At 40.8% G+C, this 221,813-nt stretch overlaps 1 protein-coding gene and 1 long non-coding RNA gene across 4 annotated transcripts; both read left to right on the forward strand.

The window, feature by feature from the left end:
- Positions 1-22,046: 22,046 nt before the first annotated feature.
- On the forward strand, positions 22,047-22,730 carry LOC146320277 (uncharacterized). The gene is made up of 2 exons (XR_014771501.1): positions 22,047-22,478; positions 22,559-22,730. It is a non-coding gene; the product is annotated as an uncharacterized LOC146320277 (long non-coding RNA).
- A 6,379-nt stretch (positions 22,731-29,109) lies between these two features.
- sema6a (sema domain, transmembrane domain (TM), and cytoplasmic domain, (semaphorin) 6A) lies at positions 29,110-175,461 on the forward strand. Of its 3 annotated transcripts, XM_084728487.1 has the most exons (20): positions 29,110-30,103; positions 92,140-92,299; positions 93,743-93,860; positions 109,457-109,517; positions 112,713-112,775; positions 113,417-113,518; positions 123,073-123,163; positions 126,151-126,270; positions 126,782-126,870; positions 131,161-131,378; positions 133,723-133,854; positions 136,749-136,904; positions 140,022-140,195; positions 143,547-143,687; positions 143,779-143,856; positions 150,437-150,495; positions 151,911-151,931; positions 152,149-152,169; positions 156,114-156,293; positions 172,778-175,461. In XM_084728487.1, the coding sequence occupies exons 2-20, from the start codon at positions 92,200-92,202 to the stop codon at positions 173,938-173,940; spliced, it is 3,087 nt and encodes a 1,028-aa protein (XP_084584613.1). In that variant the 5' UTR covers positions 29,110-30,103; positions 92,140-92,199; the 3' UTR covers positions 173,941-175,461. The 3 variants fall into 3 exon arrangements, with proteins under 3 accessions (XP_084584613.1, XP_084584614.1, XP_084584615.1); XM_084728488.1 differs by lacking the exon at positions 152,149-152,169; XM_084728489.1 differs by lacking the exons at positions 152,149-152,169; positions 156,114-156,293.
- Positions 175,462-221,813: the final 46,352 nt, after the last annotated feature.

Below are 221,813 nucleotides of genomic sequence, written 5' to 3' on the forward strand. Positions count from 1 at the left end.
CATCAACTTTAGTTACTAGATACTTTACCGATTTTAATTATTAAGGCAAATTATGAATCAACTAACCTATGTTGTGTCGTTATGGGTTAAACTACTCGGCATCAACATATTAATTCATCAGTAATAATAATAATAATGATGATGATGACGACGACGACGACGACGACGACGACGACGACGACGACGACGACGATGATAATAATAATAATAATAATAATAATAATAATAATAATAATAATAATAAGAAGAAGAAGAAGAAGAAGAAGAAGAAGAACATCTAACATAAAAAAAACCATACTTACTAAATTGGACCAGGGTGTTGGGGTGTGCTTTCATGATACTTTCATCACTTTACAAAAAGGGAATAAATAAATAAATAAATAAATACATAAAACAAAAGACAGACTTTAGCATTAAAAAATGAAGGTCAGACAGGAGTAATGTAAATAATAAAACTTTTCCATTGGTTCAAAAACTTGTCCTGTTGCAGAAAAAGTGATTATTTCCATTCTATATGTGTCATAAATAATTACTATAATAAATAATAATAAATACTTAAGTATAAGATCTGAGTACTTATTCCATTACTGAATGCTGAATTACTGACTAAAAGTGTTGTCTTATATAAAGCGTTTTCACTTGTAGTGAGCAGCATGTACTCTCAGGCAAACTGTTATTTCAGTGCTTGGGGCAGAGAGCTGAAAGTTAGAAGAGGTCCTAAAAATATCATCTCTGTGCCTGGTCCAAGATATATTTGGCAGGATCTCTCAAAAGCTACAAGATTGTTAATCTGGTGAAAATGGGCCTAAAATGTCAGCACTGTTTCAAAAATAATGTTAAAAATAGACTATGGCCAGCATGGAAACAGTACAGGTAATGGTTGTTGCTAAGGCTGTCTTGGTCTTTATGTCCAACATATTTTTAAACACTGACTACCTGCAGTCCACCAACAGCAGAAGGAAAAAGGGTCTTTACAAATACTTCATATATTTCTTTTGCAGTAACTATATTTAATGCTACCAGTACTGCTATTTTTCAGACACAAAACTACCACCACACATTTCCATTCCCTCAAGTGCTTTTTTGTTTAAGTGCAATTTTTGTATAGTTTTCTTTATTGTAACCTCAATTAATTTGTGACTTTTGTGACTATTTTTGTCTCAATACAACTGATGTGTGAAGTCTTTCGAAACTTGTTTTTGTTTGGTAACACGTTTTAAAGGGGTGTGCATATGACCTGCATGTCATAGCCACGACATGACATCTGTCATGAACATGAAGGAATCTGTGTGAGTGTTCTCACTGTCATTTGGTTAATTATGTCTTGTTCAAAATGCAAATGTAGGGTTAGGGTTTCCAAACAATGTCAGCTTTGCATTAAAATGGAATAATAAATGACCAAATGACACTTAATTAACGTCATAAACATTAATAATTCCTTTATGCTGAGGTGTCATGTCATGGTTATGACAGTGTACCTGAACAAAATAAAAGCTGCTTTAAATACTTTAAAGATGACTGTTGTCATTAAGTGCAATTTTTAAAGCAATTTTTAATGCATTGTTTGGAAACCTTATTTAGTATTAAGAAAGACATAATTTACCAAATTACACTTAATGAACAACCATAAGGACCCTGTCATGTTCACAAGAGATGTCATGTCATGGTTTTGATGGTGTCATGTCAGTCTTATGTACCCTCCTTCAGATAAAGTGCTACCTTTTGTTTTTTCATGCTTCATTTTGTGTATTTGTAGCTGCTCATAATGTGTGCAGTATTCTAGCTTTTTAAAGTTACTCATCTATACTATAAATCTTGTGCTTCTGCTGCTGTGACACAGTTTCTCTGCACAGGATCGATGACGTGTATCTTCTTTCATGTCTTTAATGGAGAGAAATGGAAAATCAGTAAATAACTTACTCTTCTCCCTCTTGAATTTTGCTGTGGAAACTGATTATATCTTGATCTAATTGGGATAAGAAAATAATATAAACGAGAAAAAAAGAAATACCATTATTTGACATGGTAAACATGAGACACAAGAGGGCAGTATTGAAACATATAAAAAGTCCAGTGTGGCGAGGCAGTCTTAAATGTCAGGGCGCTGCAATTTAACCTCAAACTCACACTTGGCTGCTGCATAATCCTATTGTTACATGTGAAATAGGCACTGCCTTGCAAATGCAAAATACAGACTGTTATAAAACACCCCAAACCACTGGCCTGCTCAGTTTTAACAATCATGTAAAATTTATTTTGAAAATTACACCAACATAGATGTTGATTATCAAGTTTGAGTCTCGCTCCAGATAACATGAACCGAGCCCCAGCTGCTTTGAAAGGTTGAATCAGTCCTTCCTAATGCATAATCCATGAGTTTTTATTTTCCCCTTGAAATGTGAGTTGTCTCTTTGAAGTGTTTTGTGGTATTATTATACTGTGGTTTGACGAGTAATAATGTTGATGTCTTGTATGAGCTGTAATTACTGGATCTGGAGGTAGGAGGGCAATGCCAAAATGGGCTTGAAGTTTCAGTGTGGCCATGCTTTGATGTTTTATGGGTGGTGGGGGTAGGTGGGGGCAAAGGCAGCTTTTCCACAGGAGAAAATACCCACAAGTTGCTGAACTTTTTCTTACATGGAGGGACATGTGTAACCAACCATAATGAAGCATAATGGCAAATAAAACAACAGTTCTTTTGAAGTGACTTGCCGTTTAGCATTTGGCTTCAGTAATCAAAAAATGATAAATACTCTCATCTCAGGGTAATTATGTGTATCCTTCAAACAGTCATCAAACGATAAGCTTTCATTTTGGTGCATGTGTAAAACTGCAGAGAAAAGGATAATGGGCTTTGTTTGCACTCAGCAAACCAAACCAGCTGCACAGCACTGCATGATAATACTGTTCTTGTTGGTGTCATCTCTGGCAGAACTTCTGTGTGTGTAATCCACCAGCTCTTCCTCCTCTGTACTATCATTTCAACACTGTCCTACATTTCCTGCGTAATACAGTGACCTGAGTCAAAGCGTCCTTGGCTGTGACTGTTGTTGAGTCAACTGGAGGTGTGTTTATATGTGTGTGTGTTTTTGGCTGTCAGCATGTGTGAAGGCCCGCGTCCATCAGTGCATGTATCTTTCTCCATCTGTGCGTGTGTCCATGTGAACTTTTGTGCGTCATCAAAATGAGGTGTCTGTGAGTGTGTCTCCTGTTTGTTTGTGCTGCACTTGCAGCCTAATGATTAAGAATAAATTAAAAAAATGTTTTGCCAGGATAATTTTAAATGTCAAAGTTCTTAGTTTATTTTCTCTATGAAACAGTTTGGGAAAATGTTTTGCCAGGTTAAATTTTTTTTTGCCACTATCATTTTTCTAAATTACTTTTTGTCATCTGTGAGGAAAGAAAAAAAATTGTCAAGATGTTATATAACATTAATGTTATGTCTGTCTTTTGGCGAGGACTGTTTTTGTTAAATCAGCACTTATGAACTTTTGAGTTTTAAATCAAACTCAAAACAAACTCAAACAAAGTTTTGAAACAAACTTAACAAACTTTTGCTGTCCTATAATATTTTATTTGTTTCTAAACCTAAAATATTAAGGTTTATCTACATTAGAAAGGTAAATTATCTGAACAAAATAATTTGTAGTTCAAAATTTGTTAACAGTAGGCTGTGAACCTGAGTTGGATGCTTGAAAATTAAATGGTTGCAACTGAAAATATTAAAATAATAAAACAATTATTAGCTTTTACTTCCTTAGGTTTACTCAACAATTTCAGGAATGTTGTTGTTTATCTAAATTAACTACTAATTATTTCAACAAAACACTGGGCTCAAAATTCAAAAATCTACTTAAGTAAATTGCCTTGCAATTTTGCGTTTTCTTGACTTTTTTCATTTTACAGTGTATCTGCTATAAGCGTTAGCTATACTAGCTGTGAGAAAGATATGACAGTAATGTTGTTAAGACACAATATATGTACCTTATGTTTAGAGTGCACAGAGAAATTAAATCTCACCTGGAGGAAAAAAAAACAGATGCTGTTTGCATTTTAGAATAGCCAATGTGGCTATTTACACCTGCTGTTTATAGCCTAGCATAGCAGAGACAAGCACCAGGGCGTAAATAGCCAACTTTATATGATATTTTCCTAAAGTTAACAAATTAGTATTGTAGCCTAAACCTAACCAAGTAGTTTTATTGACTAAATCTGACAAAGTACTTTGATTGCCTGAACCTAACTAAGTTTTGCTGCTGTAATAACAGTTACAACTGACGTTTACAACTGACTGCAGAGGTGACTGGTGAAATGATGGGAACAGACATTACCATCAGAGGAACAGGGGTTAGCAGGCAGCCGGCAGGATATCCCATCACATTAGGGCTGCTGCTGCGCCCACTTCCTTCAACTCTTCCCAGCAGCCGGATCCAGCCGGAGGTCAGCAGAGGTCAAGCGCGCTCCTCCCTCTGTCATTATCCGTCCATCACCTGCCGCCCTCTCTCTGCTGACAACAGAACTTTCTCCTCTCTGTCTTTAGCCTTCACTCTCGGCACCAGCTTTAGCTCTATTTGATCCCGTGCCCCCTCTTCTTTTTCTTCTTGTCTCACTCTGCCTTTATGATTTTCACGTCTTTTTACTCTCCATCTGTTCCCAAGTTCTCACTCCATTCTTAGCCTTTTATTTATCTCTTTTTTTTGCTCTTTTGATAGCCCTGCATCACTCTCAATTTCCCTCTGTCATTTTCCCTCGCAGATTCGGAGAACTCAGGGGTCCCTCATTCTGAGACCTTTTGTTGAGTCTGCAGCTGATCTCTAGATTGCAACAGAGATACTCTACACCCACTACTGCCTTTGCAAGCAGACTGCAGATTGAACCAAATTCTTTCAGAGGACACTCTCTGGTGACTTTTTAGCAAGAGAGAAGAGGACGGGCTGTATATTGTGTGCTGGAGAGAACAGAGCCTAATGTGTGTCAAAAATGCAGCTAAAATCTGGGGCACGTGGTAATGCAATATAGATGTTATGTCATGATGAATATTTCATGACACACAACAATGTACTGTAATAGAATAATGTATGGGTATTGACTAAACTGAGCGACAGAGATGACAATTTGATGTCTTTATATTCTCTGTCATGAAAAGTAAAAGAAATATTTCAGCCAGTTTAGCAGAACACGACAGCTGCCTTAAAACAGAGCAAAACTTCATGCACTTATTTCACAGTACAAGCAGCAGCACGATGATTCAACATTTTAGCAAAAACTGTCAGTGCCCCTCTCAAACTTGGCAATTAAACTTACTTATCAGATTTAAAATTCCCCAAGTTGTACTTCTTACTGTAGATCTTTCCTTGTTTTGAGTCCTAAGACGCTCTGTGGTTCACACAAATTTGAGCTGGGTTCACCAAGATGCGTTTTGACTTTGTTTGAGCGCACGTCTCTTCATCATCAGATGCTTTGGCGTCATTCTTTGTCTGACTGCCTGTCTGAGGAAATGTGGAGTGAACTTGTTTAATGAGGAGACAAGAATATTTTTACATGATTTAAACAGAGATCACAGAGCAGACGTCCAGAACACATCTCTCTCAAACAACACAAATCAGAAACAGTGTAGAGGCGCTGCAGATGAAAAACACTTAACTAGGAGATTCTTTCTGTCTCCTGTCATAAGAAACTAGACTCACACATGCAGAAAGTGATGTCCAAACTCACTGAAAAAGATTAAAAGTTGCAGAGGTTTCTCTGATATCAAGTATACAGTTTATATCTCCTTCACCTTAAATGATCGATAAATGAGGTGAATATCATATTCAGGTGTGTAAATATAGACACTGCAGGCAGTGCAGTTGTACTGGGGCTCATTTGTTGGGTTGAGAACTGGCCCTTTAAAGTAACTCAGACTGCCACTTGTGAAATGTGCCTGTGCTCACAGAAGAACTCCCATTAAATTAAAAATGGTGGGTTTAGTGTTGTTCAGAAAATGCCCTGTCATATTGTACTGTACTTTAATAATTGTTGGAAGACTTTAAAATTCAATAAAAAGATGTTTAAAAAAATATACAATTGGATAAATAATTTCTAATTTCCTTTAGTTTATTTTTCTTTGGTAAATTAATAGACCGAGCCACTGTGACATGACCCATTGGTTTGTGGACTGCTTTGAAGCCTCGGGTTTAGCATGACAGGGGTTGCCATCTTGTTTTTGTTATTTTTGCTTTAACCAGAGCATGCAGAGAGCACGGAGCTGGTGGGTAATGTACTGCAATTTGGACGGTGCTCGGTTTTGGCTTGTCTGTTCAGCGGGAAATAATGGCAGCCTGCCCAGTCATGTCCTTTCTTGTGAGATAATATAGTAGTATTATAATAATTGATCAACATGGCCAAGTTTTACACTTTGATTTGACATTTGGGAGCTTTTGGTGGATGACGGCTCCCCGGTCACAATCCTTCTTGTATTACAGGTAAACATTACATCTATATTTTGTTGAATATTTTTTCATCATGCCACTCAATCATGTGTGCACAAAAATTTAAAATGAATTGATTGAAATAAATGTATGTCTGAGGTAAAGTAACTTATTACTGATCCTTGTAAATAACCACACCTTGCACTGAACTAACTTTTGTGGCGTTTCTTCCTTCCTGGACACAACAGAGTGTGGTTTGTGAGTCTGCAATGATGCAGACTTGTTGTTGGAAGGCTTTATAACCCACTCAGGCTGCCTGGTTTGGGACAACACTCGATGTGACGGACCCTTGACATGAACAGTGGGGGGAGTGTGTAGGGGCTTGAGCCTCTATGTATCGTTGTCATAAACAGACATGCAGTGATGATTGCTGGATAGTGTGTTGATGTTGTCCAATGTCTAGTCTCTATTTGCTCATTTGACGAGATGATACATAAACGATGGCTAGTTTAGGCCCAAATTCTGTCAAGACTGACAAGCTGAGCACACAGACAACCGCCCTCCTAGCAGCAATTCAGCAGTTTGGCTGGCATTAGCATCAACACTGCCATCAATGGTGTGTCAACAACAATGCAGCAGGTAACGTTTGGGCCCATAGTAGCTTGAACTGGGGCTCATCAAAACAACCTTATGCCACTGATGGTATTACCAGTCACAATTCACTCTATTTGACCTCAGATCAAACATCACATCAGGTTTAAACACTAAACTGTCCATATTTTCTACAACATCTAATTATCTGTTCATAGTAAAATGGGAAATTCCGCGTTCGGCAGCTATGACAGATTGTTGAGTTACGGCAGTTGAATATACCTGTAATGGCTGTGGTTGGGCCATTATCCTCCATGATATCTGGTTATTATCCCCGTCTGATTTATACTGCTTCCGTCGACCCTCACCCACGGTGACCTACATTCACTTTCATCTCACCCATCAATCATTTAGCAGTTCAAAGCCGAGGTCTGTCTGTGGAGGAACGCAGAGGGCTTGATCATAATGGCATTAATTCTCCAATGACACCGTAAAAAGGTACCCAGTATTATGTATCTAAACGTGCTGTCACCGTGCGGCTGCGGATAAAACAGAATACAAACCACAATACATCAAGAGATGATAAACGATAAGCAGATTGTTTTGACAATCATCTTCAATGAGTGGAGTTATCCAGCTGTTATCAAAGCCTGTGATAAATGCAAATACTGTGGGTTTTCAAGGTCAAAGTCCAATTTTAACAAATTATTCTCCCTCCTGTGACATGGACCTCCCATCCATTCATCAGAAAACAGCCAGAAACAACCACTGTGTAGATATAGTCCAACAGAAACAGGTGCAGACAGAGACCGATGGACAGGCAGACAGAAAGGGAGTGAGAAAGGAAGACAGAGAAATACCCTGGACTGAAAAATAGATGAGTACTATGGGTGTGTAAGAAGAGGCTGGATGACTTATTCAGGAGGGACTGTGTGCGTATGTGTCATTAAATCAGCTGCTACACCCTCATCCAACCGTCCAGGTGAAGGCGAAGCTGGAGCTCAGGGAGCGAATGGAGACACTGGGTTAGAATCTGGATCTGGATTTGGATTTTGATCAACGGGCTGGGATGAAGATGGGAATAATAATATGCAATGTCAGGGGAACATCTGCTTCCACTTTGTATGCCATTGTAGTGCTTCCGAGCTATACTGTGCTCTGCGGCATCATTTCCTCATAAAATCAATTCCACTCAACACCTGATATGCATTCGTAGGTGAAACAAGCAAGCAAAGGTACATGGTGTGTACACAAATATCTGGCTGCTCATGTAGCTAGGGCAAGGAGACAGAGGTCAGCTGGTCTTCCTGCAAACAATGTGTGATAGAATGTGGACAAACCTCAAATATTCACCCCAAAAATAAATAATTAATCATGTTGTTATATGTAATGTAGATAAGACTACACCCTCAAAATGATCTGCATTTCGTGACTGTGCTAAAGTTATGTTAATTCTACTCCCACTTGTCTTTCTCTACTAAGTAAACCAGCACAAGTGGAACCAACATTGCCTGAAGTTGCATCTTAACTGTCCAACTGGCATGTGGGCAGAGGACAGATAAGAGGCCACAGATGAAGCTGAGCTCAGGAGTTTAATGGAGCGAGGACTTCTCTGGCCTGTACTTTCCACAATTTGTCGTGCTATAAAAATTGTCTTCAAAGAGGGTTTGGGTCAGCAAAGTTTGCTTGCAAAAACTGTCAATGTATACATTTTGTTAAAGTTTCTTTTGGTGCATCTGCTGTCCTGATAGCACACAATAACAAGAGAGAGAGAGAGAGAGAGAGAGAGAGAGAGAACACACAGGCTCAGACTCTGGAAAAAACCAAAGTCAAACACAGGGTGCCATTTACAAATCAACACAGTGTTTAAAACAACTCCAACTGTGTTCTTTTTTGGGGTTTTTCAAATGGAAACTTCCACTTAGCCATTAGCAAAAAGCTGTGACGTAGGTTACAGCGCTGATGGCAGCCCCTCCCTTAGCCGAGGGGGTTTAGATGTAGCAATGACATCATGCAGAAACCTATGACAGATCATGTTGGAAAACATTGTTTTGATAGGGCTTGGAAAAATGGCATTTTTAAGATACAGAAAAAATAAAAAGCTGATTCTGTGCTGTGTAAACGTGTATATAAAAGTAAAAGTAATAAAAAATACAACATCCAATAAAAACAAGTATAAAAACGGATATTAAGAAGTGGTTTAAAAGATATCACTGATTCTGAGCTTTATCTCCTCAGGCAGGTTGTTCCAAAGCTGAGGGGCCCTGATGGCAAAAGCACGCTCACCTTTAGATTTAAGCCTCAACTTCGGAACAGCCAGGAGGGCCCCACCTGCAAACTGCTATCTAGCTTGGGGTTAAAAACCAGACAGGCTTTAAAAGTGATCAGTAAAATCTTCAGATCAGTTCTAAAATGAACAGGGAGCTGATGGAGAGAAACCTGGATCAGACTGATATAATGTCTGTTAAAACCAGTAAGAACCCTAAGATCATGTTAGAAATATAATCAACATTTCCGAAAAATAGGGCAGTAAGTGAGTAACCTTGAATTTGAAGTATTTATGAACAGATACACTGAAAAATATTGCAGTTTGTTTATATGATGACCCAGTTTGTTTACCTGAACCCTCTGAAGTATTCCCTCTCCACCTTACAACTCCCTCTGCAGCTGACGTCAACAACCTTTCTCTCTCTCTTTCAGGCCTCATCATCAGCATGACGTCCATTTGTGAGGTAGATGAGGGAAGGAGGAGGACATGGGCTCACATGCACAAGCACTCAACACCCCCTTACACACACACACACACACACACACACACACACACACACACACACACACACACACACACACACACAGACACACACATGCATACTGAGTCCCATCTGAGATTCTTAAGACTATGCTCTCTAACTGTCACTCCTAGTTACAGACCTATCATGCAGAAATGTTGACTTATTCATGGCTTTCATGCAAACCTGGATGCACAGAGGAAACTGAAGCCGGCTGGGGCGAGGCCCAGTAGGCTCGTGTGTGCGTGTGTTTGTGTGCATGGTCTGTCTTTACAGTACTGTGCTTACTGTATCTTACTCAGCCATGCTTTACATCATTTTGCCATTACAGGTCATACACACATGCACACACATGCACATATTCAGGATATACTGTACGTATGTGCTGACATAGATGCCTCTGGCTTACACTCAGAGAAAATTTCTAATAAGGCTTTTACAGTAATATTTTGGCAACTGTTGACTGCATATTGATGACACGATAGAAATACAGTTTTTGCAGCGAGTAAGGGAGAGTACACTCTATCGCTGTATTCATCATGCAGTGGGTCATGTGTAAAGCATAAACCCTGGAATATAAAAACGACTCATTGAAATTGATTATGAAAAGTAAACATTATAGTGGTCTTCATCTAACCCCTGTATTTGTTTACTGGCCAGTCTTGCCTCACCGTCCAATATGGCGGCACTACTAAAGCATTCAAAGGCTAATGTGGCATCTATGTATACATGTGCATGGTTTGTGAGGCAACTGAGATCCTGCAATTAAGGCAGGTAGCATAAAATGGAAACATTACTAATCAAAGTAGTGCAATATTTAAGTAACTACTTCTTAAATACTTGGTTTATGTGTTTTTGAGAGAAAACGGCATCTCATGGTGAGTGAATGTTTACAGTGAAATCTGAGGGAATTTTGAGGTGGCTGCAACATTATATTGATCCCTGGGCTCACCGCAACCTAACATGAAAATCTAAATGATCTACAGTATTTAGAAAGTTATCAATCCTGTTACCAGACCTTGTAACCCAACAACCAGCCCAGTCCAATGGGAATTTTCTCCCAATTAGCCACTATGTTACTCTGTGTGTGTGTGTGTGTGTGTGTGTGTGTGTGTGTGTGTGTGTGTGTGTGTGTGTGTGTGTGTGTGTGTGACAAACAGAGCTGCATCTTGTATGCAGCTTATCTTGCATACTACTGGACCAATCAGCTTAAAAGTTTTGGCACATTTATGACTGTATGATCAACGACCTCTTGTGGTTGCAGGAATTCATGAAACCTATCCTGACAGTTGACTTCTTACTCCTCTTAATCAGCCTGTAGTTATTAACAGCTGCTAGGGTAAAGCAAGACTTATATACTAGCAATGTTAGGTAGTCACTAGTTACATGTAATTTAATTACAAAATAAATGTAATTTATATACATATTATTATATATATAATATCCATTATGCAAACTTAGTTGGTACCTCAGTCAACTTTCTTTTTCCCTGTAAATGCAACATAATAGGGTCACATCTTAAGCTAGTTCATGTTAAAAAAAACTGCTAGCTTACTAGCTAGCTACTGATTAATGGGGCTAGTTAGCTAGCATTTTATTAACTTAAAATGTGAATATGAGTCCGTTTTACAGGTTCCCCAGCAACGCCTTTTCAAAATTTACTTTTCTTTTCAATATTAAGGGGTTTTCAATCAATTAAAGTTCAGTGTATTGCCAAAATATCCAATGTTATTTTCTGTTAAATAAAAAAGTGGGGTGGGAGTGGGGGGTGGTAACTACAGTTGCATTTATTTTGGCCATAATAAACAATAATCCAAGCCAAAGGGTAAAACTGAGTACTAAGTATGTTTGGAGACAACCTAATAAAATCCTGTTAACAGTACCACGGTCTTCTTGTCCTCTCCTTTCTTAATAATAAATTGTGTGCTATTTGATAAAATACCACTAGTGCTCAGCTGACATTAGAGCACAGAGTGGATAGACCAGAACTGGTGAATATCTGCTCTGTGTTGAGTGAGAGCACTCTTCTAGTCTCATCATATTTTCATATTACAGCATATTCAGAGCATTGCTACAGATAATGGCACCTCTGTTGGTTCAAGTCAGATAGTCAAATAAAGCAAGGCATTGTTAGTGGCCAATGTGCAACAATATAACAGCATCAAATCGATGCCAGCAGGTTAACTATTATTAACAATGATGAAACATCATTAAAACTGTTAAATGAACATTCACACTTGCACACACAGACAATAAAAAGAATAAAAACCTTACTGAAACCTTGGCGATGTTTTGAGGTGAAAATAGTGATAAGTAGCTGATGTTTATGTAGCCGTATGAAAGCTTAGCAGCAATCAATCATCTCTGAATACAAATCAGTTACTCAAAACCTTTTGCCACCAGCAGTTCTGCTTGAGCGGGTAGTGTTGGCATAAAAAAAAAAAAAGAAAAAAGAAAAGACTCACTCAACTTGAATTTTCTTGGAGACCAATTAAAATGGTGTGAAAGTGTTGCTTGCCAGTTGGATGGCGCTAAAAAAATGTGAATGCTCTTCCTTTGACACTGGGTGACTCTAATTTCCTGTAATTCTTGCTATTGTCTACTAATTATCATCATACATAACCACAAAAACTCTGTGTGTCTTTTTATTTGCACTTTATATCTTACTGTGTGTGCATGAGAGAGGGATCTTTACAAACATTAATTCATAAGTAGGCCATCTGACTGTCACTGTCTTCAGGGTTTCTTATCATACATGGCAAGCTCCACTTACAACTTTAGGTGTTGCACGCATGTATGTGTGTGTAAGTGCACGTGTGAGTGACATCTCTCTGCTTGTCAGGCTTCTAATGATTGTTATTCTGCTGCTCAGGGGGAACAGTATCTGAGTTTATTCTGTTTTTTTTTTTATGTAGAAACTGACACTCTATCATGCAGGATCTCTTGACTGTTGTTCTTGATGTGAGGTATTTGACAGATATCTCACACAGAGGAGATGACATATCAGACGTACAGTAAACACAAACACACATGTAAGCAAAAACATACTGAAAATACACAGAGGAATACACAGAGTGGAGCAGTTGTATAACTACCTGTTAAAAAATGTTGTCTGTAACATCTCAGTATTGCAGAGACAGTCCATTACTTTTGGTTTACCTCAGTACTAAATATGGTGAAACTGTTTAGCACAACATAATGTTTTATATTTGTTGTTTGTAGGTTTTCTAATTGATTGTCTAGCTATTCCTGCCTTTGTTACGTGTGAATGCATGTCTACATTAATGGTGGTACTTAGTTCTGTGTGCTATTCATACTTCAGACTCACCAGCAACACGTCCTGGTCCCAGAATATGTCTCAGTAGTGAAGGCTTTTACAAAAAAAGACGACCGCTCGACTATCAAAACCACTAGTCGACACTGTGAGTCACTGCAGACTAGTTACTCATCTATGGTAAGCAATGATTAATAAACAGCATTTAGGATATTTAGAGGAGGAAAGACTCCCACTATCCCTCCAATAATGAACTGACTGTAAGATTAGATAGTTTCACTGAGACTGGAGTGTTGTGAGACTTGTTAAGTGTTGTAATGTGTGCAGCTTTTTTTGTTACTCCCCAACCCTGGCTAGTTTAAATATATGACTCATCTGTTACATTTATTACCTGGCGTATGTTTTCTTATAATGTGGCTACTTATCTGATTTAGCTTCGCCTACTGTGATACAATAGCTGTTTCTGAATTGGAGCCCACGTACTAATTGTTTAAAATCCTTTTAAAAACACACTTAATTACTTTAATTCTTGTTGTTTAAGCACCTGTGAATTATTATTATTATTACATAATTTCTAGAGCTCAGTTTATTCATTAGCTCTGTTCTAATATTGTTTGATGAACCTCTGCTGGAAACAGACTCGAGGGTTTTGGAGTGAAAAATGCACCGTGACAACAGCTAAATAATTTCCCTCTATCAAGCCTAAGTGCCTACAATACAGTGGGGACACCTGTGTAGACTGCTGGGCAAAATGTCTCACTGTGCAACACAGTGGTGTGTTCTTCATTTTCCTATGCTCTGTGCAGGTTGCAGAAGTATTTATGTAACATTTCCTGTGCTTCATGTTTTCCAACATATGTTTCCTTTGCTGAAAAACTCTGACACTGCTATGAATTATATATTGCAGTATTATTCATTTTACTTTCCCATAGTACATCACATTGACAACAGGAACTTTGGTAATATATGATAAACAGCACATTCAGATTGTAATTTTTAAAAAATATTTAAAATACAAGACATTTTGACACATATATAAAATTACATTTTGGTCCTGAGAAAACTTTCTAAAATGTTTCTCGGCAAAATTAAAGTGAATAAATACCCTAACAGCATTCATGATATATACTTCATTAATCCACATATGTCCTAGTGAGTGGTGGTAAGTAATGAAGTACAATTACTAAAGTACTGTACTTAAATACAATTTTGAGGTACTTTAAAGGTTGGTCATAATGTCTGTGTTCAGGATTTTTAGGGGGGGACCTGAAACATGGCTTGGCGACGTCCTCCAACACTATTAGCACCACAAACCGACTCACAAGTGGCGCCACTTCCCCTCCCCTTACCCTCCCAAATGGGCACTTATGGACACAGACACAGAAAAAAAAATACCATCCTGTCTCTGTCCTCTGGCTCTGGTGGCTCAAACATGTCTAGACATGAATATATGATAATCTTATAAAATATGATGCATCAATGTAGATTAAACTATCCTACACAATATAAAGTAGTTAAAATTAGTGCAAACCTTAACAATAGTAAAATGCAACATAAACATTAATGCAGCAGTAATATTAATCAAAAACCGTGTGTGTTTTTTTGTTTGACACTTTGAATACATTTTGCTGATAATACTTTAACTTCTGTAAGGTTTTGAATACTTAACTTTTACTTGTAGTGAGTATTTTCACAGTGGGGTATTGGTACTTTTACTTAAATAAAGGATCTGAATGTTTCTTCGCCCATTGGTCATAATTAATTTACTAATATGGAAGCATTTCATTCCTGTTATTCTTGCTAGCCTGGGATTGTAGTTGAGTGTAAATACCGTGTTTATGAATATTTGAGCAGCAGTTTTCTCCCTTAAATTTAGCCTTCTTTGTGACATATTAAATCTCAGCAGGTGGATTTTGTTAACCGTCCAGCTGTCCAATCTCATCACAGACTCTTCTGTTGATAGATTGGTCTGCTGCCACTAACAGTGAACAGTCAATCATAGTTGTTTTTAAAATTTATCCTCTGTAACACTTTAAATTAGCCACTTTATGAAATTCAACTTCTGCCTCAGTACACCCGTACTAAAATAAACACCAAGCAAAATAATGGTGCTTCTACTTTATGCAAAGCAAGGCAAATTAATTTATATAGCACATTTCAGACACAAAGACAATTCAAAGTGCTTTACAAAATCATTAACATACACAACAAAAACAGAGACTTTTATAGAAGGAAGAATCAAAGAAATAACAAAGATGAAAAAAAATGTGTTGAAATACAATAAAAGATTTTAAAAAGTGTAATGATGTAATGATGTTAATCCTAAAATCAAAAGTACATATTTTTCCTCTTAAACCTATAGTGCTATTTATCCATCTAGATTGTTTAGATTTGATTTGCAGAGTTTTAGAGATATTGGCTTAAATTATGTTTGCCTTTTCTTGAATATAATGACTAGATGCAACTTGGTTTGTGGTGCTTAAAGTGTCAAAAATTGTGTTGTGCAAAGTGACAAATATACACGAGTCTATTATGTTGTCATTTATTCCCATGCTGTAATCAAGCCTGCTGTCCTCTGGCAACAGCACAGCATCTTCCCATCCTCCCTTGCAACGTGCGCCAGAAACTGATAGCTTTTACTATGCTTATGGGGACACTCTGTGTTTCTGTCACTCTGAAACTTTGTGACAACAGGCTGGGACATATTTATTGTCCCCACAATCCATAGCCTGAGCCATATTAATGCGTGCATATATCCACAAAGAGGGACTGGGTGGCGAACAGGTGGCAAAGCACTCACACATAGCAAACAGGCCCAAAGCATTCCTCTACTGTAAAATTTCACTGGCAGGCAGCTGATCAAAATAACTAAATAATGGTTTCTAGTGCGAGTAAATTCTACAAGTCTCTCATGGAAAATTTGATTTTCACAAGCTTTTCTTTTTGGTGCTTTGAGCACCACAGGCTGAGAGACATCTAGTTCCATTATATTCAAGAGAAGGCAGATATCTTTATGGCTGATATCTCCAAAACTCTGCAACTCACTCCAAAACAATCTACATGGATAAACAGCACTACAGGTAAAAAGAAAAATATATAGGTTTGAGTTTATGGCGAGCTGTGGCTCCAATATAATATTTTGGTCCCTGTTAGTCCTGGAAGTGCTACAGGCTCTTAATAGAGTGTTCAGAACCCGGACAATGTTTCCAAAAATCCACAGTATCACTTTCAGTCCTGTGGCTGTTTACCAGTATTACACTAGATCCTTATAATCTCCACTTTCCTGTCTGTTTTCAACATGAGCCACGAGTGAATATCAATTATGACATGACAGAAGCAGCAGTATACAGTGCATGCTATGAATATAGATACAGCTGCCGTTGTGCTCCCAGAAGTCCCATATGGAAAGGTTTAGCAATCAGCAGCATGTTAGCCACAAATTTTAGATGTAAGTACATGTTTACTCTTTTCCACTTTACACCCTTTGGGGAAAATAAACAGGCTGCAGTGCCCATTAAAGCACTAAGAGGAGAGGTAGCAGACAGATTCGGTGATTGGTCTGCAACAGTACAATGGTAGTTACCACTGTAAATGGGTTCTGCTCCTTTTTCAGCTGTATGCCCGTATGATCCACAAGTGAGCAGCAGCCATTAGCACTCTGGCAGCAGCGGCAGTGGCAGTTTTAACAAACGATGCTCCTCCAGTGGTCCAGCTGTAAAACACATAGCTCAGCAGGCCTCAAATAGACATCATATCAGCTAGGCTACATCATATTGTGATATAAAGGCACAACAAAACTCCCGGGACTCCAGCAGACTAAGACCCCGAACCTGCAGAGTCCCACCGACACAACACTGGCTGCCTGCGGGTTTGTAATTTCTGTGTCCTAGAGTGTAACTTTGTGCCATATACCATATAATTTCCTGAAACTTATGGTGTAACTTCATCTTATGATTCTGTGCATATAAAATACTACTACTTAAATGCAGGTACACAGGAAAAAACAAAAAGAATGATGAACAATGGGGTAACAATTGGGGTTTTAGAGAGTAACTTATTTATGGTGTACATATAAAATACTTGCTTCCTACTGGCACTTAAATGTAGATAGATTACAGTGGAAGAAAACAAGACAATGAGGAACAAGGGAGTACCAATGTAATTAATATCAAACCAGTTAATATCAAGTGTTATTTTTACATTCATTATTTGATGCAATATAACTTTTCATTACCTCTCAAATGTCATGGTTGTTGAGTTTTTTGGATTTGTTTTGGTGTTTTTGGTGTTTCGGGTTTCCTTGTTTCCCTTTTTCCCCCCTCCCCTTTCCTTCCAGGGCAGTGTGTGTGGCAGCGGCGGCGGTCATTGGCTGGCTCAGCATAATGAGACGCACCTGGCTCTCATCAGTGCACTTCCCCGGGTATATGAGCTTGGCCTAGTCTCCACTCCTGTGCCGGACTATTCAGTCGTTGTCGGTAATGTAGCGCAGCAAGCTTTCTAGTGGATCTTTGGTGTTTTTTCCTTCGTGATTCTAATCAACAGTGTTTTTGTGCAGCCTTCAGTTCCTCTTCCGACCGTGGGTGCAGCTCTCATGCTCCTGATCCTACGCCAGCACGGTTCCCCTCCTGTCGACCCCGCTGCGCCAGCCAGCCGACCGCGTCCAGCACCTGCCCTCGCCTTCCGTTGTTTTTTGCTCTTTTGTGAAACAATAAACTCTTTGAACACTGCTTTTATCTCGCTCTCTGCGTCTGGGGTCCTGGCCAAACTCTGAACCTAACAGAATAGTCCGGCCAAATCATGGACCCCGCGGAGACAGATAAATTACGGCAGGCGCTATCCTCTCAAGGAGCACGTGTTGGCCAGATGGGGGAAGCCATCCACGAGATCCAAGGCGTTCTCCAGACCCTGGTGACCAGCGTATCCCAGCTCGGCAGCCGCATGGATCAGGCCGTCAGTCAGATCCCCAGTTTGGCTCCTCCTGGGAATCTTCCTCCTTCCTCGGCTCCCTCCTTGGCGACTCCGGCTCCTCCACCCGTCCTCTCCCGGGAACCATACATCCCCACCCCGGTCAGGTATTCGGGAGATTTAGGGGCATGTAGTCAGTTCTTGCTTCAGTGTACTTTAGTGTTTGAACAGCAATCCCAGACTTACGCCACAGATAGATCGAAAATTGCCTTCATTATGAGTTTGTTAACAGATCGGGCTGCCTCCTGGGCTTTGGCTATCTCCACTAATTCGGCGGTAACTCAGTCTTATTCCTCTTTTGTAAATGAGATGCGCAAGGTTTTTGATCACCCGGTCCAAGGGAAAGAAGCCAGCAGCCGGCTCCTTTCCCTCCGCCAGGGTTCAGCGCCAGTCTCCCAGTACGCTATCGACTTCCGCATTTTGGCAGCCGAAAGCGGCTGGGATGAGCGCGCATTACAAAGTGTTTTTCTCTTGGGATTAGCTGATAATATTAAGGACGAATTGGCAGCACGAGACGAGACCCAGTCTCTTGACGAATTAATCTCATTAGCCATTAGACTCGATAACCGGCTACGTGAGAGATGCAGGGAGAGAATAGGGAGACAGGGCGCCCCTCCTCCTGTGGTTTCCAACTACCCTCCGGTGTCCACTCCGCAACGCGGGATTCCCCGGGACCTCACCCCCGTGCCTGCCCCCGCTCCTCGTGCGGGTTTTTCCTCCGTCCCTAACGAAGAGGAGTCCATGCAGTTGGGTCGAGCCAGACTGTCTCCCGCAGAACGGGAGCGCCGATTACTGCACCGGCTATGCATCTACTGTGGTCAGCCTGGCCACTTCCTCGCCACCTGTCCTCAACTGCCAAAAGGGGAGGCTCATCAGCCACGGAGGGGGCGCTGGTGAGCCGTACTATCTCTTCCTCCTCTCCCTCCACCCGAGTTCAACTACAAGGTATGCTCAGACTCCCACATAACACGATACCACTGCAGGCACTGGTCGATAGTGGAGCTGATGACAATTTTATTGACTCTGAACTGTGTAGTCAAGCGAACCTTCCTATTGAGCCTCTCCCTGAGCCTAGGAACGTTCTCACCCTGAGTGGACAATTACTGGCTAGTGTCACCCACCGTACTGCCCCTGTGACCCTGCTGCTCTCTGGTAATCATCAGGAAGTAATTTCGCTGTTAGTCATTCCCTCTCCCACTTCACCTCTGGTTCTGGGGCTCCCCTGGTTAAAGTTGCACAACCCCCATATTGACTGGTCCGCCTCGGCCATTACCAATTGGAGTACGTTCTGTCATTCCCATTGTCTTCACTCTGCCATTCCCTCCAGTGCCTCCTCGCCACCTGTGCCTACCGAACCTATTGACTTGTCCTCCATTCCCCCCATGTACCATGATCTTCAGGAGGTTTTTAGCAACGACAAAGCGCTTTCTCTTCCCCCACACCGTCCCTATGACTGTGCCATTGAACTGCTCCCTGGAGCCCCATTTCCATCTCAAAAACTGTACAATTTGTCCAAGCCTGAAAGAGAGTCCATGGAGCAGTACATCACAGACTCGTTAGCTGCGGGGTTAATCCGCCCTTCCTCTTCCCCAGTGGGAGCGGGTTTTTTCTTTGTTGAAAAGAAAGACAAAACCCTGCGCCCTTGTATAGACTTCAGGGGGATAAATGACATTACAGTGAAAAATAAGTACCCACTCCCTCTGATTGATTCCGCTTTTGGCCCCTTGCACCAAGCAACCATTTTCTCCAAGCTAGATCTCCGTAACGCCTACCACCTCATCAGGATTAAGGAAGGAGATGAGTGGAAAACGGCGTTCAACACCCCCCTGGGACATTTCGAGTACCTGGTTATGCCCTTTGGTCTGACCAATGCACCAGCTGTTTTCCAGGCTTTGATCAATGACGTTTTAAGGGACATGCTTAATAGGTTCGTGTTTGTTTATTTAGACGACATCTTGATTTTTTCCAGAGACCTTGATGAACATGTCCAGCATGTAAAGCTGGTTTTAAGAAGACTATTAGAGAATAGACTCTTTGTGAAAGCAGAGAAATGCGAATTCCATGTCACATCTGTCAGTTTTTTGGGGTTCGTGGTGGAAAGGGGACAGCTGAAGGCGGATCCGGCCAAAGTTCAAGCGGTGGCCGAGTGGCCTGTCCCCGCCACCAGAAAACACCTCCAGAGGTTTTTGGGGTTTGCAAATTTTTACAGGAGGTTCATTCGCAATTACAGCCAAGTAGCGGCCCCACTCACTCAATTGACCTCCTCCAAGCTCCCCTTTGTGTGGTCGCAGGCAGCCGATGCTGCCTTCGACCGATTAAAGTGCCTGTTTACCTCTGCACCTGTGCTTTCCCATCCAGATCCTGCATTACCGTTCGTGGTCGAAGTCGACGCCTCTGACTCTGGGGTAGGGGCTGTCCTCTCTCAACGCTCCCCTGTTGACCACAAAATGCACCCCTGTGCCTTCTTCTCTCGTCGGCTCACCCCAGCAGAGAAAAATTACGACGTGGGCAACAGGGAGCTCCTTGCTGTGGTCTTGGCTCTCCAGGAGTGGAGGCATTGGTTGGAAGGTTCCACGCACCCTTTTACGGTATGGACTGACCACAAGAACCTCTCCTATCTACGGTCTGCACGTCGACTAAACTCCCGGCAGGCTCGGTGGGCCCTGTTCTTGGGTCGGTTCCGGTTCTCCCTCACCTACCGCCCTGGTTCCAGGAATGTTAAGCCCGACGCCTTATCCAGACAGTTTACTCCACCGGTGGAAGACACACCTGTGGAGACCATCCTCCCTTCCTCCTGCGTGGTGGGGGCGGCCAGGTGGGAGATTGAGCAAGTCGTGCAGGAGGCTCAACAAGATCAACCCATTCCCGAGAGCTGCCCTCCCAACCGGATGTTTGTTCCACCCGCCGCCAGAACTCCTGTGCTCCAGTGGGGACATGCTTCCAAAGTCGCCTGTCATCCTGGGTTTCATCGCACCCTCTCCTTGCTCCGACGCAGTTTCTGGTGGCCCTCCATAACGTCTGACACCAAGGAGTATGTTTCCGCCTGCTCCGTCTGTGCCCGCAACAAATCCTCCCACCAGACTCCTGCTGGCCTCCTACGTCCACTGCCCATCCCCCATCGCCCTTGGTCTCATGTTGCAGTGGACTTCGTCACTGGACTCCCACCGTCAGAGGGTAACACAGTAATCCTTACCATTATTGATCGTTTTTCCAAAGCTGTGCATTTTGTTCCTCTGCCCAAACTCCCCTCAGCCCTAGAGACGGCCAACCTCCTCGTCCAACATGTGTTCAGACTTCATGGTATACCTCAGGACATAGTTTCGGACCGGGGTCCCCAGTTCTCCTCCCAGGTCTGGAGGGCCTTCTGCCAGGCTCTGGGAGCTTCAGCCAGCCTCTCGTCTGGATACCACCCCCAAACCAACGGCCAGACGGAGCGGGCCAACCAGGACCTCGAGTCAGCTCTCCGGTGCGTCACCGCTAGACATCCCGCCTCCTGGTCCACCCATCTTCCCTGGGTGGAATACGCCCACAACTCTCTGGTCAGCTCAGCCACAGGTATGTCCCCCTTTATGGCCTCTGTGGGTTTCCAACCTCCCCTCTTCCCCATCCAGGAGACCGAAGTGGCAGTTCCGTCCGTCCAGGAGCACCTCCGGCGGGCACGGCGGGTCTGGCGGGAGGCAAGGGCGGCTCTCACGCGGACTGCGGCTCGCAATCAACGATTGGCGGACAGACGTCGCGCTCCTGCCCCCCACTATCAGCCGGGTCAAAGGGTGTGGCTTTCCTCACGCGACCTCCCTCTGCAGACGGAGAGCAGGAAGCTAGCCCCCAGGTACATCGGCCCTTTTGAAATAGAAAAGGTAATCAATCCCTGTGTGATGAGACTCAAATTGCCCGCAGCCCTTAATGTTCACCCGGCCTTTCACGTTTCCCTGTTGAAGCCTGTGTCCACCAGTGCTCTGTGCCCTCCGGCCGAACCCCCTCCGCCCCCCCGGCTCATTGATGACCACCCGGCCTACACTGTCCGGCGGTTGCTGGACGTCCGCAGACGGGGCCGGGGATACCAGTTTTTGGTGGACTGGGAGGGGTATGGTCCAGAAGAACGGTCATGGGTGTCCCGTTCTTTTATTCTGGATCCGGACCTTATTAATGACTTTTACAGGGACTTTCCTGGCAAGCCTGGCAGGCCGCCGGGTGGCGTCCGTTGAGGGTGGGGTAATGTCATGGTTGTTGAGTTTTTTGGATTTGTTTTGGTGTTTTTGGTGTTTCGGGTTTCCTTGTTTCCCTTTTTCCCCCCTCCCCTTTCCTTCCAGGGCAGTGTGTGTGGCAGCGGCGGCGGTCATTGGCTGGCTCAGCATAATGAGACGCACCTGGCTCTCATCAGTGCACTTCCCCGGGTATATGAGCTTGGCCTAGTCTCCACTCCTGTGCCGGACTATTCAGTCGTTGTCGGTAATGTAGCGCAGCAAGCTTTCTAGTGGATCTTTGGTGTTTTTTCCTTCGTGATTCTAATCAACAGTGTTTTTGTGCAGCCTTCAGTTCCTCTTCCGACCGTGGGTGCAGCTCTCATGCTCCTGATCCTACGCCAGCACGGTTCCCCTCCTGTCGACCCCGCTGCGCCAGCCAGCCGACCGCGTCCAGCACCTGCCCTCGCCTTCCGTTGTTTTTTGCTCTTTTGTGAAACAATAAACTCTTTGAACACTGCTTTTATCTCGCTCTCTGCGTCTGGGGTCCTGGCCAAACTCTGAACCTAACATCAATATCACTACCAATATTACTTTCAGTTTAATTGCCATAACTACTTTTTCTATTTAGCTTACTTGTGTAATTATCTTGCTTCTATTCTATTCTGTTAATTTGCACTCTGTCTTTGCATTTACTCCTTATACGCTTTATATTTAATATTTTACTTATATTTGATAATCTAGTATTGTTGTTACTCTTATGTTACTGTACACAAATCATTATACTTACACAAATTACAAACATACTTATATTTATACAACATGTAAGCCAGACATGTCACATATATATGAAGGTGGATCAACAATGACTAATCTTGAATGTTATATGATTTTATTAATTACAAAAGACAAATAAGATATGCAGCCTTGTCACCCTGTAGTTACACACTGATGTTAGAGCCTATGTAAGATTGGGTATGTATATAATCAGTCTTAGGATGTCTTTTACAGTGGAATATAACCAAGCACATTTATAAGTACTGTACTTAAGTTGGCAACAGGTGGTTGTACTTTACTGATTATATGCTATTATATATTTTATATATTTTAGAGGAAATTATTGCATGTTTTCCCTTACTGCAATTATTTCACAGCCAGTAATTGTAATAGCTTTGCCCATCTGATAGACAATATATGATGCACATTTAGACCTCCACCAGCCCAACAATGAACTCTTCTCAGAGAGGGGGATGAGGAGGCCATTCAGGTCCTAACCAGTAACTTACAGAAGACAAGGGTTAAACAACTTGATTAAACCATAGATCATATATTAAATAAGATTTCAAACTATTTGATATACAGTCTGTGGCTCCAACTAACTGCTGTATTTGGACTGCTGTACTCATTTTTGCATGCACAGTTGCTACACATGCTCCTTAAACTACCCAACAGTGTACAGTTTCCTGAGTTAGCTCTACCTTGACCAGCTATACAACATTTATGTAACACGCTTGATCGAATAATAAAAATTATAATGGAGAATTTATGGTGTTTCTACTTTAACTTACATAAGTAAAGGATCTAAATAATTCCTTCACCACTGGTGTAATGTATGGTGTTGTCACAGTGAATGTAGGTGCAAGTGTGGGTGCTTACGAATAAATAAGTCAATACAAATGGGTGTGAGCATTTTTCTGCATATTTCAGCATGTGTATATATGGTGCAGCATAGATTGCTGTGAATCTCTAGATTTTGCATGACTAGTTAGATATGAAGTGTGTGGTGCAGTGGTGGAAGGAAACTAAACAGATTTACTCAATTTATTTGACAGTTCTAGTGCTCATCACTTTTCAGATTATGATTTTATATAAAATACATTGTTAAAGGTTAAACTGATTCTCCAGTTTGGCTCCCTTGTCACATTTCAGATGTCTGCAAGTTGCTAACGGTAACATCAAAGACTCATTTCCCCTCCAAACTTTTCAGATTGTGTTCTCAATATAATCTCCTCGATATGTGTGAAGCCCAGATAAATACGATTATCTAATATTTCACAACAAACAAAGGCAGAGAAAAGTAAAGAATAATCAATTTCTTTCTTTCTTTCTTCTTCCCAACCCCATTAATCATCTCACGGCCCCTGGCATTTATTATGTGATGCTTTGGAAGGGGCCAGACACCTATACTCAGAAACACGAAACAAAACTTTATAACTGATAAAAGATTAATAAAAAGCATAAGAAGCATCAGTCCTAGGTATATAATGCTATAATAATAATAATGTTCTTCTTCTTCTTCTTCTTCTTCTTCTTCTTATTATTATTATTATTATTATTATTATTACTGGTAGTAGTAGTATTATATCCATCACAGGGGCAATTTTTCTTCAGTTTTACTTTCTATACTTTAAGTATATTTTACTGATCATACTTCTGGACTTTCACTTCAGTAGGACTTTGAATGCAGTACTTTCACTGCAGTAAAGGATCTGAGTGCTTCTTCCACCACTGGTGTGATGTGACAGCTTTTCATTGACAGGGGAGAAGGTAGGGAAAAAGAGGGGTGAAGTGTCAGAGGCACAGGAAATTGCTCCATGTTGTTACAAAGATTTTAATGTTTGACACTGTCTCGAGGAAGGTGGGTCACAATTCCTTTAATGTCTTTTAAGAGCAGCACATGAGTGCGAATTAGCTGTGGGACATTAGAGGAAGCCAGTAAAATGAGCAGAAGATGTCTGCGACACCAGGAGGGTGATGTTTAGATCAAGTTCCAGGGGTTAGACAGGAGACAGGCGAGTTCAGGAGCAGCTGTAGTCTAGTCAGGAGATGAAGAAACAAAAGCCTGATTTTGGAGCTGAGCTGAATCCCTGAAGAATGGCTGGTGTGTGCATTGCTGTCTGTCCCAGCCAAGGATGTGATGGTTGCTCTATTTCAACTGCCTCCCTTCCACACACACACACACACACACACACACACACACACACACACACACACACACACACACACACACACACACACACACAGTCCTAATGCGCCTGGGACAACTTTAGCAAGATAAGCGAGATAAGCTCTGACACGAGCATATTTCCAGAGTTCAAACTAACTGGTGTGTATCTTGACATTATTGAGCTCGAATTATACCCTTCCCGCCTCCCACACTTAGCAACACTTCCACTTCAAAGTGTGTGTGAGAGGGAGTGAGTGAGATAGAGAGGGAGAGATTAAAGAACATAAAGATGGAGATAGAGTGTGTGAAATAAAGAAGGGTTGTATATAGTTTGTTTTGGTTAGAGGCTTGTGCCGCATTTGCATGACTATTTATATTAGCAGATCAAAATGATTTTTCTCTCATCTGGTTTTGTCTATAAGGTCCATAATGATTCACCTGAATGTGCCAACAGCACACAGTAAACTGCACTCAAACATGTCTCACACAGAATTTTAATGAAGCCGGAACAAGCCTGCAGTACATTATACTGTAAGATGAGATGTGTGATATATGAATGTACTCCAGGCAGTTAATTGCCAAAGAAGTGCTTATATTTGCATCTGCCTCAACTGCATGTTAAAGAGCCTGTTTATAATAAGGTATTTTTAAACAAACACACACATGAGTCAGAGTTAATAATAGGAAAACAACCGAGTGGTTATGTTTTCTCCATCAAATGCACATGTCCCATATGATGGTTCAATTGCATGATGGTAAATGACTTTTGTTTTGAAAGCAAATTAAATGATAACAGATGAGGAAAGAATTGGCAGGCAGGAGCGCATTAGTTCATGTTAAAAAACAACAGTATGGTGTTTGGCATCGGGCCTGTGGAGGCAGTGCTGTACTGAGTTGGTACTGTAACAAGACAGCAATGGTGCCTGACAGATTTAGGTGACAAAACTTGTTTAGATCAAGGTAACAGAACTTGGTTCAGTTTGGGTAACAAAGCTAGTTGGTTAGGTTAAGATAACAATCTTGGTTAGGTTTAGGTAACTGTCAGGGACCAAGCAGTGAGGCAAAGAGGAGAACAGGAATTTGTTGAAAAAGAGGGTTTTTATTTACCCAAAAAATGCCAAACAATATAAACCAGGAACTTAATAACTAGGCCTATAAAAAAGGTCGACAGAATACAACTATACTCATAATGACAGCAACAAAACAAGGTGTTAACTGAACAAACTGACCTAACAAAATGAAACATGAGGGAACATATATACTGGCTTGGCTAAACCAACTAACACAAAAGGGGAAAACAAAATGGATATCCACTAAAACTAATACACGGGAAAAACTAACTAAACCCAAACCCCCCTCTAACATGGCTGGAGATGGTATGGCCTGATGAGCTGGCCACAGGATTTAACAGGTTCCACTGCTTGGCCACACCTTTTGCCTGTCCAGGAGGAAACCACCCCCCCCACCAGCATGGTAACTCAAAAGAAGACAAAGAAAAATGATTAATACAACAGAAAATTACTAATTTTAACCTTACAGTGTGAAAATGTGTGCACTCCATTTAAACAGTGTAAAGCTAAAGGAAAATTAAGAAATTATAACTCAAATAAACTGTAGTGTGGACCTGAATTGTTTGGGGTGTGGTTGACTGCAAATTAAATTAACCTGTGCATTGAACAAAGCAGTGAGGTGAGTGTGTGCACGGTTTTACCCTCAACTGTCCATTTGTGTGGCCTTGGCCATCACAGTAACAAATCTTTGTTAGTTTTAGGTACCAAAATTACTTGATTAGGGATTAGATAACAAAACTTGTTTAGATTTAGGTGACAGAAATTGGTTAGGTTTGGGTCGCAAAACTAGTTGATTAGGTTAAGATAACAAATCTTGGTTAGGTTTTAGCACCAAAAATACTTGATAAGGTAGAGGCACCAAAACTAATTGGTTAGGTTTAAGTAATAAAGACTGGTTAGGTTTAGGTGACAAAACATGATTAAGTTTGGGTGAGAAAACTTCTTGATTAGGCTCAGGTAACAAAACTTAGTTAGGTCACGGCAACAAAACTAATTGTTTAGGTTTAGGTAACAAAAGTAGGTGTTTATGTTTATGTGACAAAACTCATTTAGGTTCATGCAACAAAACTACTTGGTTTAGGTTCAGACAAAAGAGCTACTTTGGTAGGTTTAAGCGCCAAAACTACTTGGTTAAGTTCAGGCAACAGAATTACTTGATTAAGTTTAGGAAATTATCATTGTTTGAGTTAAAATAAACTATTGACCACATGCTTTTCTATGATAGGAAAACAACTGAGTGGTTATGTTTTCTCCATCAAGTGCACATGCCCTGTATGATGGTTCAACTGCATGATGGTAAACGACTTTTGTTTTGAAAGCAAATTAAATGATAACAGATGAGGAAAGAATTGGCAGGCAGGAGCGCATTAGTTCACGTTAAAGAACAACAGTATAGTGTTTGGCATCGGGCCTGTGGAGGCAGCACTGTACTGAGTTGTTACTGTAACAAGACAGCAATGGTGCCTGACAGGCCACTACTCAGGAGCACAATTACCCACACACTCACACACACACATACACACACACAAACATACACACACGCTACTGCTTTAACAGGTGGCCTGTTATTATATAATGATAAGCCCAAAGCCTCACACACATTAGCTCTGTCCCCCTGGAGCTTGTACAGTATATCTATATATGATCTAGTCGAGATGTCTACCCAGGTGTGTGCGCACTGCAACGTAATGTGAGTTTGTGTATCTGGCACCATGTGGAAGTAGTTATGTTTGTGTTTTGTGGCAGGTTTGCAGTTTTCAATCTAACAAATTGATGTTGATTCTGGCTTGGTGTAAGGCTAGGAAGGTGTGTGTGTGTGTGTGTATGACTTAGGCTGTTTTCGGGGACACATTTCAGGCTCAAGACGAGTTTACTGGGGACGGCTGGTGCAAGTGAGGACAAAAGTTGCATTCCCAACTGGAAAAAAAATGATGCAGTTATGGGTAGGGTTAGGGTTAGTCTCCTGAAAAAGAGTGTGAGAAGTTAGCCTTGAGTGCTTTCTAACAGAAAGCCCTTTCTGTCAGAAACCTTAGGAAGTCCGTACCAGAAGCAGGTTGTTCTGATGAATGGGTTGAGAACTGGACTTCCACCCAGGAGACTGGAGCTTACTGTCGACTTATTTTTACACTTTTTATTATTATTTTTATTATTATCATTTTTCATTTTCTGTCGCAGTTTGGTTAGGTCAGAGCTGGATAAGGGAACTAAGCACCCATGACCACCAGAGGGCCCCAGTGAGAGATAAAAATTATGTTAATAGGCTGGCTAGCTAATACTACTGGTTTTAAAAAAAAAAAAATCCAGCTGTCTCTGTCAGAGCTGGTGTCATCTTCATGCACACAGTAAAAGTATTTTACTTTGAATATAGCACCAGACCAGTCTTGTGAGTTTTACACTTTTTTTAAATTAGCATTTTTTTTTTTTAAGATTAACAACCATAGAAGGATAAAAAATATGCCAGGCTGATGGTAATAGATTGGCCCTGGGTAAAGTTTAAGCAACAACATTACTTGGTTAGGTTTAGGCAAGAAAAAGTATATTTGTAAAAGTTCAATAAAAAATCATAGTTTGGTTTAAAGTAGACCATTAATTTTGTGTAAGAAAGGATTCCTAACAGGATTTCTGACAAAAAAAAGGGCTGCCTGACAAGAAGCACTGAAAGCAAACTTCTCCCATGTGCAAATGAATGTCTATGTAATGTCCCCAAAAATTACATAAGTAAGTGTGTGTGTGTGTGTGTGTGTGTGTGTGTGTGTGTGTGTGTGTGTGTGTGTGTGCATGGGGAGCATGGGGAGCATGCATCCCTGCCATCAGATTACAGCCTAAATGTGCCAGAAATTTAAGCACCAACTTTTTGAACTTTGCTTTTGTTTCCAGACTGTTACCTGATGGCCGCTCTGATGACTTCAGGGCCCATTTGTAAAAACCAAATGACTGACTGCAAGGCATGAGTTCCTGCGTGCGTGCATGAGCGCGTGCCAGCCCGGGACCAGGAGGGACCACCAGGGAAGGAAAGGCGGTCCAGAGAGCAGAGACAACAGACAAGAGAGCCTTTGAACCTGATGACATACCGATTCGCATCGGCTGCGCACAAAACCGCACCAAGTCCAACGATGCGGGCGGCATGCAGAGGACCTGCATCTTTATTGTGTCTTCAAAATTACCACTGACAGTTTGCATGACACAGAGCCAACGGACTAGCCTGCGTGTCCACAAAATACCAGTTAATCTTATTTGAATTTCCAACTCACCTCTTAACAGTTTTTTCTTGTTTTTTTAAACCTTACATAGCGAAACTATTAATCACGCTTAGATTTTCTCTTTCTCCAACGCGCATTCTTATGAAATGCCGTTGCGTAAAAATAGAAATACAGTTGTCCATAACTGGCACCCATTGACACAATACCTCCCGTTCCAGAGCTGAAGCTCCTCCCTATGTATGTGTGAGAGAGAGAGCGTGTGTGTGTGTGTGTTTAGCGGGTGGGTGACAGCTGGGATCGCTGCGCTGCGCTCCAGTCTGGTAAGAAGCTTCATCTCCAAATAGGATGACCGTCGGCTTTTGTGGAAGGGACTGCGTTCAGCTCCGTAGCTAGTTCTGGGACACCCGCTTGGTTCAGTTCACCTGAGGGGAGTTTAAAAAGCCAGAACGTCGTTTTTTTTCTCTCACCAGTGTGGATTTCCGATGGATATTCCCATTTGAAGAGGTGTGATTTCAGCGCGGCATGTAACAAAAAGAAGCGCAAGAGAAAAGTAGCGCTCGTATTGTTATTCCGAAGCGAGCACCCCGTCTGAACTGCTTTGAGAGCCGTATCTCATGGATTACTAAAAGACAGACTGGTGAAACCACTCCGAGGCATATCCATTCATGAGCTGAAGGTAAGATTTCTTTGTTTATTTCAAACTTTAGGTGCGCTTTTATAGACTGTACCAGTCTTACTGAGGAGCCCCGGAGGCTTGTTTTCTCTTAGAGCCAGGCTGCCGGGCGACAAGTGCACAAGCTTCACGAGGTTACTTTAGCAACTTAGGGCGATTTCGCGTATTTATATGGCATTTTAAAGTTACAAAAAATCTGAAAGTGCCCATTTTTCACTTCAAATGAGAACAGAGCTGTCTTCCTTTAGGAAAAAAAACATCTCCTACCGATATAAACAGACCACTATTCCGTGCGTAATCCCTCTTATGCTGTTTACCCTCATGGAATAAAGAAGTGAGGACACATTATGGATCATATTGGGTTTAACAACAATGTGAGAATCATTCCGAGTAGCAGGTACATGCACGGCAAATAAGAAATGTGCTTGTGGGAACTTGGAGGAGTCGGACCGACTGTTCTCCTCCTGCTCCTCCGTGTTTTGTGCCTTTTCAGCCTGTTTGACTCCAAAGATGTTGCAAAACTAAATTGCCAGTTGTTAATTTAGAATGAAAATGAAAAAAAAACCCACATTAATTTATGAGCCTAATAACAAATTCATGCTTGATTTGTTATGAAAACGGGCAAACATTGAAGTGCTTGCTCTATTACCACAGGGCATGATGGGATTTTTTTCATTTAATTTTACATGATTGGAAATTCAGAATTTAGAGCTGCCGTTTACATGTAGACTAATGATGCAGCCTGTGTTTACTACTTCTCTTCAGTTATCATTCTTTCTACACAACTCTAATGTGAATGATGGAGATTTGATGTGAATAAATTTTACATGCAGATTTTTATTGTCCTTAAGGGAGTCACTCTTCAGGGTCGCACTTTCTTTCTCTGTCTCACACACACATTGGTTCGGGTGTGTTCAGGGATGTCAAGCTATACCAGGAGGTGGAGTGGTGGCCACTATTACTGTGGTCCAAAAAGATCAATCAAATGTTTGTAATTCCGACAGGAGACAAAATTGCACCGGTCTTCAGAAGTGGATTTGCCATTAAATTAAGTGCTGCTGCACATTATTTCCTTTAACAAGCTGGGAGAGGAGATAGAGGCCTCACAAACCACCACAGCCAGCAAGCCTGACTGCCAACACCCAGTCATTGCCAGTGGTTTCTCCTCTCTCCTCCTCTCCCAGTATGAAAGATCCCCCGAGAGGCACTGGGAGAAAGCTAGAAAAAGGATTCAGCAACTCTAAATGTAGGTTATAGATTATCAAGTGTGCAAGGGTGATGATATAAATGGGTGAATCTGAAGAGTATTGAATGCCCACAGCAAAAGGTGCCTCTTGTCAGCTGATTTTCAGCAGCAGGACGGGCTGTTTTAGAAACATGATTCTGGTATAAAGACAAAAAAAAAAGAATGGAGAGGAAAGGATGATATATTTCATCATTTTTTTTTCCTGAAATCACTGGAAATATTTGGTACTCTGGTGTGTTTTTTTCATCTCTGACTTTATGTTTTTATTTTGCAGTCAGTATACATATTGTTCAGGGGGATTACACGGAGATCTTGAGTGAGAAACAGCAGAATGTTTTAACATTTCACTCCTGCTCCTCCTACAACATTCGCCTGAAGGCATTCAGATGTCCTGGAGGCATTTTTTGAGATGCTGCACGGGCTGCAAATCCCACCACACTGTTTCATAAAGGCTACAACAGCACAAACTAGAGTGCAAATCCTGCTATTAACACATTATACACAATGACATGTTGTGCTGCCGATACATGAATTACAGCGTGATTACCTTTGTGACAGCAGCCTGTCTGCTCTCCTCCTGGAGAGGCAGAATGGAGCACAGCAGCGACCAGAGTTTGTTGCTTGTATTTGGAGCAATGCTCCGTGGAGCGTTTGATCCGCCGATCCCCTAACAATAGCAATGGGGATGGCATTGTGTGTGACTGATGTGGATTTGTCACACTGTATGTGTGTGTGTTCATGTGTGTGTATGAGAGGCAGAAAGGGAGAGTCAGTGTTTACCTTTGTCAGTTAAGGACAGATGCAGCCTGGACACTTTGAATAATTGATAAGAGCTTCTGTTCAAATGAATTGGCCTTCGATTATAAACAACCGGACTGGTCAGCTGCTGTTAACCATTGCTCTTCATTCAGTTAGTGTCAATACCCAGCATTCAATAGTGTGTGTATTTATGCATATTTTATAAAAGCCATGTTTTATTGATGCACGTCCTTCGTGTGTGGGCTGCTGCTTTTTTCTTTTCTTTCTTTCTTTTTTTTTTTTTTTTGTTGAAACAATCAGAGTGTGAGAGAAAGCATCAAATCCCTCTCACTCATCTGGATGTGATTTATTGATGCTTAACCCATTTCCCAGATTCCACATCTTTCTAAATTGCCGCTGCTTCAATTACACTGGTGCCTGAACACTAAATGACAAACCTGTTCTAGTATAGCGGAACATTAAAAGAGGATAATCACGAGTCTGTGTTATGTGTTTTAGCACATTTTTATTTTAGAATACAGGTCATAAAATTCAGATCACACCCGTGTTATCTGGAAATGTAGAAAATTGAGAAGTGATGATATATAGGCGTAGTTAAAAATGACTGATCTTGGGCTATGAATTACTAAAATCATTTCTGGTGTTATACATTATCTAGGCAATTTGAAAAGGGGCACCAGAAAACGGCGCAAAGAGGACACCCCTAACTCTGTGACACTGGTTGGACACTGTTGAGGATAGGGGTGTCAAGTGTCTCCAAATCCATGATTTTCAATTCAATATTGAAATGGTGACACCCCTAGTTGAGGAAATATTTGACACAGAAAGATTCACACATGAACTCAGACTGCAATGATCAAAATTTATTGCAAAATGGGACAAATGGACTGTCTATAAGACTCTTCACAGAGATGCCACTTGAGCCCCTGAATAAAGGCAGAGACATAGGCTGCAATGATTAAACACAGATTTAACATTAAAACCTCAGTTGCGCAATCAAAAACAAATCTCAGTTTAGTACATCCAAGTTTAGTGATGTAAATTAAGTAGAGTTTAATCAATATGGAGCCTGCTTACCCAAATTAAAATAAATGAACAGGACTAGTGCTTGGTGGTTAGCTAAAAAGTCAACAAGTTAGTCTACCCATGATGGCTCAGCAGAGAATTATTTTGTTCAGTCCATCTCAAAAAGGCAGCAATTTTAAAAGTTAGACCTCCTAAATTGTAATTTATTTATTTATTTATTTATTTATTTATTTTAACCTAGGTTTAAAGTAAAAACTAACCTGAGCTTTAGAGAGAGGTTTGAATTTAACCTTTCTTAATTTTAAACTAGTTTCTAACTAGCTTTTTAACTAGCTTTAACTAGCTTTGGTGCAACAAAGATTTAGACAAGTTTAAAAATAAACCCCCATCAGTGCAACCCAGCTCTAGACTTGTGTTGCTACGTTATGTATCCCACTGGAATGATTTATGTTTGTTCTGTGGTTACTAAAAGCAATAAAACTTAAGTTAAAAAGAGAAAAGAAATGCATGTCAGCATAATCAAAAAAGCTCATGTTTTAATGGAACTGTCCATCACAGACGTTACGCGGCACATTCACTGATTTCAGCTGCACTCAAGTTGGCTCTCGTCTCAGACTCAGTTGTGATTCAGAGGGTGAAAAAAAAAATAAACAGGAAGATATTTTAACCTGCGTTAACAAATTACACAACTCCCCACTCTATAAACATTTTACTTAACCTTCTGCTGCTCCTTTTCACTCATTTCTTTTTTTTGGCTCCAATTTCCTTGACCTGCTGAAGTTGAACTCATTATTTGATAAATGCCTTGCATTTTATCTAAGAAAACACTCTGAGTGATATTATACAGGATAAGAGACAACTGGCTGACCCACATCTAAATCTCCACGTATCTGCTTTGTTGGGATATTTGATTTTCTTAAGGGCCTGCAGTTTATTTGCTCACTACCATCCTTTCCAGTTAAATTGGAACATTTTGCCTACTGTTTATGGGAGATGATAAATGATACTGTAGAAACCTAATATATCTCACCATGCAGTATGGTCCAGTGTGCTCTATGCACAGCATGGCTCATTGAAAATGTAATCACTCGCTAATCACTTGCTTCAGCGTGTTGTTCCGTGTTCCCGTTGTTTTTCACACACACACAAACACACACACACACACACATGCATGGATGCAATGCGCTGTATTTTCCAACTTTCACTGTGTTGTTCTGACTGGCTGCTCTCCTCCCACTTAGCCTTAACCCTTCCGGCTCCCTATAAATGACTCTACAGAGCCTCCACTGAATTAACCGTCCATGTGTTAAACACTCTTCTTCATACTCGTTACATTAGCATAATTGATTGAGCGTGTTGTCTATGCCAAGAAAGCCAGAGGCATGGAGGACCAGGCAAAAGGCTCATTCGGGCTGGGCGCCGCAAGTCAGTTGGTGGAATTGGCCCGGTGTCTGTTGGTGTTTTGGCTGTCGGTGCTTGGCAAAGCTTTGTTGTTAGAAATTAAGTGAATTAGAAAGTGATAGCCAGCCCATCTAGGAGAAGATTGCTGAGGAGCCAAACTTTAGCACACACGCGCCAAATGAAAACACAGCAAGAACATTTAGAATCAGCTCATAAAGTCAGGTCTCTCCCCATGGAAATCAGTGGTTCCCAACTGTTTTCCATAAGGGATCTCTTTTTCTATCATTGACTAAACTGACCAACCCTGACTAGGGTTGTAAGAAAATATTGTTAGCCTTGAGTATTGCAATGTTATGTTTTGTGATACTGCACTTCTCAAAACTCAGAGATGAGTTTTCCTGAGATTGTAGGAACTTTGTATACAATCCTCTGTGTTTGGCTGTTTTATACTTTTCTAATGCAGGATGAGGCTGTTTAGCAGTGTGAAGGCTCTGTGAATGAAGTGTTTGTTCAGGTCTTCACTGTGTGCTTATCCTGTGAATTTTTTTAAGTTTATATTTTAAAGGTAGAATTCGTAGTTGACTGCCGAGTCTTATTCCCAGGATGTCGAATACTGATGCTTCAGGTTGGTAACGCGTCCCAAGCACAGCAAAATAGTGAGAAAATAAGGAAATACAGGCAGTGGGCAGGGTCTCTGCAGATACATCCACCACCACACGCTTCTAGCCCGTCATGACTGATAATTGATAGGGATTGTGTTAATAGGAGTCTATATATAGTTTTTTAGGAAACTGTTGCCTATTTTGCCTTTAAATAATACTTTAAAACTTTAAAAATAACAAATTTATTTAGTTTTATTCACAGAAATGAGTCAGTGCGACCCCCCATTAACCTTTGGTGACAGCTATTGGGAGTCGGGGCCCCCAGTTTGCGGACCACTGTTGTAAATAGTGAGTAAATGCGACATTAGCATGTGGTAATACCTCTGTCAGAGCAGAGTTTGGTCGCCTGTCATTACTCAAATGGAATGGAAAGGAAATGCATTTGCAGGGATAATCCAAAAGCAGCGGTAGCAGGGCTTTGTGTGATTGCTGGGGAGATGGATGAATGACTGGCCTTGAAAGGAGCCAAGTCTTATACTACGGATCAGATGATGTAAAATCGTGGTACACAGTGTAAAAATATGATGTCCTAATTCCCGTCCTGCTGTTGTGCTTTTACAGGTGAGAGCAGCCAGCTGTGAGTCATGGAGACAGCCACAGTCTGTTAAGACTCATTAGGGCTGCGTCCGCAGCTGGGGCTGTGGTTATTTCTGTGGTTAGCTTGCTTGTTTGCAGCCAATAAGGAGCGCGTGTGTGTCCTGAGGATGTTAAGCATGAGGAAAACTCCAACTCTGCCTGTAGCACGTGTCTATGAGCCTCTGTTTGGTGTATAAGTCAGATCCTTTCCCATTTGCTGTGTGCATATTACCACAAAGCTCGGAGGGTGGCTAATGGTGGGGGGGTTTGAGTGTGTGTACTCAGATTGTGTACCATGCGTGCTTGTTTGCGTGGCGTTGTTCGAGTGCATCTGTCCCTCCTCCCCAGGCCCCAGCGATTGGCACTGCATCTCTCATCTATTAATCATAGAGAGCGCTTGCTCTCTCATTCCGTTGCCATAGTTTCAGGACCTGAGACAGTGTTGGGGTGCCTGGCTGCCTAGAGAGAGGAGAAGTGAGAGGAAGAAGGAAAGGAGAGGAGAGGGAAGGAAAGAGGTGTGACGACGGAGAAAAGGAGGAAATTATATAAACAGTGTAGCGAGAGGAAGGCGGAACAATTGAAAGACAGCAGAGGAGGAAAGAGGGGAAGTGATTGAAAGAGCAATGGCAGGCTAACACGCCAAGCAGGTCCTCACACCGCGGATGAGTGTGCTTCAAGAACCAAAATGGATTCCATTTTTATCTCAGCGGTGAACCCTCTATCTCCTTCTGTGCGTGCATCTTTTCAGTCTTTCTCTTACATGCACACATATATATAAACTCTCTCCATCTCTCTGTGCTTTCCTTCCTAAAGAGAGCGGAAGAATATTTTCACAGCAGGCATCGTCTTGAGAATAGCGCCGCGTTCATGGGGCCGGTGCATCTCTAGTGTGTTACAGTACATTGAACGGCTGTTATTTCACCTTGCTTTACAATGGGGAAGCCTTCCACTGAGCGGAGATGGAAGATGGGCCAGGGCCTCCTGTTTCATGCTCAGTTGGATGTTTTGATGGTAAATCATGCTGAATTCATGTGTTATTCAATGACGGATTACAACAGAAATCGACCACTATGGAAATTTCCATGGCAGGGAAGACCTCTTGTACAGCTGAGCGGACAAAATCAAGTATCATGATGTTTTTGACCAAATACCTCAGTAAACATACTGTAGAGATGAATGTTGATGCTTTCACAAAATACACTAAAAAATGAAAAATTTTGAGGCAACTTATTTCAAAAGATTTTTAAAATTATGAGCCCAACTGTTAAATTTTTATAAAACCATTACCAACTAATACTGTTTTGTTGATAGAACTTACTTTCCTTTTTTAGTTAACCTTACAGTGACCCTCTAACTCTATTAGATCTTTCCATAAGCAATCATCGGTAATCTAAATATAATGACTAAGTGGGTAAATGCAAATAATAATTCAGAAAAGGTGATGACATCCGTTCAATGTAATGCAAGGACAATATGGAAGTTCCGCTGCCCACATTAAAACAAAAGATGTAGTTTGTTGATGCTGTGAAGTAACTTGCGATCATGGGAGTTATTGTCCTCATTGTATAGCTGATGAAAATCTATCTGACGCGATGCAGGTAGAAATCGTGTTCACGGACGAGGTGTACTATTCGCACGATGTTTAGTCATGTTTGCTGATGCACCATTTCCTTGAATAAAATTACCTGAATATATAATGTAGACCTTGCATTTTTAGACATTTTAATGTGGAAATGTTACGTACCATAACTTTAAAAACAGAAAAATTATGCCATATTATGATATAACAATTTCCTAAATCTAACTGACATCAGTATACCCAGTGGTAAGCCCCTGCTATCAAACCTGTCTTTCCCTTTCTGTATTTATCTCTGTCTTTCTTTCTTCCTCTTCCTGTCCTGTTTCCTTTCTCTCCACCTTCCTCCACATCTAGATTTTGTCCCCTCTCTCTCTCTGTGGAGAGGGAATACTGAACATGTGCTGTTACTTTCACAGAGAAGGGGGTTCTTGTTTTGGCTGTAGGCTTTGTACCTCCCATATGACCTCATAATCTCATTTGGGTCTTTTAATGGCTAACCATGCACTAATGTGGTGGTTGTATTATCGCCTTGTCTCATCACATCATACCCTACTTGTGAGCATTTCCAATGGGAGCTTTCCGAGAGCAGCAGCACTGTAATCATGGGATTCTAGGCACACACAGCCACCTTTGACTGAGATGCGTGTACACAATTACAGATGAACTCTCTCAAAAAGCACATGTAAGTGCACACAAATTTGCGCACAAGAGCAGTTTCTTTCATGTCAGTAGGAGCAAAGAGGGATAAAGAAAGCTTGTCATCGTTGCAGTGCTGCACAGTAAGTGCCAATGGGCAGAAACCCAAGAATACCTGATTGTAGAGTATGCTGTGTAATTCTCCCTTCACTGTGTATGGACTTTCTGCAGGGGGGGAATTACCATTAGGGGACAGAAGGACAAAGAAAGAAGTGAGAGCGTGCATTTGCTCTTTGTGCTGATGGCACCGAGGTGCTTTTGTGCCTTTGAAGTGATGGGATTGCGGGTGACATCATAGCGGGCGCATTCTCAGGTGCAGCAGGTGAATTAATCCAGGTGGGGGATGGATGAGGTAAAGGTGTGTGTGTCTGTGTGTGAGCAAATCCAGCGTGTTAATGCTCCTGAGTATCTGTGGAAGAGCAGGCCTGCATGTCTTTGTGTGTGTGTGTGTGTGTGTGGACGTGCATGTGAGTGTGTATGTGTGTGTGGATCAGTCATCAAAGCAGAGGAAAGCCAGTGTGTAAGGTGATCTGTATGCTCATGGCAGAGCAGCAGTCATACTCTCCCAGAGGCTATAAGCCTCACTGAATGTGGAACAAGCAGCTTCTTCTTCCAAAAGCCCCCACTGCTGGTTTCCATGTGCGGGCCAAATGATGAGACTGTACAGATTTTGTTTATATCCATGTTTCTGGATATCCTCCACAGCAACATCTTTGTTCAAGCGATCTGTCAGCAGGGATATTGTTTCACATAATCTAATATTGCTGTCTAACTTGTGATGCAAACATTTATGAGCTGGCCCAAAACCCGGCGGGACAAGCTCGGCTCAAACAGACATCGACTGATATCCTAGACAGCGGCAGGTAATTTGTAACAACCATCTCGAGCTCATCTGACACACTGATGATGATGATGGATTGCTTGTAATTGGCCCTGGGTGATTATTAATTATTTCCAGGTGACTGGTAAGTCTTTAAAATGACCTGGAGTTATTCTGACATATAAACATGGAACATACACTGTAAAAATCTAGTAACTGTTTTGATTTAGTGTCTGAGCTGCCTTAAAAGTTTAGGATGCCTATATTTGAAAAGACAAGTTGAGGTTAATTTTGTAATTATTCAAAACAAATAAACTTTTCTTCTCAGTTTGAAGAATCAGTTTTTCATTTCAAACAAGGACCTTGGAGCTGCAGCTGCTCCTGTTGGAGCTACATTGGTTCAGTGTTGGGACAAAGACAGCATGTCTTTTAAAGCTCATCTGATACAATCGCTTATTGTTAAAATACAACAACTGGAAATAACCAAAATGGCATAAAATGGAACAACAAATTAAAATCCACTTTTTTGCACATCTGGGTTTGAAACATGTACCTACCAATTTTCGTGGTAATTTTCTGCTAGGACTACCTCGTTTAATTTTTGAAGGTGGTGCTGTCAAGCCATTTTACCACACCGACTGAATATTGGCCTGTGGGCGTTTTCAGACCATGACTCATATAAAACACGTGAAGGGGCTGATTCGACCATGTACCCTAAAGTTACAGCAATTGACTGTTTCATAGTGAAACAGGACGACTATTCAGACTTGAAACTGATTTTGAGGTCTAAATTAAATTAAATTCACATATGATTTTTTACAGTGTAAGGAAAAAAAACTTTTCCATTCAGTCATATGAAAGCAATCAAAACAATCTAGATGTTGATTTTATCCGCTAATATATGAAATCTTACACAAGCTGTATTATTTTAGTTTATTTTCACAGTGCACCTCACAGCAAATAGAAAAATATAGACTACATGTGTTTTTTTTAGAGTTTGCCTCAAACCTTGTTAAGAAATCAGCCTTCTCTTGGTCACAGTGGCTGGCAGACTACAAGTGATTCCCCTGAGGGTCCTCTATTTCAGAATCCAATCAGGCAGAACTCGGAACAATATTACCTCTGTGTGTGTGTGTACATTTATTACATAGCTAATGAACAAATTGCAGCCATGTGGCATGGCCTGGTGGCGTGGCTGCTGAAAAAAAAAAGAAACACACACACAGGCTCACACACCACACACACGCACACACTCCCAGTCCCCAGCCACCATCTTCCCCTTTCCCTCTTTTCACCACAATACACGCACACATACACACACATGCACACACGCCCAACCACAAGGCCCCCAGTGTTCTTGGCCTGTCTGTCCATCAGCTCATGCGGAGCGCTGGGCTGGGAGTACTTATCATCACTCCGCTGAGTGGAGGCCTCACAAAGGCCCACTCACATCACACACACACACACACACACACACACACACACACACACACACACACACACACACACACACACACACATGCACCCAATTCAGTCAGCACAGGGAGGCTGCTCGGTATAGTTGGACTGATTAAATGTATGGTGTGACAGGAGCCTGAGCTGACGCTGGGAGGAGGAGGAGAGGAGCCCGATAAACAAATGGACACTAGTAGGTAGACAATGAGGAGGGTAACCCATCTCCAATCAAATACGTTTAAAGGACCAGTGTTTAAGAAACTCGTCACTTCACCCTCCCCTTCCAAACGTGTAGGAGAAACTGCAGTGACCATGCAAAACATGAAAGGCTGCATCCAGAGCCAGTGTTTGGTTTGTCCGTTGTGCCATTGTGGAAATATGGCGGCACATTCTATCAATAGATCACTGTAAATCTCACACACTGGACCTTTTGAATACTTTTAATTTGCTTTGCAAAAACACCTTGAGGAGTAAATCTAATTGCTGCCCAAATTACTTTCACTGGGAAACACAAAAAGACAATCAAATGTGGGACCCTACTTTGTAACTTACCCAAATGGCCTGAAGCGTGCTTTGTTTTATGTTTTATGTATTATTGTCCTTCTATTAAAATACTTTTTGCGCTTATGAATTATGTTCAGCCACGATGAGTATTGCTGTTCCTGTTTCCACGTATTTTAAGGCCAAAACTAACAAAACTAAGCAATTATTTTCATTTTTATTAATCTCTCAATCATTTTCTCAATTAATTGATAAGTTGTTTGCTTCATAAAATGTTAGAAAATGGTGAGAAAAATCAGTGTTTCACTAATGTATTTTATGTGTCTTTGTAGCTCATTACACCTGCCCAGGGACTGCAGTTGAAAATTAGCCAAGATGACTAAGCTGGCACAGTTACAGAAATGTTTACTAATGTGCAATGTCCCTGTAACTTTAATTTGCCTAAATGAATCTTGATATTAAACAGAGCTGATGAGGTCAAGGTGAACATTGTTGGACATGCAAAACACAGGACTTTGACACCAGGGCCAGGCGTCACATTGTTTAAGCTCATAAAACACTTCAGGTTAGAGAAACACTGTCACATCTCATGCTTCATGTCAGCATTGACGCTTTCAATATTTAACCAGACCTAAGGAAGTTATTGTGCCTTGTAGGCTACATAACACCCTGTAAAACTACCAGGTGTCTTCAGCTTTTGTGCAGGTTAAACAAGCAATATGTGTTCCTTTAGGCAGATTTTCTTATGTTTGGACTGAGCCAGACTTGCTGTTTTCCACGTCTGTCTTTTGTACCGTTATTAAATGAATATTTTTAGAATTTGAACATTTTCAACTTTCAGTCATTTTGGTTTTAAACAACTGAATGCTTCCATTCACATGATATCAAAGGAAGCAGGGAAAAAGGTATTAAATGAAGTCCTTTGTTGGTGGTAGTATCACTTTAAGGGTAGTTAAATTTTTCAGATGACACCCAGTCCTACCAGATACTGCTTTAACTTCATATTTACCACACAGACATGAGGAATGTGGTATTGATCCTCTCATCTACCTTTTGGCAAGAAAACAAATTGTACTTTTGTTGCCAAGATACAATATAGATATGTTCAGTATGAACATTTCTTCTTTATATAAATGTAATCAAACTATCGGTATCTTTCTTAAAAACATGTTTGTTATGCAAATAAGTTGTGTTTGAATGTATTTTTTTTAGGAGACAGGAGGAAACCTATTTTGAAAAGAGGCAGGCTGGACAAGAGTGATGGAGATGTCCAGTAGAGGCAGATATTGAGGGTTTTGGGGGCATGGAGGATTCCACAGACTCACAGAGGTAACAGGGATATTTAAGCAGACAGGTAGAGAGGAAGACAGCCTGCCAGAGAGAGTAATTGAAAGAGGCCGGACAGTTAGCAGGGGAGACAGGCAGCAAGGTTTCGAAGCACACAGAGTAAAGAAACTCAACACATCTCCTTCTCAAAATGAATTCCTGTGAAAAGAAATAATATTTCACCTCGCCCCCATCCGCGCCCCTTTAATCTGGACAAAAGGTGCTCTGTATGTGGGCAGGTAATCAGGCAAGCAGGTTGATAGGCAGGAAGACAGACAAGCTGTGAGGCAGGAAAAGAGAAGTTGTGCCTTGCATGATAATGTATTCATTCATCCCCCTCTCTGATAATGTTCACAGCAGGTTTGGCTTGATTCATTCATCACAGCCTACTGGGGGCCTTTTTACATTATTTGTTAAAAAGCTTCTTTGCTTTTCTAAACCTGTTAAGGTTGTGATTTGTGTGCTTACTGGATTATTCAGGAGGTGATTGCTTCTGGGTTTGTGAAGGTGTGTGTGTGAGGCTATGTGCATGGATTTGAGCGGCTTGTTTGTGTATGTATGCACTCTTGCATAAACTGGTGTGTGTGTGGAGACTGCAATGAGGCCTATTTTGGTCTCAGAGTACTTTGGTTTGATTGGGCAGTGCAGCAGCTGCATACTGAAATGCTGCATGTCTTTTGATCTACTCCCATCCTCAACTAATCTGGGACCGTCTCATCTGTTTCGCTGATAAGTTCTCTGTATTTGTTTCTTGTGGGATCTGTTTAATTTCATCCTAATAACCAAGAAATCCGCTGTTTATTGATTGTGGTATTATACAGCAATTGAACCCTTGATTATTTAATTGGGTTTTGGAGTCTGAGCGAGGAGGCATGGCTCTGCGCCCAGCTCCTCTGAAGAGAGTTTGATGAGTCAAAACTGGTCAGACTTCATCACTGAGAATTATTCCTGTTTTAGGAAGAGATTATTTGTAGAATGTGTGTGTTTGCTCATCACTGAATCCTGTTTGCACAAAGGCTTTAAACCGCTGCTCTCAGCTGTTCCACAGGTGGGAAAAACACAAGACAGCCAATTCATTAGTCAACCCCTCTTCAGTTTCTTTCTCCTTCTGTGTGTCAGAGTACATGTGAGCTAACACTGAGTGCATGAGATCTAGTAATGCTAGCTAGTCTAGTAATGCTAGCCTGGTAACTAGATAGGAACACAGGACGGCAGGTGAGGCTATCTAGACTCTCTATCCGTTAATCATTTACAAAGGTCTTACTAATGGAGAATGGCTCTTTTTTTTTTTTTTACAGCTAATTTTCTTTCTTCAAGTCAAACTGTTAAAAATCTTAGAGGAATTTAATGGAACCACCTAATCTTTTCTCTTAACATAAATATACAAAACTCACAATTTTTAAATAAATAAAATAAATGTTGTGATTTCTCAACTTTCATTTTTACAGGGAAGTTTTATTTATTCCAGTAAATTAAACTTACAGTTTCAATTTATTTTTAGAACACTTAAGAACTTAGAACAGAACTTGCATTGAATGAAAGTCCCACACAGAGTTCAATCAACTCATTGAATCAAGTTTCTAAAGCAACATGATCAGCATATTAGCAGATAGAGTCACAACTCTACTGAGACTCTAATTTTTATAGTGTGAAGAAAATATTTGTGATTAAAATTGGCTGTGTGTTTCTAATACGCTTTAGCCAAGTCATGGTTGTTTGTTTTCAGAATAGTGAAAACTCTGTGAACCATGATGATGTTTAGTATTGCATCAGAAGACTGCTGTGCTCTCAGTCAGGTTTTCAGCTCTTTTTAAACTTATATTCAAGGGCTAATTATATTGGCAATTAGAGAAGTCTCTGAGTCTCGGGGCGTTATTTTTTCGTTCGTCCTCACTTGACTTGGTTATCAGACAGAGCAGAGATACTATCGTCTGAATGTTTTCAACACATGGCTCCTCTACCTGGTCTCCATTTTGAGTTTATTCTGCAAAGTTACAGTATGTTACATCACCACACATGACAACAAAGAAATCAGACAGCAAAGAAAGGAGGTGGGATGAGTCTGTGACCTAGATAAGATTTGGGAGTTTGGAGCGTCGACTTGATCCTGTGGTGTAGTTCTATTGTTGTCATTCAGTCTGAGCCATTGATCTTCATCCTTCCTCTGTGTTGTGGTGGATTTGCGTCTGTGTTCAGCCCAGCGAGGCGCAGTCATCCTGGGCCAGCTGAATTCCCTCAAGCTGGCGGGTTGATTGTTGCAGACTCTATCTAGAACAAACAGGTTTTCATGCAGCCAGCCGATAAGATGGGACATGGTGGTGTGTTCAAACTGGCGCCACTGCAGCAGTCATTTGTTTCACACACTAACAGGTGAAGGACTTAGTGTGTGTTTGCAAGTGTGCTTGCCTCAGTGTGTGTGTGTGTGTTTGTGTGTGAACTCTTGTGTTAGTCAGGTTGTCTAACTCTGGGTGACCCAGACTTTGGTAAATGAACAGACACAGATAGCACTTGGACAAACATATTTGATGTCATTACAACACTGTGAAGAATGAGGATGTGGCAATGAATAATTAGATCATTTGTGTACTTTACCAGTGACATATACCCATGTACACATAGGTCTGAGCAATTAAACAATAGTGTCTGGTCAGTTGACACTTAATCAACAGCAATAAGAACATTGTTCAATAAAATGTTCAGTAGTTTACATAAGGCACCAAATGCAAACACCGGGAAGATAACGAATCCACCCCGGCTCATAAACATCCTATCATATCTCTTGATAATGGAGCCAACAGGTGTTTTCAGAGTCACCACTGACATGTGACACAACAAGAGAGAGAGCATGCAGAATGAAGAATGCAGACAGTGAAGAAATTGATAATGAAAGATAACAGGTCAGCTCGCAAGTATGGCGTTTTTTTTAAACTCTATCAATTCTGTTACCTGTGTGCGCTGATAATCAGGTTGATATGAACGATACAAAAAAAACTATACTTTTTTCAGTAACACCTGTTTAAAACAACACAATACTGATATTCAACAATATTGAAAGTCCCAAAGCGATATAAAAAAAAAACAGATCTAAGTGCTCACTCAAGACTGCAGTTCAGTTCAGTCTTTATTGTCCTGCCTGAGTAAATCCACCACACTGTGAAAGTGTCTGTGTTGTTGCTCAACGTACAGTATGTTTCTCGTGTAGTCATCACTGAGTTTTATGTTTTTATGCTGCAATTGAATTGTCCTCCAGGGATAATAAAGTTTTATTGATTTGAATTTAAAATTCTGGCATCATGGTAACTCTTGAATTCAACCTTTTCTCCTGGTCTGTATTAAACATTATCAATAATCATCTATATTGACTGAAATGAGACATTATATTATGATGCATTTCTCAGCTATATTGCCCAGGCCCACATACTTGCAGGTCTTCACCTTACGAACACCTGCACGCCCTCACACACACACACACACACACACACATAAACACGTGAACTTAATAAAGCACAACCTAAAGCCAATAAACCTTGGACAGCTGAGCAATTAAATGATAGGTTTGAAATACATCCCGTGGTAGAATTTACTACATAACTGGGATTCCACCTTTTTATGGCTTTTTTAAGGCTACCATGCTTCTAGCAGCATGTGTTGGCCATAACGTTGTACAATATATGTGGTGCAGCTATGCTTGTAAGTTCGGAAAAAAATTAGAAAACTTGTTCAAAGCTGCTAGCAAGGAACTTTAACTTTACTGTGTTGATTTTAGAGTGCCCTGCGGATCACAGTGGCAATGTTTCCACTGTAAATAAAATGCCAAAAATAAAATTATTTACAGAAAAATCTCCTCTTGCTACTTTTTAATTGTAACTTTGGCTTGGAAAATATGAACATAAGCTCCTCCGGTCTGCATCCCAGAGGCAGACATTAAGAATAACTTAATAGACAGTCCTCTCACTGATGGTCTTGTTTGCTTATATGGGTCATATAGAGGCATCAGTATTAAATGGAGACTGTTTCATAGCCACTTAAAAACATTTAGAGTATTTAATAATGATGTTGGAGTGATTTTAGCGCCAGGTGCAAGTATTTTATTTCAATTTCACTGAGGAGTCTCACTCACCTACTCCAAAATCTATCTATATTTCAGTAGTTTATATTTTATTCTGGACTGTGAGATGCGCTGATTGCGGAGGGCAGGTCTACGCTATTTTTCACATTTTCACTTACACCAGTGTCTAAGCGTTGTTGGGGGTGACTGTTAGAAGCAGCTTATATGGCCTCAGCTACCTCGGGAGTCTGTATTTCTTACCTCCACCACTTACATAACAAGGCGTGACTTTCTATTTGAGTGCTCTCATTGCCTGTCCCACCCTGGAGGCAGTCAGATAGTTATTTCTTCATCACGGGGATTTCCATGCTTGTAACACTGGGCTAATTACTATAGTAAATACTGCCTGGGCTGTGACTACAGCATCAACTGAATGGAAAGGGGTGAGCACAGGGGAGATGCTTTTAATTAATTGATTGTTATTTGGAATCCTCTGCGAATGATTGGAGTCAGTCTGACACAACAGAGCAAGAGAGTGGCGCTATTTTTATCCAAAGCACCTTACCGGATAGCAACAGAGTGGATTTTTTAGCATGGATGAATCAGTCTGAACCAGTTAACACGCTGGTGTGGTGTGCAAACTTTGGATAGGTGCTGGGATGTAGTAGCAGTGCTTCAGCAAATTTACAACCCTGTCTCCTACAAAATCGCGTTAGTATATTACTACATTGTTTTCATAATCGATGACAACAATAAAAGTACTCTGGGTTAGAAAAAGATGGTGATTTGGGGTAGGTTTAAGCAGGCTTTCTGACTTGCCAGGTACGTTGATTTAGAACATTTCCTCATTGTGTTACTATAAAAGTACTTTGGTAGAAATGACATTTCAAAAACACATTTGCTGTTATAAGTTATAATTCTATATGAACATACTTTCTAGGACACAGGGCTGCAATTTGGTATAATCCAAAAGTTGAGAAGTTTCCCGTTCTGTTCTGAATGAGCAATTTCTCATCCGCTTTTCATCCTTAATTCTTTGTGCCACTATATCGAGATTAAATAAAGATTGTGGTTGGGGGAGATATCGATTTTAGTGGCTAGAACGTTAGCCGACTCTCAGGAGCTTTTTATAGCCATTAGCAATAGTTATTCATTCCCTGGGATGCATTGTGTTACATCTAAAGAGGGTGTAGGAGCGGATGGCGAGATTGTGATCAATAGAAGCATTAATACTGTTTTTGCCCTGCGTGTCTTTCCTCTTCTTCCTCTTGACCACTGCCTTCCTCTTTTAGAAGAAACTGCACTTAACATGAGTTCAGCTCATGGTTCAAATGAATTTCGTTATCATATGATGTGATCCTAAGAGTGTAGTGAAGTAACAAAACCATGGCGGAAGGTTAGTCATAGGAACAGCTTGCTGACTACAGTAGGCTTGCCATATGCCTCCAGTAAACAGAGCTAAAAGGAGATATTATTCACAGTGGGACGTAATGAGGAGCTGAAGGCAGAGGGAGAGGGGGGACCTGACCAGTGAAGAGGCTTTGGTTACCCTTTTAACTGATAGCTATCTCTCAAATGGACAGAGAAGAGCGCACCTGTATTGCAGCCATTTGTATAAGAGGACAAACAGTGTATTTTATTACCTGGAGGATGAAGGAACTTTATCCACCTCGATGAACAAATATGTGTGAGAGATAACAAGCTTTAGACAAGCTTTTATGGCATTGTGACGGTTAGCTGGAAATTCTAGATGATGGCATATGCATATTCACAGACTCAGGCATGCATGTAAGTGCACACAAGCAATCGTATATCATGAATACGGCCTCTCAATGTCACACAGCCGCACACATTGCCTCAGGGTGAAGACACGCCACGCAATGGGCTGGGTTGCGTATGCATGTCCCTCTCTGGTATCTACTATCAGGGTTTTGGGCTGGGTTCTGTGTATCGGGTGTCGGTGGGTCGGACATGTACTGGGAGTCGGATGACTTTGTGGTCAGATGAAGATCTGATCCGTGAGAAGCCGGATTCTCTGACTCAGGTTTTCTTTGTTTTGTTGGCGTCAGATGCCTGCTGGAGACCACAATTAAAGGATGAAAAAAGGGCTGGTCAGGGTGTATGGAATAAACTGAAACTTTAATAGTGGATTAATTGACTGATAGGATGTCTTTTCTTTGTCATACATGATAATGGACTGAATATTTGAGCCAGACCAATATTGATATTGGCCTAGCAGTGTTATATATTAATATCAGCATATATGGTGTCCAATATAGTAAAATAGAGATTATTTTTATTTATTTTATTTGTATAGGCAGCATTTTATATATTTTTCATCCCTTGTCTTAGGTCAAGTTGTTTCTGTTAATGTTTTTTTTTATTTATATTTATCTATAATTATGAAAAATATAATTGAAAGTTTACTGTTTCATTGCTGTGATGTGATTGTGGATTATATATATATAAATAAGAATAACAGCCGATATATTGATATCAGAACTTTTTTATTCCCTATTATATATTGGCATCTGCATCTGCCCCAAAACTCCAGTATTGGTTGGGCTCTACTGAATTTTTGGATTGTCATTTGGAGCTCTGGGAAATTATAGCGGGCATTTTTCAGTAGACAAAATGATGATTTGATTAACTGAGAAAATTATTTGCAGCACTGTGGACAAAATATACAACATACAGTTGGTGAGGAAACCACCAAATGTTTTTGCTTGAAAAATGACTAATGGATTATCAAATATTTGGCAACAATTTTTTTTCAATTGACTAATCAATTAATTGACAAAGGGTAGCTGTGTCTCTGATCATTGTGAGCAATTTACTGAATTAGCCCCCCCCCCCCAAAAAAATCAGGCTTTTATATAAATTACATTTCCAGAAAATATCCTGTGTCGCGATATATATCCATGTCATCATTGTATATCATATAAAACAACATTTATCGAGATGTAACATTTTATTCATTTTGCCCCCCCAGCTCCTCCTCCCAGTGCAATATAATCAATCTAATGCCTCATTCGCAGAGAGACCAGTAAACCTCACACACTTAACACAAAATGGTTTTTGGCACGATCTCTCTCTATAACTCAAGCGGGAGCACTAAAACAAGGTATGACACAATATTGCTGCATAATATAACACTTTGTCACACCATCTGTTGTTTCCAATTTCTTTCAATTACAATATGTTTGGAGTTTGAACATCAAAGTGTGGCCAAACTGAGTGCATTTAGTCATGGTTTCTATTCTAACAGCATGACTATTTTTCCTCAATTACAGAGTTTGGCAGTGCGGCAGTGAATATAGCATTTCTCTCTCTTTGTGCTGTGATGAAAAGATATGTCACAGTGAGTGTAGGTAGATCTGATTGCAGGACATGTTTGTGGATTGAAACATCCTATAGATCAGATTTTTTCATGTTCAAACAGAGAAGAACACGAGTCCACTGAGTGTTGAGTTGAGCATTCAATCGAAGTAATCTGATTGTGTTTCTGCCCACCCACCCTGCAGGCCGAGGAAGTAAGCTATAGTGGTCGATCACAAAGAGCCATTCAACAAAACTTCCTCCCCCAAACAGATCAAACGCATAAGATAAGACAAACAAACTGACCAAATCACATGATATTTCCCCCAGACTCTGTTTCGGTCGATACATCTGTTCTTTTGAATGCAGCAGGCCTGTAAGGTATAGAGATGCAGAGGAAAGTATCGGGTGGCGAGGGAAGCTGATCTACCTGCCTGCAGGGTGTGAATTCACAGGAAATATTACTCACCTTTATGATTTGCCCTTGTGCACATAGATATTTTGTCCAGGTAAGACAAGACAGGAAAATGTAGGGGCATAAGTATTTATTACTGAGCTGTTTTTGAATAAAAATAAATAAATAAATAAATCATCCGACCCTCATTTACAATGGCCTCATGAGCAGAGAAGGACAACACCAGAGTTATCTACTAAAAACTTCCTGTTAATGGAAGAAATTCGAAAAACTCACAAATAAGGTGGTTAGCTCAATAGATAAATTAAAATACGAAAATGTAAAACAAGTAGAGATTTTTTTGGAGTAGAGCTTGGAAGATTTAAGGTCAAATTTAAATGGTTTAAGGAGGTTCTGTGTTTTGTTTTCTTCTAAAACTAAATTTTTTAAATTTCTAAGTTCAGATCTAACTCCTGGAACATGAAATTAAGAGACAGCCAGAAGGTCTGGTGAAGCCCATCTGAATGGTTAAGCAATAAATTGTGAAAGGTTATTGATAAAAACAAATTATATAAAATACAGTCATGTGTACCAAAGACAGTGGCTATAATCAACGTCAATGCAGAGTGACAGACAGGATCCAGAGGCTTGAGAGTCGAGGAGGATGTGTTCTTTTAAACGACATAACTGTAGTCTAAGACTGACATGAAAACTGCCCCAACAACCTGTTTTCTACAAAACATTGGAAAGATGATGTCATTGCTGTAGAAATAGACACAAATAGACAACCTTTTGCCTGAGTCAGCAAAGATTATCAATGTGAAATCTGAATTCTTGTTTATCATTAATCCACATGCCGACATATTTATATTCCGTGACTCTCTCAATTATAAGTCCTTTCATAGTAGAAATGTTAATCTTATTATAGCTCTGGCTCCGAAAAAATAGCATAAATGTTGTTTTATTGGCATTGAGTGCAAGTCTTTGGCCTATAAGAGCATCTTGCAGAACCGCCGTTCTCAACTGCTAGATGAATCAGCAACATATTACAAGAGTGTGTCATCTGTGTACAGATGTGACAGTTTGTCAAAGATGAAACAATATTGTAGATATAATAGTGAAAAAAAATGGATCTAGCATTAAACTCTGTGGAACACCTTTTGTTAGCAGACTGTTGTCTCTCTGATAGGCAACTCCTGAGCCAATGACATGCATCCATATCAAATCCAATGTTAAAGCTACTACAAGGAGTTTTTAACTGGTTATGAAACAGTCTTCATTTAAAAGGTAGGCCTCTATCTGACCTACATAAGCAAATGACCCCATCCGTGACAAGATTGGCTATTTTTGTATAATTATTCATAATGGCTGCCACCAGGTTGGCTTCTCTTTGAAATCAGATGAAGCGAGTCTGTGTTTACATTTTCCCAGCCAAAGTTACAGTGAGTCATACGTTAGCCAGTTAAAAGTAAGCAGGAGGAGAATTTTCTTTAGATAATTTTATTTTGTGTTTATTACTGTGAAAGCAACACTGCTTCAGTAAACAGAGACCGCAGAAATCGACACAATATTAAAGTTCCTTGTTGTAGCTTTAATTCAATCCAAAAATTGAATGACACATCTTTGTAATTCAATTTCTGTTGATTAAATTTCTTTTTCTGTTGCTGTTGGCCTTGGCTCCTCAGGTACTGTATGGTGACTCATGCTAATTACCCAGCTCTTATTCTATTTACTCCATGCAAACCTGTTGTCAGAACAACATCAATCCCCGTGCATCAGAGGACATTTCCGAGAAAAGGTCCAACTTCCACTGCATCTTTAGAAAAGCAAATGGAGGAGAAGCTCTCACAAACAGAGCAAGACTGAATCACATTTGCATCGGAGCAAAACAAACATTTATTTACATGGAAAAATGTCTGAAACTGCTTTGAAATAGAAAAAGAAGTACCTGCTCTCTTCCTTCTTAGAGATTTCAGCTGCTGACACACTGTAGGATTTGAAGTGTTTCTGTGAGGAGGAGGAGGTGGATGAGGAGAGAGGAGAAATAGATCTGCCTTTGGTGGAGGTTGGCCTCTCAAGTGCACAGTATGGTGCTCTTGTAGTTGAAAGTGTGTGCATGTTTTTGTGCGAACATGTGTGCGAGTGTGTGTACATCAAAGTTTTTGTTTCATGTTTTTTCTCTGCGCTTTTTGCCCGCCCTGCTGTGAGCTTGTGTGTACTTAGGTGTGTGAGAGCAACCGTCTTCGCTGCTCTGTCAACCCCCTATGAAGTAAATATTGCAGCGCTGGGAAAGCAGAGCGGAGCAGGAGGACCTGGCCAGAGCAGCGGAGGCGAAGCGGGGCAGACAACCTGCACACAGACCCTTCTTTATACCCCATTAATAACACAGTTCCACGAAAGACAGCCTGAGGCCAGAGAAGGTCTGTCAAGGTAGTTCATTGTGCTTTAGGAAGTGAGTTGTTCATATGGTAATCGCTGCTGGAGCGGGTTCCTTCAGAGCCCGTTTGTTTTAGTGTAAGTTGTAGTCACTCATTGAGGGGGACTGGATGGAATGTGACAGGCTGCACTGCTGTTTAGTTACTGTAGCTTAATTGACCCTGAGAAAGGCGAGCGAGGGCGGGGGAAGGAGGGTCGGTGCAGAAAGAAGTGGAGAGGAGAAGAAGAGGGGAGGGCCAGTGAAACGGACAGAACGGTGGGGGGCAAAAAGACCGAGAGCAGAAATTGATAGAGACAGTGAGAAAGAAAGAAAAGAGAGGACGCTTCATTATAGCAGAAGCCGCCGGAATCTGTTTATCTGTTCAGTCGAAAGGAAAAGTCTTATTGGTGAGCGCACAGCACAATGAGATGGATTCCTCTGAAGTCCGTTCTGCTAATGAGCCTACATGTCCAGAATCATCATCTTTTTAATTATTTACTTCAGTTTTTATTTACGGTTCCATTTATGGTTTTTCTATTTATTGCATGCTGATCCGCTGTTTTATTTTCTGGGTCAGGGAAAAGCTGAGTCTTGTCTTTTCTCATTACGCTACATTAGGATAACAGTCACAAAGATGTTGTGGCTCAGCAGGGAAACATGTTTGAAAGCTTTCTGCAAAATTGGGATTTCTCCACCTACATGGGATCATGGACCTGTACTTACTTTACGTGGCAGTCTCCATAAGAGGAGCCTGGTCTTATGAGAACTGTAGACTAATGTCAAGGGCTGTGTCTGCTTAAGTGTTTTTACTAGTGTTGTTTCTGAATTGTATGAGTGACACCACATATTTACATTGTGCAAACGCCATCAGTTTGATAAGATCTGTGGTGGACTCAGGCTGTCTGAGAAGCAGGGGCAAATAAAAGGGGCACCAGCTGTATGTGGTGTGCCACCGGTGTGCCGAAAAGTCGTGATGCACTTCATCATATTTTGTTCCCTCAAAGGGCACTCGAGAGGGCACTTTAGTATGTTTTCTCAGACATTTGGCCACTGTACAGGGCGCTTTATCACTTTTTGTCCACTGGAATGGTACCCTATGGGCACTTAATCACATTGTAATGAACACTGGGCCACTCTAGAGGGCATTTATTATGTTTTATCTGTACCATAGGGGCATCAAAGAGGGCATGTGAGCTGTGGTTTTTTTTCAAACATGGGGGCACCAGTGAAGCAACAAAGCACTCCTTGAATCGGGCTCTGTACAACAGCTCTTACACCAAATGATGCTTGCCAAAATGTTTCCTCGCCCACAAAATCTCATGAAATCTCTTTGCAGCTACGTGGTAACACTCTAGGGTACCTGAGGGTGCTGGTGACACTAGCTGATGAGTCAGGGGGATTGCCAGACAGTTCACCCTGTGTCAGATGTTAAGGACATCCATCCAGTGCTTTTCAACATTTCGCTCAAAACTGCAAATGTCAGTGTGCTGGCGTCAGATGAAAAGTCTGACGATCACCACAGTAATCTGGATTTCCTGTGGGGATCACGAATGTCTGTCCAAAATTTCAGGTTAGTTTATCCAATAATGTTTGAGGTATTTTAGTCTGGGTCAAAGTCATGGACCAGCCAACAGGCTGACATTGCCAGAGAGCCACACCTCTAGGATGGCTGAAAAAGATTCAGTTTATGAGTTTAACTGAGCTACTTTTCTCAGTTTTTTGATGAAGGACTCATGACTGTTTTTCTCTGTTAATACAGTATAATGTACCCACTAAAATCATTAAAGTTTAATCTTATCTTAATGTGTACTCAGTCTCAGCTGCACCAGTCCCTTTGGAAGAGGAGGCTTTGATAACACTTTATTTGTCTGCTTTCATATTCAATGTCAAGCTGTTTCTTTTTCTAAAGAACACAAAGCTTTAAGTGGACAGAGATGTGTGTGTGTGAATGTGTGTGTGTGTGTGTCTGTGTGTGTCTGTGTGTGTGGGTGGGTGGGTGGGTGTTTGACTGTCTGACATTCCCCTGAAGCCATTACTAGGTAGGTTTAATCTGACAGAAGTGATGGATGATGACACAGAGGCTCGACACACACACGCAGACACACACACACGCGCAGACACACACACACACACTCACACACCGACTTGTTGGGCGTGGGCTGCTTCGCCACCTTACACCCTGATCTTTTACTCCAGTGTTCACCAAAACACCAGTTCAAGGCCACAGACGGAGACAGTCAGATAGTCAGCCCTGTCCCATTTTTCTATCTCCTCGGTGTGAAATCTCTGTTCTGTCTCCGCTCTACCCGGAGGTCACGAGCTAATCAAAAACTGTAGAGACCTCCACAGACCTTGGTCAGCCTCCCCATTATTTGGGTTAAAGCCGAGCTGCAATCGGTGGAGCTATTTTAAGGCGCCGGCTGCTGCTTGCCCTGTGCTTCCTATATCTCTCAGTGGGAACACGGAGTCATTGATCTATTGCCTAGCAGCCCTCCTGCACCCTTCCTCTCAGTGAGAGCCTACAAAGCATCTCTACCCTGCAGCTTTCACCTTCAGATGGCATACCAGCTATACTGCGAGGAAACCAAATATCAGCGTGAAAGAAAATCAGCTGAAAATGCTCGAAGTGACACCATCAGCCTCACATCACAACACCCTGAACCTCTTGAAAGACGTCTCTGCTTATTGCTCAGTACACAGAGAGTTTGTAGTTCATAAATTATAGAGCTTGAGACCCTTGGCCTGTGCAGTGTTTGGGAATAGAAAAGTATTCCTCAGGTATGTGAACTGAAACAAAGATAAAATGCTGCCTGACTCTCCAGCCAAGCATTAAATAGCCTGGCTGAGTACTACTGCTGATGATGATGAACAAAGAGCCCATGCGCCGCTCTTTGAGAGGAGATATTTTTCTGCTTCTGTTTTGCTGTGTTGCTGCTGTTCAGATGGGAGCTGGTGGTTGTTTTTTAATTTAATGACTTTTTGGAGTGGATCGTTTAACTGAAGAGTGACTACGCTTATTTGCTGTGTTGGATAACCCTTTACAGAGCTTGGGATTTGAAGCTGTTTGTTACAGAAAAATACACAGTGAAATTACCGATTACTTCACAAGTTTCGGCAGAGATTTGGCACCCTAGGCAGGTTTCTATTCAACTGTAATGCAAATTTGAGCCACAGTTTCAGAAACTTAGTAGCATTTATGTTTGTTTCATGTATTAATTTAAGATGTGTTGAGATTTATTCGCTAAGTCAGTTTCCGTTCCACTTTGTCACATTTTGTGTTTATCGATCCATCAACTTTTCCACCTCAGCCAAACATTAAAACTCCTTTTTCCCTTCTTATTGCTGCCAGATAAAATTCTCTTTACCTCACAATAAGTTATTTCCTCGCATTTCACATGTTTATTTGACCAGTTGTGAGGTCATTTTGCAGGCTTCACCTGTTCAGGCTTGTCGGCACTCAGCTCAGTGACATTGGAGAGCAGGAGAAAGGATTGTTGGAGAAAACTACAGTCCTCAAATGTCCCTCATTCATCTTCCTCACTCTCTCAGTCTCTCTTCTCTCGGGTTCTGTTCTCTAAGCTCTTTGCTGATGGTCACTGTGGCAGAGGTGAGAGGAGAAAATGGCACATTAAATCCTGGAGTGTGTGTTTGTGTGTATTAGTGTGTATCACTGTGCTTAGTGAGGGTTAGTGCCAGACTGCCTGCATGCAGCTTGCGTGCATAATCTCTCAAATAAAAAGTCAATAGAATCTAACTGTTTTTTTTTCAGAGACACACAGAGACTTGAGGGATGTTTGAATGTTAGAGTAGTTGAAAGGGGAAGGCTAAGCATTTCACATGAAATCCTCTTGAGTCAAGATGTAATGTGACTATGGATAATTTTGACTCATGAAAGCATTTACAGAAACTCGCTTTTTCTGTAAATGCTAGTATTGAAATGAATGTCATCAGATGTCTTTCAAAAACCTTCTTTTTACCCTTCAAAGGCTGCAATCTTAGAAATAAGGTTTGCAAAACGGTTTTCTGAAGGCATGAGGTTCTTCCCAGAACCAGTTTTTTTTTTCTGAAGAAAGGGTTAGTCAAGGGTTCTTTGTAACACTAAGGGTTCCATAACCATTTCCATCCAAAGAACCCATTATGGAAAGAGTTCTTCAAGGATTGTTGAAATCCTTGAAACACTCCTTCATCAAGGGCTTGTCAAAGGTTCTTTGTATCATACTATAACAGGGTTCTTGGTAGAACCCCCTGGGTGCATAAAACCCTCGTAATATAAAAGGGTTCTTGGTAGAATCTCTTGGGTGGATTCTAGATAAAACCAATGAAATATAAAAAGGTTATTGATACAACCCTCCCACAGCCCCTTTCCATCAACAAAGAACCAGCCTGTTCCTGTTTACACACCGTTCACGGTTTTGAATCGTTCGGAGCATTTTCACCAAAAATGAATTGGTTCTGAACCCGACAAGTTGGTTCCCAGCTGGAACCAAAAATAGTAGGGTTTCCTTGGGAACCAAAGTGGGCATGCTGATGACATCCTTGATTATAATGATTCCACTCTGGAACCACCTCAAGAATCATTGTTAATTTATTGGAAGGGATCTGGGTTGAACCATTACACCATGAAAGGGTTCTTGCTTCAGAACATCTCATAGGGGGTTGTGGATGATAGATAGTTTTAGGTATATCCCTTCATGTTGGATTCTCTTCTTCTTCAACTCCAGTTCCGAATAGAACTTTTAAAAAGGTTCTACCAGGACCCAAAGAGGGTTCTTCTCTAAGGACAAGCCAAAGAACTAAACAATATATTTACAGTTCTTGTTATAGTTATTATGCTCGATGTGGATGGCCTTTAATCCAGCACCAATAAGCAGTGGGGGAGGGGTTTGCTGAAGTGATAATGCAACTATTGAGACATCTCGTCACTGTGACATGTGTTATGGTTCACCAGCGATCGGGGTCGCTTTTTCAGAAGTTCCCCCTGCGCCTCCTCAATCACCACTTTAGTTTACACAGCCTGTCCCTCCGTCTGAGGCTCCTGCCGCAGACTCTCCTGCTATGTCTTTGTTTGTTTTGGTAATGGATTCCAAGTTGCTATTGTGGTTTATGTCACTCGGTGATTGATGGGAAAAATTCACCTTCTCTTACCCCCCCTTCCCCTCCAAAAGCCATCCTTTTATGCTTTCCAGGATGAACACACAGTGAGAAGAACAAGTTGCATCCTATTCTCCTGACAAAGTGACTCACCGGCATCCGGATGCTCGCCTTTTTGCACCACCAGGCCGTGCCTTTAAATCAAGACAGAGACCTTTCTGGAAACAAAGTTGAATCTGTGTGGCGATGACAGTGCAGCCACCAAAGGGAAAGACTGAGATTATATGCGTGGACGGTTCGGGGGTCCCTCTATTCATCGGCCATGTCACCCCATGGGGGAGGACTAATTGGTGGCCCCAAAGAGCCCCCTGTTTTGTCCCTCACAAAGACATCGGGGTGCGGTCGCATAGAGGATGGGGGTGGAGGGAGGGAAGCAGCAGTGAGGATGGAGAGCGGAGCAGGTTTCCCATAGAATAGTTGGCTGGGATGAACTGGAGGGGGGCCCTCGCCACAGGGTTGCAAGGGGACACACTCACACACACACAGACACACACATATAGGCACTCTCAGTGGGGGACTCTGGTGCCAGTTGCTGGCCTCCTCCTCTACAAATGATCCAAGGCTGACCCACATAGTCAGCCATGTGTGAGGCTTCCCTTTATCCCACAGCCCCGTTGAAACATTGAGTTATGGGTGTTCTCCGGTGCTCCCTGCCTTCTCGGCTGGGACCGCACTGGGGCCCCATGTGGGCTGACATTGTTCACCCCGACCCAAGGACAATGAAGCTGTTGGCTGGGCAGAGAGGAAAGAGTGAGAGGGAGGGAGGAGGGGGAAGATGGGTAGAAGAAAGAAGGAGAAAGAGATTGAGATGGACAGAGTGAGTAATTGAGAGAGGAAAGGAATGGTTGAGAGGTAGAGATGGATAGATAGGAGGTATAGAAAGTGTTTGGGGTAAATAAGACAGAGAGAGATTAGATCTTTGGTAACAGAGAGGGAGGAGATAAGAAACTGAGATGACAGAGGTGAAGGAAAGATAGCAAGCAAGACAGATGGTGAGACGGACAGTGAACAAAAGACAGAGCCAGTATGCTCTCAGAAATACAAGTGCTAACTAGAACTGTGAGGGTTCTTCAGCTTGCCCCCATAGGAGAACCCTTTTTGGCCCCTGGCAGAGACCTTTTATGAAGGTTCCACTTGGAAATGGTTACACCTGGAACTATCTGTGAAAGGTTCCTGAACCTGAGAGGTTCTCTTGAGAACCCTTCTATGGTGTAATTGTTCCATTCGGAAACCTCTCTGGAGGTTCTTTCCAAACACCTTCCTGCCTTTTATGGGTGCTAACAAGGACCTATGCACAGGATTCCACTGAGAACTTCTTTGTATACCAAAGGCTTTAAATGCACTTGAGAACCTTCCATATTGCAAGGGCTTTATCTGGAACACACATAGCGTTCTACAAGAATCTTTTTATATTTCAAAGTTTTTATCTGTAACCCACTCAGGGGGTTCTACTGAGAATTCTTGGAGCCCTTAGTCTTACAAAGTACCCTTGATAAACCCTTTCTTTAAAAGGGAGTTCTTCAGAAGCAGGTAGAACCTCAGCGCGTCAGGAAGACCCCTTTTGGAGCCCTTATTTCTAAGAGTGCATAAGACAGTATTGATTGCAGTGTGTGCTGGGTGTCTTCAGCTGTCGTAGCTGGATCCAGAGCGAGGTCGTTAGTGTCTGCGAAGCATGGAGCCACGGACATTAGTGGCTCTTTAACAAACTCTGTATTGATTGGGACATAGAGAAAGACTTACATGTATACCGAGGGATAATGTCCTGTATGTAATTAGCACCACTGCACTGATAGTGACATTGCACAGGACATAAAGGGAGGAACCATCAGTTATTTTCTTTTTTTTTAAAAGTAAAAGCTTAATTCCTCCAGCAGCTTTTATAAGCCTTTTAGCCTATTCACCCTCACCAATATTCAATCTAGATTCAGGCATTTTATGCGGTTAAAAGCAGCCGATGAAGCTAATACTAATAGTTTATCTTAAAGGCATAAAGAGGATAAATCAAGGGATGGGAGCTACAACTGTGTCATGGATCATTTAACGCGTTCTCGTTCTCTCCTCTCTCTACCATTTCTCCCTCTCCATTTAACCATGATTAGTGACTGGCCCGGCTCTCAAACAGAGCAGTATAATTGACAAATGACTTCAGCTAATCAAGTGATTGTGCTGATGATTACTGAGAGAAAAGTGACGCCTCATATGCAGCGTAGCAGGTCAAGCGTGCACACAATGAAAAAGTGCAAGTAGTATTTTTTAGATACAGATGCTGCAGGAGTTTTTAAAATGTCTGCTGACTTTTATATTACACTATTCACCCCTGCAATCAAAGGAGTATTTTGGGTTATTTGAAGTGGGGGTCTATGGCGTACTTTTCAGTAGTCAGTGTATTTTACTGCTTTAGTTTGCTGTCAGACAGCCTGTTCTAATGGGAAACCACCAATGTTGTCTCCTGGCAAAGGAAAATGGTGAAAATACTCTCTATATAGGGTACACTCAAACCATACTTGATCTTTATTAAGTGGCTGAAACACCTTTTGTTGCTAACCCTGTGCACAGCAGTACTTTGCTAAGTTTACATGCAGTTCTGCTGTGTTTCTCCAAACTAGGGGTGTATCCACTACCATCTACTGTAGGTAATACACTGACTATTAATACCTCATACAACCCCACTTCCAATAATCCAAACTATCCCCTTAAGTGGGAATCTTGTGAAAATCATGCCATGTGCTCTGTAGGGTATGTGCAGGGTTCTTGCACATATACATGCACACTTGCCACATACACACACATATTGGATAAGATGTTTACATTACTGAAGAAAAACAAATTCATCTGTCAGACGTGTCTTTGTTGAAGTAGTCCTTCGTGATATTTGTTTTGACGTTTTGCGGCATCGGCGTCCGCAGTTATAGATGAAAGATGGCGCTGAGGCAAATGATAAAAGCTGCCTGCCTTCGACAACAGTGTGATGTATGTCAGCTGTCATGTTTTTAGGTATATCTGCAGAGATCAAACCCTTGTTCGTGTTGGACAGTAAAGACTTTGTGGAAGTGTTAGTTGGTATCTTGAGTTTGATATCAAAGGCTTTGTTGCAGTTAATTGCTTGTAGCATTAAAGACGATTTGGCAAAGTATTGATTTACACACTTTTGTGCGCTTCAGTCAATAGCAAACACTTTTATGATGTTTAATTAAAGCTCTTGTTTTATTCTCGGCTCAAATTTCTACTTTTACTCAGCTCACCACCTAACTTTACTTTTCTTTTTTTAAAAAACAAAGGATTACACAGTTCTGAATTTGTGTGTGCGTGTGTCATTGATGAACAATCCTCATCTTCCAGGACACACACGGATACACACACCACACCAAACCAGTAGCATGTCATCAAAAGCTTAGAGTTAAGCGCTGTGTGTACGCAGCACGCTTCCTTCTGGAACCCATTTTAGAGTGGGGCAAAACCACATGAAAGGTCTGCCCCTATCCTTCCGCCCGTACCCCCATCACTCCCTTTTTTTTTTTTTTTAAACCCCCTTCCCTCTGCTGCTGTTCAAAGATTAGACAACTTTACTGGATCTTATAATCAGTGATGTCAACCACAGATGAAAATGCCCAGCCAAATGCACTTTGATAGCTCCCAAGAAGACGGAGACATATGCAGGCCATTACGCTTTTTCCTCAAAGACAGCTGCTGCCTCTGGATCTCTGGACTCCCTGAAAGTCTCTGGCATAAATGGAAGGTAATTACCATATCAGAGATCAAGACTCTGGGCTCTGACACCACTTTTTCAATTACTCAGACAGGTTGTTAAGATGCAAATTCAACAAAATGGCTGAAACCCCCAGAGAGGGATTCAGTTTCACACCCAAAGCTGCTTCTTGAGTTTCTTAGCTCATCACATTTTGACAGACAAAGAGAGGAAGTGATGGAGGTTTGGTGGGGTGGGGTGATGCAGGATATCTATAATTCATTCTGTTCGTTAGCGTGACAACTCCACATCTCATCCGAGTGTGTTTGTATTTCTAGGCATGCAAAATCCCCTCAGTCAACCTTGATTCAGGTCTAATTTTATGTTGATATCGTGCAGAGTGGCTCTTTCATCAAATATACACAAGGAAGTTTGTTTGTCCCTAAACAAAGATTTGTGCTTTCCACTGAAAACTTTGCACTGGTATTAAGCCAGTCACTGTTTCCTTGCCACCTCATTCAAATTTAATCTGTAAGTTTGTTTTCAGAGTTCTAATATTTAGTTTCCTTGGATGATACTTTGTATCACAGATGAATTATGCAGCAGCGACGTACAGAATGGTACTCTGTTTCCTGCCATAGTTATGCAAATCTGAGATTCTGCCCTCAGCACAGTCTCAGAGGAAATGATCCTTACTATATGTAAGAGATGTTGGAGAGATAATACACAAAGAACATTGATTCATGGCAAACTGAACAAAGATGAAAGAAAAATGTTTGTATTGGAAGACAAAAGATAACAAAACAACTACTCTTACTCCTTCTCACACCGCTTCCCAATATACAGCAACTCAAGCAGATGGAGGACGAAAAATTGTCCAGATATAAATTGAGTGATATCACAGCAGCTCTCCTTGTGTTTTCTCCCTCTCCAGTTGAGTGATGTAATTTTCTTGTCCGCCTTGTTTCTATATAGAGTGGTGGACTTGACTTACTTATAACTCCCAACAGTTCCCTGTTTACCCTCCAAATCTAATCCTTTTTGAAGACTATAAAATCAGTGCTGTGGACCATATAAGATATGCTGCTTCTCAACCGTATAAATAAGTCACTTGTCCTCCCTGTTGACTGTTGACCGGTGGGGACACTTAAAGGATACCAGTGTCAGTTTTGACCAAAGAAAAAGATGGGGGTGAACAAGTGCATGAAACTATGCAAAAATAGAACAAGAGTTTTTTTTAAACAAGCATTACATCTGCTCTATCCTGCTCTTTTTTTTCAAAACTGGGGACATTTCCAGTTTGGCTGTCAATCACTAAAATATGCCATGTTATTAAAATTTGAAATAAAATAGGCAGACAGTTCTGATTTCATATATTTTAACCACAGAAGCTGTTGTAATAAACTATGCTGAGTGATTGTTCACATTTCTTCTAGTTAGGAAGCAGTTTTAGACCAAAACTGGCTTGAGCTGATCCGTCTGACTGACTGTGGAACAGACAGACCATCATTGGCATCCTCAAAAGCCCAGTGCTGCGTGGAGCTTCTGTAGAGCAAGCAAATATCTGAATGACATGAGTGAAACTAGCATAGCTTGTCTTTCTGCTCTTGAGTCATTTTAGTTCGGTTTCCAGGATGATGAAAAGTCAAAAGTCCAAGATTTTTTGTAATATGTCAAATACACCCCGGTAACTAAATGCAAAATCAAAACAAACAAACAAACAAAAAAAACATAATGGCTTCTGGAGATGGCTGGACTTTGTATTTTGTTTCTTTTGGCTCCCTGTGAAATAAATATGGTTACAAGTTGAAACAGTGACTGCAAGATCTGGAAGAGCAGCCTGGTTAGACTGGTGCTGCCAGGAACGCTGGGAACACTGTGTGTGTGTGAGTGTGTGTGTGAGTGTGTGTGTGAGTGTGTGTGTGTGTGGGTGTCAGGGCCTGGAAGAGGAAAGTGTCTCACTGAGGTCATGCCATGCAGGCCTCTCCACTGGGGCCCACCCTGCCTGGCAGCCACACACACACACACACACACACACACACACACACACAGTGGGGTTAGTGCCAGATAGAGACTTGAGGAGACTCCGCGGCTCTCCGTATGAATGGCTGTCTGTTAACTCTGTGTTGCCCTCATCATGACGGCCTCATTATGACGGAGCTGAATTGTGCGGGTATGGATGTGTGTGTGTGTGTTTGTATAGTTGGAGAAAGAGGGAGAGAGAATGGTAGATAGATAAAGGACTTGATGTGCGTTCATGTGCAGCATGTTCATTTAGTATGTGTGAATGAGTGCGTGTGTGTGTGTGTGTGTGTGTGTGTGTGGCCATGTTCCCGGGGTATTCCTCCTATGTGCTGGCGTGCTGGAGTGTATCAACAGGATGTTTCTTCTGAGTGAACACTTAAGGTAGGATGTCTTCACACAGTGCAGGAGGAGGGCTCCTACAGTTTCTAGGAAAGCACTGAAGGGCTTACGTAATAATTCATTAGGACGACATATTATGCACATGTACATAAAGTTCGCTTGCTTTCTATTGTTGCTGCTGTGCCCAATTTCTCCCCTGACGATCTATACACAGAACTCATGCATTATGCAGATCGCACAAGAGGACTAGTTTGCTATGTGAGGAGCGAGCAAGAGAGAGGAAAGTATGACTCCATAGTGAATTATTAGAGCACACACACGCGCCACATTGTTGTTTACACACTTACATATTCAGAAATAAAAGGCAAGACGAACACGGTGATTGGAGTGTTTTTTTTTTAACGTCTCCCTTGCCTCCATCCATCTTTCATGCAGTTTCTCAGAGTTAATAAAAACACTTTGGTGGCAAGGGGGGAGTTATTTGCATTTCCATGCCATGCTTTTCCGTGCCAGTCTTTGTTTTCCTTTAAGTAAACATGAGTGTATCCTGAGTGTAGCGCCCTTTTCTCTCCTCACAACTACCTTTACCATGCCTCTCTCCCCCTGCTCCCTCTCTAGTCTAGCACTTATCTCATATCCATAGTTTAAAAAAAAGCTTTAAAGTTTTAAGTCAAACTCAAAAGGTTTGGCCAACCTATAGACCCTTTTATCAAACTAAGAGGAGGTTTAACTGCCTTTTTAACTTTGTAAAACACGCTTCATTTAAAATCAAGAGATAGAAGCCAAATAAAATGAACCAAAACTGTCTTGGACAGTCTCTCCACTGTTAAAACAGTCCAGTATTGGAAGTAAATCCTTAATTTATCTTGTTAGATGGCTGTCTCACTCGCCCTCTTGGCTGGCTCAGTGCACCGTCCTCTGGCCCAGTGGTTGTATACTATACCAATGAATGAGAGTGCCTCATGGAGCAGCATCTGTCACTTGTAGATTATTAAATTTGCAAAATAATATGACAAAATCAGCCAAAACAAGGTTTGGTCATATATTCGTCCAGTCACCCAATTCTATTGCCCTATTGCCCAACCCATAGCTCACATGCTTAGGGAAGTGTTTTGCCTCCACCTAAGCTCTGCCGACAAAAAAAAAACATCACAATGTTTTCTTGTAAACTCAAGTCTTTGACTTTTAGAAACTGAAAACATTCTGCATTTCAAAAATTGTTAACAATGAGCTGTGATCCCCTTTTGTCATCATTTGGGCGCTTGAAAATTAAATGATTGCAATTGATTGCAATTCTAAAACTCAAGTTTTTCGAAGAAGAAGAGTAAATCATCTCATGTCCCACATTTTCATTTATTTGTTAGTTGCTGAAAAAAACCTGAAACTCCATTCAGGAGCTGCACCTTGCCGTTGGGCTGAGGGGACTGTTGCAACATGCACTGTTTCTCTGTTGCCAACTGTACTGTACCTGTACTGTTCTGTAACTGTACCTGTACCTGCAAGTTTGAGTTTTAGGAGTAACAATACATCATCCATCATGCTGATAAGTTGGTGAGTATCTTAAAGTCACAGTCAGAATCATTACGGCTTTTGCTGTTAGCATCTCACTTTGTCCCTAAACATATATATTTGAAATCAATATCATAAACATGTAATGACTAGTTGACTAAGGACTTGAAGTGACAATTACTAGTCGACTGGGAAAATCTTTAGTCAGGGACAGCCTGAGTGCAGATTATTTGTGGTGCCTCCTCCTGCACATATTCACAAGAAAGCTCTCATATTTACACCCCTCTCTGCTCCCTCATGCCCTACTTTCTCCTCCCTCCTCTCTCTAGTAGTGTCATCCCCCTGTGTGCATACTTGCATACTCCCCTCTCTTTCGTCACCCATTTGTGCAGCTCCCCGTGGATGGAGCCCCCATGGCCCCATGTCTCCCATTCACTCACTGGTGCCATCGCGGCAGCATAATAACTTTTAATCGCCAGTCCTCCCTCTGCTCCCAGTGTTTCATTATGGCCTTGGCTCTGCTCCCTATACTCAGGCGATTGTGATTGTTGCCGGAGCCGCTTGCCTCGCTCTCAGTGAGCTTATTCCAGCCTCCTACTTGATTAGAAGAAAAGAAAGAATGAACACATGAGGAGGGAGAGTGAGGTGAGGAAGATAAAGACAGAAACTGAGCAAAAGATATATTTGCTCAGGGGAGAGTGCACTGCAGAGAAAAGAGAGACAAACAGTCAGAAAAGAGAAACGGCATCTCACGCAGAGTTTGAGAGCGTTGGTCGCTCTGCACAGCAAGCAGGCGATAGACGTCACCTTTGCTTTTAAAATAGTTAATCTGCTCCTGGAGGGACAATGACTGCTTTAAGTCCCTCTCCTCTCTCCCTCTCTCTTTCGTTTAAGTCCCTCCCATGAGCTAAAGCCCTCTGAGGCACATTGCTCGGATTAGCTTGTGTTGTTGTTGCATCTCTTCAGCACCAGCTTCAGATACAAATGCAGCAGTTATATATACTTGGAAAGTGTAAGTGTAAGAAATGGGTGAATGGAGGGTGGTGATAATTCGGTAATTTGATGATGTATACACTGAATAAAAAGAAACCAAATCCTGTGATGTTAAAGCTACTCTCTACTTGCACAATGTTGTGTAAAACAAATCTGCTGTTCAAGCTGCATGACTGTTTATTTTCTGTCATTGTCATATAGTAATGTTAGCTTTACCTAAACACTTGATTTTTCCATCCTCAAATTAATTTTCACAGTTAGCTTGGTGCACATTACAAAGCAGTACACACAAAAATACTAGCAATAACTACTAGGGCCCCAATTCATGATTTTTTCATTATAATCCATTGACAAATTGTCAGAAAGCCCAAAGATAGTCAGATTTCTGAAGAAACTAAAGAAACCAGAAAATATTTGAGAACATTTTTTTCTTAAAAATTGAAAAAATAGCTGCTTAATTGTCAACAACTAATTGATCAGCTGACTAATAGTTCCAGCTCTAATATGCACCAAGCTAGCTGTGAAAAGTGAAGTAACTAACTTAAGGATGAAAATTCACAAAGTTTGTTGGCGAAGATAACATTACCATTACCATCAGAGTTGACAGGAAGTAAACATGTGCAGGTAAAACAGATTTGTCACACTACGTTGTACAAATAGAGAATTGAATACTGGCAGAAAATACACTGCAGTGTTGGTTTTAATGGAGCGCACACAGCTTGAATGCTTTAGACTTTTGCTTCATTGCTTTGTTACTTTGAAAAGCAGCAAGAAAAAAAAAACAGATGAAATCACAGCTGCATTGTAATCTGTGGATCTATCTCGTGTAATTTCACATTCAGTATGTGTTCTCTTAAAAATAGTATTCAGTGTTGCAAATAGAAGTCTTTGGATACTCGCCCAGTGATGTTCTCTGGCTGCAATTTCTATGTCATTTCTCTCAGACTGTATTCAGGCTCTGGTTGGAATGGTAATTTTACCCTGACCCATCTGTAAAATGTACGACAGATGTGGTTGGTTGAATTCTGATTCATCTCATGCAGCAGTTCCACAGCACTGTACAGTGTACTGTCATTTGAAAGACTGTAATATCATTGGAGATAATGAAATGAGCTGGACTGACATTTCCTGGTTTTTGAAACACAGATTATATCTTGATTATAAGAGATTATCCCCCTGCCCATTTGGATTAATGTGATGCACTGTGTGCATTTTAACGATCTGGTTGTCCATTTACAGAGTCACATATAAATACACTGTAGGGGCCATTCGAATCTACAAGTCCTGTCCTCAAGTGGCCCTCATCCAACCCTGTCCCCTAGAAATTACCTTTATATTATTCTAATTTGTTTTTCCAATTATGTTTTATACAGCAACGTAATTGCTGTCTGGATTATGTTCCCTGGCAACAATGTTTTTTTTCGTTCTAGGAAGTCACAGGGAGATGGTCAGGGTGAGGTGCAATGAGTAGATATTGCAGTGGATTTACACAAGAGCAGAGAAACAAATGATATGCATTGTCAGTGAATATTTTGCTGATACATTTAGTATCAACATTTTGGGACTCTGCAAATATGTTAATCCGAATGTTTCCTCATTATGTCGATAAAAAACCTAATATAAGTGGCATTACATTCGTTTCAAAACGAATTTGCTGTCGCAGATCAATAGTACATGAGGATAATTCCTAGCGGACAGGATTGCCTCACACATACCACAGCCTAGAACAACTCTGTCACAAGTAAAAGTCATAAATTCAGAAATTATCATTAAAATAAACTTAAAGTACCAAAATAAGTCATTATTAAAAATGCATTAATGTGTACATCACTTAAGTGTTGCAGCTGGTAAAGGTGGAGCAAATTTTACTTACTTTATTTACAGAACCTGAGGGTGCTCTGATTGATTGGCTGCCGACCATTATTCACCGATATACATTCCAAACAGTTTTATCAGTGGTCTCTATAAAGGCTGTTGAGAAGAGCTGATCAGATGACCCCAAATAAAGATAATTTCTTTAATTTTTGGGGAAAATGACTGTCGCTCATGGATGTGTAGGTCTCAGCAGGGATGAGAAGGAAGCACGATGGCAAACTTGTTGGCTACTTCCATCAACAGCTCTGGAAAAAAAAAACATTGTGTTTAATTCAGAACGTTATTGATTAAGAGTTTTACAAACATGCATAGTAGAGAGTGCAAAAAGGTTGTTATCTCACTGTAAAATACAGTATTCCAAAGTCTATTCTTTGTCAATCAGTCCATGTCAGCCTTTGTCTTTGAAACCTGTCACCTTTGACTTCTGTCCTCGTCTGACCTGTCTCCTGCGGGTCAGCTGTGTGTCCTCGTGGCCTGCTCTGTTGCCGCAGTATCAGGGGATTAGCTGCTGCTGGCTGTTGCTGTTGTCTTGTCCACCAACCAATCCCATCAGCCAGTCAACAGACACAGAGGAGGCAACAGTGAACTTAGCAGTCGAGCAATCCTGACGGGCCGTTTCACTTCACATGGGCGGTTCTGACAGCACTTCAGTTGTCGGCTTCAGTCTTCTGACAGATGTAGAAACGGTGTCAAAGGGCAAAGCTGATGTCAGTGTGCTTCTGGAGTCATTTTTGATGTAGGCATACCTGTGTGTCCTGAACTGTTTCAGCAGAAAATGTCTTAGATTTAACATGACGTGTCTTTTTTTACATGCTTATCGCTCTATAGCCAAGACAGAAAGTGCTGTGAACAAGATGGTGTCCACTGTAGGCACCACTTGACATAAATCCAGCTCTTAAATAGAGTAATACTCCTTACTAATTAAAAATATTTACACATGCAGGGTCCATGGTTGGACACTCCCTGCCAAATCTAACTAAATACCTTCCCTAAATCACCTCATAACCATTCATATAATAATTGTCTCCTAACCTGTCAGTGTATGATTTTAATTCATCACATTAATATGCCACAAGAGAATGAATCTCTACAGCATCATTTCACAGATGGCTTATCTGTGCAGAAGAAAAATGGAAATGAAAAATGAACTCTTCTGGAATGCTGCACTGAATTTGCTCCTTCGGAAACTGCCGAACCAAAGTGACTACCAATTAACAACCTGAAACTGAGAAGAAAACAAAGATAGTGATTAGACAGACAGTATATAAACGTGTTATACACATGCTAATGAATAATTTCAATTATTGTCGGAGCTCTTATCTGTTGGAATGATGCAGGTGAAATCTGGGCTACTTGTACAAACAGTTTTAGAGCAGAATAATTACTGGGCATAAAGGACTTGTGGTTGCATTGTTACCAAAGTCATGCCTGGAAATTGTGATTTATATCGGACTAGCCGTAGCTAATTTGCAATTCTTGTCCCTGGTTGGGCTTATAAAACACAGGATATTAAACTCTAATAGACACATAGAGTCTTGCAATAAAACATACATAGCAGACAGCCACTAAATACATTAATTAAGATGACTACGACTAAAACTGATAATCAAGAACAATGATAAAATACAACAATTAAGAGCAACAAAAGGAAAAGAGAGTATGTTGTATTGTTGTTTCTCAGTGTTGACAGATTTGCCTTTATTTAAAATAACATATGTACAAAAATAAAAAGCTGAGACAGAAGAACTTAGGGTAAGTTTTATTAAGACAAAGCCCAAAAAAACCCTATCAGCTGTAATGCCAATTATCCCATTGTTGTATTATCCTTCTTTTACTGAGTTTTAAGGTAAAGATAGTAATCTGCAGACCCTCCGCTTTCAACCACGTGACTAGATGCTGTGGAGGATCCGTACTGCTGCCCTTTATCTTATAAGTCAATTACACAGTGACACAGTTTGTACTTACACAAACGGGCTACTCTTAGTGTTGGGGAAAGAAGCAGTCTTTGAAGTCCTTAAAAACCTTCACAAAGTGAAAAAAATACAAAGAAATTCCACTTTATGATTGTTAAGTTTGTTAAAGTCCCCTTCACATAAGTAGTCTTCTAAATTCTGGAGTATTTCTGTTAAGCCAGCTTGATCAGGGTATTAAGCCTCAGCATTGTCTGACAAGATAGCTCCTTTGCATTGTTTTCTGTTTAAAAATTGCATGTCGTTGGAATTAAATGCACAAACAGTTAAATGGTTTAAGTTACCGGATGAGCAACTTGATCCTCTTATGTCTTTAGGGGCCCTAACTCTGTCAGTAAGGCACAGATTTCATTGTTGAAGCTAGCAGACTGCAAAGTGCTGTCTTTCTGCTGGCTTTCTCTGTGATTGCGTGCATGTGAAGGTGCGTGTGTGATGCTGAAGGCCCTGTCCTTGGATTAGAGATGGCGGTGCTGCTGGTGGTAATGGTTTGGATGGGATCATATCTGGATGGATAAAAAAGGAGGATTGGTGGAGGGATGGATGGAAGGGAGGGGCGAGTTTCCCAAGGGACTCATCAAAAAAAGACAGAATGAGGGAAACAAGAAGAAAGAGGACATTGCCTATCCTCCCTTTTTCTCTCCAAGGCCGGTGTGACAGCAGCTGAGGCCTGCGTACTGTTGTTGCCTTTTAGCTGAGTGGATATTTGAACCCTGAGCAACCCTCTGCTTCTCTTCTATCTCCGTCTATCTCACTCCTGCTCCTCCTCCTCCTCGCTCCTTCGTTCTGTGTCTTCAATTCCATTAAGTTGATTTACATTATTCAGACAAACTCATTAATCACATTTTCCCCTGGATATAATCTGCTTGTCAATCTGAACTCTAGTGAGGGGTGAGGAAGGGGAAACAAAAGAAAAAAAAAAGACTGAGGTAGAGAAAAATGAGGTGGACAGATGGATTATGTTCTGCTGGAGGGTCGCTTGGACTAAACAGCCAGACCAGAGCAGTTCACTGTGATTACGCTCGTCTTTATAGATATTTTGTCTGCGTGAGGAGAACCAGACTGGTGTTTATCTCCAGAGCCAGATGGACGTGAGCGTGATAGAGAGAAAGGGAACGGTAAGGACAGAGAGGGAACGCCACACTCTTAGACATAAGGACACTAACTAGATGCATAAAGGAGATAGGAGAATCCTTTTTGGTTCCTGGTGAAACCTTTTACAAAGGTTCCACTTGGAGTCTTTTCACAGAGTTCTACCTCGAACCAGACATAAAAGGTTATACCTACAACCGTCTGTAGGAGGTTTCACCCAGAACCCCCTATGAGAGGTTCTACACAGAATCCTTCTTCCACCCAGGGTGTCCGACCAGAAATCGTTTATATTCTGAGGGGGTTTTACCTAGAACACAACCATGGGGTTTTACCAAGTACCCTTTTATATCCCAAGGCTTTTTTTTAAGAACCTACTCATGGAGTTCTACTGGTGAGACACAAGGATTTAAATTATCCTTGAAGAAATCTTTATTTCAAAAAAGGTTGTTCAGATGAACCTTCAGTCTCCTAAAGAAACCTCGACAAACCATTTATTCGAAAAAGGGCTCTTTGGAAGCGAATGGTTCCGCCGCTTAAGGGAGAACCCTTCAGGAACCCTTGTTTTTAATCGTGCAAAGACGGGGGCAGGAATGGGAAGAGAGAAAGGAAGTAGAAACTGGAGGGAGATGTGGAGTCGGAGGAGGCTCCAGCCACAGTCTTTCAGTCGATGATGATGAATTACTTTGACAGAGACAATCAGGATGAAATGTTAATGCGAGTGTGCCAGAGGATGCAGTCACAGCCAGACTAAGTCCTCCTATGGGGAAATGAGATGGTTAGTTAGAGGACAGACAAACACAGACACACACACACACACACAGAGGCAGACACACATTCAAATGTTAGCTCAGATATAAAGTCATGCAACAAATCACTGAGGAAATGGAAGTTATATTTGCTGGCTGCTTGTTCATGTATACTATATCTCCGCAGTGAGGGATGAAATGTATGAAATGCCACTGCTGTCCTGACCTTTGTACACAAGTAGGTGTGTGCATGTCTGGGCAGTGTTTGCTGCTACAGCTAAGAAGAGATATTCAGTGTAGCAGAGGCTGCGTGGGCTGCTGGGTTTGCCTACAAATCCATATTTTCAAATCTGTCACACAACAATTGAAAAGTTCTGTATACTAACATCTCTTGTGCACTCTGTTTCCTTTGATTCTCACTTTTTCTAATGATGGTAGTTTTGCAGTATCCCAGTGTCAGAAATAATGGCTACACATTTTGCATGTTTCTTTTGATAATACTGGAAATGGGTGGATTTTTCCACTCTTGTTTTTTATCCATGCTAGAGGCCTGGCTCTATGAATGGTAATAACAGTCTGTCTGTAGGTTGGTCTGGATTTTGTGAATATTTTACTGCTATGAGACTGTGTTGAAATAAACTTAATAACTTTGGAGATCCTCTTAAGTTTTCAGTAGCACCACCATGAGATGGAAATTTGCTAAAGACATTCATGTTCCCCTCAGGATAAATAGAAATAACTTTGGTGATCCTCTGACTTTTCTTCATAGTGGCACCATCGGGTCAAAATTTAAACTACGATGACCAAATAATTGCTATACATTTTGCAAAACGAGTCTACTTTATGTTTAGAGCTAATTAGCAAATGTTAGCATGCTAAACTAATACTGTATTTATACCAGAATCAGGGTGCATGTGCAGCTTTTTTTAATGGTGGATAAACCCATTGCCGATAGGCGAGTTTGCGGTTTTTTTTTCTGATGCATCACGTTTGGTGTCATGAATGTACTGAAAACAGCTTTAATAAACGGTAGAAAGCAGCGTGGAGGCCGGTTACGATGATACAGTGGTTAATTTTCAATCTTTCATTCAGGTCACTCGTTCAAAATCAACGGCAGATATTCCAGCACTGCTTGAGATGGAGATGGACCGAAATTGTGGTTGAGATGACAAAGAATCCCAGAAGTTACCAACAGAGGCGACACGCTTTCATTGCACCATTCTGTAAAAGGGGTTGCAATTAACGTGTCCACCTGCGCGTAACGTTTCCATCACTGCTGATTGGATATAGCTCTCACTATTGAAGGGCCATTTGACCTGGCAATGAATGCTGATTGTACCGTTTCCCACTAAAGACAAAAGCCAGGTTTTTGTGGGTGTTAGTGGGTTTATTTGTTATACCTGCTGAACATCAACATGTTATGTTATCTGTAAGCAGCATGATGTTAGCTCAAAGCACTGCTGTGCCTACATACAACCTCAGAGCTGCTTGCTGCTGATGGACTCTTAGTCTTGTTTAATAAAACAAGCACAATCATCAGTCATCTATGAAGGAATGTACGGAAAAATAAAGGTGTGCAGGCATGCTGCTGTGGCCATGAATCAATGTCATCTGGCTCTCAATCACTGAGGTTTGATAGAGAGTAGCTGTTCTTTTGTCTCTTTCAGATACCAAAGTGTTTGAGATGAAAAAGGGGCCTCCCTCCCTCCACATGATTCATCAAACTCTCCTGAAAAGTGGACTGACATGATAACTCTCCATCCGCTGAATAAACAGTTATGATAGATGTGTCTGCTTCACCAAAAAAGGAGTAAATCCGCCCCGTCTCTTGCACACTTCAGCGACCTTTCCCTAACTTCTCTTTAAACTCCCTCTTCAGATGTTTCCATGAACTGCGAGAGCGTATAATTAAAAGAAGCCAGTTTAAACCGTTCCATACCTGAAGTACTGTAGGTGTGTTTTCTGGTAGACAGAGCAGGAGACAGACAAAGAGGAAGACAAAGAGACAGGCAGACGGGGAAATATAGCTGGATTCTTTTCTTGGTTTTGATTGAAAGGAGGCAGTAATCTTGGCATTAGCTTAACATCACGGTGAGTGGGCTTGACAGGCTCCAGTTTCCCCTCTGTGTTTCCGCTGCAGCGTAAAGCCTGGGAGCTGCAGGTAGGCACACGCCCACCATCTGACCGGCTGACTGTAACACAACACCTGCAAGGGCAAGCACGTAACTGCACGCTGCATCGCACAAACATGCACAATGGCCCATCACAGCAGTCTGTCTCAGTCTCTTCACACTCCATCCTTCATTATCACTCAGACTGAGAACAATGGGTCAGGGCTGAGGCTCCTGCCACCTTCAGTCTGGCTCCCTTCACTTTTATTTCCCCCTCCTCTGTCCTTATGCTGACAGGAAGTCGTAAATGCAGATCTTTAGATGTTGCCCGAAGAGGTTAGAGGGTTGCAAGGTCAAAGATGAAAGCAGAGGAACTGGTTGAGGTTTTAAGGAAGTCTCATGCGTGTGGTAAAGTCTTTAAAACTCTTAATCTCCTGGAAACTAGCTGAAATAATAAAAGGTTTGGAAAAACTTCCAGAAAAATGAGAAAAAAAAAAAAGTAATCAGGATTTGTAAGCGTGAAACGGCAGGCTGTTAAGGCTTTTATCACTTGAGAGGAACAACACTTTGTGAGTTATGGTGTGAAAAAGAGAAAATAGATAAGAAAGAATAATTGTATTCTCCACCTTCCAGATTGCAAGTTTTCAGCAATTATTCCAAGCTAACATAAACTATGAACAGGGTTTTCTTCCAGTTCATTGCTCATTTGTATTCTGGAGATTATTATGTTTCCACACATTCCACTTGACTATTTTTCAAGGATTATGATGGATCTATTATTTAATGCTGACTGCACATATTTTTCACTACTCTTGGGTGAAACTGTTAAATTTGTGTCAGCCTCGATCACCAAAGATTTGATCAAATGAACGACTTTTTTTTGGAGTGGTATGTAACCACAGTCGGTGTATTAGATCAGATGGCGGCCCGCACTTCTCCAGGTTTGAGACGCAGAGAGGAGCGCCAGTATAGGAAGAAAAAAAATGTACATATAAAAAAAAAAAATCTACATCAGTTTAACTGTATGGTATATTTAAAATATTTCCACCATTTTACATAGCCGTCAGACAGCACTAGACAAAAGGGATAATTGTTATCATTTTAGCCAAATATCTCTCTCAACCAAACTCCATGGTCAAATCAATTATTTTACCTCTCAGACATGATAGCAGCTGGTCTACTGCTGCCTTAATCTCTTAATTTGTTTGTGTGACTGTGGTGAATCCGAATGTCCTTTTAAAACACCAAAGTCACACAATAACGCTAACAAACTATTTGGCTTATTTAATGGTGGTTTCCCACTGGAGAGGGCTGTCAAACAGCAAAGTAAAACATTGAAAGTATTCTAAATGTAGCATATATTTAAAATGCTCTCTATTTTTTTTTTTAGGTGGACCTTTCTTAAGTGGCTAAAATGAGTTTTGTTGCTGACCCTGTCCACAGCAGTACATTGCTTAGCTCCTGTGCTGGTACCCCTCTCTACTACTGTACCATGTACTGTAGCTAAAACACTGACCATAAATAAGTACCTCATACAACTCCATGTTGAATAATCCAAACTGTCCCTTTAACCTATAAAATCAAACAAATTATCCTTTAACTGAAGGATAAGAACATTCCTCAAAACTGGAGGTAAGTGGATAATATTCCTTTGTTTTCCTGGAAACAGCAACAGTAAATTTCTTTTCATTTTTGGTCCTTTCAGGATATGAAGAAAGCATTAAGCACAAACAGACCCCTTTCATTTGTTGCATCTTCCGTGAAAGCTAGCCTGCTTTGGCCTGGCCTGGTTCAGCTCATCTCAGCTCAGCTTAGCTCTGAGACCCCACAGGGGAAATTTACAGCCATGATGTATAGCCCTCGCCAGTGAATTAATGCAACATTTCCATTAGAAAAATTGCATGACACAGCTGATATAAGAAGTTAGTGATCACAAAGACGCTGTGACACAGCATGGAAAATTACTTATTGGAGAACCGTCATGTGCGCTTTGCAGAAATTTGTGACGGGCAGAGACATAGGCTGCAATATATACATGCTCTTGAGGAAGCTGGGCAGAGCTGACGGATTGAGATGCTGAGGAAGATCTTGTAGCTTGTGAAATAAATTTCAACACAAATGTCAATTATATTCTGCATATTCGAACACTTATAGCTTTGAAAGGAGGTGATTTGGATGTAATTTCATCCTGTTCTTCACCAGTTAGTACATGATTTTGAAGTCTCTGAAGGACAACCAGTGTTCATTGAAACTGTACACTGTAATTACAGCATAATTACTGTGCATATGAGAAACAATGACGTGAGTCTCTTTTCAAAAGAGCTGTTTGTAAGGTCAGTACATGCTGTACTGTATGTCTTATCTCTGTCTGTCTTAATTTTATTTTCTCTTGTAAAAACCTATTTTTTTCTCAAATATGGGACCCCCAAAGGCATCCCTTAAGAAAAAAGCATGTTTTACTTGTCACTCGCTGTTACATTTACAATTAGCATGTGTTTCGCTCATGCTACCCAACCAGCCAAGCGTTTAAAGTGCTATGGGCACTTGCATTACCATTACATCATTTACAGTAGGCAACAACAGGACGAACATCGGGAGAATTGTATTTCTTTTCCCTATGCTGATCACATAACATTTTTAACTTGATTCACTTTTATCCCGCGGCTGTCTTTTACTCTGCTGCATAAATGAACTTCAGGAGCTGCAGAGCTGCTTCTCTGTATTGATTCTGCGGTCTCATTATAAAGAATGCACCTCTCCTGTGGCACCAGAATTCATACAGCTCATTACATGAACCTGGCATTCAGTGTTTATTAACTTATGCTTCAGTACCAGTCATGCAAATGCTCTCAGTTTTATAACATCTTTGACATTAAAAAAAACCCATCACATTCTATTTATAACTTGTTGTTGTGGTGTTAATTATTGTCAAATGAGCTCATACGGGACACAATGTGCTGTTTTATGCACAGCAGCCATAAACACAGATTGAGTTAACTGAGGTTAACTAATAATCCAGCCCCATGTACGTACAAACCTAAAGGGATTTTGTTTGCAAGCTCATAGCTGATTGTTAATGGATAATTAGCCTACACTACTAAGTAGGCTTTGCTCTTAATAGGTTCAGCATCTTGCATATGGTTTTTATTTCTTATTTGTGGCATGGACATGACGTGATTGGAACACAGGTCACAGCCATGTGACGGCATGAATTGGCTACTTTTAATAAATCGGCAGCCTTTTGGATGAGAAACAAACATTTTGATAGTAATTAACATTGTCATATGTTGCATGGATATTCTTCTTAGGCATGTTATTATTTCATCACGATATGATTGTATCAAATCTTTGGACAATGATATGATATTTGCTAATATCGCAAAGTCTGCCACGATGCAGTATCGATTAGATTCGCTTCAGGGGTTTGCAATCAATATTAGATGATATCATATATCCATTTAATACATTCAGTTACATTTATGTCAATTCACAAAAAACAAATTATGATGTAACAATTTTATGACTGAACTCTTATAGACATTTATGACACAGACATGCCATGTGATTTTCAGTCAAGAAGTAAAGGCGTATCCCAAAGATGATGATATAGACTGATATTTTCAATAATATTGTATCCTTGAACATTGAATCGATATATCATTCCAGATCAATGTATTGTTACACTCCTAATTCACTGTTGGAAGAAATTAGCCCTCAAGGTAAGAAAACCCTTCTAGGTTAGGATTAGGCAAAAAAAAAAAAAAAAAAAATGGTTTGGGTTAAAATAGCAAGATTTCTGCCAGAAAGGAGTTTCGAAGGCTAAGTTCTGTGTTGCTTGCCTGTAGCTAGTCCTGTACTCCTGTTAGCATGAGTGTCTTAAAGCTAAATGCACTTATTGGCTTGGCTCTAATCAGGTTTAGAGAGAGAGACGTTGGTTTCCTGAAGGATTACTCTCTTATATCACTTCTGTTATGCATCTTTATAAAAATCTCTTCCCTCCACTATCTTCTCTTTCTTAATTCCTCTCATTTCTCCACATCGCTCCTCCTGCAGTGAAATTTATTGGCAGTTAAACCAGAACACAAGCAAGCAATAGCCTTCAACAGCCGTTCCCATGTCACAGTTGATCACTGTACTTCTTCTGGTGCATTGCCTCATCTTGTGACATAACGGTAATGGCAATGACAATCACCATTCTGCTGCAGACTGACAGACTTTATTTGCAATAGGCTGTAGTTCATGTTGTACATTTTCTTTTCATAGATTTTGTTTTGCACGCTGGCGGAGCGTCTCAATGATCTGCCTGCCTGAGCATTGTCATCTCGTTCATTAGTTTAGAGCTGGATGTGAGCTGCTGCATCACTCCTACAATATGGTGTGTGGAGATAACAACATTCAGACAGATTCATTCTGCGCTTTGGCAATACAACAGCTACTGTGCTACAATGTGTTGTCAGTCAGTCAGCGACTGTGGCTTCGTGCAGCAGCAGCAGCGGCAGGATTGAATGTCCTGGTTTATCAGAGATGATTCATAATGCTATTGGATATGATGCACTAACAGAAAACAAGATACTCTGTTATCAGTATCACAACATCACGGGCTAACACAGAATGTAATTGTGTTTAGTTTATTCCATCCTCCATTATAAATATATGTTTCCTGTCATGGAGGAAAATGGAGTGAAACAGAGTCTGTGGGATGAGGTTTTATTCCATTCTGAGGATATATGTGGTGTTTAGTTGCAGGCAAGGCACTAAGAGGGAGAGAAATAAAATAGAAAATGAAATGTAATGCACAGAGATGGACCGAACAAGGTGGTTTGTACTGACTAAATAAGGAATAGAGACAGATACCGGGAGGAAGACTCAGAGTGTGTGTGCTCTGCTCTCCCCCGACCCGTGGCCAGCACATTACCTTAATAGAGATTAGCATCATGCTCAGTCAGATCTGATAGGCCCGTTGCTGTGGAACGGAAGGCCAGCTAGCCAGTTATCAGCGAGGACACAGACTCAATCACTTAGCATAATGGAACCTGCATCAAATGAACTGGGAGCCCAACAAGAGAAATGACATTAACAGAGCTGAAATTATTTTCTCTGGTGGTCAAACAGCAAATGAGATCATGCTACATTTGCAGACTGAAACAGATGCGTGGTATCTTGTGTTATCGTTACTCACAAGGTAACGTGGCATTTTAATGGCTATCACTCTGTTCTTTGCTCACGAGCAGGGCTGGGAAAGTATTCCACTACAGTTACTAATTACCTGTTAAAAAATGTAGTCAGTAATCTAATCCAAGTATCACAATATTTAACCACTGGAGGCCATGATAATGAGTTGACATTAAGATTAGCTGCTTTCAATGAGACCAAAGTGGTGATGTGAGACTCATGAGGTGTTGTAATGTGTGTAAAAAACTGTAATCCTGTTAAAAAAATTAAAAATTTTACTAAATGTATCTGTAATTTAATTTTCTCAATAGGTTTGATGGAATACAGTTACCTTTTTATGTATCCCAATACCATTAGATGTAATCTATTACTCCCCAAGCCTGGCCACAGGGACAAATTGATGACATGTATATGCTGATGTCTCTAGTATGCCTCACAGCATTGCACTGCTAATCTTGCAGTTACCGAAAAGTGCACAATTGATGGACTGTTGAAAAGCGGTGGCACAGTTCAACATGGTGCAAAGCTTGCTGAACAGCAGCAGCAGAGAGGATTGCATTAGGTGCACAATGAGGCACAGATAGAGATTGTATCACACCTTTTAAAACTCTGAAGCACACCTATTATGAAGAAGCAGGAGGCTGAGAGATGTGAAAACTGCACCAGATGGATACAACAACAGAAAAAACCATCACACCTCTTATTCAGTCCCTGCAGGCCACCCGCTCATATCCTGTGTCTGTTTTCCAGTTTAGTTGCAAGGAGAGGAAAAACACAACATAAAAACAGCTGCATATGATGAGTGTTAAATCATATGCAAAAACATAGTATATATAGTCCTGCCATTGCAAAGTGAATTCTTGGAGGCATTTTGACTTTTTTGCCAGATGTCTTGACATTTCTGCTACAGAGTTGAACCGCAGTTCAAGGTTAAACACAGGCGCTATTTTTATCAGCAAGGTTCTCCCTGCTTCTGTCCAAGAACAGAGGCATTGTTCGTTGCAGTTACTGATGCACATTATTTTCATGACTTCTTACATACATGCTGTATTGATTATAACATTTCTCCACTTTGTCAAGGTCCTGCAAGGTTATAAATTTCCATTTCTTTCCTCCGAATTTCCTTGAGCCTGTTATATCCGTAGTAAAAACCACTTAGCGAGCCGCCGTTGAATATCGACTTTGAGACTTTTCTCATTTACAGTCACGGCCTGTCGAGGAAAAGGGTTTGTAACTATCCAGCTCTTGGCCAGACAGCTATTGTTTTATTGATTGCGCATCCTCTTTTATTTGTGGGAAAACTACCCCAGGAACACAGTGTCCCTCAGCTTCTTCCCCCATACTCCTCTAAATACCCAAACTAATTCTCTTATTACTCAAAGATCTTATGCATGAATTGCTGCAAGTCTATCAAGCTCCCCCCGCTTTTTCCTCTTTAGTGAACCCATTTTTTTCCACTTCTAGAAATTACATAAAAAATCATTTTAGGGCTCATGCATTTTGGATTTGGAAATGCTTAACCAGACACCGACAGAATTGGATTTCTCTGTTATGCCTCTCACAGCTGATGGCTTAGCTGATGTTTACTGAGGACGAGCGCCCCAAGGAGGACGCGCTTAACCCATTTCTTGAAGCCTTATCTGCCCCTGCGTTTACTTCCTCCTGGATCGGACACACATTTCTGAACATATTGTCGTATGTTTTCAACCCCAGGCAGCCTACTTTAAAGCATTGCTTGACTCGCCAACCTTGCAGGCTGGAAGTCCCAGGTCTATATCATGACTAAGCATTGCATGGCATGGCGCATCATCGCCTGAAGGCACCCCGCAGTCGGCCTTCGCAATGTGAGTTTCCAAGTAAAAAGTGCATTATGCTGTGTGACAGTTTCAACACCCCCATCGCTGCTCCACAGGGCGCTGTGCTTCAGTCATTGCAGCATCTCCCTCTCTGCGGAGTTAATGTGGCATTTAGCTCAGTGACATTCTGACATTTTTTTGCTGGTATTTCTTCTCTGCTGCTGCACCTCGGGAGAAACACTGAGTCTCAGTTTGTATCCTTCAGCTCCTTCTGATCTTTTGACCAGGGTCAAACTCGGCACCAGACGGATGATCTTCACTCAAAATGACCGGCTACTTTGTAGATTGACACAAGTCCGGCCGTACGTTATGTTACGAGGCATATAAAGAAAAAAGGGCTGAACAGGTTTATGTCAAACAATCAAAAAGGAAAGGCGGAGTAACATCAGACCAAAAAGATAATTGGATCAAAAGAGAGACAGAGAAGGCCGTGTGCTACCAAGCATGTCCTTATCAGCAGCAATTTTCTCCGCTTTGCCCACACAGCTCTCTATCAGCTGCTTCCAGATTGATTAAGTTGCCCTGCTTGTATCGTCGTGAGCGATGATTGACAGGCCTGGAAAAGGTTTTGATATTTAAATGTGTAACCTCATTCTCTTTTTGGGGTCAATCTCTTAAGCACCAGTTGTGTATGTGTGTGGCATGAGTTGGGCTTTGTGTTTTTGTGTGCGCGTGGTTGAATGTGTGTCACCGAGTGGGGGCTTGTTTTGATTCATAAATGCCTTTTCCAGACAAAGCAAAGGAGCAGCTTGCACCACACTCACCTTTCTCTTCTCTGCTGTCACTCTGGAGGAGATGAAGAGAAGGGAAAAGAGAATTAGGAGGATGGAGAGACAGTGGAGGAAGGGAGAAATGATGGTGATACCATAACAAATGTTTTCATTAAGTCCGTGAGAGGTAGTGAGGGAACACAGGATAGATGACTATGAGGTCCTCAAAGACAAAGAGAAAACAAAACTAAGAGACAAAGTAGCAGCACTGTAGTGCTTTGAGGTAAATGCTAACTTAAGAATGCTAACATGCCAAAGTTCAGCAGGTTGTTTACTTTAGTTTAGCGTGTTAGCATGGTAACATTCGCTAATTGACCTTTCCTAACAGCTGTCTCATTTTGCTCTGTGCTCCAAGAACAGGGTTGAGCCTAGAAGGGAGCCCCAGGTCTGCAAAAGATCCCACGAGAATGATCATTTTAACCCAAACCATGATCTGTCCCTCACCCTAACCAAGTGCTTTTTGTCCCGAAAACCCACCCAGATTTTAACCACATCATTGTCACATTATAATTAGTTTGTACAAGGTGCACACTGAAGAAAATGCGTACAAATCTTGCAAGAGTTTTGCAAATCAAGGGTGTTTCTCTATACACAACCCAATAACAGTTGAGCAAGCTTGACAAAAAGTTTACCAAGTTTCAGCGAAAGGGGCGAGACTCAAGAAGCATAAATTAGAATTAAACACAAAATAAAGCTGGGGCTGATGGGAATGTCAGTTTTGCATGCATTTGGCAATAATGAATTGGGCAGCTGTTGATGAATGTCTGTACCAAGTTTCATGGGAATTCACTCAGCAGTTGTCGAAACATTTCACTAAAAAACAAAAATGTCAACCTCATTTTGGTGCTAGAGCAAAGGGGTTCACCAAATACAGAAGGCTTCATTGTCTGGGAACCATAAATCTCTGTGCAACAGTTCATGGCATTTTAGCCAAAAGTTGTTGACATGTTTCAGTCTTGACCAAAATGGTGCCTGACTGACCACCAGATCCACAGTGCTAGTGTGGCTAAAAAAAATGAGAATCAAGAATATTTTGAAGTTTAAATGCCTCACATTTTTGATTCCCCATATTTAACAAATGTCTAATATTTCCCTTCATTCTTTGTTTTCTGTGTCGAGTATCCATACTTTAAAAAACCCTTTTGGCAGTGTTTTCGACTAATCTCACTCCACGTAACACATTTTTGTCTAGTGCTGAACCTTTGGCTGTTAGAGGTTTTCCGGAGTAATTCTGGGAGCTGATCTCAGCCCCAGCAGCCTAACAAGTTCTTGACCTACTTTTAAAAACAATGTAGTCAGTTGTAGGTAGTTATCTCCTCTCATCTTTCCCCTCGGTTGATTTCTGCTGGTGGCAGGGCTGGTGTGATGTCAGTTTACTTTGGATCATTCTCAGACAGCGAACACCCATTAACCTCCCTTCCTCCTCCCCTCTCTGCTCTGGTATCTTTTGCTCTTCTTTTCCTTTCCTTGTTAAACTTATTCCTTTTATTTTATTCTCCTTATTTCTAAATCTATGGTAATTTGCTACTGAGACTGTCTTCAATACATTCTAAAAAGGATATCCATTGCTTTGCGACAGATAATTGTTTTTAATGATTAAGAAGCACAGAGGCATGTCCAGGCCTAATAGCTTTTAGATCACAGCGGCAGAGTTATAAAGATAGCAGCTTATCTCCAGTCGCTGAATGTCTTTGTTAGGTTGCTGTTGTTCCAAGTTGGCGCTCTGCCTCTGTTCTGTCTCGCTGTTCCTCTGTCTTTCGTTCCCTCTCTTTTCCCTCTCGTCTTTTAGAGTCGTCTTTGGCCCGCTTCCAGAATCAATCCGTCACCTCTTTAAAGGGAGACGTTCTTGCATTTGGGGCTTCTGTTTCAATAAAGGGCCTACAGCGACAGGGTGCCTCATTCATGTCCACTTCATTGTCTTTTAATAATCAAACCATGATGGATTACCTCCATACAGATACTCATTTGAAAGCAACATCTAAGGCGACAGAAAATAGGGGAGGAGAAGGAAAACACTAGTATGCTTTTTGATAGCTTAAGGACTATTTGTGGGAGTGTGCATGCGAGTGTGCGTGTGTCTTGCTCATATTGGATGCTAGTTTGGCTCTTGTTCTCAAAAAAGACGGGCAGGTTCCTCCCTCTCCATTCCCTTCTCTTATCATGGCCTCCTGGGTTCAGGCAGACAGCTCCTCCTGTCTTTTCTCTCTGATTTATCAGGCCAAGGCTGACAAGTGTAAACACCTGCCAGAGTATCCTCCCATTTGGGAGCCCTAGGTGGTTGGATGTGTTCCATCTTTCATCCCCATATGGTGGATCAATGCATTATTCTCACCTGGCTCTCTTTCCAATGTTCTCTGCTTGGTCCTCTACTGCTTTCACACCTCACCCGAAACCATTTCCTCCTCCAGCCTGCCTGCAAACAGGTGTTACTATGGGTGGTGGTCTAAAGCTCTATTAGGTGTAGCAATATGCTATTTATGTGGCTGGCTGAGTTGTAAAAGTGTGTAGTATTAGTGTGGTCTGGTGTTGTGTTCACACCTGCACATTGGGTCTGTTTCTGCTCTGTAACGCTGCGAGATTGTCACCCGGCAGAAACTTCTGAAGTTGCAGGAATTCCCCCACTATCCTTCATCCACCTGTAAAATCACTTTCACTTTTATTCACTTCCAGCAGCCATGAACAGCAACACAAAGGCCAACTGCCTTATCTTTCTCAGACCGCCTTTTTACTATGTTTATTCATGTTCTTAAGGTTTATCGTTAGTAGTACAGAAGTGAGCAGAGAGTTTTGATGTTATTTGTCCAGGTTTTCTACCTCTGCCCAGACTCGATGCAGATGACCTGAACTGCTCGCAGGATTACAAAAATGACATTTAACGGTACAGAATATTTCAGATAAATGTATTATATAATTACTTGAAACAAACAAGCCATGAGCAAGCTAAGAGTTTCACAACCAATGTAGGTTCCCCTACACGCTTCAAAGGGGAGAGTGAGGCCTCAGTCGGAAAGAGCACTCCTGGCTGGTTGCAAAATGCTAGACACACAGCCCTACTGATTTTACTATGAAGTACGCTAAGATCTGTGCCTTTTTAGTATGGATAGAAGTAGTTCTCAGCAACCTAAACATATGAGACAGACAAGTGGAGGGCACTTGTTCTGGGTCTGATTGAAGGTGAGAAGCTGTTTCCAAATACTTTGGACACAGGGAAACAGAGATCCATGTGAGTACTTGAGGCCCTCCGAAAGAGGATCTTGAAAAGATGCTGAAAGTGACTTGACATTAACTTAAAAGCTTAAATGGCTTAAATAAATGGAAAGAACGTGTGCAAAATCTCAAGTACCACACAAATGTACCTTCAGGCTGCGGGTTTCTGTTCAAATCATGGCAGCTACGGTTGGTTAAATCAGATAGATTTAGGTATCCAGCAACAGTCACCTCTAGTTTGTCCTCAATGATTGTTATATCCAAGCATCTGGAAACTTTGTCGCCACCACAGAAGTCCCACGTCTCATTGGATAAAAACACAAATGATGTTGGACGCTGCTCTGAGTCTAAGTTTTTTCAACTGGAGGCCTTCAGAGCACCCAGGGTGTATTAACAGTGTGCAAAATGCCTATTGCCAATAGAAAACAACTGGAAAAATAAAATCTGTCTGACCAGCCTCTAACCTGAGGTGTTGGCAATTTACAAGCTCACTGCTGGATGTTACTAAATCCTATTCTTTGAAGAATTCAACAGTAAAATCTTTCCAGAAACAATATCTGGCGAGTCCACAGAACATGTTGTGAACAGTTTTCTTTGTAAGTTCTTTCTACAGTTGACGGTGATGTCTGTGGATTGCTGTGAGTAACAGGGATGTTCCCTTATAATTTTGTTTGACTAAAACTTCTATTACTACACAAACAAATTTTATGGTTTCCGGCTTGCGTCATCTATCACAAAATTCCAATTGAAGAGAGAAATAGCAGGACCTCCTCCAAATGTGGTAACTGGCCACAATTACAGACACGTAACAGCACATTGCCAGTAAGCTCTCCCTCCTCTTTGGGCATTTCTGTCATCTGTAAAGCCTTCAGCACCAATCTGCGGACATTACACAGACGGCCAAATATAAACACAAGCAGGCTGCAGTTGTATCAAAGCTGTCAGACAGCATTTACAAGAAGCTGCTACTTGTTTAAAACCTTCATATGGAAGACTTCCTACAGACTTCACGATGATCAAAAACCCCAAAGTCTCTGTCATTCTCAGTAATGACGACAATGAAAACATGATGTTCACTGTTGTGCAATTTGATCATGTGAAAGTTTGTAGACCAGACATACGACCTTATGTACTGTGTGTCCTTAAAGAACAGGTCAACTATGCTGCTATGTGAAGCCACTTATATACATAGCAAACACTCAGAATATGTGACAAGGTTCAAGTACTGACGGACATGAACAAACACATGAAGAACATCAACGAATTTAAGCACAGAAGTTACCCAGGTTTTTTTGATCTGATGTCATCTGCATCATTTGTCATTGCCTTCAGAAACTGTTATAAAGTTTGGTTATGTTACAACAACTTGATTAGGGAAATAACAGCTGTCTCACATATTAAAGTTGCCATACTAGGCAAATTTTCAAGCTCATACTGTTATTTTGGGTTTCCACTAGAATATGCTTATGTTAGTGTTGCAACTTGCAAGCGTTATTAAAGAAGAAATGTTGCTTATACCAAACCAAATGCACCATACCAGATATAGAGGCCTCCATAATATTTCAGATCTTTATTTTATGATAGATCGATTAAATTTTAATTGATTTATTAAAATTCTTAACGACTGATTAATCCATCGTTGATTAAATGTCAACAGCTCTAGTTTACATGCTTTCATGTTCAAAAAATACCTTATTTTTCTCATAGGGCACAGCTGCAGCACTTCAGTTCACCCTCTGTATGAAACACTCCGTTTTAGCTCCTGCGTGCACGTTATGTGACACATAATGATGTCACCAAGTAACGGAACAAAACCTTTATTACAAATGAGGGGTTTCAGGCGGTTCAAGAGCAGTGTTCTTTGCGGAACTGAGTAACTCCCTGTGGTAGGAACCTTGGTTTTAGTGACTCTGCAGACCTTTTGCATGCATAAAAAGCTTTACAACACATTAAAGGAAAGGGAAACGCCAAAAATCATAATAGTCACAGGTCTGACGTTTTATTAACTCATCCATCCACCCGACCACCTCCCACTGTATTTTGTGGCTCTCTAACGACGTCACACTACTTCCTCTTATTTTCCTGATGGACAAGGCCGCTGGAGGGCTTTGTCACTCGAGTGTAAACATATGTTGGGTTTTTGCAGATATTTTCTGAAATGATGATGCCGTCATTTTTCTTAGGAGGACAATTTCAGAGGCCTGTCATCAACAGGTCTGCTCTGATGTAATTAAATGGCAGTCTCACTTCATTGCGCAGTCTGATGGCTGGCACAGTGGGGGCCTTCAGGAGACGAATGGCTGGAACCTTCTCGAGATTAACTACGTCTCTCTCTCTCTCTCTCTCTCTCTCTCTCTCTCTCTCTCTCTGTGTGTGTGTGTGCATGGGAAAATCTGTCCAACTAAGCTTGATTAAATGTGTCTGAACTCACGTTTTCTGTTTGTTTGTGCACTTAACTAGACAAACAGACTAAATGATGGGGAACATTTCCTTCCTTTTCCTCACCTGAAGCCCACTGTGACTGACCCTGTCACTCTAATAAACGTGTGTGTATGTTTAAGCTCCCAGCACCAATAGATAACATGTTGATACAACAGCAGTCATAACATCATTAGGCTTGATAATATGTTTATTGTTGTCGGGGTCAGCTGTCCTCATGGGGCTGCTCAGTCCAGGGAGAAAAAGCGGCTGTTTGTGATTGTATATCTGCTCTTAGTTGTATGAGTTTGTTTATTGCCAATATAGTTTGAGATTCCGTGTGTTTTCTTCAAGATTTGTGGCACATTTCCTCCTTGCAAGGACACAAGTTGTCTGAGTGTGTGTGTGTGTGTGTGTGCACATGTGCGCACTGTTATTCATAAGATGATGTGGTATGTAGAGGGATTCTGGGGGGTCCTTGTGTTTTTATTACCTGCTGGTGGCCTCCTGCCAGCATCCAGCTTGATTAACTCCCCCCTTTCTGCATTACACACACGCACACACACTTGTGCACACACACAAGCAGCTACTTTATCACTGAGAGTGCGCGGGAGGTGTGAGGGAATAGCAGCTAAGGTTCTCAAAATGTTATTATCTATTAAAAGCCTGAGGAGGAGGCACAGGGCGCCACTGTTACTCTTTATGTCTTCTCTTTGGTCGATTTCAAGGAAAGCTTTTTACAAGAGAGGAAATCCACACATTTCCACTCGTGCAAGTGTGGTCGGTAATTTATTGTTGAAGTTTAAGCCTTGATTCCTGGATGTTCTCAGTTTGTGTGTGCTTAAAAAGACGTGTACAGTGCTGTAAAAAAGCAGCAATTCACATCAGGATTTAACATACACACACACACACACACACACACACACACACACACACACACACACACACACACACACACACACACACACACACACACACACAGACAGTCACACTCACAAGGAAGCAATTTGCTCTTCCACAAAAAGAGCGTAATTCGGTAAAGACAGGCTGTGTCTCGCTCCCTCCTGTTACTCATGTGTGTCAGCCAGTTAACGAAAGGGCCACTCGAAGGCTTTGGGGTTTCACTTAAGTCATTTTGTGCTCAATTTATGTTGTTTATCACAGCAGACAGTGTGAGATGGTTTGACTAACAGGTTTTAGCATGCTATTACAGCCCATTGATATAGATGGAGGATGTGCCTCGCCTTCAGCAGATATAGATTCTCAGCACGTGTAAGATAAATGTCTGGAGTACGTTTAAACCTGAGAGATATATTTCAGTGAACTACAACAGGGCTGTGCGATATGATATGGCCAAAAGCTCATCCAGATTTACGTCACTTTATATCCAGGTAATGATACATATGACATTATAGCACATTTTCTGTAAATTCAGTAAATAAATGGTTAATATGAAAAGACCACACAGAAAGGCCTGTTTCTTATTACATTTTGAATTATATACTCAGCAAATAAAAAGCACTTACTATGGTCAAAAATATCAAAACTATGTGATAGCCTGACATGGCCTGGCTCTGAAGACATGACAAAAACAGAGGGAGACTTGGCCCTGCCCAAACCTTCATGTCTAAGGGAATGATTTTCGCCTGGGGAGCAAGAGGTCTTGGCTCAAGTCCTCGACGAGCCCCCAATTTGTCATGGCCTGGCTCTGAAGCCAGGACAAAAGAGCGGGAGATGCAGGCCAAAGGTAAACAAAAAGTGATTTATTTAAATGTTTATTACTTTAAAGACTAACAGCGGTCACAAAATAAACAAAGGATAAGATGAGGTGTGGTTAGCAGTAAGGTCAGTGGTGAGGGTGCGTGTATGCATGGGTGCAAAGTGTAGTGTGATAAAAAGATGTACAGCTGCAAACAAAATGACAATGCATGGGAAATCCTTCTGACCTGGGCAACCCCCAGCCGCATAGTATGATGTATTTGTGACACAACAAAATTATCAATAGAGCATAATATGTAAAATGAAATGATATTGACCAGTCAGAATCGGGTATTCAACAAAGCCAGGTAATATTGGCCGTACAGTGATCTGTAACATCTACATTCAGATGGAAAAAGCAGCTAATTTCACATTTGCTTCTGATATAATCAAGTCCTATCTAAAAAAAATTACTCTAGTACAGATCATGTCTTGTTTTCTTGCTCAGTGTAACCTCCATCCGTCATTCACTGTGTTAGCTCCCTCAGGGCTACACCTCGCTGCCTCATGCCACTTCCTGCTCATCAATCAGTCAATTACTGAAGGACTTCCGGGTCAAGGTTCAGGAGAAAAACACATTTCGGTCCTCCGTGGAGTTTTTTTCTCTACTGTATAGAGAAAATTTTTATTTACAATTTGGACAAAGTTGGAATGAACAGGGCGAGTGCAGCTCAGTCAACCTTCGCTGTATGATAAAGGTGAGGGGTGAGGAAAAATCCATTTGAGAGTTTTTTCTTCATAAAATATAGAGTGCAGTAGAAAGAAAAAAACAGTGTAAGGATAAGAGGGGGAGGCCAAGGAGGGAGAAAAGAGGGAGGGGGACAGAGCGGCTTGTGAGATCAAGGTCGTATCCAGGCTTTAGTATTGGTATTCTCCTCAGTGTTAAAGTGATTCTCCCAGTGAATAGTGTTTTCATTCCTCTCCTGAATGAGATTCACAGGAGCATGGAAAGAGGGAGAGAGGGAGAGACATGACAAAGAAAAGAGAAAGTAATTCCCCCTCTCTCTCTCTTCCTCCCGCCTTCCTCCCCCCTGTTCATCCCCCCCCCCTCGGACATACAATAGCGAATGAAAATACAGCGTGGGATAAACAACTTTTATCAGAGTAGAGCAAATGAAATCGACTATTTTATTCAATTCTTCATCCCTGAAGCATCCCTCACTCGTATCTACCCAGCAACATCTCACCCCTGCAGCTTCAACTGAGAGAGAAAAAAGAAAAAGAACGTGCTTTATGCAAATTAAATGCTTTATTCTTGATTAGATTACAGACGCAATAATTGTCTTGGATGATTTATGGGTGTAATTTGTTGCCACAAACTGCAGTGAAAAAAGCTCAGTTGCCATGGTTTGTGCAATGAAGACGTTAGATCACCACAATTTAGGGCATCTGCTATAAAAAATCCACTCCAGTGGGCACATATACATTACATTAGAAAATTAGCCTGTTGAGGATATTGTGTTTTACAGGATTTAAAAGGTGAACAATCGAGAGAAGTTGTTTCCTTAACAGGAAACAGACAGCCGTCTCTAAACCCCGACCAATATAAGCGCCAAGCAGTATTGTCGACGCAATATTGGCCTATCACAGCTATATCCCTACAAACAGAGGATGTTCATGCAGTGTCACAATTGTGCCGAATCGTTTGTGACATTATAACAGAGTCACTGCCACATTACAGTTACAGCGTTACCAGCGTTTGTCGAAATATTGCAATATAACAGGTACTCCATGGTATTTTTGCACACTCTTAATGATGTTTGCTGTACTTTATATAATGATGTTGCTTCAGCGTTTATAGGTATATTTGCATTTTACTGTTTCAGTGCCCCAGTGTCATTTTGGACAATAAAATTCAGGTCTACAGAGTCCCCACTTGCTGGGGCTAAAAGTTGTATTCATAATCAACTATTTTGATTATCGATTAATAGTTAAAGTAATTTTTCATGCATAAATGGAAAAAAAATGTTTTTCGCCTCTCAAATATGAAGATTTCCCACTTTCTCACTGTTTATTATCATGTGGAACTGAAAGTCCTTGGTTATGGACTAACAAGCATAAGACATTTAAAGACATCACCTTGGACTCTGAGAGACTGGGATGGATATTTTTGCACTTTTCTTACATTTTATAAACACCGCAGCCCTAGATTAAACATGACAATTAGCTTCGATCTTCTTTGTCATTGCATAACCAGTAGTGAAGCCAATTTGTATAGGAGCAAGTAAAAACTGACCTCAGGCAAGTAGATTTCTGACTCACCTGCCTAGGAACCCTGAAATTTATTGTTAAAATAAAAAATGCCAAAAAATGTTTTTGGCATTAGCCTCAAAAATTCAGTACCTGTTGGGCGCTCTTCGTCACACTTATTGAGTGAGAACTGAGACTCAACAGTTGGCATTTAAGCTAGAGAGCGAGTGCAATGAGAAATGAGATGAAGAGGACAAGAAATAGAAGCACAAGCCTGCAGGTGGCTCTTAAACTATGGCTGTGGTAAATTGGACTGTTTAATAGCCATACTGATGTACTGATTTAGCCTGCGGTAGTCATCGGCCTGTAGGAGTTAGGATGTGGGATTGCTACCCTTGTAGGAGACTGACAAGTGGGAAATTAGGTACTTGCCACGCCATCCCACCCCATCTCCAGGTACTGCTGCTACTTTACAGCAGGCTAATCTCACCAAGAGCTCACCCACTTCACTAAGACCCTGTCACACATACACACACACAGAGAAGAGAGAGAGGCTCTTCTTCTTCTCTGCCTGACATCGATCTATGACGCATATTACCTCCCTAATCCAATTAATTCTGTTTCGCTTGCAACACGGCTCACTTGAGTCATCGAAAATGCATATATAAATATATCTCTGACAGATTGCAATGGGCCGTGCAAAATGCACAAACAGCTAATTCAGGTGGACTTGAATTTGTTTGGCTAACTCCTTTCTCTTTGTGCCTCTCATCGCTTTCCCCCTCCGGCTTCTGCATTTCTTTGTTTCGCACAAAAGAATGCAGAAACCGAGGAGGGAAACTAATTGAGGAGGCAGTCAGGTGAAAACAGATTTGTTTGACAAACTTTGTTTTTCCCTTCATCCCTCCTCATCTCCTCCTTCTCCTCCTCTTGTGTCCCTCTTTGTGTGCAGGCTGAGGTAAATCTGTAGCAGAGGACCAGCAGCAGCAGCAGCAGCAGTGTTGGTGCGACCATGAGGTCAGAGGCCTTGTTACTCTACTTCACGCTACTGCAAATAGCCGGGGCGGGCTTCCCCGAAGACAGCGAGCCTATTAGCATCTCACACGGCAACTGTAAGTATATCGTTATTTCTTTCTTCCTCTTTTCTTTCTCCTCTTGCTCACCATCCCTCCTCTCATTACAAGTCCTCCCTCGCTCTCTCCCTGCACTCTCCTCTTTGTCTTCCACTTCGCAAATCCCCCTCTCGGTATATCTCTCACTTGTTCTATCCCTTTTGCTCCTCTACATCCATCTCAACCCTTTGCTTCCTCTGCAGCCCCCACCTCCCCCTACACTGAATGCATTTTGAAGGCATGGAGTGTAATTTGGCGCCCAAGGATAGGCTCTCTACGCACACAAAAATGAAGGACTTAAAGCAGTATTTGAAACGGAGCCCACCCCACATCAAAGGATAATCCGCTATTTTTCTGTCGGGCTCCTAATGCTGTGTGTGATAGTCTAAACGCTGTTGCAGGCTATAAAGATAGGGTCATTGTTTCCTCTGTTTTTCTCTGTGTTTTTCCCTCCGTCCTGCCCCGTCCTACTCTCTGCTCTGGGCCTAACGCTGTACCCAAACGCTCCTGGCCAGGAGAGCTGAAAGAGACGCCTGCCAACCTCACATAGACCTGCTCCTCTATCAGACTGTTTGTTCAAAGCAAGCGCTTTCATCCAAAGCCACTAACAATAGAACAATTGCACGGTACCGTGCAGCACATTTTTAGCCTACAATTTGTGGTCGCCGGAGGAGCTCAACCAACAACTGTGGTGGGGTTGTGGGTTGACATTTGACCCAAAATCCATGAGACACCTGATAAAAACTAGGAAAGTCATACATTTCTGTTGTTATTACAGGAATAGTTTGGATTATTTAAAGTGGGGTTGTATGATAGTTGACTCTAGTTTGGATAAGCAGAGTAGCAGCACTGAAACTAAGCAACGAACCGATGTGCACAGGGTCACTAGCAAAACACATTTTAACCACTTAAAAAGGCCCATCTAAAAAAGTCAAGATCTTTTAAAGTGTATCCTATATTTATAATATTGTCACAGCTTTACCTTGCCATAAGACAGCCTTTTCTGATAGGAAACCAGTGTTATATAAGCCATAGGAGCTGCTGCTCTACTGCTGCCACGATCTTCGTTGAATCTAAATTACAACACCAAGGTCACACAAAAATACAAATGTAAATAAAAGGAATAAAAGGAAGCGGTAGATCCAAATGAATCAGATTGAAATGAATCAGAAAAGAGTGTCTGTCATGGTGTTATTAAAGGTTTTACTGTTTTACTTGACCCAGCCATAAAGCACCTGCTGTCCACTTGACAGACCGCTGGGAGCAGAGAGTGTTTAAATATGAATAATTCACATATATTAAAATGATATTTGTGCCCTTCCATCTACTAATACACTGACTATTGATAACTACCTCATACAATCCCACTTCAGATAATCCCAACTATAGCTTTAATGCAGTTCCTAACACATGCATGGAGTCATTTTTGTCTTCTCCTTGCAGACACAAAGCAGTATCCAGCGTTTGTAGGCCACAAACCTGGCAGGAACAACACCCAGCGGCACAAACTGGACATCCAGCTCATCATGATCATGAACAGGACGTTATACATCGCTGCCAGGTAGGTGATAACAGCTATTTGGTCCCTTTTTTGAGCATGTGTTTGCCCCACACCTGGGAGAAAACACAAAAATACTGTTGCTCTATCAGACAGAAACTTCCTGCAGGTTTTACTGCTTCTCCCTGTGGAATAAAACCGGCCACTGTAGTTTTGGATTAATTAAACTGAGCAAGTGTGCAACCGCCGGGATTATTGAATCCTTCATCATCCCTTCTCTTATTACAGCTGCTGATTGAATTTGACTTTCAGCTATGAATGATTCTCATCAATTGCTGCCAGTTGAGGATTGTGAACATGTGATCCCCTTTTAACTCGATAATGGCTGAGGGCTGCAAGATCCAAAGCAGAAGGGCTATTAGGCATAAGGGTGCTGTTTTCTTTTAAAGTTTAGCAAATCAGGAGGGACTAATTCAGAGCCAAATGCTGAGACTTTTAAAGCACTTTGTAGTCTGGACTTTTTCTTTTATTACCTCTTTGTTGTTTTCTATTTTGGGCTCGCAGCGTCTGCCAAAACCCCTTTTACCATGTACTATGTCCCCAAAGACGTGTGCCCTGTTTTGGTTCAACATCCAGGCTGACACACAGTTATACAGATGGAAACTGAATTAAAGTCCTGCTGTTTTTCTTTATATTTTTCTTCTTTCTTCAGAGGGATGTTTTAGCTTCATGATGCAGAATGATGTTTATGCAGACTTTGACACTAGATGGATGTTTTCACATTCATCTACTGAGAGTGGAAAGTTCCTCTGCGTTCAGCAACAATTTGATTTTAAGAGGCGGGCCTATGAACATGATTTGTGACATCACAAGTGGTTTGGAAGTCACTTCTCATCTAATTTGCCAAATATATAACATAACAGAACATAATATAATACATAATAAGCCTAATATGGCTCCCTTCAAATCAGTCAGACTCCTGAAAAACTTTTTACCTCAAAGATCACAGGAGTTGTTAGTCCACTGCTGCCTCGATCTGTTAGTTTGATTGTGTCATTGTGTGACTTTGGTGAATCTGAATTAACCTTTTAAAACAAAGAGGTCACACAATAACACAAAGAGACTAATGGATTTCGCAATGGCAACCAGCAACACCTGTGCTCTGCAATGCATAACTGACAACACTTTGCCTATGTATTTTTGTTGATTGGGAGAGATTGATATCTGGTTTATTTAATAGTAATTTCCAATGGGAAAAGGCTGTTTGACAACAAAGTAAAGCAGAGAAAATATTCTAAATATAGTTATATAAACATAGTTTTGTTGCTAACACAGGTGACAGCAGTACGTTGCTCAGCCATGCCAGTGTCCTTCTGTGCGTCTCCATCTACCACACTGTAATATACTCAATTTCAATATGAGGCTCTCACAAACCCATTTGAAATAATCCGTACTATCCCTTTAATACATGTCTAGAGTGGATCTTTAAACACTAATCTCAAAAAAGAGTTTCCAAGTTGTTTTTAGAGAACCCTACTTGATGTAATCCACACTTTGGGTCTAAATGCACCATCTAGCCTGCCTTAATGCACCGTCTGTGTTGTTGATAAGTACTAATACAGGACTAATACAGAAGTTTTGACTCTTTATTTGCTAGTGGCCTAGTTGCCCTCACAAATCGATTTTTAAAAGTCTTTGTTTCTCTGCCTGGCTGGGTTTTTTTTCCTTCTGTGTCACCTGCCTTTATTGGTTTCTGTCTATCAGTCAATGTGTTTTTCACCTTTATTTTTGTGTGGCTCAACTTTCAGAGCTGTATTATAGCTCAATTACACCATCTGGAGCCATGGAGACAACCAGTATTGATTTTGCCTTCTCTCTTGTCCTCAGTATTTTAGAAATGTTCACGTTGCTTCACCTCTGTATAAAAACAGTCAGGGCCATGCCCAGAGCATCAACAGGTTGGTTTACCTTGAATGTGCAGTATAATGTTAAGGCAGCACAGAAAAGGTCTTAATAAAAATGGATCTTTAACAGTTTCTTCTGTTCTGTCCACGGTTAATTGAGTGGCAGGCTTGATTGGATACTGTTAAAAGCCACAATAGGGGTCTTTCTTTGTTTTCCTCCCAAGCATGTCAAATTAAGTGGCTTGAGAGAGACTGCTGCTTTAAGTGGCAGAGCTTTTTAACATATCTGTGGTCATTAAGAGGAGGTGTGTGCAGAGTGGGAAAGGAAACAGAGCGAAAGAGAGAGCCAGCGTGTGTGTGTGTGTGTGTGTGTGTGAGTGTGTGTGGTGGCTTTGGTCTGCCTGTCGCCCACCTGCTCCACATGGGGTGGTAGGGGCCTGAGGGGTTGGGCAGGAAAATGAGACACAGAGGGTTTATTGGAGGGGTGTGTGTGTGTGTGTGTGTGTGTGTGTGTGTGTGTGTGTGTGTGTGTGTGTGTGTGTGACCAGTTGTCGCCTGGATTTAAAAGTGATTTCTCGAGTGTGATATGTGGATGTATGTGTGCGTATGGATATACACTCATAGAAGTAGAGGTGCCAGCTACAGCCGTGAAGAGCAGAACCTTTTTTATAAAGGTTCCAGTTGGAACACACATAAAGGTTTATACCTAGAACCATCTGTGAAAGGTTTCACCCAGAACCCCCTATGAGAGGTTCTACAGAGAACCCTTCTTAATGGTCCTTGATGGAACCCCTAGCCTTACAATGAACCTTTGATGTACCCTCTCCTCAAACGAAGTGATCTTCAGAAGCAAATGGCTGCGGGTAGAACCTCAGCCCTTCAGGAAGGATCCTTTTGAAACCCTTATGTTTAAGAGTGTACGTTTGGGATGGCGAACATGTGTTCATGTGCCTGCAGTGGGCGTGGGTGCCACAGCCTGTGATCGCGTCTGCATGTGTTTGTGTGTGCATGTGCGAGGTCACCTGGTGCAGCGGTCCCACACTTGCATACTTTCTTAAAACAGACAGGAATTCTGACACATGGCCCGAGGTATGTGACCCCTGAATAACTGGAATGGCTGCCTCAGATTAGACCGAGCCGGATGACCGCCATTGATCCTGACACAGAGACGAATGTTGGAGTCGATTACGCAGACACACAAATGACAGCGTGTGCACAAAAATCTATCATTTCTAGCAGGATATCGATAAAGACATGTACAAGTTGAATGACAAACAGTTTAAGGCAAACAGTGGAGACAATCACCACTTCAGAAATCAATGTGAGAACGAGCCAACAGTCATCGCAGCAAGAGTTGAGCTGCGAAACAGCGAACAATGAAGCAGAAAAAAACACTAGGCAACATCAATAGTGGCTTTTATGATGGTTGTCCAGTCAAATGACTTGTTTATTCTGGGGCCAGCATCACACAGCTTTGCCATCATGCCTCTAGACCAGTGAGCCTCAGTTCTTGGTGTGCAGCAGCTTGCAGATGGCCACTGTGAACGCAGTCCAAACCTCAACACTGTTTCAGGCTGTTTTTTGAATGGCTGCTCAGTGTATTAAATCCCTTTGGCTCCTGTTTTGGCGTTGGCAATAAAATCACAAGATTTTTAAGCTATGAGATGCATACAAACATAGCAACTGATGAAATTGTAAATAGACAAAAGTGGCTTAATTCATAGAGGGAAAGAGGCAAGTCTTTGGCAACTTAGGAACTCAGTAACAGATGCAGTGATTGATAATTCATCATCGGGATGGAGCCTTGAATGAAATGTATTGATTTGGTGGAATCAGATGCTCTTTTTGCAGTCCTGTTTGAGCCATTATGCGTGGACAGATAGTGAGGAAAATGGCATTCGTGGATGAGGTCATACGGCTGTGTGAAATATCATTAGGCCCCCTTAGACTCAAATGCATTGAATGTTGATTATGAATTCAGCACATGACCACACTGTTAGAAATAAGGGCTCCAAAAAGGTTCTCTCTGAAGGGCTGAGGTTTTACCCAGAAACATTTGCTTTTGAAGAACCTTTTTTTTTTTTTTTGAAGAAATGATTCATTAAGTGTTCTTTGTAAGACCATTAAATCCATTAAGAACCATTTTCCTACAAAGAACCCTTTTATGGAAGAAAAAGTTCTTGAAAGATTGTTGAAATCCTTGAACTCTTTTGTCATGGGTTATTTATATTATTTAAAAGTTTTCTCGGTAGAACCTCCTATGCAAGTTCTAGTTAAAACCCTTGGAATATAAAAAAGGGTCTTGGTAGAATCTCTTGGGTGGGTTCTAGATAAAGCTGATATAAAAGGATTCATGCTGGAACCCTCTGGTGGCTTCCATTTAAGACCCCTGGAATATTAAGACAGTTACCGATTAGAACCCCGTAGGTGGGTTTGACATTAAACCCTTGAAATATACAAAGGATCTTGGTAGGTTGGTGGGTTCTAGATTAAAAACACTGGAATATAAATGGTAGGTGGGTTCTAACTCAAACCCTTAAAATATAAAAAAGGTTCTGGGTAGGTGGGTGGGTTATAGATAAAAACTATTTCAAATATAAAAAGGTTCTTGGTTAGTACCCTTAGAAGGTGGAAAGATTCTTGACAGAACCCCCCAGAGAGGGTTCTTGGTCGGACCGTTATACTACAGAAGGGTTCTCTTTAATAACCTCTCATCGGGGGTTCTGGGTGAAGCCTTTCACAGATGGAACCAGGAACCAAAAAGGGTTCTCTTATGGGGAGGGTTCTCTTTATGGTTCTAGCCAGCACTTTTATCTCTAAGAGTGTAGTTAAGTCCCTTAATATTCTGAATCTTATTCCATGACTGAGTTTCCATCAGGTGCATTATCTGGAGGGACAGTACAGCCTGATAAGATATCAGACTGCTGTCTTTTCATATGCGGGCTATCAAAAGAGACTCGTATTTGTTCAGTTTTAACAAGACGGGCACTGGACTGAGTACGGTGCTGAGTTCTCTCCGATATCTACTTTTGAAAAGTTCTCTGCTCTTTGAATCAATCTCTGCATACAGATGTGGTTGCAAAACAGTTATGAATCATAGCACAGGTGTTTGTTTCTGAAGATGAACATGAGATTCAGCCTTGACTTGTGTGCAGCTGCTGTTTAATAATTTTTTATGGAACCAATCTGGTGTACATTATCAATGACAAACTGAGCCATGATGTATATTAAAGGTTATGATCGTAAAAACTTCTTCATGTACAAGCTCAGTGGTTTACGCGTGTCTGCTGCATTAACATAAATAAATAAATAATCTCTATATGTGTCAGTGGTCTGCTGTCATGTGTATTTGGGATGTTTAGCAGCAGAGTCACGTTCAGTAAAAGCAATAAACTGTTCCTGATGTAGTGTGAGATGGACGCAGGAGGATTCCTATCCCAACGCTCTATATTTCATGGTCAGGGTACACTATGTACAGCATTCAGGGGAAATTCATCACAGTGCAGTGGAAGATTTATCATTCTGATCTTTGGAAAATATCTCTGAGTGCATGTGTGTGTGTGTGTGTGTGTGTGTGTGTGTGTGTGTGTGTGTGTGTGTGTGTGTGTGTGTGTGATGGTGTGTGCATGAATATGGGTGGGTACTGTTGTAACCATAGCAAGCCATGTCGTGTCACCCCTTTCCACTGTGTATTCAATAAATGGATTGATTGAAGTCACTTTCCATGTTGCAGTCATATAAATGAAACCAAACTTTAGCCTTTGTTCTCTTCACTTTTTTTGCTGTGGGGTCTCAAACTCATTGTTGTTGGTTTGACTCTTGTGAGAACTACTTTGAGTTTTAGACCTTCAGAGTTTTATATATTTGCAAAGGGAAAAAAAATCATCAGTTTAAGAGGTCGAAAACTCCAGCAACATCTTGTAAAAAAAGCAACTTTATTATGAGTCTAGCACATCTTGGCTTGTGGCCTTCATCAGGGTCATCATACAACGCATTAAAAAGAACAGCTAAATTAGATGGCCATGTAACAAATAATTCTCTGGCAGAGAAGCAAGAGATGTTCACAATTATGAACATGTATCTCTGAGGAGGCACCTCACCTTATATGGAGGGGGTATACACTAACAACAACTTGCTGTTGGCATTTTATGTCATGTCCAGTCAAAAAACATCCAAATATCACAATCTAAAATATGTGTTTTTTGTTTAAAAAGTAGAAACGGATTCAGTGGGGTCAGAGAGCATCCAGTGTTATATGATACAATGCAGTAGTCTAAACATTTTAAACCTGATGGATGTTTATAGTGGAAAGTTTAGGTATTAATCTTTATTATTTAAGTAATATTACACAAAGTTATGCTACAGACAGAAATAGAGGCTAATACCACGTTGTATGAAACCAGACGTTCCTTCTGAGATTAGGGAAAGGTTTAAGGACATGAGGAGAAGAGACGTGCGGAGAATGAGACAGACAGTCCATACATAACCCAGTGTGTGTGTGTGTGTGTGTGTGTGTATGTGTGTGTGTGTGTGTGTTACTGTATAGCCTGCCTACCGAGCATGCCCCAGGTCTCTCCACATGCAGGGCATAGTCGCCATTCCCGGCCCTCAGTTGGCCTTCACCATGGTAACACCAACCACACTCTGTTTACACCCCTCTATGTGGCTGGGAAGCATGGGAAACAGAGGGAGAATGTGTGTGTGTGTGTGTGTGTGTGTGTGCGTGTGTGTGTGTGTGTGTGTGTGTGTGTGTGTGTGTGAGAGAGAGAGAGACAGATCGGTGTGAGAGTGGAGGGACCCGAATTTGTGGTTGCTGTTAGTGCTCACTCACTCTCTCTCTCTCTCTCTCTCTCTCTCTCTCTCTCACACACACACACACACAGTAAAAATCCAGATTACCTTCTCTCAGTTGAGTCCTCTGGAACAGTCTTGCCTCTGTGGCCGCTGTTCTTCCCTGTCGGGTCTCTTTGGGTCTCGCAGTGGAGGCCACTAGAGTCTCCATTATTGTAGCTGCACCAAATCCTGTTAAAACCCACTAATGACTGGGATTACACGGTTGCCTCCTCTCCCTCTCCTCGCAGCACCAGCGACATCCAGCCACGTCCACACTCTGAAACAAAGCTTGCAGCTCCAGTAATCATAATCACCTGAATTCAAAGTTGGAACAAGTTTCCATTCAGAATATAACACAGAAAAAAATAAAATACTTACTTTCTCATAAGGCGTTTAGGAATTAATCTAGTAAAAATATACAGAGGTTAGAAATAGTGATTCATTCTCACCAATTTTCAGGAACTGAAGTTACACGTTGTTGTGGCTACTAGAGTTGATTTAGGAGGCACACCCAGAGTGTTACTGGCAGGCTAGATATTGTGTTTTCATATTGTGGTTCCTGTAAAAATACTGGCTCCTTTCTTTTATATCAACAATGCTCAATTATTACATTGCTTAAATTTGTCCTTGTCCCCTTGAAACTTGTTTTTATTCAGCTATGATGCTACATTGTATGTTGTTTCAGCATTACTGGCTAGGTTTGGCTGCTAGCCTAATGTTAATGCATTGCAAAATAAACAGTGAGGCAATGGGCAATCTAATCTAAATGCAAATCACTTTGGTTTGATTTTGAACAGAAATATGTGGGCATACGTAGGATATTCAGTATTAAAGCTCCAGTGCGTAAGATTTACAGGGATCTGTTGGCAGAATATGGCAGAAATGGAATATAATTTGCATTTTCTGATGCAGACGATCTGAAAGTGCCTTCAGTACTGCTTAAATTGCACCACTGGACACCCCAAAAAATTTTATGTTCAGTGGAGGCGAGAAATAGCATTGGATTGCCTTGTAAAGTCTGAGTTGCTGCAGCCAGTTTGGGGCATGGTCTTTTGGGTCTGTGTCAGAAGGAGGAATAATCTGACGGATTCGTATTTCCCAGTCAGTTTCTTCAGGAGTTGCAAACGTGTCTGAGCAGAGCTAAGGCCAACACTCCAAACCTGACAGACTAAGTTATTGACTGACTGACTGATCAATGGTAACCATGAGTATCAGGTGTAAATATTGTATATAATCTCTGTTATTGGACTGCAAATTAAGACACTGTTCAATCTGTCTTGCACAATCTTTATTTTATGATGTTGTCTGTTTTGTAGGGATCTGTGATGAAACCCAGAGTGGACTTTCTGAGCTGTCTGTCTGTCTTTTGTGATTGTGATTCTTTTTCTGAGTGGGTTGAACTCTTAAATTTTGTTTATAATGCAATGGTGTGAGGTATTTATCTTTTTCAGTGCACTGGCATTGGGTCGATACTCAAAGTTCAGGAATTAGTTGTGGGATGGAAAAAATGGTATCAGAACCTCTAGAATATAATATTCATTAGTTTGATTTCACTAGTGTATAATGCCCTGAAAATAAGAACTATTGTGTTTTCCTTACTTCAGAATAAGTCTGTTATATCTAAGGAGGGAGTTGGTCCTGCCTGTTGCACCGCCTTGTTTCTACTGTAGGCCAGAATGGACAAAGAATACACAGGATCTAGATAAGTTTCATGGCCACCATAGGTTCTTCTACATGCTTGGAATGAAAGGGACAGATGAGGTGCAAGCTCACGGCTAGATGCCGCTAAATTTTACCCAGTGGTCCTTTAAAGCGCGGTGTTATATGTGACATCCCTTGATCACACTATATTGCTAGAATTTTGGTAATATGGCTTAATGGCATGTTCTATCAGCTGGTGTGTGTAAATAATTAATTCATGGGTGCAGATTAAGTAATTCAAAAGCATATATTCTTAAATTGAGAGCATTATTTACAAATGTCCTTACTTGCTTTGCTCCTTAGTAATAAAAATGGAGATGTTGGGAAATATTTTGAGAATATTTTATTAATTTTTTATCAAAAATGTAGAAAGAAAATTTAATCTTTTATGCACTTATTATGCATGCCTGCCTAGTTGCGCTAAGCGTGCATGTTCAAAACATGCCCCTCACTCCACTGACCGAGCCGCACACAAAAATACACATGCACCCACATGCACACACTCACAAAAGGAAATGTGGAGAGAATGCAGAAAACTATAATGGGAACTCCACCTTCCAAAAGAACAACCTGCCTCAGCGTGGGGGTGAGTGAACTCTGGCTTGTTGTATTTCATGCCACCACATCACCGAGGGCCTCTCCGTGCCCTCGGCCCATTCAGAACCTCAACAACTCCCTTCACAGCCCAAAGGTGCCTGCTGGCTTCCTCGGTTCCCTCCCATCCACTTTGTGAAGAGGATTTGAACCAGGGAAAGCCAAAACAATGTACAATGGACCTTCACCACCCATGATCCAGTTATGAAGAGGAGAGGAATATGGGTGAACAGGGTGACGAGAAAGAAGGGGCGGGAGGTGGAGAGGAGGGTGGACGTGCAGGCATTTAGTTTGCGGAAAGAGGGGTTGGTAGCAAAAGGTGCGGGGTGCATGCTAATCGTGTTTCTCTCTTTTCTGCTACCGGAGTGCAAGATAGTTTGACAAAGGCCTAGCAGATGGACCAAGCTGGCCTGTGGTCACCCCAGAAGAAACGCGCTGTTATGAAAACGACATTCTTGCACACAAAGCCTCTGTGTTCTCAGGGCCACGCATGGCTACATGTCCGACGGAGACCCTCTATGTCACTCTATAGCACTCAATCTCACACTCTTGCCCCGCGCTCAGTTGGTCTACTGTCTTGCCTTGATCATTCAGCTCTCTCTCTCCATCTGTACCCATCCTTTTTCAGTGTCTGAGAGGATATTTGCATACCTTCCATCCTACTCAGACATTTTTGTCGCTGAATTTCGGGAAATGCAAAGCCCACGCCAAGTGATTCACATTGACAGCCAATTGTCTGCACCCATCGGTTGTCAAAGGCTTCAGTTATTTCTTTCTCTTCAGAATCTCACGGTGTTTCAATTCCATCATGAACGGCACAGTCCCTATATGACAGATCCCTATGTTTTGTGTAATAATAGCAGAGTACCATCCTCAGAGCATGTTTAGCTCATAGTTTACAGTTCAGGGTGAGAAAATGATGGGAAAGAGGATGACATGCTAGATGTGAGTCTAAGACTGATTTGAACCAACTGATTGGCATTGATCAGATGTTTCCAACCTGTGTTAAGGGAGAGACTTACCGTAAAGAAACAGTGGAAGGGGGAAAAGACAGATGCATGCGGGAAATTAGCTATTGTAGTTCTGTGCACTGATTTGGCCCACTAATCTGTAGAAACTGAACAATAAACTATCCAGCCTACCTGTGATTGGCCAAAGTCTCCTGTCATGGGTTAAACTGCCGAGAGGATAAGCAGAAGTCTAGTTTTCTCTCAGACCACATGAATTACATTATTTAGTTATATATTTTTATTATGAAATTTTTACCCAATGATTCCAAAAATAAACTGCCTGTTCCAGGTTTAATAGAAAAATATGCTCTTTATAATTCCAGAACTTGCATGAGAATCACTACTTTTAATTTGGCATACTTTTACTTGCCAAAATATGAATAAATATAGACTAAAAATCAGTTTCAAGCATTGGCCTGCAGCTCACAGGGATGGGCATGGTGTCAGACTGTGAAGACCTCTGGTATAGATTAATTATTATGTCGTTTGCATGGGCTAAAGACATTAAGCTTCCTGACAATTCCTGATAATTTTGTTGGATCCAGTCTGAAACATGTGGTGTGAGTGGCTCAAGATTCACCATGAAATGTGACATTAAGTGCGGCAACAGTTAGAGGCAGTTAAAATCATGGCGAAGGAGAAGAACAGAATTAATGAACTGTCATTTACTGTGTATTGCTTTTGCAAACAACAGCTATTTCTACTCACATTATATGGATAATATGTTTAAGATTCTCAGCTCATCTTGTTCTGCACTGCATCATTATTACAAAATGTTGTTTTAAAGATTTACCTGATTCAAAATGCCTGGATTGGTCCACATAGTGTGCAAATGAATTGGGAGAACACTCACTCGCATTCTGTACCGGTACACATCTGTAATCTAATGGGTTCTATTCTTGGAAACAATAAACAATAAACAATAGAAAACCTATTTTTATATTCATGCTGCTTAGTGCAAATGGAAACAGGCTGCTGCATAATGAAATTAGGTTTTATCATTACTCTTTGCCGCATCTCTGCCCTAACAGGACAGCAGCTTTTACTCAGGCCAGTTGTTTAGTCTGAACTGTGCTCACAGGGCAAGAACTGAAATCTGACCTCAGCTTTAGGCTGCTGGGCCAGCCTGTCTTTTTTTCTTTTAGGTTGTGAGGACTCATAACAAGAAAATATTTGGAAAAAAGATAACAAAAATGCTGCTTTCTCTAACCACTAAACTGAAAGTGTGACATAATTTGTTGGCTTTTGTATATAAACTCCCTGTTCATTCTCCAACCTTCATGATTTCAGAGTGAACAATTTACTAGCAATCCTTTTAAGGAGTAGAAACAAATTTACCTTTCTATCACAGGCGTAGATATTTTTGGCAACTGTTTAAATAATTGCTTTTTTCAGATATTTAAATATTCCCTAGTTTAAGCCTCTTAAGTATGTGGATCTACTGCTTCTCTGTTTTCTTTGGTTCTTTCTTTTGTTATCTTTGGATTTTTTTCACTATTTTCTGACAGTACATAAACTGAAACTTGTCCAAATTCGCTTATTTCTGCTTCTTAAATGTGAGCATTTCCTGGTTTCTTTTAGTCCTCTATGACATTAAACTGAAATATCTTTGGGTTGTGGACAAAACAAGACATTTAAGGAAGTCACATAAAAGGCATATTCATCAATAATGCACATAATTGTTAATAGTTTCATTTTTCATTACCTCCATAATGATATAGTTTTTGAATGCAAAGCTTTTTGGCACACGCCGTCACTTGTCAGATCACACCTTGTGACAATAATGTAACTTGCTGTGAAATAAAGGCAATGAAATCTTGGCTGTGATGGATCGTGTATTACAAGCAGGCTTCAACTCTGTGCAAGTTGATTTTCATGGGTTATTAAATAAACTGAAACCACTGGCTGCCCAGAAGCTAAGAAATCAATTTTAAAAGTTCAAGTTTGCTTTGGAAAATGGGCCGCGATAATGTTAAGTGTATTCACTCTGTAGTTAATGGTCTACAACATACTTTGTAATACCGCCAGTGTAGTTCTGGAAGACGCTGCTTTCTGTCCGCAAAGTGAAGTTACACTGATGTGACTCACACAGCAGAGGGTGAAGTGAATATGTTGTAATATGAGTTCAGGTGCAGCGGTAGTTGAAGAGGTGAAAGGGTGCATGTGTGTGTTTGTGCGAGCATGTCTCCTTGCACATGTGTGTGTTTAGAGAGCTGGTGTTGACACAGACACAGCCGCTCCATTGTCCTCCTCCATCTCCAGTCAGGATGTTTGAGGGACGCCTCATCGCTTGGCTCCCTCTAATCTCTGCTGGAACCAAAAACCCTGTGGCTGGAAGGCCTCGGCCCTCGAGGACGCTGTCAATGCCGGGACAAGAGAGGCACAAGACAAGGGAGCGTAGCTGGGAAGGTTACTGCCGAAAATTATGGAGCAGTCAATTATAGATTTCTCATGAGCTGTTTTAAAATTGCAGGCAGTAAAATAACCCATGGGATTACACTAAATCTGCCAAGTAATCCCCTGATTTAATAGCTTTTGATTTAGTTTTGTCTTTTTAATATAAAGTTTGAATTTTAATATAAAGATATAAATGAAGCTAAGTGAAGAATTTGCTGAACTTTAGGAGCGATGGCTGAACATTAGTGATATCATCCATCAGCGTTATTATCACCCATCTTTTTCCTTTTGCATTTAAATGTTTCTTCTTTGTCATTCCTCTATCTTTAACAAATTACGGTTGCTGTTTTAATAATCAGATTTAGCTCTGTGATATGTCTCCTGTTGCCCTGGCAGCAAGGTGAGAGAAACACTGAAGCACAGAAGGGCCGTTAAGGAACCCTGGAAATTCAATCCAGATCAATTAGTGTGAGTAGTGCGATGGTAGTGCGACCAGAGAGCCTTAATGAAAAACATTTTGCAGAAGAGTGTGTGGTTTTATCCTAAAGTGCTAGACTTTTAGTCATAGCAGAGTGACAGTCAGCATCTGGCTTTTGCCAAGCAAGTGAACTTGGAAGGGCATGGGATGCATCCCAGTGACCTAAAGTTGACTTCCGTCTTTTCCTTTTTTTCCTCTTTCATGGCTGAAAATGATTTTAATTTCAATCGATTTCAAAGAACGGGATTGCTTTTGAGAGAACAAACGGAGTGGTTATCCACTTTGAGGGGCAGAGCTGGCAGGCATGAGGAATCAGGTGGATTTTTTAAAAGAGGGTTTTATTTACCCAAAAATGAAGAAAACAATTTACAAAGCAACAGAGTTCTGGGACCCTAAAAGAGGTCAACAAAAAAGTACTAAACTTTTTAAAAAGATGATAGTGTGACTAGAGGAGGGAGTAAGTCAAGTGTGCAGGTCACGAGGAAGTCCCTAGTTACTGTGGCGAGAATCAAGCAAGTCAAGTCGAGTCACTGCTCAGGTTAAGCAAGTCACAAGTTAAGCCATATGAAAGTCTGATGATCCCCCTCCAGTTTCTATATTTAATTCAGTTAAAGGACAATGGCCATAAAAAAAATTAAGTTTTATTCTCAACGTTAATGAAAACTGTTGCAGCCTGCTTACACCTTATAAATCTTATCTTAGGCAATCAGTAACAACAACAATAGAAAGTATAGCCCTTAAATTCTAAGTGGCTCAAAATGGAAAGTAAAAGCCAAGTCTAACTTAACATTAACTTAACATTGGCTTTCTAGATAATGTTTGACCATCTGTTGGTCAAATCCACCCACAACACAGATACTAGTTTGGTGGAAATGTTGTCCCAGGCCCCTTTTTTCTTCCGGTTGTCCTTGTTTGTAGTCAGTGTTATGTTGCACAGCTCCCAGTATTCAGACACCAGCATCATCAGCTCCTCCACAATCGCTTCTTTCTGACCTGAGATGTCTGCTGTTTCCAAATTAGCCAAAGTCAGGTGAAAACCGCCAGACGTTCAGCAGAGTGAACTTTGGGTGACAGAGCCAGTTCTGTGTGTGTTCACGTGGGTGGCGACGGCTTCTTGCCCCTGCAGCCACGATCAAAACTGCTTTCCTTTTCCTGCTGCCTTCCCTTCATTGAAATGACTGGAGGTGAGGTGGTGAGTTACCACGTGGCGGCTAAAAAGACACATTCATGCACCTTTCTGTGTGGGTTTTTGTAGTGATGAATGAAGTTGGATGTTGCGGTGCTCGTGTCAGACCTTGCATACTGCCATTCTCTTGTTTCTGCCATCATCAACAACATAATTCTTGATCCCAAATTTTATTATTTTTGGACAAGCCCACTCTGTGATACCTGCCTTGTCTGTTAGCATTTTATCAGTATTAGTCCTCAAATGTGCGACGTAAGTCTGGCTTGAGTCAAGTCATGTGACTCTGATGAAGGCAAGATAGATTTGTTGAGGTAGACAAAGCATTGTGTCCTGTAATAGAGTGGTGTGGCTTATTATACTTTTTGCTTTAATCTCAGTGTAGACATGAAAAATAGGAACAGTGACATGAAAACAGCAAAATATTTCGCCAACAGGTTTTTGCTCATGGCTTCACCGGAAATGTGTCATCTCCCACCAAGGAAGCAGCTCTGTTTTCTTAATTTCAACTGCTCTCAAAGATTAATTATTCAATTTAAGCATCGTGGTTGATAATGTACAGTAGGCTGGGTTTTATCCTCGAGGAGATGGCGGTGGCCCCCAGGAAAGCGATATAAGTGGATTCATTTCAAGATGCCTGTTCCTCCAAAGACTTTATTAGATTTAGTTAATGAGAGAGCAAGGCAGGCTGACTGGCTGAGCGCAGGTTGGGGAGCTGGAACGTAATTAAGCCGTGAGTCTGACGATGCCACTGTTATACACTTTGATTAAAAACACGTTCAACAGCTAATCTCCAACAAATTAAAGCAGTTACATCGTTTGGCTCGGTCACCTTTAGTTCGCACCTCAAATAAGGAAAATTCCCCTTTTTTTCTTTCTTGCCGTTTCTTCCACTCACACCACTTCTTCACCTTCTACCCCCCTCCCTCTGCCTGTCTGCACCCTAATTCTCCATGGTAAGTAGGTGTAGCTACATGCCTGGTCCGTCTGTCTGAGATGTAGTTAACCCTTGTGGCTTTTATGTCTTCCATATGCCCTGCTGGGGCCTATATGGCTGGACTGTGTAATACAGGAGAAGGCTGTATATTTCCAGGCCAGCACACACAAGTCTTCTTGTCTGAGCTATAATGAGTGTTAGTATAGATTTCCTGTGGCTCAAACACTAGGCTTAATTGACCTGAACAGCTCTGAGTGACTTGGCACCTCCCGTCTCAACCTTCCCCTCCCTCCCTCGCACCCCCCTGAAGACCTTTCTCTGGGACAAAGAGGCTTTGTCCCCGGGCCTGCGCCACAGCGCTCTAAACCTTTGTTGACTGTTTCTGTCTGACAGAGCAAATAGCTCTGGCCTCCTTTTGTTTATTGTCATTTTTGAAGTTTGAACAAAGTTTATACAAAGCCCCTTTTTCTGACGTTGTTTGCAGCCTGCAGGGGGAAAACATGGGGAAGAAAAGAAATGGGTTTATTGTTTGTAGAATTTTTTTGACTGTCTGCTGCTGTCTGACCTTCTATCTTCTCATCTCTCTCCTTTCTCTCCCCGGCCCTCCCTCCATCGCTTGCAGGGATCACATATACACGGTGGACACAGACACTGCCAACAGTGACGAGATCTTTTTCAGTAAGGTGAGTGAGACGTCTGTCTCTTTGAGGACGTGTTGTTCTCGGCATGCTGTGATTGACAAGGTAACCCTAATAACCCTGGCTCTGAGTGCCAGTGTGTGTTTGTGTGCACGTGGGTGTATACGTGTGCGCCTGCCAGCAGTCTTACTCACCCGCTCACCGGTGTGAGTCTGCCGTGCTCGCCGCGCTGACCCCGTAAAGAAGATTATCCAATCAATCAGCTAGCGAACCGCCTGCGTCATCCAAGCTCATCAGTGGGACAGCAGAAAGGTCTGATGGGTTCGTAACGGAAGCTGAGAGCACAGTAGAGGAAGTGAGGGAAAAAAATCACACAGGAATCAACTAATCTTTTCTCATTAATGTAAATATACAAATTTTATTTTATTCAAGTTGATTAAACTTGACAACTTAACAACTAAATTTAACACCATCACTAAGACTCTTTTTTGACTCTCTTTAATCTACAGACACAGTCGGCACACATGTCATTTGCTTACTATCATTATAACTAACCTGTGATGCAGTGTTTGCCACAGACCTACATGTCTGGCATTGACTGGCCCAGCACTATAGTGCTTGTTTTCACCCAACAGTGACATATGCTTTTCATACTACTGTGCAAAAAAAGTGTTGTGTTTATGTGCGAATCATTTAAAAAGTGGTGCTGGTTTCTATTAAATATATATTTTCAATTACATAATTTATTTCTAAATTTAATGACGGATACAATTTCATGTTTTTAAAAGTTGTCCCACCTGAGATCTTCACCCAAGTGTACTATACAGAGTTCAATCAACTCATTAAATTCAGTTTTTAGAGAAACATGATCAGCATATTAGCAGGCTTCCATGCATGCATTTTATTAAAACTCTCCTGAGACGCTACTTTTTTATAGTTATATTAAAACAGATATGATATTGCTGTGTGTTTTTTTAATACACTTTAAGATAAGTCATGGTTATTTGTTTTTATAATCATGAAAACACTGCAAACCATGATGAAGGTTTGTACTGAATTAGTCCTCACCTCTTTATATTAAAGTTTTATTGATTCACTGGGAATAGTTTCACATATTACCAACAGGAACAGCTGCAGCAGTAAGGTCTTTGTATGAAATGATACGCTGACTTTTCAAACTGAGAAAATGCAAAAGATTGGTTAAACTTAATATCTTATAACTGAGCTTATTATTAGCTTATTGAACATTTTTTCCCAGCTACAAATAAATTATAAAACAATATTTGTTTTAAATCAAAACAAACTTGTCTTTTCAGATTCAGTCAACTTAATTTTTTTAAGCAGCCCAGACACTAACTTTATTAAGTTAAAAGAAATAATTTATCTTTTACAATGAAGATGAGCAGGAAAATGAGAAAAAAAGAGGAGAGAAAGGACAAAAAACAGGTAAAGGTAAGATGAGATGAATAGCAGAAGGGCGAGAAAGACAAGATGGATACAGAGGGGAAGAAGATCCCATTGTATATTTTCAGATTATTCAAAAAAAAGCAGCTCATATTTACATAGGCCCTTGGCTGTAATAACCCACTCTGCATCCCCGTTCTAACCACTCCTCGCTGGCATCACTTGCCCTTAACATAATGCATGCAAACAGAATTCAAACAAGACCATTCTCGTGTATACAACAACCCGCCTTCCCTCCACCTCATCCACTTCAATGTCAAAGTGCGGTGAGTGGGTCTTAATGAGAGCGGGCTGCAGATGAAAGGCTGGTGGGAGACGCGCTGATTGATTGATGACTGAGGGTCTTTAATCAGTGGCCGAGCTCCAAACATGTTGTACAACAGCGCCGGCTACGCGGCAGTCTGAACCAGAAGCTCAGAGCTGATCCTCAGGCCACACAGGGGAGGGGCAAAAAGCAGTGTATGTCTACATTTATGTGTGTGTGTGTGTGTGTGTGTGTGTGTGTGTGTGTGTGTGTGTGTGTGTGTGATATCACATATATATATAACTTAGCATTTACTGACAGTGTTGGCAGGGTTGCTTTTAAAATGTATTCCACTACAAATTACTGACTACATGCCCTGAAATGTAATTTATAATGTATTCCATTTAATTACTAATTATCCAAAAGACAGATCCAAAGACAGATCCAATATATACAAAGATTTAATAATAAAATAAAAAATTACATTAATACATATGAATGTTGTGTGTGTATTTAAAGGGGACTATAGTGTACTTCTCTACAATTCTGCAGCTTCCATATGTGCCACAAAAGTTAAAAATGGCCGCCAGGTTGTAAAGAAGTGCATAGCAGATTCCTTAACGAAACATGAAACTTCTCCAGTTGTACATACTACAGTCCATAACATCTGAGCCATCCAGTGTCGATGGAGGCGAATAGTCATTCCATTTATATAGGATGAGCCTTCTGAGTTGTGAATATTAAACACCAGAAATGTAATAATTTAGGACATGTTGTGACCTTTTTTGACCATGTATACAGGTAAAATGTTATTTTATATTTCCATGAAAATAAATTCCTGACAGTGTCCTCAGTGTGCGTCTCCTCTTCTCCTTCATCCCCACGTGCACTGCAGGTTTATTTTAAAAATGCATTTATGGGAACTATATTCAGAATACCACCAGTCTAAACTGTAAACATTTAAACTGTATTTAAACTGTAAACATACTTTGTATCATAATTTGTATTTCAAGCACTTGCATTCAGAATATCCTTTAGTCCCTCTGGCTGATAAATATGTGTGAAAATGAAAAAGGGCTTGTAGGTTTGTGTATTTGTAGTTAACTGGCAGGTATCGGCTAGCGCTGACCCACAGGCCAAGGCAGTGTGTGTGTATGTGTGTGTGTGTATGGACAAGGATTGCCATCCTATCAATCCACAGAAATGAGCTCCCAGCTCTGAGGCGGGATCTGTCCTTGGGCAGACTCTGTACCGCTCCGGGGTCAGTATCGTATTTCCTCCTCTCAGGCAGAGAATTAGAAGTTCAAGGAGGTAAACTGATCTGCAATCAGTGCTTAGAATAAAGTTCACCTCGGAGCAGGTGCCTCATTAGGGAAATCAATGAGGGAGAATCTCAGATGATGATTATTGATCACAGTATGGATTGGTTATCGAGCTCTACAGTGCCTTCTGTTTTTTTTCTCTGTTAATCTTGTTTGCTTTGTCTCCCTCTCCTTCTCTCCTTTACGTTCATCTTCTTTTTTTCTCTCCAGAAAATGACATGGAAGTCCAGACAGGCAGACGTGGATACTTGCAGAATGAAAGGGAAGCACAAGGTAGAGAAAACACACACACACACTCAAACTTCATTTAACTCACTAACTTCATTCAAAGCATAAATGTCACTCTGTTCTTCATAAAACACATTTTTACTGACTCGCACATTATATAATGCAGACAAGCTGTAACAGATGTAATTTCTCCCAGTTTCTCTCTCACACACACATTAACTGACACAGAAAACCCTGAAGGTGCAATAACACACACCTGCAGTTCATATAACTTTCTGCTATCACAATTTATAGAGCATATCAGCGATAATCTTCATATCAAATAGCAGTTAAATTGTATTGTCTCTGGATTAAATGTGCATTCTAACAGCTGTGCAACATGAATGATGGCTTCATTATTGTTCCATAAAGACATTCAAAAGAACATTACATTTGCCTGTAAATATGTCTTACTGTAATGTACCGTGAGGAAATACTACGTTTCATGAGTGTATTCTTGATGGTGCCTCTCTCTTGTCTGAAGAGCACTACATGTTGTACTTCAAAGGGAAGAAAAGAAAGAGCATCTTGTTTAAACCACATGTGGCTTTCGGTGTAAAAGTGTCTATTATTAAAAGGCACAAATGTCACCATGGACTTTCTTCTTTCTCTCTGTCTTTCTTTCTTTCTCTGCTGGTTCCCTGAAGGACGAGTGCCACAATTTCATCAAAGTTCTCCTGCAGCAAAATGAAGACACCTTGTTTGTCTGTGGAACAAATGCTTTCAACCCCTCCTGTCGAACCTACAAGGTAGGGACACACATAAATATACACACTCACACACGTTACACAGGGAGGCTGTTTACACCTGGTATTAATGTGTGCAGAGTGATCTGATCAGAAGTGCTCCAGTCAAGATGCATGAAGGGTACATTCAGATCTGATCGCTCAGACCACATTCGTAGGTGGTCCGGCCCGAATGTGACCACATTCTTTGAACAGTGTGTACGAAATGTGTCCTGGGCCACACTGAAGGACCGCCTACTCAAATGATGTTCTGTAAGTGCATCATTTGGTTCATTGTAATGCAAATTACGTGTTTGGCTCTCTTACCTGCCGGTTAAAGCAACAAATATTTCCACAATATGAATATCCCCTACAATATGACTCCCTTAAAAATTTTTTGAGAGATATTGTGTTTTTGTCACGGTCTACAACAAATTCTTGTTATTGGGGCCTTTATTATTATTTCTTTCTTTATGTGAAAAACATTGTGTTCTTTTCCCCAGGGTGTTAATGGCTACTGTTGAGCCACTGGTTAAAAACAATGCATTTTGCAAACATGAAACCGCCAGGGCAAATTCTTAATCATTTGTACATTCTTGTAAATGTATGCAATACATACATAATAAGTTGGGTCATTCCTGTGTAAAAAAAGACATTGTGTTGCTGTGAAGAGCACGCTTGGTGCCGTGGTGTGCCTCTTCTGCTGGACTGCTGACAGTGCAGGTAAAACATGATGCTCATGGAGGCTGATAATGGAGTTTAGTGTGGTGCTGAAGCCAATGACCCAGTCACAAGTGGGCACACAAGATGCTATTGGAAATACATTGTAATTCCAGGTACTTAGAGCTATCCACTTGTGATTGGATCACCCAAGACATATGTTGATACCAGGAACAGCCTCATGTATGTAAGCAGCTCTGGCGACCCCTTTTCTCAGTGACAGTCATATTGTGCACATATGGTTCTTAAAAGTCATATTCTCTCTATCTTCTGTCTCTCTTTTTCTTTCTTCCTTTGTCACACACTTGTGCACACACTGTAGGATATTTTTCACATGCAACTTCAACCATGTGGGAGTTTTGGGGGGCTGAGCTATGAAACGATGGACATAGATGGATGACTTTCACAACTCAGCAGGCCCTCCTTCTATGTCTTTATCTCCAGGTGTACTTTGACACGCTCGATTTAGAAGCAGAGAAACCTATCTACCTACCCTCTTGAATACACACTCACTCACACACACACACACTCACAGACACACACTAAAGTGAAGGGGCAGTCCTGAAATCCAATTCAACCCTGTCCTGTAAACAGACGCCTTGCTGGCCGTATGTATGCGGGCATGTCTGGAATAGTTTCAAGATTCCTTCAGGTAAAGCAAAACCACCTTGTGAATACACGTTTGAGTGACCTTGTGTCAAATAAAGAGAGCAGGTAGACATTAAAATTGACTTGATGGGCAAAAATAGAGATGTCAAGAGAAGAGGGACGTGAAGACAGGGACAGGAAGATTGGCATACAGGGAAGCAGATGGACCAAAAAAAAAAAAAAAAAGGCATACAGGCAGACAGAAAGACAAACATAAAAAGCAGACGGGCTGTCTTCAAGCTGAAAATGTCCTCATTTTTTCCTTCCCTAGTGACACAAATCTGATGTTTTTTGATGCCTTAGTGTGAAAAGTGAGCAGCATTGCCACTGCATTGAGTAAATCGTAGCTCATTCATGAGACAGTTGAAATGCCTATAAGCTGCAGCAGCTGGGCTGACTTAGCAACAGCCAAACAAAAATAGCTTAGTTTAAGTTTTTTGTTTTACTTATTAGGTTGTGATGACAACATATTTGATTGTGTTCAGAGACAATGTTTCTTTGAGTGAATGAAACAAAACATTCATAGTGCTACTATGTCACTTAAATTGAAAAAATATAAAGACTTAAAGTTCTACACATTTCAGGGTGTGCTTGCTTAAAATTTCACATAGTTAAGGGTGTGCCCACTTTTAGTGACAGGTGGGTACTGTCACAGGTGGCTAGTCGCTCAGTATGTGTTTCATTTGGCAGCCTCAGCTCCAGTGAACCTCTTTGCTCATTTTTGGATTACCTGTGAGTTAGCGGAGTCAGACACCGCCAAGATGGTGACAGCCAGAGCCACAACACCGAGAGCTTCACAGTGGCTCTTCAGAAACTCATGGACGCTTCATCCACTACTTATTATACTGTCTATACATTTATATAATGTATATGAAACGTGTGTAGAAAGTGCAGGATTATGACAGAGTTCAGGTTTTGCATCTCTTGCAACAAAGGCACTTTCATTAAGGTCAGGGAAAGATCATGATTTTGGTTAAATGTTAATACAAAAAAGTCGTTGGTCTCAAGTCACTGTTGAATTTTGAATAATGGTGTAGCCGCTATGACTGGATAGTGTTTTGCAAAATTGCTATGTACATTAACAACATTTTCTCATTATGTCAATAGAAAATGCATTTCCGTCACCATTGCATTTCCCTCAAAATATATTTGCTGTTGTAAATTAGTTGTATATAAATATAATTTCTGGGAGATAGGGATGGAAATACAAACCTAACATAACTGCAGGAAACTCAACGTCACTGTCATTTCATTTCAAGTGTCTGGAGAGGTGATATTGCAGAGTAAATATGAGTGGTCATCCAGAGAAATCAGATATGAACAATTCATACAGAGAATGAAAGAAAGATGTAGGAACAGTCAGACAGACAGAGGAGAAAAACAGGCGGGCAGACAGAAAGGCTCAGCAGAGGTTCTGTCCTGAAGGATGTTATTGTTCGGTTTGTTTGGATGTGATGTGATGGTCACAGCACATCTAGATGTTATCTAGGTGGCCTGTGGGGAAAACTCTCCTGCTTTGGTTCACTAGATCTGTTTACCAAGAAAGAAGACATCTCCGCTCCGTTGCCTTTGTGGTTCAGCATGCTAAGCACACAGAGTGGACGTCTTTCAATTCACTGATTCCTCCTGCGGGGAAAGTGGAATTTATGTCTCTGCATTTATCAGGCGTGGTTAGCTTTTATGGCTCCTCCGGTTATGGTTTCAAGGTTTGTGTTTTAGCTGTTACTGCACTGGTATTGCTGCTACTTTGGTGGAGTTAAGGGGACGTGTTGTAAAACACGATGACGCTTGGTAAAATACATACACGCACGCTTGCCTGTAGAAACATAAAAATCAATGCAAACTGCACATAAATCACTGCACATGAAAGGCAATGTTAACCGTATTTTAATGAGGAATATTTGTTAAGAAAAAAGATGAGTACCACATCTGTCCATAACACTATGATGGAAAAACAAGTGTTCATTAAAATATTTTTACATGTTTCCAATTTGCACAGTCCAATTAGCCCTCACACATCCCTTTGACTACAATATAATTATTTTTTGGGGGAAAAAAAACATAATTTTTGTCTGGAAATAATTGCATGAATATGACATGATTAAATTCAAATGAAATTGTGTAAAGGAAATCCAGAGATTTTCTCCTGAAAACATTCTAACATGTTAGAAAATAATTGCTGAAAACATGTGACTAAACTGAGAACTATGTAGTACTAGACTGGGAGTTGGATTTTTTGGATGGACCTGTAATATGGCTTGATGATGCACTAGTGCCATAGTCCCCTAATACCCTATTAACTAGAACACATTACTGTTTAGTGTTAGTAATACAAATGATGAGAGGTCTGGTTCTTTTAATTAACCTGGTGTGTTTTTTTCACTCACTCACCACAAGTGAACTGGCCCTTGAAGAATCCCATAATCCTGGGAAACTTCTTATTTTCCACAATTTTGAAACCTAATTTTTTGTGCAAATGATTTTTCTAAATCAAGCCAATTTAACACATTTTTCTGTGGTGTAACATGTATTCTTTGTTGCTGTACACAGATTTTAAATGTAAAGGCTGTCAGACATTGACATAATTTAAAATGTTAACAATTATCACTGATCACTTGCACACAAACATATACATGCGCATACAAATGCCCCAGCACACGTGTGGGGACAGAACAGAAGTGTGTGTGCACCCATACAAACACTGACAACTGTGCAAACAGGCAACCCTACAACACACATTTCACAAAATCATCACTCACACACACACACACACACACACAAACACACACACACTGTACTGTTGGCAGGCTGGCAGACTCTCTGGGCAGATACCAGGCCTTTGATGGCTTGCTGGGTTCATCCACTCTGTTTGGTCAAAAGTGTGTGTGTGAGTGTGTTTGTGTGTGTTTGTGGTTAAATCCACCTTGGCCACAGTTTGCCTCTCCATCTCCCCAGTGTGACAGCGCTGAAAAGAGCTTCTGTTTCGGGGCCAGCCTCATCCCACATTAATCAACAACGCTGCAAGGGCGAGCGGGAGGGAAGGAGGGATGGAGGGAGAGCAGAGGTGGAAGGGGGGGAGAGACAGAGGGGGCAGGGAGGGTGACCGCCCAAACCAGCTACACCCTACGCTGTCTTCTGTTCCAACACCTCTCCTGCCTGGTTACCTCTACTTTTTTTTTTTTTTTTTTTTACCTCTGTCTGATTTTCTCTTTTACCAACCCACCAATTTTCTCTCTTCATTAGCTTCTTCTTGTTATCCGCCCCTTCACCTTGTGTTGATAGTGTCAGCACACACACACAGTGACACACACGTGCATGCATACAGACAAAAACACAGACAGACACCTTGGCAGCCATGGCACAGTCTCCCTCGGCACCTCACAGCACCCAACTCCCCTCTCTTCATCTATTCACCCTCCCTCCTCCTCCTCTCCTGCCAGCCTTAATTCCTCTCCCCCTCCATCGCTCCCACCACTTCGCCATCTTTCCCTCTGCTGCTTTCTCCCTCTGTCACTCCCTTGCTGTGTTGTAATAATAAACACCCCGTCCAGCTGGGCTGATATAGGGCTGGAGTCAGTTTCATCGCCTGTTGCCGGGCGAAGCGGGGGGAAAATCAGTGGGGAGCCATGGAGGCAGTGGGTCCCAGCAGGTGATGCATCCTCGACTTGATACTGGCGGACTTAGGTGTACTGGGAAATTTCATCCGCGCCAAGTCTTTGCATTTGAAATGATTAATGCACACAGAGGGATTTATTGTAATGGCTTTCTTTACTACAGCTGTTTGATACAAACAAAGGCAATAGCTTACAGTGTAAAAGGACACATAATTAACCCAATTATTGTCATATTTGTGCAATAGTTGTTCACCGTTCCTATTCCAAAAGATTATTCATTTCAGAAGTTGAAGGTTTAGATAAATGAGGTTCTTCCTCTGTTGGCTAAAAGAAGATATTTCTTTCAACAGCTGCAAACACTCCAGTTTCCTGCTTGAGTGTAAAAGGTGGTCAGGGAACGGGTTCATCCTCCCAGGGCTTAGAAACAGGTTGCACAGAAATGGGCCACAACTATTAATCTCCCAGGGAGTCGTGTCCTTGTTTGCTTTACACAACCGCTTCTGGCCCAGGTGTGATCTTGTGCTCTTGACCTTTATAGAAGGGGAAGGTTGTGCAGGTGGAAATATGGACTGAATATAAAGAAACTCAACTCAACTTAGCTGCAAACTGTAGGACACTGATCTGAAAATTTAGTAAAATCCCAGGATCTGTAAAAGATAATTTTTCTTGTTCTCCTTTAAGATGATTAATCTGTCTTTGGCTGACCTTTCTGACACCAACAACTAGGAGAAAAAAAACAGTACATCAAAATCAGAACTTATTTTAAAACCGCCCACGATCACAGAAATTAGATTTGCATAAGGATACAATGCCTTAAAAAAACAGATACTTCACTGCAAATTTCAGATGTTGTGGAAAGAATAATTTTTATTTCTTATGCAAATTTCAAAGAAAGACGCACATTTCTTCTAAAAGCAGCCTAAACCAACAAAACATTTATAAAATATTAATTTTCTGTGTTAATGTAATCAAATTTGAAATTGGACTAGTGAAGGGTAAATACTGTTGTCCCATTGTGTTTTACAGCTAGTGTCAGTTACAGGTCATCTGCAGGCATCTGTTTACCAAAATATGTGTACTTATTATTTTGTTATTTTCATTCTTTAAAAGTCACCAGAACGCAGGAAAAAACTTTTCCTGCATGGGTTTCAAAATTTATTTTTGAGGTTTCAAGGTTGACCAATATGTAGGGGGTATAAACAAAACCTTCCAATAGCGTTGTGTTTATGTGTGAATTATTTAAAAAGTGGATTCAGCTCCCATTAAATATGTATCTTCAATTACATAATTATTCAGAAATAATTTATTGGGGGAGTAAAAGATGTTTTTCAAAAGTTGGGGCTGACTTGTCCCCTCAGACCCCTTGGTATCTGGGCCCAAGGTTCTTATTCCATAAAATAAACAAACAACTTGAAACAGTTTCAAGCAAACAGTTAATAAGTGGGACACGGGCTCGGTTTACCCTAAGTTTGTCCTGAGTAAGATTTCACAAATCCCTCAGCAATGATAAATAAAGCCCATAAAGGATTCAGAAAAAACAACAGAGACACAGAAGCAGAGCGTGTCCCTCACCCCGAGTGCTGAAGCTGATGCTGAACCAATTATAACACTCCTGATGGGCATGTTTTGGATCTACATTGTGTTTGTCTAATTAATTAGCATATAGCCTATGGAAAGCACCAATGAGCTGTTGTAGTAATTAATTCATCTAGATACACTGCACCCGGAGCCAAGGTTACTGTACATTCATGTGCAGAGCTACAGTACATCCCTACAGAACGGTGTGTTGTTAATGCAGCGCTGACGAAGTGTGACAGAACTTCCCATTACACTGAATTGTGTTCCTACGAAGCCGAAGCACTTCTTTATTTTTTGCTGCTATAGTGGTGTTGACAGCATAATAAGGTTTGCCTGGTGAACAATGTAAAATAAAAAAAACATGTGGCAGTTTAAACATCAAATATCTTTATGGTAATGTTTAGAAATGTTGTGGTTCAGCGTGGCAGTTTTATGGATCGCTATTGCTCATTTTTAAAATATTGGATATTGCTTTGGACAAGGCTAACAGGAGCAAGTGAGCACTCGTCTGTTGTTGCCGACTTGACAGGAGACCGGAGCAGTACGTATATCCGTGGCCGGGCCGGGAGTGTCTCCCTCTGTTCAAACGGCAGGAATAGATCAGTGACAGGCAGCCAAGCCCAGTAGACAGAGGTCACCGCCTCGGTGAAATCAACCGAGGGGATGGAGGGGTGGGGGTAGCCGCTGTGGCGTGAGAGATATGTGAGTGTGTGTTTGTGATGTGTCAGAGAAGGAGGGAGTGTTTGTGTTCGGTGGCTGACACAGAAGCTGCTGACGTTTCAAGCTTAACCGAGTTGCCCTGTCGCTGTGTACATCTCAACGCTCTGATTCAGTAGACGCACCTGACCTTCAGCTACTCAGTCCCTTATGATTAACTCAGCCTAATCTATAATTACAGTCTCCCCTGTCTAATAACAATATATATCTTCAAACTCAGCTCGCCTCCATATATTATATGTCATCCTATAATTTCTAAAGAAACAGAAGGAACGAGAAATCGAGAAATGTGCTGCTGCTGCTGGTGGTTCTGTGTTTGTTGTAAAAGGTCACTTGTAATTTTCGCTGCCAAATCAGCCTCAACAATTTCTCTGGCAGGCTTTTCCAGCATTGCGCCGGAGTGTGTGTGACCTTTTTAGTGGGCAGATGATAACCGTTTCCGCCGAGACAGGAATAGAAAACAAAATGACCTGTTTAGAGACCAGAAAGGGCGGCGTAAGCAGTTTGCAGCCTTGGCAAGCTACGCTTCTCTTTGTCAAGAATGGGAGAAAGTGAGGAAGTGGAGTACGACGAGAGAGATAGAAACAAAGATAGGGAAGAAAAATGAGTATGTATTGTGATCTCCGAAAGGCAAACAGTGTGTTCAGTAATCTTCGCTGACCTCAGCCTCTGGCCAGTGCAATATGGCTTTTCTTCTCGTCTCTCTGGTGTGTGCGAGTTTGTGTGCATCTCTGGTCTTCAGCCAGGGTAAGAGAGTTTCCTAAGGCGTGCTGGGGAAGACAAGCCAACCCGTGGTGGGATGATAGTGACCTTTCACCCACATCTGATCCTCTGCCGTGCCCTGCCAGTCGCGCTGCAACCGAACTGGGCGCAAAACAAGAAAATCTTGTCTAAATTCCAATTCACAGAGATCATCCCACTCAGCACTAAACTAGACCAGTAGTGCTTTTTAAACAATGGACCGATCTCAAAATAGTTCAGGGAAATGAGACTACTGAGTGACTGGTGACACAAGTCTGGGTCACACTTTAATTTACAGTAAAGTACTTATAGTAGCACTAAACATAAATAGTACTAAATATGACTAAATATAGTACTTATTAGATTTTATCAGAGTGTAATTCAGGGCACAGTTTGTTTACCATTTACAGTTCTGCTGTAATGTGTCCCTAAGTACTCTGTAAGAAAGTCTAATAAAGGTCTAACAGTGGGAAACAATACACTTTAGTTTACAGTTCAGTTCTGTTATTATGTGTCCCTAATTACCCTCTAATGAAGTCTAATAACGGTCTAATTATGGGTATAATACTAAGACCATATTATTTACAGCTTGTTATGTCTTATTAGTGTTCTGTTAAGTGGTGTGCTGTCTAATTAGGGTATAACCACTGTCTGATAGAAATGTATTATTTCTAGTTTTTGTCTAATTTCACGTAAAATAAAGTGCAACCAAAGTTCAGATAAAGTACACCACCAGTGCTAAGAAAAGACAGTTTTCACATTGTCTTCGTGCACAATTTAAACTAAGATCTCACCTGAAATATAGTCGCCCAAGGAAAAGCTCCTAGCACAAGACTAACTTCAGGCTGCAAAATATTAAATAATGACTACTGTATGATCTACTATTTAAAGACTGCTGTGGTTAAGTAAAAATTTCTCACATTCCCTGCTCAGGGCAGTGTGCACACCCATTTTTCCCTCTGCCCATTTATTTCCTCCTCACAGCAGAAGCACAGACAGCAGAAATCAGGGCAGAGGAAAGCACTGCAATAAAGGGGTTAAAGATCTGCCTTGAGGGTTGTCAAAAGTCTTCTTTAACACCCGTATAGTTGAAGGATAAAGCATGTCAGGGGGAAACAAACCACATCCACCCATACTGTGGAACATGTTGCTGTGGAAAATGTCAGTTTTTTTCTATCTCTCTTCATGACAGTTTCCCAGATACTCCCAGATGGGCTGCTTTGACAGCTCTCAGTGGGACACCGGAGTGGCATCCATGGGATATTAGTTTAGGTCAGAGTTAGATGGACACACTCCTGGGCTGGGTACCACAGCTATTTGGGACTATTTTATCTCGACTCACACCATATTTCTTCACTATAACACAGTGTTTTTGGTTTAGTGCCTTCAGATTGTCATTGTTTTGACATTTGAGCGCATTTCTTGTTTTTTTTTAGATCTTTTCCTCCTACTGGGAACTGACATTTCCTCTCTTAGATGTATTTCAAATCCATTGTTTGGTTTGACAACACTACATTGTCTTGGCCCTGCGTTGACCTTTCACCTTGTTTGTGACCCTAGATGGACACCATGGAAGCTCTGGGAGAGGAGATCAGTGGGATGGCACGTTGCCCGTACGACGCCAAACATGCCAATGTTGCCCTCTTTGCTGGTAAGACTAAACACATCTCTACAGCAACTATTTTTCTGTATTTGAAGCACTTAAAGGGAAAGCTCGTGTTTTTGGAAGTGGCGTGCTATGAGGATAATCAGTAAATGTATTACCTACAGTAGATGGCAGTCAATATGCTCCCAGTTCGGAAAAGCACAGAGAAACGTGCAGTGCTGTGGACAAAACATATTTACAAAAAGCCCCATCTTAAAAATCAGTTTAAGTGTATGCTAAATTTAGAATATTTACACTGCTTTTTGTGGCAGTCAAACAGCTTTCTCTGGTGGGAATTAGCTGTTGTACAAGACAAATATTGCTCTCCAAACCAACCAGACTCCTTTTGCAAAATCAGTAATTTTACCTTGCAGACTACAGGACTTACAGGTCGACCACTGCCTCGATCTGTTAGGCTGTTTGTGTTTTTGTCTGACTTCAGTGACTCTGAACTAACCCTTTAGAACACCAAAGCCACACAATAATGCAAACAAAGTAAGTGATCGAAGCAGCAGTAGACCGGCAACTCCCATGTTCTTCAAGGCAAAATGACTGATTTCGCCAATAGAGTTGGAGAGAGCAACATTTGGTTTATATCATGGTGGTTTCCTGTTGGAAAAGGCTGGCTGACAGCCTGAAAATAACCAGAATACAGTGTACTCACTTTTTTAGTTGCACCTTTTTTTTAGTCGGCTAAAATAAGGTCTGCCTCTGACTCTGTTCACAGCAGTACTTTGCTTAGCCTCCTACACCGGCAGTCCTGCTGCTTTCCCAAACTAGGGGCATGTTGACCGCCACCTACTGTTGCTAAAACACTCACTTGAGATAATTACCTCATACAACCCCGCTTCAAATAATCCCAGTCATCCCTTTAATTATCATCACTGTGATTTTCAATCTTAATGTCCTTTCCTGGGGCTTAAGTTGAGAGAAACTCCTCACATTTCCCTTAAGTGAAGTAGATCAAGTGTGTGTGATACCACTGCCGTACTACTGCTGTCATTGGCTGCCATGAGGCAAAAACATTCCTCCCAATTTTCTCCTATCTGCGCTCATAAAACATTGGAACATGTTTAAGCTAGATGGGAAAACTGAGTCTATTTGAGCGAAGGGATTAGTTGCGGTCGTATTAAATATTGTTCTTAATACCCTGCGGTTTATTCTAATGGCAGTACTCTGACAACATGTCAAGAGCAAAGCCAGTGTGTGTTACAGGCACTAGAGCAAATCGTCAAACTCGAGGCCACATTTGCTCTGCGTCACTGGAAACACATCAATAGTATTGTGGTAATGGACAAAAAAACAGAAAAATCTTTTCTGTCATCTTCTTTGTCTCTCGTTCACTTTCTTTCAAAATGCATACGATTAAAAATAAGTCACAAACGGCTGGTACCAGAATGAGTCAGCTTTCCGTTGGCGGGGTGAGATTCCTCTGATGCCACGGACCCGCAGGCTGCGAAAGACACTCAGTCCCCGTTCATATTTGCTGTGAACCGATTTATGGCGGTATTGATGAGCTGTTCCCGCCTGTTTAAAGCCGAGGAGGAGCGTAAACGCCGAGCTTGACCAGTTAATGTGTAGCAGAGCAGCTTGGAAGCACTGAGTAATCAAGAGGGTTCCTCTGCCTGCTATCCTTTCAATTATGTAGTTTGAGTTTCCACTGTGGTTACAGCCGAGGCAGGCTGAGGTCATGCTGCTGCTGGATTGTGTTCGTGAAGCATGTGTGTGTACATATGTGTGTGTAACTGTGGGTTTCTGAGAGCCTCAAAGACTGTGTGCACTCTGAGAAATAAAGGTGCTAACTAGAACTGTAAAGGGATCTTTGGCTCATCCCTATAGAACAATCCTTTTTGGTAAAGGTCACACTTGCAGCCTTTTCAGAGTTCTACCTAGCACCTGACATAAAGGGTTATACCATGATCATCTGTGAAAGGCTTCACCCAGAACCCCCTATGACAGGTTCTGTCCAGAATTTTTCCACAAGAACCCACCCAAGGGGTTCTACTGAGAACCTGTTTATAGTCAAAGGGTTTTATATATATTTATATACTATATTCCAAGGGTTTCATCTTGAAACCACCTAGTGTGTTCTACCAAGAACCTTATAATAGTACAAAGGTTTTATCAAGAATCCACTCAGAGGGTTCTATCGAGAACCTTTTTATATCTCAAGGGTTTTATCTAGAGCCCACCAAAAGGGTTCTATTGAGAACCTTTTATATTCTAAGGGTTTTATGGGTCTAGATACCACCCACAGGGCTCTACCAAAGACCATTTTGTATTTCGGGGGTTTTATCTATAACCCAGGCAGGGGGTTCCACTGATAGCCCTTTCATATTCCAAGGGTTTTATTGAGAACGCACTCAGTGGGTTCTACAGAGAACCTTTTATAGTTTATATATATGCTACAAAGAACCTTTAATAAAAGAGTTCTTCAAGGATTTCAACAATCCCTGAAGAACTCTTTCTTTGAAAAGGGTTCTTAATGTAATCTATATTCTTACAAAGAGCCTTTGACGAAAGCCTTTCTTCAGAAAAGGGCTTTCAGAAGCAAATGGTTCTGGTAGAACCTCAACCCTTCAGAATGAACCTTTTGGTAAGCCTTATTTCCAAGAGTGTATGTGTGTATGTGCGTGTGTGTGTGTGTGAGAGAGTTAATGCAGGGCTCCAGTGTTTGTTTGTGCTTTTTGAAGTGTGTTTGCGAAAGTGAGCAATTACAAATGTGCAACATGTTCAAGTGTGTGTACAGCCTGTTTGTTGTCCATCAGAGAGTCTCTCCGGTTTGTGTGAATCATTCATTTTCCAGGTCTGTGCCATCTGAAACGTGTTTGTGTATCCAGCCACAGAGAGCAGGAATCTCTGAGTGGCTTTATGTGTTTTTCTTTTGACTGAACTTAACTCTTTTCACCTTTTCCTCTTCCTTCTCTGTCTTTCCCTCTTCTTTCTTCTCCCATCGTTCCCTCTTATTGCTCTTTCTTGTCCCCCCTCTCCAGATGGCAAGCTGTACTCAGCCACTGTTACAGACTTTCTTGCGATCGATGCGGTCATCTATCGTAGCCTAGGAGACAGCCCGACTCTGCGCACTGTCAAACACGACTCTAAATGGCTGAAAGGTGAGTGAGGGTGGCCATACACTCAAACAAACTCTCTGTGGGTGAAAAGCACCAAGCTGACTGACGAGTTAGAAAACAAACTCAGGTTTCGACATGCATGCTTGACCACGTATTTTTGTGATTTATTTGTGTATATGTGTGTTTTGTGCCTCTGCGTATGAATCTAGTTGCACTTATGCTAATGCCACAAGCTCTGTTTGACGCATTACATTTTGCCAACCTGCCCCGGTAGAATTGATGTAGGCAGGAAATTGCTCTGCCCCAGGGAGAAACAAGCACAAGTCCAGCCTGTCAAAACTCAATAGAGAGATCCTCCTTCCCTTGCATGCAAATTGTTTCGCTGATATGATGGATGATAGATTGAGGCACTCAAGGCTCACACAGTTGGTGCTTTTCTGCATAATATGACAGATATTCTGGCTGTTTACTGTGAAATACGGTGTCAGAACTGTTTTGTCACGGGCAAAACGTCACTTTGAGTCATATTTCATTTTATTTTTCCCCCCCGCAGAGCCCTACTTTGTCCAGGCAGTCGATTATGGGGACTTCATCTACTTCTTCTTTCGGGAAATTGCCATGGAGTACAACACAATGGGAAAGGTAAATGCTGAACCTATTCTTTTGCTCTTGTTTGAAGTCTAATCAGAGGTGACTTCCTATTTACCAGGAGATTCAGGAAGTTGCCTGAGGAAACTAACAGGATATGGGTGTATCACATAACTGGAAGGAGGCTTTCAGGAGCTGTAAAGTGGCCAAACATTTTTCAGCAACAGATAAACACTAGGCAGGATGCAGGACCTAAAATAGATCCAAAAAGGGAATTCAGTGGATGCCTGGAGATCCCATTTTCAAGTCTAAATATAAGCTTGAATTGCACGTCCACATCTGTCCGGCAATGCTCCTGTTTGACCTATCGTCTTAGTGTTTCCCAGGAGGATTCAAGTGTCTCTCAAAAATGAGACGGAGAGGCTGAATAAGAAGCAGGTTTTATACCAGAGGGACAGTAACAGGCATTTCTTTCTATTAATCTCCTCATTTCAGCTTTGGGCCCTTCCCCTTAGAACGTTTAATTGGATAGCAGGTAGATAGAAACACATTATGGAAATGAATAGATCAATATGTATTTTTCAGAAGAAATGAAAGGAAACACACAAGAGGGAGTGCGAGAAAAAGAGAGGGGACGAGATGAGAACAGAGCGGAGGTAACGAGAAACACAGACATAATGGATTCGCTGCCAGAAGTGACAGGCATGTGTTATCCCGAGCATGAATACAGATCAGGCCTCTCAATCTGCTGGGTGTTTTGAAAGCAATGTCAGTGTAATTATGCATGTGCTGGTAGATCTGATGGTGCAGAGAGCAATTTAACATTTAGTGAATGATATCTCTTCATTGTTATATAAAGTAGATTGGCCTTCTCTGAAAATGTAAGCAGTCATTTGTGCTTTTTGGCAGATTGTTTTACTGTAGCAGGTTTGTGTTTGCTTTAGTTTTAATGTTGGATTGTGTGTTGTTATCTAGAAAATGCAACAGGATAAATATTTCATTACTCAAGTGAATTAACAAGCCATAAGTGAGACATTTATTTGGTGTGAGTGGTGTGTGTTTATGTGTGTGTGTGTAGTGGCTGTGGTAACACACAGATAAGCCAGTGTTGGGGTATCTATAGCAGTGAGAAATGTGAGAAACTGAACTGATATATGTAAAGCTGATATAATTCCACATTCAACTTGACAGTCTCACCTGTTCAGTGTAATGCATTTTCTATAATCTCAATGCTCTGTAATCTCACAGTAAACAGGCTCATGTACCCGGTGAGCTTTTTTAAGTTGAAATGACTATGATTGCCAGTGAAAAGACGTTCAGAATGGGTTCAAAAGTGCAAGTTGAAGACGTAGATTGAACGTTCACATTTGGACCATATTTCACCAGGATTTGCAACTGTGACATTTTTCATCCTCTACAATGTGCAAATAATAGCCTAGCGTCAAAGCTACAGCCAAATTTCTCAGTTGAAAGCCATAATTTTTTTTGGACTTACATAGGACTCAAACCTCAGATTCCTGGATGAAAGTCCTGTGTTTAACCCATTCATCCACCACGTCTTAGTGCTGATTATGGACTTTCTTGCTCTTTATACTATGTGACCTGACCACTTAATGCCTTTCTGCCAAAGAAATCTCTCTGGTGCTTCTGGCAGAAAAACCTAAAGCATCGTATTTAAAGCTTAACTTGTCGCAATACTGCAAGTCCTAGTGTACATATGTTCGAAATAGTGCAAATAAGCTGGACAGGAGGCACAATTTCCTGGGATATCTCAGTGAACACAGCCGGCAAACACAGCTTCCGAGACCAAGGGTGGCTCCTGGAACCCCACGGCTGAGTCGGCTAATTATGTGGTTAGCTCCACAGCTAACCGAGCTTACAAGCTAAGCTAACAGCAGACAGTGGTTAGCCCACTTTAGCAACAAGTAAACTAGCTAATTGCTGTCTGTCCATCAGGCAACTCTGAAAGCCTCTTGGTACTGTCCTTATAACGTTTAATGACATCTTTATGATAAGTCCAAATTGTACCACTTTGGTTGAGGTCATGAAAAATATTCATGACACATGGTCCTGTGACAGCCAGTGTCAAAAGCAACCACATATGACAGTTTAATGTCATGTTAAAACATAAAGCTAAGCAATTTCTTTAAGTCTGATAATGTCAAGTTGTCATGACAAAGACATTTCAAACAATGTCAACTCCATTAAAAAAGACATATACTGACCAAATGATACTTAATGACAACAGTCATAAGCATTCATAAAGACTCCTTCATGTTTGTGACATGTGTCATGACGTTGTTATGACAGTCTTGTGCCCACCCCTTCAAAATAAAGTGTTAAGACAACATTAAATATGTTAAAATTCCGTCTTCGTGTAGACTGCATTTTTCCTACCAGTGACTTTGGAGAAATACCTTAATACAAATCAATATTGTCTCTCTTTCAATCTACAACTGAACAAATGATCAGAAATTTGTGTTTTATGACACGTTGATGTTGTAACCACATTTTAGCTGATTGAAAAGAGGAATCAACCAGCTTTAAACAACAAAAAATGTTGAATTTCTGGTTGGTGTGCAATGGGCAGGTGTGTGTGTTTGATAGTGAAAGTGAACATGTGTTTTCAGCTCTATTGTGCATGCATTTTTTGGTTGTAATATATGCATGGGTGAGGGTGTGTTTATGTGTGGTTCTGTGTGTGTGTGTGTGTGTGTGTGTGTGTGTGTGTGTGTGTGTGTGTGTGTGTGTGTAGGGATCTGGTTTAAATGCATGTTCCTCCCATTCACACTGTTTACTCAAGGTTGCAATTTCAGGTCAGGGTTAGATTCATTGCTGTTAAGTATAGTGTGACAACAAGTAATTACAATACTGACTGTGTGATCGCACAGCAGAGTTGTAATTACAGCGTCGGCTCATATTTGAAGCTGTATACTTTAAATTGTCTGTTGCCAGGTGGTGACTCTTTAACAGCATATCAAACACACCAATTTACTCTTCTGAGTCTTTAATTTGCTATAAAGTGATGAAACGTTGGATTAAGACACCGCGGTGTCTCCCAAAGACTTATAGTCGTAACGGGGCCTGTAGTGTGTTCTGCTGGGAATCAAATTCAAAAGTATCTCATCTGTTGATGTTCAAAGTTCAAATAATCTCACCATCAGGTCCATTTAGCAGCTGTTATGGAGTTTTCAATCATATGGCATGATCTTTATCATAAGTAGGAATTTGCCTTGTTGTCACAGGAGTGTTCAAACTCACATTTTTTGTCTGAGAACTTAAAGGACTTCTTATCCAGGCTGCTTTAAAACCTTAAGCAGCATGACAAAAAGGTACTAAACTCTGTTGAGACTGTGTTCTCAATTTCTTACCCTCATTAAAATGCCAAGTACAAAACAAAAGATTCAGAGTTAAGTGTGTGTGAAAACTTTTTTATATAGCACATTATGGCCCATTATGAGTTTCTTACAACACTTAACAAAAAAACTAGTAGAGGCTGTTCAGATGCAAGAAAGGAATTACTGTATTTTATATCCAAAAGATGACAAAATATGAAAAAAATGAACGCTTTGGCCACAAAATCATTGTTATTTATTTTTGTTAAAGCCACCTCTGACCTTAAAGTGGAACTCCACCAATTTTACGCATCAAAGTCTGCTTATTGGTCTTGGGGAGGACTACTCTGTGTGTGGAAAAAAAAATTGTATTAAGGCTTATGTGGCTACAGAGGGACGTACGTGAAAATATGAGAATTTGCCTCAAGTGATGTCATTTGAGTGCTTGTTGGGTTTGAAGATAAAAAAAACTGATGGTGTGGAGTTAGAGGGAAGTTAGCTCACCATACAAGTGTAGCCTGCTCATGTAGCTTGAGGCTACGTTAGTAGCCTCTAACATAACACACTTAAATCTTCTACTGAATTATAGGCAGTCAGGTTGCATTGTGGGTAATGTAGGCATCTACATCTCTTGTTCTGCTGCATCAGTTATTATCCAATACAATTGGGCTTACTATGGCATGTTTATGACAGGTCTTGGTTCATGTAAAGTTCTCATAACAAAGACATCTCAAAGAATGTGAACTTTGCATTAAAAATGGCCTAACTGACCAAATGCACTTAATGACAACAGTCATAAACATTCATAAATATTCCTTCATGTTCATGACAGGGGTCATGTCGTGGTTATAATGGTATAATAATCTTAAGCATACCCCTTCAAATAAATTGTTGCTGAGCTCCTTTGATGAACAGTTAGTGAAAGACACTGCAGGTATGACACAAATGACTGCTAATGTAAAACCGTGAGATATCCAAATGTAACCTTTCACCTGTCTGTCTTGGTCAGGTGGTGTTTCCTCGGGTGGCGAGGGTTTGTAAGAATGACCGCGGTGGCTCACCCCGCGTCCTGGAGAAGCAGTGGACCTCATTTCTCAAGTCTCGCCTGAACTGCTCCATCCCCGGTGACTCCCACTTCTACTTCAACATCCTGCAGGCTGTGACAGATGTCATCCACATCAACGGGAGGGACGTGGTGATGGCGACATTCTCCACACCTTACAACAGGTACCCTGAGGAGCAGAGAACTAAATAAGACATTGAAAACTCAACACGTGTATCAAACCTCAGGAGGTTTGAGGTTAGAAATAGATTTGTTGAGGTCATTGAATTCAGCTCTTCTTTTCCCTCGTCTCAAATGAGTTTACATGTCAACAACTGTTTCGCACTTTCCATTTATTAACCCAATCATCTTTCTCAGTTTAAAATACTATTAAAATGCCCTCAATTTATCAACATTCTGACAGTGTGACCTTTGTTAATGTTAGTAGCGTGTGCTCCTGATGTGCCTCTTGGCGACATGTAATTCCTGAGACCACTGGGTCAACATTTACATCTTCTGTCAAAACAGTTTGGTTGCCCTTTTGACATGCAGGTGTTTCATCTTATTTTCCCTTCTACAATTCATATTCAGAACTGCTTTCATATTCATAGGCTGGGGGAGTTGTTATCTAAATTGAAAATTACCACAAAGCCATAGAGCTTGGCTGATAGCTCGCACATATTGTAATTTTCCATTTTATGGCTGCTTTTTAGCAGATAAGACAATTGCTTGTGACAATGCAATTGAGCATGGTTAATGGACATTAAAACCCAATGAAGCAGTGCCTCTGAAAATTTCTATAAGCGCCGGTTTTGATCCTGGCATTAATTTTCCATTTCATAGTCAGGGGGTGAAATTAGGAGGAGCACATTCAGACTGTAGGCAGCACTCGACACTTTGTGTCATTTAATTGTCTGTCTGGATGTCTGGCTCAGTTGCTGCCTGGCCCAGTCTCTTGCTAACTGGCTGGCTTGTTTGCCATCTATCTGCCTTGTTAGCAGCTTGATATAAACAGACATACAACTGTCTAACTTTCTGTACATATTCAATACTGAGGGTAATTACTGTAATTCGGTAGCTAAGCCAAGAATCAACAGCCCTCTGACCTTGCTCTCCATAATACTGCCCTTGTGTATGCTGTCTCCCCGATGTCTTAACCCATGATGCAACTGCCCGAAAATCCAGCCAGCTGAGCGAGATTTCTCTTTAAAAGAAAGTCTGATAAGGACTACACAATTCCGAGTTTCAATTCTAGTTTCTGAGAGCAGATGCATGAAAAATAGAAAAGTGACTCAGCAATCTGCTATGCATTGATTCCCCACAGACGGAAAGAAGCCAGTGGCTCCGCTGCTATCACTAGATGGGTGTTTTTCCCCTTAAATGAATGGCAATAAAAAGATAATCTGTTGTCCATATTTCTTGCCCAACAGTGCACTTGTGATGAACCTCAGTGCCTCGAGGCTTTTGGGGAAACCCAGTCATTGAGAAGAGCGTTAGGGAATGTGTGTCCTCATGAGGCTTGGCGGGCACAGACACTGTAACTCATACACTGCTGTATGCAATAACACTGCAGTATATATGCACTGTTATAAAAGCACCGACACGATACTAGAATTGATACTAGAATTAGAACAACTGAACTGAAGCTAGCTACATCGAACAGGTAATGTCAGTAAAACTAGCTAGCAAATATATGACCATCATGATTTGGTTTTCATTTCAACATAGATGACCCTAACACATACCTTATCCAAGGGTGCATTCTGTTTGACCTGGGAAGTTGAAATTTCAGAGTTTGCAGTTGGAAATTTCAACTGGACTCCTACCTGAAATTGGATTTCTGACTTGGACAATCAATCAAGCAGCGAAAACTGTTTATTAGCTCTTTTGTCTTTTTTTGTCTCATTAACTCAGTTGTACACACAGTACTGCCTGTGTTATATATATGCCTGTAGATGTTGCTATGGTGTTTTATATGTGCAAAATGCTGCATAATGCATCATAAAACACACAAAAACTTTGTTTCAGACATGTTGTACGTGGTTTACTCGAGTGGGACATCATTCTAAACTCGGACTTTTGACCCCCAAGGTTAATTTGAACTCACCACGTATACGTACCAGAAAGAGGAAATGAGAAAGTTGACCAAGGTTCCAGCTGGTACAGAGCTTGCTCAATTATTATTGGAGCACAGAGCAAAAAGGAGCGGAACTTATGAATAGTCAATTAATCAGAAATTGCAAAAGGTATGAAAGTGCAGATAAAGACAACTCTCATTTTCCTAATTTGGCAAAACCTCGACAATAAGACGCATGGACTGTGTCATCCAGTGTAAACATGCAACAGCTAAAATGAGCCATCCTCGAGGGACTGAACCCCTCTGAAAGGGGATTGTAAATACATTTTTTTCCTGTCTCCTGGTGATAGTCCAGACTTGGCAAGGTGTTTCTTTGATATATTCAGTTGAGAGAATTGTTTATGTGAATTTGTTTATTTTGTGTGTGTGTGTGTGTGCGTGTGTCGTTGCAGTATTCCAGGCTCTGCAGTTTGTGCCTATGACATGGCGGAGGTGGCCAACACGTTCACAGGGCGTTTCAAAGAGCAGAAATCCCCAGACTCCACCTGGACGCCTTTTCCTGAAGAGAAGGTTCCCAAGCCAAGGTACAAAAGCAGTTAATTAACCACAGCACACACACACACGCACACATGGGATTTACAGTAACACTGTCGCACACACACACACACACACACATACAGTGCATTCAGTCACAGTCTGTCTCTCTTCCTCCCTTTTTTCTCACTCTTAAACACACACATACACACACACACACACACGATATATGGCCCTCTAATTAATGCACAAGACTTGTTGAATCACGATGTGTTAATATCGCCACATTTCTAACTCACGTTGCATCATTTTTCTATACATCCCATCTTCTTTTTTAATAAAGGATTACACATCCTCTGCCACATTGCGTCACACCCACATATTCACACAGATGCCACCTATTTTCACAGTTGCATTACCTCACCTCTCTCCCCCACACGCAGCTGCATCAAAGAAGGGCTCAGTATCAACAAATGAAGCATGAGATCATTTTACAGATGGCTGGCTAATTCCACAAATGCACCAGCCTGATCAATCTCCCATCTATTGCTTGCTAATTAGTGCGCTAAGAGCGCTCTCCTATCCTGCAGAAAAAAAAACAGATTTACTACAAAGATCTGGGCCACGATAATTGTTGGTACCCCGTGTGTGTGTGTGTGTGTGTGTGTGTGTGTGTGTGTGTGTGTGTGTGTGTGTGTGTGTGTGTGTGTGTGTGTGTATGTGTGTGTGTGTGTGTGTGTGTTCCCATATGGCTGAGGAGGCGGTTCCTCATGTGCTCTGTGTGACCATCTCCATGCATTGTGTGAATGAGTGTGTAAGTATGTGTGAGTTTTCCTCAATTAGCATGTAATTACTTATTTATGTTCAACAAGGTCAGACGCAGAAGAGATGAGATATACTCGCCGTTGTTTCTGTGGTGATTGATGATTGATTTCATCTCCATCCTCCGTTGTGTTCAGACGGTTTATCTGCAGGCAGACAGACGGAGAGTTGTAACAATGCCACCTAGGTCTGGCCCTGCAGCAGACTGTTCCTCCATGTGTTAGACTCCCGTACTGAATCATTTACAGGTTTTCGCATTAAGAGATGTCTGTTTCCGTTCCGCCCTCCATATGTCCGCTGACATTAATGTAGCTTCAACAAAGAAAATGTTATAGGACTGACTGCTACTGCCTTGTCTCTTTTTTTTACGGTGACAAAATGTACTGCTGGCCCTTAAAGAGGTAGTTCAGATTAGTCAGTGTATTACCTACAGTAGATGCTGATTGACCTGAGAAGCAGAGAGGAGTACCAGTATGGAAGCTAAATAATGTAGCCTACTGCTGTGGACAGGGTTAGCAACAAGAGATAATTTAGCCCAAAATTAATATGAGTTGAAGTGTAGACTATATTAAGAATATTTTCACCACTTTGCTTCGCAGCCAGACAACCTTTAATGTTTTATAAGGCAAATATTGCTCTCTGCAAAGTCACCACAAAGTATAAAAATGTGAAGATTTTATCGCTCATCATCCAAGAAAAAAAATGCAAAAAAAAAAAAAAAAAAAAAATCCCTTCAATTTAGCAGTCTCAGTTTTATTAATAGGTTAATTTAGTATGAGCAGCAGCTGACTTTAAATCAAGGGGAACTTTTACATACTTAATTTCAGGCCAGAAAAGTGGACCTTGGATGGGATAAAAAAGAAGCTCAAATATCTCACGATTATAGATTTCATACCGTAGTGCTTGACTTTTTCTTGAAGGTTTGCATGTTTTTGTAAAAAACAAAACCAGACTACATTTTTCTTTGAAATTCTGTGCATTCTCTGTATAGACATGATAGAGATGAATGTAGGAATGCACAGAATTGCTGAATGATTTTTCTTTAATTCTACTTTTAAAAGATTAAATTAATGAATATACTGTATATTTGGTAACACATCTATGGTGTGATATGGGGGAATTCATAGTGTACTGTAATGCATTCATAATGTTTTATGATCACATGTATAAACATGCATAATGCTTTCTGATGCAACACTAAAGATGAGACTTACGATGAAGTAAGTTCAAATGTCTTGAATGCTCTCGACTACTGGTTGATGGGAATTATAATGCATTATGCCTTTTTCTTACATATGATATACTGAAAGTGAGAAAAAGACTAGACTATTTAAACTATATTATTATACTATATTATACTATTATATTATTTTAAATGCAATGACAATCATTTCACTTTACTTACAACAATGAAACATTATGATGAAATGTGCATTATTATATATTTGTACCTACATGTACTTCACTTACATAGAATGATAGCATATAATACTGCATTGATATTGTAGCATAGTACGAGTCCTTACCACAGTTGAAAAGAAAAGAAAGTGTTACAGAAGGTTTTCAGAGGAGCCTGAATATTCTTTTCTTTTTTAGTATGCATGTATATATTTTTTAGGGTCTGGTCCTGACATATTGACAGTGTCAGATATTCAGTGGCCAGCTGGCTAGTATTTCTAGGCCCTGGTGTGGATTATGTGGTGTGGCAGGGTATCAAAGACCACGCAGTAAAGGGGTTTTACAAGCTCTCAGAGGTGAGATGCCTGCAAAGGGGATATGCTATCAAAAGCAGCTTCTCTTTTACAAGCAGCTCACCAAGTCCCTGTAAAAGGATCAGATAGATAGGATGTCTCAGTGCTTTGCCCTGAGTCCAGAGAAAAGAAGACATCTCGTGTCCTCGGCTCTGACCAAAGCCTCTCAGAATGAGAGTTTAGTAATTTAAGGTTGCGCTCGCATTGATTTTAGGGAAGTAGAACTTTCTGTTTTCTATCGGTGCTTTGGCCTGAAAAATTGCTCATTCCCCCCACAGTCAATGTAGAGGCTTTTCTTTTGTGCTTCTTTTCCCACCTTCTACTCATCCCTCCTCCTCATTGCCTTTCCCTTTCCTCCTCTCCATTCGCAGGCCTGGCAACTGCGCCGGCACTTCATCCATGGAGAGGTACAAAGTATCCAATGAGTTCCCTGACGACACACTCAACTTCATCAAGATGCATCCTCTGATGGACGAGGCCGTGCCCTCCATCGCTAACAGGCCCTGGTTCCTCAAGACCATGGTCCGGTAAGTGTTACCCACTCCAAAGGCCGTTGTCATCAGGCGGTCTACGAGCCTCTTCAGCCCAGGACAATAATTACGTGAAGTGCTGCTCTGAGAGGGAGGCTCATTAAAACACAGTAGTACTCCACCACAAACCAGCCGCTGACCTATTTTCGCTCGACTAGAGGAAACACTGATCCACACTATACTATCTCTCTCCCAGAGTGACCGCGTAGTGATGTGAGTAAACAATTTCTCACTGATGTTTGTCTTTATGGGTCAGAAACTCTTCATACAAACAGATTTCGTATTTACACTTAAAAGCACTTATTAAGACGATGATTTGTTTAGTCTTTGTCGCAAAGTGCTTGTTTAAATCCTCCAAGGACGTTTCAAAGAGAGGACACTGGAGTAAAAACTAGCCTTTTTTCTTCTCTGGTTGGCTTTTCTCCTGAGTCGCTGGAGTTGAGCCCATTTCCCAGAAGCCAGTGCACTGTGGCTGATGCCGTTTGATCATAACGGTCTGTCTGGCTTTTAGCTACACTACACAGAGACGTTTCAGCTGGCCTCTGGGGGAACACGACAGCACACCACCGTCCCATCGACGAAGCAGAAGTAGCTGACAGAGCATTTGGTAAAAAAGTGAAAAATCTACTTTTTTAATTTGGACCTGGAGTTGCAGCTGCTGAAGATTTAAGGTTAGGAGAGCTCGCCAGACCCTTGTCAAGCTTCGGTGGTGGTAACATCACTTTAACGATGAGCTCCATAAAGAATTCTTCATAGCTTTTACAAATTATTTGTACCGTATCACATCTTTCTGCTACTTTGCTGAGCTCTGACCTACATACTGTGCTGTCTTAGTCAGAATATGAAGAGCTTTCATCAAGGTTATCCCTACAACACTCTCTGTTCATTAGTGCACTGTATCATAGAACCATATTATGAATAACACATTGTTTCTGTCTTTACATAATCAGCAATCAGACTATTGTATTTGATTTGAAATGACACCACAATGAGCAGAGCTGTGCATGCAAGTCAGAGGCAGTAGTTAAAAGCATTATGTAAGCTCAAAAAGCATCATGAAGGCATATGGGGTGGAAGAGGAATGAGGTCTTTTATGATATCTGTCACAGTCTCGATGTGGAGGGCTATTCTCCAGCTGAAGTCAACTGGAAACTAGTAATAGGGTTTGATCCTTGGATCCACCCTGGGGAGGACACCCCAATATCCAGCAAGAGCGTCTTTGCTGCACATTAAAAAAAGCTTTTCTGTCCTGAGACTTGCTGTGCTGTGGAAGGGACCTCAGCTGGCTGGGCTCGATGAATCAAATGAAGGGGGGAAGACACTCTGAAGAATCCCCCTCTTGAGATTTTCATTATCCTGGATAGGAAAGACAGAGAATGTCTTAGTCCTTGAGATTGTATTATTTTGCCTCAGATCAAATCCCATTGACACAGTCCTTGGAGCTGCTGTTCTGCTTGAATAGATCAAAACCACATTAGACCTCCAGATTGCTGTTATTGTTGATTGGATAAAGTAACTGACACAGACCATTTTAAGAGATATTTAAAGAAAACAGAGGAGGAGATGGGATGAGAGGATGTTTTCTTAACAGGGTCACTGTTCATTCATTGCATTCAACAGATAAATTCTGCACATTTCCACCCATTTTCACTCAAACTCTTCTGGTTTGTCCCTATAGCAAAACCTCTATTAAGGTTCCATCATTTCAGAGAGTTCTAACAAGAACCCAACATAAAAGGATGCCACCAAGACAATCTGTGAAAGGATTCAACCAGAACGCCCAACGAGAGGTTCTGCAGAGAACCCTGATATGGTGTAATGGCTCTGTCCAGAACCTTCTCTGGGTGTTCTATCCAGAAGCTTTCCATCTTCTAAGGGTGCTAACAAGAACCCACCTAGGGGTTATTCTCTTCTATTCTATTCTATTCTATTCTATTCTGTTCTATTATATTCCAAGGGTTTTATCTAGAACACGAACTCTGTCTTACAAAAAGGGTCCTTAATGGAACCTTTAATCTTACAAACAGCCTTTGCAATCCCTCTCTTTAAGAAATGGTTCTCCAGAGGCAAGTGGTTCTGGGTAGAACCATTTTGGCACCCTTATTTCTAAGTGTAAGTAGAGAACACTCAGTAAACCACTAATGAAGGTAAAAGCGGACTTCCTAGATTTTCGGATAAGCTTTAATCTTTAAATCCCATCTCCTTCAATTAAAAACTCATGAAAACAAGCATTTGCATAATACAGTCTGATGTGCAGATATGTACCTTTTTGATAACTTTAATAGTTTCTTGGCCCTGAAACTAATGGAGAGATACATACCAGCATCTGTGATGCAATGAAATCAGATGGTAAAAATAAATAGCCTCAAGAGGTATTTTTTAAAACCTGTTCTTGTTATTTGATCCGTTTGATTTTTCCTTCCAACGCCCACAAGCACAATAGGGCGCTGATCCAACAAGCTCTGACTGGCAGGTGTCTAATTTGCTAACTTGAATCTGCTTGGTGTGTTTTTTCACAAATAATGAAATGAAAATTGATTTTTATGCTGGTCCACCTGGTGCTGAGCCAAACTGTGTGATCAGCAGCTGTCAATTAGAAGAGAAAGTAGAGCTCACAACTGTTGTCTGTTGCATGGGGAAGTTTTGTATGTTCTTCTTTTAGGAATTACCTGACGTGCCCTATGGCAATCTGATTGAGTTTCTAATGAAATAACAATTAATTAATGAGATAATGAAGACTGTGTAATCTCCCCTGCTGTTTCTTATTCTCTTGTAAACATCTGACGTGACTGATGGAAGGTACATGAATTGATTGATTGATTATATAATTATGTTTGGGAAATTATTCACCTATTTTTTTTTTGTTGTTCTTATTTTTTTCAAGTTGCTAATATCTTTCTTTATTGATGCAAATTTGGTCTCAAAAGCTTTTGAATGTGGTCCAACTGAAAGAGAAAGAGTTGAGAATATTTTCATTGAATCCCTGCTGGTGTTCTTCACCGTCATCTATTGCTCTTTTAATGGACAAAAATGCTCCTCTGTTGGTTGGCAAACTGACTAATTAATTGACATATTGGTTGGGTGGTTTATTTTACTTGGTATCCCTTTTTCCAGGTATCGTCTGACACGCATTGTGGTGGACAACGAGGCGGGCCCCCATAAGAACCACACAGTGGTCTTCCTGGGATCAGAGAAAGGCATCATCCTCAAGTTCCTGGCCAAGATGAACAATGGCTTCCTCAACGACAGCCTGTTTCTGGAGGAGCTAAACGTCTACAACCCTGACAAGTATGTCGCTCTGTGTGTGCATTATTATGTGTAGCCATTTTCACATATGCATTCCTAACTATGTCCTAAGAATCTGAATTTGCCCTTTCACACATGCAGCGCACAATAGGAGATTGTTCGCTTTTGATGTGTTCTGACATGTTGGAAACATAATGTTTGGTTTAGGTGAGGGGTAGCACCTGCAGAGTGTGCAGGAGAACTGTGCTTGCATTGATATTGTCACAAACTGCCTCAGGGAATGTGACGAGTAGGGAGACTTATAAACAGCAATACTTTATTTAATTAGGGTTAACACAAATCATCTGTCAAACCAAAAGACAATAAAACAGGTTGGATTGCAGCTGCAGGAAGGAAGATACAGAGTGAACATAGGAGCCAGCTTCTACAGCTCAAGGGTCCAGATGAGCGCAATCAGTTGACGACCCTCCCTCGTCTGCTGAAGTTAGCCAGGGCGGCCTCCAAGACAGCAGGACAGGTGCCAATGCAAAATTAACTCAGAATGAACTACCTGTGATAGAAGCAGAGAAGGCTGATAGACACAGAGAGCGGCCTGACTCCAGTCTGCCTATGTGGCAGAGGAGATACTTCGTGGTGTACTGGGATTTTGAGGATACACGTTTTTACTTTCTCTGACTAAAATCTTGTGTGAGATAATAAAAAAAAGTGAGACTTACGTAGGCTTATATTGATCATCATATAGTCTGTATGAAAATGAAACATTTAATGAAAGAGTGGAAAATTATATACAGGAGAGTAGAAGAGTATGAAGCAGCTACACCGTGCAAGATCATCAACATACTAACCAACCTTGAAGCCTCAAAAATTGGGAGGATTTTGACTTGTGTCCTCCTTTGAGTTTCATAGACTTTGTTTCATGCATTCTTGTGAAATAATGAAAATAACAAAATATGTAATAAGTACACACACAGATGTCTGCAAATGACCTATAGCACTTACTAGCTGGAAAACACAATGGGACCACAGCAATTAGCCACAGCTAGTCCAAATTCAAATTAGTGTACAATGTACAGATAATGAGCAATATTTTATACATGTTCTCCTAAGGGTATGCTTGTTAGGGTACTCTTAGAAAATATATAGCTTTCCTGTACAGTGTCAGAAACAGGTTGTGATAACAAAAAGGAAATCATGAATCAGAAGAAATACAGTAGAACTGTGACCTGTGTGTGAGGACAATAAAAAACAGAGGTCTCCTGGGGAAACCAGGAAGGTTGCGATGTAAAGTCATCATCATGCCCAATGGCTCAACTCACACATGTGGGTCACACGGACTTTGGACTAGGGAGCTGGCAGGGTTATGTCTGGGCAACCGATGCGGACATTTTGCGCTCACACAAACAGCTCCTCTGGGTAATGTCTAGATATGTTGCAGTGCATGTGTGAAAGGGCTTTATGAGAGAAATGGACAGAAATAGAGAAACACATGGATACAGTTGCTACAAACAAAAGAAGGTCACTTATTGCATATGTGTGTGTTATAGCGAGAGTAAGTGTGTGTGTAATTTTGCATGTTTCCAACCATCTCCTGCTTCAGCCAACCCACCAACCCACCAGCTCCATCAGTACCAGTCAGCTCCCCCGACCCCAGCTATATAGTGAAGCCAGCCAGCCAGATGGCTACTCTATCATTTAAAAGAGTTTTATCAGGTTACACTCTGCCCAACCACAGCTACTAAATTAAAGACATGGACCCTAAGGCTCTGGATAACGTAGCGCTGCGGTTCCCAACCACAGCGGAGCCCAGCTCCTCCAAAACCCTGGCTGATTAAAGGAAACACACACACTCTCACACACACATACTCACACACACCAGGGTCTGTGTTTGTCTTCAGAGCCAGCCTGGGATCTCTCGCTAATACATTACACGGCTGTTGGTGCATGTATGGATGGGAGCGTGTGTCTGTGTGAGTGTGTGTGTGTATGAGCCGGGCACTGCAGGGTGAGCGGGTTGAGCATTGTTGTGTATTTAGAGTAGAAGTGAATAAGGAAAAATCAGCCACAGTACAACCCTGCCAAAGCAAATATTTAGTTGAGGGGTAATGGATGAAGGGGAACGAATGGCAGCACAGAGGAGGGAGAAAGAACAGAGGAGACGACCAGAGAGGAGAGATGAGAAGAAACAGAGCCGAGAATACATGATTGTGTTAGACAGCCGAGAAGAAGAAGGGAAGGAGAGCGAAGACTTGACAGGAGGGCTTTCAAGGTTACCAGTGTTTGTTATCCAACATGCTGCGGCCATGTGACCAGCCGTATGGAGGGGATAAAGGGCAGGCCTTCTACCCTCGTTGTGGCTCCTCTTTGCCTCCTTGCTTCCCTTCTTCCCTTGTCTCTACGGCTGAGGCAGAGCATTCGTCGGCTACTGGCCATCTGGCTTCACTCGTATTCAGTACGCTCCCAGAAATATGAGTTCTAACTAGAACCTTCGGAGCAGCTACATACCCTTTCTGGTTCCTGGTAGAACCTTTTATGAAGGTTACAATTGGAAGCTTTTCAGAGGGTTTCAACTCACACCCCCTCTAAGAGGTTCTACAGAGAACCCTTCTTTAGTTAAATGGTTTCACCCACAACCCTTTTCTGGGGGTTCTATTCAGAGTCTTTTCACCTTCTAAGGGTGCTAACAAGAACCCATCCAGGGTGTATACCAAGAGTGTAAGTGACTTTGCCTGCCTGCTTGCCGGGCCGGGCTGGCTGGATCAGCGCAGGCCCGATTGTCGTGCATTACCCAGTGTAGATGGACTCTAAGCCCTAATTGAGAGCGTTAATGCGGGACCAGAGCACTGCAAAGGGGAGATTAAATCCCAGGAGCTGGATGGTGGGATGGAGAGAGGAAAGGATGGAGAGAGGGGATAGAAAGCTTGACACGCCCAGAGGGATTAGAGTGTGCTCCTGCGGGGCCGAGTAGACAAAGAAGACTAGCAGGGATGGAGGAATGGAAGAATGGTGGAGTAGGGGTAGGGGGTGAAGGGAGTTAATGTTAGTGGGTTTTACAGTTAAGTGCAGTGTTATTGCTGACTGCTCACACTGCCCATCTGTCTGTTTATCTCTTGTATCTGTATCACCCCTTTCTTTATCTCTGTTTATCTCCCACTCTATTCCTGACCCCCTGTTCTCCAGTCCAGCATTATCTTTGTTCTCGCCGACCTCACTGCTTGTCTGTCTGCCACATCTTAATCTTCTTCTTTAAATGAACATTTTAATCAGATTTCATGACCATTTACATCTCTCCTGATGCACTTTTTTTTCACAAGACTTTGCCCCAAAGCAGGCAGGTAGTTGAAGGAATGACAGAACAATCTTTGTTTTATCCTCTTTTTTTGTCTCCCTTTCTAGGTGCAGTATTGATGGCGTGGAGGACAAGCGCATCATTGGCATGCAGATAGACAGCAAAAGTCACGCGCTGTGGGTGGCTTTCACCTCCTGTGTGGTGAAAGTGCCGCTGTCTCGTTGCGAAAGACATGGAAGATGCAAGAAGTAAGTTTCATGCTTGCACATGAATCATTCTGACTGAGAAAACACAACAATATGATGAGGAGCTGATGTTGTGTGTGTTTGTCACATCCAGGTCTTGTATAGCCTCCAGAGACCCATACTGTGGTTGGGTCACAGAAGGAGCCTGCAGACAGGTGGTTGGCAACGTCAAGTAAGTAACATGTTAATACACAATCACAATAGACCTTTTTCAAGGACATTTTGACACAGTAGGAAAAGCACAGATGTAAATAATAAACTGAATGATGGCTGGCATTGTGCAGTCTGGCTCACTGTCATGACTTAGTGGGACACTTTCCTAGAACAGAACTATTGTCATTAGTATTAATAAGTAACACCTGTGCTTTTCCTACAAGTCAAAAGGTTTGCTGTACTGGAACTAAAAGTCTAATTTATTTCCTGCAAAGGTGTTTTCCATAGCCACTTTAGGTTTTTCTCCTCACTTGGAAGGGGACAGTGAGGCAAAGCATTTGCAGGCTCACCGCTGCCTCTAAAGCTTTCACACTGCTGTGATGTGTAATATGTAAATAGAGCAGGTTCACGTCAGGTTTGTGCGGCTAATTTTCAGAGCATTCTGAGCAAAAATAAATTTGTTAAGATATCGAAAAAGTTGGTAGTCAGCTTTTCCTTCACCTGAAGTGCAACACAAAGTAGGTGTGTCATATATGACAGTTGTTGTGCACCCTCCATTGATCCTCTATTGATATGCATCCTTGATTACAATGGTTCCAGCCAAAACTGGTGGAAACATGGGCTGGTTCACTAGATAGCAAGGATCTTGAACAACCAGTTAAAAAACCAGAGCTAATTTGGTGGAAAAGGGGTATAAATAGAAACCCGATAATGCTTTCAGGGGTTTAAATCAGTTCAACATGTAGAAGGTTGTCTTGTTTACATTTGTACAGCTAAATAATAGCATGATGCTGGTTGTAAAAAGCCAGAAACACGTGTGTGTTTTCCAGGCAACTTTTATGAAACAGTATCCCACCTTCTTTGTCGTGCCTGGTGGTATTCATCTCTCGATTTGTCGTGCCTGTGATCTTTCTAATTTTATGGTGTGTAAGTGCAATTTCCTTCAGCTGAAAGGCCTATTGGAAGGATGAATGGAAGGAAAGTGTTGTTTGCCCCAGGCTCGGGGTTGGGTACAGTATGCAGGCTGGGCTGGGGAAAGCTTGATGGTCGCAGTAACTATAATTTGTGGCTGTAGTTATGACACAGAACCAGATTATGCTTTCTGAACAAACAGCATATGGAGTTCTGTGGTGGGAAAAACATTTTACAGATGAAGTCATAACAAAAGGACCAGTGCTCCAGTGGCTATTTGACGTTGAATGAATTTGATCCCCATGCTGCAAAATGATTGGTCTGGCACGCCAATACGCCAAAGGCACACGTACCCACATGCACACACACAAAAACACACACGCGGCAGCCCATCCTATTATTATTCCGTAAAGCTGCAGCGGACTGTTCTGATTGAGTTTCCACTTTGGAGCAGGAGCCGACACAGAGGCATTAAGAGGGCAGATGACCTCTCTCCTTTACTGTACAATATTTCTAAGTGCGAGAGGAGGCGGGGGATTAGGTCCAGTAGGATCTGTTGGTCCGTGGTGAGCAATTCAAAGCGTTTGCCAGGCCGGACAGAAGGAGGGATGAAATGAAGGAGGGGAGAGTCAGAGAGGCTTTTGGTGTTAAAATAAAAAGGTTTGCTCAAACAAACAGGTCCCTGCGGAGAGGAGACTTCTCTTTCCCAACATCAGTCTGTCTTTCTTACTTTTTCTTTTCCTCATTAAAATAAAAACCCTGCTTCAACTGTTTCCTTGTCTGTCTGGCTTTTTGTCTACCCAACCATCAACCTCTTCTTACCTACGTATGCCCATCCCTGTCTGTGTGTCTATTTTTATCCATCTTTCTTTTTCTATCTTTCCTCTGGCATATTCTTTCTCTCTTGTGTGCCTCCCCTCCTTTCTTCTTCCATCTGGCCTCGGCGCTCGTGTGCCAGCTTTCCCATGTGGAGTTATGCTTCTCATACCTACTGACTGTGTACAGCTTGCACTCTGGTCTCTGCAATCTGCAATATGGTCCCCAGTCACCCCCTGTCCATGCATATAATCCCATATGATTCTGTGTGCCTGTTATTATGTAAACTAGATACATGAATGTGTTTCACTGACAAAAGATCAGCATATTAATGATTATTTGTTAATTATTCAAGAGATTATCATTTTCATTGTGAGATGCCACAGTGAGGAGATTTTCGCTCTGGTTAATAAACTCACCTGTGTTGCAAATTACATTGGACATTTTACAAGAAAAGATATGAGTGATGACTCTCAACACCTGTAAAATTGGAGCATTCACTTTGATCTTTAATGTTGGCTCTTTAGCACTTCACCCTGTTATGAACAAAATTATAACCAGTAGGTGATTTGATGGGGCATGAGAGGGGATGTAATCTCCCTTGTTAACAAAATGTCCAAAATGCATCTCCCTCGTTAACCTGCCATCTCCCCTCTCCATCCCCTGGTACCAGAGAGACTGCAGGGACAGACAGATTGTTAAACTGAATCTGCTGGTGTAATCTGCCTGGCTCATTGATCCTTTATCTGACTGAGGTTTGTGGAAAATTAGAATCTATAACTCTGAAATATCAGCCAATTATAGCCTGTTTTGTATTGATAAATCAGTGGCACTGTCCGTGGTGCTGAAGTAGTAGAAAATATTGTAATTGCACTTTTTTCTCAGAGTACGACCCTAATATTCTCTTAACTGGTGTTTCCCGATCCTGGCCCTCAGGGCTCACTGCCCTGCATGTTTTAGATGCTTCCCTGCTTCAACACACCTGATTCAAATGATCAGCTCGCCACCAAGCCTCTGCAGAAGCCTGATAACAACCTGATCATTTGAATCAGGTGTATTGGAGCTGGGAAACACGCAGGGCAGTTTGCCCTGAGGGCCAGGATTGGTCTAAATTATACAGACTCTCCAGAAGCCTTTCATAAGTTGGTTCACTAATTGCAGGTAAATAAAACCTCCATACCCCCTGTTAAAAATCAACAAATTGCTTACTGCTTATAATGTTGGTTAATTATTAAGTTTTAAGTTACCAGGTCTATCAGACTTCCCCCACACTGACCCCAACAACTGCGGCTGATGTCCACAGGCGAGTTGCAAAGTAATGCTAATTAATGTACATGTTAGTTATAATGTTAGCTCCTTGTCAAGGCTAGCTTAGTTTAGCCAAGTAAGTTTTCATAAATTAATATCAGCTAATGCCTTGACATACATGGCAAAGTATTGAATAACATAATACTCACTTTTAATGCCTTCCTCACTGCACCACTGTTTGGCGATGCTGGGGCTCCGTATTATTGCCACTGCAGTAGATTTCAGTCTGTACAAATATATCCAGCACCCTCATGTCAGGCTGTAATTAGCCGACAGCATTGTGTTTGAAACTGACTCCTGCTACTCTGCGCTGTGATCCTATCGCTGCTCTACAGAGAAGATACTTTTAATTTATAATTGCAGTGTCCATTTGTCTGACTTTATAACGTGTGAATGATGGGGGCATCGCGGGCATGGAAGTATGTGGGCAGTGATGGTTACATCGTTTGTTACAGACAATTCTATTTTCGCATGTAAAGGTGGCATAAATGACACTCAGCAAGCTTTGCCCTGGCTCTTCTCTGGATCAGGGGTGGGGTCTTACACTGATTAGATCTGAACACCTACTGATCATTTCCAGGTGAAAGCCTGATTAATAAAGTCTGAGTTTATTACAGGTATTCCCTTTTACATCAAAGCCATAAATCAAAGTGAATGGGCAGCTTTGAGGAGACATTATGCGTACTAACTTTACACTATATGTACAGTATATTAAGTCCCTGCTCGCCCATTCACTCCTGATATGAATAATTGATGCTATTATGCCTGACCTGCATTTCAGCTACCAGGTCTCCTCTGCGTAACCACACATCTCACATAATAATCACATCTGAAGCAAGATAATACAAAACGTAGCCCTCAGCTGCCTCCAGTTATGTACAGTGAAGTTTGAATCTGATTTCAATATGCATTATGTAGCTGCAGTGGGATCTTAACCCTGAGCTGAACCGTCTGTAGTGTCACATTCGAACACACTGCACTTCTGTAGCTATAATGCGGCCGCTATGGGACCTGAACTCTTTAACTGAGGGTTCACACAAGGGTTCATTCACTATCACATGCGCCAAGGAAGGGCCAGACACTGCATCTGTAGTATTGTGACGACTCATTGTTAATTCATCTCGAGACCAATGGGATTTAAACCTTGTAATCTTCATCTCAACACACTCTCACCACAGTATGTAATGTTATTATCAACCATGGAAACCAGCACTAGAAGGTTGCCAGTGTTTTGGTTTTGCCGAAGAGGCGAAACAACGCTTCATGCTAGGGTGGGGTGAGGTAACGGAGTCTTAGGAAAATCCGGGCAGATAGCAGGAGTGCTTGGACAGCATTTGTGCCTAGACAGGTTTAATTGTGCAACTCTGCGTCTGCTTTGTGATTATTATTGTGTATGATAAGCAAATCAGATAAGAAGATTAAATGCACCCCCAGATATGAAAAGAGGATGCCGCTGTTGCTGTTTGTGTGGTTGTTATTGTGGAGGGAAATTGTTTATCAAGAGGGGGAAAATTCACCATCTCCGCCTAAATTAAGGTTCTGTCAAACTGGAGGAAAAGATAAAGATTAATTGATAGCATGAAATTTTTCAGTCATCCCCAATATATAAATATACTTAAAGTGGTGACTTTGACTCGCTGGTTGGAGAACATGAAACCCAGTTGATTTTCCTCCGAAAATCTTCTGTACTTGTCCCTGTTTTCAGGTTCACGCTTTCAAGTCTGATCAGGGGATAAGGGGTGGGTGATGCTGTTTTGGAAAATCATTCTTCTTCATGCTATAATTGTGACCAGTGGAGGGTGAGGAAGATGAGAGGCGGGTGGACAGGCAGGAGGAGGAGGCGTAGCGAGGAGGGGGCGGGGGGGTTAGCTGAAGAGGACTGTGAAAAGCTGTCATGCGTGACTGTGATCCTGGTTGACAGTTGGTCCGCTCTGTTTCACAGATCTCCTTACTGCCTGCTTGGTGGTCTTTCAGGAAGAAAACAGGTCTCAGTGCAGATTGCATCAGAAAATAACATCTCCAAAACTCTCTCTCACCCCCTTTTTCCCTCCGTGTCATATGATGGCCCTCAAGCATGGTTACCCCTCGCTGCTTTGCTCCTGGCCCATGTGATTGGGACTACAGCCTCATATCTCTACTGAAGCCAGATGATGTCAGATACTGAGAAATAGTAGAAAGGACTGAACAAAGTGAAGTTCTCAGCTTTCATGTTTTTATACTTTTTTTTCCAAATCTGTTAAAGGACTACACCAACATTTTGGGAAAAATTTGCTTATTTTCTGTCTTGCTGTGAGTCTGTACAGTAAATATGAAGCTGGAGGTAGCAGTTGTTTAACTTAGCTTAGCACAAAGGCTAGAAATAGGGGCAAACAGCTAGCCTGGATCTGTCAGTAACAGTAACAACACCTCTAAAGCCCTCTAATTAATATGTTATATTTTGTTTTTTGATTTACAAGGAGGTTTTATGAAAAAGAAAAAAATCTTGGCTGGGACCAGTAACTTTCTGGTGTCTCCCCTGGTTTCCTGGCAACTAGCCAGAGCCAAGTAATAATCCAACACATATCTTACTTCCAGCATTTTGGGGGAAGGGGCTAATTTGCTTTCTTGCCAAGAGTTAGATGCTAAGATTGATTCAATTTTTATGTCATACAGCAAATATGGAACCAGTAGCTGGTTAGCTTAGCTTAGCACAAAGTCTGGAAACAGGGGGAAACAGCTAGTCTGGCTCTTTCAAATAATAATAAAATCTGCCTAAAATCTGCCCAATTTATATCTTGTTTGTTTAGTTGCATGAGCGGATTTTGGCCTCGCTTTTTCTTGGCAGGGACTAGTAACTAAGTCTCAGCTGGTTTCCTGGCAACTACCGAAAACCAAGTAATAGATCCAATCAGAATGTCATCAGAATCAGAAAATTACACTTTATTCCTCTGATTTACCAGGTTTCTACCCACAGCCGCTCCCTCTCCTCAATCAGTCTCTGTCTTTCTTGATGACTGCTGCATGCTCTCTCCGTCTCATATGGACACAAACCAAAGGAAGCGTCTTGTTATCGCTATTTTGCAGAAAAGTATAATGTGTAATTAGTGTTGATTAGTGAGCTTTGGAGGCGCTGGTAACAGAGCCAGGCTAGCTGTTTTCCAGTCTTCGTCTTAAGCTAAGCTAACCAACAACTGGAGGCAAGAAAGCATATAGTAGCTTAATATGTACCTCTTAAAGCTATACAACATAAAATAACAGTTTTATTACAGTTACAAATAAAACATGAATCTATTTGTGTCAACACTACTGGCAATGAGTCCTGTGCCAGCTATGGATTTACTAGCCTGCCAGCATTCTTCATAACCACTGATTTTAGGCCTCCAGGGCACCTGCTAGGTGTTCTTTGATTTTGTTCCAGTATAGGGCTTTCTGCAGCCTACACGGTGTGCAAGCATAGGGTACGCTGTGTTTGGGGGTGTTTTTGTAGTAGCTTTCCTATATCTTTGTTACTTCGTTAGGTGTGGCGAGCCTGCATGGCCTGGCCTGTTTTCCTCTGCTGACCATGATGTCTCTGTTCCCCGCAGATCAGCCTTTGAGCAGGACGTGGAGCATGGTAACACAGATGGCCTGGGAGACTGCCAAAGTAAGCAGGCCCTCTTCACTCTTATCTTTCCTCCTCTATTCTATACCCCCTCCTACCATTCCTCTCTTCTCTGTTAACTCAGTCTTCCTCTTCTCTCGGCCCTCCATTTCCTTCTTCGCTGCCGTCACCTTTTTCTCCCCCCGTCTGTTCCGCCCTCACAATCCTGTCTTTTAGCCTTTTCCATCCATCTGTCCCTTTCGGCTCTCATCCTCTCCTGTCCTTCCCCCCGCTGTTTCTCTGGTCCCCCGGTCAATAGAGCGTTGTGTCCACTTGGGCAAAAGACTGGGTTCCTTCTTGCAAATCACTATGAAAACACAACACAAACATTCAGTGGCACACAGGGAAGGGATTTGACTTGTGAGCAGTCACAGGGCTCATTTAGAAACACAAAACAAGACAGGGCTCTCTCAACCCAGGCAGCCTCAGAAGTCTTGAAAGGTCTTTTTTTATGGGGTTTCTGCAGATCCTTACAAAGTCTAAAATGCAATAATTGGAATTCCAGGCCTCAAAATGACTTTAACTGTGACTGAACTAAGAAAAACGTCTCGGATTATGAAGTTAACAGTAATTTTATAAAGTTGCATTAACTCCAGTCTGGCTTTTAAAAGTGTTTTGGGGAAAATCTTGTATTGATCTCACTGTTAACAGCAACAAAACAAAACCTCCAACCTCCAGACTCCATTAACATATTGCTCAATTTAAACGTTATAAACAGCCACTCCTTCTGAAAGATTATTAATGATCTCTTACAACTCATAAACAAACACTCACTCATTCAGCGAACATTCAGCATTAATAACACATTTCAAAGGAGGACCCTGCAGCTGTAATGTGGTTGTCAGAGAAGCGAGTATTTCAGCGTAGTGTTTCCTTAATTTCTGATGACATATCACAGTCAATGATTTGTCATTGACTGATTTATTACAATAAGTATATTAAAGGTATCTCTTTTAAATATAACTTGTTAAACATGCAGTAACCCTGTATTACATTACATATAGACCGAGACATATGGAGAATGTATATTTGATCTTTTCAGACTGTTCGGATTGATCAAATGTGATATTTTGCTGAGCTGCTCGGTTTGCAAGAGAAACTTCAAAACAATTTGACATAATATCACTCATCCTTGTCCATTTCATCTCAACTTCAACTATTTACTCAGAGTAAATGAAGGCGGTGCGTTTTGCCTTCAATTTCATCAGTTTGTTTAGTCAAGGGAAGCCATGGCGTTGAGCCTTCATTAGCTGTAGAAGCTATAGATCACATCTGATTAAAAGTTGGGAGAATATCGAGCAGCCAGTCGATTCTGAATTACTTTAAAAGTCATGGCTTTTGATTATGTTGAAGCATAACCTCACCTTTACTGCAAGCAGTAACATGTTTTCCCCTCATTTCTTTTCTTCTTCTTTCAGACACCTTTGTGGCGCTGAACGGTAAGTATCCCACATATATACTGTAGAGGCAATCAAATAAAAGACAGGAGCTGCATTTCATCTCCTCTGACTCTTTAACTTGAGCCACACCTCTTCATCTAGTCAATCAATCATTCCCTCTCAGGGAAATGAAAACTCCTCCCACATGTGTAAAGACGGGTTATTAATGACTCAAGGTTTTAACTGAATTAATTTCATTCCTTTTTTTTTTTGATAGACAATCCTTCCAGTTACGAAGGTAATGAAACATTACAGCACGGTCGGTCAATTTCACCTCTTGTAGTGTTTCCCCCTCATCCGGCCCCTTGTCGATGTAGAATTAGAAATCAGAAATGTAGAATTAAAAATGTTGATTCTTATTCTATTAGACCTCCTCTCCCTCCTTGTCCCCCCCCTTCTTCCTCCTTATCCCCGTGCAGTATCATCGATTAGCCCTGACCTTTGCTTCGCTAATTGGATGAATCTGGTTGTTGGTGGTTTAAGGCTTCGAGGGTGAAGAAATGCCCCATCATGCACATTAAACAGGACATGTGTCGACAGTGGGAGAGAAGGAGAGAGATTATAAAATGGCCTGTTTGGAGTAAGAAGAGATCGGATTTGTTTCTGCCAACTGGCACCAACTATGTGCACACTCAGAAAGGCTAATGTAAACATGCACAGACTTACATGCACACAGATTTCTAGTAATTCGGTTGGACTTTACAGTAGACTATTAATACATCACAGGCCTTACTGTGTATCAAATTAGACAAAAACTAGAAATGATATGTTCTTTATTAGACAGCATTACACCCTTTATAAGACCCTTGTTAGACTTTATTAGAGGGTAATTACGGAGACATTACAAATGAACTGTACAGTATACTAAATATAATTTTGACCTTTCCTTGCCAGATCTGCTTTACATATTGTTTTGAAATGAAGAAGCAGCAGATATGTGATTCCACATTTGTTTACGATACTGTTCTGTTGTAACGCGTCCCAAACCACCCTCTAATTCAGTGGGAAATAAAACACTTTAGTTTATAGTAAAATTCTGTTGTAATGTTTCCCTAATTACTTTAAATAAAGTCTAATGAGGGTCTAACACTCTCTAATAAAGAACAATATTTCCATATTTTGTCTAATTTAATACAAAGTACAGTTTGTTACATCATATTAGTGTACTGTAAAGTAAAGGATTCTGGATTCTTCCTGCAAATACTCTCCTCATCACACACCACAATATCACAATCACACTTCACTGCTGGCTGATAACATTTTCATTGATCGAGTCTTTTTAAAGAATGATAAACAGATGTGATCAGCCCGCAGCAAAGTCACTCTTATCCACCCACGCTCACATCCACCTTATTTTTATCTAATCGGAGGGCGCGTCAGTTTGGTTTTCAGTGAATCTCTCTTGCTCTGTCTCACACACCCATACCTCGCAGCTGCCAGATCAGAACAGTCAGATCCATACAGAATGACAAGAATAGATATTTTGAAGCTGTTCCAGAAAGCCCATCTCTCCTCTCTCCCCCCCCTGTGGCTGTACCCCCACTGTGATTCTCCCTCCTTTTGGACATCCAGGGTCAGAAAAAGCATCTGTGTTGGTGTGCTCCCCTATAGTGCTGAATATGCTCCCACAGGCTTGGCTGTGTGTCTCCAGGCACACACAAACACACACACACACTCAGACAGACAACACCCAGTTTACAACCAACCCCCCAAACAAAGTCTCAGCCATTGCCCCAGCCCCTGTGTCTATCTGTCAGTGGTTGATATGGATTTGAAGATAAATAAATGCCCCCTCTCCATTCTCCTCTCCTCTACTCCAGACTAGACATCCTCGCCTCGCTTTTAATCTGTAGAAAGAGAGGGATGTGCATCCGTCGGCAGTTTAGGGCTTTTTTTTTTCTGATCCGCGGAGGAGCTCTGAGGCTCCAAGCTCTCTCTCTCTATGTGTGTCATCTGCCTGAATTGCACTTCCCCTGGCGGTGGGCGAATGAATTATAAAATAGGCCTGTCACACTAATCTCTCAGCCTTGGGCCAATAGTTAAATAAATCATTTTAATGATTGCCACGCCACACGGAGGAGGAGGAGGAGGAGGAGGAGGAGGCTCTGGGTGGTGTCGTGTGTGGGTGTCTGTTGTGCATATAGTCTACCAGCAGAATCAACGTTAGTCCCCTGGAATGCCTCGCTCACCCCCACTTCAAACATAAGCATAAACACATATTGAAAAGGCACTCGCACATCTCGCACACACACACTCGCACACACATCGCCGTCACCTCCTCTGTGGAGAGAGCGTGTCAAAATGGGAATTGGGGGTTGAGCTCCACGGAGGCTGTTGATAAAAGTGTTGTCACTCTTCATCTAGGGAGGATTTTTTTTTCTCTTAAACGTGTGGCTTAAATACATTATATTAAATACAATATATAGCTGCTGCAAAATTGTGTAGGGTGGCTTAAGTGTAAGCATGTGGGATGGTAATGTGATTAGCATGGTTCAAAAATAAACAGTCAGACAAAGCTGATGCACAAATACTGCTCACAAGAAGAAGATGAGAAAAACTGAGACAGGCGCATGCAGCAAAACACTCAAACTGTTTGAGAGACGTGATGTGATAGACAGAGGAGATAGATATGATCCATCATCCATACATGAAAGACAACTTTGTTACATTTGACAGATAAAGTCAAACTTTAAGGTATTATTTGTTTCCACAGAGAGACGGCTTGTTTTAAAGTCTGTGTTATGATAGCCTCTTCAGCTGTCGGTCGGTAGTTCATTTAGCCATTAAGGAATTTAATTACAGGGAGGAGTCAAATCAGAGAAAATTCATTAACTCTTAATGACGTATTTCTGATGATTGATCTAGCGGTGTTGCTGAGGGCCTTGCTAAATAAAGATTACCTCCTGTGCAGATGTGAAGCATTTTGGAGATCTTTGGTTTAAAATAATGAAAGGCAGAGAAAAATGGGAGTAAATGAGAAATAAAATAAGAGAGTGGAAAGGAAGGAAGAACAAGGGGTTATAAGGAGTAGACAACACAAAAAGGAGGGATGAGAGGGGAGAGTAGAGGAAACAAACTGCATCCAACAATTACTTTTGTTGTCAATTGATCTGAAGTTTTTTTTCTCCGATAATTAAATAATTATTTAGTCTTTAAAATGTCATAAAAGCATCACAATTTTTCATAAGTATAATTTCCGAGAGCCCAAGATGTTGTCCAAAACACAGATTAAATTAACATAAGATGAAGAAAATGACCAAATCCTAAAGGTCCAGTGTATAAGGTTTACTGGGATCTCTTGGCAGAATATGGCAAAAACAGAATATAAACCACTTTGATTATCGTAAATGAATTTTGAGGTCGGGGTTGGTGAGGTTCTTCCAGCTTTCTGAGAAAGTCTAAGAGGAGGAGCAGGAGTCCAGTTTTCTCTCAGATCACTTGAATTACATTACGCTTAAAGGTTAATTTGGAACTCTTTTGGCAAAAATAACCTGCCTTCCTCTGTTTTAGTTTTGTTCCAGGTTTAAAACAAACTTTAAGCTTTAAAGTGCAGAAGAAGCTCATACTGCAGATGAGAATGAATCGAACATTGCTTGAAAAGTTAGATTTAAAGTAACAGGAAACTTGTGAAAGGCAGTGGGGAAAGTGCATGAACCGAGTTGAAAAGCGCTTTGCAGCACAAGAAAAGTTACAGGCAGACTTCTCAACAGGAGCGATGGAAAGAAAGTTTGTCTCTTGTCCTTCATATCAAAGGTAGGCACCCTATGGTGAGTGTGGAGGAATATGATTGTACTAAGCTCTGCTCTGACAGGCCCGACAGAGCTTTGACATGTCAGTCAGAACAGGAGGGGAGACAGTGAGAAAGATGGAGAATAACAGACAAAAAAAAAAAAGAAAGGACACGTCTATCCTGAGAAACACACACACACACACACACACAAATTTGCTAATGAGTTGCCCCTGGTCACCAGAGAGAAACACTTTGTTGCCTCACACAGCCCAGCAGTTGTCCTTATGTGTATGTGTCTATGTGTACGCTTCAAACAAGGAATAGATGTGTGTGTGTGTGTGCGTGCGTGTGTGCGTGTGTGCGTGTGTGTGTGCACCCCTGCTGGCCTGTGCTCAAATGCACTGAAGCCTGTCTTCCCCCGAGCGTCGGTTAACCTGTGTTGTGTCCGGCAGGCCACCATCACCGCCACCATCACCACACCCTCTCACTCCCCACCTCGGCCCTTCCTGAGGCTGCCGAGGTCCCCCTGGGGCGGGGCCGCATGGTGGAGCGGAAGGACCCCCCCATGAGCTCAGACAAAGGGGAGGACCCCTACGTAGCCGTGCCCTCTCAGACTCAGCCCGAAGCCAATGGTAAGCCTTGGAACACAACAGTGCGCAGTCAATTTGGTCCATTGTCACCTGTGGCAAGGGAGGGGGGGAGGGTGGAGGGAGGACAGGAGAGGGAGGGAGGGGTTTGTGTAATTGAGATTTACGGCTGCCTTGCTGCTTCCAGCTGACGAGGTGCAGAGATAGTGGATCGCTTTCTCTCTAGGGGACAAATTGCCTCAAACTGTGCACGTAAACCCCCCGTGGAAACAAACACACTTACACAGTACATACATATGCAGACACATACACATGCTCATTAAGCCACGCACACACACACTCATGCGCACACTCTGTAGGATGGATTTATTATCCGTGGACCGTAATGTCCCACAGGAGATGTAATATCCAGACCATTACACTCTGAAAAGGAAGATGGCGATGTATTTATTTCCTGGAGAAGATGGCCCGGTCCCCGGCTCTGTCATGCTTTGCGACACACTGACATGACATTGAACGCCCTTTTCTCCTGTGTTAACAACCTGCCTAATGCTGTACCGCCTCAAGGACGGGCTCGCTGGATAAATGAGACAGAGAGAAAAGGAGAGAAGGGAAGGAGACGACGAGAGGGACGACACACATCGGGAGGGAGGGGGGGGACAAAAAAGGTCACTGCAGTGCTGCTGATCCATGTTTTGCCCCTTAATAAAAAACAGATAGAGCTATTACACACATACCAATAAACAACATGCAACATGTCCCAGCTACATTTCATAGCTCATGCTATTAGAGGCATGGCCTTGAGGAGATATTGATTATTAATAATGGTGATTCAACAGGAGTGCTAGCATAGTGGGGACATTCTATAGACTCATTGTATATAAAGAAAGATGCAGGGAGAAAAACAGCAGCTTATGCACTATCATTGAATGTCATTGCATTTGCTATAAAAGTGAATGTTCTGCAGTGTGTCTTTTCAGGCTAAAAAGCTACTCTCACTTTGTGCCTCTCATGTATTAACATTAAATTTGAGTCACAGCACCAAGCATTTAATTTTCTTAAAAAGGTCATTTGACACCACTTACCGCTGCTCTGAAGGTATTTCCAGAATTCACCCAGAGACTCATCAAACCACCTAAATTTAAAAAGTATTTTGGCTATTGCAACGTAAAAAAGATTTTCAGTCCATTTCTCAAATTGCCAGAAATGAGATCACAACTCTTACTCAGTTTGTGCAATACATCAGACTTGCATCACGTCATCAGTCGCCAAGGCCGCGCCCTCTTCCTGGGGGAAACATCAGGATTTCATATAAGGAGGGAAACAGGAAGATGCAGGTTGTATAGCTGTGTAGCAGGTGGTAAAACAAAAAAGCATACAAATCCATCATGATGTCTTGCTCCTCATCCTTCCAACAAAAGAAAGATAGAAGGAGAGCAGTAAGAATGTATGAGCCTCCAGAAAACAGTGATTCTTTATTTTGGCAGAAGTCTAAATTCTTTTTCAATAAATGTGAATTAGCATATTAATACTCAAAGCTTTTGCACAGAGATTTAAGGCACATAAGATATGTGAATATTGGCTATCACTGTAGTAAATAGCTAAACGATGCTGTGACAGTTACTACTGATGGAGAGCTAATGTTAGCTGGATTTCAATCATAACGTCACAGTACAGCAGCGTCAGACTGTTGTCTCAGACTAAATCTCACGCTAGTTTAAATTACCAGTTAAGTTTCTGTTAAGAGATTTTGTTATTTACAGACACTTAGCCGAATTATACCTGGTAATTCAATATTAGCAGTTGATCCACCGGAAGCAGCATGACGGCTGACTAATCAACCTTCATTTATTAAAATATCACAACTTAGGTTCAAATAAGGAAGCAGAATAATCATTAGACATGTCTACATGTTTAACCCTTAAATGGGAAAGCACACAAGCACAAAATTAATCAATTGCTTTTTTTTTCTATTAGATGTATGTGAAAATTTCATGATTTTTTTGATATATCACCTTTTTTCTCCTGAGATAAATTGCCCATTTAAGGTTTTTTAAATGGTTCGTGTGCCAACTTTCAAAACATTTTATAAATTAGTTTAGCATAAACCGTTTTAAAAAGTGAGAAAAACCCTAAACAGTTATCCAGTTATATTTTGAAGACTGGAAACAAATCTAATTTTTGAATAAAACTAAACTGAAATCCAAACACATGTCAAATTGCGTCGATATCTATAGGAATCTATGGATTTGCAGCCTTTACCTGTGTGTGCTGGTCTGATGTAGCCTGTCAACCAAAATTTAAAAGCTGGTCTGTTGGGTTGCAGGTTAATAGTCTATTTTAAGGTGCAACAGATGTGATAATTTTTCATCCAGGAGGTTAGAGGAGTCTTTGACAATTTAAGAAATACCTTCAGAACAATAAGTGTTGACAGGCAGGATCAAGAGGTGCATGTTGTTGTAACGTCAGATACACAATGATGTGACTGTAATCTTAGTATATTAAAGGCACAAACTGAATATAGCTAAAAACATACCATCTTCCATAATTACAAACACTAAAATAAGCCGGTTCACTCTTGTCACAATACTCCAGTGTTTCCTGTGTGTGGAATAAACAGAGGCAGTGACTGTGGCGCGTCAGCTGGAAACAGTGAGGCACCAGTAGGTAGATCCAAGCACAATGGTGGCAGAGACTTCAGACAGCATGCCTACAGCCAGCATCACAACATGCTGTCGCTCCCCTTGTTGCCTTTACCTGAGCAGGAGTGATATTACACGAGCCTCGCGAGGAACGGTGAGGAATGCTGTTGTGCTTTCCTGAATCCCATAAGAAGCTAAAAGCTAGTGTGCATTCATAAGAGTTTAAGAAATCTTTTTTCTTATGCTTTTTGGGGAGGGGAATACGGGTGTCCCAAGCTCAGGTAACGGCAACAGGGCTTCACATTTCAAAACAATGCTTTCTGCTGTTTTTTCTGTATGATCATTGTTGTTATTATTTTTATTATAAGACACCTTTGCAGCTTGTTTCAGTATCTATGAGTTCTTTTTCAATTTCAGCTCAACAGTCTTTTCTTTTTTCCTTTTCTATATGAGTCAGCTCTGATGAGATTCGTTTGATTTTCTTGTGTTGGTTTCTTGTGAGCGGTTCTTGATATTTTGCATGGCTTGATCTTATTTTTTTGCTATTTATATATTTGCCTTTTTTCCTTGCTTTGATTGCTTTGATGGTATTAAGCACAGTTTTGCCTCCATGCAGCTTAATGCTTTTCAGCATGGCAAATTGAGCACCACAGTCAACAGTATTCATTTCCCGCTCCACCCATCCTGCCTCCTCTTCCTTCCTGTCGCCCTCAGTATTACTGGCTTCAGGTGTCAACTGTACTGTGAAAACTTTAGCAAAACTGCGTATGTGAAAAGTGAAAATGGAATCAATATATGAGGAACGATTACAGAGTCAGAAACTAAGTAAATGAGTCATTTTATCTGCATTTTAATGCCTGAGAGATAAATCCATGCAACCCATTTTACAGAAGAAATGAGGGATAAACACTTTAACCATACCATCAATCTCTCAAATTAAGTCAAAAAAAAGTTTATGCTTGACTGAAAATGTATTAGCTCATATCCAAAGTCGTTTGCAAGCTTGTTTGTGATTTAAAAGAAATTACAATTACTCCCCAACTTTTTCATTTGCAGTCAAGACATTGTGGAATCTTATCAGCTAATGAATATTACAGTGCTGCCAATATGTATTAGCCCGACACCACCAGAGTAATTAGAAATGCTGCAAAGTGATGAGTATTCACACACTGATGATATTTAGCACCCAACAGCATCATTATCCGACATTCCAGTGGGGCCATCGCAGTTACCAGGTGGCCGCTTGTGTTTCACAGTACATTTGAGCTTGGTGTTTGTCTGTCTGTCTGTCTGTCTGCCCTCATCTGTCTCTGTCATACGGGCCCGGTCTCATTCTCAACTTATCACATACCGAAGATTTGTCACTGCCCCATGGTGACTTATAACGACATGGACTTTACCCGTTAGCAGCTGAGAGGCTGACGCACCAGGCTTTTTAAGTGACTTCAGTGTAAATTCATCTGACGCTTTAGGCTGACATCCAGTTAGTGACAGATGCTAAGCAGGTAGGAGGTTAGGTTATTCAGGCTATTGGGTTTTAACGGAAAAGTAAAGCTGCATGTCATTGACGTAATGATGATGAAAGATACCACAGAAGGATTTAAGCAGATGACCTAGAGGTAACAAATACGAAGAAAAGGTCCAAGGATCGATCCCTGAGGAACCTCACACGAGACAGGAGCGGAGGAAGAGACATATCTGAGAAGAACCATCTGAGTGCCTCACCTGAAATATTACCCGCTTCAGTAGTCTTTTGATTAAAATGGAATAGTGAATGGTGCCGAATGCTGCAGAAAAACAAGTAAAACTAATATGGAGTATTCACAGCACACATAAGAATGTCATTTATCATTAAAAGGTGAAGGCGCATGTTATGTGCATCAGTGACACGTAACTTCCATCATGTGACTTTCATTTTGCGAGTCACCTCATTGACATCATGTGATGTACATAACATAACGTAGTAATTTTAACTCCATATGTAGTCTTAAAAAGTATTTTTTGCTTAAACCCAGCCAAGTGGTTCATTGTGCCTAAACCTAAACGAGCAGTTTATTCTGCTTAAACCTAACCAGGTAGATTTTTCTGCCTAAACCTGATCAAACTGCAACGGTTTCACAGCGTTAATTACATGTTAAAAGATTGTTTCACTGCAGTCATCACATGTTAAAAAGGCTTTTTGGCCATGTCAGATACAGCCACTAAAGGGTTCCTTGTGCTTCAGTATCAGACGCTAAGGGGCAGTGACAAATCGTCGGTATGTGACGAATTGGGTTGAGAATGCATTGATTATACTTTCTACACCTTTGTCGCCCTACCCTTCGCCTCCCACCGCTCACCCTGCCCCCCAAACTCTCCACCATCTGCTGCCATTGTGATCAGTCTCCCTTCCACAGGACCTCTCATCTGACTGGGATGGCATGTTCCAAGGCTATACCTTACCTAGTGCAAATGAATTCCTGAACCAATTTATGGAGCCTCCTCCCCCAATGCCCCTCTCTCTGTCTCTCCTCCATCTCTGCATCTCCTCCTCCTCCTCCTCCTCCTCTGTCTTTCCCCTTGTAGTCTGTCTCTTCTCCAACTGGAGTCATATCTCTTCCCCTGTCTGCAGGAATGAATCCTCGCCCTGCTTCCCCCCTTGCTCTCTCTCCTCCTTTTACCTCTCCCTCTCTCTGTCAGACTCAACTCTCCCCCCCTCCTCCGCCCTTTACATCCACCCTCCCCCAACGCGACCTGTAGCCACCGCTGTGTTGCTCCAATTTATGGGTTCATTACAGCAGCTATCCAGGGTAGAAGGAAAGGGGCGAGGTGGAAGGAAAGAGGGATGGAGAGAGACAACAGGGGGAGAGACAAGGGAAATGAGGGAAGGGAGAGAAAAGGAACACACATGATAAAGATTTATTAAACAGAACAGGACAATAATGCAGCAATGAAGGTTATAAAGCAGATAGAAGGTAGACAAACTGGCTGAACGATACAACGAGAAGGAAAAAATGGGGAATATAAGAGCATGTAAAATGTAGAGATATTATAGCTGAACAGAGTGAACAGCCGTGTTTCTCTCTATCCCTCTCAGTCATTTGTTTTCATACTGAGCCACACTTTTAACCCTGAACAGTCTACAGTCTATATTTTTATCTAACCAGCTAACACAACTAATCTCGGCTGAAACACTGTTGGGCTGAATATAAAAAAATCTTTAAGTGCATAGGGTGCAAGCTTGTCTCCTAACACTAAGGAGATTTAATGAGGAAATTTACACGTTATTTACTTGATACCAGGGATGAAACAATAACGAGTTGCATGATAAACCGCAGTAAAGTTCCTGACGATTAACGTTTCCAATTTTGATTGTGGTACTAACCATGTTTAATTACTGCGCTTTGAAAAACTCAGAGTAAATACTGTCCAGCACCAACCAGAATCAATCTAGAAGCTTTAGGAGACACTGAATCAATTGGATTGCACAAATAACTTGTTCCAGGACTCGTATGTTCTACATGTTAAACATATTTTATGAGTATTATGCTCCTTTCTCTCTTTTTTTGAGGGTATTGTTATGGCACCGGCCTTTGTTACTTCCTCAGAATGTAATGGGCTGTGCATTAAAATGTTACGCATCATTTATTTTTTTTAATTTTGTTCGAAAACGTGATACAGCTTTTCAGTTATTTCAATAAGTTATCAGACAATTTTCAGCGTAACATTTCACCAGAAGTTGAAATATGAAAATTATTATTATGGAAAATGAAAGTTAATCATAGCATTAGATATAAAAGTCTCATATGACATATTAAACATGTAAAACTTAAACACTATCAGAGAGAATTCTTGTACATCTTTTCGCTGACTTTTCCATACAGGTATAGAGTATTGCTGATGTTGTCTGGGAACATAATCCAAGTAGCAATTATACTTCTTACCAGAATGTAATTGGGAGAGCAAATTAGTATTACATAAACGTCTGGTGTGTGGTGAGATGGTTTTGTTTTCTCATACTCATTATAATTCCCAGGATGAGCTTTCACAAGTATCAATTGACTGGAGATGAAGTAGTGTTTACATCTTGATAAACAGAAACTTGATTTGTGAATTAAAATCTGAGGAACCACAATATTACATTTCCAGCGTCATGTTCCCAAAACAGCACTGTGGCATTTTGATGATATTTCTTTGCCATTAAATGAGAGCTTTTGTAGTTTATCGAGAGATATGATTTCCCTCCGTGTCAGGATTTTCATGGTAATACCAACTGTCTGACAGCTGCTCTGCAAGGGTTATTTTCAGCTGCAGGCAGCTCGCTGACACCTGTATGCCAAGGTGGTGATAGAGGGAGAGTATGACCCGCTCACACAGGGATGCAGCACTAAAAAGTCTTGATAACCTGAGCCTGAGCGTCATCTCACTTTCTGCAAGGAACATTTCACCATCGTTATTGAGGATACCATGTCAATCATGGATGTTACCTGTAAAAATCCTGTCACAATAAGTTCAGTGCTAGCAGAGAAAATAATATGTTTACAGTTAAATTCTGGTTGCAAACTTCCTGACAATTCACAGTATTATAATGAATTCAACCTTTTTGGCTTGACACCGTCCAGGTACGTGCCCCTAGAAAAGCAGAATTGTTGCTTTGATCTTAGTTTTCCTGGTAAATTTGCAAACACAGTGATGGTTGTACTGTTAAAAAAACACAAAAGCCAAAAAAGTCTATTTGTGTTGTTTGGAATGATCCATTTAACCACTGATTCTTTTGCAACTGAAACCAAACTTAACTAGACTAATGCCAAGAGGAAAACAAGATCGTTCACTGTCCGTTTCACTTATATGTGGTCAGTGCACTCTTAGAAATAAAGGCGCTAACAAGAACCATATTGTGGTCTTCTTGTCCCCATAGGAGAACCTTTTTTGGTTCCTGGTAGAATTCTTTATAAAGGGTCCACCTGGAATCCTTCTGGGGGTTCTTCACAGAGGGTTTTACCTACAACCATCTGTGAAAGGTTCCACCCAGAACCCCTTATGAGAAAACCATGGTGTGGTGTAATAGTTCCACCCAGAACTCTCCCTGGAGGTTCTATCGAGAACCTTTCCACCTTCTAAGGGTGCCGAAAGAACCCACCCATGGGGTGCAACCAAGAACCATTTTGTTTTCAAGGGTTTCATCTAGAACTGTCCCAGGGTGTTCTACCAAGAACCCTTTTATATTTCAAGGGTTTGATCTAAAATCTACTTAGGGGCTTCTACTCTTTCATCCAAAGCGGTTCTTTGGATGAAAATGATTCTTAATGGAACCCTTAGACTTACAAGGGATCCTTGATGAACCATCTCTTCAAAAAGGACCTCAGCCCTTCAGGAAGAACCATTTTGGAACCCTTATTTCTAAGCGTGCATGTGACCATCAGACATGACTTTTCAGCTATATTTCTTGCACCACTAATGAGAGAAAAAGATAGAAGAGGGATTTCCCCGTTGTCTGATTATGAAGACATCTCTCCTTTCAAATTACCCTCCCTTGGAGGTGAGCCGACAAGACTTGAGGTAATAAACGCTTTAGCTCCACATGAACTCTGCTCACTGTCAGATGATGCATTCAACTGAAGAAGTTTTTCAGGAGCCTGTGAGGGCGAGCGCTTTGGGAATTTAATGTTCATAGTTTCATATGTCCTTGCAGTAGAATGATAGGATTTTAGGTTAATCCTATAAAAGAGGATGATAGGATTTAGGTTAAAAGTTGGTGAAGTGGTCCTTTAAGGCAGGAAAACTGCAGTATAAAAAAAGCAAAGTCATTTTTGAATCAACTAATCCTACAACTCATATTCCTGTCATTGTAACACCTTCAGTGTTGTCTTAACCCCAGGATTCTGGTTTAGTGTTTCTTACTGGCCAAAGATTGTGAAATGCCTTTGTGAGGCAGATGAATTATTTGCTGCTCATTGTGAATCATAATAGAAACAGTGGACTGGATGTTTTCCCGGCGTTACGCACTTCCCTGACTGACGTCAAGCCATAAGCCATAATTTCCTCCACTGATTAGCTTATTGTTCTCTCAGAATGCTTTTGTTTTCTACACACATTTGCTGCTTACTTTTTCATTTTTATGTTTTGGTTATGCTTTTCAGCAAGACCTCTTTGCCATCGCTCGTTCTTACAAAAGCTTCTCTTTGTCTTTTTGGCCATGTGAGACTGAATCTCATATCACAGCAGCTCATCCTTTTGTGCTTTTGAAGCTTGTCTAACCCACATTCAGCTGTCATTATTCTACTTTGAACTGAATTTAAATGGGCACGTTCACGATGTCCATGAGTGAGCCTCTCATCGAGTAGATACAAGCTGAGCCTTTGTTCTCCGGTGCCACTACGTAGGGCTTTTGTGTACTAAAACATTTGTGAATGATTATCTCTGCCTGCATTTTTAACTGGATGAATTACAGCACATATTGCAACACACATAGTGCCTTAGTCACCCATACAAGTCAGAGGCTCGCTACACATTTTCAGCCATCATAACATAATTAAAATACCTGTGAAAGGGTCACCAGTGACTCATCAGCATTTCGTACTAATTAACAGAAGTCAACAGTGTGGATGGATTCCTGAACAGGCCTACCGGGCACAGGCCCAGAGGCCCAAGGGGCACAAACTGATTTCAAGGGGAGACAAAACAAACGATCACAAAGAGACAGAAAAGCAGTTACAAAGAAACACAAAACTACCACAAAGAAACAAAAAAAATCACAAATAAACATAAAAATACAGCAAAGAGACAAAACTAGAAAAGCACACAAAACAACTACAAGTGGACACAACATTACCACAAAGAGACACACAATGTCTACAAGGGGAGACAAAACTACCAATCAACCATCACAAAGAGACATAAAACAACTACAAAGAGACATTAAAAAAAAACCTAAAAGGAGACACTGTGTCTCTTTCAGTCTGGGTGTGTTCCTGTAGGAGGGTTAAGGGGGCCTTTTACATGTCTGTGTCCAGGGGCTTTTGTCTCATAACCCATCCATGGTCAACAGTGTAGAAAAAAGCCACACAGGAGTTCAGATGACAGTTTTACTCCACAGAAAAATCCACCTTTTTTATAAATTGGGATTTATGATCTCATTTGAAGTCAACCTGTGCTGTCAGCGATATCAGTGAAATTCAGAAATAATTGGATTAATTGTTTCAGCTGTGTTATTCATGCTGGGCAGTACTTTTTAACAAGTCGATCACCTGTTAATACAAACAGTAGAAGCATCAGTTTTTAGGCATCAAACACCTGGTGAAAAATGTTCCCATGGATGTGTAATTTAGGCTGATTTCCTGTGAGAATTAAACACTACAGTTTGTATGCAGGGAGGTGGAAAGGTTAGTACATCAGTGTTAATACCTGAGGTGCAGAACGATATAATTAAGGGTTTAATTATATCTTAACTGGCTCATCAGTATGCGGCACACTGACTCACGATTGTCTGATGAATGCTTTAATATTGAATAACACCACTAATGCAAGTGCCTCTCCAACATAAACATACACAAGGCTTAATGGGATTAAATCCTAACAGGAGATTAAATAGAATTTAATGAATTGCTGTCATCATCTAAACAGCAATGTCCTTTTTAAAAGATGACAACAAGCAAGTCTCTGAAAGCAAATAAGAAGTTTCTAAAGCCGTCGCCGCAGCGAAGGCAGAGTAAATGTAAGATGCTCAACATTTTCTGCTCCTCTCCTTCATCTTTTCTTCTACTCCATTAGGTCCACTGTTCTGTCTTTCAACAAGTGACATGTCAGTGAGTGCAGTTAAGTCTGATTAAGATTTTTATCAACTCGTAGACACCGTCTTTGTGTAACGGCCTGCAGTCAGAGGTTAGAGCCCTCTCCGTAACCTCCCTGTGATGTTTAACTACCTTTGAAGTTTCCCTAACACCAACACAAAGACGAGCTCTGTGGGCTTAAGTCAGTTGGTGCTTCTGAAGAGATTAAACGAGCGTAAGAGTGTCTATGTGTGTCAGACAGGCAGACAGAGAGAGAGCATTCACAAGTTCCAGTCACAGCAGATTACAATGTTTCTGATTTACAAGTCAGTGTTGCCGACCCAGGCTGTTTTGACAGCGAGAAATATCTGAGTATCTGAGATATGTGTTTAATATCTGAATGTTGAGGCCCGAGGCAGTGTGAAATTCAAATCAATTCAACCGCTGAGAGAAGTGTCGAACTGCAGCATGCCTTGCGAGGCATTCTGGGGGCAAGGCAAAGAGTTGAAACCAGAAGATTATAAGTCACTGTATAGTCGGAACCCCGACAACATGAGACTAAAGCAGAAAATCGGTGGGTTTTAGCAGCACTTTGATACTTTTCAAGGTCACGTCGTGAAAAGTTTTGAAAAGTTTTGAGGAGATCACAAACAGGACCAGAAAAATGAGCAGCGTAGCCACCTTGATTCAAAACCCTGAAGTCTTGTGATTCGGCAGAGACACCTCATGTGTCCTCTGTGGCTACTTTCATTCTCTTTGATGTGAGGATGAGAAACAATTCTTCAAAGTTTCCTCTCTTTCTCTTTCTTTCGTGTTTTACCCAAGGCCTTGGGCTAAGTACACACACTTAGTGGGAAGTGTGTGCGAGTGTGACATGAGTGATGGATGGAGGAGGAGAAAACCTGAGAAAAAGACACAGACTTGAAGAACCCATACAGTGCAGGTTAAATAGAGCTTTAAAGGTATAGTTCGGATTATTTGAAGTGGGATTGCATAAGGTATTTATCTTTATTGATCATTTTCACCATTATACAAAACAAACATTTAACAAAGAGATTCCTAAGATGACATTACATCGAACATATGAGGGACTTATCGATAGTCAGCGCAGGACAGCACGTCCCAGTGGGCTAACCCCCACTTTAGAGAGGCAGAGAGGAGCACCACCATGGAAGCAAAGCAATATACTGCTGTGGACAGGGTCAGCAATAAAAGGTATTTTATCCACTTAAAAACATTGTTTGTGTTATTGTGCAACCTCAGTGAACCTGAACTTTCCTTTTAAAGCTTAGAAATCACATAATAACAGAAAGAAACTAAATGATCAAGACAGTGGTAGACCAGCAATTTCCACATTCTGAGAGGTAAAATTGCTGATTTTGCCTATGGAGTTTGGTTGATTTGATTTGGTTTCCAACATTTGCTGTAGGTAATACACTGACTATTGATATATACCTCATACAACCTCACTTCACATAAGCCGAACTATCCCTTTAATCTCAGCTCCTTCACCCAGAGGAGAAGACAAAGATCTATCCCCGCTGTTCACCAGAATGGACAGCCATTTAGCTCTGCTTCCCTCAGCCCTTGTATTCAATATGAAATCCAAATCCCCGGTCGAAGAAAGTTAACCTTTAGTGGAGGTAAATTCACTGTCATGAAAATTCATAACAGTTTTGACTTGGTCTTTCAGCATGTAAGCACCACAGACAGAGATGGATGACCGTATTTACATTTTGCAAGGATTACGGGAAAAATGAGAGATTTTGCCAAAGTATTTGTTTATGCAATCACTTTCATGTTTTTACGTAAATGGTTTTGGGAGATTTTCAGAGCTCCTCTCCTCAGGTGAAGCTCTTTCTTTTCTTCTTTGTTTGCAGAAGTGCTTAACCCAGCAGCTCTCAAACAGCACCCGTCACTATTGTCGTCTCTGCCAAAGGATGATAACTCACAAAGACCATGAGGTTATAATTACAGTCTTCCCAGTTTCCACTGAATAGGACACTTACCATATGGGCGCTCAACAGTGTGAAGGAAAACACTGTGAAACAAGAAGAAAGTCAGGGAAGTGATTCATTGTTTCTGTGAAGGAGAAAAGTAGCAGAAAAAGAAAAAAAAAAAGATCTAAGTGAGGGCAGAAGAAAGTCAACAGAATGAAAGGTAGTGATGAGGAAAAGTATCTCTCTTCGCAGATGTTACTGTACAAGATGAGAAGCAGATGTTTCATCAGACAGGCGGGCCATTTGGTCACACGAGTCCACAGCATAACACATGTCAGACCTTAATGCTTCACTGCAGATAACACTCATCACTTCTCACACTATCTACCCAGCAGGGAACGTCCCTGATAAGAGACGATTTTGGCCAGAAAAGATGTTTTTTTTTTAAAGCTTTTGTTTAACACTAAATGAGATATGGCCAAGCTGCGTCTCCGCAGCACTCTATTAAAGTCGAAAAGTGAAGTTTTGTTTTTGCAATAAATGAGGAATGATCTGAGAAAAAGTAACCGCTCCTTTTCGTATCCAGGTTGAGCTTTAAAGTCAGCGCAGACACTCAGGCATTGCTCGGTGCTTCTTTTGGGCAAGGAAGAAGTCATGTTTTTGGACTAATGAAGTATGACTGCAGCGACTGAGGATTATGGATGTTAGTTTAAGAGAGCCTGGCTTTTGGTTCCACGAGAACAGATTAGCATGTTGTCTCTGTGTCTGCGTTATGTCTCGGTGAGGAGACACAGAAAGGAGATATTCTCAGAATGCGTCCTCGGTGACACAGTCGAGCTGAACAGCCTAAACATGATTACCCGGCCCCTTCAGGATTTCACAGAATTATTGCAAACTAACACTTCATTTTGTGGCATCTTCAGTTGGAAAATTACAGCAAATTGAAAGACTTTTATGATGATGTGCAAGAAAAGTGATTTATGGAAAACGGAAAACTGTGAAGAGACAAAATTGTAACAATCTGGTTGTCAGCAGTTGTTTTGATTATTGTGGTGTGTCAAAGTTATGTGTTTGCAGCTCAAATTAAGGTATTTTTGAATGTACGTGTTTAGTCAGTCTTCTGTGGGCAGTGTACACTTTGTGTAAATTGAATGTCAAGGTGAAATGAAAACGTCTGTTTAACTTTTTTAGATCATATCCTCAGTTATATTGTGCACCTATTTAGCAATAATATGCCTCCCACAAAAATTTTAAAAATCCATTTCAGTGTACTTTTGTCAAAATCCGGTCATCCTTTCTTTCTGTAAAGCATAACATGACATGTGGCACGTAGGTTTTTGAACCAAATAATTCCATCCAATAACATCATAACATCCACCCACAGTTGAAGTGCTGCCAGAACACGCTGAAATGACACTGTGCTTCTTTTGTTCTCCAAGTGGAGAAAAAGTGTATTCACAGTTCATAATACTTTTAATTGTGAGATTGACTCATCACTAAAGCGTATGGCCGCAATCAGACAGAGCGCTGTTTTTGCATGTTTTTCCAGCTGTTTCGTTTAGAAATGTGTGATGCAGACTCGCAGTCACAGCAAATAGAGAGAGATCTAGCACTCATGTGGACTAACTGCCATGAAATATTCTCAGCATAATGAAACTATGAATGAAGTCAGTTTAAGATTTATAATTGATTGATTTAGGAAAGTTTGCCACCATAGGAACAAAGGTTAAGTGAGATAGCAGTACACCCATTAACGGAGCTAAGAGTCATTACTTTAGCTAGCTGGCAACAGTATAGTGCGTCGGGCTATGACACACCTACTTTTCAACGTTCAAATTAAAATCCTCCCAATGTGGTCACATTCGGAAATACGTCAGGATACAGATGATAGATGCTCCTCACCTGGACTTTATATATCGGTTGTTATTATTTTTGGTACTCTTATTTGTTTTATACAGTACGGTATTTAACTTTTCAAATTACATCCCACTTTTGGAAGTGATTTGACTGATGAAAATATCAAAAGACAAATCACAAACAAGGATGACTCATTTTCTACATGCAAATGCTTAAGAAGTGAATGCAAAAAGAGCTTTTCACAGCCATTTTCAGCCACTTTTATGTAAATTTCTAGTAAATGAAAATGTCTATGATTTCTGGAAGCTGTTGCACAAATCACATCACCCACATAGTTCTTATTTTAGAGCATATATCCACTGTAAACACACAAGAGAACACACTGGCATAATGGATTATGTGAAGTTCCATTCATGCAGGTTCACACATTTCAGGAGGTTATTGTCCTTGTTTATATCCTCCAGAGAGAATGAAAGCTTCTATCCTTTTTGCATTTTACAGTTTTTCAGGTTTTTATGACTTCCTCGGGACACAAACTGCATTCAGAGAGATTTTAAATTTTTTTCAATACAGTGAATAACAAAAGTGGCAACAGTATACACAGTCTATACTCAGGTACAGATACCAAAAAGACTCTAGTAGAAGTAGCAGTACTGATTCAACTTCTTTACTCAAGTTAAAGTGAAAAAGAACAGACTCTGTATAGTATAAAAGTAAAAAGTTGCCTCTCCTCCAATCTCGTTTTCTTCATCTTGTTATATCTTTTATGTTGTTTTGGTGTTGTTACCTCTGTCGGCCGTGATATGCCCTGATGGATGCACCAAGAATCTGTCTTTTTCGTGCGTGTTACAGCCTAAAGTCTCGGACGAGCCCCCAAAACAAACAATGGCTCAAATGGAGACTGCAACATATTGAAAAACAGCCAGATATGATCATTCCTAAATTTTAATCAAATTGATTGTACTGAAAAGTGGCACAAAAAAGGTAAACAAAAGGATGGCTGGAGATTGTGGCCAAAAGAAACAAAAGATGGGAAAGATGCTGACTTAACCACGCAGTGGCCTGTTGCACTCGGTGCCCTCAGGAAAAAAAAAAAGTCAAAACAAACTATAACTAGACTAACAGTGGTCTAAAATATCAAAAACCCAACCATCTAAAACAAGCCTGTTTTGGAAATATTAGTACAAAGTACAGGCATTTGAATGTAAGAAGTAAAAGTAAAAAGTAGAGTTACCTGAAAAAATACTTAAGTACAGTAATGATGTATTTGTACTCAGTTACTTCCCATCTCTGGTGAATAATATATACCATGATATAAGAGTGCAGTGCACACGTGTAACTGAGTCACGTTATCAAGAGCAGCAGTGCACTGTGGGAGCTTTTTACATGATAGAGCCCACCTGCCTAATCCTCTGTCTGTGGTAACTGATCTGTGTTGGCCACAGGTCATGTGTGAACGCATTATAAATCTCTCTGCTGTGGACTGGTGTGTTTAACCCGAGGAACAGAGTGCCGCATTAGATGTCTACATTCATCACCAGGCTGGAGGTTATCATCTGTGAGCATGTGTGTGTGTGTTAGGGGTGCATGTGTCCACACTTGTGTGTACATATGTGTGTGCAGATTATTGTTGACCCCGTTTTATTGCACACAACCTGCTGCTCCCACTCTCCCGCCGCTAGAAGACTTCATAGCTGCTTTTATTGAATTATCTTTTATTTGGCTGTATCGCCACGCGTCTTCGCCAGTCTTTGAAAGTGCCACTTTCATAAGACACTGATGACACAGCTCATTGGATTTAGCGCCTAATCAGAGCCTTTTTAATGTATTCTCTGTGATTCATGAGATTGGATCCATTTATGAAGATTTATGAAAAGTCTCCCATTTGCATCCATGAGAAGAAAGGGTTTGGGTATTTCAGGCTCCTTTATCTGTGCTCCTATCTTTTTTTCATTTCAGCAGAGAGGGTTTATCTGGGATTTAAAATGTGAATCATAATCACCCCTCCAAAACACATTTTCAGTCTAAGATTGGATTTTCGGGAAATATTGAATGTTGCTACTTCAAGCCACCATTTGTGTCTGTTTTGAAGAGGTGTTCCTTATGATGGGATAAACCCTGCCTTCATTTGCATGTTTTTCATGAAATTATTTTAAACAGCTAATCTTTTTACCCAGAAAATATCTTTTAATTATTGTAATTCAGTATTGTTTTCTATTTATTGGTTTTTCAACATGTCTTTTTTTTTCTTAGAAACAAAGAAACAGGTTCCCAGCAGCAGCAGTATCACCTCTCCTCTTTGATTCTGCCAGTCTGAATGTCATCTCCTCGTCTCTCCGCAGGTGTGATCCGTGAAAGCTACCAGAAGGGCCGTGACCAGCTCGTTCCCGTGACCTTGTTGGCCATTGCTGTCATCCTGGCCTTTGCCATGGGCGCCATCTTCTCTGGCATTATTGTCTACTGTGTCTGTGACCACCGGCGGCGAGACATGGACCTGACAGGCCGCAAGGAAAAGGACAGCCACCACCTCCACTCCCGCCGGGGCTCCATGAACAGTGTGACCAAGTTGACGGGCCTGTTTGAGACACAGGCCAAAGATGGTCGCCCTGAGGCGATCCTCACCCCTTTGATGCACAACGGGAGACTGACACCAAATGGGAAGATGCTGATAAAAGCAGACCAGCACCACCTGGACCTCGCTGCTCTGCCAACACCTGAATCCACCCCAATGCAGCCGCGGCGTAAGCCCAGCCGGGGCAGCCGGGAGTGGGAGCGAAACCAGAACCTCATCAACGCTTGTACCAAGGACATCCCACCAATGGGCTCCCCTGTCATCTCAACAGACCTGCCCCTGAGGGCCTCACCGGGGCACATCCCCAGCGTGGTGGTACTGCCGCTGCCACAGCATCAGCACCAGCTCCAGCCTCACCTGCAGCAGCACCAGCAGTCCTACCAGCATGAGTATGTGGAGCAGCCCCACCACAGTGACCTCAGCATGGGCCACGGCGTCATGGATGACCAGGGGGCCACCCTGGAGTACAAGACAGTCAAGAGCCCGTGTCACAACCTCAACATGGTGGATCCAGACGGGGTGCTGCCACCACGTGTGCCCCAACGAGAGGCGTCTCTCACAGTCCCTCCAGCTGTCCCACAGATGGGCAAACGCCTGGAGGTCCACTCGTCAGTCTACGGGCTCCGGAAAGGATCGGCATCCGCCGCTTCCGGATCCTCCGCTCTCAAGAAGCACAACACCAACTCATCTAACTCCTCTCATTTGGCGAGACATCACAGCTTCAACCGTGTGGAAACTCCGCCCCCTGCACCTCAGAGGGTGGACTCCATACAAATGACAGCACAGGGCATATCTCTGTCACGGCAGCCTGGAATGAGCTCCTATGGTTCACTGCCTCGAACGGGCATCAAGTATCTCAAGCCTGATGTCCCCCCCAAACCCTCCGTAGTCTCACTCTCAACAAAAAACAAGTCCAGTGACTCGTGCACATAGTCAGCTAGTCAGCCAGTCAGTCCAATGTGAACGGACAGTAGTGAAAGTTTTTTTCTGAAAGAGAAAAAACAGGGAATACTGTACAACTTGCATCTCCTTTTAGTGTTTTTTTTTTTTTGTTTGTTTGTTTTTGGTGTACAGTGGAAAATGCAACACAGTTTTTTTAAGAAAACACTTTCTTTTTATATAAATATGTAAATATTATACAAATGGTTGTCGTCATTTGTTGCCGTCATGGAGCTCAAGCTCTGGCTGGCTCCCGGTTCCTCTGTAAACACACATGGGAACATGTGCTACTGAAACAGAAGAAGATGATGCTGTCCTGAATATTTCATCCAACGGCGCCCTGTAGCATCCAAGGCGGTGGCTCTTTTGTTAGTGGTGTCCTTGGCCACCGGGACTTGACCTGAGACTTTATCATGCTGGTAAAAGCACATAAGAAGACAGGAGAATAATCGTTGTACAGTACCTTGGGGACTGGGGAATCTCAGAGACTGAGCTCGGACTGAACGTACAGACAGCTGCCTGAGTTCTGTGAGAAACTGTGAAAAGCCTCTCAGTGTTACAGCAATCACGTCCTGCCAGAGGAATCTTCTACTGTACTGGTTACTGAATAACACATGACTGTTAATACTAATAGCTTGTTGTATTTATTTTTATGAAGTGCTTTTGAAAAAAAAAAAAAGACTGACTTTCTAGGCTCGGAGACAGAGAGAGGACAGAGAAGAGATCTTTTAATATTAATTAATCAAGTGTGAGAAAAAAAAAACGTATTTAAAGTCATTAAACTGGAGAACGTAGAACTTTCTTGATGACTAAAGGTCCACTAGGTCTTACTGAGCGCTCAGTGGGACCCGCAGCTTGAGATATATGTGACCTCTGTGAAGAGGAGGAGATATTTATTTAAACTGTGCCAGACAGGGACTTTTACCTTCATGGACCAGAATTTCCATTGTTTTAGACCAATCATAAAAAAGACTTCCTGAATCTCACCCTTTCACTCCTCCAATGAGCATCCCTCTCTCCTCCCCCCCAGCCCTCCTCCCCCAATCAGCACTGTGGTTTTGTGTGAGTCAGTAACATTTGTCCTGATTGGTTGCTGGCTTACCGGTGCCATCGAAGCTCACTGGTGCATGTTGCAAATATAAGAGAAGCAGCTGCAGCAACAGTACAGGAATCTGCATACACACACATACAAAAAGAAGATGTTGCAAGCAAATGCGGAACGTATCATGTTTCTTGCAGCGGACGAGCAGGTGAAAAGAAAACTCATAAAAACATCTGTATTGCCTGCTTCTTTTTCCACATGTAAATTTGTGCCTTACACCCTAAAGTAGTGACAATGTTTTCTTTATTAGCTGTTAACTTTGTCTCCTTGTAGTATTTTTTTATTTTTCTTACGTCATGATATTTCCCTGGTTTGATAAAAATGCAATTAAAGAATGTAGGTGTTATTGTTGTAATTCTGGTCCCTAGACATAACACACTTACAATCCAGAGGGAGGAAGAGAGGAAGGAGGATTTTCTTTCCTCTTTCACTCTTCTTCTCTCTATCTCTCTCTCTCTCACACACACACACACACACACACACAAACACAAACACACACACGCTCATCTTTGTGGTTCATTTCTGATTGTGCCATTAATGCGCTTAAAGCAACCCTTTATGTTGTGCTGGCAGTGTCGATGAAGACGTTGTGAGTGTTTTTGATTTTATATTTTATACAATTTAAAAGTCCTGGTATTTGTTTTTACTTTTTTTTTTTTGCTGTCTGTTGGTTTTGGAGTGATGGTTGATTGACTGATTAACTGAGCAATTAACATATGTTACTTGAGAAGGCCAATGTATGTGTATCTTTCTGGTGCACTGCAATAATAATGCAACATCAACACTAGTAAACATACAGTATGAGATACACATAAGCGTCCAGTGTACTAACACACTTCTAGGCTTCTTGTGTGCATCGTAACATTAAGTCAGTAGGCAGTTGCATAAACAGGCTGGTTCCTGTGAAGAAAGTTGACCTTTTAAAACAACAATATTAAAAAATGTACCTTATTTAACCCCCTTTTTGTAAGAGAAAACACAGTTTGAGGAAGTCTAGAGATGAGTTTTTGTTTTGCTTCACTAACTCTCATTATCAAGGCCTTATGAATGGCTGAGAGTTTGACTAATCTGATGCCCCCCCTTTTTTTTTTTGCTGTCACTTCTTTTTTACTTGAGGATTTTTATTGATCACCTTCCCCGCCCAAACACTTAAATCAACGGAGCACTCCCTTCGTGTTGTATGTGTAGATAGGTAAAAGTTTTCTTGATATCAAGCAATTTTCCGTTTCTCAATGGAGGAAAGCCAACTATGTCTCAATCCACAGCTAACGTGAGAAGGACGTGTAGGACCTGTGACCTGACTAACATGTTTGTGTACATAGAAGTTTGCAGGGTTCGGTTGCAAATGACGGGGTCACGGGCAACAGGTTAGGAAGGTGCCCCTTTAGAAACATGGAAGTTATCCCAGTGCTTACTTAAAGATATGATCTTCAAAGTGCAAAAGGCCCAAGATTAGAAAGAAGGGGTGTGTTTACCCCAGACCTCCAGAATACCGCTGCATCTGGTTACTGGGCACTACAAGGCCCTGTTTACATCCCCAGTGAACCTGCAACTTTCCCAGGCCCGGAATAATTGATAATTGATTGATAATGGTCTACGACTTAATATTTCTTTTTTAGAAATGTTCAGTTGTAGGAATTGACCTCTTTTAAGTCCTGCCCCTTTTTGCTTTGTTATCCAATAACGGCTGAGCAAGCTTCGCACCCGGCGGTACCTCTGTCAACATCCTTCCCTGATTCTTGTGCTCACCAAGATATTTTGATATGTGCTAGGCTTGTCTATGTTGAACAGAAAAACACATTTTGAAGATGTTAAAAGACATTCTGGGGGGCCTGTTAACTATCTAGTAAGGATTGCTAGCAAGTTAGCCAGACTTTGCTGTCATTAGCTATCAGATGCAACTAGCAATAACAATTATAGCCAGGTAACGACTGATGTAGAGGACGCTATTACATTAGTTATTGTTTTAGTTATCAAAGGCAGAGGACATAAAATAGCCTAAATATGTGTGATTTGGTTTGATTTTTCCAAGTTTTGTCTGTCAGGAGGCCCACAGTGAAAACCCTCATATATATTAGGTAACTAGTTAGCTCACATTTTACTAACAGTAGTTCTTTTCATCATAGATAAGCCTTGCATACAACACATCTAAGCACAGGAAACAGAAAAGCTGACTGAGGTTCCAAAAGGGGCGGGACATAGGAAGGGTCAATCATCGCATCCACACAGAATGTGAGCAACAAACTCTGTCGAGGTGAGAGGGTTAAATGTCCACATCCTGTGTTGACAAGTCAGTTTAGCTGTGGGTGCGTTTAAGATCCAGTGACATCAAGTGTTTTGATGTCAGCGTTGGGTTTGAACATTTTGAAGACTGGATTGGGTTTGACTGTGAAGGCTGCTGTGGACAGTGAGGTTCTTTGGTGTGTGCCTTTTTTGTCTTTCACCCTTGTTATAATACACTGCTATTAGATGCAAATCGACTCTCTTCTCAACTTCTCAACCTTTTGAACTTTGTAAGCTTGTAAGATATTGTGACGTCACAAAGTTTTTTGCCCTACTCTCTTCACTTCCTTAACATCTGATTCACAGCTTAATGTATGTTGTAAAGAAAAAAAAACTCTTTAATTTAATGCAAAATGTAATTAAAAAAAAGAAAATAAAATTCTTGTCATGAAGACTGTGTTATGTCCTTGACTTTTTCACTTGTTTCTTTGCCGGAGGTAGTTACTGCTATACTAGGAACATCTTTAATTGTTGAATTTTCTACAACACTGTTTGGGGAAAACCAAGGCTAGGTTTTATGCAGGATGTAAAGGTTCTTTCAAATGAAAATCCATTTTAAGAAAAATATTATACTTTTTGACCTCAAGTACACCGTTCCTCCCTGCTTGTAAAACCACCTCTAACCCCCTGAGATCTGAGAAACTTTTCCTAAAAATAAGATTCTACTTCTGATACTAAACACATCTAAGTGGATGAAAGCACCTCAGACTGAGGTGAAAATGATTCCTTTAACTTCTTATCTAATAAGAGAAAATACGACTAGGCTACGAGCAGAGAGAAGAGGCCTGCACTCTGTTATACTATTGATCGTGTCAGTTAAATGAAGCAAACAATTTGATGGAGATTGGGGGCAGCTTTCTGTTTGGCAGAAGACACTCTCAATCACCCTTTAAACTACAATACATAATCATCCTCAGAGGCATTAGGAGTCCATAAGTGTAGTAGATTTGGGGTAAACCATTTAATCCCATATAGGAAATCAATAAACTCTTCAAGTGTATTCTGAAGGCACAACAGTGGAGGAATTCCAAAATGTGGATAGTTTCTTTCTTTCAGCTCAATTTAAAAGTTAATAAGCAACAGTTTGCTAACAAGCTGTGTACAGATGGATGGACAATTAAGTTTCTCTTATCTTTTATCCTAAAGAGAGACTGCAGGATTTTCCCAAAAACATTGCCCATAACTTATTATTTTTCATTATTTTGCTGTGCTTAGGACACTTTATCAACATCAATCAACTATCTCTCTGGTGTATTTACAAACTAGTCTAAAGTGCATGGTACAAATGTCTTTAGGGCATGTCCATTGCCACTTTTTTTGGTTAAATTGTGTAAAATCTGGGTGCAAATTAACCCGCAAGGTACAGAATGTTGTATTTAGTCGGTGTGTTTTGAGTATAACATGAATTAATCTCGCTATTTAAACAGATGACAGATTCAGCAAAGCAAACAATTTTCTGCAGAGGAAACCAATCTGCTTGTACGCAAAGTGCGAGTCGGCATTAATCCACCAATCCTCGGAGTGAAGCAGGTGTGGGAGGAGGTAGCCGTGAGTGTGTACTCGTCTTCTGGCATCACCAGAACGGCCGCACAATACCAAAAGAGATGGGAATCCTCTGCCTCTGTCTTTTCCCAATCCTGTGTCCCATTGGCCACCATTGGGCTGCTATGCGTGTTTGTGTGTAACAAGCAGACTGTACACTCGTTGTGTTGTGTGCACCGGGCATGAAAATGACAACTGTGTCGCTCAGAAACCAGCGATGACAGCAGCACTGTGTGCTGCTTTGCACCAGGTGTAACACAGAGCCCCATAAGGTGATAATATGTCAATGTTCTGTTCACTTCTTGTTTGGTTAAAACAAAATTAGCTGCTGCTGCATCCGAAATCATACTACATACCCGAAATGCGTGCTGTTGTTAAATATACTTTTGTGTAAATAAACAGTAGAATGATTCTTTTCAAACTCACTGCTCGAATAAATTACACCTAAGAAAGAGAGTCCTTACTTACATTTAAATGGAGGCATTCTTGACATTACACGGAGCTACTTTGATTGTTGTCTATAGTTCAGTGCTTGCATACTGTAATATTACTACTATAGTGTTGGACATAAAGATAATGCCATATACTCTTATAGCATACTAAATAGATGGTTAGTACGGAATTTTAGACGCAGCCATTTAATCCCAATTTTAATTTAGAAAATATAATAAGAACCAAGCATGACTCCCAAGTTTCTTGCAGAGAAATTATTATAGGTCGCTATATTATCATATATATGTATATAATTATATTATATGTTAGATTAGATTATTATAGAGGTTATTACAGGACGCAATAATGGCAACATTCTCCTCAGTTAAACTCAGTGTTGCTGTCATTGTGCTGGAGAAAGATAATGGCTTGAGTTAACAGAAGGGTCGTGTGTTTCATTTACTGTTCCTGCCTGCTTAGTTTGTTGCCAAAGGAAGTATGTAAACCGAGCAAAGAATACTTCTCATCTTCTCGTCACCCACAGAGCATCAGTGCTGACTAACACTGACCAGAACAGCTCTTATTTCAAATGAACGCCTTCAGTTTCATGCGTTAGCACATCAGTGGTATCATTTTGTCGGGAGATGTGGCTTTGGCAGGTAGTTTGACACTTGCCGCCTTTCATCTTGAGGTGACTCATAAGTTACAAGCGTTGGTACAAGTCAGACTGTGCATGGAGATCAGATAACCAGGATGTGGTGCAGCTAATGAGGCCTGTCGCTGCCTTCACAATGCTGCATTGTGCGACTCCATTCAGGCACCCGTTTGTTGTTGTACGACTCAGAGATCAAGATTCACATATTCACCACCGAGTTGTTACCACCATGACAAGAGCACAATCATATCTGGCAGTGACTAGTGTGAACTGATATTATCACGGTTAGTCAGAGTGCAGCTTGGCGACCTCAAAGGTCGGTATTTAAGGGGTCATAATAGGTGAATCCTACAATATGTCTTTATGTGTGGGGAGTGTGATAGACCCAAATAAAGACAACCTTGTTATTGTCAGGAAGATGAAACACACAAAAGTAATACATTATATGCAACATAGTCTAATGTGATATAAACCACAATCCAAATGTACTTGATTGTTTTGTTCTAACTTCAGCACACTTATGTTGGTGAATGGATAGTATGTTTTTTTTTACTTGTCTTTAAATTGGTATTGATAATATCATTGTATTGATGTAACTGATAAGTTCTCTTAATGTTAGGATTTTTCATTTGGCAAAACTGCAGTTCACTTGTTAACTGATGCTTTTAAATGCAGGTAGAGAGTAGGCTTGTCACAATACCAGACTTCATACAACACTAGAACAAAACAATATTGGTTCTCTTGATTTCACACCAAAAAGAAAAGAATGTGCTTGGCACAGAAAATAGGATGATTTTGTTTGTTTTTAATGAACAACCTCCAGTGTTGATGCACTTAGAGCTTTACTTTTTTATATATATATAGTTTTGGTACTATAATACTATCAAATGTTAGTATTGTATTGTTGTAAAAGATGTGGTACTGAAAAAGTATTTATACTTTTGACAACCTTAATGCTCAACAGACTTGATGTGTGAATACTAAGGATGGCCAATGACAATCTGACATTCAGTATGATACTGATAAATCTTTTTTTAATGGTTATGATTTTTTTAATAATAGTAATTTTTTAGAAAAAAAAAAAAAAGGTCTGAAAACTCCAACACACATCAGCTATTAATAACAAATGGATTACAAAAACAATATCGGTACAATTAAATAAATATATTTGTACTAATAAGTGAAAAAATAGTCTGTTTTACAGAAATATAATAAACACGACAATAAAATATTTAATTATCAGCTTATTTTTGTTCATCCCTCTTATAACTTTGAGGGTGAGTTGTTTTTAAATGTTTGAAGATGTTACTTGTGTTGCTGCCGTGTGGCACTCTTGTCCAAAATATAATAATCCTGCTGTATTTTTATCTACAGGTGAAAAGTTGAACCACACCACGCTACAGTTCCTCTCTGATTTTGTCTCACAAATTTGATGCGTAGGTGTGTGACTGTGTCCTGATGCATGCATTTTCCCATGTCTTAGGTTTCCGCAGTCATGTGACACAGTTAGATATGTCAGGGCTGTTTATGACACAAACATTGTACAAAAATCTGGAAAACATTTGGAAGTGATGCAGCCACTGACATTTTGTTTTTATATAATTTATCATCAACAGTTTTTTAAAGGAATCAATACATGAGTAGCTTCTGAATATCAGTGTATATACATACACACATACAGAGCAGATACATACAGACATTATAATAATTAATATATAACATACATATATAATTATAAGAGTTTGTGACATTATATATTACCTTATGTATTTTTTGTCGTATGTCCTTAGTTAACCTTCAGTGTCCAGAGTTGGCCCTGAGTACTTGTGTGAGTGCAGATATGTTATTAAGTCCACTACACAACCTCCTTTCTCAGTCTAGTCCAGTTAATTACACAATTATATTGTTTAGTATGATTCTTGGGTGTCATTAAAATGCGCACTCATTAGCCAGTTTATTAGGTGTTCTCACATGAGAGATGTTAATATTTCGTCCACTCCATTTATATTAATGAAGGTGGACCAAATTTAAAAACACCTCTCGGTGTAACAATGTGGCAGCACAAACTACCGAAGCGACCATGAAGAGTAATCAACACCTTTGAACAAAACTGGAAATCATAGCCTTCATGAAAGTTGGATTTATTGCAGGTCTGTTATACTCCATTAGTTTTGTACTCATTTGAGTGCATAATGTTTTTCGGTACCTCAGTCAGAGAGTCGGAGAGAGAAACCTGTCAATGAAGGATTACTTGATGTTAACCGTCCCTGTGTGTGCTGCATTAGTGCAGATTCCAGTAAAATATTCAAAAGAGAGAGCTGTGATGTAGCTGTGCCTTCATCCTTCATCCTTTAAAGGGATAGTTCAGATTTTTTTTTCAAGTGGGGTTGTATGAGGTACTTACTGACACTGAGTAGAGAGTACAGTACACGGAGGTCGACCCGCCCCACGTTTGGAGAAGCAGAGAGGAGTACCAGCATGGAAGCTAAGTGATGTACTGCTGTGTTTTAACCACCTACCCCCCGTCTCGACCGCATGCGAGTCAGAAAAGTTTTCATTTGCACATCTCACGCAGCAGAAATTCTTTAATTTATCTGAAATTTATGTCTCATGTCCCACCTGTGTCTGATGGGCATAAACACAAGCTGAAGCAATTATATAGACTTCAAGTCTATTTTTTCGACAATATAAGCATAAATGTGAGATTTGTGCCCACAAAAAAAGTATTGAAAACATATTTCATCCACATTTTGTAACCTAGTGTGTTCCACAGCCACAGTGAGATATCAGCTCACTATGCTCTAGTTTAATCCCACAGGATCTCTGTTAACTTCTTGGACTTTTATGCAGTGTTTTCATGGGAAACCTGTATATTTACATGAGAATATTCACACACACTGAGGAAAAACTGCATGAAAAGTTTGGCTGGTGGCTAAAATACTACTGTAGGTAATACAATGACTATAAATACTTCATACAACCCTAAATAATCCCTTTAATGCACCTAGTAATCTAGAAGTGAGTACGAATTTCTTTTTGATTAGTAGCTGCTGTAGAAACACTGTATGCTGTAAATCTATTCAGTGTAAATCAGTAGCAGTCTCTCTGGCTCATGATGTGACATTATGACCTGTCAATCCGGGAGCTCGATGTCTCTTTTCCCTGCCAGCTGACAGCTCCAGAGGGCAGCCTGCCAGACTTTCAACAATCCCAGCAACAAACCAGCCAGCTGACCAGCTAACCAGTCAACCAGTCATTAAACCCTCCGGCCCGCCTTTAAGTAAATCATGTAGTCATTCATGCAGCCGCCCTGCCCCCATCAGTCCGGCACGGCTCTAATCCACCCTGGCCGTGGCCCGGCAGTGCTCATTTCGAGTGCCCCGCAATCTGTGGTCACAACAAGCTTAGTCCTGCTAATCCTCGCCGTCCCATCCAGCTATCATTATCCCCGCACTGATACTGTCTACATCCGCCGCTGCTCTTAATGGCACACATCCTGGGTTTTTTTTGTTTTTTTTTTACATGCATTTTTCTGCCAAAAACACAAAAGAAAGAGCCACAAAGGCACAAAAAGATAGACAGATAAAGCAAACCAAGAGATAATTATCTGCCTTGTCAAAGAAAATTCAAATACAGTCCAAATACAGGGAGGCAGACAGACACACACCCACACCAACGCACTCCTGAGTAATGTGTCCCTGGTGAATTAATAAGGCTCTCTATGAGTCATTAATGGAGGTCAATGGGCCCCTTAGTGGTCATTCTCCATGTTGGTTGGTGTGCCACGTTATAAGTACATGTGAGCTTCATAGTGGACTCTCTGTGTCTGTTTCACAATTGTGTGTGCGTGTGTGTGTTGTTGTGCATGTGTGTGAGTCTGTGTGTTGATAGGTCTGTGCAGGATTGTACCAGTGAGAACACCAGGTTACTTACTCTGTATTTTTTCTGCTGGTTTGGGGAGTCTGGGAGGGTTTAAGGAACTTGGGAGGAGTTTACATCCCACAATTAAAAATTAAGCCATGGTGGACATTTTTTAAGATGATTCTGGGATTTTTTTTTCTTGGTTAAAATTTGATTACTTTAAGGCTAGTAAATAAATAAAGGATTCAATATTTCTCTAACAGTTTCTGGCAGTGTGTAGAAGGCTGTGTTTAGACCTTCATTTAGGAATGAGAAAAAAAAAAAGTAAAATAAACTTATACTGTATACTGTTGAGCTTACATTATGTTGTTACATAAATATGTATTTTAATTGTTAACTGAATAATTAAACATGAAAAATTTGTAAAATGAGAAAAAAAAAAATTGTGTCTGTTTACATAACTAAGGCCAATGATTGTCCACTCATACTGCAGGTCTATCAAGTTTCATATTTCTCATTTAAAAACTTTGAAGGGTAGTGTGGTTTTTTTAGATGTTAGAAAACCAAAAACAAAGAGTAAAAGTATAAGGAATGGATTAAACAGTGTGTTTATCAGCTCAGCCGTAAGCTGCCAAAATAGCATTACTTCCTAGACTACGTAGCACTTAATTAACTAACGAAATTAGTGTTCAGGGTTACAGGTAAGCCTTGTTCATGACAAGGACAACCACTCCCGGATCCAGTCCTGGGTGCTACCAGATTTTAGCAGCTCTGTCCTTCTCTTTCCTGGATTTGGGGAAGTTTACATCACAGCACCCTCAGCCAACTTTACCAAAGATAGCCTACATTTGGCTGACACCTTGGTTATTTTCATCCTAAAAGCCTTTTTTCTTGTAACTGTAAAAGTGAAATCACCATATGTAAGCTACAGAAGTGCACAGAGATGTCATTATCTGTATTTGTTCAACAAAGAAAATGATCTGTATCTGTATACAGATATAGACCAGAAATGTTCATGGCTTATGCCCTAAGTCATATTAAAGCTGGCAAATTCTATCAAAAGATGTATTATAATGAACTTGATACAGCATGCAAAGATTGCTGCCATTCAGTCCAATGAGCCAAAAAAGTTTTTTAGTTTCCAGGTTTACTTCCTGGATATGCGGCCCACTGAATAATCGCAGCAGTGTTTCTCCTGGTGGCCCCACGACAGGTTCCCACTTGGCTCTGGGAAAGTTTTACAAATGTAAAAACTCCATGGATCAAAAATTCAGCACAGAAAGTGTCATAAGTGATTTATAGACATCTCTTTTATGATGATGGCTTATAGGGGGGACAGTGCTTTTAAGGCTGCAATGCCCTAACATTCATTAATAATACAACTGTTGTGTCTTAAAAACATCAAGTTGGTTTAATATTGGCATATATTTAATTATGATGATATAATTATTATTACTTTTCAGTAACTGGTAGTAAATTAAACAGGTTAGTGAAATCAAAGTCCTCTGTTGCGAAAAGAATTGGTATTTTTATCTTGCGGCCATCCACGATGATATGAATTAATATGAAGAAATTACACAAAATAATAATTAGCAAATTTAGGTAGAACAGCAACAAAGGTTCTTCTCAATCATGTCTGCTGGAGGTGGCATTTTCAACCAATAGTCTTTTGTCACGGCAGCCATAATCACATGAAACAGTAGGGTAAACACAGGTGTTACCAATGGAGCCAACATGCACCCTGACGCTGTTTGACCTGAATGGAACAGAACCTTAAATAGTATCATTGGTAACACCTGTGTTTACTCTATTTCATGTTAAAATGGCTGCTGTGGAAAAGGTTTATTCATGGAGCAAATGTTAACTTAATTGTTGGTCCGCTCTGTGCCAGTTGTAGAGTTGTTTTTCAGCCATAAAATCGACAGTCACTGGTTAGCGAAGCCTGCTTTTGCCCCCCTCTGTCTGAAATCAGGGACTTGTTATTTATAAAAATTACAACAGTTTCTATTAGTGAGTCTGTCACTTTTGTCATCATAAACTTCATGTTTTACAAGCATAGCAACAGTAACTTATTAAATTGGGAAGTTTTTTTTGTGAGGTTTCCCCTATCAGTGTGTTATGCTGTGTGTGTGTCTGTGCTCTCTATAAATGCCTCTAATCCTGGACTCCCGAGGAAAAACAATCTTCCAGTGGAGTTGCATAGCTTATTGTTGCTCTAAACCCGTCCCAACAGACTAGTCTCACAATAAACTAGACTATAACAAAAAATACTGGATCTGCGTTACTGTATCTGCACTTTTGTTAAGTATTACAATGGTATACAATTCCGAACTTTTGTTGCATCTTGCTGTTAAATACTGAATATAATGATAAAAAGTCAGTGGACTCAAAGCACCATTCTGCTAATCTCCACTTTGCTGAGGATCTCTGCGGTTTAACGGACAGCAACAATCTTTCACACAGCACCTTATGTCTTGTGCACTGAACAATATCTGCTTTGCTTCATATTAAGCTGATTAGGTCTTGCAGTAATCTGGACGCTGGCCAAAAATTCAGTGCAGGGCAGACATTATTGCCTTGTCGAATACATAAAAGTACACTGGAGACATTTTACCCTTGTAGGAAGTGCATTATCACATCTCAAGCACTTAAGCTGCACTAAATGTACCTTTAAGGCATTTAGGTGGCCTTGCTGTGAAGAGGAGAGACTGGTAAAGGTGTAAACAATGAAATAGGTCTACATGCTGCTGCTGCTATTAAGTCATGAATCCTGGTAGCCACAGAGAGAAGAAAAATGTAATATCCAAAATAGAGAAAGTGAACTAAATTATAGCATTATCCAGATATACTCACTGAAAATGAGCAGAAAGAAAAGTATGGTGTAGTTATTAGTATCATGTTCATTATTATTACAATTTGCAACGAAGCTTATAAATAACATGTTCTCACTCCTAAACCGTCAAATACAGCAGCTTGGCCAGTGCCCACATGTTTCTAACTATGATGCTGTAAGTACCCATCTAACATCAGATTTGCACATGTAGGGTTTTGTGGTCAAGTTAACAATCATAAATATGCAACAACCATGTAGACTAGCAAATAAAATTACTTGGGCAGGTAGGAAAAGATCTGCTTTGAGTTAAAATAAGTACTTTACTTATGTAAGTTCAAATACATAATGTATCAGTCATATGTATCATCATAAGTTGCAACTTTTTAAGAGCCAAAAACAAACAAACAGACAAAAACAGGAACAAACAGATTATTATTAACCATTAAAAAAATGTTTCAAACATCTGTCCCTCTCTCCATGCAGCCTCCTGAATCAAGGCACTTGTTGGGCATTGTTCACCCCTGTGCCTCTTGTCCTCCTGTGGCTGATAAAATTCTGGTATCCCAGGCGTGTAGGTAAAGTAACCATTTAACCTTCATACAGCATACTGAGTTTACTGCCTCTCATTCTGGCTTATGTTTGTGTTGGCTGAGTACATGCGTTGGAATCCCTGCCCACCTGAATGATCCTGTGTATTAAAGCCTCATACCAGAGGTGGTGAGGAGGGTCACAACTCCAAAATATATTACTATGCAGCACGGTGAGTCTGCATCAGTCTGGTTTTCCCATTTGTTTTGCCCCTTATTGTATTGCTAAGTCTTACGGTTTGTTCTGCTTGAGTTATTATTTGGCCTCGTTAATCCAACTGGGTTATTTATTTCTTCTGATTAGCTCTTTGTTTCAGAAGCACAGTGCTATATTGTTGGGAGGCCTCCATGTTAGTTAAAGCACTGGGATACAATATAGACTGCAGTGGTAGCACCCTTGGACAGCAATGTTGTCTGCCTTTCCACAAGTGGCCTCAATTTAATCTCCTAGTTTGGTTTAGTTTATACTGGACTGAATTGTATATACTTTTTTCCAATTATAATGATGTAAAAATGTTTTCTTTTTTTTTTTTTCACCATATTGGTTTTCAGATTTTCATTTGCCTATTAATGTTATTTTCTCCCCAGCAGCTCCGGTCCCAGCCTGTTTTATTATTTGGATAATTAAAATAAAACATTTGGTTTCTTGTGGAAAACAGGTCTGTCTTCCCAGTAACGAGTCTCTGCGCTTTATCATCTATTCCCCAGAATAGACAGTATGTCATGGGGTGTAATTCCTCAGGTGGTGTTGTTAGGCATTTCTCCTATTCTCCCCACTGCCACATTAATATAATATATAAATATTAGAATGTGTGCAACAATAAACCACTGGCTTGAATGTAATTGTGATTGTCTTTTATCAGCTATGACACAATGTATAATGAATAAATACATTTTTTGTAACCCAGTCTAATGATAAAATGACTTAAATGCAAACTATGCTTAAATGAGACCCATACAAAAATAATCCTTCTCAATCATCACCAACTTCCTGCCAGAAGTTACTAATGATGGTTATGAAGTGTTACCTTATTTTGGAGAGACTGATGACTGGATATCTGATTATGTAAGTGTACCTTTGTGCATCTTTGTGAAAAATGCGATGCCCACGTTCATACAAAATTCAAAATGTGTTATTTCTAGTTTTCCATTAGCAATAAACTTCCATTTGTTCTAAAATGTTCAAGGAGATGCACAGCAAATTTCATTGTACAATGTGCAACAACAATAAAAGCATTGTATCCTATTCTATTCTGAACTTTAACCAGGACTCCATTAAAACTTCCCTTAATGGCTCTCATGATATGATGGCACACTGAGAAAGGGATGGCTAGCAGACCGAACACTGTCGTGGTTATAACAGCCTATTCTCGTATGATTTCCAGTGCACAAAAGCGTGCGTCATTCAGCTCAAACTTCTCAGAACCCAAGAAGAATCCAGCAGAAGATTCTCAGCAAGGTTTCACAGGAACGAGGGCGAGAGCAACTGTCTTTCACGCTTTGAAAAAAAGCCTTGGGCTGTGAAGAAGCAGCAATAGGAGTGTATACCTCTGAGACTTCTGATGGCAGAGTGAGCAGGGAAAAGAGCCAAGCCTTGTTCTGCCGTTATAAGCCCTGCACTGCATACATTGACGAACGAGCAGAAGAGAAATTGGCACTGGGAATAAGGGCAAGATGGTGTAAATTTGGAGCACAAAAGGCTTAAGGGGGCACTGTGCATGCATCCCTGTAACCCTCGCACACACACACACACACACTACAGTATACACTGGGCTTAAGAGGTGGCTGAGGAGAATGACTGGCGAGGGGATCAAAACAAAGCCCATGGGTGATGTTGGAGGGAAGCTCAGGGACTTGGGATGGAAATCTGCTCCTCATCTGACCGTCATGTGCACATTCGGAGGTGCACACACATATTCAAAAAGTCCGAGAGCATAATGACCATAAGAGAAGGCATGATAACCCGAAAACAGAGACACCACCAAGAGAGAAAAGTCAAATTCACATGCATGCATGCACACATACACACAGCGTAAGGCTCTAACTGGCTGATATTGCCAGGAGTGCAAGGATAATCCTGTGAAACTGTGTTTGTGTGGAGAAAGTGAGTTTCAGTGGCCAGGAGAAAACACCCTCCAAAAGTTGAGAGGAGATGCCAATCAACTTTATACCACAATAATCTGTGACCTGGTTTCTCAATGCTGTCAGCCTCTTTGAGGGGTGAAAATAACAACAACACAGCTACATCCAATTATTTCCGTTTCAGGGCATTTTCAACATTTTCTGTAAACACGCCTGCTATTTTCATAGTCACAGTTTAGAGCTAGCAATTGGCCCGATCAAAACACCATATGGGGATATATATAGTGTAGAGCAAATAGTGTGACTTGAATTTGAAAAAAAGAAAAAAAAAGACTTTAGTGTGATGTAGCCTTCCTCCAACAGTGGAGGATCAGCGAGTGGCAGGAAAATATGGTGATAATTTACGGAGAACCAAAAAGTCAGAATTTATGGGAGTGCAGCAGCGCCCATTAATGGTGTCATCCTGCGAGGAGCCCAGAGTCACAACTGGGGTGCCAAAGATTAAAATGGGAAATGACATTTGATTTAGGATTCAGCATATGTTGTTAATTTTGCACAGGACAGACTAATCAGTGAGTGTGAGTATAAACACCCCTCTCCCAAAGCTATAAACCAGAGCGGACTGTTTTCAATGCTCTGAGCTTCTTGAGTAAAAGTGGATCCAGGACCGATTTTGTAGGAATGACAGTCACTATAAAACAGTTTGAAAGCAGGCAGCTATTTCTAGAGCTGCAGCCTGGCATTCTCTGTATCAATACGCTTCTGTGCCAACCTAAAATACAAATCCTGAAGATCTCAGTTTATATTGAGAATTAACTTTATATTAAGATACACATATTCACCATTAAGTAGGTGCTTATTAGTATGTATATTAGTAGCATGTTGGGTCTTTATTAGTCACTATTAACCACTTATTAATGTTGTATTCTGTGTTAGTGGTGCACAGAATTATTTATATCTGTATCTGTTCAATCAACAAAATTATCTGTCTGTGTATTCTGAAAGGCAAATGTTGTATTTTCTAATGTAATCTCTTTCTCTCTCTCTCTCTCTCTCTCTCTCTCTCTCTCTCTCTCTTTAATTTGCGTAACTAAGTTTTATCAACTGGACCCCAACACCCAGGTAAACGGTTTCATAGGGGACAACCAGGAAAAAAAAAACATGGGAAACAAGAACAAGAAAGAAAGTAAAAGTAGTGCACATCACTGTGTTACATTTTGGATTTTTTCCCCCCGAAAAATAATAAACATAAACATATTTGGATATAAGAAATATATGTTTCTGTTGCATTATTTGTGCTTTCATGAATAATGTATGGTGTATCCCTAAAGTTTTCCCTCAATAATCTCCTAACTTCTCCATCTTGATAATAAAAAAGGGAGTTATTATACATGAATTATTATCTTAATAAGCTTTTGGCAGTATCATTCCCCCAAATAACACATAATAGATATAGTATATTTTTATTTTGCAAAATACAAAACTTTTAAAAAAAAGTGTTAAAAGTGTTAAAATAACCCTAAATTAAGTCTTAAGTGTAACAGATACATAAAGTTGAATATCTGTCTGATCCTTTAAACACCAAAAAGCTACACAGCATTTCTGCAGAAGTCATGTGGAATAATGGATTTACTGAGTGTGAAGAGGAGGCAACTTTAGAATAGGAAGCCTGTGAGGGTTAATAAGTGTCAAACTACTTGTGAATTAGTTATGAGAAAGACTTTACTTTAGAATGGGGGATATATTCTGAGTCTAATTTAGAAGTTTAATTTAAAATTATTTGGACACTAATGACACTTGTGTTTTGTTACTTCAGAATAGACCATATTTGTCAAGTATCACTAAGAGACAATGATTATTCTTGTGGTACTTCCACCTAATCAGGCCCATAGTGAGCAAAGAATATTAAGATCATAATTCATGTACAACGAGTCAAGGAAACTCTCTATCAATGAGTAGTAATCAGAAGGTTACAGAGTCTAAATTTTTAGTTAATGGCCTTGTATCTGTAAGGTATTATTATCATGCAGAATGAGGCATTAAGAACTTCTTCATAATAACTAATAAAGAGCCAACATGCTCCTAATATCCAGGCTAATAAGAATCTTGTTCAAGGTGCATAGTGAACTTGTATGTAAAAGGTTACCACAAATTCTACTTTCTGTTTTGTTTTTGTCTGTTGAGACGCATATAACCTTGAATATGGCAAAGTTTGGGTGTCACACTTTTGCCTTCAGGGTGGCGGTTTTAAGCACACTGTCAGCTTAATAATGGCTGAGGGTAATCAGAATACATTGCTGAGTTTGAGTATTCTCAGAGACCCAAAATGTTAAATTTTAAATAAGTGAATAAAACATTATAACCCAATAAATTTTTAAATCTCGGCTTAATGTCATCCTGTTTCTTTTAACAATAAGAGTTTGCTTCAGGTCACTGTTATTTCAGTTCAGCGGCTTTTACTGTTTGTATTTGTTCTTTTTCTAAAAGCTGTTTTTGTTTCGCAGTACATTTTTTTCCCAATGACCAATTTATTTCAAAATTACCTCATAATTTTGTTTCCAGGTCCTTGTCAAATGAGACAAACAGGGCAGAGTCGGTTATGTGATGTTATGAGAATGATGTTTGCTTGTTCAAATCAAAACAATAATTTCATAGAAAGCTTTCCATGTAAGTGCAGCTTCAGTTTTAAAGGGATAGTGATCAATTGTTTAAAACCTACAGTAGATGCCGGTCGGCACACCCTCATTTGGAGAAGCAGAGAGGAGCACCACCAGCGTGGAAGCTAAGCGATGAACTGCTGTTCAGTAAGAAAATGTAGTTTAGACACCTAAAAAGGTCTACCTGAAAAAAAACATCTGCATCAGTTCAAGTGTGTGCTATATTTAGAATATTTTCACCACTTGACTTTTTTGATGGGAAACCACTGTTATAGAAGTCAGATATTGCTCTCCCCAAATCAACCAAACTGCATGGGTAAAATCAATAATTTCACCTCGCAGAATTTAGGAGTTGCTCATGTGAAGAGATCTTTATTATTAGAACTTCCATAATGGTCTCAGAACTTGTTTCAGTGTCCCTGCAGTCATCTAACATGAGAGTTAGAGGTCATAAGACTGGTGTGATGAAAGTCTCACCTCCCTCCCACCCTCTAAGGCCACAGGAGTGAAAACATGCTCGTGTGAAAGCTGCCATATACTTGTTAATTTGCTGACGGGATCTCATCCATCTACTCTGAACGAGGGAATAGATTTTGTCATCTTGTTTTGCTTTTTCACCCCGTAGAAATGTCATGTGTAATATCTTACTTCACTTAAGAGCAGAGCTCCATCTGCTTTTCTATGCTTGGACTGGGTTTATTTTAGTCCAACTATTCCTCTTTATTTTATATAATCTTTCATTGTATATTTATTCCATGTAGCCCTTGCCCCGCTGCTGCCCTCACTGTTGTGTCAAAGAGTTTTTAAAAAAAAAGCCGTAAGATTAACACAAGCATGGAAAATTAATGAGCGTGTCATCAACAATAGAGATTCATGGAGATACATGAATGTTTACTTTTTACTCCTCTCTCTAAGTGCTGGCCATCCAGGAGAGGGGACATTAATGAATGGATGAAGTGGAAACTAAAAAAGATGAAAATAAGTGGCTGGTTCATAATGTTAGGCTGACAAAGTGGTTTCTGTAAAACATAAATTTTCTTCACTTAAGACCATTTAAGGACAGCAATTTTAAATGGGCAAATAAAATCTCCCGACAAAGGTACAAATAGTCATTATGCTGTAAAATGATTGTGAATATGCACCTGACTAAGTGTCTCTAATAGGAAGCAGCCCACAGCCACGATAGTAGCTCTGAGAGCCTGTACTACTGGACACAGTGATGCTTTGAGCTAAATGATAAAGTCACTATAAGCTAATGTGGTCACAATGAGAAGATAAATATGCTGATGTTCAGCTTGTTCATCAGTGTAGTTTAACATATCAGCATGCAAAAAATCGCTTATTAGCAAACATAAAGTATGGGTGTATGATGGGAATGCCATTGTAGTTTGCAGACATTTGATGAAAACCCAAAGTACTGGATAAAGAAAAATTTGGTCTGTTCATGTGCTAGATTAAAAATCGGTTCAAATATTTCATATAATCATGAATGTTTGTGCAATATTTCATGGCTATCCATCTAATAATCATCCATAAGTATCGCCATCCATGGAGCCATGTTGCTAGTGTGTCTAAAACCCCAATCACAGAGACTTGTGCTGGAATGGATTTCACTTGTAATAATGAAAAACTACAAGGAAACTCACATTCGAAAAAGAACAGATATCAACTCCCCCCTATAGATAGCCATCATTCATCCATCACACATGCTGGTCATTCAACCGAGACCTTCCCTTGAAAGACATGGTGCCTGATGGCTGCTGATAACTGTTGTCAGAGAGGGTTGTCTGGGCTTGTTAGACACAAAAGTAAGTAGAAATGTGTTGCCCAGGGAGTGTGATCGCGCCTGTCTTTCAGCAGCCATACCCTGAAAACAAGAACATCTAACTGAGATCACAGACGGATCTGTGAGCGTGTTTTAGCGTTCACCAGTTAGCCCTGACACTAGCTGGGTGGGTCAGGTCACCCCGTTCAGAGAGAAAACTTTCCTAGCTTTAAATTATAGCGTGAAGATCATGAGTGTCCAGCTGTCTTTGTACCAAGCTTGGAGAAAAAACACCTGATCTCATGACACCCGACAACTGCTGTCTGTCGAGATCGTCTGATTTGTCTGATTCAGACACCCATGTTGTTCTGTATCAGATGGAAAAAATGAAAGGTTTGCATGATAATGATTTCTCTCTGTCTTTATATGTCACCAAGCCTTCCACTTTCCTGCCCGTGATGCAACTCGAAAAGGACAGCCTTGACACAAAAGGCAGATAGATACAGTAGAACATTTATCTAAATGTAGGAGATCATCTGGTTTGCTGGTAATGAAGCCAAAGATAAACTGTCAGACTGGATGCAAAGAAAAGCTTCTTTATAGCAGTATTATCTTTAGTTCTGAGGAATAATAGACTGTCATTACCCAAAAGGTTGAATTCTTTTTACTTCACATTAGTGCAAATGTGTTTCTCAGCAGCCCATATCTGAATGGAATAAGAGCTAATGGACGAGACAAGCAGCTCACTGGCTCGGTGTATTAAAACAGCAGCAGGAGTAAGAAAAATATTGCAGCGCGTGGGAAGAACAGATGCTTGTGTAACATCTTTGGCTTTGACACAGTCGAGCAGAGGACTGAGGACCGAGGTTGTGCTGAATCACGCCCACAGGACTGCACTTACTTTAATGCACGGAGAAGAGTGGAAAGGTCATCGGATGTTATTTTGCTTGAAGAATCTCGAGGTGAGCAGATGCAAAAGACGGGTGAACTCTCACAGATGAAGGTGATTATTATCTCAGGTAAAGATGTGAAGGTACAGAGAGGGACGGCCATGAAAGTGCACCTCAGCGCTGTGATGTAGACGTGACACAGATTACTCAGATTCAGCAGCCATTAAAGGGATAGTTTGGAGTATTTGAAGTGGGTTTGTTTGAGGTACTTATCGACAGCCAGTGTATTACCTGCAGAAGATGCTAGTCAACACATCCCCAGTTTGAAGAAGCTGAGAGAAGTACAGACATGGATGCTAAATAATGTACCGCTGTGGACAGAGTCAACATCAAATGTATTTTAGCCGCCTAAAAAAAGTTCCAACCAAAGAAATCAATATCAGTTCAAGTGTGCACAACAGTTAGAATATGTTCCACCATATAACCTTGCTATCAGACAGCCATTTCTGACAGGACACTGCTGTTATATAAGCCAATTATCTCTGTCTCTCACTCAACTAAAATCCATTGGCGAAACCAGTAATTTTACCTCGCAGAACACAAGAGATGCTTCAATCTGTTATTTAGTTTGTGTTATCGTGTGACCCTGAAAAATCCAAACTAACCTTTTAAAACACTGAAGTCGCACAAAAACACAAGCAAAAAGTAACCAATCAAGGCAGCGGCAGACCAGCAACCCCTGTGTTTTGCAAGTTTAAATTACAGATTTCGCCAGTAGACTTTGGTTGGTTTGGAGAGTGATATCTGGCTTATATAATGACATTTTGCCATCAGAAAAGGCTGTCAGATAGTGAGGTAAAGTGGTGAAATTATTCTAAATATAGCATACAGGTAATACACTGACTATGTAAGTACGTCTCACTTCAAATAATTCAAATGATCATCAACAGCAACTTTAAAAAATAAACGATATAGAATATTAAATAAAATCAACAATAAAAATGCAAGAAATGACCATAATAAAATACAAGTAAATACTAGTAGTCCAAATAGTACAAGTACTGTATGCACAAAATAGAAGAATACCACTGCTCAGATTTATTGTGCATATAAAAATTTTTTAAAAAATTAATGTTTGAATACAAGATGACTGTCTCCACACACAGAATGATGATGATGAGATAAATCACTCATGATTCTATCATTTCACATCCTTTTAAGTACATGTGCATGTGGGACAGTTTAAGTTTGTCATATATCTCAAAAGTGACTGTCAAGTTCTTTTGCAGCACATGGCTTTCAAAGTATTCCCCAGACAGACATATACATACCGTATATACAAACCGCTTTCTTGAACCATAGGCCTGTGTAAGCACTTCCCCTCTGCCAGATGAGCCACCTCCCATATCTTCACACATTACAGCGTCTCTGTGCTATCAGCCCAGCATTCTGTGTGTGTATGCAGACGTAGGTGTGTGTAGCGGTGGCTGTTGTGCTAAACTGCAGTTCTGATATGAAAAAAAGGGAAATTTTACTGAGCCACAGATGTGGCCACTGAAAGCAGTCTCTGCTCCCCAGAGAAATAGTTTTTAGAAAATCCTGCAGAAGTACTGCAGCACTAAGAATTGTGAGGAGAAGCTGGCTAAGCAGTTGACAGCAGGTGTAGAGAGAGCTCCCCATTATATGATGAACTATAACAGCAACTTTATTTTTAACAAATCTTTTCCGAAAGGGTGCTGCAGATAAAAGGATTAAATGGTCACTAAAAGGAACAACAGAATCACAAGTATTAATCTACCTGTAGTAGGCAAAAAAAATGGATCTAGTAGTATAAAGGACTTTCCATACCGCCATGCAGTAACTCGCCGCCTCCAGTCGTTTCAGTCAGGGGATGGCGGCAGAGGGGAAGTGGTTCTGATAGTAGCTGTAAGGGTAAGAAGCAGTTGCCGCCCACATGACCCTGCACAGATTTTGCTCTGCAGTTCAGAGCTCACTGTGTTGAACTTCTGGCAGAAAGAGCTCATAACGCTCCAAACACCCAGAGCTGCGCAATGACAACTCCAGTCAAATACAAGGAAAAACACCCAGTCTACTTGTGGAACAAATCAGTGAAGTCTTTTGGGACGGTTACACCAATGCTATGATGCTCACTGAAGCACCTGCCTGTCATTGCTGCCTTGGACTGCAGCAGCAGCAGGTGCTTTTATTTATTTATTCTTTCAAATTTATTTTGTTTTATTAATTTCTCAAGGACGGTGCCTATTAATAAACATTTATGTAAATAAGCCAGAATTAGCCAAAAAGCTACTTTTCATCTGTAGTCCCTGGCCAGCTGTAAAGTTGGCAACCTAAAATGAAAATAAACATTAAGAAACAAGTTTTAACAATTCTAATAGTGTAATGCTGTTTTCATTATCAGTAGCAGGCAGAGGCATAAGAGTGAAGGTGTCAGCTGATTTCTCAGTTGCAGTCATTTATGGTTATTTCATTGTATTACTGTGTGTGTCTTGTTTGCTCTTATTTTTATTTTTGTACATCTAAAAGGTCCAGTTTGTTTGATATACAACAGAACTTAAGGTTCAGGATCTTTAAGAGGGTATGAACTATGGCATTTTCTCTGTGTGCCATGTTGCCATGTTTCCACTATCATACTATTCGCAACTTTGACTTTTTGTTTGTTTGTTTGTTTGTTTGTTTGTTTGTTTAGCTTCACTGTTTGGTTTCAGATGTTTGTTGCTCTCTGACTACCCTGCCTTGCTTTGCCTCTCGGAGCACTTCTTAAACTGTTTTTAAAATGTGCTATATAAATTATAATTATAATATTATAATTATTATTATTATTTGACAGGAAACTTCCTAGGTGCTCTGTACACATGAATCGGACAATTCGCGTGATGATATATGTTATTTGTGATCACAGTTATTTAGTTATTACAGCTACAGAAGCATTAAAGTAGCATGCCACTGAGTCATGGTCAGCCTCTGATATTTTTACTATCATTCTGGCTTCTTACCGTTGTTGCTGAATGTGTGTGTGTGTGTGTGTGCATGTGCGTGTGTGTGGTGTCTGCGTCACTGTGTCTGAGCTGGCTCGGCGTCCTCTGCTCTCATATCAGCTGGGATGAGGCGCTGTGTGCAATCCATCAGCTCACAGCTGCGACTTACAGACTGTTGGTTGGTCAAGGTCGCCTCACTCACACACACACACACACACACACACACACACACACACACACACACACACACACACACACACACACACACACACACAAACTCTGTGCTTGGATATAGATTCTCATGACATATACAGCATGACTATGTTAAAACTGCACTGAAACCTGACATGGCAATACAAAACACAACTAATCTCATCTATTACATTACAGAGAAACTAAATTATGCAGACTTGGGTTGAGGGAAAACACCACTGGGATGTCATGTTGGCATGTTAATGTATGCACCTGTAACATTAAAAATCATGTGTTTAAATGTGGTTAATGTTTAATCTCTTAACCTCTTTCCCATGTGTGTTGTCACTCTCCACCATATGTCATCTGACAAAGCATAAAAATAGATGTTAAACCGTGTTGTGCAGAGTTGTCCAGGACACAATCACCTTTAAAACGGTCAATGAAGATCAAGCGATCTCATGTGGAATTGGCTAATATTGCGTCAGACTGTCAGCTGACCAATCAGAGCTCATAATCCCCTTGTATAAAGACAGCGAGGTGGCTGAGCCTAGTTTGAAGATGCCCCCAGTCTGAACAAATTGATTTCTTGTCATAATATCCATCCAATTAATTTACCTTTTCCAGCTGAGGCTTTGTGGAGAGGTTGGCTAATTGCTGATGCCTCCGTCAGAGCCATCACAGCCCTCTGCAGGGAGGGAAGCCAAACTCTGAACCAGAGGAGGACAAACGGCCATCTGGAGAGACTTTTTTTAATATAACAGGCTGGGCAAATAGTGGGACAGCAGTGAATTCACAAACACTATATAAAGTAAAGCCCAAAAGTTTTTGCTTGAAAGTTCAGCTGTAGAACAAGGTGTCTCGAGTCCCGAATTTAGTCTTCTGTAAAATTTATGTGTGAAAATTTTAATTTAGAGGAGAAATCTGCGATACTTTTCTTCTCAAAATGATACATCATCAGAGACTAAGGACATATGTTACATATATACATATGTTGAAATAATTGCAACTGAAATACAGTGTGAAAACAAAAACGTTTAATTTACTTTTCTTCTTTCTTCTTCTTCTTTGAGTATTAGAAACACTTTGTAACACTGAACAATTTGTGAAATACTTTTTTTAATTTCAAAACTTAAGAGTCTGAGTTGGGCTTAAAACTCAAAAGTCTATTGTATTAAGTTGCCTTGAAATTTTGAGTTGTCTCAACTTTTTTGCTTTACGATGTACTCGTTTCTCTGAAAACAAGGCTACAGCTGCAGTGTCCTTTAAAATTTCTTTTCTGGGCAGAAATAAATGTTTAAGTTCGCCAATTTCATGTTAATTAGAGTTCAAATTGAAGCTGAATGAGTAAGTGTTGTAAGGAATCATGAATAATCTTTTAGAAGGAGCAGATGTTTTTAACTGTTAAATTGAGCAATATGTTAATGGAGTTTGGCAGACAGTAAGACAGGCAGTCTCTGAACTTAAACTCCAGAGGGTGTATTTAGATTTACACTGACAGATGATGGACACTTCTAAACTATATATGTACTGTCTATGGGTCCAATGCAGTCTTTGGATAGCAGTTGAAAAATGGTGACTTTTTATTTTTTTTCTTAAAGAAAGGAAAAGAAAAATTACATGCAGCGATTCACTGCATGAATTTCCATGTGAACTGCTGCAAACTGAATGTACACCTGATTTAATTGGCCTTGATACTTCTAAGCTGTTATAATTGTCTTTCACAGATGGCAGGCTGGATTCTCGCACTAAAACTCTCACTTATGTTATTTATTTGCCTCTGTGAACACCTGGATTGTGCGAGCAGGTTTAATGTATTCACTTTTGAGGTTTAAACACATAATGAGGCTCTAACAATAAAACTAATGCTATTTTCCATCACATATGCAGGTTCACCTTTGTCCCAGCCCATGCTGACGTCGTGTGGTCTTTGGTGGGGCACACACACCCTGCTGTTGTTGCCATGATGCTGCGCCTCTATATTTAATTCAGACCACACAACTCTGTGCTGAATAATTGCGCGGATTACCTGCGGCCATAATCACATGATGTGTGACGAGGAGAAGGTAAAGCACAGGCCATCTGGTCTGCCTGGGAGAGGCTGAGCCAACACAACACGCGCACAGACACACAAACAAACAAACAAACTGGCAACACACACATACAGGTTTGTGTTGATATATTTATGTGGACCTGTCATTGACATAACACATTTCATATTCCTTACCTTAACCCAGGTTTCCCAAAGTGGTGTGCTTGTCCCCCTCGAGGGGCATCAGATGCCTCTTTGGGGTATGTGAGATGAAAAATGTAATGGCAATAATCAGCAATGATAATAACGTTGAGCCAGACTCCATTCTAAAAGCAGGTGTTTTGTGATAGTACCATCTTTTTCACAGCAAAAACTTTATTCACACCATTACTGAGACTTTTCTAAACCACTTTGATCTACAGGCATAATCTGCACACATCATTTACTGGCATGACATCATTAACTTACCACTTACAAGTGCACATACCGACTGGCTGTTTTTACAGGGCATGTTTTTATCCAAGGGGGACGTAGACTGGATGAAAATTATCACCAAGTGAAACAACCTTCATCTTTAGAGTGTAATTTTGGTATTTTTATTATTACTATTAGGTTACTGGGCCTCTCTGTCTTCTATCAGCGGGAGAGTTTACTGTTTCTGAGCTTATGTGTGTGTTCCCCATGAATATAGTTAAGTAACCCCCAGCCTCCAACACACACACACACACACACACACACGCACACACACACACACACACACACACACACACACACACACACACACACACACACACACACACACACACAGTGTGATGACAGAATGCAATGCATAACAACATGCAGAAACAGAGTTATCCTGATTTGAACTAACCTGTAAATGAACCTCTACGCAAATAAATCAAACTGATGCTGCCAGGTTTTTTTTTTTCTATTAAATATTGGCTTCTGTCCATGTCATGCTGTAAACGTGACTAATGCCCTGATTTCAGCTGTCTACAGTAGGGCTGCACAATGTGGTAAAAAAAATTATATTGTGTTTATTTTTGACAAATATTGTTTTTGAGATACGATTCACCATTAATGGATTTTGCACCAGAGTTTTTCTTTTCGCTGAAAAAAACAAACTATGATGATGTGACATTTTTTGGGGTCTGTACCAAACAAACATGTTTTGCTACATCTGGAGAACAAGATTTGTAGGCCAGAACATCTCTGCAGCCCTGCAGTTCTTCATTATAATGCTGTTTTGTCACACATTTTTCCTGTTTCAAACAATTGCAGCTTCTGTGATTTGGATCTTGCACTTGGCCATATTGCAGTTTTAATAATATTTCAATTAATTGTGCAGCTCTAGTGTTCACTGTAAAACATCTGTAAAACTACTGTATCTAAGAGCTGCCCTTATCACAGAATAGTAGAGGTGGGTCATTCCATGCTCTTGCAACAAAACACATTTTATTAAGATGGATTTGAACTGATATTTTTCTTTCATTTTGTCTTTCTATTTCTTTCTTTTCTGTCTCTTCTGTTTCTTATTTTGTTTTACCCTTGCAAGAATAAGATTGTGAGAAAACCCAAAGCATTTTATTGAAAGATCTTGAATAGAGCCACAAAAAAGTGCACAATTTATGAGCTAAGATTTAAGCCTTAAATTATTAGTACTGGCTCTCTAAAACTCACTGCTCAAACTCAGACATACACATCAGAGCCTCAAACTCAAACTGGCTTTTGGCCATTAATGGTATTGTCATCTCGTCTCATCTTAAAATCCTCAAAGAGAACTGAAATCCTCTTTTGTAAAGGGTTCTTTGTACCATAAAATAAAAGTGTTCTCAGTAGAATCCCATGGGTGAGTTGTATAAAATAAAAAGGTTCCCACTAGAGCCAACTTGGTGGGTTTTAGCACAAACTCTTGGAATATAAAAATGTTCCTGGTAGAATCCTTTGAGTGAGTTCTAGATAAATCAATATCTTTGTCCATTATTTCTTCCTCACCTTCCCCCACTGGTGTTGCATCATCTCCTCTCCTCTCCTGTCCACGCCCTGCACCCTGCTATCACTTCCCTCCATCTCTCCTCCTCCTCCTGCCCATCAGCGCCGCCACCAACCTGTCACTTAAACCTCAGAGCTATGGGACACAGCTGCCGGATATCTGTAACCTCTATGCATACACACACACACACACACAAACACACACACACGGCCAGACACACATGTGATTGTCCCGTGCCGCCTCTCTGGACTATAATCAGTGCGGTCTCAGCTGCAGGTCTGGCCATCTCTTCTCTGGGGCTGGAGAGATCAGTCAGCCGTCCGGGGGCAACGACAGACTGAGTTTCTACTCTGTGTGTCTGAATTTTCAATCATTTGAGGACAAATTTGGAATTTAAACCAGCTGATTGGGGACCGCTTGTCTAATTAGGGATGAAACCGGTGTCCCCAATTTGTTTTTTACTGCAGCTGCAATCAGTGTGAGTTAAAACAGCGGTCGATCTGTGGGACAACATTGAGTCTAGAAGATTTTAAAACAATGTGTGATGATGATTGTTCACACATCAAGCACACACCTGATTTAACTAGCCTGGCTGACTCAATAAAGTGTGTGACAGGTATATAATATATCCATGATTGACCTTGCCCTGCCAAATTCACACACATTTTGCTTTTTATACTGTCCACTGAGCTGACTGACTGTCACTGATTTGACCAGATATTTTTATGACTTAATATATTTTGCCCTCAGGTGCATATGTGGAACCCAGAGTAATACTGGGTTTATTAATAAACACTGGAAACCTCCAACATATCATGCATTATTTTTATGGCTTTGGTTTATTATTCTGGTCTTTATTTCATGAGCTGATAGTATAATTTTTCACTTGCAACAGCAAATGCAATGCTTTAGTAGGTTAATTTGTGGTTACAATGACTAAAGCTCACTCTGGCAGCTTAGCTGTCCTTTGGGTAAGATGCAGGAGGACACCTGCAGCATTCAGTAGACCTAGCTTGCAGTATGCAGCCACGTTATTCTAATGTGCTCGTGTTTCTGGATTTCCAGGTGGTGAAAAGCTGTAGAAAAGTAGTGACACAGATGTATAATGAATTTGTAAGTGTAATGGACTATCAGTAATGCAAATGTGAAATTCATATATGAGTTTTGCAAGTGAAATGAAGGAGTATGTCATGTAAAATAGTGCTTCACCTACTATTTCACTACCAAGAAAATCAGTCGAATAATCATCTGCAGTCTGCTAGGTTAAGAATTGTTTGAGTGTGCAGAATATTGTCACTTTGAGTATGTGTTTGAGGTGTTTTGAGTGTAAGTGGACATTTTATTTTTCATGCAAGTTCAGGAATGAAGAGTGAATTTGAAGTGCACCTTAAATTAGCCCTTTTCTCTTGATTTGCTTTTAAGATTTTATTCAGGTACCATTTTACTTGCGACTAATTGAACTGATGTCAGTTGCATTGTTTTATGAGTATTCTGTGTTGAGATGGTGCAAACATTTTTAATAGGCTGACATGTCCTCCCTTGCCACTGTGTCAGTGCTTGATCTGGGAGAGAAAAATTGTTGTTTATGAAGACTATGGTCTAGACCATCTTGAAAAGTGCCCTGAGATCCTCTGTGGGTTCATCACTACGTATGAGCCCTTTATCATACAAGCAGTGATGTGAATCTTTGTCAATATTATAAATATAATAAATGTGTAATCTGGTGAGAAGCGGTGTATGGGGGGAGTACCTGTCAATTATGGGCTAGTCAGTTTTTTGTTTTTATTGCATGTATGCTTTGAGTCCACAGGGAATGAATTTATAAGTCAATGTAAAGCCCCCAAAGGAGACTTAAACCAACAATATGTCTGTCTAAATCTGTGTGAGAGAGTGAGAGCTCAATAATATGTATGTGTGTGTGTACCTGTATATTTGTGTCGGCCCAACACATGTGTGTGGTGCTCCAGCACATGTGCCAGGTGTTTGTCAGCCTGTGCATACTGTGTGTGCAGGTGTGTGTGTGTGTGTGTATGTGTGTGTGTGTTTTCTCTGAAGCCCTGAAGGTCAGTGGTGAGGTGATTATACTTCAGCTGCATCCAGATTTGGAGCACAAACGGCTGCACTTCCACATTGATTTCCTGTCACTCCAGATGGAAATTCATACTGTACACCAGATTGGACCATCCCCCTCCTCTCTCTTTTCCCTCTCTCTCATGCGCTAAAACACACACACACACACACACACACATAAAAAAAACAAATCCTCCTCAAACTGATGAATGATTCCAAAGTTAGCGGTTAAAAGGTGGAGGATCAGGCTGTGTTTCTGACAGGTCACTGATGGTGTCAGTGGACGGCTGTAAATGTATTCTCTGGGATCTGGATGAACTGTCAAACAAGGTTATAGGAAAAGGTTTCATGTGGAATTTTAATTCTCAAATTTAACACGGCTGACATGTTATTGAAATTCAAATGACCACCTCCCCAGTATTTCTCAATCTTAGCACATGAATATGAATGGAGTGATAGCCTCCATCTGATTCGTCCTTAATATGCATGAGAGGTGAAGACTTGATGAATTGCCCGAATCTGTGTACTGATGCCCATTTGCGATTATTGGACCAAGAAACCAATTGTTCCATAATGAGAAGCATTTACGCCCTCGCTGGATGGACTTTTAATGCTATTTGGGTTCCATCCTGCCCTGGCCTTGTTACACCAGGGGTCAAGGGTCGCACATCTCGTGAAGGGAGCATCCGTCACACTTGACATTTCGTTTTGACCTCTGCGGAGAGTGCACGCCACCGTGGAAGCTGCGAGGGTGCCGACAGTTCATCAGCGAAGGTGCAGCAAAAGGAAACGCACATAAACACAAGCAGAGAGCCATGTTACGGGGACACACGCACACACACACACACACCTTCCAATTTCACCCCACACTTCCCCCATCCCACACACACATTTAAAAAGCTTTTTATTTCAGGCAGTGATTGCGGGCTTTAAACATTGCTTGTGAATGGGGACTACCATTAGGGCTTGTTCATTGCTGTGCTAACAGCCCCGTTACCAATGACAGGTCAGGGCTCTGTAAGTGGAGCCACATGAGTGATGACATCAGTGCCTGGTATTTATGCAAAAAGCCGGACTGCAAATGAAAACCATAATTTGGCGTCATGCCATGTAATGGATTTCAACCCATTGCATTTGACCTGTACTCTATAATTTCTTCTTTTTTTTCCCTTTTGGCAATTTTATGACTAATCTCTATTTCTCAGAGGCGTGACAAACAGCTTGGAAAGACTGGATTTAAAAGTCTTATTTAGTACATTAAGTTAGGAGTATAAACTGTATTTGGTACATTTCTATAGTTTCATGTGTATTTTAGTTGAGTAGGTTACTTTATACTTATCATCCCCTACAAGAGAGTTACAAAAGAGTTACTCCATTACACATATTGAACAGCTAAAATGACTATAGGTACTTTGTAGATAAAGATGTTAAAAACATACCAGTGTATAGAATTTGAAATATTGTTATACAGCAGATCAATATTCTGTTGGTAGAGCTACAACGAGTCACCTAATCGACTGAAAGAAAATTAATATCCACACCATTACATTGATTTGACAGCTATGATGAGATGTTACTTTGCAAATAATGTTGTTAAACCATATAATGAGTGCATACAATATAATGCATTCTTATATGATGAATTAACGGCTTTACATGCTATTGGGTAATTTAAATTATATCCACTTCAACTGGTAAATGCATCAGTGAATCAGTGGTGGTTTTGTGAGTAGCAATACTATGCTGTAAAATAATTTAATCACAAGTAAAGGCTCTGCATTCAAGATGTTACTTAAACTGTACTGTAAAAGTAAAGTGTGAACACAAAAAAGTACCAGAAGTATAAAAATAATTATTATAGGATGGGATCACCCCTGTCTGTTCTTTATGATTGTACTTCCTATGATCACAGCAGCATTTTAATTTTTGGCTTTTTGAAGTGGAGCAAATTTTAAGTAGTGTATTGTATATAATGTTGGTTAGTTTAGCATATAAACGCATACATAAGATTAATATAGGTTGTGTATCTTCATTAAGTACCTCATAATTGCAGTCAAATATACTAATACATGTTGTGGTGTAAGAAACTCAACAAATGTGGTGGAGTGGGATTCTAAAAAATACATAAACGGTAACTAAATAAAGTCAAATATCTCAAGTCCTTCCACCACTGCCGATAACAATAATTCAACACCTCCACTACATATATTACACACACATTGAAATTGTTGTAAATTGTTGTCAATAGATTAGTTATTAGATAAGTTATTCTGGCCAAAAAACATGAATATCAAGCACCATTTAGTATGATGTCAATATAAAGACTGACCCCAACTGTGTCTGACTTCTAGCGTCTTTGCTAATGATCATCAATCACAATAATCATACTGATGAATTATTTATATTTTAGATGAAACACAACAGGAATACACAGGCACTATTACACCATTATTGGCAATACAAGATACACATAATTGCTCAAAATGATAAAATGAATTATGGCACCCTCCCTCTCCTATCGCCACATTTTGTTTCTTTTTCTCTGTTTTATTATTTATTTATTTTTAAATACTGGTATTTAGAAGACAATTGAAATGTTATCCTTTCATTTGTCATATAGGTGTGTATGCTGTATATTTGTACAGCAGTTACGCTTGGGGCATTGTAATTCTGAATTATGGGAATTTTTATTTTTGATACTTCAAGTACTGAGAATATGTTTTGAATGCAGGACTTTTTGTTTTCCTCATTTTGGTGTTGCTAATTTCACATAAATACACCATCGGAGTGCTTCTTCCACCACTGTACATAATAGCAAATTTCATCTTTTGTGTCTCTCTGCTGTAATTTTAAGTATTTTCAAAAAAAATGGGTTTGATGCTGAGCTGAGGTTGATTAGTGTGTTTGTGTCGGTACAAAGAGGGGTGGAGGGAGATGACCAGTCTATCTGTGGACATGTTTTCCAGCTGTAAGAGTGTTTTCCTGCTCCCTCTCTCCTACACACACACACACACACACACACACACACACACACACTTCTTCCATAATTGATGTGGGAGATGAGGCTCCCCAGGGGTCATCTCTCTCCGTCTCTCTCTCTCTCTCTCCTCATCCCCCCCCATTTTCCCCAGCTGTTCTTGGCTGTCTCCTGCTCACCTTCTCCCCTGCTTCTCCGTCTCCCTCTTCTTCGTCATCGTCTTTCATTTCACCCCTCTATCCTCTGCCTTTCATCTTGTCCACCCATTTACATGCCTGCTGGCCTTCATCCATTTAATGTGCTGACGGCGCTGACGGGGGTTACCAGTTCTGCTCCAGCAAACCACTCAAAGGAAGATGCCGCTCTTCTTCTTCACCTCCTCTCTTTTTGCCCTCTTCCTGTGTGTCTCTGTATCTACATCTGTATCTCAGCGAAAACTCACCCTCCCCCCTCCCGAGCCACACACACAAAAACTTCACATTGCAATTTGCACACACACACACACACACATACACACCTTGTGTTGTCTCTCCCTCTCTCCTGCTCTCTCCCCTCAGAGGCTTTTATCGCAGCGTACCTGGGTCCCTCTCCAGATGTTAAGTGTCTTCCTGGCTGCTGGAGATAGTAAGGAGAAGACACACACACACACACTGGATAGAGATGTATGGTGGGAGAAAAGCTGGATTACTGTGAGACCATCAGAAGCTCTTAATGGAAAAGACACACACACATTTACACACACTAAAAGACACAAATTCACATTAGCTGAGACCTTGCTGGTCACCCTTTGGTAATCTTATATTCTAATATACAGTACAGGCAATATATCTCACCTCATATAACGCATTTACATACAGTGTGTCTCAATTTATCAAACATGACACTCACACACTCTAACTAGGTAATTGTGGCACAATGTGACTTTATGTTGCATTAAATTAATCTTTATTGGATTTATTATCAAGGTTACTGAAATGGAAAATTTTTTATTGCTAAAGTAAAAAATACACACTGTCATATAAAAGAGAGTGGGTCCTTTATGCTCTCTGCTATTGAAAGGAAAAAAAAAACTCATTTTATAATTCTTGCACAGACGCCAATCAAAATGTCCTGATAAATGCAACACTAGCCTGTGTCAGACCTGGGGCTTCGTTTATAAAATGGACTTGCTAACAATCAATTTTGATCTTCAGTATGACTGGTGCAGAAAACTGAGTATAAGTGGTTATTTATAAAACCTTACTTTGACATGGAAATGATCTCTAAGCAAAGTCTAGACCTGATGTAGGTGATTTTTCCTGTTAGTTATGTAGAGGTATTGAAGTCTGGGACACAAAGGTGCCAAACATGGTGGTCAGCTTTGCATTAGCTTTATGACCAATGTGATAAGAGTTATCAATTAAAGGTGGGGTATTTGGGGTATTTTGCCCAATTGCCTGGGCTCAGTCTCCTCGAAATGATCTCATCTTCCAACAAGTTTGTTTTTTTCCTTTTGGTCAAATGGCGATTCCTGATTCAACCCTAACTTTACTAACATTATATCAGAGAAAATCACTGATTGTAAAGCAAGTGCCGTCAAATTTATCATAAGTTGCGATTTATATATCACAGGTGCATACGTTACAAATGGCCTTCTTATAACCTGTAGAAGCAAGGCTTTTTGTGCTCAGTATCTTTTCTGAATCAAATGTAAGCTGTAGAAACATGACTGTACAACATGGTGGGCTCCATGGAAGAGGACCCACACTTAATGTAAATATAAACAGCTTAATCGAAGGCAATGAATACACAACGATTCTTATTTTCAGGTGATTATACACTAATAAAAACATTTATATAAATATTTCACTTCTGCCAATACCCCCCCCCCACACACACACACAAATGTTACACACTTAACCTTTAAGACAAAGGTAGTCTAAATCATTTTTATAAATGAGGCTCTTGAAGAGTTTAAGGAAATGTAATATGGTCACATTAAATAAATCATTTTGCAGGGGATGATCATGCCATCATGAATTTTACGAAATGACTAATAAGGTTTCTGAATATTAAATGTAGATAAAGTCTGTATTATGATTGGTAAAGCTCAGTGAAATGAACAGACTAAAATCACAGTCTCAAGCCATTTCTCTTGTAAATGATGGTGGCTGAGTGGCCCTTGGTGTGTGTGTTAGGGGTCGATCAGTAGCCTGAGGAGGCTGTCTGGCAGCTCTGTCTGGTTAGGGTACCTCGCAGGCAGGCCCGGGGTCCAGAGAGGGCCCCCGCTCCCTAGGGAACATCCGACCATCCTCCAACCACAGAACCGGCACGCAGATGGTGACAGACTACTAACTGATTGGCATGGACTGCTCTCTAAAATGGTCTCTGAAAACAACAGCAATATAAGTGAAAACACCGCTGTACTGCAACAATGAATAATACATCGATGTGTGACTCCTGTTTGACTTCTTGGTGTTGACATTTTTTCCATTTAAAGAAAAAAAAAACACACACACATGAATCACAGCCTCCAAACAAAGAGACAGTGGATGTATTTACATGCAGCGGATATACTGAACTGATTTCATGTGGCAAGAGAGACAGACTATTTTGAGACATCTCTGCTTTAACAGTAGACAGCATGGGGGGACAGTGACAGCGAAGATGGGCAGAGGGAGACATGAAACAAAGTCTGTGGGCTGGAATCAAAGCTGCAGTACCCAAGAGTACATGTCTTTACATTGTACTCATAAAACATGAGGTCTGGTCTGTCAAAACAGGAAAAAATCATGCTGAGGTGAACAGCAGGTGTTTACTTCTGCTGTCAGAAAGTTATGGATGTTTTAGTCAGTGTGTTATGGATGTTATAGAATCATGGGAATGGAAAGATTAGATTGATAAAACAAGCTCTTTTGATCGTGCTGCATAGCTTTATGTCATTTAACAACACACACAGAGCATATCTTTGGCCAATATGATGCATGCTAAAGAATATGAGGGGTGAGGCTGAGGGCAGTTTGAAGTTTAGAGAGCTGTGAAGTCTTTCAAATGCCCATATGAACAGGGTTGATTTCAATAATTGCTGAAATATTTTTCCTTTCTTCCTTTTCTTCTTTTGTTGTTTCGACTTGATTGTCTGCAAGCTATTCCGGCTGTGTTTGTGGGTAATTTGGTCCTGCAAATGGCATTCAGCTGTGCCCACTTTACCATCATCTTTGACACAGACAAAATGGGTTTGGGTGCATTTTTTAAGAATTATAATAAGTACTGAATCAGAACAACAAGACACATCACGAGTCCTGCACTTGGTTAAGTTATTATTCATTCTCTGCATTTAACCCCTCCTAAGTGTTAGGAGCAGTGGGCAGCCGCTGTGCCTGTAGTTCTGAGCCAGTGCTTTGGACACTGACAGGAGAAATAAACCTTGGCACCAAGAGGAACCCTCACAATCACGTGGTGAACGTGCAAAGTCCACACAAAACAGCCCTGCCCAGGCAGGGATTCACATCCAGGGCCTATTTATGGTGAGGTGACTTTGTTTATTTCAGTCAGCAGATTTTGGTTATGCTATCAGTGTGGCTCCAAGGATGGTGATATCGGTGGGTCCCTCACTTCGGTCCAGACTGAAATATACTTTGTTGATTCCCTGACTTCTTCTCTAGGTTTTGGGGTCAGAGTAAAGCTTGCATGTGATGTTAGCATTTAGCTCAAGGCACCACTGCTATTTGACAAAGATTTCTGCTAGAAATTTCTGCCAGAAATGGCTATCTGGCATAAAGTCCTGAAGGCCAACTTCCTCCATGTACACTTGACATGCAGTCTCACAGAGCTGCTATAGCATGGCAGTGGGGTCTTTGTAATAGCTCAGAGACACAACAAATTGAACCAAAAAGCTCGACTCACAGGCAGACAGGTTAATGAATGAAAGTTCAAGTTCACTTAAGTGAGTTTGTGAGTCAAACAGGACTGAGGACAGTCTCCTTGCTTTCATTGCTAAAACCAATCTAAAGTCTTTAGGGTGGTGATATGCAAAAGTCATGTGCCTACTACTGAGCAGAAAGGTGGAAGAGTATCTGGGAATGTTGGTATAGACCCATTTACAGTCTGTAAACAAAGAGAAAGCTGCATGAACAGTTTGGCTACAAAAGTATGGCAGACCACAGCAGCTTGTCAATGGGAGCTGCACACATGAGCAATTTTGATCACGTCCTCAGTCCAGTCGACATGTTCAATAGCTTGCAGCCACAGACATTGTGGATTGATGTGAAACGGTCATGATCCTGACAGATTTCTGTAGAACTTAAGCCAACCAGTGGAACATCAATTCTGATTTATTATATCTGCAACAACCAGACATTCTGGTGATTTTGGTGCTGGTAAAACATCTAATTTAAAATTTGTAGCTTGATAACTTGTCTGGATGACTGGAGGAGACCGCTGCTTCTGCTGCCTAAATGCATTTCAGCTTTTCAGTGACGTCGGCTGTAAAAGGGTCTTTAAGGTTTGATAGTGGCCGTTACACTGCTATTCAAGCAACTGTTGCATTTTGTATTTAGCGCTGATATCATACAACTATATACTGCACTGATACTCATAATGGAAGGGGGACCAGTGGTGGTCAGGTTATGGGAATGGCGGGGAAGCGGTGGGCTCAGATTTGGATTGGATTTGAATGGGACTTGGATTGGGCAAGGACAGGAAGAGTTAGCATATGGCAGAGAAAACAGAACAGGTGACTGAGCTGACTGAAATCATCGCAAATCGTCTTGTTAGAGCAGAATGTCTGTAAAAGCAACAGAAACATTAATATCTAAGTGAAGAAAACACCTCTGAGAATGCAAAAAAAAAACACCATTTGGTTTGAGAAAGAGTCAAAGTGCAGCTGTTTTCTGGTCTCCCAAAGCTGACAGAGGCTTTTAGAAGGATTCAATCCAGTTACAGATTACACCAACCACAAGAGGAGGAACGGTTCAAGTTTTACTCATCATAACAACAGACTGCAGAAACTCATCCAAATAACAAAGTATTTTACCACAGCTACTTAGAAAGTCATTCAAACAAGTTACTTAGTCATCTAAATGAATGCCAAAAAAACAAATTAACTTTGCCTTCAGGGGCTTCTTGAGCAAATCCCAGTCTGGGAAACAATCAGCTGAATATGTGACAGTATTAGTAATGTTGGAGAGATTGAATCTGAAAATCCAAAGTACACTTGACTTGAATTTAATCTTAAAATCAACATTTCCTTCATGCAACAGTAAAATATAGTCATTGTTATGGATTATTTTTGTCCATAATGAAAACTCTTTAGTATTAGTGCTTATGGCTGCATGGCAGTATGATGCTGTGTTAAACCATTTTTACACCCACATTAATACATATATGCAGTTTTTTAAATACAGATAAAGCTGTTAAAAATAGACAGTTGAGTTTTTTCCCACTGCCAGTGAACAAATTCAACTTTGTCTTTTGTTTTGTTTTTCTGATGTGTCACTGGAGAGGTCTGACTCAACTCAGTGAGAAAGAGGTTGTGTGTTCAGCTCTCAATACTTCTGTGGTTTCTAACTGAATCTCTGTGATTTGAAGTTTCGGTTCTCTCCAGCATAACTGTTTGTACTTTCAGGTATACTGCCTCATTTTACTGTTTCATGTTAGCTTTCAGCTGATAGCTGTGACCAGGGTTCAACATTAACCATGGCCTGTGGCTACAAAAAGTCTTTGGCCACCAGATATTCCATGTGGGTGGCCCCCTGTTACCAACCAGGTTTTATCCTCTTACTGTGAGCCTTCATCAACATGACGTTACAGGTTCCACAAACATCCTGATTTCTCTGTGACTTTTAGTTCAACATCTTACAAAATCAGCAAACAGTACTCATCGCTGGCTAGCTCCAATATCACAGGGCTACTGAGTTAACTAAGCCTACTGAAACTGCTTACCTCATTAAAAAGGAACAAAACTGTAACTAAAATTTAGGAGAGAATGAAAGCAGGAGTTTTGGTGGCTAGAATATATCACATGAGGACATAATGTACTGTGATGTGTACCAACAGTTTCCTCAACTAGCCACCACACCCTATCTCATGGGGAAAAGTGGACAACACCAGCCTTAAGAAAGGCTGTGTTAAGTTCCATTTAAATGTCTTTTTCTATATTTTTCTACATACATGTACATTTTGGCCACCAAATGTGGAAGATTGGTAACCTGTTTGAAAATATTAGCATCCATTCCTGCCTACTGCAGGGTCATCTGACCTGAGAATGAATGCCGACTGAACCCTTTCCTGCTGAAGAGAAAAAAACAGATGTTAGTGGGTGTTGGTAATTTTTTTGTTGAGTGTAAAAGGGGCTTTAGAGGCAAATATATTAACACAAGTTTGAACTATTGTTCAAGTTATTAATAATGAATGTTTAAACATATGTTCAAGCATGTGTGGATTCACCTTGAAGGTTGACACTGAGATGCTCCTCAACACAATAAACAGCTGACAGCAGAGACTAAAACATGTTGCAGACATATAGTGGCACGTCATCACGCGTTCCCTCTGGGTTTCACACATGGCTCCTGCACATGCTGCACATTAGTCGATGGATCACACGATTACAGTAGTTCACACCGGTTGAATGGATGGTAATCATGCATGGTTGCAAAGTGTTTTTCATCATCATGAACCCTGTATTGCTTGCACGCCACACATCTGCTAAGCCTGAGAGAACAAATGGCTCCGTCTGAAACATTCGATCAGACACACATGCTTACAGTCACACACACACAAGATTCAGAGCGAGCCTCAGTAATGTTTACTCCTCAGAGACACGCTCATTTACAACAAGCGCGGAGCAGCTTTTACCATCTCTCACATAGTTCATGATCATCTAAATATTGTGACAAGTGTGTGAAGAGGACCACGGCACGGTAGCACTGATGGATGGGGTGAAGCTCAGAGAATTTATCTTCCTCATATTGGATTAAGACAAACACACAAACACAGCTCTTCTAACCACTGAATGGTCCTTTCACGTGTGATAAATCTGTAACAACTAAATGCAAAGGAAGTGATGACTTGATTATAGCTGACACCTGCGAGTGTTGCTTTGATCTTACAATGGAGAGGCGAGGTCTCCTTGATATAATTTGGTTCAAACGGCCATTTATCTTCCTCAATTTACCCCCAGTTATTAGTGAGGCTTTTGTACCTCCATCACAGGTGCCATGCACCCAATTAATTGATTTTGCGGAGGTCGATGAAATGTTTTAGCTTCAGCAAGTTAGTATGCTAAACTCTGTATGTGTGAGTATGTGTTTTTCCCCTTTTTTGAGAATCAACCGTACCTGCAGGGTTATACTGAGATGAAAACTGATGCACTTGTTTTTATCTGAGAACTGTGAGTGAAAACAAGTTGAGGGCGTCAGAGTCGGGGTTAATGATGGAGAAGAGTGAGTGTGCCCCTGTGTGTGTGTGTGTGTGTGTGTGAGGGAGTTACCTCACTTTGCAGTTTCACTTTTATTCACTAAAAGACCGCTAAACTCTGTCCTTTCACCGTCCACCTGCCAAAATCCAGATGGGAGAAGCTCTGAGTTGATCGAAATGTTAAAATGCTAATCCTCAATTATTACCATAGATCAATGGTTCTCAAACCGCGGGGCGGGCTCCCTGGTGGGACATAAAGCCTCTGCAGGGAGGCATGGATGACCAGGGGAAAAATATGGACTGAAACAAAGTCGAATGATTATGATTTATGTAGGAAAAATAAACAAAAAAGAGTTTGCTGATGCTATTGTGCTGACCTTTATTTCACTCCAATTCAGCTTGTATCCTTTTTCATTATTGCCCACCCGGTTATTGTCAATGATTGATCTAAACTTTTAGGTGGAGGGGGTGAGTTTTTTTCATCTGAAGGCAGCATGCCAGAAAAACTACAGCCATAGACTGTAAGAAGTGGATGTTGTGACTTGTTAAAGTCCTCATCACAGGCCACATTTTCCAAAGCCTGAAAACAGTCAAGAGGAGGAGTGGAGGTCTAGTTTTCTCTCCAACCACCTGAATGACATTATTAAGGGAAAATTTTGCACTTTTCATGTGGATTTCAAATCAGTGTCGATGGTTCAACAAATTTTTCAGTGTATTGACCAAGAAAACTGAGCTCTCCTGCTTGTGGAGCTATACAGCAGTGTCTACTTTAACCAGGATGCATTGCAGGCCAGATTCTGACACCAACACCCATGCTGCCGTGTAATTACCATAATAGCTAATACTTTGTTGGCCACATGTAGCACTACGTGACTAAATGAGGTGGAGGAGACTAAAAGTCAAAGCTGAAATAACTTCTAGTTCCCGAGGAGAAGAGAAGAACTCAGCTTTCTTGGTCTATACAGCAAGCACTGAGGAATTCGTTTCAATTTACTATATTTACAACTACATTTACCATCAACGTTGACTGGACATCCACTTGAAAAGTGCCTTTAAAGGTTAATTTGGGACTTTTGCCTTGTGACACCAAAAATAAAACTGCCTGCCCTAGGTTTAAGGCACTTTCGTATCGGCTTAACATTTCAGACCCTGCAGCTCAGTCCACTATTTAAACAGTCTATGGTTATTACTGTGTGCTCACAGCATTTATGCTTTACAAGCAGTAGCAAGTGACTCACAAAAGGTTTTACCTCTCAAGCTGCCCTATGAGCAGTTTGTAAAGAAGACCGCAGACACTAGTAGTAGTGTATTTTGGGGGAAAAATGTATGTAGCTGTATGAGCTGATAACTCTCCTACAAGTCAGTAGATTCAGAATCAGGTTCATGCCAAGCAGGTTTACACATACAAGGGATTTGCTTTGGTGATTTTTGTGTATGTCAATATAGCAAATTATATGGATTTTTTTGTATACTAAATATGATGAAAAGCATAATAACCAATATAATGACAATTCATTATTTGCTGGATGAAATATATATATATACATGAAGAAAATAATACACATATTACTTATTTTTTGGTGGGTGTTTTTTTTGTTGTTGTGCCCCCACCGTCTTCTGAAACCAAACCTACGTCCTTCTGTGTGTGGCATGTTAGCCAACCCAGTGTGCAGCAGCATGGCTCCTACTCAGTGTTGTTGTCAATCTCATTAGAGCACACAGGCTTTCCTGCCACACGGCAAACACACAGCTCTTTAATCTGCCCTTTCTGCCCATAGGATCCTTTCTGTCACATGCACACACACACACACAAGTATGAGTACCTCGACATCTACAGGAAGACATACACTGAGAGACAGATGGTTCATTGCGAGCGCACGACTAAACATGCAACCTGACTGAAATCCCACGATGCCACTAAAGCACTTACAGGTATTCAGATGAGCATAGAGCATGGAATACCCATCACACACACACACACACCCACACACACACAAACACAGACAACTTAATCCATGCTGTTGGCACAGGAGTCTTGGAGCAGCTGCCTTGCTACACACGGTGAAGTAGGCATCATCTGGCTGCTGAGAAAAGCTTGTCAGTTATCACACATTTGGACAGACGTACAATCCTGCACTTCCACACACACACACACAGACACACACATGCCATGCACGATCACGTACTCAAACTCTCACAAGCACACACGTCACACAATTAATTATGAAGTAAGCCGTACAGATTGGATGGAGGTGATCTGACAGCCCATCTTCTTTTCTCTCTTAGTAACAAACACTCGAGTTTCACAGAAAGAATACGGCCTCATGAATTCTTAACTATGACTCTATCAATAAACAAAAAGAGAAATAAATAAACCACTAAGTTAGTTACAGCAAAACAAGAAACTGGCAGGCAGGCGGGCAGGGAAAGACAGTGAGTGTCCCCTTTGTCTGTGTGGTTTTTTGTCTGCCTGAGATATTCTGCGCAACAATGCATGCTATAATAATCTTGAGACATTGTTGATTATGGATGGGGTGCAGGGATTTAGGGGGTGATTTACAGGGGAAAACATCGGGAAGGCAGGCTTGAAGGAGACAAAGGCAGTCTGGAGGACAGTGGATTCCTGTATGCTAAAGCGTATGGAGAAATGTGCAGCACCAATAGGATTTTCTCAGTGGAGTCCAAGGTACTGGGATTTGGGAAACAGGATTAGCTGCTGTGTAATAATGTGGATGTGATGGGGGCAGCGTGCTCAGAAGAGTCAGCCCATGTGGTGTGTGTTTGTGTGTGTGGAGCTGGGGGGTTGAAGAGAGCAGTCAAAGGGATTAGGTGGGTCCCAAGAATGAAATCTTCTTCTTCTTCTTCTCTGTTTCTCACTGAGTTTAAAGATTTGATGCAAACATCCTCATTTTAGGGCAGAGGGTTGTAATGAAACATGAGTGAAACTGCTTTAGGTTAGCAGGTGTACACACACACACACACACACACACACACACAAATTTACATGTCACAAACAGGCATAGTCCTCAGGAGAAGAGAACTAAGCATAAAATCAGTATTGTTAAATTCACAATGAAATGAAAAATAACTTGTTCCTCTTGTTTGCTGATTCTCCACACCATAACAAAAACATAATGAGGAGAAATTCAAAAAGTAATCACGAAATGTCTTCAAAAACACACAAAAAAAACAGTAATATTTACTAAAATTTGTACTGACAAATGACATTATATTTTTTTATGACATTATATATTGTGGTTGCGTTTTGTCCACTGGGAGCTCCAAAATCAACAAAAAAATCTAAATTCTTTCTTGTAGCTTTAAATTGAGTTTGACTCATGAGACCGTTATAATTGTGTCATAAATATCTTCCTTGATCTCAACTAATACTTTTTGGATTTGTCAGATGTCAGTGGTTTTATTACTGCCAAATGCTTATATAACAGTGTCATAAATGTTTCACTTGACCTCATCTAAAGTGTTGCCATATGGACTTGTCATTATTCATTGTCATTAGATTTTATAATGCAGGTTTGATGATAGAGTACAGAACCGAGGTGATTTATAGAGTTTTTAATGGACAGAGAAAGCTATACCTGTAAAGTAAGCTAACTGCTAGCTGCTGTTAACTGTAGCTCGTATTAAGTAGTTAGCTCAGTTAGCCATGCAACTAGCTGTCCTATTAGCTGACTCAGAAAGAAAAGAAAGAAAACCACCATGGTACTGTATTCCCTGTCATCAAACTGGCCACCGTCAGTCTCAGAGGCTATGCTCAGCTGTGTGTTAGACAGCTGAACTGAAAATAAAGTTACTGAACTGTAAATAACTTGTTATAACTTGTTTGTGATTGTTTATTAAGGATTTATAATGTGTTTACAACCCAATTAATCATTTATAAGGCTATTCTTAATGTTCAGTGGTACTGAGATTTCTTTATATAAATCACGTTTCTTCAGCACCAACATAGTCAGAGTCCTGCTCAGAGGGGTTTAGCAGCAAACAATACAATCAAAAACCTTCAGCTCTTCCTGTCAATCAATAAAAACCTACAACAAACAAAAATAAGAAAAGAAAAATATTAAAAGAAAACCTAGGCACAGGCGGTCCTGCCATAGTCCATTATCAACATAGATGTTGTTCCTGCAGTCATCCCTGTTGGATCAGCCTCTTTAAAACTGTGATTGTTCTGCAATGATTCTTATTGAGTTTGATTCATGGCCTCCTATCAGGGATTGACATTAAAAAAGTGTGATTGTCTGGTTTTGAAGCTACAAATCCCCCTTTTCTAGACATCAAAGTCTATTTTCAGGTCTTGGGGAGTACTAGTACATGTGTGAGAAAAGTGTTACAAAGCCTTTTGTGGCTTCAGAGGGCACTGCAGGAGGTCTGATAAATTGCTGATAAACTCTGATGAAGGCATGGATGTATCATAGAGAACCTGGATACAGCGTCACCTCTCATCTTTCCTTCCAGTTTCCCACAGTGGCCACTCACAGCGCTGCAGCCCAAAAAGCACAGTGGCCCAAAAAGCATTTTTCCCCATAAGCCAACAGTGCTGTGCAAGTTCACACTTAACAAGAAGAAGCTCAAAGTTCGGTTCACAGAGATTAAAATGAACTAGTTCATGTTCAAAGTTCGACATTTTAAATTTTTAACTTAATTCACAGTCCAAAGAAATGGATTAGTTCCAGTCATTTATTCTGTTTTTGTTTGTTTGTTTAGTTTTTAAATTAAATTTTAAATAGAACCTCGACCTAACAACAATTTGCAACAATTCCAGAACATTATACAGTACAGCAGGCAGAAAATTGAAAACTGAAAACTGAAAAATTCCTTTCCAGTGCACGTTGAACGCACCACAAAGCATGAGAACAGCAAGGATGAAGAAGGAGACGTGTTTCACTGAGACTCCAGACTTTAGACTGCAGGTCATACACCTCATGCCGCATGATCAAAGAAAGTTTATATAAAATGTTAAGACTTATTTCCACGTGTGCTTTCTTTATTCTCTCGCTCTCTCCTGCAAGTCTGCATCACACTTGACGTCATCACCAAAAACGTGAGCATGTTTGGTGAATGACATTCTTTTAGCACGTTCATGCACAACACTGTAAGCTACCATTATAAAAGAGACGTCTGTATAACTGTTGACAGGAAACCTCAAACTGCAAGAAGAAGACTACAGGTTCAAAAATGAAAAAATATATATCTGAGGGTGTGGAGTGTGGAGAAAGAAGTGACTCCTCATCTTTGCTCGACGCTATCAGCTTGAGGCTGCATTAGCCACTACTGGCATGACACAGCAGTATTTCTAACAGGACTGTTGTTTGTCGAGTTGCATTGTGGGTAATGTAGGTGCCTAGTTTTGACAAGGAATTTTGGTCCTTTTTTTTTGTCCATCATGAAACCAACAATTTTAAACGGGTGGCTTACTCTTTTACAACACCTTTCTTGATTCAAATATGCTAAATTATGGAAGCAATACCCTGTCGACAACCTGCTCCTTTTTATTTTAAGTGCACTTGAAGCTAATTAAACACATTAAGGAAGATTGGATCCTTTGCTGATAAGTAGCACTTCCAGATCAGAGACACTCAGAACACTGGACACTTTGAATACATAAATCCAGTGACTAAGCACATCATATCTTTTTTTTATTATGGCACATGTCTGTTGCACAAGTGGCCTGTCCAGACATGTCTTCTGTGCAACTTACTACCTATTTAATTATTTCAATCTACAACAGGAGCTGAACTAAAGAACTGTGAATACTAATTCAAGGTTGCACTGAAATTTCTGTGGAGGACGTGACATGACCAGCTCTTGATCTTTGCATGTTACTGCGGTACCCCCTTCTCTCGACATTTCCCTTTCTTTCTCCACTAAAAATAATCTAATAAAACTGCAGTGTTTCAGAGGAATCTTAATCTTAAAAAAATCAACTTACTCTCTTTCATATTTGTGTTTACTATTGCTTCTGCTTTCAACCAAACAGAATAAAATATGAGAAGTAGTGAAGATGGAATTTGATATTACTATATTTTCACCTCAAGATACCTGCAGACAAACAGATGCAGGCACGAGGAAAATAAAACTAGATGAATGGGAGAGTAACAAATAAAGGCACGTCAGTTTGCATTACCGTGGTCGACACAACAGTAACATGATTGTCCCTGGATTCACTCAACCTCCGTCCTCATCTGTGCTTCATTTAATGCCAGTGCTGAAGAAACACACGGTATTTTTTTTTTTTTCAGGGAACAGAATTTAGGAGCTTCGGTATTGCAGGGCTGAACCAGCACCTAGCTGAACACAGATGTGGAGTGACAGGTTGTGATGTGAATAGTTCCCTGTTTTTGCTTACAGCCGTGACCTCTGACCTGTCGTCTCATATCTACAGTGTGTCGCCTGGGCAGGCCGGCTCCTGTTGCAGATCACACCGAGTTCATCTGTCTCCTCTGAGAAGTCAAAAAATATGTTTCATGTTTTCCAAATTATGACTGATGCACAAAAAAATATGTTTCACCATATTATAGTAAATGAGGCAACAAATAAATTATTTCAAGAGATATTCATGGTGTCATTTTTAGCTGAAAAGGTTGCATCTATATATGTGTGGGCATGGAGGGTGCCATGAAAAATTTATTGTTTAGTAAATTAAATGTCAGAAACAAACAAAAGGTGTCGATATTTTCTAGTTTCTTTACTCCCCTATGAATATCTTTGGGTTCTTGACAAAACAAGACATTTGAGGACATCATCCTGGGCTTTAAGAAACACTGATCGACATTGGTCAGTATTTATTTTATAGACCAAACACCTAATCAATTAATTGAAAAAATAATCTACAGATTAATCAACAGTGAAAATAATCATTAGTTGCTCCCCTAGTAAAATACCAAACCCAATCAGAGTCCTGGTGACTTTTTCTTTGTCTAAGCAACAGCTCAAATCCCAAATATTTACAAATAACATGATATAAAATTATATAAGAAAACATTCATATTTGAGAGGCTGGAATCACAACATTTGTCATTTTTTCTTTGACTTCAAGAAGCAATCTATCAAAATTATTGTTAGTGGTTAAGTGATAAATTGACTAGAATACATTATTCAAAACTAGGCTCTAAAGTCACTATAGGCTGCAGACAGAACAATTCATCACATGATTCAGTGCTTTGGTTGTTGAGCTGATGCATTTCCTGCTTATAAATAACCACCAAGTTATCTTATTCCTTATTCCCTTTGGTAGAGCAGAGAACAAGGTCAAATGTGTGCATGATGATGTACACTGTGTTTTCTGCTCTGGCCAGGCATCGAAAACCTGGACTAGAACATAATAAATATATACAATCTCTTACTATTGAAAAAAAAATGTAACAATATATTGTCACTCATCAGAATTGGGACAAAAACATATTTTGATAGGGTTTTGATATTTACTCTTCAGTTGTGCTGAAAAATATATTTTATAATATCAAACTCTTGGCTATTAAACCTTGCCATGGGCCAACCTCTTAGTG

This window comes from Lutjanus erythropterus, chromosome 10 (assembly GCF_056507025.1).
Source record: "Lutjanus erythropterus isolate fLutEry1 chromosome 10, fLutEry1.hap2, whole genome shotgun sequence".
NCBI lineage: Eukaryota > Metazoa > Chordata > Actinopteri > Lutjaniformes > Lutjanidae > Lutjanus > Lutjanus erythropterus.

Excerpts from the sequence above, each read along its gene's own strand:
- sema6a (XM_084728487.1), top strand. The coding sequence starts at position 92,200 with ATGAGGTCAGAGGCCTTGTTACTCTACTTCACGCTACTGCAAATAGCC. Across the intron at positions 151,932-152,148 it reads CACCTTTGTGGCGCTGAACG|ACAATCCTTCCAGTTACGAA; the intron begins GTAAGTATCCCA and ends TTTTTTTGATAG. Across the intron at positions 156,294-172,777 it reads GACTCAGCCCGAAGCCAATG|GTGTGATCCGTGAAAGCTAC; the intron begins GTAAGCCTTGGA and ends GTCTCTCCGCAG.